The sequence below is a fragment of the Sardina pilchardus genome, chromosome 5 (genome assembly GCF_963854185.1).
Source record: "Sardina pilchardus chromosome 5, fSarPil1.1, whole genome shotgun sequence".
Classification (NCBI taxonomy): Eukaryota; Metazoa; Chordata; class Actinopteri; order Clupeiformes; family Clupeidae; genus Sardina; species Sardina pilchardus.
This window is the reverse complement of record NC_084998.1, coordinates 11,466,254-11,750,253: the sequence shown is the minus strand read 5'-3', so window position 1 is coordinate 11,750,253 and position 284,000 is coordinate 11,466,254. Positions and strand designations below refer to the sequence as shown.

Genomic DNA, 284,000 nt, shown 5'->3' with positions numbered 1-284,000 from the left:
TCAGCTCTTTATTTTGCTTACACCTCAGGTTTTTATGCTTGTTTTGCTGATTGCTGACTGCGATCTGAAGAATATAGCAGTTGCAGACAGTTATTGGGGTTGTGACCATAGCTTCACAAGTATATTTGGTTAACAAGGGCAAAAGGTTATCTGAAGAAAGCAGTTTCCATGACAACCCTCAAAAACGCTTTGAAAGGTGGACTGATGTCACATCCCTGATTGGTTGGCCAAGATGTCAGCTGCTCCAGCTTCAGATTTTGTGCAGATGTCAAATTGGGCTAAATATTCTGCAGAATATACATTCACTCTGCTGTTCAGTGTTGCATTGGGTTACAGTCTTAGTCAGGCTGTGTCACCTTGTAGTACTGACAGTTCAACGGCTACTTTCTCTCAGCGTGTTTCCTCGGATCAAGGTTTTCAGAGTACTAATTTGTTCTTAAAGTAAGCTGGTTGGCGTGAGATTTCCACCACAGTAGTTTGATTTGTTACAGTTGATTCCACAAAGCCTGCTTGTTGTCAGTTGTCAGAAAATAGTATTTCTTGTCTCTTGGGTATACGTTTCCAATAATAAACTTCTTATAAAAGTTGGTATACCATGAATACTGTGTGTGTATTTTCAAATAATACAGACTAATTACTTGTATTTTAATGAAATACATTTCCCACAGCAGTATTTTGCCTTTTATTTTTGTAACATTTTATGAGCCAGTGTTTGTAGTTGATTTGTTCTTGACGTATTTGTGCCCACCTCTGATTACTGACAGGGCCTTTGAAGCTGCTTGGTGGCAGGGCTTTGCTGTGTGACACATACAGACTGTGTTCACCAGAATTTCGGTTGTTGTTCACCGACTGGGGACCTCGGTGAGTGACACCAGCCACCCACACTGGAAGGAAAAAAGGTAATCCCCAGTTTCACTTTTCATGCCGCTAATGACTGATGATTTGTCTCTGACATTTTAGAAAACAGCCCTGCAAGTCTCTCTAGTTGTGTGTGCGTGTATAGACTCATGGAAACCACACACACAAAGAGAGGATATGCCAAAACTCACTGGTTGAGCTGTGAGCTGTTACTCTACCTGAAAGAGCCTGGTGAAGATGTCAAACTCAAAGACAGAGATGTAGTCATTGCAGGTCAAATCGATGGTGGATTTTAGGGCCATGGCTTCTAGTCCCGAGCTGATTGGATGTACTTCATGAAGGCACTGTCGAAAGACTTTCCATGGCACAATTGTCCTGAAAAAGACAGGAAATTATTGAATAAGACAGACAACTACCACAAGTGTTTGTTAGGAAGTGATCACAGACAACAAGCGATATATTAAGACACACAGCAGGAAATAAGATTCCTTCTAGGCACTGATTTAGAGATTATTACATTTATACAGTGTGCTCAACACACTAACATTTTGAAGTAGTTCCTTTTTTAGGGGTTATTATGATATCTATCAGACAATATAAGATTACAACGTGACATGAATCATATGTTCTTCAGGAGGCACATGACATGTCATATTAGAACAATTGTAGTCTGTTTTGCCACAAGTGCCATTTAAGAATGGACGGGAAACATAGAGGACATTGTTGAATAATAAAGTAATAATATACACATTTTTACATGTACAGAAAGAATACATACATTGATGTGTGATTATGCAAGTCCATATTTTGCTTAAAGATTTTGCACGTCCATTATTTTGTAAAAGATGACATTTCTGGCAAGAGTATAATCTTAGTGATTAGAGTATAATGATTAGTGAAAAATAAATGGAATGCAGTTAAACAGCTTTGTAAAGACACACCCCCTTGAATCTTGTTCATAAAGAGAAGCTCCAGGACATACAGTATGCATACTATACTGTATATGCACGTTACATTTACAGGAAACACTTGGTTGTGTGATAAACCGAGGCATCACAAAATGGAAGATATGACATCTTCCTGAGAAAACAAGCCTCGAAGAAGGTTCCACCCTCATGGTGAACTATGAGTGTCTCTTCATATAACCACATGTCTCAGCAGATGGAAAAACGACACCAACACTGACCTTCAAAAATCTGCCAGCAAAAACAGACTTAATCAAAACTGTGAAAAAGAAAGAACGTCTGGAGGGTGGTGTGAAACCTTGACAGAAATGAGCAAAAAATCCTGGCTTCTGAGTGAGAAGGAAAGTGTGGAGGTGTTGCACACACGATTAACTATTTAAAGCATTTCAGGAGGATTGCATGACCATCTGATGTTTGGCCCTAAATGATCCAGTTCCTTGCTCAGCTGAGCAGCGCAGAGCAGCGCAGCCAAATCAGGTCATGGTGCTGTGTGCACTGACATCATGGCCGACAGCACAAAACATTCTGCTTTAATCTCACTGTGTGATCACAGATTATCTCCCTTTCACAGGATAGAAACCATCTAGCACCTGGTAGCACCTAGTGGGCAGCTGGCATGGTAGGAGTAGTCGTGGCGTAACCGTAGCAGTGATTGATAGTCAACAAACTGGTAGACCTGTTTTAATTTCCTCTGTTGTACTAAGACTTCTGATGCATGACTTTGTAAAGAGGAGAACAACGTAGATGCTTGGGAGGAAATGTAATGGAGAAAAGTTGTGCTGAGAAGTTTCAAAGTATCAAGTAGAAATGGCAAAAACTTCTTTAGAATATTACATGAAATGTTGTGCTAAAATGCTTTATCATAACGGTCGGTGCATTAAAAAAGTAAGTAAGTAAATAAATAATAATTCTTGTTAATACCTACTCTGGTGCGAAATCAAGCACCCATTCCATTAACACTCCGATATCAGGATTTACTGTATGATTAACACCCATTAAATGTTTAAGCACGGCCCTGAAAGCTGCAGCCCCCATCTGCCGTAGATGACTTCTCAACACATGCATTTCATTAGGGTGGCAAACAGCACAGTGCAGCGCCGCAGAGGGACGGCCACATTCATAAGCACAGTGACCCTCTCCGTGCTGAATCAACGCTCCTTCACATCCATTTACTTAAGCACCACTCCCCTGGCCACTCTCCTCTGAGGCCATTGGAAAAGTCACACTGTACACTGTACACACCAACAACCCTGGTGCTAGAGCCGTATGCTAATATTCATGAGATTAATAGCTATCTAAGATTTGGTGATCCAGTGTTGTGAGTTGAGATAGAGTGAGTGGCCAATTTCCTGTTTCTTATATGCAAGGTTTCTGGGTTTTTTTCCCCCCCTTCTTTTTGTCAACAGAAAAACAACGTTTGCATAACGTATAATGTATGAAGTGTCCAATGCTAATGCTACTGGGGTTAAAGTGTGAGATATGAATTGTGACACTCTTCAAGGCACTTAAAGAAATAGATCTCGTCATACTGTTGTATGTGAATAAAAAAATACAAAAAAACGTGAATTTTGTTTTTCTTTTGCACTGAAATCTGTTTTGCACTGCCTGGCCTGCACGATAGAATGTCTTGATTGAGAGCTCAACTAGCATAGACAGAAGACATACGTTTACGCGGACATTTCCTGGAAAGTCGACTATGATCGTATCGTTCCTAAGGGTGTCCATCGCGGACTGCTGATGAAGAACAGCTTCACCCTGGTAGGTGTGGGTCTCTGATGAGGTATGGAGGGGATGGGCAGGGGAAGAGATGAGATTTAATTAGGCTGATTAAAATATCGAAGGCCTTAATGAGTGGAGGACTGCTTAATGGGCAGACAGTGTCTCTCACCACATACACAAACAGACAGCCTACAGGGCCTCCTGTCACAGCCAATTACAACATACCAGGAGCTCCCCACAGCCTCAGGAGGCGGCACTCAGAGCCACAGTCAGCAGAGTGCGACGGGTAGGGATAGAGGGAGAGAGAGAAAGAGAGAGGGGGGGAGAGAGAAAGAGAGAGAGAGAGAGAGAGGGAGGGGGAGAAGGACAGAGAGAGAGGAGAGAGAGAGAGAGAGGAAGGGTGAGAGGGGGAGAAAGAGAGAGAGAAAGAGGGAGGGAGAGAGCGAGAGAGAGAGAGAGAGAAAGAAAGCGAGAGAGAGAGGGAAAGAAAGCGAGAGAGAGAGGGAGAGAGAGAGAGAGGGAGAGAGAGAGCGTGTCTAAATAGGAGCTGGGGTTCAGAGCCAGGACTGTCCTCAGCACACAACAGGAGCCCCCAGCCCCCAGAGGAGAGGGTGGTTGCTGGGGCCACAGCGCTTCAGGCCTGCTCGAAGGACTATGGGACAGCATGGGCAAGCATTAACATAAGCACACACACACACACACACATGCACACACGCACACACATACACACATACACACATACACACACTCACACATACTCTCTCTCCCTCTCTCTCTCTCTCACACACACACACACACACACACACACACACACACACACACACACACACACACGCACACACACAGGCGCGCACACAAGCACTAACACTACTACTGTTCTTTCCACTAACCCTCCAAATGTTGCTTGTTGCAATTCATGATACAATGCATTCTAACCATGTTTCTGTCATCCCCCGGCAAATGAGAAAGGTTCCAGCCACACATACACACACACACACACACACACACACACACACACAGGGAGAGCAAGAGAAAAAAGAGAGAGAGAGAGAGAGAGAGAGAGAGTAATGTACTACATAATGTACTACATAAGCTGCAGAGGAGAGTAGATACAAGGGGAGCATTGTAGATAGCCAGCAAACGCTTAAAATAGCCTTTTTAGACGGCTTTATCAACCCCTTGCTCTTGCTGTGATAAGACACGGCTCACCACTGGACAAATGAGTCTGACTAGAGTACTCTGCCCTGGAATAACACTCCTCTCTTTAAGGAAGAGGAACAAATCTGACAGCTCAAGCTAGTAGCCTTCGGTGTTGCCGTTGGAAACTGCACTTACATTGGCTGATGATCATGAGCTGCATTTCAATGAGAATTTTTTTTTTTCAAATTGAACTGTGTGTGCAGAGCTATTTAACTAAGAAAATTCTGTTCTGAGCGAGTAGCTTTTTTAAAAAACACCACTTAATAAAATTGTGATCCCACTCAATGCTGTGTAACAATGTGAGAAAGAAAGAACATCTCAATCTGTCATTTAACAAGTCCCACTCGTCGAGTTAGAGAGCCTGGCCATTTATTTTATTTCTTCCTTTAGCGTTTCACGGCTTGTTGGGCCTGACTGATAAACCATATGGCAATGAAAAATAGCACTACGTCTGAGGTCTAAAAGGTCAGCACTGCTGCTTGTGAGGCACAGTGACAACACACACACACACAGAGATAGAGAGAGAGAGAGAGAGAGAGAGAGAGAGAGATGTGGTTGCATACACACACACACAGACACACACACACACACACGCACACACACAGAGACAGAGAGATATGTGCTTGCACACAGACACACACACAGGCACACGCACGCACGCACGCACGCACGCACGCACGCACGCACGCACTCACGCACTCACGCACTCACGCACTCACGCACTCACACACACACACACACACACACACACACACACACACACACACACACACACACAGCCATCCTTCCATATTGCAGCCGATGGATGTGCAGCGGCTGAGGCCACACCCATGGCCGTGGGCTGCAGCCCAGCAGGGAGTGATGAGAGCGAGAGAGGAGGACAAAGCACCAGCGCTCCAGCACAGCACCTGCACTCCTCCACTCCTCCAATGCACCAACACAGGAGGCACCGTGGAACAGGCGGATGAAGCAGGAGAATTTTGTCAAACATAACGCTATATTAGTGATATTTTTCCCTGTTTCTCCATGAGAATCAACCACATTAGGTTGCTATTGCTAAAGTTTGCTTCATTCCTTCCAGACACTAATGTCAATGTTAGTGCAGTAAGTAACAGTAAAACTCAAGCCAATTTAATTGTGTGTCTGTCGTCTCTCAATTCTGTTCCTATTTCATTCATATTCTAGCGCCTGGTACTCTCCTTTAAATGTGGGAGTCAGTATTGCTGACAGCGTATCACCCGGAGAGGTCATGTCTCCCAGTGGCGCTGCGTGTACTGAGCGGCACATCATCGTCCGTGCCGCGTCCGTGTCTAGAGGACGACCCCGGGGCTGGGCGTAGGGAGCTTTTCCGATGTCAGAAGGGGAAAAAAGCTGCTCTCCATCCCGAGTATCGGTGACAAGACACTTCCTCTCTGCGGAGCGGGAAGCCGGGCTTTATAATAATCTATAATATATCACTGCAGTAACCGGATATACGCAGGAGACTGGCGCTCTCTCTCTCTCTCTATGCTCTCTGTAGCGCTCTTCCCCCTTCAGAAGGCCAGTCTATCGGGGGGGCTGTCCCGGGCCGTTTCCAGCCTCTGGTTCTTCCCCGCCAGCACCTCGTCAGAGCCCCACTTTAAAGGTCTGGTAATGGGGTGAGCGACACAGCCGAACACGCAGCAGTCAATGGTGCCGCTAATCAGATCACGATGACGATGACGATTGATCAACGCTCAGACCCCGAGAGAAAGGGCTGTGTTCGCATTGTGTTTAGAGTGAATGGGAACATCATGTAAAGTGACTGCTTTTGGTAGAGAGCCCTCGAGTCAATCTCTCTCCAGTGCTCGCAGAGAGCAAGCCTTCGTGATCAAATCACATCCATGGAACACAGGCAGTCTCACGTATGTGGTTGGCTATAAGTGTGAAGGGAGGGGGAGGGATACTGTGAGGAGGCAAAACTATGGGCCTAAGGACAGCTGAACAGACAGAGAAAGAGAGCAGCGTACATGTTGAGACCGGTCTGTGAGCCGAGGAGAGAGGAGGGGAGGGGGAGAGTGTTAGCGGCCTGATGCAGGCCTTCAGCATAACACTTATCAGGCCGCCTGCAGCAGTCGGGGCCTTGGCTTACCTTATCCACGCCTCACACACATCGCAAACAACACGCTCGCTGAGCAGGAGTTCATCACAGCAAACTAACCGGACAGCTGTATGCAAAGCAGCCAGATAACCTTTACTCTTTACAAACACAACTCTGCGGCCATGCATGACTGACTCGGCTGTGGCTAAAAGAGGCCCACTCATGCCGACGGGAAGAAGGTACAGTATATCAAGAGGCCGCGCGTAAAAGGAACAAGCTATTTAGTGAAACGTCTCAAAGAGCTCAAAGAACTACCTGCTCGGTTGCGTATTCCATAACCTCGTTATGTCACAAAAATACTCTGATTATTAAACAGGTTTGCTTGTTTGGTTTGCTTAATAATTATACAGTTATATCACAACATTTACTTTTACTCATTTAGCAGACACTTTTCTCCAAGGTCACTTGGACAAACATTCAAGCTTAATGGCACAGGACACCCTAGGTAACAATAGATACTACGTTATAATAACGTACTCTCATCCTCTGGTAGTCCTCTGGTAGTCTTGTGTTGTATATAACGTATTATTCCACTGCTCGGTTGAGTTCCCCATTGTCCTGCGTTCTATAAGGGTGTGCATTAACTTTAGATATACGCACGGCTATGAAGTAGTTCCATTGTTTTTGACCGTATTACACTTGAATATTAATTCGCCAAACTTGTTGTGAAGTTTAAATGCACTGTCACGTTACATACAAGCTGTAAAATACAGACGTTCAGATCATAGTAACGTTTAGCATATGACAGAGGTGTCATTTAGCTAGTTCGGTGGCAGTAGGCTAAGAAAAATAGCAATCTTTCAAAGTTAACGTTGATCAGAATCTTGGGATATGCCAGCTTGACAACGGGAGATTAGAACTAACGACTGGCTTTTGGCCATAGTAACCATCCATTTAGAACTAGTAACCGCAGTTTGAGAAATTAGTTGAAATGTGTCTGGGAAAAGTAGTTCTAGTAACAAAACAGTTCTAGCGATTAAAACATTTAAATTAGCACCGGAAACGAACACAACGCAGTGGCAACAGTGGAATAAGCGGGATAATGGACTTCACGCCGTGCGGTTATTCAAAGTTAATGCACTTTTCTAGATGGAACGTCCCTCCGCTTCGCGTCGGGCCGTATCACCGTCTAGAACGTGCATTAACTTTGAATAACCGCACGGCGTGTCGTCCATTATCCCGTACTTATACAACAGTTAGGTCCGGTCGAACGATTTAGCAATATCTGATTGGACGAGACGCGTTCTATCAGTGGTGATATTAACCGATATCACCACGGGTGACTCTTCACAGCTAATAATCACTCCGCGACGTTGATTCTTCGCTTTGATTTAACCAGAGACGGCATTCCATGTTCTTTGACTTAGCAGTTGCATAGCAACCACAAGCGTTCTGAGCTAGGTCTACTTAGCATAGCGGAGGAACTGGGCTAAATAAAACGATGGCAAATAATAATTCTCCTTCTTAAAAATGCACTCGGGTACCTTTTTTTTGTTGGCAATGGAACTGTTGTATAAAAGCATTATCGCACTCGTGGTCGTGGTGTAGTTGGCCAATATCGCCACGGCTGTAGTTACCTACGGCACTCAGCCTTCGGCTTCGTGCCTGCGGCGAACCACAGCCGTGGCGATATTGGCCAACAACACCACTCCCACTCGTGCGATAATGCTTAAACGTATCTATTATACGTTACGTTATATACAACACAAGACTACCAGAGGACTACCAGAGGATGAGAGTACGTTATTATACGTCTATTATACGTTACGTTATATACAACACAAGACTACCAGAGGATGAGAGTGCCTAAATGTACGTACCAGTCAAAGTGGAGAAGGAGATAGTGTAGTAGAAATAATAATCAGAAAGATATATGAATGGAGTTTTCACTTACTTCTCTCCAAAAAACCTCTTCCAGAATTCTGCGGCGTCTGCCTTGGTAATGCGGAAGGTGTCACCCTGGAACTGGCCACCGGGAAAGATGGCCTTGATCTCAGCCAACATATGGCTGAAGATCAGAGACAGTTTAGTGAGGTTTCTCCTGTAAGAGACGGGGAGAAAGAAGCAAGGTCACTGCACTGATCCAAACCTGCTATCTTTATTAACAATACAGTACACGGTCACTTGATATTCAGTACACACGAGCAGCACACACACACACACACACACACACACGCTCACACACACACACACATATTCATCAAATGCACGCGCTGATAAACCTATTCAGGGAGGAAACAGAGACATCTGCATTCTCAATTCAGCCCAGACTCAGAGAGTTCTGTGTCCTTGAGCATTTTTGGAAGTTAATGTGGCTCCCTCGATTCCCATTAAAACAGCCTGTAGATTATGATCGCAATCTGACGCACATTCTGGAGGGGGACTGTGTAAAAACATCATAAATGTTCTTCACAGTGTGAGCGGGGGGTTGATAACAAATGGCAGTGTCTCTGTGCATCTGTTGCACAATAACACACACACACACACACACAAATACACACGCACAGGAATACACAAAGGCACACATACACACACACACGAATAATGCTAAAACTGGATAGAATATTAATACAAATGGGAGTTTGAGAATACTCCTGGGACTTTCAGAACACAACTCAAGTGTTTCAGCTCAGAAAGACCTTCGGTGATCTCACCACAGGCTGTTGGGCCACAAAAGTCCAGGGGAACCTTGGAGGAGAACTTCACAATGAGCCGCTAGGGGAAAGGAGTAAGCGGGACACGCGAGCCTCCCTCCTGCCTCAGCCCGGAGACTTCAGCACAAAAGCCCTTTGGACAGCAGTTTCCTGCTGGGGACGCACAATTGGACCTGGCGCCCCTCCCTCAGGTGTACCCCAGAGAGGGCAGCGGCGAGGAGGCCCGCCTGCTTCGCGCTGATAAACGCTTCCCTCAGAGGTTCGCAGAGCACAAGCACACTCGCCACCAGACTAACGACGCTCGACACCGCGGCTCTCATAACTCCAATTTCAGACAGGCAATCAAACCACAGAAGCCCCGGTGACATTTTCAGAGCAAATACACGAAGAACATCTCAAGGATTGAGGAGAGATTTGGGGCTGGCGATGACTCAGGCAGAAATTATAAAGTTCAGCAGAAGAAATGAAACTACTTCACTTGGAATTCGTCAACACAAACACAGTTCATCTAAATTTGAACGAAAGATAAGAGAACAGGACAGATCGAGATGTGGACCAAACAAGCAGCAGGCCAAGCGGTGGTGTTGAAGCTGTGAAACGTTCACACAAGTGGTTCTAAAAACAGCAGATGCAACACACAAATTCACACAATATGCAAATTTCGTGGCATTTCTGGGTATTAAAACGGTGCATGAGAAAATACTGAACATCGCTACTCAACCGTACAGTCACCAACATAGTCTTTGCGGTAAACAAATTTATCTCTGAGATTATAGTGCAAGCTGCTCAGTCCTGAACTACGGTGGAACACAAATACTAAGCATTCAGTCTCTTCATGTTTTCAGGACATTTAGTACTGTTGCGCCTGCATTGCAACATTTCAGTGCCGCAGTGAAGCATCAGAGTTCTTTTGGATCTCACTGTGTTCAGAGGGGAGGAACGTGTCAGAGGTCAGAAATTAAAACTGCTACTCTGTTCACATTTTGAGTGCCAAAATCAAACGCAGACACATTTTCCCACAGCACATTCCTGCGGAGGTTTCTTCGAGACAAGCCAAGTCAGCTTATGGAATGTCTTCTGGCCTTTTTTTCTACCGAACGACTGGTTGATTACGACATGAGAAATGAATCCAATCCAGAAACAAGATGTGAGGTTGTTGGAAAGAAGTGTGTGTGTGTGTGTGTGGGGGGGGGGGGGGGGGGGGTCAAATACACCAGGAAAGCAGCATTCATGAACTGAACACAATAGTTGCATTAATCACTTAGTCACAGTCACACTTTTCATGAGCAATATCACAAGTACACTGAAAACACCGTTTGAGAGGGGAACAAAGACGAGAGCTCAGCACAAGGCACACGTAAAGCCGAGAAGGATTTGCAAAAGAATTAAAACATGTTTGTTCTGGAATCAAAGCGTGCATATAGAACGTCTGGGAGAATGCAAGGCTCTGCCGGGGAACGCCGCTTTTGCGCTCTCACCTGTGACACTGACAAGCGGGCTCTAATGTCTGGAAACATTCACCACGACGATGCCTCATAAACAAGGTTCAAGAGGAGGAGAGCAATAAAATGCTCAGTCAGAGAAAAGGAGTGGGGAGGGGGGGAAGCTTTGAAGACTTAGCAAGACATGAGAGAATGAGAGTTAATCTCACTACAGAGGTTTGTCCTCAGGTATAAAAACTGAATTAGAAAACAGCAAGAGAGCCTCGCATAGCCGTAACAGGCATATAAACGTATGTAAATTCCCTGGCTGCTTAGCATCTGTGTGTGGTTGGGCCACTCTGTTTATCCGCTCCTCCGGTAAATCAGCTTTCTGTTCCACAGGCAGGATTCCATGGATATCCTGTAGATCATGTGGAAAACCACACACATGCCCAAGGCTGGGACCGTCAGGGATGAGGATGACGCAGGACATTTTCAACATGCATCCCACAGCACATTTGTGCGCAAAAACCTTTTCAAGCATCTACACCACCCATGCCCAAAAGGGTTGTAGATAATAACTACGTCTATGCAACGCATGAGTTGCAACATACTGCTCAGCACATGTGGGGAAAAAGTTGTTAGCCAAAGTGGTCTGTGCTATCAAAGGTCACCGATCTTTGGTAACTCTTCCTGTCTCTAATACAACCTACACAAAGCCCACAATGACCTTCAAAATAGCTCACACCGTCTTCGAAAGGCCGCTAGGGTCACAAGAAGTGCTGCTGCTGAGGCAGTGGAACAAGCAGGGCCGCAGAACTTCTCTATTCGCGTCCCGCTTAGCACCGCGGTTCTTCCGACTGGTCAGACCAGGTGAAAGGGGAAGGAATACTGGTGACTGGTCAGTCACAAGGGGGCTGCAGCGCTGAGGTCAGCAAACCACTCGCCAGGTCACTTCCATGCACGCCCGCGTGAGGAAGGCAAAGGTCAAGCGTGCGCAGCAAAAAAGGTCAGCTCTTGCAAAGCTTGTGCTTCACGGTCGGTCATGTGCTCCAAGTGAGGGTGAGAGCTCCACAATAATCTTGTGAAAGGCTCACACAGCAACCTAACCAAACAAACTCACACGTCTGACACTAGTCTCTCTATATAACACCGTGTTGTGTGTGTTTATCGCCCACTATTTTACATGAGACTGACACACAAAGTGAAGCACCCTTCGAAAGAAGTCAATTTGTCGCAATTGATTGCTTTCTGAATTTTGTGTGTCATGGGGAGACTGTGCAGACTGCGCTGCAGGCTTGGCCACTTCCCATGCATTCCTCACAGCCAGCAGCATGGGCAGCTTCATCTCAGAGAGAGAGCCATATTTGCAGCAGTGTGGGAGTCAGAACAATGATCATCTGAGGCCAGAGCCACCCGAACATGCTCAAATGAAATGAAGGGTGGGGGGGGGGAAAGGTGTTTTAAGGGGATATACCATGCCAAGCAATTACCTCCAACCATATAGATATTTACCAACCACTACAAGCCTGAAGCCTACAAGCCAAAATGTGCATATTCAGATGTACGCGAAGCTGTTACATTGACTCATACCAGCTAAAACTGCAGGCTGATAGTGTTTTCAAAGTCCCCGATAATGCTATGGAAAATGGACTGGATTCTATTGCAATGTTATAAGAAGAAAAGCAACTGCCTTTCTCTTCACCACCTCCAAACATTCAACTAATAAGCTATTAGTTTCCTCATGATGTTCCAAGATAGCAAACTAATGTTCACATGCAGAAACACTGAAACATACAGTATATGCTCAGCTCACACATCCAAGCTGACTAGCACGTTGACTAGCACATTGCTGCCCTTGCCTCTGCTGTTGTGAGGCCGACAGGCTGCCTGAGGTGGGGTTGACTCTGGTGCTCTGATGCTGCCCTGTTTGTCCGGAAATGAGGGCAGAGAGTGTGTGTGTGTGTGTGCGCGTGTGTGTGTGTGTGTGTGTGTGTGTGTGTGAATGTGTGTGTGTGTGTGTGTGTGTGCGTGCGTGTGTGTGTGCCAGTACCACATACATGAAACCATAAATAGCACCCCCGCCTCACCCTGCCTCTCCCTCCCTCCTGCTCTCTCTCTCTCATCCCAGATGCCATTGATCTCTGTGAGAAAAAAGGATCAATATGCTAGCATGCTATTGGTGGCTTTACAAATGAAGTGGTACTTTCACAGCTGCGCCCCATAAAAGAAAGAGAAGAAAACAAAACAACTTTAATCTGATGCAACAATCTCATGCAAGAATCACTGAGAAAATAACAAGAATTCCACAGCAACATATTCACAGCTACATAGAAATAAAGCATAATTGGGTATTGAATTGGATAATAAACCACGGATGACAACAGATTGTTATTCTGAATGAGTTAATATATAGTTGCCAAACAGGGAGAATCTTGATGGCAGAGCCCATCAGCCGAAGCTAGTTTAGAGGGTGCAATATCGATCAGATTAGCGGCCTGGCTCTTTAGTGCACACTGCACAGCCTGAAGGGACGAGCCGAACGTGGCCGTAAACGCTGACGCACAACATCACTAGTTATCTGACCAAGTATTGCATGCATTAAGGATGTGAAAATGCAACAAGGGTTGAGATCATATCGCATAGGGGGAAGGGAAATGTGTCGGCACTTATTGCACATATTTCGGCAATGTTGTGCGAAAAGTGTGCGCATCATAAACGGGTTGCCCTCACATCTAGGAGGAAGAACACAACCTCACACCTGTGGCTGCAGGACTAAAACAACTGTTGTGTGTCTGTTTTAAAGCACGGTCTGAATAGCTCTTTACAAGTGCAACCAGGCAACCAACGAACCACAGTCCTCTAGCTCACTCAATTTCAGTAACAACTGATGTGAGCTCATTATGCTCCTATTAGATCCAGTCATGGTTAGCTAATGAGTCGTTTCAATCTGAATAAAAAATATACACTTCATTACTGACAATTCTCTTGCTAAAATCTTTGCAGCTAGGTAAAAATGAAGAGTCACATTAATTATATCCTTAGGATATTTTCCAGCTTATGAATAGGCTACTCAAACAACAGTCACCTTCAGAAACATGAGTCTCCAACTTTCAAAATTTTGAAAATGTCAGTTGAAGACACTGACATACTTGGACTAGGCTTTCCACTGGTTCCGGTGATTTCCGTTGTGACACTAGATTTGATACTCCCCGAGCAGCAACACTTAATCACAGCAGCATCGTCCCAACCTTTACCAGATCTGATGAAGGTCAGTGATCTGGAACACTTTTTTTGCGCCTTTCCTTTTTCTTCCCTCGTGTATTAGGGTGAAAGGCTATGGGAGGGAGAGTATTACTCCATGAGAACACAAATGAAAGGATGTCCGGAAGCTGGCGTAGATGTCAAAAGTGCACTGACACCGCCTTCAGAGACTGCAGCGGTGTACGTGTCAGCTCCACTCTGTACGGCTGTCTGATACAGTACACTAGGGCAGCATGGCTGGGCCACTGACGCTGATCCCCTGTGAATGGACAACAGGGCTGAGCAGAGGCCTGAGTGACTGTCAAGCGGTGACCTACTCTACTCTGATGAAAACACTTAACACTGTGTTGCAGGTGATGGGATATTTGGAGAGGTTTGCTTCCAGAAGTTACATGAATTAGCATATGTGTGGGGCGGTAGGAGCATAGAGGTTAAGGAGCTGGGCTAGCATGCAGTAGCCTGAAGAGTTGTGGGTTCAATTCCAGGCTTCCACCGCCCTTAAGCAAGGCACTTAACCCCAAGTTGCTCCAGGGACAATGTAGTCCCTTGTAATGGAATTGACATAAGTCACTTTGGATGAAAAGCGTCTACCAAATGAATGCATGTAAGTAAATTAAGCTCTGGCTGAAACTCCTCTACCCATCATTTTGGTCCAGTCTCAATGGACAGATATCTGCTCAAATTAGGGTTGTTCTTCATACCGTCTTGTTCTGCACACTGTGTAAATGCATATTCAAATGTCAAATGTGGCTTGATATTCGTGCAACAGCGGTGTGAAATTCTGTGGCTGCTGTGTGTCTCCATCTGAACAGTGTGATAAAATTGTCCCCTCCCTCAAGAAGATGATTTGATTAGATGCAGAGGAGGATGCAAATGATCTGTGCTGTGTCAACTTGCCAGAGGAGTTGGGCCTGATGCTCAATAATTTGCAAAAATACATACATGCATACAGAAAATTTACATTTAAACATGCACACAACATTTGAATATGCATACATAAAATGTACACTCGAATGCATACAAAAACATTACCAGTAAACACTTAAAATGTGGAAATATCTTCCATAAATTCCATTTTGTGCGAACAGCATGGATCTTGATGTAGCAGAACTTAATTATTTTACAACAACTTAGAAATTAAGTTTTTAACATATAAATAAAATACAGTATGACATGAAAGATACTGTATATATTTGGCTATATTTAATTCCACTATCTCTCACATTGCCCTCTCACTACTGTAGGCCTATCCTGTCTCTTTCTCTCAGGCTCGTTGTCATGCCAGCCTGGAGAAGGGCACCAGAGAGATCGAGGGGTGCCACCGGAGCTCCTCCGACACCTGTGTGGATCAACGGCCTACGGTGACATTCTGCTGCACCTGTGGCGCCTGACCTCGCCACACTCCGCACGGCTCGTGCATTATTCTCTTTCAGTTCACGCTGGCCTACATTCGCTTTCAAAGTGTCACTCGAAAACAGAATTTACTTAAAATGTGCTACTTGCAGTCTTGCATAGCTTAGCTGTTATTTCTTATATGTTATGCTTACATTCCACCAAAATAAAAAAAATAATTATAGCGGATCAAAAGGAAAACAAAAATGAACCTGAAATCCACCTTTGAACACACAATATTCCCCACAGCGATCGGAATAGAAAAAGAATGTGAACAAGACATCTGATCTGGACGACAATAAAGAGGAAAAGGAGACCGAGGTAATCAGGCCTGTGCCCACAGCCCTCCTCTCGCTACGCTATCTCTGGGGTATCAGGACGCATTATCCCAAAGGGACAGCTGGATGACTCATCATTAAAACACCTGCCAGACTCCCATCTCGACAGGACAGACAGAGCCGAGGCATTAGCCAGGCTGATGCTGCCAACGTTAAGAGTGACCGCGGGATGCTAATGGTCTGCAAGGCCCTGGTCAGGGCCATCACTCAGATGAGATATCTATCTGGACCCCCCGTTGTGAACCCAGCCCGCTAACGCGGCTGTTGCTGCTGCTGCTGCTGCTGCTGCTGCTGCTGCTGCTGCCACCGCCAGCCACACGACACACACACACACACACAGACACACACATCCACCAGCCTCCATACCAGCATCGCCATGAATTATTCAATCAATTGAAAATAATTTGCAGAGGGGTAGGAAAACAAGCCTATCCATTAGTGAAAGAGAGAACAAGAAAAGAGAGAGGGAGAGAGAGAGAGAGAGAGGGAACATGTTATTCAGCAGTTCATCTCCAGCAGCTCCTTGATGTGTTTGAGACTTTAATGAGGGGAGGAGCTATGGTGGGAAATCACAGTCCATGGGTTTATACTTAAATCAATGCGGCCACATCCCTGTAGACTTACTGAGATGCAGTCCAACACTGACATTCAATGACATCAAATAAGCTCACTGCCAAGCTAAAAAATAATAATAGTAATTGGGATTGGATATTACATCCAAAAGGCCAGGTAATGACAAAGGGTTCTGCCTTCAGGGTAACATTCTATAGTGAGTACATTCTACTGTAGATTAAATCCAGGATTGGACCAATTTGCTGCAGCATCCTCTAGTCACAATAACAACGTGCAAGACTTAATATTGAAATGCACATTTTTCACATTTTAATTTGCCTCCTTCACAAAGATTTCCCCTGCAAATCAAGCGAAGTAAGATGCTCTTAACACATTCACCACAATTAAGATAAGGTTCACACAAAATACTCAAGTATCATAAAGCACCCTGGAGCTCTACTTCTCTGAGAAAAAAAATGTGTTGTGCTGATAACACATAGAGTGTGAGCTTGGCATTCACAGGAAAGGCTAATTGTGGAATCAGCACTCTGTTCCAGACTTGGATAGAACTGAGAACCCATCTGTCACACCGTGCTTTGTTCTGCTCTTGGTCCTAGTCTGCCTCACAACAACAACCCCAAACACTTAAGAGGCTGCCTCCCACACTCAACACAAGCAACCTAAACACGATCGTATCAGAAGCTCTAACAACTTCAAAAAAAAAAAAAAAAACATGACAACAAGATTTAAAAATAAGCTCTGCTTGTGTGGTGTTGTGGTGGATCAGAGACTTTTTTTTACAGACAACTTTCACAGAAAACAGCACAGGCAATAACAAAAAGGATTAAAATGTTGGTCTATAAGTAGCCCCACTGATACACAGACCTCACATGCACTCCCTACATATAGCTCTGCTAAATGCAGTGGGTGTTGCACTGAGATGAATGTGAAAATGCAAAGATGACTTGAAAGCACACTCATGATTAGGCTTCCTTTGAAATGCTGTCAGTATACTCTGCCACTCAAAGAAGTCATTTAACATATGGCTTGTGTGTGTGTGTGTGTGTGTGTGTGTGTGTGTGTGTGTGTGTGTGTGTGTGTGTGTGTGTGTGTGTGTTTAGCTTAAGCATGTGCATTTAATGAGGCATCGTCTGTGTCAATCTGTGTGGTCACTGCTGTCTCATCAGGCCCCTGCCTGGTTAAATCCCACCTCACTATGGGAGCAGGGGGCAGGGACAGGAAGGGGACAGGCAGGGAGTGACACATGTGTCCCCTGGTGCACACACACACACTACACACACACACACACTACACACACACACTACACACACAGACACACACACACACACACACACACATACACACACACACACACACACACACACACACACACACACACACACACACACACACACACACACACACACACACACACACACACACACACACACACACACACACACACACACACACACACACACACACACACACACACACACACACACACACACACACACACACACACAGACTACACACACACAGACTACACCCAATTCCCCCATCTCATCTCAGCTCCCCTGTGACAACTCCCACCCATAGCATTTGGCCGCCAGAGAGCAGCTGGGACGCGGCCGTCTGCGTCCTCATTTAAATGTCCTCTCCAGGAGCGGGCACCGTGCCCTGGCCTCTCTGCAGTGCCCACACACACACACACACAGAGAGATTCAAAGTCACAAAAGATATGCAACGCCCGTGTCTGCTGGCTGGAGTCTCCAGGAAGGAGGATTTGTCAATTCATTTGAACACATTTTCAGGATGATTTTTTTCAGTCAAATGAAATCAGGCTTGTAGACGATTTCAAGCAGCGCAAAAAAAAGAAGTGAATGAGGTACTAGAATTCGCTGCCATTTCTAATGAATAGGAGGGCAATTCACAATAATGGTAATTAGCTGTGAAATTAGCTGTTCTGTTCAATTTGTTGATGAAATACACTTCAAAGGACATAATCAAATGGGGAATAGGGGGGCATGTGTGATGCAAACGTGCTAAGTGCGATGGGCAGGCCCTGTCAGCTGATTATCAAGAGAGATGGGGCTTCCGTCAGACAAAGGTGATGGATCTGGGGCCCATTCATTTCTTAATAAGACTGAGCACTGGCTAAATGTCATGAGCACTCAGGATGGAAGAGACAGCTTGATTAATGTGAGGCACAAACCTACAAACAAACCTCCACAGCTTTCACAACGACCCTGACAAAAACAAACTGTGTTGTTGCTTCACACAGTTGGATACCTACTGGGGCTTTTAAAGCAGACTCATTTCTCATAGTCCCATCTCCTCCTCTCCTCCCCTCTCCACTCGTGTGATGTTCACTGTTTAAATAACAAGACTCCTGGCACAATATTTGGAGATTTATAAGCAAATCAACAGTAGGGAGTTTAATTTAGAGTGTGTGCCTCTGTGTGTGGTCTTGTGTGGTGCGAAGCACTAATAAACACGCACACGCACACACACGCACACACGCACGCACACACGCACACACACGCACACACACGCACACACACGCACACACACACACACACACACACACACACACACACACACACACACACACACACACACACACACACACACACACACACACACACACACACACACACAAACACTTTAAGGTCATCTCCTCACGCACACTGGCATGTACAAACCACCCACCTCTGCTTGCTGCGGCCCTTCACACATCTCCCCCTGACCAGGTCTGTGCAGCTGTCCCCTCACCCCCCCTAGACACTGGCTGTCAGTCTCACTCATGTAACTGGGCCAACACTTGCGATACAGGCTCCAGCACTGATGTCACTCTGCATGATACTTATTGGATGATTTGATGAAACAAGTTTAATTCACCAGAGAACCAGCAGAGTGCTCCAAGCAAAATGTCCTCATAAAAACTCCTTATGAAGAAAAAAAAAAATATCCAGGAGTACAAAGGGCTGAGACTGACACTCAATTGCTTCAATACAAGACAGCAATGCAGCATCTGAGAGGGGAAGAAATGTGATTAATTCATTAAGCAGCCCCCCTCCCCCCTCCCCACCCCATGACAAGCCTTGAACAAACACTGACATTTTAGTCATTCTGTAAAACACGACGGCAACGTTCTCTTATGCAGCAGTTCACAACAAGCCACCGAACCACAAACAGCCTTCAAAAAGGGTCTCCCAGAGCCAGCAGATGAAAACGGAGCTCCCGCGAACACGGCGCCCTCTGCCTCCTGGGCAGCCTCTGGAGCTCTCGTCTTTGTTCTTCGCAGTATGGCGGAGGATTCTCTTTTTATTAATGTAAAATGCTGCTGTTTTTGCTGCAGGTGTGTTCTCTACAAAATTCATCAAACAGGAAGCACATAACCCCAGCTGCTTATGATATGTCGAAGCCAGCACAATGAACAGAGCAAGCGCTGTGATCTTGAGGTGGTTGATGCTCTATTTCAGCACCGTTTCACGAAACTACAGCCCGGTAGTCACCTCAAACAAACGTGCCGAACATCACACCGTTCTGTGTGATTAAACCGCATCAAGTGCTGATGTGGAGAACTGGTCACGAACCAGAATTTCCCCATTTTGAACCTCTAATAAATGACTGCAAGGCATGCAAATTCTAAACTCGCATGGACATGAATGCATCTCTGTTGATCTGTGCTGTTATGTGTGAACCATTGATGAACGGATATCATGAAAGGGCTGAATGGGAAAACAGACAGAGCTTTTGGAGGAGTTGTGGAATGCACCGGACCCTGCTCCTTTGAGCTTAGCACGAGCTCATACGACAACTGCAGCAATCGACTCCTGGGCTCAGGTGAAGTCAATTCAGCAAGCTGGGCAAATAGTAGTGATCCATCTGAGACAAGGCTGCCCCTCACTTTGTATTATTGTCAAAAAGCCATTGGCACACACACGCCCACACACACACACAAACAGACACACACACAAACACAGACACACACACACACACACACACACACACACACACACACACACACACACACACACACACACACACACACACACACACACACACACACACACACACACACACACACACACACACACACACACACACACACAGTGAAATTCAGGCCAAGTCACAGCTCAAGCCGCTACAGAGGCGAAAGAACACTGTGACTCACTCGGTGTGTTTGCTCTCTCATCAGGGCAAACTCAAACAAGGCCAGGACTGTGCAGGCGAGCGCGGCGCACATTAATTACACACTACGGCTGGACTAACTGCTACTTTTCGTTTCCATACCTAGCGGCCAGCAAGCCGCAGCACGGCGCGCGCGCGGGGGCGGGGGAGGGAGGGAGGGAGGGAAGGAGCGAGGGATGACTCGGCCCGACGCTGAGGTGAAGCAGCTGCCTACCTCATTAGGGCATTGGAGGACCAGAGTCATCGCGAGTAGTCATGTGGGAAAATGCATATGACACGCTTTAGTGCACGCATTGAGATGCTACACATATACATACAGTAGCCTTATGGTATCAGTCAACAGAGAGTGTACGAGAGCATATATGACTGAGAGGGAACTCTTACAGTGGACTTAAAAAAAAAGTATCCTTTCGATTACCGAGGCTTGTGAGACTAAATGGTGGATGGATGGATGCCCATGTCTGTTTATATCATTATGGCTCAACTCAACACAGAGTCAAGCAGCACAGTTCAAAGAGAGCACCTGTGCTGTTCAAAAGGAACAGGAACCAATCCCCCCCCCAATCCATTCTCTGCCTCTTGGCTTCACTTTAAAGCTGAGCAGATTACCTCACTAAATCAGCATATACTGTAGCAGCCATTAGATGCAGCATAGGGTCCATTAGGTGTTAAGCATTAAGAAGAACCTTTATAAAATAGTATCTCCATCACAGGCAGACAAATAGTTAAGGAAAACAAACAGTAGCATTTTTACAAGAGTGTGCTATTAACTCCTTCAATAAACTACCAGACAACCTGGCAGACAAACCACCAAAACTAGTTCAACAGTCTTTGTTTGCAATACCTTTATACTATCTGATAACAGTTTCTGGTTCAGGTATCTCTCCCCATGATCTCTTAAATCCATGTCCACATCTGATTTCCACTCTTTGTCTATCTATGATTTTATCTGATATTACCGTTTGGTTTTGTTTATGTAAAGCACATTGAATGACTTCTGTGTATGAAATGCACTATATAAATAGACTCAACTCAACTTGACTTGACTTGACTTGATTGATATTGAACCGCTGCCATTGGCTGTGAAAGCAGCACTATCACTGAAATCACTAAGAACTACATAGTGGGTCAGGTCAGCTCGGCCACCCCTGTGTTAAATCAGCTGTGCCCAGCAGCACCGGACCGGACTGTAGGCAGGCTGCCTCAAAGTGACCTGGACCAGAGACTTCTCACAACTGGCCAACTTAAAAAGCAGCCTTCAATACAGTATGTTAAATTTTCGAAAAAAAAAAAAAAAACATAATAACAATGACTAATACAACATTAGTAATAATACATTAGCAACATATTTTTTTTTTCATACTGCCATTTTATTATTCCTATCAACATTCTCTTAGACAGATTAGGATAACGAGCTCAGCATTGAGACACGGATACGATGGGGAACACAGGTAAATCCTTTAAAACCATTCTAGATTCTAGAATATTCTTCTGCCTCCCACAGGAACAGGAAAGGGTGCAGGACATTAGCTGGAATTCAGTACCATAGTCCAGAGTCCTTCTGTCAGCTTTGGCAGTGCCTCTCCTCTGATGTCAGCAGAGCTGACAGAGCAGCATTCTTTGCTCTTTGATTATAAATGACATCATGAATGTCTGGCAGAATGGCCATATTGGGCTCAAATTGCCATTCAGCAAAAACTGCACCGTACATATGATATCTGACAGAAGATATCCGGTGTAATGGACAAGTTAGAGTCTGAATGGTGAACACGAGAGAACCCTGACGAACCCGGTGAACCCCCAGCCCCCCCCCGCCCCCACACACACGCACACACTTGGGGGGGGGGGGGGGACACCCCTTCATTCCTCTGGTGTGTGTCAGTGCTGCCATGCAACCTTACTCAGCCGGCGAGTGACTAACAAGCTCCCTCCGTCCCACTCCATGCTTGCTCACTCACTCACTCCCTCGAACCAACCGGTGGCTGGCTGCCGTCGCCGCCGCCGTCGCTCAGCACACCCCATACCAGCCGTCCAGGGCCCCATTTCCTCACCAGATGGCTGCAATTAGCGACACCTTTCATGTGAAATTGCTCACAAGACAAGAAAGGCCAACATCTCATGAGAGGCAAAACACACAAGAACACATCCAAAATGAACATTAACTTTGGGTAAATGTTAATTAAAATAGTCTTGCTGCCAATGATATTCATTTCCCTCCACTACCCAGACATGGCTGTGAGTCTTATAAATACGGCAGCAAATACTACACTCAATATGAACGGCACTCCAAATTTAGATGCAGCGATGGTACAAAAGCACACTAAAGTTCATTGCTAAAATCTTCAGTTGAAGAAAAAGGCACCTGCTAAGCTTTCCATGGCTGATCACTGTCTTGTTTTCCTAATAGGATTGTCTTTGTGAATCAATGTCGTGTACACCGTCCCAATTTGCAATTTTGTTTTAAAAGCACTCGGGAGGATATCCTCACAAAGACCTAAAATGGCTATCGACAATCACAATGCACCACTTGAGGAACACACATCATTTCCTGTGACACCTCAGCTTTTCCCAGGCTTTTTTCTCTCTCTCTCTCTCTCTCTCTCTCTCTCTCTCTCTCTCTCTCTCTCTCTCTCTCTCTCTCAGCCCTCTCCTCCTCATTACATTGAGAGCGTCCGTCTCCTGCACTCCTCCACAGTGTCCTGCCCCCTCTGTTCCGCCACGGCTCTGCCTCCGTCCATCACGGCGCGATGAGTCAGCAGCCGCGGCGGCTTGTCCAGGGTGTGATTCCAGCCCTCCAGACAGGGCTGTGTGTTCACTACTCTGGGCAAAGGGAGGCCAGTGAGTGAGCATTTGTAGACAGTGGAGGGCCTTGGGAGTTCACCATGGGTGACTTATCTTACAGACATCTACAGTTTTTGCTTTTTTTTCTCCCCCCCTTTAATTTACCAATGACCCATCAGTCTTCTAACATACTATCCAGAGAACAGGAAACGGCTCAACCAACAGTGGCAGAGATCCTTCTTCCACGCGTCATTCACAGACTATGGAAGCACAATGACCATTCGGCTGAGTGAAGGACACGGCAACAAGCATACTTCCTGCCATAAGCAGCAACATCCTCCCTGATAACATCACGGCTACCTCTATTAGACAGCTTAAAGATAACCACAAATGAAGCATGTCGCAAAACAAAAGGCCATCCTGTAAATTACGTAAAGTGGTACAAGCCAAAATGGTTGACATCTTGGGGCCATTATTATTTGCAGTGGTACAGCAAAAAATTGCAGATTGGATGAAAAACTTAAAAGGGTTATGGCTCTTACAACTAAGTGGCTGGTCAGTGTCAACAAACATTCTTACTAATGCTAATCTGCATGTTTAAATATATCGCCTGACATCATGACCAAAAGGTTCACAGTGTTCTGCAAAACACATACAGTAGCTAGTTATTCAGGAAATGAAGATACTGATGATAACTGTAAAAAAGCTTGCAAGTTCTCAAAATTAGGCTGTTATCTCCCAACTGGTGATACTGTTGCTGAGAAACTGTTAAATGGTATTTTCTAATATGCTGTGTGTACTGTACTACTGTACAGATCAATCTAGCATCAGCTTGTTCAACTGCTCAGATAAAAATGCTGTTATGCATCAACTAAAATAGACATGAACCTAACATACAAATTCAGTAACACAGGCTGCTATTCCATCTAAAAAGTGTAATTTTACAAAACATTCTACTCTATATGTGTCGCTGTACATATGCAAAAAAAAGTTAGCCCTAGTGTGCCTAAAAAAAGGCAGGAATCAGGAATAAGAACACTTTACAGACACATCCACCTTTCTGGCAAATGCTGCACTTTAAATCCAACTGATTCTCAACCAATTACTTTAGGAAGCTACTGTGGGCATGGCTGTCAAGGGAGCAGTAAAAATGTTACAGCAGCAGCAGCAGCAGGCAGCTCCCATGCGCCCTGTCCATCTGTAACAGCAGTTCCACATGTCCACACGCATGTGCTCTTAAGGCTCTCTTAACTAAAAGGGAGGAACGCAACACGTTCAGAAATGATAAACACCTCTGCAATGGCCCTGAAAAACTGGAAAAACAAGCAGAAGACCAACCAGATAATGCTAGGTGTCAGTAAAAAAAAATGGATGCATGTTTACTGACAGAACTGTTATTTTGGAAATGCTAGTCAAATCAATAGGTGTGCAAGAGGAGGCTGGAAGACCTACACACACTCATCAAACTTAATGACAGGCAGGGCTGGCTTCCCTTTCCTGTGCACGGCCAAGAGTGCATTCAAAGGGACTCCTGCAGGACGCTTTCATTAAATAAGGTTGCGCTGCACACTGCAAAGGATTAATTAGCTTAATTAAGACCAAACTTATTGATGGGAGTACAGCAAGACAGCTTCCCTTGAACACTGAAGGAATAGCTTAGCTGGTGAAAAGAGCACGGCCACTATCTCAAAAGCATTAGCTCCAACAACACGCATGTGTAGCTTCACACAGTGAGCCTGAACTTTGGCTTGCGCATTATGAAAAAGCCCAGCGATGATAACGCAGACAGAGGAATGACAGTGAGGCTCATAAGCCAACTACTTCTCTAACCAGCCGCATGCCAAGAATTTGACAGATGGGAACAAGCGTGGGGTTGGCTGCCTACTGCTGTGACAGTTTTCCGGGGCCTTCAGACAGCACTGCCATGTTGCCCTATGATCAGACCACCCAGAGAGGCTGCTATGAGACACTTAGTGGCTGGCTCACATTTTCCTTTCCCCACACATTACTGCCTTGGTGAGGGAGCTCTACAATGATTCACCCCGGTGATGAGTTTGCTGATCAAACAATAAATCAAAGCCACAAGGGAAATACACCTCACACATTACAGTAAGAATCTCTATCTGTTACATTACGTGGTAGTCATATCATGGCAGGGAGCAAATACCACCCAACACAATGCACATACACATACTCAGTATAGTGGACATTCTGGACAACAGTGCAGCAGCGGTGCTCAAAAGCTCTAGAGCCACACAGTTTGTTCACAGCTTGTCAGATTTGATTTCTGTCTACCAGCAGTAGACGGAGGGGCTGAGCTCAGATGGCAAGGCGGGCCGGGGAGGGGAGGGGAGAGGAGGGGAGAGACGGGGCGGGGTAGCACTGAGGAGGAAGCAGTCCTGGTTGGGGAAGACACACACACACACACACACACACACACACACACACACACACACAGGACAACTAATCAGCCACGTTGGCCAGACTCCCTGCAGACCTCCAGCACAAAAGACCCAGCGTGGCACATATGGATGGACACTTGTGCAAGTTCAGCAGACAAAAGCCTCTGCCTTCGTTTATGCACCCAAGGTTTGCGTTTAACATCTGACACGTCCGGGCTGTTAGACCTCACTTCACTGACGAGCAGTATGATGCTGCTTAGCGAGCACAAAGAGAAAAGCTGTCATTCAACCAATGTTTTCCTCAGACACAGTCCATGAGCCTCAGTATTGATTGGTATCATCAAGAAAAATCCCTACTGATTCCTATCCTATACTTTCCTGTCCACTTCAAGCAGATAACACACACATAAAGCCCTTTAAGGTGGCTTTAGTGTTCTTTAGCTTCAAAACTGAACACTTTGGAGAGCAGTGTAAAAAAACTGACATCCACCCACACATGCTATGTACAAAGCAGGCCCCCATGACACCTGAAACTGATGAGAGCACGAATGAAAGAGATGAAAAAAAAGGCGGTGTGAGAGAGACAGACAGAAATGAAGAAATGTCAGGGAAGGAAGAAAGAGGCGGCCAGATGTTCTGACATTTAAAACCACCAGAAGGCACAAATAAAACCTCAAAAGCTGGTTATTCATTAAAGAATATTTACGTGGGTGACAAGCATTGTGGGGAGTTTGGTCTACATTTTGCACAACATCTTTTCCAGATGACATAAGCTGAAAAAGACCCCCCTTTGGGGAGACGTTGGGAGAGGGGGTGGAGTGTTGAGTGAGTGAGTGTGACTGTGAGTGTGTGTGTGTGCGTGTGTGTGTGTGTGTGTGTGTGTGTGTGTGTGTGTGTGTGTGTGTGTGTGTGTGTGTGTGTGTGTGTGTGTGTGTGTGTGTGTGTGTGTGTGTGTGTGTGTGTGTGAGTGTGTGTGTGTGTGTGTGCTGAGGCACTAAAGGGAGACACCAGACCATGGTCCCATAAGACTCTTACATCTGAGGAGCCTTGGCGAGGTGATAATGAAAGGACGAATGCAGGGAAAACACCGGATGTTACTCGCTTTCCCCCACTACCCGCTCATTTTTGTCATACTCAAAACATCCATGACAGCAGACTGAATGTGCAGGGCCAGGCTACATGCATCCTATACATGTGCAGTACAGTAAGAGTCATATTATGCCCAGTGACCACATGTGGCAGTGAGCTGCTATCTCTGGAAGTCGTAAAATGTAAACACATTACCATCTCTGCTTGGCCTTCAGGCTGCTACACAACCATCTTCTCATCATGACGCATGAAAGGCAGTACTAATGGGGTTGCTTGCATTTGTCTTTAAGCTGTACGTTGCTTTACATTTGCCACACAATCTAGTCAAAGATTTATTTTTTTCAAAACCCATACTTTCCTAAACACAAACGGCAAAAACACAAACATAAACAAGATTATGAAGTCTACAGTATGATAAAACATCAACTGTGACAGTCTGACTCATGATCATACATGATTTGTAAAATATTTAGCTTTTCCTATTTTGCATATTTTCCTCTCTGACATTGAATATGCAACAGTACTAAAAGCAGGCAACTTTCTTGCTTATTGAAACCTAATTAATGAACTCTTAGCACTTTCAGTTCATGTTGTTCACGTGTACAACCCAAACTCATGAGTCATGTGATTAACTCAAATCTACGCATGCTAGCTCTTTTCATAAGTTCCTCTCTCCTTGAAAAAGTCAACAGGACACAAAAAGTGAAGTCAAAAATAGAGAAATAGAACACACAATTTGCAAACTGTCATAATTTATGCATCATGACAAAGAAGGGAAATATTTTTTTATATAACTGATTCTACGGTGGCTTAACTAGATTTTATAAACACAACCTTTTACGTGCATATGACAAGCGAAAACAACCACATAACAAAGCAGACAAACCGCATCCTTTACTTGAATGCAAAACAAGAAGTAAATGTATTGCACAGCAGTGAAGTCTATGATTCCAATCTCTTGCACTTTTGGTCAAATTCAGAAAACTGTTCTTTACAGTCCTCCAGCTGAGACCGAACCACAAACAATCCCAGTCAATTATTATGGTGCTTGGGATGCGGGAGGAAGTGGTGTCATTTGATTGGCTGATGAGCAACATCAACAGCTTGTGTTAAACGGAATCATAAACTGCATCTTCAAATATTGCAGACTCAATGCATCTAATTCCAATTAAAGACATAGTCAATACAAATCTTGGTTTAGTTCTGTGTTGGGCAAATATTTGCAGTGAAGTTTCATCTTTAAATGGTCATAATCCACAGATCAACAAACAAATGTTAACACAGTTATTAAAAACTATAAATGGTTGGGACATAGAAAGGTAAATTTTGATATGTACAGCTTCTTTTTATCCTTTAAAAATACTGCAATATCTCCATACTATTTTCAAGATTATTGGGAAAGTATTTTTGATACTCCACTCCCTTGGTTGAATATCTATAAGAATCTATACAAATCATCCTGTTCAACATATATATGGGCTTTTCAAGTTAAAATGTTCTACAAAATTTTACCAACAAAGAAAATGCTAAAGATATGGAGAATAACTGAAGACAGTATGTGTAGATATTGTGGCGAAGAAGAGGAAGACACCTTGCATCTGTTTTGGTACTGTCCAGATGTGATACTTTTTTGGCGCAAGGTGGCAGCTTGGCTATCTGAGCAAGAACTTGACTTACCAATAACAATAATCAATATAATTTGGGGTTTGCATGAAGAAAAAAATATGTTGTTGAACATTATTGTGCTCCTTGGGAAATTTTTTACTTTCAAAAAAGAGAAATATGTTACACTGGAATCATTCATCATGTTTCTAAAACATCATTATTTAATGAATAAGAATATGATAAAAACTAAAAGAAAATCACAATCAGATGATTGGAGAAAATTAGCTATCACAAAAAAGTGGGATAAAGATCAATAATATCATATCTTATTGTTTTGATCTTGACCATTATGGATATGATTCTATTTTATTGCCACATTTCTATTTTTTTCTGTTCTGGCTGTCATGAAATTAAATTACAGCTTAAATATGAAATGGCTGGGTTATATATCTGAAATATGTATGCTTGTTTTTTGTTTGTGTACGTTTTTTTTTTTTTTGCTTGTTTATTTGTTTTGTCTGTTATTGTTTTGTTTGTTTTCCTTATTCTTGTTGTTTACATGCCTGTCTTGTCTATGGTGTTGTAAAGTAATAAAAAAAATAAAAATAAAAATAAAAAAAAAAAAAAAAAAAAAAAAAAAAAAAAAAAAAATGTTAACACGATTATTTTAGCTATACCTTCCACTCTCCAATCATCAGGTTGCCAGTCACTGTGCAACAGAGGAAATACAGACTTTCTAAAGATGAACTGTATAGAGATGACATGCTGGTAAAGCACTGTTTCCTAGTGACAGCCATTTCACCCCCCAAATACCCATTGCCCTTTCAGTCACTGCTCCATCTCCATTCCGCGTGCTCATCCCAGCATCCATCTCTCTGCCTGACCCCTTTAAATCTCCTCTTAATGTCAATACTAATTGATGCTAATGCACTTAGAGCACCGGAGTCTGAGGAAAACGCACAGGACCCCTGCACCCTGTCCCATAGTTATCAAAAGTAACAAGGTTGACACGACTTCAGCAGGTACACTATTGCCATCATGAGGGTTGACACAGGCACCTCATAGCCCTTCAGTTCCTCTCTGTGGCCATATTATTAATCTTCAAGGTTAAACATAACATCATGTGCCATACACTGCATGTAGTGGCACCAATCTCTCCATACGAGCTGTCAAAGGGTAATTCAAAAGCCATACACCTCAGGAAATAATTCTACAGTGACTGTGAACAAAAGCTGCGACTAGAGAGAAAAAAGGGAAAGAGAACATTGTTGGTACAGTATTTTGTCTGCCCTTCTATTTTAATCCAAATGTAATTACATTAGTCTGGCCTCAAGACCTATACATTTAGCTTAATTAGTTTTGGGTATGATTAATTAAGATCAGATCTCTTGCTGGACTTTTTCCAGTATGTGCACATAGTAGATATCAGAAGCAAGCACTGCTGTCAATGTGCTTACAATGGGCAAAGAAATGCCAAGAGATTCTAGAAAAGCCTAGAATGAAAAAGCAAGATATTCTTATAAAAAAAAGGCCCTTATAATGAAAGAAACATTGTTGAATACTGTATATGAGGAAAACTCATAAATTCAGGACTATACATTTTAGATGGATAAACATGATTTAACACACCAATACAGATCTCCCATTTGGGTGTTATAACCTGGGGATATAACCTACTCACACTAAGCAGAAGGTAAAGGGGAGCATCCTTTCTATGGACCGCCCTGATTAGAAAAGCACATGTGTGAACTTCTCCCAGAGGCTGGACTACAGACCTGGGACCAGTTTACCAGGATGATTGCTCCCAGCAGTTTCACTGCACTGTGGATGAACTCTCTGGCTCTCATCTTTCGTTAATCTCCAAAATGACAAATTCACTTTGTTCCTTCTCTCAATCTTGTGTGCCTTTAAGGGCAACAGAGGGTATCTCTCTCTAGTGATTTAAGGAAAAGTGACATCCCAGACGGTTTGGGGCCATCAACTGATACCTCAGTCCGCTGTGTCACAGCTTCCCAATATGGCAATATGTCACGAAAAGTTGCCAACATTTATCCTAAGGCAAACAAGTTCTCTTTACCTCTGTTTCACCCCATTCACCATTCCATTCAAATACTTAAATATTAATTGATGTTCTTTCAACTGGGGAGAACTGACACAAACCCAATGGACAAATATTCACTTTAACTCTGTACCTAATTTGCCTCATTTTGGAACTTGGATGAGCTGTTTGTTTAAACCTTTGCCTTCATTTGAATTTTGAGTTAAATTCAAAGCAAACTAATCAATCAAGGCAAATGTCAACCTTGTCTTCTAATCAACATCTCAACTAAAGTCCTATTCTTTCTCAATCTGCTCTGGAGATGGCAACAAAAAAAACTGTTTAATGCACACATAATCTTTGAGTGGAGGAAAAGGCCTGGTCAGCAATCAACTAACACCAGATGTTCAGCTAAACAATACCCATCTAGCCGTAGGATATATGATATATAAGATATAAGATAGGCTATAGATATGCAAAGATATGGTTATTAAAGATATAGAACAGTGCATTAGAGCCCAAATCCTTACCTGTCTTGTGACTGCTCCTCATACATCCTCTCCTTTCCCTCCTTGAAGAGGCGAATTGCCCTTTTAGATTTCTTCATCAGACTGTCAATATAGACCTTAAAGTATTCATTCTCACTGAGCTGAATCAATCTCTGATTCTCTTCATATTTGCACAATATCAACCGCAAATGCTGGTATGTGTCCGGCAATATATCCAAGATGTATGGAGGACTGTTCTTCAGTTGTAATCTGGGGTTCTGACAAAGTCTCACCTACAAACGCAAAACAAACATGCAGGAGAGCATGCAGTAAGTTATTGCAAAAAAGTTAATTTAATCAAAATGCAATAGGCTATTTCTTTTTCAGAAAGTGGAAATTGTGGAAACCTACAAGAGACATGAGAGTGGGCTGTCGCCTTTAAAACTGCAAAAAAAAAACACTTACAACTTTGTCCATTAGCTTCCACGTCTTTTCTACAGTCCGGCGGTCGGCTGCAGCTTGTTTTGGTGGCCCAACTGCATCCTGAATGGCGTCAATGATGCCTAAAATCCGGCCTTTTCTGGGGTTTGGTCCGCGTCCACCCGGATTTCGGCCACTGAGAGCAGCTGCCATTTTCACTCAGTGTATTAAAATGAAGTTATGTTTTCGGCTGATCGTCATGGAGAGACTAAAACAAAGTAAAATTGACAAGGTGAAACACAGGCTACGTTGCGCATGAGTTTGCCATACAGTTTTAAAACAGGTAGCCCAGATTACAGGCTAGATTTCTGTCCCAAACCACAACTTGGTTATAAACATCTGGCTCTGACGTTAACAGTCGTTAGCCTTGGCTACATCCTGAGAAAACATTTCAGTAAGAAAGTATCATTTCATAGGCTACAAGGTTACAGTAGGCTACAATTATATTTTACTACAAAGTGACAAAGGGTTGAGGAAAGCAGATGATCAGAAACCAAGCTGTTTAACTTGTTTATGGTGCACGGGTTGTTTAAGTTCTAAACTATACGATGGAGTTTGTTATTTGATCTGAGCTGTGTGAGAGGACAGTAGTTTACCAACAACTGCGTTGGAATACAGACACCTAAGCATTAGACATCGGCATAAGACAATGGTTGGGATTTGGAAAAGCATGTTTTCCAACACTAAACACACACAGGTTACGGGAAACATTCTGAAACTCTAGACTTACTGCGGCAAAAAGATACGGTAGCTGCCAAAGCAGGGAATGTCAATGGAGAGTTCCTGAGTTGAAGCAATGAGGTCCCCACCAACAAAATAAAAATGCTACGACAACGTCCAAAGAAATCAAATACACAGGAAACTACTACAGTTCAATCAAACGAACGAGGTTATAGCCTATTCCACTGAGTATCCCTCGGCGTATTGTCTGAATGTTTACAGTTCCATTTTCGTCGTTCGCTGATATGACTGCTTGTTTAAAAATCAGAAGGTTTTACAGCAAAAGGAACAACAGCGTTGCTGAGTCCCGCTCCCTCGCCTGCCTGCCCTCTGAACAGTACATTGAGAAGGAGGGGCAGAATAGGCGGTTACAATGAAGCAATCGCGCTCGAAGAACCTATCACAAAACAGCAGGGGCTTGTACCTTGGTGATAGAGACAGTTCATCACCAATTGAAACACCACAACATGTTCAATGTTTGCGCACATTTAGTATCAAATGTCTCGGTGCTATTTGTTCTGTGGGTTGTCCTTTTATGATCACGCAAATCATTTAGTCTTGATAACTTTCTACAGTGAGATGTTTATGGGCCTTTAAACCACATTGGACCAAACATGACTGGACATGGAATTCTAATTGCTGATGAAGTAAGGCGACTCCGTCTTATTGTCTTGGATTTGACATAATATATCTCCACTACATTTCACTAAGCAAAACTGGAATGAAGATTTAGAAATAGACCTAGTAGCCTATGTCTCATAGTTGAGTCGAGATAGGTCCATTCACAAATGGCTTAAGCGTTTCTTTGGGCAACAGAGGTAGTTGGGTAGATGGGTTGTTGATGACAATAACAATATAATTAACAACATACTAACAATAACATCAAAAGTGTTCTTTTTTTTAACCCTTAAACAGGCAGAAGTGAAAAATGAGTTGAAAAAAATCATTTCATGTTATTATTTGTCTCTTTTACACCTAAGGAAAAAATTCCCATACTCATTTTTTAAATATTTTGTATATTTTGGATTTTATGAGTTGTATCTCCCAGGATACGTTGCCCTATTAAGGTACGAAAAAATTCAAAATGGTTAACATTTTAATGTTTTATTTGATATGCTTAACTGATAGAAGCTTTATTTTCTTGCCCATTTATTTAACAAATATTATTTTTAAAATGAATTTTCATCATTTTTTATGAAGTTCTTCATGATATGAATAGCAACATTCTTTTTTTTTTTTTTTAAAGTATATTTTTTGGCTTTTTGCCTTTATTAGTACAGGACAGTGAAGTGGTAGACAGGAAGCAAGTGGGAGAGAGAGATGGGGTGGGATCGGGACATGACCGCAGGCCGGATTCGAACCTGGGTCCCCGTGGGCACTCGGACCCGTAAATGGTACGAGCGCTGTAGCCTGCTGCGCCACAGCGCCCCCCTTGAATAGCAACATTCTTAAAAAAAAAAAAAAAAAAAAAAAAAAAAAATCCCGAAATTTTTTAAAAATTAAATTTTTTGATTTTTTTTTTTTTTTAAACTGATGATCACAATGCCCCACATTTCCTCTATAAAGAGTCAAAATCACAAATATTATCTACTTTGTCAGTATTTGTGAACACTAATCTAGCCTGGAAAATCCAGACCCTGGCAATCTAGAAAGGTTAATGGTCTGGCCACGAATAATGTAATGGCCCAACTCAAGGGACGGCACCAAGCATGCATTTGAAAATTTCACCACATGTAATTGGATAACATACAACCAATGTTTATTCTGACTGATTCCGGACTTTGACGCAATTGGATATCACTATGACCAATGTTTACTGACTTCCAACGTTGCAGCTCTATCGTCATCTGTTTAGCTCGCCTCTGGGCCGCCTATATCAGATACATCGATGTGATTGGTTCTCCGCAATGCAAGGGACAAAAATAATGTGCATCATTACTCATTGCCAGAGTCTGTTGCAGACACAATTCAAAGTGTGGTCTCGCAAGAATTCTGAATTTCCAGGGTAACGTTAATCTGCCAAATCTGCAAAATATCAGCAACATATAGCCTATACAAACTCTAACAGTGCTGTGTTGAGTGTATGATAGGGAAATTCACAGTTTTAGGAAGCTTTCCACACCAATAAGGGGCAGCATATTGGTTAAGATGGTTGGCCTGCTCACAAATATGACCAAGTGTCCCTCAATGAAGGCACTGTCACCTAAATTCCTCGGCTTTTTTGGGCGTTTGTTCCATCGCCCCCCCCCCCCCCCCCTCCCCCTCCCCCTCCCCCATCAGAACTATCCTCCTTTTCTAATTCCTCATTCTGCCTGATAATTGCTTCCTCATCTTCATCCGCATCACTACTGCCTGAGTCTGAAAAGCCTTCAGGGTTAGGGTTCTCTATCGCTCTCATAATTGTCCTTCTGTTGCCATAAAATGAGCTAACTGTGATACCCTGTGGGGATATATTTAAGGTTATACTGTCATAATGTACATACCTGTACCTGATAACATTTGTTTTTGCAGTGTATATTAGTTTATCTTCCTATCTGAAACTAAATTTTCAATACCACATAGAATACACATTGACCACATGTTATACCGCTAATCTGGCAACGTATCTCGTGGGATACATACATTTAAAAGTTGCTAAACTAACACCATGAGCATAATAGGCTTTATTTCTCTTCATACATATATTTAGACTATAGTTATAATCAGTTATAAGAGTTAATATGGTTGTTTTATTGAATATAACTATGATTTATACGTAATTACTCATCTCATGGTTAGCCTGTGCTCAAGCACTGGTGGCCATTTTGATTTCTGATCAGGCTGACGAACCAATGACTGATAACCTGAACCAAGTCATGTGACCTAGATATTGATAAAAGACAAGACTTTTGATAACCGATAACTTGATTTGAAAAAAATATATATTGTGGCCCCATACAGGATGTTAAAAAGTATGTATCCCGTAGTGCACATTGCCTGTTTAAGGGTTAAGTTGATGACGTCCATTTGCCAGATGGATGTTGTTCCACTCAAAAACAAAACATGCAAGCCATTGTTACACATGTTTTTTGCTTAAATGACAAGGCAATGCAAGGACTTTCTCAATAAAACAACACATAGCACATCTGAGCTGCATTGACTTAATTCCAAAGACTCCTACTGCATGCAGTGTATGACTTTCAGGGTGCACATGGTTCCGTTTCCCCTCGTGTGACCTATAGAGGTCAGGTATGCCATAATGGCTTAGGTCTTTGAGCCTGTCATGTAACAGACCAAAGGAACTCTTTGCCATTCGTGACCTCCCACTCAATATGATTTATCAACTGGCTCCTGGGGCTGTTTGTTATTTCAAGAATGCATGACCTACTCAATGTGTTTCCAATGTTAATACTTCACTGGTCTAAAATGCACACATCATTTGACTAACAATGCACAGAGCAGTAATATTAAAACTGATTAAGTATATGAAATATTTAAAACAAAAAAACAAAAAGAAAAGAGCATGGCATCCAGTTCTTTATCAATGAGACTTGTTTTTTACCAAGACACAGTCTTAGTAACCATCTGTGGCATGGGAGTAAAAATACGACAGAAAAATATAGGAGACGTTTTAGATATACTCTTCCTTTCTCAGGGCACACGGATGCATTGATTGTGTAGCCTACTGTATGATCTACTGTGGAAAGCAATAAGAAGAGGCACTTGGGACTAAAGGAATGAGACCCATCAGTCATCGCTGCCTTCCAGTAACAAACTCACCTCTAACCTGGACGCTGCCCAACAGCTGCATCATTGCCGTGCCCCATCCCAGTGGAGGCTCTCATTTTGTTCTATCGAAGACTCTTTCCATATTCAAGTCAGCGTACTCTTTGTCCAGTCACAACACAAGGGAAGTGATGCCCTTCATCCCCCTTCATATGCAGGAGTGCAGCACAGGTTGCTTATGCTAAATATGCTTATAATACACAACGGTTAAAGAAAACAAACAGAAGCACCAGGACATAGGGCTATCATGGTTGATAAAGCCAAACACTAATGTTACGCATTCCCTAAAAATCTGTTAATTACCTGTTAGAATACAGAATATAGTACATTTATTGGGTTAATTACTTATTTAACACCACTACACCACTATGAAATGATAGAACTGTATGGCCTCCTTTTATATCCTTTCTGCATTTTATGTCCACTCTGTCTGGTGCCCTACCATCACACATCCTGAACGGTGTCCATGGCAACCAAGCTACATAAAGATTTATGAACGTGTGCGTTTCCCAGATAAGACGCAACAGTTCTGTCAGACAGGAAACGGCTGATGATGAGAAACAATCCACTCACTCAAAAAACTCTCAGCCAACAATCAGTGCTGCATCTGGCTTGAGTCTGGTAAAGTTACTCACTCCCAACATTCAGCTATCATTGTGGGTCAGCACCCCATAATCGCCTGGTCACCTGACCAATAATGCCATTAACGATCTAATTGGTGTTGTCTGACTAAACTGTAAGAGTGTGGTCATAGCTTGTATTTTAATCTTCTGGACAGTTACAATTAGTAACTCTGATGTCATGACCATTGGAAATAGAGAATCATGCAAAGGTCACTGATAACTTTATTCAAAACTCCATTCTGGCAAGTCTCTCTTCAGTCTTTCCTTTCCAGTTGTCCTGGCAACACATGTGCAGGATGTTCTAACATTAGGCTGCCTTTGAATGTGTCTGTAATCGCTTAAAGTAGAGTCAGCAGTAATGGCAGTGGTTATCCTTTTTGAAAGTCAACATTATGTTTTCAATGCTCCTCCAAAAGTGTAACATAAAACGATATGTTTTAAACATCTTATAACATATCCAAATCTGTTATTTGAATGTTTTCTCTCAAGAAACCATTTAGTACAAAACACTGTTGGACAGTGACATTTCTTTCTGCTGTTTTCATACAGTAAATTGAGAGTACAGGTGTTTACTGAAAATGAGAGAGGAAATCCAAGTGACGTAGTGGGGTTGTGTGGGCCGGGCCTTGCATCACATTTGTCCTGTATTTATATTCCCGTTCCCTCTGATTCACCAAAATGTCCTACTACGAGGAATTTCAACTCAGGAAATGGCATCTGTGCGGAGGAGGTGGGCCTGCGAGTACAATGTCAGCCTTAAAAGGAAGTTCCTCTTTATTCCCACTCACAGCCTTCAGCGTCGCTGTTGTGAAACGTGACACCCGAGGAAAGCGAGAGGCCCTCAGCCATACTCTCGGAAATCAAACCAGATGACTGCCACCAGAACAATGATTCCAAACATGGAGTGACAGCATGCCAGGGGAGATAGCAGGGGTTGACTAAGCTCAAAGAGGGAAAAGCATGGCTGCATATAGAAATACAGAGATTCACTGTGAACAAATAACGAGTTGTTGCAGAAGTAAATAACGAGTTGTTGCAGAAGTACAGTTTCTGTCACTGACTCCAATTAAAGGCTTTCAGTGATAACACAGATTTTGTTTTGGTAGAAAAACACTAGCATAAGCACATATTGCAACCCCTATTGTATGGCCAGGCTTGCTGTGTGTGATGAAAACATACAAAAGAGCCTCCACTGCAGAATACATTTCCACCCTGTTGTTTACATGGTACTGTAAAGATGATGATCATTGGACAACATTTTGATCAGTGTTGCTGCTGGGCAACCACATAACTGGTTATGTTCTCATTGGATGATCAAGATAATTTGCCAACAGATTATTTAAGTTCTCCAGACCACAATGTCTGCCAATATCAATGCAGGGAGCATGCTAGAACAACAATACTCAGCCATATTGGCCATGCAACAGTTGCTTTGTATAGCATAATGTTAAGGGATTTAATTTGCACTATGCCCACTAACCCACTATATCTCACATGTGTCACAGAATCTGTTAAAGCCATTATTTGTTGGCAAGACACAAAAACATTAAAGTACACATACTGTATGCATTGTGTTGTGGTGGATGTCTAAATGTGATAATGATAAAATAAAAAAGAGTAGGATGATGCACCCCCTATGAACTAGCTGGCTGTGTGGTCTTCACACATACACAGCTGTGACCTCACACCCTGACACCTACTGCGAAGCGCAACATAAAGTGGCTAAATACGACAACAACAATTGTGCGCCATTACTGAAACACAAAATGGCTCTGCTATAATGAGCTGTTTACAGCTGTTCGTGGAAACACTGTTTTCTATAAAATGTGCAATGTTCCCATGTTCCTGTTATTTAGGCAGAATTAATCATGTTGGGTGCAACCATGAGTCTATCAAAGATCCAGTTGTAGTGATACATGTGGAGACCACAGTTTAATACAGGTGCACACAGATGTATGTACAGTACTTGTAATTACAATGCTTATAATGTGTCAATACCAGGTGAAGCAAGTCCTGTGAATGCCCTCTTCTGCACAGTTCTGAAGGGACATTGAGGCATGGAGGGCACACAGTCTTGAATATGAGAGTTTGTGAGTTTTAACAACTTGCATACTAGCATATAATAACATATATAATAACTAGCATAACAATAATAATTTAAATCTTTCAATTCATTGACCACCTATAGCAGACATCAAAAGGTAATAAAAGGTTAAAGACCTTCAATTGGAGACACTAAAGTAAACAGGGCACATGAATAACAGGGCAAATGCTGAATAAACTTTTTTCAAAAGCATGACAAAATGTACGAGATGACCCAAATATTACAAGCAGCTGTGTAAATGTCAAGCATGACAGTTTCTGCCCTGAATAAGCCAGAACTAAACTTCTACATCAGATCCCAGAATGGCTTTGGATTAAAATCAGACAGTACTGGGTGAAATATTTGCTATTAATTATGGTCTACACAAACGGAACCCCTCTTTTGAGAATATGCTATTTATTTATGCTTACAGGGTACTTATGACTGTAAGGATGAAATCAGTTAGCAAAAAAATGGAATAAAAGTTGAATTAGGAGTTGTTGAACTTCAGTTGTTGAAGTTTTTTCTTTTTTATCTCAACCATGACTGTCTTTTTAATCAGTGCTGTTTGAACAACTGTATCTTTATTTTATCAGTGAGATAGCCTGTGGCTCTAACTGTTTCCAGTTGGGGTTTACATGTGTATGCCATCACACCACTTTGGTGCCTCTTCACAGAGAAGTGGGACAGTTTTTTTTCTGTTTCCGCTTAGCCACAACTGGTTTATATTCTTAGCATCTGCTGAAAACAGCATCATCTAGCACACTCAAAAAAAGGAAGCTGGTACAGTATATACTGTAGATGAGGTTTTAAGTCATCCCATGAGATATTTAGCTTTGCTTCATGTCATTTCATACTGAAAATGTTATACTGTATTGCTGATCAGGCTTGAGGACGAGGAGGGTGTTCAACACACTGGTGTATGACCAGATGTTCCATTGACATGGAGTTCACAGGAATTCAGTCATGCCAAGTCACAAGTGTACTGTATATCACTTGTTGTGTGTTTGAATTGTAATCAAAGTAAAGGTGTGAGGCTTATTGATTGAGCAAATATCTAGGAACATGCTGTAGAGATTTTTTAAAACAAACCAGATTGGGCTATTTGCAAGGACATTAGTTGAAGCACATGTGGGGCGTCCACTGGTAGGATTATTTTTATCCAAAGTGCATGCTCCCTGAGCACAAAGGTGAGGTAGATTCAGATCTGAATATTTCATGTGAATATATTTGCACCCATAAAAGTTGTTGATTTTCAGGTCACTGTCGAGAGCGAGCAAATGGAAGGATGTGGCAAAGACAACTTGTCTACAAACCTGTATAAACCTAGGGGAATGAGAATGGTGAAAGGTGACATTTTGATAATGGAATTCCCAACATAATGTTAATACACAGAACAAACTATTGCTGTTCAAGTAAAAAAAATAAATAAAAATAGCCACACTAATACAATATAACAGGCATGAGCAAATAGCCAAGTGCTCCTGGCACTGACTGGTTACATTCTGTTCATGATGTTGCACTAAAAAACATATATTGATTTAAAAGAAACAAGAAGAAGCAAAAAGCAAACCTCACCCAGAAACTCTGGATATGTAGTTTGAACATGAGAAAATAATAACAGGATGACCTGTGGAATTCCTGCTGTATTCACCACTCATTTTGCTCTAAACAAATGTTTGTCAAAATCATCTCCCTCCCCTGCACTAAATACTGAAAACACAGATAAGCTCACAATTGTCCACATTCATATTTGTTTTATGACTGAATTAAGGTTTAAGTAACTGCACAATTACTGACGGAAAGTGAAAGCTTGAGTTCAGTCAGGTACAGTATACCTCCATCGGGTATGGTTTCAGCAGAATGGGAAATTTGAGGAGACCTTCTTGAATGACAAATGCTTGACCGAACAACGCCAAGAGGCCTTCCCAAACCCACCGGATGTATGAACACTGAGCCTTTCATCTCAGCCCACGGACCAAACGTCATCGTGCTTCACCACAGCGCTCAGTACAAAGCACAAAGCCACAGAGCTACATCCACGCATCCCACAGGAACTCACAGGCAGGGCTGCTGGCCTGGACACATTGCGCTAGGCGGATCTGTGATCGAGAGCATGTGTGGTCCACCTGTGCCCTGTCATCACAGGAACGCCGAGCCATTGAAACAGACACGTTTCCTTCCCACTGCGCTGTGGGTATCATCTCATCACACTGTGATGCATACACAGCACACATAGCACCCTAGAAGACATGTCAGAGATAGATGCACCTTAAACCAGCAAACTTAAACCAGTAGGGTTATACTGATCACACTTGACATAAGCACATTAGGATTTGGCCTTAAATTTCACTGCAAAATACAAGACCACTCACACGTTTTTGGATGAATATGTCCTCATTTTGTAGCTATCTAATGTCTTTCAAAAACAGTCGATTAAGATTAAAAGATGAAAGAACTTCTCACATGTTTCATGTCCAAGTCGGTATGAGATGTTGTGTTCACAGCCATGATGTAATAGATCAATCTTTTATTCAGAATTATGTTCTCGTCACATATTACTCATCATAACATCTTGAAACCACTATGAAGTGCAATTCAAACAGCAACCAAATGCCTCTGTGTACAAATAATAATTGTCTGTCCTTTTTGCCATTCATTCCCTCACTCTGTGTGTGTTGTGCATCCTGGCACATAATGGCTGCCATGCGTCACCCAGGATGGAGCTACAGTAGACACTGGTGGTGCTTCAAGGTTCCCCTTTCACTGTACAGCACAAGTTGTTGTTGATATTTGCTGAGGCATTGCTGGACCACAAGCGTAGAGATGAGTCACTGATTTCCGCGTAGTGTCACTTTTTCATCAGTCAGAGAACTGCTGACTGTCACATTAGAAGCAACAGAGAACAGCTCTTTTTTTTTCTGTAATATATAGGGCCTACAACAATGTGTGAACATTCATACAAGATTTACTGTCTGCAAACCAACAATTGAAGACCATATTGGCACAAGAATGAGAATATACCACATACACGTATTGTGATGATGTGTTGACCTGCCAAGGGACTACAGATGAAAACTAGCTCTTTTGCTAACTCTGGCACATTTACATTTTGAGTGTAAACAAAGAATGTTAATTGATGTGCATTGTCCCTTTTAAATAAACAAAGAAAGAAAGAAATAAATAAATAAAACACATGCACGAACATTAGCATTAGCACTGTTTGGTGGTGATGTTGACACCGCTTAAGGCACACCAGACAGTCACAGTAAGCTACTGTATATGCAGAAAGTCAAGGGTGTCAGTGACCTCTGGTATTAACCGCTGACACCCACTCCAGATCAAAATGGATCTGGAGACACAGTGAAGGTGGCTAATAACCGAGCCATCTGATACGTGATCACACAGGACAGCTTTGCTCCTGAGTCTAGAGATCTGTGACTCAGCGCCCCACTGTTATATTCCTGGGAACACTAAGGGTGGGTTGCACCAACCTGGTTTAACTTTTAAACTGGTTTAAATCATGGTTTACTGGCTAATTATGTTGCACCAACCTTAAACCTAGTTTAGATTCAGTTGAGATTAAACTCAGGTTACCAGATTGGTGCAACCCACCCTAAGGGTGGAAACCTTTATCATTAATAGTGAGTCACCTCAATTGTGGTTTGACACCAAATGATCCTGTGCAGTGATCAGAGATCTGTGACTCAACGCCCCACTGGCCTTTTTGACCTGCCGATAAGTGACTGCACATGACTTAGATGCAGTTCTCTGTAGATGAGACGAAAGATAACAGAAACTGAAGAAGTAGTCAAGCGACACCTATACTTGTGAACATCTTTATCCATAGAACTGAAAATGACTATTCATGAAGCCTGCATATCTGTGTTTGCATGTGAGTGTGTGTGTGTGTGTGTGTGTGTGTGTGTGTGTGTGTGTGTGTGTGTGTGTGTGTGTGTGTGTGTGTGTGTGTGTGTGTGTGTGTGTATGTGTGTGTGGAAATGGTCAAGCTCCTACAGTAAATGCACATCTATTTGTATTTATTTCAGCAATTCGAGAATTATGCTGTGTATAAACTATAAAGAGGATCTGATGTTGTTACAATATTGCCACCTTCAGGGCAAATTTATACCATGACATAACATCAGTAAAGTAATGTGGAGTTGGACAACAACAAGAGATCATTCTATATCAATGTTTCATAGAGGTGTTCTACACTTATAATTATATCACACACAGATAAAATCAGATTGAGTATTCAAAGCACTGTATTTTCCTAGCCTCAAAATGAAAGTAAAAGAATAGTCGACTGAACATCTTTACGACATTCTCGATACTGTGCACTCATACTGTGCCAGTGGGAGTGTAGCCTATAAGCAGCTCTAACTCACACAAGACTATTGCTGCAGCGCACAGCGGTCCCAGCCCTGCTGTAATGCACAACATCTGGGACGATGCCAGAGGGACTTTCTCGAGAAGACAAAGAAAATTTGCAAGACATGGATGCATGCACCACGATCACTGGAACACATCAGAAAGAGCCTTGCTTTGGCTCAGTGACATATCTCTCCCATCTCCGCTCCGAGGTGAGTGTTGCCTCAGCCAGGCCTATGAGGGCGTAACCAAGAGGGCTGCTATGGTGGCGGCCGAGCTCTCCGGGAAAAAAGGCCCACACAGTTCGGCTCCCTCCACATGCTCGCACTCAGTCAGTCATGCTGTCATCCACCACCCCCAGCACCTGCAATTCAGCCACCCACTCGAAATGTGTTTTCACAGCACCACGCTCAGCACTGAGAGAGCCAATGTTGTGGCTATGCGAACATGTCCATGCGTGTAAATGTGGCAAGCAACCAGGTCAACTTTGATCCGTGTGCAGATGTGTTTGTCCCAGACTGTACAGAAGCATGCCTACTCTGGTCTGGTCTTAAAGGTGCTATGTGGAGGTTTTTTTTCTTTTGATTGTTTAAAATGTTGAACAATGGCCTAGAAATAGCGGTCGAACAACTGATTTGACACATTGTGAAAAATGTCTATCCTCTGTGTGCCAGATATCCACTGAAGTTAGCACGTAAACCAACTAGCGCCAGGCCAGCTCCATTGTAATACCACGTTCTACTACGTGTAGCCACTGTAAAAAAAAAAAATACAACACAAGTCAATTGGACGAGTGTTGGACAACTTGAAGCCTACAGAATTCAACACTGCTCCATTCAAGAGTTTGCTGAAAGTTGCCGTGAGACCTCCACTAATGTCCAGAGTAACAGGAGACATGGCTGGGGCTGGAAGTGGGTCAGTGCCTCCTTGTGTGGGTGTTGACACATAGCCATTTTGACTGAGTTGACCTCACAGACAAGACAGACAAGCCACTGGATATGGTCCACAGCTGCTTCATTTTTCAACCGCCACTACTAAGCCCTTTAAACATCCATCCCCAAAACAGTGTGGTAGGCTACCTACGGATCCGTGAAACCAAATCTGATAATTGACAACTTGTGGCAAAGTGATTCATGTGATTTGACTGTGGTGTGATGGATATTCCTGGGAACACTAAGGGTGGGTTGCACCAACCTGCTTAACTTTTAAACTGGTTTAAATCATGGTTTACTGGCTAATTATGTTGCACTAACCTTAAACCTAGTTTAAATTCAGTTTAAATTAAACTCAGGTTACCAGATTGGTGCAACCCACCCTAAGGGTGGAATCCTTTATCATTAATAGTGAGTCACCTCAAATGTGGTTTGACACCAAATGATCCTGTGCAGTGCACCTCAAAGCACAAAACGATGGCCATCAAAGACAGACAGCATGAGGATGAGTAACATTCATTGTTGTCTCAGGCTGAGAACAGAATGTTCTGAAGATGCTCTGATTTCTCAAGAATTACCTTCCACTTCCAGAGAACCAATTAGATAGTAACCAACATCCTATGTGGTTACTATAACGGATGAGACAGATGCATACAGTATGTTGTTGAGCAAGACAAATGAAGCCAATGATTCAGGCGTTGAGAGTATTTTTCCAGAGCACAGGTGCTAGTGGGCAATTTCAAAGACAGGTAGAGACGCTTGAACGGTGGATACCAATAATAGACCTATAACAGCAAACTGAAATGTGATAAATAAGGAGCAAACACATAAAAACATGAGACACTCTCTCCATCTGTCTCTTTGTCACCCTCTTCCTCACCCCGCCCCTCCTCCAGTGCCTTGACTCTCACCCTCGAGGTCCACCCCTACAGGAAATGACTCCAAGCCCAAATTGAATTAGGTCAAACAAAGAACGCTGTCTACAGACTTGCTGCCAGATGAGAAAAGGAAGCTTGAGACAGACCTTGAGCCTAAATGTCCCTGTTTGGGAATGCTGCCCATCACATCTGAACCTACATCATATCTAGGAAATGAAACTGGGCTATCCAGACTGAAACGACCCAAAATGACACATTTGAGGGGGTGGCGTGCTATTTTTAAGCGAGGGATTTCACTTCACATGCTCTCCGTGTTGGCAATGTTGTTCCACAGTACCGTGAAATATTTTACCACTAAAGGGCTAAGGGGATCAGTCTAAAGATGATCAAAAGGGAAGAGTTTCGTATAAACGTATTTGAAAGGAGCTGCTTTGGGCCCACAGCAGATGATAAGGTCTCCCGATGACTGTTTCTCATCCACCCAAGCATCCATCACAGACTTCTAATGGAGAGAGGATGCCCATGTTGATTTGTGTCTGTCTCTGTGTCTGACATGAGCTGCCTCTAATGCCTTGTGGGGCCTGCACGTCTCTATAAAAGCCATCTGATTGCCAGTAAACATAGCCAGCATATAGTATTTGTAAATACGGTGTAATGGTGGCCATCAGTGGAAAAATTACCTCTGACCAATGCTCTACCGTTAATGACTGCAGCCATTTCCTCATTGAGGTGATCACAGTCATGAAGCTGAGGGGTTTTTTTTTTTAAATATACATTACCACTGTTAGGATCACACACTCCAGCTGTCAAGGAAAAAATTGCACAAAGCTAACTCATGCTTTTCGACAAAAAATGTGCTTACTCACACACAGTTGTGATCATATACACATACAGTATAACCTGACACAAAGGCAAACTGCACAATAGATGCCAGATATTTAACTGTTTCCACTGAATAATGCTGTCTGGCAAATCCCATAACCATAACCATAACCATAATTCATTAACAATTCATCACTTGCAAGGGGATTTAATATGAGGCCAACAAGTCTCCTCTGACATTTTGTCTTGACCAAGCAGAATGGCTTCCTGCTGGTGAAGATGAATCTAGAAGAGCGAAATGATGCTGATCAATGGAACTGCTTTGGAGCAGCCTAATTGAATAGGCATGATGCAGCTACTTCCGAGACAGGATATCTGATGCTAAACAAATTATCTCCCTATTTCCATCAGCCCTGTGGCACTAACTGCAAAAGGCAGTGTGTTAGTCTATCTGTCTCTATGGCCGAAAACAGAAGGTTAATCTTAACCTATAAATGATGTAAGAACTACAGTGTGTAAGTAAGCACAAGTGCATTCTGGGTATTGCTCAATACACCTAGATTAAAAAAATGATGCATCATTTCAGATTGCAACTGATTCATTGTCATTTTGTGCACATGATGCACTACTGATGTTTATTTTTATTGATACATACCCAGTAGTACAGTAGTGGTAAACTACAGTGTTCTGTCTTTCCTTTGATCTTTTACTACCGTTTTGTATGCATGTTCTGAAAAATGAAAAAGTTAAATACACGAGGCATTCAGATTGTGCCCATGAATCCTAACAAAATGCTGCCATCTAGTGGTTAGCACTGGGCCTACAAGGCTGCATGGGGGAAAAGCTAAATTATAATCACCATAGAACGCTCACAAAAGATCTGATATAGGGTGTACCTTGGTTGTTGTTGTTGTTGTTTGTTTGCTTGTTTTTTCATTCCACATTAAATATTTCACCTCAGCACACAGTATAGACAGAAAAAATCTGTGAGGTGTGTTTTGTCATAGGGTTATACTGAAGTCATGCAGTAGCCTATGTGGTGAAGATGAAGTTGCTGCATGTTATTCTGAATAAATCATGTCCACAATGTAACCAGAGTTTTAGACTAAGTTTTTCGTTTAAAGAACATTACGAGGGGGTCCTCAAACCTTTCCAATCCGGTCCCCCCAAAACCATTCTACAGTGCATGAGCCCCCCAAGCCTCTATATTTCGCCACCCCACCATATCTAAGTGGCTTCATATGTAATAGCTACTACTACGACTATATGGCATGATGCACTGACTCCTCAGTATTCCCATAATTCTGCTATCTCAATTCTACTTTTCTTCAGTTTTCCCCCCCACAATTTGACCAACTCAATGCCCAAATATCCAGTGTCCCCATATTGCCATCCTTCCAGTAGGCTACAAGAGATTTCAAATGATATATTTTAGTTCATCCAAGCTGAAGAGTGGTGTCTGTTATTGTTTGTGAAAACATAGGCTGATTCATTCCCCTTGCATTTTGCTGCGAGGTCCATGGTCCACAGAATTCATTTATTATTTCATGTGTTCCCCAGTTTGATAATCAAAATAGCTTGGGTGAAATATTTGCTGATTTGACACACGTACACTTTTCATTTGTATCTCTTGTATCTCAAGGACCAAATCAAGCGTATACGGTAATAACATTTGTCATACTATTTCATAGCATAGCTATAACATATAACGGCATAATTGAAGGGCCTCTAAAGGAGGTTGCGGCTACCCATTGCTATCACTGGGCAGATCAGAGAGGCCTGCCAGTGGAGAAAGGGCACTTCAATGTCCCTTCCTTCGGCTCATTAGTGACAAATGAGGACAGCAGGGGAAAGGGAGACGGCATGAGTTCGCTTCAGAGTTCTGTTTTTAATGTGCATCCTATGTCTGTATGTCATGTCAAATACCATCTCAGTTTGGACTGTAACAGATTACAGTATGTCCATAAGCAGAGGTCCCTTATAGTGCATTACTTATTAAGGTGACATGAAGTGTGCCTATTTCAGAGAGCAGCACACACACACACACACACACACACTCAAGAGCAGTAGCCTATTAAGAAAACTAGGGATTATTGAAGCCAGCTGATAATGCACCATTTCTCTCATGATACCCATAGGTTGAAATAAAAATTGTAAATGGCAATAAGACATCAGTCAAAATGTAACTGTTAATTACACAAATGTATTAATCTTATGAAGGACACAATTTGGCCACCTACATGTATATGTTTGGCTCACTGTCTGTGGGCCATACATCTTTCTGCAGGACCACACAGGAGAACATGACCTGCATAACCACAGCAACATCTCATGCTGTCTTGTCCTCTGCTGTTGAATGGGCCTTCCCGCTAGATTGACATGACATGCATGAACATGAAATGCGATTAAGATTAATAAATTAGTTGATTTGACAATTGTGTATTACAATCTATTGATCTGACCACCAATTCCTGTAAAAAAAAAAAAGCGGTATTTTCAGTTTGCTTTAAATAATCACAGATTATTTAGTCAGGGCGAGGCCATTTGCTAATTTACAGCATACACTTAAAATGTACTGGGATTAGCACCATCTTTATACAAAGTAACATCTGACTGAAACACAGTGGCATCCACGGGAAGGACACAGAAGATGTGGCAGGAGATTTTCCCTCTCACCGTACGCAAAAAAGTAAAAAATCACCGCTCATCCATGTGAGGTGCAGGATTTAGAGTAAACTGGATATTTTAAAGAAGAATCCGCACACTTCAAGTCTTTGTGCAAAAAAGCTTTACTGAGCTTTACCCTCTCACAGTACACCTTGATAAACAGGTTCTGAAGAGCAAAATGTTTTACAAACAGGTTTCAGCAGACTTGTCTTTTTTTCCATACCTTTATAGGTTACTCTGTAGTTTAACAGCTGTTTTGCTCTGTTGTGCTGTGTAAAACATGGACAGCTACCTATATATGTGCCTATACCTGCTTACTTAACTCATTAATATGAAGGACCAAAGATAAAATCTTGTTTTCCAACTATAACAGTAATATTCACATGATCAGAGTTTGAATTGGTGCCAACAAATAGCCTCGTTGACACCAGACCCTTCTCAACTGAGATTGAGAGTGGATCTGGAAAGGGTTAATTGACTTACGACTTCCAGCAAGGGTGTAACTAGCAGTGAACGGTAGCAATTTTTAAACTTAAATTGGTGAATTAAACTCACCAAATCATTTCAGAAGTGCTTGTTAACTTTAAAGATGTTATGTTACTCAGTTCCAAAGAAAATACATGCCCATGCCAGATTAGTGATTGTGATTGTGTGCCGGGGTTTTAGGCCAGATGGACCTCCAGAGCAAATTCAAATTTTGCTAAAGATTCATATGGGTATGCCCAGGTTAGCCAAAAAGTGAACAAACACAAATTGCATTAAAGTTAAATGATATACAGAAACAAACTTCTGTTATGCATTTACATATCTGGGTATCCAATGTGAATTTGAAAGTGTGATTGAAAAAGAACCACAAGGAATACTGGCAAGTCAGTGGCATATTCTCTGCCGCACCAGCAGCATATTACCCTTCTGTTATTTATTCACAGATTTAAAATCACCTACTCAACACGAGTTGTACATGTGACATTTATGGGACTTGCATGACACATACTGCCCTCTACTGATCTTAACACATACTGCAGTTTCAAGGAACACATGATCCTCCTTCTCATGGGTATACTGTACATGAAGTCTTGCCATCAAGAAGTTATCTCTTTTACTTTTTATGCACCCGATGTGATGGTAATGTTGTTCTTTATTTTCTCAAAATATCTGTATTGCAATTTGAAACTGCAGAAATTATTTGTAACAGACCATCCCACAATTATGAATATTTTATCATTACACATATTTGATACGGCTCCGTGGATCACTGCTTAAATACTGTGACAATGGGCAAATCCCAAGCTGGGCATACACTGTGCGATTTTTGGCCCATTTTGCCACGATTTTTGAGTCGTGCGACTATTTTGGGGATCGGGCCGAATTTTGGCTCAGTACATGGGGTAACGAGAAGCGATTACCACCTCACGACCACCTCCCGATCGATCGGGAGAATATCAAACTTGTTTGAAATCCTGGTCTCCCCTCGTGAGTCTATCGCACTGTTGAGGCACTGTTACGAGCCGATTTACCTTTACCTGTCACACTGCACATGCGCGAACACAGATACGGACAACAAAACAAACGGTGTTGCCATAGTCTGCTTATTTTCAGTGACTTGGGCTTGATTTTGTGTGAAGTTGCTGGTTGCACGCAGCGACACAGAAGGCATTTTGAACCTGGGCTATGCAGCTGCGTCGACTCTACACTGTAGGCTAACTGTAGGCTCCTCAATGACCATAGATATATATATTGACTAGATGTCGCCTTGACTGCAGCAGTTCATAGGAAGGAATGCGTCAATAGAGACGCCATCGTACAGCGGGGTTCTACTCCACTTAAATGCATTGGCGTCAATACAGGCAAAGATCTATCGAACATTAAATCACCATAAATCGTCAAAATCTCAAGCGATTTCGTAGTGTTTTGGTTTGTTTCAACTGACAAACGTGTATTTACGTCGAGTCCAGAGAAAAACTTAGCTTTTTAAAATGACGAAGATAAACTTACCCGTCTAGCCCCATTGACTCCCATTCATGCTGCGCTAGCTCACCATGCTAGCTCACGACCGACGCTAAACGAACTCTGAGTGAACTCAACCAGGTTTACAATGGCGGGCTATGGTTGAGGCTGCTGCTTGTCTCGTTGACTCAGGTTCGGCTCGTACTTAATCTCACCAGAAGTTGCTGTTGTTAGGTGGTAAGTTGTTTGAACATTTACTTCCGTGCATTAACACGGTCTGATACTACATAGGCCAATCATTACTTTTATAATCATGTGGCGATGCGTGGCGAATGTTGTAGTTTACTAATTCACAAATGGAAAAGCCACTATAACGGTGATTTTTTGACGTTTCAACTGAGAAACGGAGTTTGACATCATTGTGAGAAGTCGCCGAATTTGTCGCTAGTCAATAGATAAGATTTTAATCACTCGGGATGCCCAAAAGTAGCTAAATATATAACACTGGACAACACGGGTGAACTAGTTTAGAGCTTCAGAATCCCCGCTCCAAGATGGCGCCGGTGTTGACGTATGCTTAGAAGCTCAAGGCGACATCTAGTCAATATATATATCTATGCTCAATGACCAGCACAGAAATGTAACAGGGGTTCGGGGAGGGGATGCTAACTTTATGAGCAACAGCTGAATACCGTGATTGAAAAAAATCGCACAGTGTATGCCCAGCTTTAGCTGTGACACATGGAATAACGAGTTCAGCCATCACATGGACATGGGCAAGTGGAGTATCACAGTATCAGGGTTAATGATATTAGCAATCGAAAAAGGAGCCACAAACCTAAGAGCTCGTTTGTGGGACGTAACCTGGAGAGACAGATTGGTGGTGTAGACCATTACCCTCTGGCCCGGTCTATAGGTGGCGCCAGTGTCCTATGGGCCATGGCGGTCTGCCTTCCGCTTATAGTTGCCCCTGTACACAACAGCTAGTGCCTGGCCTGCTGCCACACTCTCCTGCACTGCCGGAAGCACTGAAACAGCAACAGGTTTAGTGTACATACTCGATCCATGGTAGCGTCTAGCTTCAGCGCATAGAGTCACCAGTCGCCATACATCGGTTTGTGCGCTGGTCTGCCCATAAGCCTGTGGGTGAAAACGCGAAGACAGATTATGAGGCTATGTACACACGTAGCCGGGTATTTTTAAAACCGAATATTTCCCCCCCTCCGTTTATAAAATAATTTTATCCACATTACCTCGTTTTGGGGAAGAAAAACCTTCCACACATAACCGAACATCTGCGGTTTCAAGGCACTCAGATCCATGCTTCTGCAGTGAACAGAAGTCGCACGTTTGACGTCAGAGCAGATTTGTTGTGGTTTTGGCGCATATTCTGACGTTCGAAACCGCAGATCTCCGGTTATCTCTGGCTACACGTACATTTATAAACGGAGAATTGGCCGATCTCCACTTTGCCCGGAGTTTTTTTTAAACATTCGGTTATATGTGTTGTCATGTGGATGACAGGTCCAAACGTAGACAAATACCTTCGGTTAAGCAGATACCCGGCTACGTGTGTATGGGGCCTGAGCAGCGTCGATTAAAACACAAAAGTGTTGCCAAAGCAGAGCACCGTTTTCTAACTGTGGTCTCCTATCCGAAACATCCCATGAATTCTAAAAACATTATTAATCCTAAACTCAGCCGTCTCCTGGCAGAATGTACCTTGGACAGTGGCACAAAATGAGCTGCCTTGAAGAAGTGGTCGACAATGGTCATAATGCAGGTGTTGTCATCAGAATCGGGCAGACCAGTGTTGAAATCCACTGCTATGTGCCACCAGGAACGATGCAGCACAAGCAAAGGCTTCAACAGACCTGTTGGTGGTCGGTTGCTTGTCTTATTCCTGGAGCAGGTGTGGCACACTGCCACAAAAGCGGTAACATCCTGGCACATGGACGGCCATCAGGAACGCTGCTTGATGGCGATGAGCGTGCACCATCCTCCGGGACGGCAGGACAATGTGGAGCTGTGGCCCAACTGCAACCCCCGAGAGTGGACATGGGGAGGAACAAAGATAACTGCTAGGCCTGTTGCCTGGCTCAGGTTTCCTGGCAATCGCAAACGCAGTGTGGTGGCTTCGATGTCAAACTCGATGCCACTACACAGTAAGGAGGGAGAATGGCGTCATCGCTAGTCTGCGGAGAATTGGCAGCAAACTGCCTCGACAAAGCAACAAGGTTGGTGTAAACGTTCAAATGAGAGAAGAACAGAGACCACCTAGCTTGACGTGGGTTGAGGCGCCTAGCTGACTTCAGGTATTCCAGATTCTTATGGTCAGTCTTTACGAACACTGGTTCTGCCCCTTCCAGCCAATGGCTCCATTTCTCAAGCCAAGAGCTCCCCATCTCCAATAGACCTCTGAAGTTCACCTACACTACACCTATTCAAAACAAAGGGACCTTTTTGTAGACGAACTTCAGAAGTCTATGCTACAGTTCTTTTCAGCCAGAGCCAACTGGCGTGTAAAAAAAGGATGTATCTTCTTGTCAGCGAGAGAACACTGCAATAAGACCGCCCCCACCCCTGTGTCCGAAGTGTCCTCTTCCAGGACAAACTGAGTCGAAGGTTCCGGGCCTTCGGTGCGGAAAACACTGCTTCTGCCTCATCATTCCAAACAAACTAACGCTTAGAAGAGGTGAGGGCAGAGAGCAGGGCAGACACAGAGCCATCATTTTGGATGAACTTCCAATAACTTCTATTGTCCCTCGGGAGGAGCAAGGGCGTAAATGCGACCCCTAGGTGGGGATGTTCCAAGGGAGCAAATCTATAGCACAGTCATAGGAACGGTGTGGGGGATGTACAGGCTTTACTGAACACCTGGCGGATGTCAAGGTACTCAGGTGTGACATTTGACAAGTCCATATTCTCATCCAGCCTGGCCGTCTAAGCGAATACAGGGACCCGGGCTGTAGACAGACAGGTGGTAAGACAGAGAGATGGCAAGACGGTGAGCGTTCCAAGAGAAAATAGAGCCATCTCCCCAATTGACATGGTTATGTACAGTAACTGGGAAGGGAAGGGAAGGTCTAGAACGAGAGAATCAAGAGCATTATCCATGACAATAAAAGAAATACTCTCCACATGATTTCCTGATACTTTTAAAACTACAGGCTCTGTGACCTGGGTAACGATTAGTAAGGCACTTCCTCGTCACCATTTTCCAGAAATACATCATGTCCAGTGCCATTTCTCCTCATGCTGATTGGTGGCTGTTCCACTCTCAGCTCATGCATGAGCTTAGTGTGGGCACGAGCTCTCCTTCTGTACCTTACGTCAATCAGTAACCTGGCACTTAATTGGCTAAGTAAAACGGCACCCGAAACAAGCCCCTTAAAACGCCATGTTGAATCCTGAAAAAATCGTTCAATTTTGGCAATTTTCACTACCCTAGCATTCCCATTGAAATGAATGGGGGCGGGACTTGTTCACTTTCTCCAGTTCTTATAATACCTCCATGGGACCAACACATAACTGAGACCATACACTGGACCTTGTTTTTACCCTGGGTGTAGAAATGTCCTGTCAATTGCCTGGATATGATTAGTCTGACTACAAGTATATCGTTTTTAGCTGTGACCCCATGACCCCATCAACTCAGTACATTTATATTGTAAAACAATATGGTTCCCCATTGCATTTCCTGTCTTGGTCTGCTGCCCCGCCAAATGCCATTTTAATTCATATGTCAGTCTGTTTATGACTCATATGTCCTATGTAGCTAATTTGTTTTGAATTTGATCTTGTCAAAAAAAGACATTTATTTTTTAAAGATTAACAAAAAAAATAAAAATGATTCCTGTTCATTGTGCCCCACCTGACATGTCTCTATGCTCCACTAGTGGGGCCTTCCACAATGAGAACCACTGAATACCACCTCTTAGGGTTAAGACCAACTCCTCAGAGAAAAAACAGCCTTGGATTAATATTTGTGGCTGTAAACGGGAGTGCAGGAAAGCAGAGCGTAGGTGGAAAAAGTCTGGTCTCCAAATACATCATGATATTATGATGTGTTAATTATCAAAATACAACATGGTCAAAAATGTGAGATCACACTATTTTTCTGAACTTATTTCTGCCCATAAGAACATCCCATCACCCTATCTGAACTTTTAGAAATTGTGTCTCATATGAAAGTGTCTTCCAGCCCTCTTGATGATGTGCCAACTAAGTTGGGCCCTGCCTTCTCTCCATATTTGCCCTTTGCTAAAAAAAAAATATGGGGTTGATCTGTATCATCCTCAAAACTACAGACCTATATCCAAAATACCTTTCATATAAAAAAATCTTGAAAAAATAGTGTCCAATCAATTTCTTTCTGATAGGGTTTTTGAGAGGTTTCAATCTGATTTCAAAAAAACATAATAGCACTGAAACAGCACTTCTGGAAGTTACCAATGACCTTTTAAGGATAGCAGATGATGGCTTGGGCTCTTTCCTGATATTCTGGACCTTCTGTGGCCTTTGACACAATGTTTCACCACATACTGTTAAACAGCCTCAGGCATTGGGTGGGATTATCCATCTGCATTGCAATGGTTTACATCCTATTTGTCAAATAGAAGGTTTGGTGTCTCTGTGAACAACTATTCATCTTCTTTATTCTTCTGATACGGTGTACCACAGGGGTTTGTTTTGGGACCAATTTTATTTTGCTTATATGCTCCTCTTGGTCACATTTTCCAGAAACGTAATGTCCCTTTTCATTTCTATGCAGATGATACATATTTATCTTCCACTTAGACCCTCAGATCCTAGTATGTTTAATTCACTGAATTACTGCTTTAGTGATGTTAAATACTGGATGTCGAAGAACTTTCTCCAGCTAAATTCTGACAAGACAGGGATCCTTGTCATTGGGTCCCAGCACATAGTGAATAAATTCGGCAATAAAATCTTGCCATCTGGTTTGACGGCAATCTAAATTTCTAAAGATCTGAAGATCTTTTTTATAATTCAAAGACACAGAAACCACATGTTTTTATCTCCTCATGCCTGGATTATTGTCTTTACATATGCCTCACTCAAAAGTCCCAACATAGGCTTCAAATAGTCCAAAACTCTGTTGCCAGGCTCATCATCAAACTCTGCTGCCAGACACAACATTCCTGCTCACTACAGCATCACACTGGCTCCCAATATACTGGAGAATTGATTTTAAAATGTTACTCATTACATTTAAAGCTCTTCATGGCCTTTCCCCTGGTTGCATTTCTGATGCTAGTGCCCTAGTCCTACACGCACATTAAGGTCTGCAGGCAAACGTTTATTAACTATTCCTGAGTCCCGGCTTGCTACAAAAACAGGACAGATAGCCCCCCAGATAGCCCCAAAGCTCTGTAATGCACTACCTGTGCAAATAAGGTTAGCTGATTCTGTGACATCTTAAAACTCACTTGTACCGCAAAGCCTTTAAAGAGTTTATTAAAGCTTGATTTTTGTTTTGTCTTGTTTTAGTTTTATTTTGGCTTTGTATACTGTCCAATTCCTGTAGTATTTTGATATTTAAAAAAAAAAAGATACATTTCTGTTATTCTTGCCAGTGTTGATATGATTGTCTTACTTTATTTTATATTATTATCATTCTGCCTTTAACACCATTCAACCTCACATGCTGGCATAAAAAAAAACTTATGATTAACTTCAACTTGAATCATAAGCTAATTCTGCAGATCACAGACTTTCTCACCCAAAGAACACAGAAGGTGCTGGATACACGTCCACTGGCTCAACCCAGTTGTGTCCTCTCCCCCCACTGCTCTTCATCTTGCACACAATTGACTGTAGAAGCCACCATGCTGATCATCATTGAAGTTTGCCAACGACATGTACTGCTTTCCCTGTTATCTGGTTCTGTCCAAGATCACGGGCCTGTCCTCAGTGAGTTTGTGGAATGGTGTGATAGCTCCTTTTTGGAGCTAAATATTACAAAGACAAAGGAGATCTTCAAAGACAAAGGCTGCAAATACAACACATGGGGAACCAGTTGAAGTTGTACATGAGTACAAATACCTGGGCACTGTCAATAATGACAAACTGTGTTTTTGACTCACATTTTTGAACACATAGGTGATTCTTAAAAAAGGTCAACAGCGGCAGTATTTCTTGAGGTAACTATACTCCTTTGAAGTGAGCAGGAAAATTCTCAACATTTTTTACACCTCCTTTATTGAAAGTAAACTGATCTTTTCGTCTATGTTTGTTTCACTCCCTCTCAATGAAAAATAAGAAAGACCTCCAGAGTGTTTACACATGTTCTAAAATCATTGGCCACCCTCTTCAGTCTCTGACAAGGCAACACTATAAGGAAAGCCAACTGCATCCTGAGAGTCTACCCATGTCTTATACAGTTTTTGAATGGTCTCCCCCAGACAGGCGTCTGGCTGTCCTCTTGGTAGGATGTACAGGGGGAAGGCTATACTTTTGAGGCCACTCACCTTTTGAACTTACTGTAAATATGCTCCCAGCCCCATCTCTCCTGGGACTAATGGCTGGTAGCTCAGCAGAAGATATCTCATCAACAACAGCACAGTATCATTCAATCCATGATAAAAACACATCATACAAATCACTAGAATTCCAGTCTACTGTGGCCTCAAGACCCCCAAACCGTCATTGCAGTGCCATGCCCTCCCAGTCAGCTGGTAAATAACAAAGGTTGTGCCAAAGCGGCCCATATAGCAGTGATGCCTGTAACTTCACAGAGAGCTCACCTGCATATGGGGTGGAGGAAGAAAGTGCAGCTCTGTGCGTTCAGACCAAGACCGTCAAAAGCGTCAAGATTGCCGGAAATCATTCATTTTCTATGGAGAGTCGGCGTTACCGCCATCAAAAGCGTTCTGGGCGTGAGCGTGGCTTCATGAGCGTCACGGGTGTCAAAAAAAAAGTTGAGCCTCAGTTAACTTTATGGTAATGAGCTATGACACGGTTCGGCGTCAACCAATCAGAATATTAAACTCGCAGGATTGCTGCTTGTGGTTTGTTCGAATATTTCACGTCATGGCTTTGACGCTTTCGGCGGCGAACTGGGTTGAGCGTCACGCTATGAGCTTCACCAGCGACTTTGACGCTTTTGACGGTTTCGGTCTAAATGCACAGTCATGAGGGCTGGGCAGGTGCAGTGACCACTGGGGGGGCAGGGGGTGGGGAACGAGGTCCAGTGACTCTAAAGGCCTGAACCTGAGTAGTGAGTTCTAAGAGGGTGCTACGCAAATCAATAGCAGCTCTAATTGGCCGATATCATCTATTTTCACATGTCTAAGGTGTAGATCCTTCTTTTGATTTTTCTGTCACAGAGCTTTGCATGACCAGTGCGTGCAGTTGTGTCTCATGTTTTCTCAACTCAAAAATGCATTCCCAAGAGAAGCAGAACATTCCATATTGAAATGATAAAAGTGTGCACAGGTCAAAGGTGAGGAACAGAAGACTGCCTGACAAATGTCACATAAAGGCCTGAACACACCAACACGATAATCGGATAATCGTTGGTGTCGGGGCTAATTTTGGCCAGTTTTGGCCGACTTGACATGTAGAGTCGGCCAGTGGCCGTCGGCCTCAATTACCAATCTGATTGGTTGATATTTCCCATTCACTTTTCGTTTACTGTGCTAATATTAGTTAGCAAGCTAGCTATCTAGGTTAACAGGCAAAAAGTAATTTATTCCGTGCCCAAGAGAGTGTTTCGTTGGCATCACACACAAGCAATGGTAATAAGATAATACACACTATATAATTATATTTATATTTTCTTATTGCTTAATCAGAGAAGTCCGAAAACTAGTGGCAATTAGTTCCGCGAATCCTGCATGATATCTATCATCTACTCGCTGACTGAAGCCTGCAGTTATGGGTAATGTATCAAACTTCACGCACAGGCAGAACGTACAATCGGCGTCGCTTCGGTGTGTTCTGTGGCACTTTTTTGACCGACCAGGGGAGACGAGAGCCTGACTGATAGTCCGACTGCCGACGGTCGGCCGGTCGGATTGGTGTGTTCAGGCCTTAAGGGTACTCCTTTAAGAAGAACCCAATAGGTAGCAATACCCCATGTAGTGTGTGCCACTACAGTTATACAGTAGGTGATGGGAGACCAGAGAACTGATAAGCTTGTCTTATTGTTTGAACAACCCAGTGTAACAATCTCTGTGTAGAAAGGGCCTTACCTTTCTGCCCTTAACCACACGAGACAAAAAGCTGATCCGTTACACAAATACACTGTGTACATTCAACAATAGCAGAGGAGGGCCCACACTGGGCACAGATGATTAAGTGTTCGGCTTTCCTCTGATCCGAAGGGAGGAGAACGAAAGGGATCTAAAGCAATCAACTGGTTTAAGTTTTGTGCTGAAAGGATCTTTGCCATGAAAGTTGGATTGGGGTGTCCGGCTCAATGTGAAATCAACAGTCAGCATGCACAGTCAAGGCATGAAGCTCTCCAACACAGTGGCTGTAGAGACAGACATCAAGAAATCCACTTTCAGAGAGAGCCATTTAATGTCAATGCTTGCAATGGGCTCTAACTGAGATTTCATTAATGCGTCAAGGACAATGTCAAGTCGCCATGCAGGCGCATAGGGAAGACTTCTTGAGCAGAGGTGCTGAGCCCCTTTCCAGAACTGAACAGTCAAAGGATTAGCTCCTACAGTAGTCTTGCCATCTATTCTCTCATGGCAAACTGAAATTGCTGCAAGAAACACTTTTAAAGTTGAGGGGGATTTGCCCTTGTCAGAGAGTTCCTGTAAAAACCCAAGAACTTGATGTCAGTGAGCAGGACACACCAAGATGAAAAAAACCTTCCATCTGTAAGAATACAGTGTATACTGTCTGTGTCACTGACAAACCATGAGCAAGGAGAGTGTCCCTTCAATGGCCAAACCCACAGATTGAACAGACACGGGATTGGATGTCACAACATCCCCGTTCTCCTGAAAGGAGGACTTGAATCTCTACAAACCATGGCACCTGAGGGCGAAGTCATGCAACCAGCAGGATGTTCACGTTCTCCCTCTTTTTTCCCCTAATACAGCTGGAATTAGGGAAAGAGGAGGACAGGCACAAAGGAATCGAATCCATGGGGCCACACGTGTGCAAGTCTATTCACCCCGAGGGGTGCCTCGTTTCCGCTTAAGGAGAACCACAGTGGGCAGTGTGCTGATTCCCTTCAAAAAAAAAAAAAAAAAGACCAACGTGTGCCTTCCCAAAATGAGCCCAAATTTGTAGTACTGTGGTCGGGTATAGACTCCATTCACTTGGCTGTGGACGGCCTCTTGACAGCAGGTCTACTACAGTATTCAGAGCACCTGTCCTTAATTAGAACATTTATGTGGACGGAGTCGCAAGGGGGATGCCATATTCCCTGAACACCATTCCAGACTGCTCCCCAAGCTGAAAGGGATGCGTCGGTGGTCAAAACTCTCCGTCGGTAGACTGAGCTTAACTGCACATCTTTGAGAGATTTTGAGGCATGTTCCACCAATGGAGAGCACTCAAGCATGTTGGCGATAGAAAAATGCGCTTGTTCATGTCCATAAGCAGGTGAAGTGCCCTGGACAGATACCATCTCTGAATTGGCCTCTTGTGTCAGAGACCAAAACACTAACAAAAAGCAAGCAAAGCACACACATTCAATCTCTAAAATCTGGGTGCTGGATAAACTGGATACTGTCAAATTAATCGGAAAAAACGTCTAGTACACCATGAGCTCCTAATAAATAGTTTTATATTGTGACGTTTCAGCGTAAGAGACCAAAACAACCTACCTGAGAAGCGGCAGTCAACAGGCCTGAAAGCTTCTAACACTGGTGGGACTGAACGCTGTTTGACCAGGCTCTTCAGAATTTCACAGGCATTTTTCAAGAATATTGCGGCCTAAAATGCCTGAATGCAACATTTGAGGTCGGGAAGTTTGGTCTGGCATTTCTCCGTTGTGGAGCAACTATGCTAGATACGTTGTGGAGCAACTATGCTAGATCTATTTGGACCAATGAAATTGTCAGGATGGGCTTTATACGATGGACAGATGAGCAACAGTTGCCTCTTTTATCGTCTGCGCACGTTATGTTGTTTGCAACAGAAACGCTGTGGCTACAAATGCATATTATTTCCATGCAGTTTGGCCTTTCATCCGATAAAACAGAGGTTTTATCACTGATTATCGCATGATTACTTCCAAACATGGGATTTCCAATTCAAGATCATTCTGATCAACTGAGCCCTGGAGCGCCAGTTGCCACTCAGGGTCTGGGTAGAGAGATGCAAGAATGCCCTTGAATATGAGCAAATATGCTTGAACTGCAGCCGGTGACCCAACATTTATTGAAGAAAGTATTCATGGAACGGCAAGGATGAGCCATGACCTGAGCTCAAATTAGAAAGATGAGGGGATGTTGAGGCCAGCACAGTCACCATCCAGGTTCAAATCAAATCAAATGCTATCAGGGATACATCAGGGAACTCCAAATCATCAACAACTGGCTGCTGGGATGTGAAGACCACCAGAATGCCTTGCCAGGGGAGCTGAGCGCTCAGTAAGCTGTTGAATCATCCACTGTTTGCTTGATGCTGATGACACCTTCACCAAAGAGGCCATTGTGCTATAGGGCCTTATGCTTCCTCGTCCTGTGTTTTTACCCATCATCTCATGGCCACTCAACCATATGAAGTGGCTTGAGAGCATGGCTGTGAGCCCATCTCAGAGGAGACATTGATACTGGGGACAATTGAAGATACATTGTCCCCAGTAACTTTATTCACCCTGCACAGTGCCTATAGAAAGTCATCATACCCCTTTGAAATAGTTACTTTTTTTGTCTTACAGCCTGAAATCAAACCCATTTTAAATATATATTTTACCAGTTTTATTTACAAATTTAGCTGTACAACATAAAAATAATGAAAAAAAGACAACAGTTCTGAAAATTAATACAAAAAATGAAAAAATAGAATAACAGGGTTGGAAAAGTCATCAAACCTCTGATTTAATACTTCGTAGAGCTTCCTTTTGCTTTCATTACAGCTATCAATCTGTTTGGATATGTCTCTTTTAGCCTTGCACACCTAGATTTGGGAATATTTGCCCAATCTTCCTTGAAGAACTTGGCAAGAAGTTGGGTGTACTTGTACACCACCTAGAACACAACATACCTAATGCGAAGCAGAGTGGGGGCAACATTATGTTGTGGGGATGTTTCTCTTCAGTGGGGACTGGGAAATTGGTCAGGATAGAAGGAAAAATGGATGCTGCCAAGTACACCCAAATTCTTGAGGAAAACCTGCGTCCCTCTGCTAGACAGCTGAAGATGGGCAGGCCATTCACCTTCCAAAACGACATGATCCTAAACATACTGCCAAAAGAACAAAGCAGTGGGAAGGTGAACACTCTTGAGTGGCCAAGTCAGAGCCCTGATTTAAATCCTAGAAAATCTGTGGATTGACTGAAGAGAGCAGTCCATCGCCAGAGTGAGAACCTCTTGGTCATTGTTGAATGTGGGGTTGCCTCAGTTTGCATTAAAGGTGCAGGTATGCATCCTCCATTAGTGAGTAACAAGCTTGATACTCCTTGAGGTCAACTGATGAGCCCCTCCCCTCCATGAGTGCCCTAACCTGGATGAGGAAGTGGTCCCTTCCCATGGATGTGTGTCAGTTTTGAGATAGTCCACGTCATACAGTAGATATTAGAAACCTAGATACCGTAATTGTCCGCCAAGTTCTAATAGTGCATTCATGTGGCTGGAAAGTGGGAAGGTCCTCACTTTGGAACTCCATACTTCCGAACTGAGAGCGTTCACTTGACAACAACAAAAGGGTGACGTTGCTAATGTTCATAGGCTAGCCAGAAAGGTAACATCACATAGTTACTCAAAGGTACTCTGGGAAGTTCTGTTCAATACCACAATCGAGTATATCGAGTATAACAAACAAACAATGAAATTACTTATTTGGGTCCACTATGTTGAGTGATGTAAATACATTCTCCTGGGGGCTCTCGCAAAGCTCCCACTTCAAAGTTCCCAGTTCAGGTGTGACGAACCCCTGACTTCGCAGAGAGTCTGGCCTAGATCCATTGGCAAACACTTATTTCCTGGTTGGTGGACGCGCGTCTGAAGTTTGAAAACATTGGAGTTCCTTTAAAACAATCACTAACATTTGGTAATGATGTATATGTTAACCGGGTGGACACAACAATAATGATAGGCTTGCAACTTAAACGTAATCGCTCTCAGGAACGCCCTCTGTTCGCTGGTTGGTTCCAGGAAGCCGAAGTAAACAAGGGCAGATCAAAATATTCCAGACGGTGTATAGGGAAAAGAAATTGAGCTGAAGTACATAGTCAGGCGGAGCCAGGCTAACAAACGGGGTCATCCCTATGTTCCCCGGTTTTCCCTAAAAGGGTCCTATATATGTTCCCTGGGGTAGGTATGCTCCCCTAACGAACCCCCCTTAAACTGTAGAATTCTCCCACTTCCCAGGTGCTCTTGAACGCACCACATTAGGTGGCATACTGTACCCTGGCTACCATATTGCTGGGGGCAACACCTTTACTGTCGATGGGCAACACTTGCCAGCAATCAGATACACTTGTTTCTCCACTGGCCTCAAGTGATTGTTGCTCCCACCAAGATGGCGGTGCTAATTGGAGCCCAATGCGGTATCTAGCTCTGATATCTACGGTCCACTTTGTTGTCACCCATGGAATTAAGTGTCTCTGTGCCCACCCCAAGATTCACACAGGCATTTGCTTACGTGTAGGACCTGCCACAAAAAGCTTTGGTCTCTCTAACACTAGGCTCATACAGTCCACCTCCATCAGTGCATGACTGAGGGCTTGCCCAACATACAGCTAAACGACTTATCATGCCACTATAATCGCTATCAGCAAACTGTGGGTTATAGGGTTATTTACTGGTACATACACATCATAAAACTCACCCTGATGGGTTTTTTTTTTTTTTTTTTAAAGATCTGAATTTTTCGACTATACACTGTCTATTTCACGCTAGATTTGACCAAATACACTGTAATAAAGTTACATATACATAGACACCTATTGTTTTCAAGATGACCAGCCATGCTGGCTTGTTTTTGCCAGTCAAGAGTTCTGCCATTTGCATACAGGCAATCTGATTGGGTGACGCATGTATTGGCCCTTGAAAACTTTTCTCAGGTCGGCAATGCATGACATTAGTCCATTCAAAATGAATGAGGTCTGCTGACAGACCTGGTTGAGCCTCATGAGCCTAGTGTAAGCAGAAAACAATTAAACCAAATCTCTATTTGCAAAGTACCATACCAGCAACAGCAGTGTTACAATTCTGGTGATGGTTTCACTTTCCTCATGGAAAGTGGAAATGGAATAATCACTCACATGCAATGAACCAGATATAGCTGACAGGTTAACTAGCCATAGAACATAATACGGCTCAGGATAATACAATTTAGTACAACTCTCATTCATGCACTGCCATACCAAGACAAGTTAAATGACCCAAAATGTAACTCACAATTCAGAAATTATAGGGAAATTGGATCATTTCAATCTAAAGATCCTTCATGCGCGAAGGCCCTAAGAAACCCTTGCAATTTGAATGAAAAACTTCTTCATTTACCAAGCCAAAGAACAGGCTTGTATAGACACACATTAACTTGTAACTTTTGTGACATACTACTCACTGAACACTGCCATAATTTGCTTGCTACCATTAGGTACTTGGCCCACTAACCAGGTACAGGAACGCCCCGCTATTCAGCCTTTCAGCTATTGTGTCTCCACTGCTTATAGGAGCTATACAGGACTTACCCATGCAGCCTTTGCTCCAAATCATTAGGCTACTAATGATTAATAAAGTAGCTAGAATGGTACAACAGCTGCAGCTAATACTACAGTACCATCCGTTATTAGTATTTTGCTTACACATTTAGTTATAATAACCTAAACATTCTTTTTACCTAAATTATCCACCTTGGAGGCCTTATCTGTGCTGGTTTTAAATATCAACATTTCTGCAACACCTTACCTATTCTTAGATTGTATGCAAATTCCTTAAAATGGAGTGAACTGAAGTCAATGGACACGATATATATACACACACACACACACACACACACACACACACACACACACACACACACACACACACACACACACACACACACACACACACACACACACACACACACACACACACACACACACACACACACACACACACACAAACAGACCCAAATATGCATGCACAAACACATGTGCACAATGATCCCACCACCACCACCATATACACAATTGAATGTTGCATTAAAGGTTTCATTAAATGGAAAAATCTAAACAAATACCATCAAATTCTGATGGTATATTCATTTATCGAATATACCATCAAAATGTAATTAGTCAAAGCCTATTTTTCAGTGGAAATTAGTTTGTGATGCTGTGCACCTCAACAGCCTATAATATACTGTAGCTGTGACGTCTGCTTTACTGGTCATGCTGATCATGCTTAAATTAGCTTGAAAAATGCTACATAAGTTCCATCATTATGGAATCCATAACATGACATAAATGAAAATTCTGTCATGGAGCTCAGAATTCCTTGCAGTGGCCCTGTCTGCATGCATACCCTGTACCCTGCATGAACATACGTATGCAGAATGTCTTAAGCAGTAGTCAGCATAAGGGCCCATGAAATGCTAGGGTCTTTTTAGGGTCAGCCCTCTCAATGGTCAACTCGGCAGTCAGTGGGGATTAGGCCTACCTTGTACTGGGTTTTAGGGCCTCTGACCCCCCTCTGATCTCTTGTCAAGTGGGCCAGTACCAGGCTGCGCCCTTGCATTAAACCCGGCCTTGTCACCAACGTCATGGCAAGGGGGCATGGTGGTCAGGGTTCAGCTCTGTTGTCCTCCGGGAGGGCGCGTTTTCCTTGGCTGAAGCGGATCATGTCTCTGTCTGGTGCAGCTCCAGTCCTGGCGATCTGAGAATCCTTTAACTTTAAACTGAGAAACCTTTAAAAGCATGATAACATCGAGACAGATTTTAACATAGACATAATCCAGCATTTCAAATGCATTTTAAAAGGTAGGTAGGCCTATTAAAGGAGATCTGAAAGGCCTACCTGATTGCATTTTCATGCAATTTCAAATCTACATGGTAATCCTATAGAAGGCCTAGCTAGGACTATGCACATAACCAGTGTTCTCCAAGTTTATTAGCCTATGAGGAGGACGATTTGCTTAATTTAACTTATCTTTACAGGCAGACCAGGTCAAATGAAAGCAGCATGCTTCTGTGCAACAAGAGCTGCTTTGAAAATGTATTATAAAACCATTGCACGACTATGTTCTACACTACCAAGCGTGCCTAAGCGAGCAAAAAAATGAGAAAGTTTTCAGATCTTCTTTGAACTCCTCAATATTAGTAGCCTAATTGTAGGCTAAGTAGGCTACCGTTTTCAGTTGCTGCTGGGGCGTCAATCGGCCCCTACCTAGTCTTCTGAAGCACCTAACGTAATGATTGAAGATGTATTAATCTCTCTTTTTCTGAACAGTGCATAATTGTAATGTGCTTGCTGTGTGGGTGATTCTGACTGTCGGTCAACCAAACACCCAATCACGAACAGGCTTACATGAACGATTTTCACTCACTGCATGTACAGTACCGTAGCCTATGTTACAAATTGTTAAGAGAACACGTTAACCGAAGGAAGAGAAGTGGACAACGATCTGTTAGAATACCAGCCTGAAGTTACAAAACATCTCATCGGCTGGCCTGTTGCAGGTAGGCGCTGGCACACTTGTGCTTGTATCACACTTTTATTTTCGAACCACTTCGATAGGCTACCCAACACAACACCCAGGAAGCTATACAAGTACTCATGTAGAATAGTGCCTGTAGATAAACACGGTCATCTGTTCTCTAAACATGTCTTGTGACACCTTCTGAGTGAGAATTTCCATAAACTGTACTTCGAAAAGTATGAGTGAAGTCCGAAGCTGTAATTTGAATGATGATGGTACAAACAGCTAGGCCAGTCATGAACATCCATTCCACATAGGCTTCTGCACAAGGCTCCACAAGACCGGAGAGAGAGAACACTTAGACGTACGGGGGGAGGGCAGGAAAAACAAGCACAGAAAATTGTTCGAGTTAAACGAAGAACTCCAAGCTATCATCACTGAGCTGTTATCTAATTTAGACCAATGCATGGAAAAGATTATCCGTCAGTTTGTGACTTGCGGTGTTTCGCTTCGTAAAGGTTGCTTTAGCGTTCATCCGGTAAAAATAAAAGTGCTCGGTCTGGGTAGCTCGTATTTGTGTTACTGTACAGCTAGTACAGAACTGTTATGATGTGTCAATAAGTTTAAAGGTGGACGGAGGCTGGAATGAGAAGGCCCTGGTGTTTGAGCTTGGTTACAGAGGTAAGTTTCCATTTTGAGATACCGTCATGACAGAAAACTTGGGGGTATTTTATCTCTGCACGGATTCCAAGTGTCGTTTGTCAAGAACATTCTGTTATTCGGTGCAGTATTTGTGTCAGTTATTGCACCGTGGCCGTGGCAGACTGCTGGCTCCGAATGGTCTCGCGATTAAAACACGCATCGATTAATAAACATGTCGTTGTTTTACTTAGTACCAGCTCTCGATGTCGTTGGGCACTCATTTCAAGTCACTGTTCTGTTAAACGGACGATGCAAAACGTAGAGACAATATGTACGACATAGCTAGGCAAGCTTGCTTTCCTCTGAGAAACGGAATAGACACTTCCCTCCTCAAATGCACGGTTACAGTGTAACAAACACGTTGACATAGGCTTCGAAACCGTGCAAATGGACAATTCTGTAGAACTTGAGTCACGAAAGTGAAGTGATGTTGGTTATGACTGACCCAGGGACTTGAAACCATTGCATGTTGAGCTAATGACACGTTCAGGGGGCTATATGAGTCGCATCAGAGAGCTAGCAAGCTAGCCAGCTACTTTTATTCCGTTTTACAAATCGGAAAGCTAGACCAGTCCACTCAAATGTCTCATTGCAAACGTCGATACTGATTACCCCAAGTTTAAGTAATGAAAGGTCACAGTTTGTCGTTGATGGAAATCTTTCGTAGCGATTGCTTTGGCGGAGTTTGACAGGAGTGAGATTTATACTTCATTTTCCCCAAAGCAAGATGGACTCTCTTTCGCTTGTCTGTCTTGTCAGACCTCAGATCGACATTTTGCACTCAGATGCAAATATGACGTTGGTCTAACAGAGATTATTTGGATAAATAAGCTAGTTAGGCTATTTATTATGTCAAACTTTTGGTGGACCATGTATTCTGGAGATGTTGGTGGGATGTGCTTCTTGATTCACCGATTAAGTCCCTTTGGATTGCAGGGAGCACCGGTCTCACCTGAAAACTGAACGCTGCAATTACTGTAATCTAGTCGACGCAAGTCTACTGGACAGTGTTTTGATTGTTTGGTGTCAGTTCTTTACCTGGGATAAAAGCTATTTTTGGTCGGGCAATGGAGATATATTCGAATCCAGCCTAGCGATGTCCATCCATTTATTCGAGTGCACCAGCATTTTTTGTCGACACTCTCACTATTTGCCTCGCACATAATCTCAAAGTTAACGCCACGCCGAGGCAATGCAGAATATGTCGCTGATTTTGAGTATCGTGGTAGACTATTATCATTTAGTGCCATAATCAAAGATGTAGCCTATTCTTTGACTGAGGACGCAGTGTTTTTATTTTGTAGGTCATCATCATCGCATGACAAAGCCTGAGTGACAGATTCATCCTCATCTTTCAAATACAGTGTTACCATATTCTGTGACTAAGTAAGTACACCTACAGTTCATTCCATGTTATTTTGCGTTTGCACAGGTTCGTTCACCTTTTACTAATTCCTTATGTTAAACCATCCCATCCCGTTTCAATGAAGGTGCCCGTCAACCGGGTTGTTCAACTTCCACATCTGACCAGTGACCTTATAACTATCTCCCCTTTCATTTATTGAAGTGGTGCAGCCTGGACTAGCCGATATACCTCTTTCAGGTATACCCTAGCCTAGGCCTGGGGTTGATTTCCAAAATGTTTTTATTTGTTAAGAAGACGAGTAAGGTTATAAAGGTGGGGCATATTGATTGATAAATGTTGAAATCAAGATGGTGTGATTAAAGTAGTCATACATTAGCCATGTGTGTTGATTGTTAATTTACACCAGGGCTGAACTGTTCTGCTCTTATTTACAGGGATTTTATATTCAATATTTGTGAACACTTAGAACCCTTAGACTTTCTAGACTTAAATGTCAGGTGATTGTGAAGGGAAAAATGCATGATGCAGCTATACCACATTTCCCCCCGCAATGCATCAAAAATATTGATGTTAAGATAGAAAAACATTGAAAAAAACTACACTGAAGTGTTATTTGAATTGTCATTAAGTGCCAGTGAAGTCGGCTACTGGAAGTTGTTTATTTTATTCAATTGTGGTGTACCATAACACTTTCAGCGAACAAATTCACCCAAATTTTTTCCTTGCACCCTGTATGTTTTAGACACGCTATAGCCTACAATAAGACCAGTGTTTAATTTGCAGGAATCCCTGATGCAGTGAAGCATTGCTGGAATTGTCTGCAACTGAATTCGAGCACAGGAGTTAGCTAGCTAATATCTTGTCTATTAGATTTTTGTAGGACTAAACAAGATAATGGTAATGAGGTACCCCGCAAGTCTTAATGCTCAATTCTGATTTTTTTGCTCAGCTCCTATTTTTTGTTTGGCTATTCACGTAAAATGGCCTATATCAGATTCCAGTGTGAACTGTATATGGTTCCGAACTGACCCGCATGCAAAAAAAGAACAATGACATCAGCTAACTCCCGCCAGCGCATAATTATTATGTAGATTGACGTAAAAGTCGCATTAAATCGGCCTTAGTTGTTCACACTGCATTGAAAAAGGTCTAATTCAGGACCAAATATGGAAGTGGTCTAAATCTGGTTTGAAAAAATCAGATTTGGGCAAAATGTGAGGGAGTGTTCACACTACTTCTGAAGAAGTCTGACCTGGTCACTTGACCCCCCCAGATTTGCGCCACTTTTGCCTGCAGTCTGAACAGAGTCCTATAATAAAATATTTCATTTTTACAAAGAATTTAAGCTCTATGTTATATGGCAAAGGGTTTGCCTAGAAACAGGAGAAAGTGAAGCCATTCAAAAAGGTTAGTATACGTGTTACTTGTCTACTTGTGTACATTGCTGAACCCATACTTTCACGAGAGTAAATAAGTTCAATCAGTACTTAGACCAGAATCTAGTGAGGATGGATAATAGCCGGATGGCTGAAATGTTTGCTCCTCATAAAAAAGAAATGCTCCTTTTGCAAAGGTCTAGTCACCTTTTTCAGTGTGCGAACCACCCCAGCCTTCATTTCAGTGTCCCATGCAAGGCTAGCTACTTCAGCCAAACCTATATGTAATTGACTGCCACCATCTTTGAAAATTGTGCCCGATACTGTAATCACTTCCACCCACATTATAAAAGCATGACATGACATGCCATAAAATACGAATTATTAAGATGGATGATTTCATTTTGATTTACGTTTAGTCATTTGTAACAGAATGTAACAAAAGCATTGTTCCATTCATATACAACTTCATTTAGTAATCTGTTACTTTTTTTTCACTAAGGTATGAAAATAAAGTGAACAAGGTCAAATGCCCCACTCATTTTTCAACATGAGAAAGAGAAGGGAATACACTAAATTCAAATAAAAGGGAAATGTTGACCTTTGCCAGGGAATGGCTATACAAAGTAGATACTTTGAAAATGCCAATATTCACTTGTTTTGGGCTTGTGTTCAGAGACCAGGCAACACTGAAAAGAATGACTCCACTGAAAAGAACCCCATGCCTAATGATAATTATGGTGGAGGGTATGATGTGGGGCTGTTTTTATTCCCAAGGCCTTGGGAACCTTATTAAGGTGCATGGTATCCTGAACTCCAAGAAAAACCTGAACAGTTTCAATCAAAATATGTAAATCCCTGCAAAGACACTAAAAGTGGGTCATGATTGGACCATTCAGCAGGTCAATGAACCAAAACACATGCAAATTAGGGATGCCCCGATCCGACTTTTTCAGTCTCGTTACCGATACAGATGAACTCAGCCGATACCCGATGCCGATCCGATACCATTGTTAAATTGATAAACATACCTCACCCTGTGGAAGAGACTAAAGGCATCAGGCTTGACTTAAACATTACTTTCCAAAGACGAAATGTAGCAAAATAGTAAAATACTGAAGCCATGGGGCCCAAAGCTATCGACCCGTTGCTAAAATAATCAGTTTACTAAATAACAACACAGTTATTATCAAATAATAATATAACAAGAAAACATGAAGCACACATTTGCAATAATGATTTACATTTGCATATCATATTAGTTGAGAGCAATCATGATTTTACTCAATGATTGTCAGAGGCCAGCTTGAAAGTTTTGCAGGATTACATATATTGGATTGTTTGAGCGAAAGGAGACAAAAAATGTCAAATCACAAAATAATGGACAAAATGTTCATTCTATTTTTATTGCAATAGCTTTTTCAAATTAAATTGAGGATTTCATTGCCACTTGGCATATTCAAATATACTTTGAATATTATATTAGCAAATTACATTATTAAATTGCATAATGAATTGTCAATTGCATAATGCAATGACATATTGAATTACAAATAGAAAAATGCATAGCCTTTTGAATTGTGCTACATACAGTATATGCTTCCATAGCACTATTCATCCCAGTGGTAATTTAATTGGCAAACTAGCTATGGTAGGACAACTGATTTCCAGGTAGACACAACCTCTAGTATGGCAAGCAGATATGGGCAGGTGAGTAGCAGAGATGTAGGACTCTGGTCCGGTCGTAAGCCCTTTTCAGACAGGTTTTGCACACATTTTGCGATAATTGCTTACCGCATTTCTGACGGTATCGGACATTCAGACATGAAGCATATGCGCAATGTATACGGCCACCTGTTGTTCACATCTAATGTAGAATTTCTGTCAATTGGGCTTTAGTTCGCTGGGCAGATAATGACGCCTAATAAATGCGGCCGCACTGACAGCTGTGCTTGCGAGTGTAGTTTTCACACCGGGAGTAGCCTTGCTGCATTACTGTCGGTTACGAAGGTAACTATGGATCTGTGAGACCGAGAGATCTGCAGTGCAGCGTGTTAGAGAGATGTAGGCTAACTGTTCAGTGATATCGGGCACTTTAAATACACGTAATACTTCCCTTGATCATCACTGACAAGTGCAGATTTTTTCCGCGATTGCTGTTCACATAGCAGCTGTGGCAGCAACATTACGGATTTAAACAAAAGTGTCGTGGCACACAAGGTAATAAAAAATAATAATATTTTCGTTTCGGCTTACGCCTTCATCAGGGTCATTTTCGCATACAAGTCATTCAGGATTTCCTTTATGTTACACATGAGTCTCTTGATTGGACAGGTGTTAATTGGGGATGTGTCGAGTCCATTCACAAAATCCACATGACCACACGCAGGTTCTTGCTGCTGCAGCACAGTGTTTTGATCATTAGTGCAGGCATGAACATGAAAATGTATTCTAAAAACATTCCATGTGTCATAGATTAGATCAATACTTCAAATACATAATGCAACATTACGGAAACATGACTAGGGGTGCCTCTCAACATGCCTCCTCGATCCTCGATGCTCGATCCTCGAGGGGCGTTCCCACTGATCTATAACTAACACTGGATAGACTATCCCATTGTTTCCCCCCCATCATTCTTTATGTAGATCAGTGAGGATCGAGGCATCGAGGAGCGAGGGAGGACGTATAAACGCTGCATGAGAGGCACCCTAAGTCGGCAGCAGGAAAAGTTCCGATAGTAGATATGCGGACATATGCATTCAGACAGCACAACGGAAAAAAAAATACTGTAAAATGTCTGTGAACATTGCGAAAATACACGTCTGTCTGAAAGGGGCTTTAGACAAGTCCAGATTTCTTTTCTTTTTTTTTATCTTTGGACTTGGACTTGTCTTGGTCTCAGCCTTTGGTTTTACCAAATATTCTAGTTGGTCTTGACCGAATCCAGTTGGCTAAATATACGGCAACAATTGACGGAATTTTGGTACCAAATGGAATTATACACATTTTGTATGATACCTGAATGTCAAGTCTCGTATCAGAGGCTAATTTCACAATTTTGTCCACAAGCGTAATCTTCAACAATCTGCTGCAACAGTGATTAGCTTCTCAGATTAAAACTTAGTAAACTTACCTTGGGGGGCGGGTTGTTAAGTAGCCTGGTACGTCAAACTCGTTCATGAAGTGATTATAGTCTGATCACTCACTATTGGGAAACCTTTCCGACGCTACACATAGTAGTGTATGGGCGTAGGATGTAGACATAGCTTAACTTTGAAATCATTGGTCCAGCAGCCTAACCAAACCATCAGGGATTCCTAATGTTGCTTCCTACTTCGCCTAAACTTTCCAAATGGTCAATAAACAGCATTAGCAGTCAGGAAACAGTGAATGTGGGCCTATCTTTTCTGTAAATAAATGTACGCATTTTACCAACAGCCATTTTTCATATTTGCAGGCATTGCGACTACCATTTGCCACAGCCACATTCGATTTTGATTTTAAAACTAGGGTCATCCCTTCTCGCCACTGATTGGGCAGGTACCGTAATTTCCCGACTATCAGCCGCAGCTTATACACTGATTTTGCAAAATTTCTTCAGCAATGAGGTTAATACAGGGGGGTAGTTAATATGGTGTTAATATGGTTTTGTTTCTTTTAACTTGCACAAAACACTGTCCTGCGGCTTATACACAATGCAGCTTATATGCGGGAAATTACTGTAATCTGCCGACTGACATTAGTGAAGGAGGATGTTCCAGACTAGTGTCTCCCTGAAAGGAGATCTACTGTAGGTGGTGATGGCAAGGTTAGGGTTTAAGCATACCAAACCTCAAAGTTTCAAAGTAGCTTAAGTGGTTCTTGAGATACAGAAATGTAAATTGTATTGACAGCATTTCACAAAACTTGGTGTGGACCGCCCAAATGGTGTGCGATTTACCCAATCTCATCACAAGATTAACCCCGGGGACTAAAGGTTTCTTTTCGTCATGCACACCAAGTTTCTAGCTAGGGATAGCACTAGTGGTGGGCATATTAATAAGAGTGACATTAGTACATAATTACATTATCAGATTGTTTTAATCCGCCTATGTTTACCGTAATTTCCTGACTATTAGCCTCGGTTTATAGCCTGGGTGTTCCCATCCTGCCTTGCGCAGGGATTTCTTTTACGCTGCTAAGGCAGTCTGGAAACTAACACCCACATTTTCGCCTGATGTTGGTGGCCAATCACAGAACAGGGGAGAAAGCAAGACTATGATGAGCTATGCACAGACGCATTTGATAGACATCCGTGGTGCCCAATGAACGGATCTGGGCATTTTTTCAAATACGAGAAAATGAACGTCTGGTTGCCAGACCACGTCTCATTTGAGAAGTGGTAGGCGCTAGCCAGGCTACTCGGCTTATACATTGATTCTGCAAATATTTCTTCCGCTATGAGGTTAATACAGGGGGGCAGTTAATATGGTGTTCATATGGTTCTGTTTCTTTTAACTGGCATAAAACAGTGCATCTTATACACAATGCGGCTTGTATGCGGGAAATTACTGTATGTGTTAATTAATGTGTGTGGTGGTGGTATCAGGAAAAAGACAGCACATAGCAGAAAAAGAGAACTTTCATATGAACTACATTTCCCTACATTAGAAATACTCTTCATGGACATAAAAAAAAAAACCAGATCAAATCAACTTTAAAGCCTGTATTTTGTATTGCCATCAATAGCTTTGTCTACTACTGGAGAGTTGTGTGATCCACGGTTAGAATAGCCCTGAAAGGAGGGGCGCTGTGGCGCAACAGGCTACAGCGCTCATGCCATGAACGGGTCCAAGTGCCCACGGGGATCCAGGTTCGAGTCTGACCTGCGGTCATTTCCCAATCCCACCCCATCTCTCTCTCCCACTGTCTCACTCTTCACTGTCCTATGAATGATAATAAAAAAGAGGTTTTTCTGTGCTCTAATGATGGAGAGTACAGGGAATGTGAAGGTCACCTGTTAAATCAAATCCCTGGAACACAGATGAGAAGAAGCAATGCTTAGACTGTACAGTGGCAATGCAAGCAGTAACACATAAGGAGTAAATATAGACACTCTGAATCTGATTTCATAGTTTGTTAGGCTAGAATAATTTGATTTAAAAATAAATAAATGAAGTAACTGTCTCTTTCTTATTGTACACATATTTTAATGTAGCTCCTTCTTTAAATAGTATGTTGCATTTATACAAATCCTGAGATGGGAGAAATACGGATTTCAATGAAACCCATAAATAGGACTTACTGCTTTCAACGATGTGATTTTTACATCATTGAAAGCAGGAAGTCCAATATTGAAATCCGTATTTCATCCATCTCAAGGCAAACTGAGGGAATGATGCACAACCATTCAAAAACATGACTGGTTTTCTAAAGATACAAAGCTTGATGCTAATCGGTGAAGTGTCCCTTTAACAAATCCAGAGCCTGTACTATTAAATATTTTTCTTCTAACATGAATACCACCATGATTGTAGTTGTTTTTGAAGCGTCTTAACATTTTTTCTTCTTTGAAGGGCCACCAGCATGAAAGGTGGAGGCCGCGGGAAGGAGCCACCTGTGGAGGGGGAGGTCAGCGGCAAACGGCCCAAACGCAAGTGTCTGCAGTGGCATCCTCTTCTCTCTAAGAAAGCCCTGGACTTCTCAGAGGAGGAAGAGGAGGAGGATGAGGAGGAGCTGGTTAAAGTAAGTATATTGGATGTAACTGTTCAACTCTTCAAATTCTGTTAGAAAACCATTGAGTAGCCTAGCCTATTAGTGCAGCTAGAAGCATATTTTCCCCCAATGTCATTAACGTGAACAATATTAGACAGCTAACCTTATTGCATGTGAAAGGATGATGTAGATCCCTTTGAAACGGATATCCATTTTAAAACTGGACAGCGAGTGCTACCCTGCTATATCCAAATAATGTCTAATAATTGGCTCTGCTATAACAGTAACTGCCAACGTTTTTGAATATTGAAGGTAGGAAGCTTATTTGGGTTACTAAAGCAAACGACTATGGGTTCACTCTATTATATATCATACCATGGGTGCAAGTTTGTCAGTGTATTTTGTCTGCGTAATCTATAGCAATACAATTTTGAGCGAAATATGTGATTGTGTGATATGTGATTACATATTCACTTATGAGTCTCGCTGATTCACGCTTAATCTCCAATGCATGGGACAGGTTATAGCCTACTCTGTGATGATGCAAAAATGTACCCTAGGAGCTAAATCTGATAACTATGATAGACCTACTATTGTCAAATTCTATCCTCGTCTGGTGTGTTAGTATTAATAGGAAAGGCGTGCAAAAAGACATGAGTGAAGTGGATGAATTGACAAGAGTAACTGACCTAACTCATGTATTTTCCAGTAAGTTCTTACTGTATGAATAGAAGAGAGTGGACCAAGATCAAATAGTTTGAAGAGAAATTACACTAGGCCTGATTCAAGTTTGGGTAGTAAGCCATACTTCGAGGTCGTTTAGTTTTAATCCATCCACATATATAGAATTTGCGAAAAAGGGCAATCATTTGCTCATTAGCCTACTAGAAATACCAGCAAAATGGCGTATCTCAAATTGGAAACTATTCTCATGAACTTCAACTGTCATTTTGATTAATGATTGTCAAGTATGGAGGTGAGATTAGAGATAAGTTTGAATAATGACGTGAAGCGTCTCTGAATTCCAAATGTCAATTCAACACGTTACTCAATGATACAATGACATATTTATATTTATTTAAATTCACTTCAACAGAGAGTTCTTGCTCATTTCAGACTCCCCAACCTTGACGTAGGCTACCTTCTCGTTATCGTTAACGCTTCACCATGAAACCCCAGTCTAATTTTAATTAGAGAGTTATGGGGCATACTAAGACCCAGAGGTTGGAAATGTTTTTTTGTTTTGTTTTTGTTTTACAGGCCCTAACTGCAATAAATAACCTGAATAAATGAAATGTGTCTGATTATGTCGTTACTGCTTCCTTGCTCCAGGGGACCGTGCTGTGTGCACAAAGTGTCGGACCGGAGGTGCCGTGTGTGCCTGTGGAGGAGGGAGAGGAGGACACATCCGAGCAGCGCGCCCGTCGGCCCATGAATGCCTTCTTACTTTTCTGCAAGCGCCACCGCTCTTTAGTTCGCCAGGAGCACCCCCGTCTGGACAACCGTGGGGCCACAAAAATCCTAGCAGATTGGTGGGCAGTGCTGGAGCCCAAGGAGAAGCAAAAATACACGGACATGGCAAAAGAGGTTGGTGGGCCCCCTTCAGGCTGTCAGTAGAATTGCAGAATTACAGGTTAAAGCATCGCGATGCAAGAATTGTTTCTGTTTACCCTTGGTTGCAATTATCAGCGTATAGGGTACCAATGCGTACCTAAGAGAGTACCCTAATGAAATGACTCGCGTTACATAGTTCAATATCAGGCATTCAGGGGCGTACATCATTAATGAGAAAAGACTCCATTCTGCCTATTATAAGTCAGTACATTGGGTTGCCTTAATTCTCAACTTCTGGGTATTTCTTTCTAAGGTTAGCAAAACTTTTTTCCAACCAGACTGTCCAATATTTTTAGGGTATATCTCTGTGATCAATTTAAGGCTCTGCCGGTTTCATCGACTTGTGAATGGAGACTGACAGGCAGGAGGGATACTCTGTTCCATGTAACGAACGCATGCCTCTGATTGGCTGCATCTGATTTTGAATGCATTTATGGACGAAAAACTTCTCCTCTGGTAGCAACAGATGTCCAACCTAGCTTTTAGAGTAATCAACACCCCACCACTCTGGGGTGGCCCCCGCTACAAGTCAGCTAATGTTACACATTTATAACCAGGAGCAACTACACACATTGCAGCAAGCAACCACTCGTCTTGACGTTATAGAACAATAAAATACATCTTGCATTACTCAATGGCCAAATATTATGTCCTGTAGCAGAGAATTTAAAATTTTTGTCACAGGCATGAGCCAGCACAACCACATGTTATGTTTTGTTACTGTATATGGACACAGCAATAAACCAGATTAGAAACTCTGTTGGAGCATTTTAAAGGTGTATTAAGATGTATGTGTATGCGTATTACAAATGCATGCATTTGACAGCTAAATGCACTGGGACAAGGTCATCTGGGTCATCACAGCATAGTCGCTTACTCGATATCCTAATGCAGCCGTGGCCTACTGGTTAGGGCTTTGGGCTTGTAACCTGAGGGTTTCCGGTTCGATCCCTGACCAGTCCACAGCTGAAGTGCCCTTGAACAAGGCACCTAACCCCTCACTGCTCCCCGAGCGCCGCTGGTTGGGCAGGCAGCTCACTGCTCTGGGTTGTGTGATTCACCTCACTGTGTGTTCACTGTGTGCTGTGTGTTCGCTAATTCGGTTAAATTGGGTTAAATGCAGAGAAACGAATTTCCCTCACGGGATCAAAAAAGTATATATTCTATTGTATTCTATTCTATTCTAATGTATTTTCTCTGTCCCCTCACACAGTGGTTTTGTATAGCTCTGCTTGCTGACGAGGTGCAGTCAGTTTTTGTGACTCACATGTACATTTATATAAAGTCACTTATTCTTCACACATTACTATGTTTTGGTGTGGGCATTAGTGCATTGGTGGTGGGGATCTGCCGATATTTAAGCGGCAAATTGCTGGCCGGCTACTGATCAGACGTTTTCCCAGCCAGTGGGTTAATATTGTTTGTGATGTGACTGTCATGAAATCTCTAACAGCATTGGCACAAGCTGTACTAAATGTACTAAAATATTAGTGGTGTGGAAGTTTCATTTTCAATGATGCTCTTACTGTCAGCAGAACTTTGAATGAATTTGAACCAAGTTCAAATTCATTCAAATTGGTGTTATTTGACTTAAAGGGTATATCAGTGTCATATCGAATAACTTCCTGTAACTTGTCTGTGTTCTAGTATAAAGATGCCTTTATGAAGGCGAACCCTGGGTATAAATGGTGTCCAACTACCAACAAGCCTGTCAAGAGTTCCTCTCAAACAGCTGGCAATGCCCGCAAAAAAGTCTGGTCTTTCCCCACCAACCCCACGAAGGACCCTCCTGTTGCCAAAAAAGTGCCCAAGACTGACAACAAGCCACAGCTTAACTTCGCCATGGCAGGTATGTTTTTTATTATTATTATTCTCAAGTGTGTGTTTGTTTTATGTGTTTGTGTTTTGCACTTTGTGATCTCTTGTTCTTCTCAACTCGTCCTCAGATCCTACTAAAATGGGGGGACTAAGTATGCTGCTGTTGGCTGGTGAGCATGCCCTGACTGCCAGAGAGGTAATGATGATTTCAGATGTTATTTTAACCATAACTAACACTACAGGTATTTACAGCCTGCGTTTGTCTCATTTTTGACGCTAAAATGTGGCAAGATAGTGTGGTTAATTCAAGTGCTGTGTCAATACGTGCAAATATTTGAATTAAGGAGGAAGGTAACTAACATGAGGTTTAAATAGCAGAGTAAAAACCCTGTCCAGTAGGTCCCTTCTCTTCTTGCTCTACAACAAAATTCCTGGAGTGATTGGGTCTGTACTGTCTTTTTTTCCCCCCATGTTTACATGTATGAATTTAGAACAGACCTTTGCATTTACAGTGACATCTGGGTCGGGTTAGGTTTAACAATTTTTAAATCTCCTAGTTAATTCTAAGATTCATAATGAGCTTCAGTCCAAAAAAATGTAGAGAATGTTCTCTGTAACATCATAACATGCATGTCTTTACTTTGTTGTCCGCATGATATTAGCATACAACTCAATTTATAATTCTGTCTGCAGTTTAGATATGTAGACGTTACTTTCTAAAAATCCTCTGTTTTTTAAGGATGGGCTATATAAGTGCATATTGCACTAATCAACAGGCAGTAATGTCCAAGTCCAGTTCAGTACTACACAACCATTACGGTTTCCTTCGGCATCATCTTTGTTATTGTTGCCACAATCATTTGTTACCTGCTAACCCAACACACTAAAAACATTTAGGAGTTTCAACACTGAGGAACTCAAAAATACCATCTGAAGGTTGATGGGAAACTGTCTATCTGCGTGAATGATATTGAATTGAATTTAATGTTTGAGAACTTGATAATGTCAATAACTGATAATATAAGACATTTAAAGATTAGCGGCCAGTTTCACATTCATGACATAAGCCTAGAACTTCAGTGAAATGCTTTCAGTTTTAAACTAGGCTCAATCCCTCTGTGGGCAACTGGCTAACAATGTTTGAAAATGTTATATTAAGGGTTACTGATTCCAGATAGAATATGATACAGTAATGAATTGGCATATTAATTGATTGAAATATCTCATGTAAGCAGTGGTAAGAAAAAGATTTTGACACTTTTTTTTATTATTATTATTATTTATACAGCTGTCGTCTAACACGTCCCCCACTGTTGTCACAAATGCTCCGAAACACAATGGGAAATCTGCCCTCTTTCAGCTTGCTGAGGTAAGACCACCCAGATTATGGTATCTGCATTGTTTGATATTGGTACATTTCAGTCCCCGTAAGTTTGATAATATAGCATAATAACCGTGTTCTCACAAAGTGTCTATGTACACAGTCAAACATACCTGTAGCTATAATATGAAATATGTGAAAAGATCAGACACTTATTGTCAGCCACAGCACAGACAACAAGCCATATTAGAATTCTGAGCATTCATGAATGAAGAATGGTTGTTGTATTACTACCTTAACCTCAGTAATTTCAAATAGGTAGGGGATTTCACACAGCGACCAATCAGCAATAAAGCCTATTTACTGTCAAAAACAGAATCACTAACAAATTAACCTTTGGGAACACAAAACATCACCACACAAGGGCCTTCAAGATCATATCACTGGGGTTATCAAGCCCCCCCCTCCACACTCATGATGAGTTCTGTGCCAACAAATACCGACAAATTCTTTGATCATTTTTCTTCATTTCCGTGGCTGTTTATAATCCAATCATCAGCAACATCACTAACTAAACTCAGTTTTTCTAGTTAAGATTTTTGTGTGGATAGTTCAGGTGTTGTTCTAACTGAGGTGAAAGCAAAACAGAACATTTCATCAAGTTTGTGTTCTTCACAGATATCCTCCAACACTCATCAACCTCCTGCGGAATGTAAACAGGAAGAGAAGAGTCCACTGGAAAGTCTCACTGAGGTGAGTGATTTCAGAGCAAATTTGAATTCTTAGTTAATGCTGAAACTGTTTCAAAAAAGAAAAAAAAGCCGTTGCCCCTGTTTGATGCCATAGTGGCCAGGATGATGTCTCCAGTCCAGATTGTGGTTTGTATACAGGTCAAGGCTGCTGGTTACATGTAGCTCTGTGGTCCATGCTGTTACCTGATTTGGAACTGAAAATACCAGCAGCTTCAAAAGCCAAAACCTACAGTACCAATAGGTCATACATAGAAGCCTACTTACATGTAGTCTTGGCAGAGATTTCCCATTACAGTTTGCACCTGTCCTGCATATGTACTGTATACCTTACCTTTTCAGTGAACTTGTTTTACTTTTGATGATCATGATGAGTATGCATGCCTACTTTTAAACAAATCTGACCTGTTTTATTATGTTATTTAAATACATAAGGGTATACTGTAACACAGAAACATGACTTACTTCTTGTTTATGACACCTGAAGTTCTGTTTTCACTCTTTCTCTTCTAGTCCTCTGGAAGTTCAGTGCCTGGTCCACCAGTCTCACCCAAAAACCATGCCATGTCCCCTTTATTTCAGCTAGCGGAGGTAAAACTACTCACACTTTGAAGTGAAGAGTTGTGGACCTCTTGAACTACTGGCCTCTGTAAAATAATGGATTAATTACACAATAGTGCTGCTGCTGTCATCACCGACCAACCAGCAGGTGTTCGTTGGCAATGTCAGAGACAATGTCATTGTCCATTTTGTTGTTGCTTTAAGCTATGTTGAAATTTGGCACGCTTACAATTCACATTATTTGTTCATATCTCGTAGCCCAACTTTAACATAAACTTCAAGCACAAATGCAGTAGGGGTCCATATGATTAGGAGATGAGAGAGATCATGTACTGTACATGTAAGAATAGAGGGTGATTGATACATTTTGTGTTGAGCAGATTTCCTCCGGTACCTCCAAGACTTCTGTTCCTGATGGAAAACAGTGTGGACAGTCAGCTCTCTTCCAGCTTGCTGAGGTATTCTTACTTTTGTTATTGCTAAAAACACCTTTTCATTCTCTCCAAGTTAATGGGTCATTTCATATCCAGTTTCGGTTAACTTTCATTAAAAATATATTACAGGTGCTTCTGTATCAGACTTGTACTGTATTGACTTATACACTGTATTTTGACTGTATCTCAAATTATTTTGAAACTACAAGCCTTTCTTTTACAGTCATGGTTGAAATTGTTGGCACCCCATGCTAAAGTTGACTAAAAAGAGGAATATAAAATCATCTTTTGGAAATTGATTTTAATGGCTTAAGTAATAAAATTAGGAAAAATCCAACCTTTAAGGACACACCAATTTTCTTTGTGAATGAATAATGTATCATAAATAAATAAATGTTCTTCCCAAAATACTGGGGTCAAAAATATTGGCACCCCTATGTAACCCTATGGGAATTTAACACATAGGGTTAGGCAGTTTTTTATTTTTAAAGGCCACTTATTTCATGGATCCAGGATACTATGCATCCTGATAAAGTTCCCTTGGTCTTTAGAACTAAAATGTACCCACATCATCACACACCCTTCACCATACCTAGAGGTTTCAATTTCAACCATGACTGTATTTAAATGTAAGCATTTGGCTGAGCAAACTTCACACTCCAACTTCTGGCATTCATGGTTCCTTTGGAATGACATGTATAGCTTTGAAATCTTTCCTTGGTTGGGCTAACTTTTTTCTGTTTCAAAAATGGAATCAGATCAGGTGTACCATTTTTCTAATGAAAATGACCAAACTTTCAGACAGTATGAGGGTTACAAAGTGACTTACACTGTGAGCATAACGACATGATACATTTACATGATACATTTACAAAATGGTGTCAATTATGCAAATATGCAACATTCAGATGCATAACATTTACATGTCAAAACATGCATTATTGTTTACAGTAGGCCTGCAGTGCCTGTGCACTGACTACAAATAGCCTGAAGGGGGCATTGCGGGTCATAATACTGGCCAAATGAGTATTGATTGCTGTCATCAAACAAACATTTAATATTTGTTTATGTTCAGTATTTATCATTTAATTGGAAATTCATGTTTTTATATGAACATGTTAACTATCTTAATGTTGCATTGGTGGTTATCTGACGTAATATTTTGTATTTCTCCATACATTTGGCATGGAGTGAACGGTGTATTTCAGGATTATCTGATTGACCCTGATTCATCCATGATTATATATATTACATTTCTAATGAACAATTTTATTTCAAATTTGTATATATGGTACATATTACTATTTTATGTATTTTCAGACAGCAATGGCAATATCTCCTCATACAGACAATAGTAACAGTGAAATGTATGATTAATATATTACCCCCATATGTGACACTGCCTGTGTATCTACAGATGTGCTTGGCTTCTGAGGAGGAGAAAAGAGAGGCCTTGTCTTCCCAGCCTGCAGGCGACTCGGCTCCTGTTTTCTCTGAGAACAGTTCCACAAACATGGATCCCATGGATCAAAGAAACTCCCCAGACCTCCCTCAATCCACACCTTCCCTTTCCTCCTCAGCCTCCTCTTCCTCCTCTGCCTCCTCTACCCAACAGATAAAACACCACCACTGCTCAGCCAGCCGAAGAATGTGAAAAAGAAAAAGAAGGACTGCAAAGAAACTCTCAAGGCTGATAAGACTCAAGCTTCGGTGAAAAAAGCCCCCAAGAAGCGGCAGTCCTCGGAGTCTGACTTGGACAGTGTCATTGAAGCTGTGGCTAAAGGGACCTGGGGTACGGAAGAGACACCCGCGAAGAAACCCTGTGTCCCAAACAGTGACAAAAGCACTCCCCTGGAGTTACAACATTCACCAAAAAAGAAGATGAAGCCTAAAGCGAAGAAACCACTCAAAGCAAAAGAAGAGACCGTGGAGGAGGAGGGGGACCTACAAGCAGAAGAGAAAGAGAAAGAGAAGGAGAAGGAGGAGGAGGGAGGAAAAGGAATCGAAAGAGGGGGATAGAGAGCCAGACGTTTTTCCTGTGGTGAAGGAAGAGCTGCCAATCTCCCCAAAGATGGAAGTCGAGGCCCCCTGCATGAAAACTGACTCCCTTCTGGAAAAGGAGGACATGGATTCCCAGAGCCCACTGGAGGCCCTGGTCAAATCTGAGGAGAGAGACGCGGAGGCCAAGTCTGAAAACTGTGGCTCCAGGAAGTCCGAGAGAAGCTGCAAGGGGGCCCTGTACAAAACGCTGGTGTCAGAGGGGATGCTAACATCACTGAGAGCAAATGTGGACAGAGGTGACTGCCCCTTTTGTATTAACCATTCTCACCACAGTTTATTCATTGACACAACTGCTCCTTATTTACATAACACAATGAATTCAATGTGACTTCACATGCAAAGTCTAAGGTGTAACTGAAGCTAATTTAATAACATAGCAAAATGTACTTGCTGATTTAATTTTATTCTATGAACCAGAAATTTGAGTGGGCCAGTTCAGTTCTCTCACATTCCACTCGAAGGCTTTATTTCACGCAAGACACTTCCTGTTCACTACTGTACCGACTTTATCCGTTCCCGTACCAAGGGGCCCAGTGTGTGACTTCTGTGTGACATGGAATTGAGTAACTGTTCCAAGAAATGAGAAGTCTGTGCAAATTATTGTAATTGTGATTGATTCACAGGAAAGAGAGGCTCTGTCCGAGGGAGTGTATCTGATCAGGAAGGATCCTGGACTGAGGAGGCCTGGACGTTTCCTCAAACCGGTGCAAGCAACCCCAAGAAGTTAAAAAAGTCTAAATCTAAAGATGAGACTGCACCAGGGTGAGTAGTTCTTCATCTTTTTAACAGCATCCCAAAATAAATATGCATTAATGCTGTTGTTTTCACTGAATATTGTGCTAGTATTTACAGATATACAAAGATTTTGGTGTTTTTTGTCTGTTTTAGCTCCTCATTTTGTCAAGACAATTAGTCCTCTAATAAATCTAATAAATAATCATAATCTTGATGTGTTGTCCCACACAGTCTAGGGAAGCTTGAAGAGGAGTTTGAGAAGAAGTTCAACAGCTTGCCACAGTACAGCCCTTTGACATTTGACAAAAAGAACACCTCCGTCACCAAGAAGAAAAAAACATTTTCCCTCCCCGTCACTGATCAAGCCAAGCCTAGCAAAGGTGAGCGTAGCACATTTGTGGGCTTTTCTCTGACCTCAGTTCCCCCCCCTCTTCTCACCCACCCACTTCCTGTTCACACCACCGTGCCTCTGAAAGCGCTCGCTGCAGCACGATGACACGATGGCCACTTGACTTGGCCAGGACCGTGTTCTCTTTTTCTGTTTTCTGTTTTCACCATGCGACTTACCAGGCCATGTTTCGTTTCTCTGTCTTGTCTTAATACATCAGGTTCATCTGCATCTCAGAAAAAAACGTTATTCCACAAGATCGTTAGCAAGTACAAGCACAAAAAGGAGAGGCCCAATACCTTGGATAAAGGTGAACTAGTGCTGCCATGTCATATCATGTTGTGTTGTCATGCCAAGCCTTTTACTTCTGGAGTAAATATACGTGCCAGTGTGCATCATGTGAGACTGTTCTATTAAGTAGGCCAGTGAGTAACTGTTGTGGTATCTTAGCTTATCAGAGCATTTCCTGTTTTGAGCTGAAAGAATCATGGTACATGTAGGTCATCGTGGGTTGTAGACTCCTGAAATAGGCATTTACTGGAAAATGACTATTTTCTGAGAATCACATCCCTGGTCGTGCTATGCATGTAGTATGTTGCAATGAAAATACTGTATTGTTGAATGTTGTCAATAGAAAGTGGAGATGACATCCCATGTCGATTTAAATCACTAATGTTAGAACATTTGGTATGCATACATTGTTTAATTTCCAGTAAATCGTACTGATGGTTAAAAAAAAAAAAAAAAAAAAAACACAAGTCTCCACCTTCTTTGTGTTGTAGCCATAACCATGAGCGAGTCCCCTGTGCCCGAGGCCCTGCAGAAGGACAAGCCATGTGGCCAGGTGTCTCTGGAGGCCCAGCGGGCTGCAGAGATGCCGGTGGGCAGTCAGAAGAGGAAGGCCAGGAAGAGTAAGATCACCCACCTGGTGCGCACCGCTGATGGCAGGCTGTCCCCAGCAGAGGGTGAGTGTTGTCCTTTGACCTTCCTTTTTCATGCAACATCTACAGTACATTGATTTTTTTATCATTAGAATTTGTATTCATTTGACCAATATAGCGTCATGCAAAAACACAGATGATACAGATATAACAACGATCTACGTTTATTCATATAGATGTTTTATCCAAAGTCATACAGAACATATGAGGTGTGTATTTTATGGGGCTCATCGAGCTCATCTGATACTCATGACAAATACTGATCTGATGCTGGACAAATGATTGGATGAGATATCGGTGGAATGGGATGAATCATCAACCAACCAAAGTCATTGCATAAATCCTTAACTAAACATTGAATGATATGGAGTTAAAAGTGAAAAGAGACAAATAATATATCAGATGATTTGAAGAGTATTGCACCACACCAACTAAAATGGTTCAGTCGCAGAAGTAAGAATTTGCATTAAAATGTTGTGTCACTGAGGGTAGTCGCAGAAGTAAGAATTGTACATGATGTGTGTACATGATGTTTTGAAATCCAGCGTTTGTTCATATTTGTTACTAATTACGTTTAGGTGCAACAGCCATATTATCGCTAGATCACAGACTTACATATGAAATGCTTCATTTTTCCCTGTCTGTATTAAATTCAGAAGACAAAGCCAAGGAGTTGTCCCAGGACAAGGATGAAAAGCCATTAACCGAAGAGTCTTTATGCAATGAAGAGGGGTGCTTCACTGAAGCAGACCGGAGGGATGCACCGGAGGGCCTTCCAGCCTTCTTCAGCCTAGCTGCCCTCGCTGAAGTAGCAGCCATGGAGAACGTGCACAGGTAAACTCTAAACGTGTCAATTTGCCTAAACTTATGTGACTGTGTCTAACCTCATTTCTCTCGTTTCCGCTCTCTCTATCTCTCTCTCTCTTTCTCTCTTTCTCTGTCACACTTTTTCTCTTTCTCTTACTGTCTCTCTCTTGCAAGTCAACTGCTCCTCAAAGATGAAACTTTTGGTTTTATCTTATACTGGTGCCGACAAAGTGGTACCTAAACCGGTACTTTGTTTCTAAAAAATGGTCGAAAGCATGCAATTGCTTTTTTGATTGATAAGACAAATTTGAACAAGAAATTGAACTGTATTTTCAATTTATAACCAATACCTGTAGTTCCATTGCTTCTAGGCATACTTCTAATTGCAGATGGCTTGCTATAACTTTAAATGTGAAAATGGCTTGCCACTGATGCACATACAATGTCAAACTGTCCTCTGCTTTCAAGTCTATCCAGTGCTGATGGCTTGCCATAACTTTAAATGTTAAAACAGCTTGCCATGGCCTTGCCAGGTCATAGGCCATATGCTGGTCATGGGCAACGACAATTGCATTTGCAAAGGTTTAGCATGATCTTCAAATTCATTGTGATACTGTATGGGCCTCATGCGAATGAAAGATTAATGTCATGATGTCATTATGTAGTGCAGAATTTTTCCGAGAAGTGTTCACATTACCATATTTCAAATAAATCTAAGTTTTAAGCATTTGCAAGCTTTTTATGTAAACTAGGCTGTTGATGTTGTTTCATAACCTGTTGCTTGTGCGTAGTTATTGCTAGATTTCAACAAGAGCTTGTGCTTTTAAATAGACTACCGGTACTTGGCATGGGCTCACACGAAGTGTCAAACACGGTCTACTAGCCTATGCGGTGTACCCCTCTGCTTTATAAACGTTGATGATATGCCGTATCAAAAGTAGAGGGGTGCACCGCATAGGCTAGTAGACCGTTTTTGACAACTTGTGAGCCCATGCCAAGTAGTCTATTTTAAAGCCCCTCAGTTGTCAAACACGGTCTTCTAGCCTATGTGGTGCACCCCTCTGCTTTCAGCAAATACATCTTGTGTTTATCTTAGCTAAATGTATATGATGTGGTGCTATCAGAGCAATACTGTAGAGATGATGCATGATGTGCAGTGATGCCTCGTATTATTATTATTATTTTTTTTATTATTATTATTATGATTATTATTATTATTTTTCATTTAAAAAATGAAGTGGCGCTGAAATGAGGCACTGAAATTCACGTTGTTATTCGTTTGCATGGGCATCGATGCCATATTAGGACTGAGTGTCGATGTCCAACCCTAATCGCAGCAAAATATACTCGAGTTTATACAAATATTTATTTTCTTCAGCTGTGTGACATAACATGAATTGAACCATGTAGCAGGCAGATAGATACTCTTGGGAGAGAGCTTGATCCTGTCATTCTTTGTGTAGACCACAGTATTCCAACAGGCTACAATATTCCAAATTGATCACAAAGAATGTGTTTGCATAGATGTGTATGCTACAGTATGTGTAAAAATTGATCATTTAAATTCTGTAGGCAGTAGGTTGAATGACAACTAAGTATGATGGTGTTTGGATATGGTTTGTTGTGTAATGATTTCTAACCTTTTCCATCACAGCTTCCTCTGCAATTTCCAACTTCCATGTTCTATATAACATCTATCAGATTTAGCAATAATGACACTAGTCTTGCCTGATTAGTTGTGTCATGCAGTTCCTTTTTTCACTGTGTATTTGTTGTTAGTGAGCTAGTTGGTTGAAGCAGAAATGATAATGAGCTAAACCCCAAAGGGATCCTTCATAGAGTCTTTGTGGGGTCTTCCTACAGCAGTTGAGTGATGAGAAGAGCAATGTGTGTATGTGGTCACACGGTCAGTCAGTAGAAGCCAAGTACAATGGTATTATGTTTTGCTGATGTATAACTACTTGACCATGTAGTTCACAAATACTGCATATCACCAACATTTATCTCTGCTTTGTTGGTTTTGCATGTTCAGTATGTGGTTTTGGCTAGTTTTTTTTTTTCAAACCGCAGTACCTAAAAAACAAGCTGAAATGTCAACAGTTTCCATTAGTGCTGGGCAGTATGGCCAAAAACATATTTGACCTATATAATTCTGATGTTTCCTTTGTATGTGACTGTATTTTTTTCATGCATAATCAGGTGTTCGCAGCATTTTCCACTGGTTGAGCGAGGAATTACAGCAGTAGATTGATTTAGGATGGTCTATTTTACTGTCATGAGTGAATTGTATGATAATTGCACCAGTAGCAATTTGCATGGTCCCAGAGAATGATGCCGTTTACAAAGAGGCACTCATGATTAAGGGCGGAATCAGAATGCAAAGACAATTGCAGTCATAATGCAGAATGCAGAATGCAGAATATGCAAATCTCTCAAACATTTTATAAACCTGTACAAAAAGTAGTGCAACTTCAAATAGATCAAGTTCAAGCTCAGGTACATTACACAGATTTCAAGAAAATCTAAAAGGATATATAATACAAGTGTGACTTAGTGAGGAGACTGTTTGCATTAACATGGGCTTTGACTTCTTTTAACAATTGAGAATAAAATTCTCTGTTATTATGTTTACTCTGTCAAATAGGCCGATCAGAAAAAAGCTGTATTGTTATTGTGTGGTTTACATACAGTAGCATTATTGGTAGGCTGACGCTAACAGAATTCACATGACTGCCTTGTTAGCCTATTGAGCATCAGTTTGGTTCGGTACGCTAGGCAAAACGTTTGACAAAAACGTTTGTTTTAGTGCACTGATGAGTTAGGATCATGACTAACTAGCCAGCTAGTATTGTTCAGTTCATGTCTTTAACATGCTTTACTTGCTACTTGAATAATTTCAGCGAATATTATTAAGGTCAGATAAATGATAAGATCATTAGGCTTTACTGTGTTCGGTGTGTTGTTAACTAATGGCATCGCCTACTAGCCAGCTAGTTACACCTGTTGAGCAACCTTTTTTGTACTGGAAAATCCCTTTTAACGTAAGTCCTATAACGCTTTAGTTTAACTAGTTAAACAATTTAAGGTATTTTGTGCAACACTTATAAATAAATCCCTTACCAAAGGATAAAACTAAGCCTTGAACATCATACTTAAAGGGAAAGACGTAAGGTGTTTTGTGCAACCGGCCTGCGTGGCGCAGCATTCCGAACATTGTGTAATCAAATACACCGGTATGGCGGTATATAAAAAATTCATATCGTATCGAAAATATACACTGGTATTTGATGTGAAACGGTATACGGCCTAGCACTAGTTTCCATTAACTAAAGCTAATGATAAACTTAAGTATTGAGTCAACTACAGTAACTTAAGACACTTAAGCTTGAATTAAAGAGAAATTATGAGGTTGACTAAAAAGAGCTGACATAATTAACGTTAGTGCATGCAGGTTTGTTTCACAGCTTTGACTTTGTGTTTACAGAGGTCAGCGTGCTGTCAGTTTGCCGAGTGAGAGCCAAGCGAAGGACATGGCTGCCCAAACCCCTGTGCTGATCTCCTGTGCTGACCAGTGAGGGCTCTCTTGGCTGGCCCCCTCTGAACAGACAAACATGGTGCGTTTCACCCCACAAACTCTCGACCTCGTGCTGGGATGGGACAGAGGGACACTGGGGAGATGTGCTCTGAAGTGGCCTCCAGGGGCTGCTCTGGTCTGGGAGTGAAAGAGCATGGGGAGGAGGGTGCCTTTCACCTGGGAGCTTCCCAGATGCAGCCCACACTTGCAGCCTATGGAGGAGCTAGGTTGGCCCTAGAGTGTGGCCTCCTCACCTGGTGGCTGGGACGGGTTAGCAGACATTGTTGCACAAAAATGGCTGCCATTTTAAGGTCAAGTTTTGCATTTTAAAAGTGCATTCGGGGGGAGGGAGTATCTTGGTCAGGTTTTTTTTTTTGTTTGTTTGTTTGTTTCGTTTTGCTGCTTTGTTTCACAGATGTTTCTTCCACGTAGCAGAGCTCTCTGTACGGGCGAATGAAATCTTGTGGCTTCCTGCAGTCCTTCCTACTCTAGACCAAATTCACACAGCCAGTAGCCTGCACAAATGCTTGAACAGCCACCATACCTCTTGTCTCTCTTTCTGAATAATAACAGGTTAGCTTTTTATTCTAGATTCTCAGATCCCTCAAGGTTACCTTAAAAAGAATGAGTGAGTGGGTGATGTCTGGGAACTAGGTATTTGCCAAGATAATGCAGTAGGTCTTACATGATCACTAAATAGTTGTCGGTGTACATTGTCACTCAGTGATGGGAGGTCTCTTAATTTAGGCGACCCATATTGGTTTGGTTAGGTAGGTAGGGCACTGATGGTAAATGGTTGGTGAGAACGGTTTTATTTCTCAATATACCCACTGCATGTTTGCTGTTGCTGAGGGCTTGAACGAAAGCTCCTTAAAGGAAAAGTTCACTCTAGTCCACTTGAAAATGCTCAAAACGTTTAGTTTAGTTTAGTTTAGTTGTGGTGCCATTTTATTGTTCCATGGTATCTGTTATGTCTTAAGAAATTGGCTGTAAACATGGCATATTCTGACATCGGTTTCCAAAAGCTTCAGTTTCTATTCACTGGTTTAAATCATCATTTGCAAAAACCCGGGGCATAAATGAAGATCGCAAAACATGCTACATTTTCCGGTATGCACTGCTGCTTCAAGACCCCACAGTACAGTATGTGCAGTTGTATGTATAAGTTTGGTCACCTCTGAGCAAAATCTGTATACTTTTTGTTGTGAAGCATAAATATATAACCACAGCAAAATAGCTTAAAAACAAACTTAAAATATTTTTTTTAAAAAAAGAGAGAATTGCTTCATATTTGTAAGCAGTTTAGTAGTGAATATGTGTTTAAAGCATCCAAAAATGACCTAGACATGGTGACCAGGGGATTGCACTTCCTGATTGCAATTGTCAGGCTGAAGTGTCATTAAGTAATGACTGTTAAATTTGAATGTGAAAGTCAAGATAAGATTAACTTACTCAGATAAACCTCTGCTGGGCAGAAAGGCCAACCAAACATCTTTTTTTTTTTTTTCTCTCGGGTGAAAATTAGGTTGAGGTGGTAGTGAGCTGTGCCACAGGGTGGGAGGGGTGAGGAACAGTGTGGACAAAAATGCTTATGAGAACACCTGGGAAGATTACCATTTTAAAATAATCTCAAAATGTCGGCTTCGATGCACTCTAATAGGCCTACACTCCTCAACACTTTGTAGGCTGCACTCTAGTGCAATCCAGTGCATTCGTCCTGCTCTTCTTTGGCAGTTTCAGATGCCTTTGCTCAAAGTACAGATTACGCATTAAGTGACACTACATCACCATAGTGCTCAAGAAAAGTAATGTTTCCCTTGCAAATGTGTTGGGAGATGAGTTTCACCCAACACATTACCCCTGATATGTCTGACAAATAGGCATAACCCATTTTGAAGAATGTATCCCTCAAGATATCTCCAAATTCAGAATACAAACGTTACATAGTCTAGAACAGGGATGGGCAACTTTGATGATGGAGAGGACCACAAATATTTTATTGCTGCTGTCAGAGGACCAGATGTGACCATGTACGTCCATCATTGAGATAAGTAGGTCATCAGTAGTCAGCTGAATTAAATATACATATATCTATATATATTTATATTTATATTATATAGTATATTAATGTTTATTAAACCAGCATGCTTTAATTTAATATTGTTTATGCTCATGCATTGTTTGATATTGCTTCTATTTTAATGCATTTAATGCATTGAAAAAAACGGGTAGGGCTAACCACAACCACTCAAGCAAGTAGTAATGGAAAAAGCTAATAACCCAGTAAACACCAATTCTGTTTGGAAATGTATTTGTATTATTGTATTTTAGCAAGTGCATTTTAAACTCCTACAACAAAATTCCATGATATTCCATGACCTTGCCCCCCCAAATATAGAATTCCCTGACATTCCATGTCTGGAATAGACTTAATTAAAATTCGCTATGACAGCGGCTGTAGCAGCTCTAGTGCAGCCTACTTTGGTGCATGGTATTGTAGGGGCTTATCGTTTGTGATATACTGGTGGGAATTCTTCCCACTATAACAATAAGTAATCATGCAATATAAATGATAAAGCTTAGTTAATGCTGTATTTCTGTGGGTGACGCATTTGAAGCTTACTGTGCAGAGCGAAAAAGAGCATAGCAGAAGGTGGGAAAAATTAGCCTGGCCCTGCTCACCTAGATCTTCTTTCAGGGAGATCTTGTCTGGCAACCCCATAGTTCAAAACCGTTTCCCTCAAGCAAGAAAAATGTCAGGCCAATCAGTGACAAGAGGGGAAGACGAAACCGAAACTTATTATGATAAACAGAAGCTGCAACACCTGCAAACATCACTGTAATGTAACGTTAGGAATCTCTGATCAATGTGATTGGTAAGGCTGGACCAATGATTTCCAAAGTTAGTGCCCGTTGCGATGCAAGTGTTGCAAACGTTTCCCAATCGAGAGTTCCCAGACTCTATTCACGTTGTAAAAAGGTTCGGTGGGGCCAGGCTAAGGAAAAATCGGATGTAGAACAAACATCCATAATATGCAAAGCTTGCGAAAAGATAGTGCTTACAAATGGTGGAACCAGGATTAGATTTATTAGCTGCCTACAAAGATTATCTGCGGAAAGAGTGCCAAACAAAGTGCTGAGTTAGGGTGCCCAAACATACCAATCAGAATTTCAACTGTGATGCAGGGTTCCATGTTAAAAATCAACAGAATTTTAATTTTCTTCAGAGGTGTCCAAACTTGCATACAACTATAATGTAAGCCATTCAGGGTAAAACAGTAGATGGCTACGAATTATCGAGAACACCAACTTTGGTGAGTAATTGGTTAAAACTTGTTAAGCAATATTTTTTCTTTAAACCATTGTAATGCTTTTCAGGGTTTCTTTTCCTTTATGATTCATCACAACTTCCTAGCCCATAGAGTTAACATATACAGACACACACACACTCACACATGCTTCCTTCTCATAGTTTTTTGAAGCAGTTTGGGGATACTTGAATGGCGAATTGCATTTTATTTCAATACTTGACCTACAGTCTGTGTGGTATCTAGAGAACTAATCCAAAAGAATGCGACTATTTTGCTAATATAGTTCAATAACACAGACACTGCACTAATATTTTGCTTGAGTAGTAAATGAATTTATATATATGTGTATATGCATGTATATGCATATATACATGCATATACATATATATGTATGCATAGAGCAATTTTTCTTTTCTTTTTTTTTGTTCTTCCATATTTGGATATCAAAGTGTCATTCAGTTTTCAATTTTCAGTTCTTGGCAGTCAGGCCATTACTCGTGGCATCCAAGTTGAATTGTCATTGTCTGGTTGTACGATTTTCCTTCCCTTGGTCTTGATTAAGTGTAGAAGCCTGCTATTCATTCCCTGTTTAAGTAGCTGGTCCTTGGTGGTATGATGTACCTTATTCATTTCATTCCTCTGTGTTCCCAGCAAGTGGACACAGGAGTTAGAGGTGAGGGCTCTCACACACATTCTTTTTTGTCCCTTGTTCCTCTTAGTTTGTATTTATTTTTTAATCACAAATTTTTCACCTCTCTGGTTGATCTACAGCTGCTTGACTCTGTCAGCTAGTTTTTGTTTCCTCGTTAGTGAAGCCACTAAAGGCAGCACCTCTATTGGTCAGTATGTCTTGGTCAAATAGATATTAATATACACTGCAATTATTCAGACATATTCTCAAAAGAATATAATTCATTCTCACTAGACTTAACTAACCGTTTGCAGTATATTTGTGTCCATGGAGATTATTACACTCTGTTATAACCAGGGAAAGTTCAAATGACCATTCTCAGTGAATTCTAAAGCCTTTTTAGAACCTACAGTACTTGAGCCACATCTCATTCACGGTGTATGAAGGAATGATGCTGCAGGCCAGATCATAGCTTAAGAAAACTACCACAATACCCTAAGTGTTGCCATCATCATGAAATTTCACTTATATTTGAAATAATGTTGACCAATGTTTTTTGATTTATAGATTTCTTCTTTTTTTCGACACTTTGCTCCTAACAATTGTCTGTGAATTTATAAAAGATGTCTTTTTTTACTTAAACACTTTTGTTTTCGTTCACTATTATTGTTATTATTATAATTATTATTATTATTATTATTATTCAATTTTAAATATTGTGAGTGTTTCAGTGTTGTTTTACTGGCTTTGTTTCCTTCCAGGTGATTTTTAGTTCTTAACCTCAGTCTTTCCTGAGGTCCAGTTTACTGGATGAAGACTGTTGTCGAAATCTCATAATCTAAAACTGTATCTATGCTTACCTGTTAAGCCAATGAGCACTGAGAAACAATGCACAGCTTTTAGATAAGTAGTTCATGTTTCTCTGTTTTCTTCTGGGAATATATATTCTTAAAGCAACTGCGTTGCTATTTTTGGCTGATGTGTAAAGTGGGTAGGGGTATAATTACTACAGGAAGAGGCTATGAATGTCTTGTCCTTTGTATAAATGAGACGTTTAGTCAAAGCCAAGGGATTACATCTGTATGTGTTTGAAGAAGTCTGTTTTTTATGTTAATCAACTAGGTGTACCTAATACATAAATGATATTGGTATATTGCGACACAGTGTGTAGCAGCTCTTCCTAACTTGCTAAATGGCATCTCACAGCAAAGGTAGGCCAGGCCCAAACCCTGCTGACTTTTACCCTTGCTTCTAGTGAGTGGATGCTTCAGTTGAAGCTAGACTTTAGAAATGCATTAAAGGCCCTGTTTTGAAAGAATTGAAGTTTGAAATAGGTTTCAAAATATTTTCTAAGAAAAACAATAGAATTTTTTGTGATGTTTTTTGCTAAGCAATTTTTGAATGAAGCCAGTATGTGCTTGCTTACACATTTCCAGCGATAAATTTCGATACAAATTTTGGATTTTTTAAATTCGTAATTTACATTATGGATCATTAAATGTTTTGAGAAGTTTAGAAAATTTAACAAATTATGTCTTCCCAAAATGATTTATGCTTAAATGTATGTTCTTCCCAGCAATCAATGGCTAAGGTACTGACTAATGAAGTATCATGTACAGTGTAATGGACATTAAAAGTGGTTATATAGACATTTGCCAAAGAGAAGGGAAAGTTGTCTTTAAAAAGAAATTCTATGAAAATTCAGAGAGACAAGCAATTGCTCCGAGTTTTTGTTTGCATAAATCTTCAGGTAGAAAGTATATATTGTCAGCACAAATACTTCTAGTGGGTTACCTTTGACTTTTAACAAAGTACTGGCACCTTTGAATGCCTCTTAATTAAAAAAAAAAAAAAGAATTTGCACCTTAAACCCTAACCAAAATGATATGTTACAAAATCTTTATCCCCATTACTTACATTTCGCATTCATCCCATTTTAGCTTAATTTTTTAATCCACCATAATATCAAGAAGAAATTTTACAGCGTATGTTTTTGCTGTTGTATGTGTGTGAGCGTGTATGTGTATGCATTGCAGAATTTTGGTATAATTTGAGCATTAGGCATGAAATTGTCCCATTTCCAGTTTGCCATTGAAAGTCACCCACCCTCTCAACTTCTGTCACCTTTTTCTATGTAGGAGATGCCTCTATAAACCTATATTGCTTAACAGACTATTAATAATACCCTTTTGTGCTAGTACTGTCTCCTGAATGTAATGGATTTTGTACCTGTATTTTTCTAATTCTAATCCCGTCTTTCTGTATGTTATGGAAAAAGTAAGAAAGAATTTTAGGCTGTTGACACAAGTGAATCATTTGTAATAGCTTACAAAAGAGTTATCACAATCATAAAGAAAATGTTTTGAGCCAGCTCAACCTTGCTTCATACATTACTTCACATGACAACAGAGAAAAAGGCAAACTTGTAAGAGTCTAAAAGTACGCCCTGATTCTGAGGTCAAATCTAAAGTGAAATCGGGGGCAACCATTATAAACATTTGCCAAATCCTCTATATCAAGTGTATTTATTTTCTTTTTTTTTCTTTTTATAAGTTGTTTAAGTCTTAAAACCTGAATATGCACCCAGAAAAATGGCAGATATATTATATTCTCTGTTCAAGAATGTACCTTCATGGCTATTAAAGTATTTGTGAAGCAGTCTTGTCAAAGGTTTACACCAGGTCTGTTTCCTTGAGGGTTTATAAAATATGTGCTTGACCTAATTTATGTCAATAGTACTGTATTATGATATGTATGGACTTGATTGTTACAGCCCAGATGTTAATGCAGCCTTGCCTTACTGGACACCCTGTGTAGAAAGGGATTCCTTTGCCATTGCCCTCAGCCCTTTTCACTGAGTTGTATGTCATAACACTGTCTGCTGACGCAACGCAATTATTCCTTGAACACCTATTAAAGTAACATATGTTTAATTTGTCTCTGACTGTTTTTTGTTTTAGAGAGAGATTTGTGTTTAGAATGTCACTGCCATTCAGCATTTAGTTGCCAAAATTGGTGTGCATGAACATGGCAATGCAGTTGCAACAAGTGGTAACAACAATAACAAACAACATTATGTGGTTTGGTATTGTCTTTGTTGTTGAACAAGCATTTCACTCATATTCGAAAAGTGGGCTCCAGCACAGTATACTCACCCAAGCACTAGATATCCAGAGCATTAATTTTCATGCTATTTAATTAACCCCCTTTTCATTACCATCCAAGTCAGTGGAGAATGAACACAAACAACATATCAACTGTAGATGCAAGAATGGAATTATTTGCTGCCTCGTGGAACCAGCTGACAGATATGATTGTGTAATGTCCAAATGTGAAGTTAACCACAGATGAGGAAACTGGTAAGAACAGCTCCTATACTCTCAGAAACCAGGCAATCTGTGGATTTCTGTAGAAAAGCATATAACATCAGTATTAGTCCCAACATGTTTAAAACAAGTATGTAGTGTGTGCAACTTTTGATGTAAGCAGGAAACCTAAAGCACCGGTTGTGAATACGTAACAGGTTGCCGCCTTAACCAGGAAGTTGTGATGCATGTCACTGAATACATGCAGTTGCGAGCGACAAGTGGAAGGCATAGTCAGAGATCTAAGTAGCTCATAGAATGAATCCTCTCTGGGTCTTATCCATATTTTTTACCGTAACAGGTAGGAGTAGTTGTTTTACTATTTGAAATGTTTTTCCATATTTTCATCTATAAACTAACCTGACCAGATATAAATACAAAATACACTTTATCGTCTGTCTAAAGACAATAGATGGTTTGTTGAAATTGACATTGTATCCAAGATTGCTTGGATACAATGTTCACATAGTGTCAACTTGTTCACATTGTGTCAACAGTTTATTGATAATATCAACCTCTGTATGTATATAGCTGACCATCCGAGTGTAACCAAACAATCAATCTTATTTTTTTACATGGGTGAACAATATTTAGCTTTTTAAATGAATGATTTCAAAAGACAGTTACATCTGTTGATTCCTCATTTCCAGATTCTTTTGAAATCATCAATGCTACAAGAGGAAGCTCATTCCTACTACCTTGTGAGCCGGCCTTTGGATTTTATTATGAGGGATTTCAGGTGAAGTGGAGTAAAAAAGGACTTGATGAAGTCATATGTCATTATTTCCTAAATGAAACAGATGTGAGGCCCATGACCTGCATGTCATCCTTTAAACCCTCATTGAGGGGTTTGAAAGTTAAATATTTTAATAGTGATCACTCTGGATCCTACAACTGCTCTATCATAGGAATTATACCGCCACCCAATCGGGACCTTAATACAACTACAGTGGAACTTCGAACAGTTGGTAATTACCATATTTACATTTCTTTTGTAATGTCTACTTTTGTGGACAAATCCTTGCATTATTGGAAAATAAAGATCTTAACAAGTCAGTTTTTAAAAAGGGATACATGATCCAAGATACTATAGAATTATATTCCCCTTGTCTTGGTGATCACTGAAAAATGATGTCTGCTGTTTTGTGAGTGAACCCTACTATTTTTCTGTATGTTTAACCAGGTACAAGCCTTGAATTAGTGAACACCACTGATTCTGATTGTATTGAGCTGTTGTGTACAATGGATGGCATAGATCAAGAGAAAGTCAGCTTTATCTGGAACTGGAGGGGCAAGAATAAATCTGAACAGGTGATCACCAACAGCTCATCCAGTGTAAGCAGCTCTCTGCACTTGTGTGGAGCGGAGAGGAGAGATGGAGACACTATTACCTGCAGTGTTTCACATCCATCAGGTCACTTTACATCAAGCTGGACTATTCCTGAACAGAATGTACATGTAGGTAATGAAGGTAAGCAGTGCCTATATGGCCAACATATACATGTGCTTTACTGAAGCAGCAATACTGCAGGATACAATGATATGGAATGTAATTTGGTGTTTAAAGTATTAGTTATTTTCATAACGCTATTGATTGAATTCAAATTTTTATTTATTGCTCCTTAATGTAGTATTACTGACTTTTAACTTTTTTACTGTTAAATATAACTATTGTATTGTTGTTATTTGTATGTCGCTTTAGACAAAAGGCTGTGCTAAATACCATAACCATAAAGGAGAACTTGAAGCCGTTTTCTCCATAAGGCCTGTTTGTTAGAGGTCACCGAGTACTGTCGGTAGGGAAAAAATATCAGTGATAAATGATTTGTCCTGCTAGTGGCTAAATCACTACCAGACAGCTTCAAAGCTATGCTAAGGAAAAAGATATAGGCCTCTCTTTAAATGTATTATCTTTTGTATATATAACAGAAATAATTTGCTTATACCGGTTCAAAAACATCTCACATTTACATTTACAGAGTCCAACAAAACTATACTCGGTCTTTACATTCTGTCACTCAAAAACACATTCATAATCACACACATTCACTCATATACATAGGACACCTTTACTATCACCTATACACGATAACACACATACAGTACATGCACACTTGCTGGGTGCCCTATCCTACAAGCACATACTTACACACTCATAAACATACTAGCTCACATACATACATACACACAAGTGCTGTGCAACATAAAGAGGGTATAAGATATCACTATGTGTGTGGTTCAGAGACCCCCACCCCACCCTCCACCTATACTCTCTGCACTTTTTTTTTTTGTAGATTTGGACTGGAGTCTTAAATTGGAATTATGTTAGAAACTGTCTCCATAGGCTGTGGATGGGGCCTATTTTTAACTATCTTTGTTTTAACAACAGATACAAATGCGTAGTACAGCATTTCATGTCATAACAGCAATTCCTGACCATAAACCACAGAACATAGCCACAGATTACCCACAAAGGCTGCAATATTACTATTTTTACTATGACTGTTTTTTTTTCACACAATTTGGCGACCCCCAGAAATTATCTTATAACTCCCAAGTTGAGAACCTCTGGATAAAGGCACTCCATCATGGTACATCAGAGGCCAATCAACAATCAAGCCAATCTAAAACATAACAGACCTTTGTTAGCATTCCACTGGTAACAAGCAAGCAATTTCCTTTAGAATTAGGGGTGGGTGGATCGATTGGTCGATAGAATAGATAGTGTTGGTAGTAGTATTAAATCAATAGTTAGCGTGATGGGATTGATAATTAAATTGAAGTTTATCTACTACTACTACTACTACTACTATTACTTTCACTATACATTTCTCCTGTTTAATCAAGGACTAGCCTATAGTCCTGTGCACTCACTGACTCAACAGTGCAGAGCCATGGAGGTATTATATAGGTCTACAACAATCAAATGTAGAGGAAATATTGCCCCCATTAATTCCAGTGATTCCTGCTAGGTTACAGCCAGAGGTGGAACAACTGCACACAGGGCCCTGGGGCAGAAATGGATCATAGGCCCCCCTCACCCTAACCACCACTCAGCTAACTCCACGTCCCCCACCACCCTCCTCTATCTGACTTTGGCTATAGCCTGATTAGAGCGGCTGCTAAGCACCACACTACTGCAGGGCAAACAGGGCAAAGCATGGTCATCGATATCGTGAGAAGTTTCCTGGCCACCAAGTTCAGTGAGAGACAGCATAATGAAAAAAGAGTTCAACTTTGGGAGTTTAGACTTGCTTTTCTTTTCTGTCCTCTTTTGTGCTATGGGTAAACCCAGTCTGATCTGCCTGGCGATTGGATTTTGCCCTGCAGCACAGGCTGGAAACCTGCACATTTAGCTCTCCTGCTTCATTTCAAATTTGCAGGGACCAATCACAAACTGGCTTATCCACCTGACACACCCGTATCGTTAGTCTGATTGGTCGAAGGACCATCCAAGCATACAGAATAATTTGAGCTATACTCACTGATCACAGCCTGTGTAAAGTATAGTATATACAGTATATAGTAGTAGAAATACCACGCAGACTCCCCAGACTAATGTTCAATCTCAAAAGATTGAGATTTTTGCGCCCCACTTTTAACCGAGTAGTACTTTGAAAGGTAACAGCTGAAGGCTTCACAAATGTAATGTCAAACATCTGCATTTTCCAAAAAAGTAGGCCAGGCACTGTGTGTCTTACCATGTGGGCTCACCATATTCGTTGGCTTTAACACTAAATATATATAGCCTACTGTATTGGTCGCAACTTTATAAACATGTTAAAATGGGTGCCAAATTTAGACCGCTGGCAAATGAAACATTTCACAAGTTCCACTTTAGCTCAAACAGCCTAATTAGCCCTTTTCACGTTGATGTCAGACGAAGCGTTGCTGGGTATCCTCCGGCATGTCCAGCCGCCAAATTCTACAGAAGAAGAAGAAGAAGTATTCATGGGTTTCATCAGGTCCCTTTACACAGGTGTATACGATCAAGCACCATGCAGTCTGCATTGATAATCAAGGTGCTTGATTGTATACACCAGTGGAAAGGGACCTGATGAAACCCATGAATACTTCTTCTTCTTCTTCTGTAGTATTTGGCGGCTGGACATGCCGGAGGATACCCAGCAACGCTTCGTCTGACATCACGTGAAAAGGGCTAATTCCTGAACGGGTTTTGTTCAGAGCTGAAAATGGAACTGTATTTGACAGTGGACAGATGTAGGTTATTGGTAGTGTCAACATGTTAGCTTTCAGTGTGGTACAATCTGTTTGTAAAATATTTGTAATTAAAAAGTATTTCACTTTTTTGACACCTATATGTTGTCCCATATCCAAGGGAATATTCCCACCCCTATGTCATGCCACTCTGTTTCGAGGGACAAAGGATAGGGAAGAGGAAGAATGAGAAATGAGATTGAGCCTTGGGGTCTGTAGCATCGTGAATGCAATGTTATGCTTCCATAGACTCTACCTCACTGGCTTAACCAGCAAGCCCGTTTTTAAAGACATTAAGCAATAGTTTAGATCAAGGTTTGTCTTTTAAACCAAAAAAAAAAAAAGAAAGAAATGGTGTCTGACGTGTGCTTCCAGCCTAATCGACATGTAGGCACAAACAAGCCATTAGATGCCACAATTAGCTAATCCTCCCATTTTTAAAACCGGCCACTTACACAACATGCTTTTATGTCCACTAGTAATGTGCCACCTAATAAGCTGGTACAGAATGTTAAAATGTGCCCGGAGGTATATGTTAGACGCCATTTGTGTAGTTTGTTGTCTACACTATGTTTGGAAAGAGGTATTATTTGTGTTTTAACAGTCTCTCACTTCTGACTTTATCATCAAGGAGGATTTTGTATGTGTGGTGCATTGTAGCCCAAGTTGGTCTGTTGCTCTGGCTTAGTTTCTAATAAAACATGTGAATTAAATCATTAAAACAAGCACATAATTTAAGAAAACGAGCACATGATTTGGTTAATAAGCACGCCTGAGTGCACATTTTAGTAAAACATTCTCGCAGTGTAAAAAAAAAAAAAAAAAAAAAAAGAATCAACACAGTATCTGGCATCCAGGCCAGCAAGAACAGATTGTGATGACTGTATTATCTCATTGAAACTACTCAGGGAATTAAACATTCTGTGTAGTCAGTGAACTGCTTTCCTTTCCCCCCCCTTTTTTCCATTTTAGACAGCAACTGGACAGTGATAACAATCTGCATTTGTGCTTCAACTGGGGCAGTGTTGCTTATTGCCATGGCTGTCATTATTTACAAATGTAAGTAAGTTACTTCATCATTGCCTTAGTGTGTATAAATCGGTACATATACATGCATATTTTGACATGATAAATATGCCACTTTGGTTACTGACATCTCCCCATAGCCTTTGCCAGTCTTTTTAATTCCATGACACACACTGAAATTCTTCTCACTTTAAACTTGTTTGTGTGAGTCTAATTTATTTTTGAATGCTTTACACATCTTTCGAGGAAACCACCCACCCCAACATGCCCTCACTCTTTCCTTCCTGTTAATCTTTATAAAAAGAGTATGATGTAGGCTGTGTGATATGATGCATATTTCAGACTACTGCGTTTGTTGCCTCACAAATTACATGCACTGAACAAAATACATGCAATATCTGACAACATCACATTTTCTGCTGCAGGTAAGAGAAAGAATGCTGACGATGCCTCCATAGTGTACACCAACAAAGTTTATGAAAACTTCAATTTCGGCACTGGGATTTCCATCAGACAAAACAGAACAGAAACACAGCATGAACACTGTATTTATGAGAATTAGAAGTCCCTGAGCTACACAAATTCAACTTTACTCTGCTTAAAACTCAACCTTTGATACGTTGTCAGTATCAGTGTTCTCATCACTCATTTGATTCATGTGGTATGGCATATATCACCCCTTTGCTAAAATATTGCAAATATTGCTTCGCCACAGTGACATTGCTTTCACATGAGGTTTTTGTGGGTGAAGAGATATCACATCATATGGTAAGGACAATATTTGAGGCTGCATGGTTGTTACCTTGGAGGGTATATTCTAGAGCATTTTTTAGTTCTTTACCCTGCAGTACAGTATTAACATTGCATAGCAGTCCTTCTCTTTTGTTTGTCCTTACTAAAGATACTATTTGTGATGCCAGCATGTTAATCTTTGTGCTACATTATTATAACCATCAAAGCCTTATCTTAATCCAAAAGAAAATGTGTGAGCGGAACTGAAAAAGTGAGCTGATTGAAATAGAATGTGCCACATTGTGAGTTGAATGTATGAGTTTGAATGTATTTAGCCAAGGTGTAAACATGGCGTAAACACGGTGTAAACTGTAAATGTGAACTGAATAGAAATGTGATAGTCTTATACAATCTCTCTATCTCTGTGAGTGTGTGTGTGTGTGTGTGTGTATGTGTGTGTGTGTGTGTGTGTGTGTGTGTGTGTGTGTGTGTGTGACCAACTCGCGGTTCAACATCTATAGTACATTAATGAGTAAGCAGTGCTGTTGGAATAGTCTGCAGCCCCTGGACTCACCCTAGAGGTCAAATAGCTCTTTGCAGATGACCTGGTCCACGTCCACCTATCACTCTAAAAACGGGGCAGCACTCACTACAATGACACCACACTGCAGTTCATTTCATGCCAAATTAGTTCAATCAAGTACAGATGTGAAATAACAATCACTTTATTTTTAAAATGCATTAGCCTACACATTTGTGGAGGAAACCGTCCACCTCAGCATTTAACACCTCTCATTCAGCTTTCCTTCCTGTTCACCATAAAAACAAGTATGATGTAGGCTACTGTGATGTGTTGCATGTTTCAAACTGCTGAATTTGTTGCCTCACAAATTAAATGTACAAATAAATATGTCTTTGTGTTTATGTTTACAGTATCCGGCAGATGATTTTGTCCAAAGTGATGAAACACTATAAACATTTTTAGTTAAGAATAATAGTTTCAAATAAAGTCGGGAAAGCCCAGGCTACATAAAGCATATAATATCAATAATAATGGAAATGTCAAATATCAAATATCAACAATGAATATAATGAGTTTTGTTATTCCAAAAACCGGAAGCATAACTCTAGGTGAACAGATGGGTCTTGAACATTTCTTGACAGTCCCAAAACTCTCACAAGAAGATAGAACATTAACTCATGCCACCTAGGCCTACAAGGCATCACTTAGGAAAGGAGTCTTGACTGACCTCGAGTCTTGACTAGGGTTGCCAACCGTTCCGTATAATACGGAATCGTCCCGTATTTGACACCTAAAAGTCTTGTTCCGTATTGAACTAATACGGAACGCTCTTTGTTCCGTATTTTTGAGAAACTGCTTAATGCACACATACTACAATTAAAAACACACACACAAAAAAACTCCCTGACACAACGTGGAGCCTGCTGGTCCGCAAGGCATGGAGTGAGGTCCGGTGCTTCACCTGATAATTAGCTGCGCAATTGATCTGGATCAAGCAACCGCGGCCCGACAGAAAAGAAAACAAAGTTTCTGCAATTAGGAGGAAATGCTGGCTAGTTTGATGTGATTAAACAGAGTCATACAAATAAGTGGTGGTATGAGCGTTCATTGAATGCATACGGTTGTGCGTTTGCGCAACAGAAACTGAAACTACACAATAACGTTGTTGGCGCTCCGCTTCAACCTGGAAGACTATTTAATTAGGCTACGTAACGACATTTAACAACGTGGATTCTTGCAACTTCCATGGAAACAGAGCAGAGACTGTAGGCCTACAATATTGTTTAGCATTGAGTATTGTTTAGTCAAATTTGAATATAACATGGTCAAAAGATTGTAGCTTTAGTCTTTCATTTAAAGATCTCCAGATAAGTGATTTACGCCATTTACGATTTATGCTCAGCCGTTTACCATAGACAAAAGTTGGTATTATGTTTCCTGGATCTTTACATTCAGGCATTCAAATGAAATTTCATTATAAAGCACATCATTTTTTTCTCCATTTGCCTACCAGAGTAGGCCTATGATGCTTGCATGAGGGAAACATCCCAAAACAATAGCACCCATATAATTGCTGTTTTCAGAAGTATTTCTCATGCAACCATGCAAAAGCAATGAACTATTGTAAATATCTTACATTATTAAAGCAGGCCTCTGATGTGCATAGGACATGTACACACATGCATAGCACTTTAGGCACTTTTAGCACTTCAAATATTGACTGCTTTGAAGTGAAAGTGCATGTCTAACAATATAGCATAATAATAATAATTGTGATAATGATAATCATAATGATAATTTGATGTGGGGGTGGAGGTACGTGTAGGTGGGCCCCAATGACCCCCCCCCCCCCCCGGGTATTTTTGTTCCGTATTTTATTTTCTCAGAGTTGGCAACCCTAGTCTTGACTGACCTCTTAGCGTTCTGGTCCTCACAGCAGACTCATCGAAGGGCTGCAGTGGGATAGAGGAGAGGAAGAGCTGGATCAAGGAAATAAAATAACTATGTCTCTGTAGCCTTCCATCATTAACCTCTAGCAGTCAATATAAGGTCTTAAGTCGCTCAAAAGACACATGTTTGTGTTTTGATTTTATTTAAATTATTATAGGCTACAGAGTAATTATCACCATTAATATGTAATTTATCACTAGCCTAATTCGTAGCCTAATTATCCACATTTTTTTTGATAAAAATAATTTAACTTTAGGACTAACATATTGGTAAAGCCGACAGACCTATCCTACTTTTGCGCTTCATTGGCCCTGCAGGTATGGACTCTATAGCCTAATGATATTTAGGGTGTTTCAGAAGAAAGAAAACAAAGTAGGCCTAGCTTATGTTTCGTGAATCAGATTCTTCAGAGAAGCCTTTCTTTACCGTGATGACGGCTTTGTAGCCTACATCATCATCCAGACCCGGCTCCAGGGGGGGGCAAAAGGGGGCGGTGCACCCTCAAACAAAAAAGGTGCCCCCTCAGTTTTACTTGGCATAATCCTAACTATAGCCTTTTACGATTGATAGTGCCCCCCTGAAAATCTCAAATGCCCCCTTTATCACTGCTCTCTGCAGCCGGGTCTGTCATCATCATAACTTTAGAACCAGAGTAGTCTCAGGTAGCCTAGCCTAGGTCTAGGCCTACCTTTTTTTTTTTTTTTACAAATAGGCTAATAGCTACTATTCCTAAATCTGGAGTCGGGAATGTCTTTCAACTTTGGAGAAAACTGAGGCCTAGAATTAGCTTAGTATTGATAAAGTGTCTAGTAGCCTACATTCACGACAGAACCCTACTTTAGGCTACATTTAGGCCTATTTCAGAAAAAGAAAGCCAGTCTATCAGTCGTCTCTCTGTCCGGAACTATTATCCTACACCATGTTTCTGAACGGAAGTTAATCTAGTTGGACTGTGTAACACACACGCCGCCTGCTGCTGCCTTGCCTTCTTGATGAAGTTGGTGCAAAACTAACAGGAGGTCAGTTTGAGTCTGAAATCCCTGCGATGACAAATTATGACATAACACAGTCAATCGGTTATAATGTTTATATAACGAATCAGCAAGCTGATGCAGAGAAATCGTTTAACATTGCTGAAAGTTTCCTGTTTCCCATCTAGCTCTACAGTGTAGCTGACACATCTGTCTGTTAGATCGATTAGCTTGACTTTTCTAAATGTTCTTTACATGAAAATGCGAGTTACTGAATGACTAAAACCATATCTCTCTTTGGTAGACATGCCCAGGAAAAGGGGATCACCACCAACGTCCGCAGAATGCGAGGACACAGCTTCTGCTAAATATAGAAAACTGAAGGCTGATATATCTTCTTCCCCATTAAATTTCGACACCCCATTAAGTTTATTTAAAAGTCTGATTTCTCCAATTGGCATAGATGAATTCTTTCAGGAATATTGGGAAAAGAAGCCCTTGTTATTGCAAAGATCTGACCCAAGTTTAGCCAGCTATTACCAGTCCCTCTTCCAGTTGTCAGACCTGAAGGAACTGTGTGGTCAGAAGCTTGAGTATGCAAGGGATGTCAACGTCTGCCGATGTGTGAATGGCAAGAAAAAAGTAATGAATAAAGAAGGACGTGTTAACTACACTACTCTGAAAAAAGACTTTGACCAGAAGAAAGCCACCATACAGTTTCACCAGCCTCAAAGATTTAAGGTGAGATTCCCATTCCTGCCTGACTGTGTGCCTAATGTCTCTGAAGGACACAGAATGTAAGTGTGATTCAGGTCCTTCACTTCCCCTCTGTCAGAGGCTCTGAGGTTTGTGCTTGTGTATCCAGGATGAGCTCTGGCGTATTCAGGAGCGCCTGGAGAGTTTCTTCGGGGCCCTTGTGGGATCGAACGTGTACATCACACCAAAAGCTTCTCAGGGGCTGCCTCCACATTATGACGACGTTGAGGTAGGAGGACAGGGAAAAAAAAGTTCTGAAAATCTTCTCTCTAGCCTACACATTGACCCCTGGTCACTGAGCCACTCCTCTGTCCACAGGTATTCATTCTGCAGCTAGAGGGAGAGAAACACTGGAGGTTGTACAGTCCCACTGTCCCACTGGCTCGTGAGTACGGCCTGGAACCAGAGGACAGAATAGGCAACCCAACACATGACATTATCCTGAAGGTACAAGTTGCAGCATTTCATTAGCTAATTATGTGTTTTATTTTGTGGGTAATATACCAAAGAATTGGCAAGGCAAAGGTTTCATTAAGTTAGTAAGCTGGTTTAATGGAAGTGTGCAATCTCTTTACAGGCAGGAGATCTGTTATACTTTCCCAGAGGTACCATACACCAAGCAAATACTCCTGCCGAGGTGGATCACTCCACGCACATAACTCTCAGTACTTACCAGAACATGTGGGTTTTCTACCAACAGCACTCATCTGTATGTTGATAGAGACTGTGTAGGCCTGTCATCAATTGCTGGGTTTCTGTTCAGCTCATTTGCATTCTGTGTGCATGCATAATGATTCAGTCCAAGAATATGCACATCTGCATTTCCATCCACTGTGTTATGCGAGTTAAAAATAGAGAAGAGTCCAAATATGATATTTCCCATTGACACACAGAAGACAGAAAATACTGATTCAAAACTTTAGCACGGTTATGTGTGTCTGTGAGTTTGTTTAATTTCTGCATATTTTGCAGGTCTTGGGGAGACTACCTGCTGGACATATTTCCAGGTTTTCTCTTTGACTCGATGAAAAGAGATATCGATATGAGAGCTGGAATGCCCAGACGGCTACTTACGGTGAGTTGCCCTGGTGTGTTTCGTCTTTCGCATGACAACTTCAGCCTACCTTACACTAACAGACTTTGACACGATTTGGGAAAGATTCTTGAAAGATTGTAGTCTTTTGAGTAAAGCTTGAAGAAGGGGCATTAGTTAAAAGACAATCTTTCAAGAATCTTTCCCAAATCTTGTCAAAGTCTGTCAGTGTAAGGTAGGCTTTACCTGCACTACCTGTATAGTTTTTGTTGTTTAAAAAGCAGTCGTGAAAGTCATCATATTTCTGTGTGTGTCAGAATGTTAGCGTAGGCCCAGAGGTCTGTACACAGCTCTCTACGTTCCTGAGATGTTTGGCAGATAGAATGGACTCGGGTGAACAGGAGCTACGCTCTACAGACATGGAGAGAGACTTTGTGTCCAACAGGCTTCCACCTTTTGTGCATGACAACACAAACATCGTGCCAAGTGAGTATACATTTATTTACCTCAAACTCATCAAATGTTGTTGTCAGCAGAGGAACATTTTTTGAAATAACGGCCACATTGATATACTCTTGTTTATGGAGGAGTGTTCCCACATTGATACTCCTGGTAATGGAGTGTCCCTCAGATTATAGCTGAGACTTTAATTTAGCCTACATCCTGACATCTTTGAAATCATGTCCCTAAAAGTGTAGCACTGTAGCCTGACCTGCCTGACCGCTCGAGGTGTTGCATGTGAAAAATCAACAGATTTTTTCTTTAAGTGCTAATGTTCATGTTTAAATTGACATCTGGACTGGAGCTTGAAAATGTATGTTTGTGGTTTCACAGCTGGAAAGATGCCAACGCTTGAGGACTGTGTGTGCATGAGATTTAAAGACCACGTCGTCGTAACAGTGCAGCCAAGTCCGGATAGAACAGTAAGTGTGTGATGTGTACATTTTCTAAGCAATGAGTGAGTGTGAGCTTGGTAAGGATATACTCATCATACGAGAAACTGCTGCGCTCTTCTTCTGCACAGTCACGTTGGAGTGATTACTCGGGGTGAACAGTCCAAGTGGGAATGTCCTGGGATATCCTTACTCTGGAATGCCTCTCATCAGAAATGAATAAATAGTTGGACCTAACGGTTGTGTAAAAAGTAATAGCGCTAGAAAACTACTGAACTTAAATAACAGATTAATTATATTGCTCTGACCAATTTTCCTAGGATGAGGCGACAGAGATGGAAGTGTTTGTGGTGCATTCGCTAAGGAATAACAGAAAGATTCACATGATGGGAGAACCACAAGATGATGATGATGATGATGATGAGGAGGAGGAGGAAGAAGAAGATGAGGAGGAGGAGAAAGAGGAGGAATGTCCAACTCAGGTGATAACTTTTGCTATTTTCCATTTTTAACGCCAGCGAAAACAGCAATTCAAGGGAAACAACACCCCCCCCCCCTATACATACACACACACACACACGCGCACACACACACACACACACACACACACACACACAGTGATTAACAGTGAACTCCCTGTATGTCAGGTCCAGGGCGTGCGCTTCCCTCTCTCTCATCGTCCTGCCCTCAGGCAGCTCCAGAGTGCAGAGCGCCTCCTGGTGGCCGAGCTGCAGCTGGAGCCAGACTCTGCGCGGCTGGGCCTAGTGCTGGGACTCTGGACCGAGGGGCTGCTGGAGGTCTGCTCCCCCACTGAACAGTAGGAAAGGACCCAGGAATCAGGCTGCTGAAGTCACCTCACACTTACCTTGTATCCTCTCGTAGAGGAAATTATTGTTAATATAAATTTCAACAACACCAAATAAAAGTATGCCTGTGCTAAATTTGTCTCCAGGGGTTTTGTGTCTTTATATCCTGCAAGGATACACATTCAGTATATTGTTAAATTAAAGTGAAAAAGGAATCTCTTTAATGCTCAATACCACACATCTTCATTCTACCAGTTGAATCCATCAACGTGGTGATGAGACTTTAGTGTTTAATACACTAGGTACCTAAAAACGTAAGACTAAACCAAGACTGTCCTCTTACAATTAAAAAGCAAATAGGGTAGTTTAGTGTAACTGATAACAACATAATGGCCAGGAGCAATAGAGCTTGTGGATCCAGCAGCTCTCTTTGGTTGAGTGCTCTCTGTGTCCCATTCTCAAGGCCAGAGATACATGATGACCATGACCAATTGCTGTAACACAGACACATACCACTGAGAGTTTTCCAGTTTTAAAGTGTTTTTACCATGCCATGCTCATGGTAGATATTCCAGCTCATTTATGTTCTACCCATTTAGCACTAAGGAGGGTAGGCTACCCAATTCCTCTAAAACCAATAAAAAGGTTACAATCCTACCCACAACAACATGGCACAGTGCAGTATCTGTCGTGAGAGACTCCATTCTTATTATTGTAAATCTGAATCAAAGTGACTTTGAAGCTGTAGGTAAAAATGATGAAATTGTGTTACATAGGCATAGATAGGTTAACATTTTACTAGTTTACCATATCTTCCTCTAGGGGGCAGATAGCACACAAGCATTGACTGAATTACTTGTGGCCTGTTTGTAGGCTGCCAGAAAAATGGCATCGCAATCCTGCTGTAATTATTTTACCCTCTAACTAGTCACCCTTCTTGGAAACTAGAAGGATTGCTTAAAAAGCTTACACATTACTTCTTGAGAATTGCTTTATATGTAATAGGCCTGAAAAGCCTTCACACATGTAATTGTGTGTCTTACAGGAATAAACGTGCAAATAGTGTTTGTGTGTGTGTGTGGCATTCACTGTATTGCATAGCACCAATTGTACTGCATTTATTAACAAGCAAAATAGTTTATTCTACTACGAATGGATCCTGATGCAAAGCCTAAAACCAGCATACAGTACACATACAGTCACTATATGAATTAAATATTCAAACTCTCCTCTTGAAGTTGAGCATTGTTTTGTTGGGTTTTTTTTAATACAAATAAATAAAAACAAACGTACAAGAGGGTGACATCTAAAGTCAAACCAAAAGTAGTTAGGCCCATGTCAAGGCTCAACTTGTCCATGTTATGGATGAGTTGAGATATTTGATAAAACGGTTACAAGGTGGTAACAAAATAGGGCAACTAACACATGACTATGGCACCCCTATCTGTTTTTATTTTGTAATCACGTAATGACTGCTGTTATTCTGCATCTAAAATATGAAATATAATGTCAGTTATTCATAACAGTCCAGTACTGAATCACCAAATATTTGACTTCATGTAAACATGGGAAGGTGAGACAAACCAATGGTTCAACTAGCCCTCTTAGCCTACCTTTTTTTTTTTTTGGGGGGGGGGGGGGGGGACAATCTTAGACTAGCAATTCACAGCTGCATTTTTGCTAAAGCCTATAATAAACATCACATAATACATGACTTTTGATGATTATATGATTAATTGTCTTATTGCAGTTGATATGCAAAATATCTGGAGAAAGCTACTTCATCCACATCATTCTTCCTTACTGAACAATTTTCTTCATATCATCAGAAATACAGTTTTTAGATTTCCAATCTTTTCTTTTAAACACACTGGTTCATCTTACTTAGCTCTCCGCTATCAAATGCTTCCAAAACATATCTGAATAGTCACATGCTGCACATAAAGTTACACTTCTTGGAGATGGTTTTGACCGTTTTTTTTATTTTTGAATTTTAGCACACAAAAAGTATAGCCACAGAGGTGCCTTCAAAGAAACTAGGCAGCATGTTGCAGTTCCTCTCAGCGTCATCTATTCCAAATGATACAATGTATAAAATATAAGATACACTAACTGGCAGTTAAATTCCTTTATTGTAGCAGCAACCAATAACTGACAGTTTTCAGTAATGTTAATTCCTTCACGACTCCAGAAACACCCAACATCAGTCAGCCATTGTATTCAGTTGTTTTCTACAATTTTACATTATCACAGTGACAACCATTAGTCACACAATGCATTAAAGGTGTAGTTTTTGGTCTGAAAGCTGTACCCAGGTGAACCAGAGAACAGATACCGCCTGAAGTATCAGCCCAATAAAATGCATGAACTCTTAGATGGCTAGTTGGTTTCAAGTCTTCCAGGCTCACAAGTCAACATGTCCAGTTTCCACTAGATTCTACGTTAATCTGTCATGAGGCCTGCCAGGTCACTGCTATTGGTCGGGTTTCCCAAAATTGTTAAGAAGCTCTTAAGTGCTGAGAACTTCTTAGGAGCGTTGTAAGAATGTTCTAAGAACGCTTCTAAGAAGTTCTTAGGACTTAAGAGCTTCTTAATGATTTTGGGAAACCGGGCCATTGTCTGTTGCATCTCCTGAAAAAAAATCATTTTGTACATAACATGTCTAGACTAAACATGGCACTGTATTTCAGCCATTTTTGTTTGACAAACATGTAGTTCTTTGCCCCCTGAAATAACTTACACTAAGAAAGGCTTTAACATTTCACATGTATGCTTTTAAAAAATTATCAGTGACCATTTTGATTGGAAAAAATATAGGGAAAAACCTTTAAAGAGAATCCATATTAAGTGTAAGTAATAAATATTGCAGCTGTATGCATGTTATAACGCCACATATTGACAGTTATGGTTATATAACATGAAAGGTGATGGACATATGAAATAATGGCCACTGCACACTCTTAAATCAGATTTTGTCATGAAAAACAACAAATAACAAATCTTTGCGACCAGAAATTCCAAACACCCGTTATGAATAAATGGTGCCGAGATAGAAGAATGTATGAAATTACTAGGCCGTTGGTTGATCAAATTTAATCAAGTGCATGGTCAGAGCTCCCTTTAACATTATTACATACTGCACCAATAAATTCAAACAATTGGCAACATGCAATATGACTGAGGACTGGCTGATGAATATTCACCCGAGACTGGATGTCAAATGTACTTAAGAAGAAGACTGGCTTAAGATTAATGACCAGTGTAATCAAAGTGTAAATAAAACAAATGAAACTCCACTCAAATGATGGACAAGCAGACTCACAACATATGTGAACAATTAGTGTAAAGTACACCTGAGGGGTATTCTTGAAATATATCCTTTTTAGTGGCAACTAAAAAAACCCTTACATTAGCTTAATAAAGTGTGTAATACGAATATGATGTTCAGGAAGAACACTGTGGACCAGTAATGTTTGACACAACCTGGTTTCCTACACCAAGGTAAGGGTGGATTTCCAGATTTTCAGCAAAATTGTATGTCTGGCACAAATCTCCAACAAATACAGACTTTACAAACAGGTGCATAGACAGAAGTAAGTCTATTGGCACTTTATTGGTTACAGTAATAGATACGAACTGTGATTGAATTTACTTTTTTATACACAAATTTAACATTATAATATTAATGTACATCTTTAATTCCAGTGAGATGACCTTTTCCTGAAAAACATACACACTTGAGGTTTAGTCTGGGCTAATGGCAGGGATTTTTTTAACCCTCTGTTTTGTCTGAGGATCTTCCATGACATCAAGGAATAAACAAACATTAACATCCCTAGTTTCACAGAGGGAAGGGTAAACCCGCATTTAAAAGGCCGCTTTTAAAGCGAAACTTATGGATGTGCAAATGTGCTTCAATAATAAAAGACAATAACAACAAAACAAATCTACACCAACTCAATGTCCCAGAACTGTGTAGACTGATCAGCTGAAAACTGATTGACAATGAAGTGGTCCCTGTCGATGCCGTTCCCACCTAAGAGACAATAAAAAACATGCTTGTTTTTCTCCTAAATTAGACATGGCATTTCAATATTGCCTTTGAAAACATAACAACAATTACAACAAAGTTATAATTACCCCGTAATTTCCCGACTATTTGCCGCGACTTATACATTGATTTTGCTAAATTTCTTCAGCTATGAGGTTAATACAGGGGGGCAGTTAATATGGTGTTAATATGATTCTTTTAACTTGTGTAAAACACTGCCCTGCGGCTTATACGCAATGCGGCTTATATGCGGGAAATTACTGTAATGCTCTGTGACACCTCACCTCTAATGTCCAGTACAAGGCTGTGGTTCAGATACGAGGAAATTGTTCCGTTTTCGTTGAGGCTCCACCTCTGGTGAGTGCGCCCATGCTCAGGCCACAGAGCTACCCGGGCCCCTACGTGTGCCTTTCCACCAATCACAGACATGCACACCTTCCCCACCTGAAGGACAAACAAACAGAGCACTCAAGTCGCTTACTGTTTAGAAACAGTAGATGTTCAAACGAGCTATTTTTAAGCCATGCCTGTATTCATGCTATCCTGTTTAGAATTTCAAAAATGTCCTATAGATAGAAAGGATATTTTTAGCTGTGTTTTTGCATACTCTATTCTCACTCTGTCAAAACAGAGGCATGATGAATTGTAACTGGTCTTATAAGAGACAAATACACCTCTACTTGATTCTCACGCACACTGGCTTTCAAGGATTTACAATTCATTGCTGGAGAAAGGCGTTCTAACACTGACCTTGCATTTGAGGAGTCCATCAGTAAAAATCCACTGCTGAGAGTCCAATGACTTCGGCGCTTTTAGGGACACTTTGGCTGGGGCGTCATCATCCTTTGTGGGTTCTGCAGTCAGCACTGAGCCCAGAACCCGGTTCCGCAACTGAATGTAAGCTTTTGGCTGTGAAACATACACATGGAATAGGTCAAATATATTCCCTTCACAATGTATTAAGCTAAAAATAAAAAGCCCACCAAATAGCTGTAGTATAAATATTACAGTTAAGATGTGTAATTTCATTTATTTGATCAAATGAGCTGTGATTCAGCAACAATAAGTTTTACATCTCTTTCTTTGTAACTGTCCTTCTTGCTAATCAGGGAATATTTGAAGTTGAAGAATATTTGATCCAATTCAACAAAAGAAGAAACATGCTAGTGATATGTTGGTGGGATCTGCCACCATTAGAAAGTAAGCGGGACTATTTTTGCTACCACCTAGTATTGGTTTATCTAATCAGCATTTGTGTGTGATCTCCACCAATTATACTGTGAACCATGAACAGTCTTACCTGTCCAAAAGGCTGAAGAGAGCCAATGGTGTCCCAGTTACTGTGTTCGCCCCACCTGGAGTATTCACCAGTCTTAAGAAGCATCTGACGGCCTTTAAAATTACTATATTCATACACCACCCATCTATGACACATACATAAAACATCTCATTAGAAACGATATTCCCCTGCTTCTGTTTGGACAATACACATAAAGAATTTCCATTGATATGAGAACAGTCCTTCTATTGTTGTGGCTATCGGGAATAGCAAAAGGACTTACAGTCCACTATTGACCCGGAGAGACTGAGTGAAAAAGCCTTCCATGTCATCCATAGTCATAACTGCTTCCGTCTCCAAGCCTTCAAAGGAATCCAGGGAGAACAGACTAATGGATGGGTCTGAAAAACACTTAGAAAATACATATAGGTCTTAGTTACAATCAATTGCTGTGTTTATTTTTAATGTGTGTGTGTGTGTATGAGTGTGTGCGCACGTTGGTAGGGTCAGTCGGAGTGTGTGTGTGTGTGTGTGTGTGTGCGTGCACGCGTTGGTAGGGTCAGTAGGAGTGAGAGTGTGTGTGTGTTGGTAGGGTCAGTGGGAGTGTGTGTGCGTTGGTGGGGTCAGTAGGAGTGTGTGTGTGTGTTTGTTTGTTTGTGTGTGTGTGTGTGTGTGTGTGTGTGTGTGTGTGTGTGTGTGTGTGTGTGTTGATAGGGTCAGTAGGAGTGAGTGTTTGTATGTGTGTGTGTGTATGTGTGTTACACACATTCAATGTGTGATGCATTAGTTAAGGAATTGTGGACAACAATGTGCCTAGACGAAAGCTTGAATCACTGAGGGCTACTGTATACCTACATATGGAACTGGCTGGAGCGACTTGATGGCTGATCCGTCATTGCCACACGAGGCCAGGTCGGGGAAAAGCCCCTCCGTCAGGATGAATTGCTTTCCAGAGCAGCCCTCTTCATCAAAAAGCACCCAACTGCACAAAATACATTGAGAGGGTCAAAACAGCCTACATGAAGGTTACCCATCATCACACAGATCTGTGTGAGCAGCAGAGGGCCATGTCAGTGGCTGGATCATTTGTTGCTGCCAGGCCAGGGGTCATAGAGTAAAAGCCTTTTTCCAGTGTCAGCAGAGGCTCACCTTCCATGGATCACTCTGAATGACATGGGATGGAGAGAGCTGCAGTCAGCTGCTTCGGACTCGTACTCGCGACGCTCCCCGCCGAAGTCAGGCTCACTGTACGCCCGGATCTTCAAGGAGGAAGAAGCCGGTTAGATCTCATTCACTCAACAATCTCAGCTTCATATTTTTCTGAAATGTTGATTCATAATGTTACATACCAAATGCTTTGGTTTTCTGTTCCCACAAGACTGCAGATAGAAAAAAAAATGTTTATCTGTGGTTGTGCATCGTTTTCACATTTTTTTTAACTCCATTCACCCAAATCAAACAGATGCACCACAGTACACAATAGACCAGATTCAGAGCCATGCCGCCACCACAGAAACTCACCAAACGAACTGGCCTGATCGACATGACTTCCCCACTGCGGTCGCCCCAGTCGAGAGGACCAGAATGATGGCCCTTTTCCAGAACGTACTGGTCTCCAGAGAAAAACTTCCCACTGTATGCCACCCACCTAAGGCACACAGGACAGCATTTCTAAATACCAACTCACACTGACTTGCACCCCCCTCCTCCCCAGGAGATGCTTGCTCCTTTTGCGGTACACCTCATTGATGAACTCCCTCTTCATGATAAACAGCAGAACTTAGCCTCAAAAACAACATCCTTCAACATGTCACACTTACACTCCACTCTTGACACAAATGGAAGCGAGCTCAAGGTTAGGGCCACTCTTCTCCATATCTGGAACATCTAGGTCAACTATGTCCATATGAGCAGTCTCAGGAGAGTGAGCATTCCTCAATGAGATGGCTGGTTCAATACAATCCTGACAAAAGCAATAAAGGAGAAAGGGGAAAAAAGAATTTACAGTGCACTAACAGTATAATATGGCTTCTAAAAATAGAGCATTCACAAGACATCAGGAATTACTTTCATTATGAGTTTGTAAGCCTTTGCATCAATAAACTATTAAACTTTAATGTTAACAGCGTTAGGTAGAAAACTTTCATGCAACTTCATCTAGACTTAGGGGCACTTAAGGCGGCCTCCAAATACAAAAGTGCGACATGTCTATGACCAGTATATAAAAAAGCATAACCCAGCCAAGAAGCAGGTCATAGAGTAGTGCAGCTTATGAGTAATCCCATTAAGGATAAACAGTTGGGCAAGGAGCTGTGCTCCAGCTTGGTGTGGTTTGATAGCAGGGGTGACCGTAGCAGATGATAAACCAATAGCCCAATTAGCCTAAAAGTAGATCTTAATGCTAAGAAAAGCAAAATTTGACCTACTTTGAGATAAAGCAAATTCTTGATATGTCAGACTACATATACATAATGTCATCTACTGCTCTGGAATTTTAAATGTGTATCTTTTTGTGATATTTGACACTGGACCGCAGGTACTTTCAAGGAGAGACAGTGAGATTTAATCAGTTTATTAGATGAGAGGTGTGTGCGTGTGTGCGTGTGTGTGCACTCACTGCCAGTAGAAAGCGGAAAGAGAGGAAAGTACGATCCGACTCGCCAAGCTGTCGACAGTCAGTATATTCACCCTCCTCCAACAAACACTGCTGGCCTCTGTAGTGTTCTCTGGAGTATCCCACCCATCTATCAAACAGCACAGGACAAAAGGAAAACAAACACTCTCAAAATGCTACTCATTCAGAAACCCAAGAGAGTACAATAAGAGCTTGATAAAGATTAAGGGATGGCCAAAAAGAGAAAGACTTAATGGCCACTACCTTTTTTATTGTTTTGTGTTCCAAACCAGACACATGCACCTTCAACTTGAGTCTATTTTTGATTGCACATTCTTTAGAGGAGAAACGGAAACATGGCACCTTATTTGAAGTATTTACCAGCTTAGGGAAATCCAGTGAACTGATTTTTGGCTCCACACCCAGTGAGATGTGTGGCGAGGTGAAACATGATAGCAAACAAAAGCCCAGAGTGCAGCGCCGTGACTATGTCTTTCTGTTTGCTGCCGGTTTAAGGCCGGTCACAGCATGTGTTGACTGTGATCCTTAGGCTGAGGGATCACTGGTGGCGGCACGGCACGTGGGTGGCAGCATGACTTACATTCCGCTGATGACCCGCAGAGAGGAGACCCTCTGCAGCCCCTCCACCCTGGACGTGTTGGTGCCGAGCTCTCGGTGCTGGCCTTGGAAATGGGGGAACTCGTAAAGCACCATCTGCGGGATTTAAGAATCAAGTAGTGTCATTCAACACGTCGCAACACACGACCTAATCGTTAGGCCTACTACCTGCACACTCAGCAGAAAACAAGACATTGTTGAGCACTGCCACCTCTCACCTTGGGATCCAGCGGTCTTGAGACTTTGGGTCCTCCCTGTCAAAGAATCAGAGAAGAAACAAAGAGTGTGAGAAGAAATACGTATAAACGGCACTGTGGTTTAAATGGCTATACGAGCAGGTAAACACAGCAAGTCGATCATTTACCCTTGTGAGGGGACGCAGGGACCTGACCAGTGACACAGATCCATGTGTTGTTTTTCCTCCAATTTCCAAAACAGCAAAATGACCACTGAACCCATTCTGTTCATATGCCAGCCAGCTTCATTTAGAATCAAAACAAAATACAGAACATGTAAGAAGTAATTCTGTGATCATAAAACAACATATAACCAATATGGAGCTTCTGGTCTCCAGTCTTCCTATTCTGTCCTCAAGACTTCAATAACAATGGGACCGTTCTTACCATCCAGACTTGACTGTGAGATTAGATAACTGGACAGCCTCCAAATTATCAGTCCGAGAATGAAAGACAACTGTGGATTCACCTTCATGACAGTGGATTTCTGGAATACTATCATCCTAAAAAGCACAATGATATTCCATAACCAAGCTGGAAAATGACCATTACAGAAATGAGGGCAGATACTGTAAATCTAAGATAGCAACAGACATCCACATAAAAACAGAACAGCTGAATAAGCAGAAATTTGAGGGGGACAAAGAGCCACAACAAACTCAATAATATGGACAAAAGAAAACATACCTTAACTACTCTTCTAATAGATCCGATGGAGACTGGGTCGGGAGACTTCACTTTGTTTGTACTTTGTTCCTGCACCTCCCCCTCTCCTCCGATCAGCACCTTCTCCCCTTCCTCCAGGACCATGCAGGTCCCCTTGAACCCCGGCTCCACGTACAGCAGCCAGCTGCGACACACACAGAGAGTTTGTCCTTCCATGTACAATTTCATACACGTACATTACCGAGAGAATTACTGTCTTCAGAGGGATCTGCACAACACACAGTGAAGCCATGGAAACACCGCTCCTCCCACAAATAGCTTCTCAGCAGGCATTTGAAAAACACTCAACTCGGTCTTCACCACAACGGGATACAAAGATACATAGAGACAGACAGACAGACAGACAGACACACACACACACACACACACACACACACACACACACACACACACACACACACACACACAAATCTTTTATGTGCTGTTTTGTGCAGCACCCCCTCTCTCTCCATTACAAGGAGATGGACAATTTTAGCCTGAAACACTGACAATATGGTAGCTGGAACACCCAGGGCTAGTCAAAACTGCATCTGCACTTGACATGTCTGACTAGACACACACAAACATTGCTGGTAGTGTGTTTGACAGGAACCTACAATAACGAGATTGTCTCCAGGTTAATCATTATCTTTTTCCACTCAAGTCAATTACGACTGAAAACCTTGATAGAAATTCCCTGAAACGGCTTGTTTTCACCTCTTGGGACTGACCGGGAAGAACTATTCACACAAAATCTTCATGGGGTGAAAGGTGGGGAAATTGACTCTTGCGCAACATACAGAAAATGGTCACCAACAAAGGCAATCAAAAATAACCTTTCTGCCTCTTAAAGTCATATCTGTAAGGGGGCCAGAAAGCAACTACTGCTGACTAAAGAAATGGTTGAGGTCAGTAGCCACAGCTGCACACTACTGTAGCAATACTCGAGAGAGTATTACAAGAGAGATGTTAAAACTCCCATTCCCAGCGTTGTTTGCTGTTCCTACTGTTGTGCTTCCTGGTATGTTAGGCTCGTGTAAATAATGCAGCAAAGGCAACGACCCAAGGGGAACTGCCTCTCAATACAAATGGAAGGTGGGCATCCATTAAAAATGAGACCTTGCGTAAGCTTTCAACTACACCAAGCTAAGTGTAGCAGACTTTACAAGAGCCAAGCAACACAGCATGTATTACTGGCTCAACAGAATGACGATTATGATTCACTATCAATTAATTATCAACTCAGCCACTCTGTACTTGCCTGGTTGCTATCTGCAATGTACCTATAAAGCTATGCATACCTCCCAAAGAAAACTGGTTTTACAAGCCAGACATCTGACATCACAGGAAGATGCATGGATCCATCAAACTATACAGCATGTCAGACAAACCATTAACCCAGAGGAATACCTCAAGGCTACAAAAAAACGTAACCATACTCCAGCAAGCCCAGAGGTGGGGTTTCTCCATTTATGTTAACAAAATGTGGTGAAGAGACACTACTTAGAGTATCTCATGATTAAGTGTAGACCCTTTTATCTGCCCAGAGAGTTATCATCAACTGTAGTAACAGCAGCCTATATAACACTGGATGCTAATGCTAAGTTTGCCATGAAAAAACTGCATTCTGCTATCAGTAAACAACAAACTGGGCATTCCGAGGCAGCCTACATTGTCGCAGGTGACTTCGACTACTAGAATTTAAAGACTGCCCTCACTGCCTAAATTCGATCAAAATGGAGAAAAGAGGAGAAAAGATTTAAGACCAAGTCTACACGAATATGGCTGATCCAGACAAAGCCGCTCCCCTCCCCCATCTTGAACACTCAGATCACCTCTCATTGTTTCTGCTGCCCAAGTACTCAGCGCTCGTCAACTATGTGAAACCAACAGTAGAGAAAGTCAAAGTGTGGCCAGAGGGAGCCGACTCGTCACTTCAGCAGCGCTTTGAGAACACCGACTGGAGAGTGTTCGCATCTCAGGCCACCCATGACTCCCACACAGACACTGATTTATATGCCTCCTCTGCTCTGGACTGCATCAACTCCGACATCAACAGTGTCACACTACCCTCCAACGGATTTCCCCTCATCAGAAGTCATGGATGAACAGTGAGGTCAGACTTCCTGCTGAAGGCATATGAGACATTGCATTCAGATCAGGTGATGCTCAAGCTGCTCATCCAGGGCTAATATGAAAAGGGGCATCAAGAAGGCCAAGCACGACCCACCACGCACCAGCTAAGGATTGAGGATCACGTCAACTCTGACCCGAGACAGACACATGTGGCAAGGCATCCAGGTCATCACACTACTACAAATCTACTCTCAAGGCCTGTGCTGTGCTGTGCAGTGGACTGAGTTCTGGACTGACACATTTAATCTGTCACAAGCCCATGCAGCTGTCCCCACGTGCTCAAAACCACCTCCACTGTGCCGGTGCCAAAACACTCCACCGCAACAAGCCTTGCACTCACTCCCATCATCATGAAGTGCTTCGAGAGGCTGGTCCTGGCCCAACTCAAGACCTGCTGCTTACCACCCTCACTGGACCTCACAGAGGATGCCATCTCTACGGCACTTCACTCTGCCCTGTCCCACCTTGACCATAGCAACACCTTAGTGAGAATGCTGTTCATTGACATCGGTTCAGTGAACTGGGCATCGATATCTCCCTCTGTAACCGAATTCTGGACTTCCTAACCAACAGACCTCAGTCTGTTAGGTTAGATAACCACACATGCTCAACCTTCACCCTGAACCCCTGCGCACTACAGGGATGTGTTTTCAGCCCTCTCCTTTACTCCGTCTTCACCTACGACTGCACACCTGTACATGGCTCTAACACATTGTCATGGTTGCAGGCGACAGTACCGTGATTGGTCTCATTGTCGTAGTACTCTGCACAATGACAAAGTTGAATCTAATCTAAAAAGTGAAAAGATTAAGTAGTAAAATCCTTTACACACATAAAACTCTTTAAACTGCATTACATGGACTTGCCATACTGCATTTACAAACACTGCACTTCTACCCCCTTCTCTCTCAATCTATTTATTCAATTATTTTAAATCCTTATCTTCATCCCTATCAAAAGTAGCCTATGCACACAAAAGTTGAGCAGCTAAATGCTATTTCACTACATATTTTACAAAAGTAAGTATAAAGCATCACATCTATTCAAAATAAACCTTATAAAATAAAGGTGATAGTGAAAAAAAACAAGTATCAACAATTTGAACAAAAATGATTGGCAGTTTTTTGTTTTTTAAATATATATAATTAATGATTGACAGGCGAGATTTCATACCATCCTGTCAGCGCTTGCAAGGAGAGTCCAGTCTTGAAAGCCATGTCCCCAGTGTCCACCACATCGTCAAATATAATTCGCTTCTCTCCAGAGAATGTCACACCATCATAGACATGCATCTAAAAAGCAGGAAGTAAAAAGCAAAATGCACAACAGTTTATACATTTTGTTTGTAGCAATAATGGACCAGCATGGACCAAAAATAAACTTCACCATTTCACCATAAATCCCATACTCTTTTAATCAAAATAAACCTCTCCTCCGCCATTCATTGTCAGTTGACTGTTAGCCCACCTCAAAGGCTGTACACTAATTTGCCAAAACAATCTGCAAGGTGGTCATCGCTATGCCTACAGTATAGGCTATACACAAGTTCTTCTGATGCTGTGAGTGCCTTAATAGAGGATATTTTCCAACAGCATATGAGCATCTTTCCACCTGGCTGCTGGGATGATATGTAGGCAGTCTCAGAGATGGATTAGGAGGAGGGATAAGTGCATTAATCAGACCAATGCTTCTATGTCTCTCTGGTGGACAAGACAAAGGTATTGGGTTACAGTCTACCTACAAAGCAGATATTGTGCACAACCAGAGAGTAAAGAGAGTAAAGGCTGCATAGATCATCTGACTGCTAAAGAGACGCGCCAAAGAACAACACTAACAGCATGGGGTTCAAGCTCTGTGCTAATACGACTGATTTAGAACCAGAGGCCAGTTCGACAGGATTCCATGTCCTATGGCCTATGATCACGTGACCTGTAGTATGCACTGTGAGTGAGTACACTTATTTTGATCAAAATGTATAAACTGTGTGACAATTCAAATCTAATATGATCTAATAATCTAATTCATCAAGTTAGACAAGAAATGACATTTGCTTGAAATCGACCAAATAACAACAAAAAAACATTCTGCCAATGCTCAACAATTCATTAAAAAGAGATCTATCAAAATGTAATACTTGATATGAGAACACTGAGTTAGCATGAAATAATCTTACAATAATCCTACATCAGAACAACCTCACTCCCTATTTTTCAAAGAAAAGAAATGCCAGCTGGGGTTTGACAGCATGTGGTAGTGAGCCTGCGCTGCCAGACATAACCTTAGTGTTAAAAGAAGGGAGGGGACGTTAATTCTCACACTAGCCACTGAACTGCCCTGGCCTGCCATTAAGGAAAAGCCCTCACCTTTAATTAAGAAAGGCCTTTGCTTTAATCCAACACGTACCGTAGGCTACACTTATCTACTGCTACTTTTGCAATGTTGTAGAATAAGTCTGCTTTTCGCTATATGTGTGGATTTTTCTGTTTTTAAAGCTGCGTCTTTCCTTTTCTTTTGCTATTCCTTTTACACTACGTTTCGCCAGGCTCTGCAACTCTATTTCACTTTCCTACTCTAAATGTATTTACATGTTACAGGAAAGACCAGCGTTCCAATGCAAATGAAGCAGCTCTGTTACAGTTTTATTTTAAGACACATTCATTGTGACCAGCATGGAGTTCTCAATAAATTTGGTTATCATTTCACCATGTTCAAGTTTCACTGACAAGAGGATACACAGAACTACAGTAAAACATAAACACAAAAAAGATCTTACCACAGAGGGTCTTGGCATGATCCTTTTAAGGCTTAACTGTTCCCCCTATGATGACAGAAACAACACCAACAATAAATCCCCAACACTCAATCATTTAAACTTCACAAGCAGCAAACCTTGACCAATGTTTTATGACCAGTAAATGTCCTTACCTTGACTAATGGTTTTGACAGTTTTCCATCAGTAATACTAACCACTGGAGGGATCGATGGTGGCTTGGACTTCAGACACTCATAGTATGGGCTGCTAGCAATCCGTTTAGGTTTCGACAGAAGAGTCACCCAGTCTTTCTCCTCAGGTGCCTCCTGTGGTTCTACACTGACCGTTTCCTCCACATCGCCGAGCGTCTCAGCCTCGTCCTTTAGCGTAAGATCCTGATCGGTGGGCGGGTTCTCCTCAGCTGCGTCGCCCACTTGGTCAGAAAGGCCGCCCCAGCGAGAGCAGCGGAAGGCCTCCATGGAGTCCGCCCACGTGTCGGGGTCACCGTCGGCGAAGCCGCTGGACTGAAGGCGCTCGCTCACGGACTGCAGGAGGGACAGTATGGAGCAGGTCTGCTGGTCAGAACTCTTGAGCTCCTCCTCGGTGGCCGGCGGCACCTGGAGGCTCTCCTCTTCCTCAACTATCGGGGAGAGGGAGAAAGGATAGCTTTTCCCTCTCCGCGGAGTGGGTTTCTCCATGGATCCAGTGTCATTAACAAATATGGCATCCATTTCCTCCTCCTCCTCCTCCTGCTCCTGTTCCTCGCCGCGGGCCATGGGAAAGCCTGAACCGAGGACAGGTGGAGGTCCCGAGACCAACAAACTGATTGAGCTGGCTAATAGAGCAAAATCCACATTTTTGTCCTGAGCATGTAATCCATCCTGTGCCGTGAACGTCGCACAACTCTCTTCACCATCTGAAACCGTGGCTACGACAGAGTGTTCAGAATCCTGGCACTGGTCTTCAGACACGACACACTGGGGTGCCACCACCGTATTCCTCTCTGGCCTTGACTGAGTATTGCTGAAACTAGTGGGCTCCTCTGTTGCCTTGTCTTTAGAGTCATGGCTTGCTAACGAGTGCTGTGCAATTGGCAAGGGCTTTGGTCTCACAACGTCCTGACTCTGAACCTTCTCCCCCGGCTCACACACTGAACTAAAAGATTCTGGATCCATGTTTGCTACCTCTGTGCACTCAGTTAAAGTTTTTAATTCAAAGTCTTCAAGCTTAGCGTTTTCTGCACCAATGGATCCACTCTGAAAAGTGCAATGTGAAACAGGTTGAAATTGTACTGATTGCTCTGAATTTTGACAGGACTTTGGTCTGATTTCTTTATCAACATCTCCCACTTCAGGTTCACTCACAACGCAAGAGTTAGAGTACAAGTCATCCCCCTCAAATGTCAGAGTTCTAACCTCTTCTGGCTGAGGTTCGAATGCTACACAACCTTCAGTCTCACCGTCATCCATTTTAAATGTTGTGTCTCTTATTACATCAGTACTGTCATGGTCATACTTTTCACAGTCTGTGTTTTCAGATTCACTGTCCCCTGTTAACTTTTCTTCGGAAGAGTCTGCAATTCCAGGCATCGCCATAGAAAGAGACTCCACATGAAGGCCGCTGATTGGAAGCGCCAGAGGACTTCCTTCAAAGCTCTGACCAGGGCTACACCGGATATCTGTGTCTGACCCGGCGATGGACTCATAGCCTGATGAAAAGGTTGACCTGCTACCGTCCCCCTGCGCTCTAGAGATGACTTGGTCATCTACGTGAGTGGTCATGGCATGCTTATCCTCTAGTTCTTGTGTAGCATCTTTAAAATCATAATCCTCTTTCTGGTATCCGTGTCTAGCTCCTGCGTAAGTAAAGGGTTCACGCTCAACATGGGCTTCGTGAGGAATGGCGTTCTCTTGTTCTGATGTCTCCATGCTCTGCAGTGCAGTCAGTGCATTCTTCAGTATGATATCCACCATGGCTTTGGATTCACACTCTATGCTATCCTCATCCTGAGGCAGCTGTGGCTTCGCTACACTTTCACCTGTACCACCGACAGGCAGATCAGGTAACTGTACGTCCAGGCTCTTGCTTGCGTACGAGGAACAATCGTTCACCTCGCAGTTCCTGATGCCAGGTGCCGACACACAAAGCGATGGGGACTCTTGGCAACCCTGATCCCCAGGAAGAGTGTCCTCCGCCTTGTGTGTGCCGGCAGCACCATGGGCATCAGCTGGCTGGACACAAGTAGCCTGTGAAGATGGCTCTGAACGAGCCTCCTGCGAGGGCAAGACCTCAGATCGCTCTGAGGCCACGCCAGGGAGTTCCGCTGCGGCTTCGCCGTGCTGCTGGAGGTCACCCGTGAGTGGACCAGGGCTTCCTCCTACGCCCCCGCTGGACGCGCCTCGACAGGGATGGCCCTCGTCACCCTCCGAGATGGGAGAGTAGATCTGCACGGGTTGCCTCCTCCGCGTCTTCCGAGCTTCCTTCTGGCCTCGGTAGGTCGTGTGCGTGATGACGGCCGGACCGTCGAAGACCTGCTGCTGACCCTCCTCTGCGCTTCCTGTCGAAGTCCCGTGGTCTCCAGCCGGGCTCCGCGCCGGCCCGTGGTCTTCAGACACAGACGGTCTTTATGAAAGAGAGAGAAAAAGAGATGAGCATGTTTAGACAGAAATGCGCACAAGCGCACTCAGTTATGCTTTTAAGAGAACATCTCCATGTACTGTATGCTGAGGACGTGATGTGTAATAACAGCCACTCAAACAGCAGTGCAAGAGCATCAAATATTCATTTACATCTGCGAGTGTATCTGTCCAAAGGCAAAGCCACTAAGCTACTGAGCAAAGCACACTGCCTATCCAAGAACCTTCTGACTATGCCTAGCCCAAGGTCTAAAGGAGAGGAGAAGAGAATTGTTTAATGCTGCTTGCCAAAGTTGAACAATGTGAAGAAAATAGGAATAAAATGTGAAAAACATAGAGGCCTAGTATGTCCAATGGAATAAACATAGTCCTTGGAATTGGCCCATAAGGCTATGACCTTACATTAATAAAGTGTGCTAATTACAGCATTACAACATATCTTGTTTGGTCATTATCCTTGTGACACAATCAATGATTAGCTCTCATCCTAATTGATAGGTTAAAGGTGTGCAGGCTTTTCCCGGTCCTTACTGTGGAGGACTGCTGACTAAAATGTATATAGCCTACCCAATGTTAATGGCTTAAAAGTAGCAGGAAACTGTTTCAGGAGACCACATACCTCTTTTGCAGCACTTTCTGTCGTGCATTAAACAGTACATCTCAGCCTTACTGTCTGCTTTGAGTGCACAATATCTTCTTGAAAGAGCAAATTATGGATCTAAAGCGCACTCAATCTTTGCTTTCACTCTCAGCTTTCCACTCAACTTAAGACACCATTTCAAGTGAGAAATAAATAACTAAATCAATTCTAATAATGCAGCATATCCCCGTGAAATCAGTTTAAGAGAGAGAAAAATAACAAATTGAGTGCCCTGCAAGAGTTCTGAGCATTTATTATACAACAGCCAGGATGGCTGAGGAAGGGAGGCTTCCTTACACCCAACCAGAACCACTCCCTATGATGTACAATTAGCCTCCGGCATAGACTTCCTACAGAGATACAGACAAAAACCACTAAGGAAATGGGGGGAAACAATTGACTGTCCAAATAATCTTCTGGTTAGAGAAAGATTATTTCAAGGCAATAGAGGATCATTGTTACTGGGAAAATAACACTCTTCAGAAATATAATTTGAAATACATTTAGTTTGCTATATTGACACAACCTATTCACACTTTTTTTGTTTCATAAATTTCAATGGCTGGAACTCAACTGTAGCCTTCAGTGACTGGACTGTTTGCATATGGAGGAGAAAACAAAAAGGGTGTGTCTACCCTCAAACATGAGCTGTCTGTAACGCAACTGGCCCATGTTTCTTTCTATTGTTCTGAATGTGGAGGTGTCACCGCAAAATAACAGTACTGACATGCTCAAGATACATGTATTTCCTTCATCTTTCTACGCTTCTCTGCGTGGCAAGAACAACCTTCCTGAAAGACCAGTTTTGACACGGTAAACAGCTATCACAAAATCAGCCTCTGAAAGGGTGAGTTCACATACATACAATAGAATAAATCCAGAAGCATTTCTGTGGCATCAATGCGGTATAAAGAAGAGCTACAGCAAGAAGGTGATTCTTACGTCCAGCCTTCTAAGGATGTTACCACAGCAGTGTTCTTAATATACTCCTAAACTTCATAACCAATATGTCTTCAATCTATGTGATTTTCCAAAGCAAAAACAGTCAGTAATTTCAGAGATTGGAGCTTGATATGTTTACATTTATTAATTTAGCAAGCACTGTGTTGGCCAGTTGCCTTGCTCAAAGGCACAATGGTGGAATCCGGGAATTGAACCCACAACTTTCAAGCCACTGCACGCTAGCCCAGCTCCTATTTACCAGTCGTCAAATGAAATGGGACAATATTCCTATTAGTCTTGCCCTATGACTCCTGGTGCACGCGAATGTGACATCCTCTTGCACAGAGCCACTTTCAAGATTTCCAACATACTGCTCATACCTTTCAGACAGACACACAGCATTGTTCATTATGATGGATGGTCAAGAATGCTGGTCTCTCAAACTCACCCTCACCTATGCTCTGGGTCTGTGGCGTCACTCAATACTAAACTCTCCATCTACACTCATCCCAAAAGCCCTCCTTCTGGTCACCTCCACATGTAGTGATTAAGCACAACCGCCATCTAGACGAGATTTTTGCTCTCCAGTGATTAATCACTGCTGGCCAAGCCGTTCCTTGGTAAAAGCCTATTTTACCCGCGGTTATAATGCCATCTCTTCCTCTCTGCCTCTTGAGAATCTCCCACCTTCAGTAACTCAACACTACAACACTGTAGCAGTTCACCATTGGGTAGCAAACATGTCACTATAATTCTAGATCTGAGTAAGTATTCTATTCATTTAGCTGAACTACAACAATATGTCAGTATTATACTGAAATGTCCCACATATTAGCTGCATTGTGTACAAACTGCATGACAATGTTTTATGCGAATTAAAAAGACAATTACCCACAGTGCCCAAATAGCCCAATGACTCAGAATCAGATGCCGCTTTAATCAGAGAAAAAAAAGGAAGAAGAAAAAAATGCATTCCCATGTATAGCCCGCCTGTTTGGTAACCTCTTATATGAAATGATAAAAAGTATCCGCACCAGTACAGCTCCCAGTGAAATGTATTGACAAGCAACGTTTCGAGCCAATAGCTCTTCCTCAGGCTAGCTATTGGCTCGAAACATTGCTTGTCAATACATTTCACTGGGAGCTACAGTATACTGGTGTGCGGATACTTATCATCTTTTTGTATGGCTTACGGCTCTTTAAGATCCTGCACCCGGGCTAAATTAACTAAGGATGTGCATGGGTATTCAACTTTTATTAACCTCTTAGATGAAGAAATGTACCAAAATCATATAAATCTAGGTTAATAGGTGGGAAAATAAGGTAATGGATCGTATTGGTTTCAGGATTATTTCAGCGATACTGCACTGGTTGCAACCACTGTATATACACTCTATGGTTGCAACAGGCTAGTTCCTCCAGCAAATTATTAATAAATTATCTCTGAATATAAAGGACAGATAATTTCTAGACAGCCCATTACAACTTTATTGTGGCCTTGGGAAGGTATTTCTTATGTGTCTGTTCCCCCCCAAATGACTTGAGCACAATACTCATTTTCTTTGCTTCCCACACTTGGTCTCAGATGAGGTCATCGTGTCTCTCTCAAAATGTCAGTGTTTCCTTTTCTTCACACCACTAGAATAGGGGGAAGTGCCTGTTCACAATCTGCACCGCAGATTCCTATTATGTGCTTTTGCTGATAATATAAGATTCAGAACCAGCAGGAGGGCACAGGATTGAGTCTATCAAGTGAGGTTACAGGGTCCAGACTCAGCCTTCTGAATCTAGGCCACCAACTACATGCTAACATGAGCTCCCGAACAGAGGAACTTTGGGTTTAACCTCCAGGGAGTGTCACCTTCACATACAACGAGCAAGAAAGACAAAAGGTTGAGTGCCATCACCCAAAAAAGCTGCTGTGTGCTGTGACATGGCACATTTTGAGATGTACTTCAGCTCAATCACTTCCGCTGACATGGACACCGTTGGGAGCAAACACAAAGTCTGGGCAAGCAGGCGAAAGAGACGCAAGGGGAAGGGACAGAGAAAACAATGACACAGACAGAGCACAGGTGAGTGATGATACTCTAACTATAACTCTAGGACATGCTCCTTTAGATTTGTGATTAGGAACTTGACTACTAATACTACTGATTACTATATCTCGGAAATTTTCTGTTCAATTTCATTACCGTATCAATTCATATGGCAAACAGTGACAACTTATCGGTCGATACTGTGCATAAAACTGATAAGTGATAAGGGTAGCAGCCCTCTATCTTGTATGGAGAAATGAAAACACAACTGCTCACAAAACAGGAAAAGGGGTGCAACATCACAGCAGTGTTAAGGCTGTAACTGGGTGTGCCTGACTGGATGTCAAAACTACTTTAGGCCTCATATGAGGCTAGCACACCAGTCTGCATTATCCAACATTATCCAAGCTACTTAGTGTACAGTATATGCCTCTCCTTATCCCCCAAGGTAGAGCCAGAAGCAAAGAAGTGTCCTAGTTTTATTTAATAGCCCTGCCAGTTCCATGGCAATATAAAAAGACAGCAGTTTGAAGTCTCAAGAAATCATAAGAGATGTCTCATAACAACACGCTGTATGCCAAGGCTCTTTCAGTCATGAAGTCACATGTCATGGAATTTCATGCCAGGACATTGCCTCCCTGAAGCATTGCAATGCCAGCCAATATAAACTCCCACATGCAAAATCTGTGAGAACTCCTGATAACTGAAACACATTCATGATACCAAATAGCCTGCAAGCACTCCTCCCTCACTAATACTAGTTCATGCAAGTTCAATTGAGTTTCCTTTGAAGTTGATCCCAAAATGCTGCAAATACAACAGTCACATTTCGGGGGAATTTATATTTCAAGCCAGTTACATAATCTGAATAAATCTTTTGGAAACCAGTCCACCAGGAACCTCACAAACAGTGTTTGAAAGCCTAATGTGAAGGAGAAACCATAGTCACAATTCCATTTTCCCTTGTAAATGAGGGAAACCGACTGACAGCAAAAGGGAGTGGGGTAACTTACAAACTCTCTGGTGTCCGGCCCACTGGTCCAGATGGTGCCTCGGTGACCGTCTCCTCTGCCATACAAGCAGTGCGATCCTGCTCGGTAGGTGCTTTGTCCATCTCCTGACACTGGGGGCCCACGACGTCCACCCCAGGCAGCCCACCGGTCGTCTCACTGATCTGCTGGGTCCTGGCTGCTTCGCATGTCACTCCTCCAGGCCCCGAGAGCACAGCTGTATCTTGCTCGAGCTGTGGCGCTCTCGCCTCTGCCTTGGAGAAGAAGTGGAACAAACTCCCAAGTCTTCTGAGAAAGGAATCTGAGGGGGGCACGGGTGAGCTGGGCCCCGGGGATTTGGTAAGGCCAAGAGGAGGCTGCCTGTCAGGGAGTTCCGACAATGAGCCTGCCTCATTGTCCAGCACATTTGCCTGGGTGTCCCGATTCTGACGATCTGTTCCTTCTTCTCCCTCACAGCCCTGGAATGCCTACATTTGGAGGGGGAGAAAAAACGAGTGAATGGCAGAGTTAGGAGGTAGACAGAGGAATAGAGGGCACCTGGTTTCGTTCCCGAGCACCGTCGGCCACACGAGCAGAGGCACCACCAGAGAAAAGTGAGCCGTGTGAAGCGGCTACACTCGATCTTTCCCCACTAGCTTGCCTTTTACAGTGCCGGCAGCCTCTAATCCTAAAGTGCCTGTGAAGCAGACGGTTCCCCTCCCCCTTCTTTCCCCTCCCCCCAATCCCGCCCACAATAACGTTAACTCTTTCAGTGCCAAAACAGAGAGCAAATGATCTTTACAGTATCAACCGAATGCATTCTTGCACTTTTTGATTATGAGATTCTGCATCATTGAATACATCAGAAATTATTATAATGGGACCTAAACTAAGACACATTACACGCAGTGTGCAACATTATGTATTTTAACACAGGCTGTCAACAAAATGTAGTAGGTAAAGGTGCTGCCACTAAATTTGTCACAATACTAAATAACACATTAAGATATTATGTCACTCTTCCACAGTAGTGGATTAAACCTGTAAGCATTCTATGGTCCCAAAGCGCTTTTGGAATGAATGTGCTACTGTTCATTGCGTGGTTGAGATTATCAGATATACAAAGATCAGATGATAACAAAACTGTCCTTATTTCACACAGGAAGAGAGATTCGTGGATGTCTGATATACTCTCTTATGCTTTGTAAATGATTCCAGATAGCACGTACATGAGCCAGATGTAAAATCAGTGGATTTTTCACCTCTCCACTGAAACAGATAGACCTCAGAGCCGAGTCAGGCACTATGGTGTGCAGCTGTGCCATGATACAATGACTATAGTGGCTGCACAACACAATGGCACCGTGTGATATCTCTTCACTCCCTAAACTCTGTGGTAGGAAATTCATCAGGATGTTGAAGAGGGAGAAACAAGCTCTGAATGTATGTGTTGTAATGAGTTGTGATGATTGCATTTGCTGGTTCCTTGGCTCTGTGACAAACATAACAAATTATAAGGAAAACAAGCATTGGTTTGGCGTGAAGATGACCTACTTTACTTTCCAGCAATAGCAGGGAACAAGACCACTGATTCAAGGAACCAAAATATTATGTTCCTCCTCGATGGAAATATATCTGATAGCAAATGGCCAGTACATATTCACACCAAAGTTGAACAATGCAGACAACAAAGACTCCAAATAAAATGCAGATAGTGATATTTTTTTCCATCAAACTAAAATGGTAAAGAATAAAAATGGAAGTTGGACTATTGATCTTTTTAGCATGCCAATTAAAATGCATAAGATACAAACATAAATTACCCATACTGACTGGTGTATATGCTACAACTTCTTGCAGGATGACAAGGTTTAATTACTGTACTACAGAGCAAATAGTTCAACTAAATATTCTATGCTGTACAACATATATAGTTAAACTAAATATTCTATGCTGTACAACATATGTAGCTGAGACAGAAAGACATCTTATCTGTTCTTATAACTCCAACTGGAGACCATTTGGGATCAAATGGGTAATTCTTAAAAAGTATGTATGATGCCCTCTTAAAGATATCATAGTGAGGACATCTTCTTGTACACTTTCTTATAGACATAAGTATAACGGTAGTTAGCTGGGTAAAACACAATCCCCAAAGCTTTAAGAGACTAGATCGACACCAACACCTACTTTGCCCACTTGCTAAGAGAGTGTGTTCAAGTCCAGTGTTTTATGCCATACATCGATTAAGTATACAACGCTTCATTCTTTGTTCTTTATACAGGGATTTACAGAATTCAAATATTCAAGCACGCATTCAAGGAGAATTCAGCACAGCAGTAGGCCTAATATGTCATATAACCCTAACTGGCATTGGATATGGTGGAAAACATACCTTTGACATGTCCAGGTCATTGTCCACAAATGGATCACCATCGTCTCTCCTCTCAGGTGCAAACTTAGTCTCATCTTCCAGGCTGCTTTGAGGATGGCAGGTAAATCTAGAGTGTAAAAACAGTGAGTGTCATTGTCAGTGTCATTTTCAGCTGCTCAAGAAATTTCTGCAGGGTGTGGAGAATGGATGAATGAACCTTGAAGTGACAATAGTCAGACATGGGTCCCACCCTTTGCATGTAACTGATAGCCTGTGCTTAGACTCAAAATGCCAGAACTACTTTTGACTAATAAGTATAGGTCTATTTGAAAATAGTTAGGAAAAACAGCTGCCTAATAAAATAAAAATAAAAATCATGTTTCCTGCTTCCATTGGGCATTTTTAATGAGTCACCGCTAAGTCTGAAGGAATCATCATCAGTTATGAGAGGGTGGGTCATTCCAAAATTAACTTTCCCGCAGTTCGGCAGACTCCACCTCTGAATATTTGACAATGTTTAACATCTGAAACAACGTATGGACCACATTGTTATCGATGTGGTCGGGCTAATGGCAGGCAAAAACACTGATTCTGATCTGAAACAAGATAACTGGTTACATTTTAGCATGGCACCAGTCTGCGTCACCACAGATAAACAATGAAAACTTTATCGAACATTCGCATCTATAAAACAGTTCGAATGTAAGGACCACGAAGGTCGTTTACTATCAATGAGATGCACGCAGAGTAACAATAACTTACGTGGTATCACTCTCTCTTGTCGTTTTGTCAGAATCATATCTAAAGATTCTTGCGATGCCGTCTTGCCATGAATTTTGCCTTTTCATTCTCGACGTTGAACAATTGAGACAGAAGATGGATTTCGAACGATGATGCTATTTTACAACAACATGTGGCCTGTTGTTGGTTTTGATTGAACATGGAAACTCTGCATGCTTCGCCTAGAGTTTAGGATTCCCAAAGCCCAAGGCAACATAAACTCTTTCGACCGATAGACAGAACGCAATGAAGTACGGTTAGACTAAACGGAAGTGGGCTACCGTAGAAGTCAGTGTGGACAGACTGCCCTCTCTGAAAGATTTGGGAACTGTTGGCTCATTGGGTCCACAGCAAGAAAAGTGCCCTCAGCTAGAGCGCAATGAGGACTGAAGACTTTATCTATACAAAACCAGAATGGTAAAATTATACAGCCTGGGTATTGTAGGCTACTTGAAAGGACAGGCTGCCTAACTTTCACTTTAACATAGGCCATTCATTTTGATCATTATTAGCCTATATGTAGGCCTATCATCATCGTTGTACTATGTACTGAATGAGTGGATGTCCAAAATTCAGCCATGACAAGACTTAAACCACATGAACAAGTTTTCAATGGGAATGCATTTGACATTTTTCCTTATCTGAATTTTGGTCTTTGTTGAAGTAGTTAATCTATCTAATTAGTGTTGATATTGATGCATATTGATGTGCATATTGGTGACATGATTATTCTTTCTCCTGTATTTACTTTCTAACTCCTATATATGATGTTGCATAGCCTGTTATATTGTTTCTGGTTTATGAGTTGGTTGTGGTAGGCTACTATGTGCTTCTATGCTTGCAGTATGCAAAAAGAAATGAGCCCACTATCACATCTGAGTGAAGATGGCTGAAACCAGTCATAGTATGTAATATCATAGCATTGCATAGACTAATAGAGGTTAGCAATGCAACTCTGTTTTCTGTTTTGGAAACAGCTCCCTCTGCTGTTTATTATTTGAACATCATCCAGATGGAAAAAAAAGTGAATTGAAACCTCTTGCCCCAGTTGTTCCAAGTAGTGGTGGAGAGACACTAGCGGACTCAGAGGGTGGCAACCGCCTTCCCCTGGTGTCCCCATGCTTCAGTGCAAAGAATGATAAAGAATGTGTCTTAATGAGTGCCCTTCTACTGTTGTAATCATGATGCACCCTGTAAGGTGCCCTTTAAAATGGGCTCAATGGTGTTTTGAGCCCCCAAAGTCGTCTCCCAGGCAGCGCTGCCACTGTTGACTTAAAGGCACTTAAATCCTACCCCTAAATCCTACCCCTACCCTTAACCCATGCCAAACCCTAGCGCCTTCCAGGCAGCGCCGCCTTGAAGATAACGTTGGGGGCTCAAAACACCAAGAAACTTAAAATGTAATTAATACCTGGTGCTGCCTACTTAATACCTGGTGCTGCCTATGTGTGCCCTTCCGTTCGAAAAGGGTGCCATTATGGAGTGCCTTTTATGCTGCCGCTATATGATGGTTCCAAAGGGTGTCATTTCCAGTTCCAGTTCAATGCAGTGGTAATGCATCCCTGTATATAATTGTACTACACGTGAGAAAGCATTAAAGAAGTGACAACGTAAGTGCTTTTCTAGTGGATAAAAAATTATGCAGTGAAATAAAGGGCGTCCCTACCTGCATCAATTTAGGGAAGTCTCCTAATGGAAGGCCCTGCAATGGAATAAATGTGATAAGTATCCTTGCAATGGGATAAACTTGAGGTTCCCTACATGTGCCTTTCTGATGGAAGACAAAAAAAGTATAGTGCCTGCTTATTGCCCCATATTATTGTGACCTGAGTGTGGTGGCCCTCCCTCTCTTGTTTAGGTTAAGTAGGTGCATGCACATCCCACCTCACTGGGGCCAGGTGCAGGACACTATAATGTAACAGTGATAAAGGAAAGTGGATGTCCGCACAGTGGATGTCCGCAGTGGATCATTGATGCCCGAAGAAGACCCTGGTGGGTCGAAACGTTGTATGTGGTTTTAAGTAAACCTTGTCGGTTTTGGAGTCTCAGTGTGCGGACATCCACTTTCCTTTTTCCTCCCGCTCTTGTTACCTTGGCCTGACCGAGGTTGTGTAACACCTTGCAATGGAAAGGAACAAATCCCAGTAAAAATTAGATGTACCCTACAGTTGTCCTTACCATGTGCCCTCTGTCTTTAGCCTCATCCACTTACAGTACCCAACACTATAGGTGGATGCAAAATTGAAGTACTAGATAAATGATCAAGACGCCTTTGAGACCTTGGTGTGTGTCCAAAAAAAGAGTACCCAAGACGACCCAAGACAAAGGCCTATGCAAATGTTTTATTCAATATTGACTTTCCCTAGAGTATAACACCATACACACCCCCCCACCCCCCCCACACACACACACACACACACACACAAACACACACACACACACACACACACACACACACACACACACACACACACACACACACACACCTACACACACACACACACACACACACACACACACACACACACACACACACACACACACACATTCAGATTCTATTCTATTTTATGAACTATTATTGGTGGTGAACAAATTACAGTCATAACTATAATCATATGAACAGAAATCTCTGGCATGGAAAACTAAGTCCAGATATTGCAGCCAAAGTACCAAATATTTATGACGTAAGACAAAAGCTAACAATACTTTGTAGCACTACTCTAATTCATCTTACTGTAAAAGGAGAACTGCAACTCTGCAACTTTGACATGAAGCAATGGCCCAAGAGAGGGTTATTGAGCAAGGCATATCAGTGTTTTTCCTGCCATTCTCTGTAATTAGGTTTCTTCACTAAACTGAGATCATCTCACCTCTGCGCTCTCTTTCTCTGTCAGTTATTTGACCATTTGGCATGGCAAACTCCAGTTTGTAACAAGTGATTATTCTGGACAACAGTGAGTGATACAATGCTGTTGCATAATTCGATGTCTTGGCATTGGGGGGTGCAGGAGGGCATATCTCTCTAGTATTATGATTACAGATTTGTGGCACAAATATTAACATACATATGATGACATTGTCCTATAATCACATACGGTAACTGTATCCAAAACCCAAACTGCAGCGTTCACCTGATGCAAACAATTAAGTCATGCCATTAGGTCATTTCCTGCCAACGTGATCTACTCTCATAATGCACATTAACAGAATTCCTAAAAATGAGAACATACTAATCAGTATTTTCTGAAGAAGACGGTTATTATGAGTGAGAATGATGCATGTGCACTGTATAAGGAGCATAATGCAGTAGTTTGACAAATTATAAATATTCAGATGTCATGACACACATATGATATGTGCAACTATATGTACAGTATCTGCACACACAGTACAAGCTGGTATAAGGAGAGCTCTTCAGGACAAAAGACCACAAGAAGTATAAGCTATTGCGCTGAGGCTTTTCTAAATCTGTAGCAACGGACAGAAAGAGAGTATAGAGATGGAGCGTTTACAGAGAATGTCCGTCACCACCCTCTTTAATCACACACTCACCGCTGAAGAAACTGAGTTACATAAGCACTAGTCATTTTAACGGCAAACATCAGTTATGGAATTTGTTTGAATTTTCATTTTTTTAACGTAATGACCTGAACTATGCATCAATTCCATGGAAGGACAAAACAAATACATTAAAATGAAACAGAAAATATTTTTTGCAGCATTTTTTTCTATTTAGTTCACTGTTTTGATGCGTCACCTCAGGTTAAACCATAGGCACAAATTCCATTTGGTCTCATTTGGAACATAAGCATGCATGTGTTGCTATTTCCATCTCCTTTGTCCTCTGCTTCCACATTCATTGTGTACAATTCACCAACACTGATACAAAATCCACTCACAAGTTTTATGAAAACTGCTTAAGACTCAGGCATAAATTTGCTGGTTGTTCATTCAGTTGTATGATATGAATAAGATCACTTATTCTAGCCAGCATTGCATATCTAATAAGCACTCTAACATGCAGCATGAACTCTCCAACTACTATAAATAAACACATAAATAATTGACTGACATTGTATATAGTCCAGACCGAAGCATAGGTGTGGAAAATTTGAGTACCAACTTAATGTTTTGATAAAGCGTCTAGTTTACTCAGTATTCAGCAATGTGAAAGGTGGACCTATATTGGGTATTTTAGCCTGACATTATACTATATACATCAGAGTAATGTTTTCTTATAACGTGAATGGAATACTATTTGTGTATGTTTACTCTGAAGAACCAGGGCAGGCAGCATACTGTTAATATACAGTACATTAACATGCCAGTGTTCATCATACAAAAAACAGTAAAAGTAAAGAGAAATCATTCAAGAGGCACACTTCACCTTTGCTCAGATGGATTGTATTTTCGTTAAATCTTGGGACAATTTGTCTGTGATCAACAGAGCATCTGTTGCTGTAGTTTCCCTCATTGGTATTAAGATTTATTTAAGTTAAAATAAACATAATTAAATTATAAGTGATCTGTTTCCTATGTGGCTGAACGTGAAGGGATGTGGCTGTCAGGCCTGCTTTCTGGTTCACATTAATAAATGTGGATTCAATTAAACCCTTGCTCATTCAAAGTCCAAATACTTTTTTTTTTCATCCCACACCCATGTTTTATTTCAGAAAATGTCTGCTGGAAATTAGTGCTATTAACCACTCCAGGTCTGTGTAATGTCCAAACACATTTTTACCCAGCATGCCTCCCCTCATACAATGGAGGGAAAGGCCATTTTCTCAACACACAGCACACAAATGACCTTACGACCACAGCAATTTCACATGTTTTGTCCCACATGCAAGAAATTCTATTTGAATGAATGGTATTTGCAAAATTACTGACTATATAAATCTTTTTTATTCGCTATGAATTGAAAATTTTAAACAATGCCGTGCTCTCCATGTTTGCTTGTGTGTGTGTGTGTGTGTGAGAGAGAGAGAGAGAGAGAGAGAGAGAGAGAAAGAGAGAGTAAGAGTAAGAGAGAAGGACAAGAGATATAAAAATAGGTGCCACATTTGCTTTTGAGCCTATATTCCTTTAGCTGTGTATTGTGAGTTTACAGTTTTTTCCAATCGTTAACACACAATTTTGAAAACGGGGCTCTTTTTGTCTAAACACATCACACAATTAACCAAACACAACACCCAATCAGCAGAACATAACAGATTGTTAGCAAAATGAAATATTTCTGTCAAAACAATAAACACATTGATAAAACCTTATACTGTTCTCATATCACTAACACATTCTTTGAATGATTCCACACTGTCGCTATCTTACACACACCAACACAATAAATTCAAAACACATCTGTAAAAACCCTCTTCCAATATATGGATCTTATTCAGACATATTGTTTGAGAGCATTAGGATAATTTAGATGACAAAAATATTTTGATGAACCCTCATCAAGCAATGCACAAAACTGATGCTGCAGACAATATTTCTTTCTTTCACTGTACCATATGTTCAGTTATCAATCAACAGAAAATGCCAAAATTATAGTTCTTACTACTGTAAAGTGTAGAAAAAAAAAATTTGTACACAAATAAAAAGTACTGTACACTTACAGTCACTGAAGAAAAACTAAAGCAACAATATAAACAAGTAACAACAATACATAATACTCTAATCATCTCTCCGTCTAGCTGGATCAAGCCATAATAGTTCATCCACATCACAGGCTATGGGTGCCTCTCATTTGGGCTTTTATACATCCTCCCTCGCTCCTCGGGCCTCGATCCTCACTGATCGACATAAAGAATAATGGGGCGAAAACAATGGGATAGTCTATCCAGTGTTAGTTATAGATCAGTGGGAACGCCCCTCGAGGATCGAGCATAACACACCTGAGTGCTGCGTTTTCAATTTTGCACATGCGTGCTTACACACCTGGTGGATGTGTTTATTCAATTTGTTCATTAGTGTGGTCATTGGCAAGCCAGGGCTTTGTAATGAAGAGGAAGTACCTAACAATCTTTATCTGTGTCTAAGGTGTTAAAATGTGTTTTACATTTTGACATTCACTGTGTGTAATGTTTTTCAAAAAGTGTGAAGCTGAATTTGTGCTTAATGTTGTACTGCTCTGCGCAGGTGTTTTGCTTCTTAAGTGTTAAGTATTGTTAACTGTCTGATAACCTTAATTTTAGTGTGTATACGATTGGAAAAAACTGTAAAGTAATTATGACATTAATTATTGGCCTTCACAATTCATTAAAGTCTCCGCAGTACTCACCACATCACCAGATATGTTGCAATCAAATGAAATGTTCCTTGTCCTCTGCCATCTCACTTTACTTGGCTCCACTAAATTGTGATCTGTTGTTCAGCACACCCAAAAGTGGAAGCCATATGTCTGCTATCAGTGAGTGAGTTGATCTTGGGTTGCTTAAGTGACTAAGAACTATAAATCCCTTGAGGTTTCAGGCCCCAGGATAAAAGGGAGCATGTCGTATTATACATGCAGAGTGATATTTTCCATGAGTAATCTTTCTTGAAGTCTTCATTGTTCTGCCTGGGTTTCATCAAACAAAATATCACAACACTATCGCAGGCAATGGAACACAGAAAATTCCATTTCTAAATTATTTCTGTGACAATGATAAATTTCTTTTAAACTGCAATTAGTCTGTGAGTGCGCAATACGACTAATCAAAACAATCAGCAATTCCACAAAGTGCATTTTCTATGCCCATTGCCTTGACTCTGAAAAAATAAGAACAATGTATTCAACCTGTCCTGCAGATTCCGTCGCCTTCAACCAAGTGTCATTTGCAAAGCTATCCCACGAAAGCTTTCGGGCCTGATGACATGCGTTTTTTAGTGTCTGCTCCTTACTGAAAACAGCAGGGTTAAGTAAGGCTAATTGCACAGAGCTTTATATAAGGTGTGGGTCAAAGGCAGAGAGAGTTTGGGTGTATTTCTGCAGGCTTTCCATAGTCATGAGGTCTAAATGCCTTCCATATGTGGGAGAGATTTCTCTCCCCGTGCTGCAATGGCTTTGCAGAAAAAGCCAACTTGGTATAACAATGAACAACGAACAGCACCCAGGGAGGTGAGAAAAATAGCCCAATAGATTGTATCTTGTACCAGTTACTGAAACGTCCTTTAGAAAGGTGTACCATCCTGCATTGGCTGCCTGACCATCTGTAAACAGCAGATGCAGCTACTACAACTGGTGCACAGTATTCACATATAAAATGTCTATTATAAGACAGGTGTGAAGTCTGACTGGCCAAGCACACAGTCCCTTCCTTGGTTGGATTTTTCCTACTCTTGGGAATGTAATCACCCCAGCCAAAGATGCATCGCTGAGCAGTTATTTGGGAAATTATGCAATTACGGATATTTAATGCACAGTGGCAGACAACTAGAAACCACATCATCTAATCACCAAATTGATGGTATTAAACATTCCAAAAACAAATCTCTGACCACCTGTGTGTTTGGATGTGAGCGAGGTTTTTCAGTCCTGCACGGCTGGAATAAATGGCACAGTCAATTAAGGAGAAGAGTCATCAGAATTCATCTATGGATAAATATTTGACTAGGATCTGTCATTAACCACGTTACTGAGTTATGTACAAAACGCATCTGGTTTGAAATAGTTACTGAGAAACATGAGGAATGATATAATCATTCAGGTCACAAAATCCTTCAAGACCTGAACGGACTCCGCATGCAATGAGACGCATATGTAAGACTTCACAGCACTTATCCCCTTAAAAAGTAAGAGGCTGACCCACATGCCCACAAATATGGTATCCATTTGCAAACCGAGAGACATGTAAAAGTGAGGTAGCTGGTGCCAGGGTGTCGTCGTTGCAAAAAGGAAATGTTTTCTTAATCATGGCCTGAATATTTCCTGTAGCCTACAACAAAAGCAGAAATTAGTCATCACAAAATATTTCATCTCTGGTTACTGTCCACATGATAAATGTTGCATTGACTTTTCCAATTCATGAGTGAATTCATTCTAGATGTCTGTAGATAATATAGAGAGCTGTCTGAATGACACTGGCACCTGCTTAAGATAGCATCACACAAGAAAACAAACACTTGATATCCCATGCGGCAGGACATATTTCATCCAGTAGGAGCCACTGTTGTGTAAGGAACTGAAAAGCACTTTGGCATGATGGAGAACACATTAGTGTTGACCCCTTTCAGCCTTATATACCGTATTTATCATTTATTTTCCATCTAACTATTCACTTTGAATTGAATCCATGAATGTATAGTTAGTCCTATGTAAGTTAGTACAATCTTTTTCATTTGTGTTATCATAATCTTGTATTTTGAGTTTATAAACTGCTTCTATCTCAATAAAACACCTCTGGTTCATTTTTACATTTATCTTGACCAGCGTCTTGTAGTTTTGTCTGAACACAAGTCATCTCTCATTTTTGTGCCAGGCTTCATATAAACGAGGTCCGTAAAATAAGTGACACAATTCAAGGGAAAAAATGGAAACGTTTTTTTATTATTGTTATTATTATAAAGGTTATCAGTACTCTTAACATAAACCAATCCCTTCACCATCATATGATGGCAGCTTTCAAAAAGAAATGTAAAAAAAAAAAAAATGTTAGGACTGTTGAATCCACCTGCAGGTCATAATCTTCATGTTTCTCCATAACATCCCATATTAATCAGTCATTTAAAATATGCTCCTTTGAGGTAACACTTTATGTCTGATTTTGTTTTTTATGTTTGATGAGAGAGACAGAGAGAGAGAGAGAGAGGGAGAGTTCATGAAAGCTGGAGGCCTGCTTATGTATTCCATCCAATGAGCATTTGTATGATTATTGCCATCAGTTGTATTACAGTACATACTTTTCTGCTTGCCTATTTATTTATTGCCTTTATTCTAATACTAACAAGTGATTCATGATTCAGAATTTTTGTTTTTGTTTTATTAGGCTGCTAGCATATTTTACATGTAAGATATGGCATGGAAAGGTCCTGCAACATTTAGGAAAACTCCACACATTTTCAAAGGAGCATTCATTCAACTCAGCATGCAAACACAACTGCATGGTGAATCCAGTCGGGGCATTAGCCATCTGATGCTAATGAAAAGGATTTTGGTCAGACTTGCGGGTGCCGCTTAAACTGTGCAGTTATAGTAGTAACTTCTCACACTTACACTCATGCCCAAGACTGATCAATGCTTTTCAGATGTTAAAATAGAACAATTATTCTCGGCCCCTGAATACCAAGCCCAGACCATCTGATGTGTACTGTATGTATGTATGTGGTCCTTTAGTTATTAGTGGCCTACCGACACTTACTGTAAACAAAACAGCAGACAAATATCACAAAAAAATATATCATGGAATTCTTACCTTGCAGAATTCATTTCCATGATGAAAGGACTCTTGGTCTTGTCACAAGTGATGCCTTTCATATATGGATGTGATGCAGGGTGTACTGTTCTCAGCAGCACAAACCACTAAAATGGGCTTCTTTTTGAAGAGACACTCTGATCATCTGAAAGTAATCTCTAGCAACTCAAGAAATTATTACTTTTGAGCAGCTGGTGGGGCACTCATTTAGGGATATTAAATGTGTATGGGACACAGAATGTCAGTAATTGTTGTGTATGCAATATTTCTTTAACTTTCTGTTTGAGGAAACAAACACCTTTCACTCTTAATTATAATGACCACCCTAAGAGGTGGTTGATTTGCCAACCAGCCGAGCCAAGAGCAATTATACATTTGTATGAGTTGGCTGTACACAAAATATTTATTAAAGGATGTCATTCAAAGGATATGCTCAGCAAATGGGTCTTTCGAGTTCTTATATGAGAAACGTGAAAGGACGTTGGGTTGGACCAGCTGTTTTTAGACTCAGATGCGCTCAAGCACATCGGTTATGTTTCATTATTTTTCTTGGCAGAGATGCATAACATGTTACCTTTAGAATGTCATCTTTTGCTGTTCTGGTCAATAGTAATGATGAACTTAGACGCCAAACACCCTACAAACCAGCCCTGTTTGCCTAAATCTTCTACGCACATAATTCACAGCGTCTGACAGGAGTCTTGAATCAGATCACATCTGAATAACATTTAAAAGTTCAAACTTTAAAATATTCTGCCTTCCTGGTGGTCAAATAAAATGTGCTACTTGGTAAAAACCACCAACCTACCAAAGTAAACATTCAAGTGTCAGTATTTCTGAGTACTTAGGACTGAGGGGTACCTGTGCTCTAATTTATGAATAGCTGTGTAGGCTTGATTGTTTGATTTGCTTTTATATTATTTCTTTAATTTAACCCTTCACATGATTGATTTTAATAAGCGTTTTCAAAAAGCTTTGGATTCTACATTGTCTTGCTCCACCTTTTGAAATATGCTTTTCTCACCCACCACAGAATAGCATGCAATTATTCTAATTTAGCCATATGGTTCGGGTGCATGTGTGCCTTTATTGCAAGATAAGCATAACAGGAAATAAAGTGTTGATGGGAGGAGACTGATCTCCAGATGGTAATTTGGGCATTAAACCCAGTCATGTATCATTAATCATCTGTCCACTGACGGCTCGTATATTTTCCTTTTTCACAAAAATTGTGCAGAGTTGTTGGAGAAGTTTGGATTTAACCAGTCATATGGAGGTGTTTAAAATTGCTGCTTGTAGACAGTGTTCATCCACATTTCAGGATATTTTGTTGGACAAAACTTGACAGGTATTCATGTGTCTTATGAAATATTTCCTTTTTTGTTTTGTTTAATTAATTTGTTCATTTTGCTGAGTAATTTGATTAATCTATTCAAATATACAAAAAATAATATGAAGGTTCACCCTATAGTTACAATGATACATGGATGTTTAATTTGAACATGAAAGTACATATACAGTATGTATAAGTTGTCAGTGCTGAGGACAGAGTTGAGACAGAGTAAGGAAAGACAATAACCATTCAGCACTGACAGTGCCTTAGTCATGACGAGAATGTCGCTATATGAGGAATTGTGAAATATGGAGGTTCTTCATCTATTATTTTTGAATTCTCTTTGAATATTACATAATAGTTAGGTCTTGTCACACAATTCATTAATATCTGAGTATACAGCAGCCATTCTGTGAGCAGGGAAATTCTGGCATCATCCCCATACAGACCCCTCACAACTCGCCATCGCTCGACGTTTGAGATCTACTTTTAACTGTTGAATTGTGCCGTGTCCACTTTTAAAGCAGGAGAGCAGGATGGCCGACATTGAATTTATAACAAATCCACTTCATAGACACCAATGCCCTGTGTGTGTTGTGTGCCATGGGACAATGCACATTCAGTACTTCACCATACACAGGCATTGCGATGGTAATCCCGGTAATCAAATATTGGCCTAAAGTTTTTAAAACCAGGAGGCTCTTCTGTTCATTAAAAAGAAGCAGACTTCTTTTTTAAATATGGTCTTTAGGCCCACTGATACATAATTTATCAACATGAGAAACGTCTATATTTGGTTTTGAACTTTGAACTTTCAGAAAAAAAATATATGTGTGAGAATAATCATTGATACCTACAGTATGTATAGGATTATAGGACAATAGGATTACCTTACAGTAATCAAAATCACAATGGGTTTGGATGAAGGTCAGTGACTTGTTGACGTGAAAGGCATCCTCGGTGCCTCTCTCAAGCTGCAGTTTAAGCCCGTTCACATATACAATGATTCATGTGATGATTCAACCATCACTTGTCACCTCAAAAGTTAACTATGTTAAGTTTAACTTTGTTGCGTAATTGAGATATTTTGCCTCTAATTGCTGCATCACATCAACATTACATCCTCTCTTGTCACTAGTTGCCATGTATCTTTCACACCAAACACACAGAAAAACTGAGTGCAATAGAAAGACACATTATCATCTCCCACGTACAGTAAATACTCATGTGTGACTTCCAGAGGTTCATCTGGGGTTGTTGCCATGTCAGCTCTTTCCAAAACACCTACTGTATACAGATGTGCACACATACACAGGCGGCGCATGTGCGTGCACACACACACACACACACACACACACACACACACTATAGATTAATTATATATCTTTCTTCAGTTTGCATTCATGAACACAAACAATTGGACACAAAATGTGATGCTCCATGTAACTATCTACTGTACACATCTTCACTGCTTTTACAGTTTTATACAGTAGGCATATATATATATGTATGTATGTGTGTGTGTATACATAATGTTTTACTAATACCTGGGATGGCGGAAAAGAACAGGTAAGGAGGTTATTATTAGAAATTGTACAGTTTTATAAAATACTGTCCAGGTGAATGAAATTGGGTGGAAAAAAAATTAACATCACAAATCATTTCTGATTTTCATACCCTTTAGCTTCAATGAAGTAAGGCGCATCAACTATCAATCTCTGGCTGTCATTGTCATGCCAAATGATCAGTTTCAGCTCCAGGGAAATGGATAAAAACAGTATGTGACACACAGCCGAGCTGAAAGTTCTGAAATCCTACAATAAAAGTTTAGAGCTTTCACTCCAAACATTCTTAGCCATACACTCAATCAGAGCTTAACACAGTAAAACAAATTGACATAGGCTACAAATGTAATACTACCGACTCTTTGATATGAAAGCAGACACAGAGTGAGACCAGTAGGCCTGATTACTGGCATGAGACTCAGGCTGTAAATCTGATTGGATGAGAAATAATATCGTGCTTGTATTATTGTCAAGATAATTTCCTTGACTTTTCCCTTGTGGATCAATAAAGTATCTGTCTGTCTATCTATCTATCTATCTATCTATCTATCTATCTATCTATAAGATAGCCTTTAAACTCTAACCAAGCCTGGTCACATTTACGAAAATGAAACTGAAATGTGATAAAAATGCCTAAACTGAAAAGGCAAAATGAATAAAGACAATGCTAGGTGGGTGACCATCTCCACCAGTCCAATCAAACCGTGACAGAACCATTGTGATTAAAAGAAAGTTGCGAAGAGAAAGGCACATGGTGGCCAGGCTATACCCTACCAGAATCTTATAGACCTTCCTGTGATGTATAGGTCAGTTTACCTCGATTTGTCAGTACAGCAACCCTGTGACGTAGAGATTTTGCTTCAAGTGATGCACCGCCTCCTCTCTTGCCTTCAGTTCTGCGTAAAATATGGTTAGGCTACTTGCGGCTGCTGAGCTACCTTGTCATATTTTGGGATTATCGACCCTTAACAATGTTTTTTTCTGGAGGATCTACCACGACGTGGACTGACAGCAAGCAGGAAATATATTACTTCGTGATTTTTTCCTACTGACCCTGTTGGAATATAGAGCTTTTCTCTTTGAAATGAAGAAGTGGAGAACAGAAATACGCATTTCTACATGAAGTAGCCTAAGGTTGACGAATCTTCATGAGGACACGTATATGTCTTGATTCTCGATATTCCCAGCCCACCACTTCTTGAAGGGTTTGTAATCATTGTTCGCTCATGTAAAGTAGCCAGAAATGAATCCTGAAAACTATAGGCAACTTATTGTTATATCATAGCTGTCTAAAATACATGACCAGTAACACATCAGAATTAGCGTACGGTTTCGCGGACGTCTACTGTAGTGTATTTTCTCCTATCAAAGATTATACGAATCTCTTTGCAGTGTTGTCTACAAACCGATTTAATATTTGTGTAGGCAAATGATTTACAAATGCACTTCTGTTTTAGTATGATACTAAAAAATGCATAGTACTTTTGTAGTTATTTGCATATTTGACAAACAGCCTAGCTAATGCCGTGTCGAATCCGTTTCGGGGATCCAGAAAGTGCGGGCTATTCCAACTCAACTTTTGGTTGTCTTGCATGTACGTAGCCTCCAGAAAGGTTTTCTCATAACAGGTCATATACATATGTTAATGTTAATATGGATACTGACTTGTTTATTGACTGCTGTCACCTAAGAAATATAGGTCTACACTTATTTAAAACAATAAGTCTCTAATAACATAGCCCACCCTACTTAGTCTACAATTAAATCATTCAAGTTGTTTGTAAATAAGTATTGCAAATATCGTATCTATGTGCATCCACTAGGCCTATTTGTACATTAAAATAAGAATAGACGCGTCTGTAGCTCGAAGCAAATATATTCAGCATATTTAGGCAATAGACAGTCTTTAATGGACGGGATGTAGGGATACAGCCTAGGCCCAATCATAAATGCAAAGCCTACATTGGGCATTTAAAGTGACTGGATAAGGCAATTTGTTATGCAAGTAGTACACTATTGGATCAATCAGAGATGAAGGAAAAGTCCAAGAATGCAGCGAAGACCAGACGGGAAAAAGAAAATGGAGAATTTTATGAACTGGCGAAGTTATTGCCGCTGCCCTCTGCCATCACATCGCAACTGGACAAAGCCTCAATCATTCGACTTACAACAAGTTACCTCAAAATGAGATCTGTGTTCCCAGATGGTGAGTATATTTTGTAGGCTAATACTAGCATTTCAGTGATAATTAAATGTTTGGTAATATCATTAGCCTATCTTTTATTTGGAGGTGTTTGACTTGCCAGACCGTTAATTAGATGTCATTGCAATATTCACTGATGTTGAAGAATGCTATCAGCTATTTTTTTTAAATATTTCCTCTTGTCATTTTTTTCTCCAAATAAGACCTTTTATACGAAATAAGAAACTGGCTGTCCATTTGAAAATCAACCTACATTTTTTGTTGTTGTTCTCAAACATTACATTACGCACAGAAAAAGTGGGAAGATTAGCCGACAAATGAAGCGTAAAATGTGTGCACCCTGCACCGACAGAACTAACAATCAGTAATTATTTGTGTGGTAGTCCCTCTCACATTGTAATTCAAAGAATTGTATGAAAATTATATTGAATTAGCCTGAAAATGTTCACATAGGCCTATATAACAAAATGCTTTGCTTTCATCATCTTGAAAGAAATTTAGGCTACTCGTCCACCTAGTCTTGTCAAAGCGCTCTGTCCCATGCAGCATCATCGGCGTACGGTTTCTGATGAGAAAACTGTGAAGCGGAATCGGGGGGAGAAAAATTACAAATTTAGATTAATATCAGAGAGACCTGATTCAGTTTTCTTTTTTTAATCGTGAGACAAAATCAGAGAAAATAAAGTTTTCATCACTGGCAAAAGATCGTAAAGAAATTTGGAAAGGGTGCATCAATGTATTCACATTATTATTTTATGACAGAAACATACTTTCAAGTGCCACTTCCTCCACTAATGTTAACTGCTTTAATGTTTATACATATATATATATAATGATAGTAATTATTATTATTTAAGATCCTCTGTATGTCTCTCATGCACGCCAAAGAAACAAAGATGTACTGAAACCTCAATGCTTTAAAATAGCTCAGTAGGCTAATTTTAACGTTACTTCTGAGATTTTGTGGGGAAAATCTATTTCAGTTGCTGTGTATGATGACCTTTTTGTTTACCAGAGAAATAACAGTATCTTTGGCTAAAAATAGAGCCAAACAGGTTTGAATACGCCGAATGGTAAACACACGCAAGCAATCGTTAAACATGAAGGCGTGGTGTAGATACACTGCAACAATTTAATATATAATCTTATAAATTCTCATATAGCCTCAAAATAATTAGCCAACAAATTATAAAAAACATGTAGCCTAGATAGGCCTATTCATTATTAACATGACAAAAAAAAGGCATGAGATGCGCTGCGCACCAAGTCGCGGATATGGTGCCATCCTCGGAACACTTGCTGGTGTCATGTGGAAAGTAATTTTAGTTATTGTCTAGATAGGTCTCGTTCTTATCCAGGAAAACCAAGCAGCTTTAAACAGTCTTCCCTCCTATAATATGCTGTGCAAATTACATCTTCGAACTCATGTGTCACTGCAGAATTTATGAAAATGGCCAATACTAACATTCACACTGACATAATGCATTGCTGTCTATGCTATGCATTGCAGATCTTTTATATATATAATATATGTTTAAAAATCATTATATATTTAAATACTTGGAGATTAGTGCAATTAAGGTAGTGGGTTTTGGAGACGTAATATTCCATTACTGAACGTATGGTTTACAAATATGCATACAATGTCTATTGCATGTATTAATGAAGACCACATACTTTGATGAGTAAATAATAATTATTACTTATTTAACCTTAGTAAAACATATTTGTTACCTGATGAAGTGAAAATGTGCTGAACTTTTTCCCTTGTCTCAGAGATGAAGCTTTGCAAGGAGAAGTACTGCTAGAGCTTGCGTTCATACTTCACACAGTAGTGAGACTAGGTTTGCTGGTGACTTTTGACAAATTAGCAGAAATATCACTAATAAAAATTGGTTGCACCGTGTTAGCTATTGATGTACAGTACAGTTAGAGAAATTAAATGCATCTCTCTGAATAATCTACTTCTTTGATGAACAAACATTTCAACAGACCAGTTTGCAACAGACCCGTTTCTTTGTTCGAGTGTACATCATGCTCTGAATTTAATTTGCTAATTTAGCGACGAGGCCATTTATCAAGCATCATGTGCGTCCATGTCCTATAATGAAATTCAGATTTGTCCAGAAAGAAGATATGTGAATTTGTACAAGAGTGACTTCTTGTCTCTTTATGCTCCATTCTAAGGTCTAGGGGATGCCTGGGGACAACCTACTCGACACAGTCCACTGGACAACATGGCAAAAGAGTTGGGCTCACACCTACTCCAGGTCATTATGTCACCATATGTTTATGTAATGTTTGTAAAAAAAAAAAAGATACAAAAATAAAGTACTGTGTGGTTTTAGCTTTTTTAAAAAAGAAAAAGAAATGTGACATTTTTTTAACCAGTTGCTCACCTTTGGAGCTCTACAATTTATTCCTTTTTTACATTTTCAGACCCTTGATGGCTTTGTCTTTGTGGTGGCATCTGATGGGAAAATAATGTACATCTCTGAGACGGCCTCCGTTCATCTAGGATTGTCACAGGTTTGTCTGCTTTTTTTCTGTTCCCTTTTGACTGCTGCACACAATCATAGCTGGTCAAGTCATGGTAAAACCAGCAGGTTATGAATACGGCTTCATCTCAATTTGAATTGACGTTTAAAACATTATCTGTTGTGTCTGGTTCAAAGAAAAGATCTAGGTCAGTCTTGGAACACGTTGACAAGACCATTCAAACATTTGTTTAGAGATGAAGTCCCACGCAGGTGTCCATTAAGCCAACATAATGAATGTTATCTGCTAGTCTCAGGAGGTCTTTCTGTAGTTGTCTGCCTTATGCTGAGGGTATTCTTTACACAATGTGTAAGGAGACCAGCCAATTTATCTCAAATAAATTGGCTAAGATTGTTAAACCTAGATGTTGCTCAGATTAGGTACTGTAGCCTACTTCTTATGATTTGTTTGGATGATTGCTGTAAGCTGTTTGTGTAGCAGTAATTCTACAGCACACAGTACATGTTAGTTAGTTATGATAGTTTCATAGTTAGTTATGTTAGATAGTTAGTTAGTTGTTAACAACAACAATATATTTGTGCTCCATTGGTGCCACATTCCAGAGCATTGTAAGAGGTCAGGTGCACTGGCTTCCTTGTGTGGTCATGAGATGACTCCAAAGAGAGGCAGTGTGAGTTACCTGAAGGAGAACCTGTGGCCCTTAGGCTATCTCTCTTCTGGTCTTTGGTGCTGGCCAACCTCATTCCCTTGTTTCACCTATGAAATGTTCATACGTTTGCTTCTGTCTTGCAATGGCTTCCTTAGTTAAGTCTTCATATCATATTATCATAAACTCAACATAAAAGTGTACAACAGACTCAACATCTTCAGAGTACAATACCATGCCTGCTTTTATAGAAGTGCCAACAGTCTTGTTTTGGCCTCCACAAAAAAGTGGAAAAGGTTTGGCTTTTCTTTCAAACAAATGTACGGATCTTCCTGTAATCAACAATGCTCTTGTAGTTCAGATCCTGCCTCTCCTCCCTTCACCTCCAGTGATGACCCTATTGCTTATTGAACTGCTTCAGTGGGCTCTCCATCTTCCCTGTTTGGAGCAGAGTTCTTAGTTGCTGCATTGTTACACTGTGTGGATGGTGTGCCTTCACACATTTGAAGTCCTCCATGAATTTCCCCTTGGGGATCAATAAAGTATCTATCTATCTATCTATCTATCTGAAGCTGACTATCATAATTTAAAAAATTCACAGTGAAATCCCCAGCTATTCAAAAATTCTCAAAATTCTCCAGCTCTTTATGAGCAACACTCATTAACAGTCAGAGGCCCCTTTATACAGTATGTGGCAACAGACCAAGCTGCGTCCACCACATCTTTAATGTAATCCATATAAGCTCTGATGGGAGGTGGCTGGGTTTCACTTAGAGGCTCTTCGGATAACCTCCATTACAGTGGTGAAAGCTGAGGTTGAAATAGTGCACAGAAGTGGGCGTAATATATGATACAGTGTTGTAATTCAGTTCATGCGTTCAAGCACAACACCAATATCCAAATGGTGCCAGTATGTGGTTTTAGATAATCAAGGAATAGCTGAATGTCTTCCACAACAGATTGTGACTACCAAACAAAGACATATACGCAAGGTCCAAAATAATTAATCAAGTGGTGTCTGCAATGCTTTTTCAAAGTTTGAACTTGATGCTAAATCTAATTGTGTTCCAAGCCCAATGAAAAAGTCCAGAACCCCTGCTATCTGCCCAGAAATATCACATCATTTATTTGCCTAGAAACAGGCGAGGCTCTATCCTAAGAAGACCGATAGGTCAACACTGCCCCAAAGTAGTTTTTTTTCTCCTTTAGAATGAAAAAACCTCCAGTAGGACCACTCTTTTCTGTGACACAGTCAGTATTAGCCGACACCTCAAGTCCACCATAGCCGTAATGACAAATTACAGAAGTAGCCTGCAGAATGCACAAGTTCTTGCACCCCTCTCCACCCTGTCAGTCTATCTGAGAGCCTGTCCAATGGGAGGAATGTCTAGAGGTAACACACGTTCCATGTGCCAGGGACTAGCTACACCTCTTGAAGATATTCCAGGTCTTTTCTTTCAACTCTCAAACATGCTGCTTTCTCCGGACGGAACAGAGTCTAGACCCATTTGTATGATATCAGTTCAGCTTGCTCCTTCTTTCCCCTTTTCTTTAGAGGAGGAGCTGTAACCGCTGGTCAGCCCTTGGTTTCTGCCCACTGTGCTAAAATAGAAAATGCTGAGCACACAAGGGAAATATATAATTGGATCTATATTGCATGTTCTCGGTAACAGGAGACAACACACAGACACATCCTGACGCCAATACGAAAAAGATGCAACATAGCTCATTTGCATTTTGGCAAATCACATTGTTGGTGTAACTGTGGGCGGAACACCTGGTTTCTTTGTGCCTAAAGCTGAGAACACGTCTGTGTATATACAGTGTGTGTGTGGTTAGGAACTCCCATATTCCTGCTGTCATATAAAATATTATAAATAGCGGTGGAATAATGTGGAATAGTCTGATATACATACTAAAGATAGTATTTGATCCATCTCTGAATGCAACAAGTAGGAAAGAACTTTGCAGTACATATCAGAGAGAAGAGGAATGTTTATGAAGTGCAGTGTAGGTATGGTGTGTCTGGTGAGGCCTGCACACTTTGCATTCCTCACAAGCAGAATCAGTTCTTGCAGTCACTATTCTCTACAACTACAAAGCTCAGATTAAGTCTGTGAAGAACCCAATTTATCCTTGAAGTGTTGATCAGTAGCCTCCTCTGTGTCTAATCTGACCAACAGATTGGGGTAGTAAAATAGATCAAAGTTTCCGATGGACTCTGTTTATGTTTTCACATGCAAATGTTTGTGCAAATTAACTTATAGCACCAGCTAGTTACTAGCTCACACTATATCAGCTCAAACTTTCCTGGACCCATGTTAGACATAGGCATTGCCTAAAAAGTTAATGTTCTTGCACTGATACACATAAAATCAAACACACATGAACATTTGTCATGATAACAAGCTCAGAATAGAAGTGTTTGTATCCACAGGTGGAGCTGACAGGAAATAGTATTTTTGAGTATATCCACCCCTCAGACCATGATGAGATGACAGCAGTACTGAGCGCACACCAGCCTCTCACCCCTCACTTCATGCAAGGTACACCACAGCAAGCAAAACAAGCCCCAAAATAAATGCTATAACATGAATATAACTCTCTGACTGTGACAAAGCATGGTATTGCTTATTGTTTGATTATGCTGGTATTTATAAATTATCAATAACAAGACACCCTATTTGTGGCATGTGATGCATTGTCATAAACACCATGTAAAGTTTAACACATAACGAATGCAGTGTATGTAATGTTATGTAATGTATGGTTTATTCATGTTAATTAAATCATCTTACTGTAGAAAGCAATGTACAACTGTATCCTTCAGTTTATCCCTTTATCCCTATATCTCAAAACAGGAAGAAATATATCGTCATATTGCACTGTTTTTTACACCATACATAATTGTAATCTCCCAGTGCAGACAGAATTTAAAACAAATGTACTTCTCTATACGGCAGAGTACGAGATGGAGCGTTCCTTTTTCCTGAGAATGAAGTGTGTTCTGGCCAAGCGCAACGCTGGACTAACGTGTGGAGGTTACAAGGTACGCAGAAACACCCTGGCATTATGAATTCCTCACTGCATACAGAGTTGTATACTGTACATGTACAGTATGTATGCAGAAAATTGGCATTATGAAGTCATTACTGCACAGAGAGTGGCATACTGTATGATTTCATGATCTTTGCTTGTGAGTAGAGCTGTTTTTATGGTTATTGCCTTTAATGTTTTACTGAAATTACTTAATAAAGGAACACCAAGATAAACATGTCTAATGGGACATCCAGATTCAGGGTATGAATCTTTTTTTCTTTTTTTTTTGTCAGTCTGAATCGGTCTGAATTTTGCATTGCAAATGGTTGGATGAAAAGCAGGAGCAGGCAAAACTTACTGTACATACCACATTGCCAGGGATCATTTGAATCAGAATCAGACACTATTGTGCTTTTCATGCATGCTGAGCGCCACGCTTAGTGAATTTAAATCAGTTGTAACCACTGTCAAATGTGGACCCTGTAGTCTAGGCTACATGTTGAATGAGCTTTCATACAACAGTGTCACCATCACATGAGTGACGCTAAGATGCTATTTTATCATTTTCCTCTAGGCCATGAAATGTTTAGATGTATTCATAATATTATTCATTTTCTGCATTTCAAGTAGCAAATGATTGATATATATTCTCCCTTAGGCCTCTGACATTTTCCCCTCATTCAACAGCTGAGCTTCACAGTACTCAATAAAATCTTTCCTTCATCCGTCACACATAAATCATTCTACCGATTGCTTTTGGAGATTTGTTTGAAATTTACACGGGCAATAAACAAGCCATTTATGTTAAGTAGAGAATAAATCATCCCCCTGCGCAGGGGCACCATTGCGTGTCCGGGGGCACGGCGAAGGTAAACAGGAAGTGAGAAAGATAAATAGAGCGGAGTAGGTCCCCATTAGCACGTCAGCATGTGTCTGTGTCCGTGGGCCCGCGAGCGGCCGTTAAACTAGCGCAGGACCAGCACAGAGCTTCCACTCACAGTCCCCCGGTAGAGAAAGCCCAGCATGCTCTGCAATCTCTGGGTCACATAAGAGAGAAAGAGCAGTGCATTTATTCCCAATAGGTTACAACTATCTGTTCACACATGTTTTGTTTATAATTTTGACATTATTTTGTTTAAAGTTTGGCAGTCCTGGTTCTATTGAGGGCATGATTATATGATTCAGAACCAACTGATGAGAATGAGAACTGATGAGAAAGTCTGACAATGGATAGTATTCATGCTTTTCTCCTTCCTCTATTGACTAGGTGATCCATTGTAGCGGTTATCTGAAGATCCGGCAATATGTGATGGACATGACTATCTATGACTCCTGTTATCAGATCATAGGTCTGGTGGCAGTTGGCCATTCACTGCCTCCAAGTGGAATCACTGAGATCAAGCTACACAGCAACATGTTCATGTTTCGTGCTAGCCTCGATCTAAAGCTCATCTTTCTTGATAGCAGGTAAGTGCATCGATCCATACACATTCGTTCACAAAGCAGTGCTCTGTACAGACAGACAGACAAACAAAGTAAAGAGCCATTTGTAAATACTTTTTGCAAATATTTTTGTATTGCAGGGTTGCTGAATTAACAGGTTATGAGCCTCAGGATCTGATTGAGAAAACCTTATATCACCATGTCCATGGGTGTGACGTGTTCCATCTTCGCTATGCTCACCACCTGTGTGAGTGCACCCGCCCAGTATGCAAATGTTTAGGAAATGTATGATTGCATTTATTTGGAGCCGCTCTTTGCTCATGAACCTTGCCTGGTTATCAACAACAGATCACTTCTCAAATCTCAACTGAGATTGAGAGTGTGTCTGGAAAGTTTTTGTTGACTTACGACTTCCAGGGGTGAAATTAGCAGTGAAATCAAACTTAAATTGTCCCATTAAAGTCTTACCTTAAACTCTTAAACGATTTCAAATGCAGTTGTTTACTCAATTCCAAAGAAAACACATATCTGTTTAACCCTGTCACCATCAGCGCAGCCATTGGTTGAGTTGAATGCACTGCTCTATCTGTCATCATAAAAAGTCTGCCCCAATAAGTGATTATGATTGGATCCTGGGATTTGGTGATTCAGAGACAGGCGTCAGTGGGATCCTGTCCAGACGAACCTGCAGAGCAAATGGGTACTTGCTAACAGGCTTGTCTGGATTCACCCATTCATGATGTACTGTACATGATGGATTGCTATCATGAACCTGTATTACCTACAAGAAAAAAGACTACTATTTAGTCCTGTAGGCTCAGCAATGGTAGTCTATTATTTCCTGAGATGGCAGTTAGTTGTTATACTACGACCTTGTAAAATGTATGCAATAAGTTGTGTATGTAAATAAAGGTAATTAATTATACTATAAATCAACTGTCAATACTAAAATCCACTGAAAACAGGGTTACGAAAGTTAGAGCTGGCATCGACAAGTAGTGCTGTGCCACTGTTTCTTCTGATTTTTGTCCTTTGGAACTCTATTCTACTTTTGCTATGGAAAAACATTAGCATGCTTGGACTCATCTCAAAGTAAGCATGTATTACCTCTTGGTCAAGCAACCACTAGGTACTCATGAATGAGATTTCCTATTCTGGTTTACAGTGTTGGTGAAAGGACAAGTTACCACCAAGTACTACAGGATGCTCTCCAAGCATGGCGGCTGGGTATGGGTTCAGAGCTACGCCACTATTGTCCACAACAGCCGCTCATCACGACCCCACTGCATTGTCAGTGTCAACTATGTGCTAACGTGAGTGTGGTGTCAACACAGGTGCACATGTCATTATTCTCCATCTTAACTCTTCCTCAAGGGTGTAGTGGTACTATAAATTCTGTGATCAGTAAGGTATTGGATTTTAAAAAGATTTTCAGAAAATGTTTGATGGTGGATGTTATTGTCCAGTGTAATAATGATTCCTAGAGTGTTGATACATTGTGTGTGGATAATAGCCTACAGTGTAATTTGTTGATGTATGAACCTTAATAAGAGATGGATAAACACTATTTCTGACATTTCAGAGGTGGATATGCTGCATTTATTTGCCTTTAGTCTCCACTACACCCCTGCTCTTTCTGAAGTGGTCGTTTTTTGGTTGGTTCTTCATAAGACAGCTTCAGCAGGTCTTTCAAGGGGATGTTTCATCTGCTTTCCAACACTGTTGTCATGATGAGGCTTTTGTGTGCATGTGGGCCTTCACAGGGAGATTGAATATAAAGACATGCTGCTCTCCCAGGACCAAACCAGGGCCATCAAACCAGCACTCACCTACAAGAGCACACCCACATCACAGGACTCCCGGAAACAGCTCAAAACCAAAGCAGTCAAGATCAAAGCCAAGCTGAAGATGTCTCCTTACCCTCAGGTTGAATTCCCTCTCCTCTGATCTCATTAAAGTTACTGTACCAAGAGTTAAAGGGAAACTGTGCAGGATTGGCCGGTTTCGCTTTCGCTCTTTGCTTTTCGTTTTTGCTCGTTTTATGCTTGCAGATTTCTCTGCAGAGCTTCCCCTACAGCTTTAGCCGTATGTTTTGCAAAACTCCTCAATCGGTCAGTCTGCCTTTTCATGAGCATAATCGCGAGGCTGGAGACTTTCTGTTAGGAAGTGCCACCGACCTGATGGCACAAAACTTGCATGCGTGATTTTTCCTCTCACAGGCGCTAGAGGGAAGCGAGACAGCCGCCATTCAACCCGAAATAAGTCATATAACCATTCCAATGACTCCAAAGCTGATTAGTTAAGGCAAATTAAGCCAAAAAATCTTGCATAGTTCTGCTTTAAAGGGAAATATTTCACATAGATCCCGGTTTCTCAAGGTCACCAAGTACTGCCGGTACGAAAAGGAAAAGCTAAAGGAGCCAGGCAGCTACAGCAATACACTGGGGGCATGTTCATCAGCCCCCTTGCTCATGCCCCCATAGTGTAGCACTGCAGCTACCTGGCTGCTTTAGATGTTGGCTTTCTTTTTCTTTTGTGCTGACAGTACTCGGTGACCGCGAAAACAGAGATCTGTGTGAAAAGTCACCGGAATTCTCCTTTAACAAATCAGCACCATTTTTTAATGGACAGCAACTCATTGTTGACATTCAATCAGTGACATTGTGGTTGATGCTTTGTTTCCCTTTTTAGCCAAGTCCCTCTTTCCACCCTGACAAGCAGGAGTGCCCCTCTCAGGCTGGGAGCTGGAAAGAGAGTCCCCCGTGCAGCCTCGTATCCTGCCAGGAGCAGGCCTCTGTGTCTGAGGCGGCGGAGGTGCTCTGCACTCCTGCCTATGGACTTCCGCTTCCCTACCCCTACGGGCACTTTCCCGCCGACAGCCCCGCGTTCGCGGTCAGGAAGCTGCGGCCAGCCCAGAACTCCGCAGGCCAGACCACTCGCCAGCTACTGAGCTCCCTGCAGACCCGGGCCGATGGCCACTGGAACTGCACCAACCCTTGTTCGTCGCACTCCGCGAAAAGCCACCACAACCACACCTTGAGTCCCTCCCCAGGGCCCTGCAACAGCCCATACGCAGGTACGCTGACAGTTTGTATTTGTCTATCCCGAGATTTTGCACATTCTTGCGTACCTTCTCTGAGAGTAACAAGGTAGAAGTAATGTCATGTCATCCTAGAAAGATGGCTATAGATCCAACTCATGCGGCAGAATGTGTGAACTAATTGACGTCTTCATTCATCATATCCATGTCTATAATTGAACAATGTACTATGTACTGCTTAATCTTTGAGAAATTGTATAACTTGGATTGCTTAGCAGAGCACTTCATATTTGCTACAGCTGATTGTAACTGTATTGCTTGTTTGTAGCCATTCATCCACACTCTTAGCCCAATGTGGAACGGTCTTGTATAACAATATTACAATTGTGAAAGCCCCACTCCAGATATTCACTAATCCCCAGAAATTCACAGCTGTTCCTCAAAATGCATATTTTGAAATGTCATGAAGGACCCTCAATAGCCGTAAAATGTTGTGGATATATACAGTATACTGTAACTTATTTAATATTTATTGGACTTATTGACCCTGCCTGTGACACCACAGTCTCAATTCTAACTCGTCACATATGGACTCTTTGGATATCTCACATGTTGCGCAAAAAAGCATGACTTTCTTGACATAGCGGCTAGATTTTGTTGCATTGTCTTGTTTTACTCAACAGCAGAGACCACAGAGAAGCTTTACCTTTAAGCCTGGCCCTGAGGTGCATATTGTGTGTGGTGGAAAGGAGGAGAAAACTCAAGCCATGTGGGGCACTATAACTCAACACGGCTCCACTTTAACTGATTTATACTGATCTCTTCCTGGGATGACTTCACTTACATTCTCACCATCATTACACACTCAAAGCCCTCCAGACACAGAGCATTTATAAAGTCTATTAGACATGCCTTTGGCAGGCCTGAACTCAAATAAAAATAACAGTTGTATCCTTTGACAGTTACAAAAGACATCATTGGAGCAAGGGTCTCTTTCAGGAAAGAAATGGCTCTTCAGAGTGGTGAGCGTCAAAAATGAACTGTTGTATGAAGCACAATGAAAATAGTTAGCCCCAAATACAGAGGCAGCTTCAGCTGCAGGGTGGAAAATAGACGTCTTCTCTGCTGAATGAAGAACAGTCCCTAAGCCGTTGCAAGTGATTGAACTGCCAGTGATTTTGTGCCAAATGGAATCTGAAAGTCAATTCACACACACGCACACGAGCACACATGCACGCACGCACGCACACACACACACACACACACACACACATTTAAGTCAGTAACTTCAAGTTAGCATGTAGCACAACAATGTAAATCATTTTTCATCAGCATTCATTAGCTCTCATCTATATAGGGGTTTCAGATCCTCCGAGAAAGATCAGAGTTGTGTGCTGCGGCCGGGTAGCTGTTCCTGCTGTGTCTGCTGCATCACTCAGCACATACTTTCCCTGATGTCACCAGTTACAATTCAGTTGCTTTAATGTACCATATCATTTTCAACTGCAGGGCCAACAGCAAGCAGAAGATACATCAGTGAACCAATTCATGAGGGCTTTTCCAGCTGTTCAACTTCCAGACCTAGCAGCGGGTTCAAGGAGGAGCCGTACGAAACCCCCCCTCAGCATGTCACGAAAGAAGACAGCAAGATGCTGTTCAGTCGAGACCCCAAAGACTCTCTCGACGCGGCAGAGAAGTGCAGCAATCCGTGCAGCATGTTCGGTGGCCCCGCGTTCGCCAAGGCCAGCTGTGAACAGGCGCGACCCCTTCACAGCCTGGGCCAGCACTTACCTATGCAGGTCATGCTAGAGCAGCGGAGGAGGCTGTGCATGATGGAGTCCTCCTACACGCACCGGTCGGACCACCCCGGCTCCGACCATATGGACAGCGGTGGTGGGGACCGCGGGACCCCAAAGCTCGTGGAGCAGTGTGGTGCTGAGGACAAGAGGATGTTCATGGGAGTGGGCCTGGGGGGCCATAGCCCCTATGTGTCTTTGAACCTCCACCATGTTCTAGCCAAGCATAGCTCCTTCCAAGGACCGGCGTACACACTGGGCCATTTAACGGACAATTACAGCTACAGAGGGGAAGAGATCAACCCGTACCTCTACAAAAGCCAAAGCCCAGCGTCCAGCTCTTCGCCCGAGAGCCACAGGGAGATCCCCCATTACATTGGCACATCTGTCATCATCACCAATGAGAGGTAACAGGCCAAAAGGGTCAAAGGGCAGACCACAGGACACTGAGTGAGAGAAAGAGAAAGCGAGAGAGAAAGAGAGAGAGAGAACCTCATTGCTTTCAGCATCAGACTGACACCTTACACACATATGAGATTCCTGCAAGAGGCGGCATGCAATTTCAGGTTTATTGAATATATATTTTTGCATACTTTTGAGCTGGCATACTGTATGTAATGCGTTGGCAGATTGTAGCCAAAATTTGCATATTACAAATTTACAGTCCATTCAAAAACTAGCTGTATCTTAGAAAGAAAACCTGTAATGATTTATATTGCTTTCGTTTTGTTTTTTTTTTACCATAATTTTGCATGTTTTTAACACAGCTATAATACAATTTCCTAAATTCAGTTGACACTGCAAGCTTTGAATGTGATTTTCTGGTTGTTTTAAAACCCCAACAGAGTAAAAACTCAATCTTGTCTGGAGAAATTAGGAAAGGCACTGAAATAATTTTGACTATGAGGTGAAATGTACAAACAAGGACACCGGACCACACAATTGTCAGTCATCAGGACGATACGAGCCACCACCAGAAGGCATATAGAGGCTCTCTTGTTGCCTAACAACCAGCTACAGTATCTCAATGCTTAACATTAACAAGACTTCAGTTGGTCATTCAATTATGATTTTTCTTAATGCAGTAGAGGTCATGTGTGTATTTATTCTTGTGAAACACATAGCGATTTGCTTATTTATAATGCAAAACAATTGTCTCATGTATAAATAAAAGCATTCATTTTCTCGGTGAAGAACTTGAAATGAAAGAGAGTAGTTTGCTTTCAACTGGAATAAATATGTGAAATGGCTTTTAGGTTTATTTCATTTTCTCTCCATGTGCATTTTGCTGGCTATTTTCATATGCAAAAACCAACATGGTAATTCTGATAGTTAAGGGAATAGCTGAGGTAAGTGAGAAGATTCAATCTGAAGATCCATTTGTGTAATATTGTGATTAACATTTTTTTTTCATTTGTTCACAACAGTAAAGTCATGTCAAACAATAGCCCAGCTGTGTTTACAGAAACAAAGATTTGAAGCTGAATTTAGATCACGTTAGGGCCCATGGTCTACATGAAATACACCATCAGTGTGAGCACCCACCATACCCCCCCCCCCCCAAACCAGCACCAAACTTCACAGAGCAAACACTATAAGGAGGAAGTAGTGCTTTATTTTTGTTTACGAAAAAAACTATAAGGCCCCCGTTTTCTGGAGTAAAATTATTCTGAAGGTGAGCCAAAGGGCTCCTGTGTGCCGGCCTGCCAGTCTCTGGGGAGGCCAGATAGAGATGTGGTATTATGCAGCCAATATTAAAAAGGATAGATTCCTTTGACCCCCTGACAGCTTCCACAGAAATTGTTTAATAGGATATTGAGAGGGCACCATTTATGGATCCAAGGTAAGCTATTCGCCTAATGAACTTTCAAACTACTTCAGTGTTCAGAAAGAGTGACCAATCCAATACGTCACATGCACAGATATGTGATTTGCAGCAAACGGTCCAAACATCCAAGTGTTCACCCGTACCTTTCCGTCATAAACATGGCAAACATGGAAGGAATTGTTGAAAACATGGCTGATATCAGGTACTACCTACTACTACTACTACCTGAATGAAAATGGTATATCCTATAGGAATAGGAATTAGGAATTGCAAAATTTGAACGGTTTTATCCAGGAACATCTAGTGCTGTGTATGAAAACTGAGACTCCATGCAGTGTTGCATACAGTTACAAAACCTTTGGATGAGCTATAATTCATAATGAGGTGAAGGCTTCATACAGCTTGCAACGTCTGTAGGCATATTTTCACTTCATCTGGCAGAGATGAGCCAAAAGCCTAAAGGTGCTGAAGACAAATGAGGTGTCCTCTAACAGGCCGAGGATGAGCCAAAGGGAGCGCAGGAAATGGCCTCTCCGCCTTCCCTAGCCCTAGCCCTCACGCCACACTCGGCCCCCGTCCACCTGCACCACAGCCTTCTCCCACACCTCATCACCCCCACCGGGCGACGGAGCACAAGGGGAAGGGAAGAATGGGGCCGGACCACCTGGTCCCTGAAGCATGCTGGGTAATAGTGTGGCTGGTCATTTTTTTTTTTTTTTAACCCATAAATACAGCAGAGATTTACTTAGTCTAGCATGTTATATATAGCAACTGAAGGGATGAACTGTGGATTAAGGTATACTGTAACTCTTTCGGGATTGATGATTTTGACACAGAACAAATTGTTTTGTCCGTTTTATTTAATCATGACACACAAAATAAAAGACCACTGCCTTTAATCAAGAACATTCTAAAGGATATAGGCTATTCTAAATCACATTAACCTCATCAAAACAATTGTTTCTTTACACCACTCTGAACACGCCTTAAGTTTCATAAAAGCCATGATGACAAACTATCAAGCAGAGTTTATACATAATAATACATCAAATAATGAGTAATCTACACTTCCTTAAAGGAGAAATCTGCTGATTTTTCACACAGATCTCCATTTCTCGAGGTCGCAGAGTACTGTTAGTATTTAAAAAAAACTACAACAATCGTTTTTACCTAGCTACGGTTGCTACAGTAGGTTGTCGAGTTTGAGCTGCCAGGCAGCTACAGTGCTACGCTCTGGGGGCATATTGGTGATTCCCCGTGTTCATGCCCCTAGAATGTAGCGCTGCAGCTACCTGGCTACTTTATCTATTGGGTGTAGCAACTCGAGCTAGGTAAAAAATCTTTTTTTTTTCATACTGACAGTACTCGGTCTCGATGACCTTGAGAAATGGATATCTATGTCAAAAACTGCCGTATTTCTCCTTTAACACCCTGTTGTCATTTTCACATTTTCTCAAAAACACTGAAGAAACATGTCCTTAGCACATACAAAACATTAGTTAGTACAAGACCAAGTAGCAGAACAGTAAAAATGTGAAGTACAGTAGAAATATAACAAAAAAGGTGGTCATTCTTCAGTTTAGAATTAAATGCTTGAGGTGACATTTTTGTCTTTATTTAAATGGAAAACATACAAACCCAGTTTACCTTTTAATTGTCACAATGTGTATGCATTGTCTGTGCCAAAATGAGTATACATGAGTGAAGAGTCAAGATCTGAAGCTACAGTGGGAGAGGGAGAAACCAGATGCATCTGTAAGTCTGTGCGGTCCAGATGATTTTGCTTTTCCTCTCAGCACAAATTTAAGGTTCATGAAATCAGTACTAGCCTACTATACATTTTCAACAAAATAATGTAAGGCTCAATTTGGTGTCAATAACATATTTGGCTTTTTTTTTTTTTTTTCTGTCTGCGTTATGATGACAAGTTGAATGGTTCCCTTACCAGTTTCTGCCAAGCTTCCTTAAGAGCACAAGTTTGTGCACCGGAGTGTTAAAGTGTATTACACTTTTTCCAAATATTTTTGTCTTCCATCTTGAGGGCGGCCGCACATTAGCAGAGCTTGACTTAAGAAATGTATGGCATAATTGTGGGGCAGAACAACCACAACTCTCATTTCTAAGCCATACTGTATGTCAATAGTACTCTTAAAATTAATGTGTTTTCCCTATCTGGACACAGAGATGTAAAAAAACACAAGTTGTGTTATTTTCAACACATATTGTGCAACAACTAAAATAAAGGACACAACACAAACTGTGTTGTCCCTATCTGGACACGTATATGTGTTAAAAACAATGCAAGTTGTGTTCAACACATTCGTTTTAAAGAGTGTAGTGACAGAGTTGTGGTATTCACATTGAGTAAACCCAACTGAGTCAGCTATGATAAATAATGTGGCTGTGGCAATTTTAGAGCAGAACGCAAAAGCCAGAAGTCGGAGTAAGGGAAAAATGCTCAGCAAGTAATCCTGATTTCAAGACTGCCTCTGGACATCCAGTTCCCTGATGACTGGTCAACCTACTTTGCCCTATACACCAGTGATTCTGTTACTAATAATACAGAATCTCATTTTGTACAGCCATTCATATATATTTTCAAAGACAATCAGGCTGTTCATCTGGTCTCACTTAGCAGTGGCCAAGAAGGGCCATGATCACGGACACGTCATTTATAGCACAGATAATGTAAACAACAGCATGTGAAAATGAAAAGGCACAACATCTTTCTGTTTTCACTTTAATAGTGTTAAGCAAGAAAATTCCTGTTTACCTGCATGGCATCAATTCAGGAGAGAGATTCAAAATCAAGAGAAATTGTGCTGAACAGACCTTGATCAATGTTGCATACATCATGTAGTGTTGAGAGATATGAGTACCAACAAGATCTGAGATTATAGCTGCCATGTTGTTAAATTAGCATAGCACATTATATATGTCTTGCATAGTGAATTAAAATGACAAGGATGAAATGCCTAATACCTTTATGTTACGACAGATGAAATTTGTATTTGGGATGGAATGAGCAATACTTCTTCAGTCAATAACTCAGCAAAAAAATCCAGTAAGATTTAAAAAGTGTACAGTACTTCTGCAGAAACACAGGCTATAACTAAACCAAGAATGCTGCAGTGATATGTAAGGTGCCTAGCTGTGCTTCGTGACAACCAGGTTCCTTAACATGTCGAAGGAGTTCCCGTCAGGCTGAACAGACACCACCTCCTTGTCTGACTTCACCTGTAGAAAGCCGTGGTCGTCCAACCCCACCACCTCCGCCTCCGGGCCGTCCTCACTCCACAACTTCACCCGCGTCCCGCTGAGAGAACACAAGCCACATGTTTATTACATACAGCTGACTTGAAATCCTTCTTTTTCCGTTTTATTTCCTTTTCTTTAGCACAGAATGACGTTTTGACCGTGTGGTCTTCTTCAGATTCACTACAGGAACATACTGATTGGCTTTAAATGACCATTTAAATTACTATTGAATTGACTTGAATTTTCTATTTTTTATGATTTACTCTTGTTCTGCACCTTGACCTGGGATGTGCACAAACTTTTTTACTATTACATACAGCTGCCCATATACAGAATACTATGAGATCAGTTCTAACACAGGTGCAACTCTGTAGCAAGACACAACAATTCAACACAATTCCGTTAGCTTAACCATGATTGGCTAAGGACTGATTAATTATTATGACATAAAAGTTTTGTCAGAGTTTTGTTCCCTTTTTTTTTCAGCAATATTGGCTGACGATTCCCAGGGTCCTGGAACACCGAGACAAGTAAAACTCATACGTCATTCAATGTACTGCTATGCGGTATGTGTAATTAATGAATGGAAATTACCTTAAAAATAAAAAAAATGGAAAAAGCAGGAGTTAAATAAAACTTGAGTGACAGAGAGAGTAAGAGAGAGGAAGCAGCAAAGCTGTAGTTTACCTATGAACCCATCTTTTGTAGTATATGGGCAGCACGGCTGATGGGCCCTTCTCTTGAAAATCTGCAATGAGCTTTTCGAGCTGGGTGACTGTGCGGCCAATGAGGTGTGCTGGACTCAGGGGCTCCAGGTCTGAGCCATGCTCCCGGTTATGTTGCACCACCAGGTCATTGATGCAGATTGTTGGGTTGCTGTTACTGACATTGAAGCCACAGCCTGTAAAATCGATAACAGTGAATGTGAAGCTTAGTTGTCCAGATGCAGGGCGAAAACCTCTGCATGCTAAATCATACGTGTGTAACCTTACATTACCTATGAGAATGTGGAACGTGGATCCCATGACTGTTGAATTCACCAGAACACCACCAAGTTTCATTAGGCTACCATAGTAGATGTCATTAGGCCATTTGACCCGCAAGTCTATTTTCTGTTAAGAAAATGAACAGACAAGAAAATCATGACAATACAATTAATGCTACCCATACATCAGAAGACTTTGAAGAAATCTAGAAAATATTTTTGAAAGACTACATTCTCACACCCTCTCACATCTAGAGACAGGTCACAGATTTTTTTTGTCACAAACTATGATTTTGCAACAACTAGGAATCTTGCAGGGTCACTATTCACATTCCTTTAAATCATTTCCCATTGTGCACTAGAAATAAACAGGAACTCAACGAATTACCCATATAACCTGCTTATACCAAAGTCATATTTTTGTGTTTCTGCAGCATTGTTTCATGAGTGACATCCCCAACCTGCGGTGTTACTGTATGTACACTACCATCTGGCATCACCCAGACAATGTCATGTTTTCCATGAAAACTCGCGTTTTACTGTAATTCATCAAATAAGATGCAAAATAAATAGAAAATAAAGTCAAGACTTTGACAAGGTTAGGATTTGTATATGAAATAATAATTTTGTCCTTCAAACTTTGCTTTCGTCAAAAATTTTTTTTTTTTGCCAATTACAGCCTTGCAGCAGACCATTGGCATTAAAGCGGTCAATTTGTTGAGGTAATCTGAAAAAAATTCACCTCACGCTTCCTGAGGCACCTCCCACAAGTTGGATAGGCTTGATGGCCACTTCTTACGTACCATACGGTCAAGCTGCTCCGAGTCCCGCAACATCTCAATAGGGATGAGATCTGGTGACTACGGTGGTTACTTCATTACAGACAGAATACCAGCTGACTGCTTGTTTCCTAAAAAGTTCTTGCACAGTTTGAAGGTGTGCTGTGGGTCATTGTCCTGTTGTAGGAGGAAACTGGCTCCAATCAAGCGCTGTCCACAGGGTATGGCAAGGCGTTACAAAATTGAGTGATCCTTCGTTATTCAAAATCCCTTTTACCTTGTACAAATATCCACTTTCCCAGCACCAAAGCAGCCTCAGACCATCTCATTTCCTCCACCATGCTTGACAGGTGGCATCAGGCTCTCCTCCAGCATCGTTTCACTTGTTCTGAATCTCACAAATGATCTTCTGTGTGATCCAAACACCTCAAACTTCTTCGTCTGTGTTCTCTTTTGGACATTTTAATCGTTTCCTTCTATTGGGCAAGCTCAGATATGGCTTTTTCTTTGCCACTCTGGCTAGCATCCCAGAGTCGCCTCTTCACTGTGGACGTTGAGACTGGTATTTTGCGGGTACCATTTAATGAAGCTGCCAGTTGAGGACCTGTTGAGGCGTCTATTTCTCAAACTAGAGACTCTAATGTACGTGTCCTCTTGCTTAGCTTTGCATCGGGGCCTCCCACTTCTCTTTCTATTCTGGTTGGAGCCCGTTTGTGTGTCTGAAGGGAGTAGAACACACCGTTGTAGGAAATGTTCAGTTTCTTTGAAATTTCTAACATAGAGTAACCTTCATTTCTCAGAACAAGATGGCGATATTTTGGGGGTATTTTGGCCTGTTGGCCTCAAAGAGCTGCATTAACCCAGCCCATAAACACAGATTTGTGATGTAGCGCCACCAAGAGAAAATCTTTGCAAAAATGTGATGCCATTGCCAATATCTTGTGATGAGATCAAAGATCCTTCATTACTGACATGATAGAGCAACATAATGCATCTCTATGGAAGCAAAATTCGAACAGTTCCTGTCTGCTTAAAGAGGCGTGTCGCAAAGTCGTCATAGTGGGATATCGATCTCTGTCAGGTTGGCAAGCAGTTAAGTTCGAATGTAACTAGGTCTGCTTAAAGGGGGATTTCACCCCCTCCCCTTTGCGAAAACAGAACACGGAAATGTTCGAACGTTTGCGCCTCTCGCTCCGCTTTAACCCTCTCTGATGAGATGTTCCGAACCACAGAAATTTGACACATAGGATCACTAAGACGACCGCTTGACGTACCCTTGTTTTGTGAAATTCTATCCATGGGGTGTACTGTCTGCTATTTATGAATTGTGGACTGTCAGATGGAGAGAAATTGAGAAGTGTGATCTATTTTTTGTGGAGAACACACACAGAACTGAGCGGCAGTCATATTAGGCTATGTACCACTACCACTATGTGGTACATCTAGTTGTCTGGAATTCCTATTACGTTGTTCTAACAGTTTTAGTTGTAATTCTATTGACACTATACTGCCTTTAACGGTTCCATTTTATTCTTTAAACATTTTAATTATCTATTTATTTTTAGTTGAAGCACTTGCTTTGTTCACAACAAAAATATTTCCAATGTCAGGCCCCAGTTGTGGCGTGACTGGTTGGGGTACCTGCACCGTATGCCGGCGACCCGGGTTTGATTCCTACCCCGTGGTCCTTTCCGGATCCCACCCCTACTCTCTCTCTCACTCGCTTCCTGTCACTCTACACGGTCCTGTCTGATTAAAGGCATAAAAGCCCCCAAAAATATATATTTCCAAAAATATATATTTCCAGTGTCAAAGCGTGAATTATATATGACATCTGACAAGACCATAACACAAGTCTTTGTGCGACATGAGTGTTTGTCATCAACAATTTACTGAATTAACACATATTTTACAAGCATATAGACACGCTCTACAATTGCACATATACTTGCATGCACATATACATCGTAACTACAACAAACCAGTAGGGCTCGAAATGTACGGTTGCCAGAGTTGCTTTCTGAGAAGTAAACGAGACAGGTGTGTGTTAGCGTGATAGGCTGCAGATAGAGGCTAATACAACAACTGGAAACTTTTGGGAGGTCCACAGCAGCAAACGGTCCCCCTGATAGCTTGGGCAACAAAGTACTGGGCAACACTGGAGTACTTGAGGTGGAAATGAAGGGTGGTGCATACCTCATATCCCGGTAGAGTGCACACGGCCTCCACTACTGCCAGCGCGGCCAGGTGCTGCAGGAAGGGAATCCTTTGACCCAGAGACGAACTGATGGGAATCCGCACATGCAGGGTGAACATGGCGCAACCCAACGGGCTAAGCCAGGCATTTCCTCCGCGACCTGAAATCAAGTGCCCAGAACACAGCAGAAGACACTGTTCACACCCAACAATTATGATGGAAATTGGTCTCCTACCTACCATGGATTCAGTGGGCACAGTGTTTCTAGTAAGTCGACACTGATTTTAATACCACTCTTTTGAAAGACCACATGGCAATATGACTGCTAATTTGCTTGGGTGAGAACCATGCCTGTGTAGTGTGTGAGGCTGCTGGAACTAAAGGAGTGTTCTAATGGCAAAGGGTGTTGCAGCAGAAACTTACTGACCTCTGCCCTTTGTCTGACGAAGAGCTATGGCGATTAACCCCATTTCCTCTGGTAACTCAAGCATCAACCTGTGGAGTGTAAAAAGAAGCAATAAAAGCAATTTAAGCAGCTTGATAATTAGATATACTTGGCTAGAGCATTAGCCAAAGTATGACGTTTACCATTTTCTGGTTTAGATTTCAGTGCCAAAGTGAGCATAATTCCCCAAAACGCTATGAATCTATGAGCTTCCAACTACAATGACCTAAAATAGGGCCATAAAGAGAACTAAGCACAAGAATTCTTATCATTTTTAATTAATTTATGTGGCTGTGTCATTTGAAAACAAACAAAAAGTAGTCTTTGCTTCTGGAGTACCTTAAACAAGATTTCTGAGGTAGGGAGTGTGGATGAATCATTTATTGTAATGACTGCTTGAGTAGAAACATATCGGAGTTAATGTTTGAAATGTATGTGGTTGTTTATTTCAGTCCAGGTGGACATGTAGCATTACAATGAAATGGCAAGTTACATATAAACTACTGGCTCAAGAGTTGAGAGGTATTATTTACCAATATCATTCAACGCTTCCAAAGTTCAATGATAGAATTTGTTCTATTTCAGCCGAATAATTTGTGGATTTGGTGCCAATATTTCCAACCGAGCAGAAATCTATATGCACAAATTATCATAAAAAAAAGCAATGTACTCAAATTCTGTACCCTGTCCTCCAAGGACTTACAACCACATTTGGTTGTCAAAATTCAACTGAATGGTCAACCATATGACTTATAAAAACAACAATCAAAGCTTTGTTTACGTGCACATGCTGGGTTTATACTTTGCTTTTGACAGCTACTGAACATGTTGCCATAATTCCTTCACCCATAAAACATCCACAAAGTCATTTTTACCCTCAGTCTTGGTTGAGGTTTCTATAATCAGGTCTGTACGTCTGTCCATGTGTGTCCACTCACATAGCCTAACCTAAAAACCAATGGTCACCATATCTCGACTTGCATTTCAAAGTAACACAATGCAGTTCTTTTGCCTTAATAATGGCTTGAAACTCTTTTGGTATTCACCAAAACTTATAACAGGGTGATATCAGTGTGCACAGCTAACCTTTGATGAAATCTAATCAACATGTTTTCCAACCAACAATAATGATGCAATTATTGAGGAACAGTGTAACAGTATACAATTTCCCCAAATAATCCAGTGCATTCACATTCTCTGCAACTTGTTTCTTTATCACAACTGTTTTAAGGAGATGTTCTACTTCTTTAGGGAAAAAAATAATCATAGGCCTGTAACAAAGAAAGTAAATGCAAAGAATGCACATGAGAGTCTTTTTAGAGTTAAGTTTTAAGATTACTTATCAGTAGGGATGTAACTATGCACCAGCATATTTATTTATTTATTTTTTTAAACAGAACAAAGCGTAATCTGCTATTGATTTCACTTGTTCAACGTCAGATTGGTCAAGAGATTATTCTAATTTAAAACTCAAACTCATCAGGGTGCCAGATAAAACAGAATACGCATTAACTGGTGACAGTTCACACCTTGTGTTCCTCTCAGTTGATGTAAATGCAGGAATATTTTTCAGCCAGAGTTTGCTGCTTTTTTCTGGTGAAAGAAATCATGAGAAAATCGGAGCGTAAACATAAAAATCGTGAATCATACCAAATCGTGAGTGTATTGTTGTTTCTTTTTAAAACAACTCATTTACAGGTTAAACTCTGACGTGGACGTTTTTTAAGTTTGTTTGAAGGTAGGTCCAGAAATGTTTCAGAAATTGTTAAAAAGCACTTAAAACTAGATGAAAATTAGGGTGATTTGCAGGAAAAGAATTGGTGTTTTAATTTCAATTAGTCTAGGGAGGCCGAAACATCTAAACTGCCAAAAACAATACATGTGTAAAAAAAAAAAAAAAAAAGCCATTCCTGGCAAAGTCATGTACTGCAATAAATCCATTATTAAGTTATTAAATGTTACAGCCTTTACAAGGTGTATGCCGCAAACAACACCTAAGGAACAGGAATGATATGAACAGTATTAAAAACAACCATAGACAAAGGACACATTAACTTTTCTCTTAACTCAGTAACTACACGGCATAAATATACGCTAATACTAATTAAAATGCACACTAGCAAAGACATTCATAGACTGCAATATACAGCTCTCTCTCTCTCCCTCTCCATACCCGGCTCACACACTCAAGCACCCCCACTCTTTCCCAGAGACGCATGGCTCTCTCTCACACACACACACACACACACACACACACACACACACACACACACACACACACACACACACACACACACACACACACTACACACTACACACTACACACTACACACACAACACACCCCACACACACTACACACACCACACTACACACTACACACACAAACACAAACACACCCCCACACTCAGTCGGGCGAGAGTGGAAGGCTGCTGGATGGTTCCTGTCCCTGTCTGCAGGCAGTGGGGTGCAGCTCAGAGGAACATGACCTCCCCGCAGCTGAGGCAGGTTAAGCAGCCTGACTAAGCGCAGCGCCTAATTGAGAGCTTTTACTGTTTGGCAGGACCACCGGAGAACCCCGTGCACTTGTTCGTGACAACGGCTGCTCCTTTGCAAATCAAGGCTTGACGAGTGCAGACAGGGGGCCCAGCTGGTTCTCTGGAGTCCTTCAGCCAAATAAATGAACTTTTAATAGGCACATCAACACCTAACAAGGCAAGGAAGGCCAGTCATGACCTTTTCGTCAAGCCACTGGTGTACTTGTGCGGTGGGTAAATTGAACACACCTAAATGAGTGAATGATACAGCCAGAGTCTTCCTCTGTGCATTTTTGCCGGTTAGGTGGCACTTGTGTCTTTATTCGTCCGTAAGTAACATTAGATACACTGCCAACGTTAGCAATGGCTGTTGTAAGTAAGTTATACTTTAAAAAAAAAAAAAAAAAAAAAACGTAGAAACAAATCTTAGAAAACATCCAAAATAAAGCATAGATATCCACAAATAAGAATTCCGTTCTGAGCCTAAGCTTAATCTCCTAACTGTGTTTGGAACTTGATCTAAAACCCAAATCCGTGCCAACCCAGGGAAAAACATGCATTGTCCAAGAGCTGGCAAAACTAAAATGAACCATTTTGTGTACATGGTCTGTCATTCCACACACGAATGTCTCCTTTTCAAAGCTTTGTCCTAACGGACATCAATCCTGAGAAGATTAGCATGCAAAGCAGTATCAAATTAATTTCTGCAACGCAAATATGAGATCAGCCTTGGATCACACCAAACAACTCACTTCTAAACATGGTAATGCTCTTATATGCTCAATGGGAGGCTGTCAATAAAAGCAAGGGTGGGGGGGATCAGGCAGGCTGGGGGAGGTGGGGGGGGGGATCTGTGAGGCTCAAGTGAAGAGCAATCTATAATAAGGCAAGCTCAGGCAGTGTGGGGCTGCAAAGCTGAGGCTAATGCATTCCTCTAGAAGTTAATCTCATTTTGAAAGCACATCCACTGAGCGGCTCAGAGGTCGTTGGTGGCTGTGAAACCGAAAATGCATTAAAAAATTCCCAATAAAATTCACAAAAGAGAAAAAAGGACAAGGGAGAAAGGGGCCTACAATTAGCAATTAGACACCAACAATAGCACTTTCACAGCTAATGCTACATATCAAACACGGCCATTCTGCTCAGTCTCTCAGCTGTGGCCAAAAAGTACGAAGGTCCACCTCAAATATTCAGTCTGCTTCTCGGACATGGCGCACTGAAAATGATCTAATATCCAAGCAAGCGGGAAGAAAAAAAACAAGAGGGGAAGAAAGCCTGAACCATGTGAATGGATATTCAGAAATCTGCTGCTTGTTCATTTGGCAAGAACCCTCTATGGAAAGTTTCTATAGGCATACACATGGTGAGATCTGTGCTTCTAGCTTTAATAATTTAACACTGATGTCCAAAGTTTCTTACTTATCAGCAGTAACAATCAAAATCAATCATTTTTCTATTTTAGCATAAATCCCTTAAGCAATTCCGTGAGATTATGTGCAAGACAATAACATAAAAAACTAGACCTGTGCATTTTGATAAATGAATACATTAATCACATGGATTTATATATTTTGTGAAAAGAATGGTGAAGAATAGAAATTATTTAAATCCCTTTCCCTTAAAACACAAAAAAAGACAAAGATATTTTGGCGACATAAAAAGACCAAGCACTGTTCAATTTCACACCCACATACTATCTATTTACCATTATGATGCACATAATGACATGAGCATCCACCACAGACACATAGAGAGAGCCGCAATTCAGCAGTTCCCAGATCATACATCTCCTTTTTTCTAAAGCCAAACCAGAAACATTGTCTCCCTGGTAATTACAACAAGTGCCAAACAAAGACATACAAAGTAGCACATCTGTGGATGAAAGAACAAACCACATCTCCCAGTAGAAAAGCAGATCTTTTAAGTCAAGTCAGGCCTTTGTTGCCATTGGGAATGATACTCCTTAGCCTTACCTCAAAGGCCTTTGTTAGGACAGCTCAGCCCAAGGGGTCACTTACTCAGGGGTGGGGGGTCAGAGGATAAATGGCCACCACCAGAGTCATCTGTATGACAAGTGGACAGGAGTGATCAGCCACACCCAGGCTGCCTATTTTTCTCAGTCATGGATTAGCAGACCAGTCACCTTGTTTGGGGAGTCCTAACACACAAACTGACAAAAGAGGATTTCCAACCAAAGGTTACCCCTAACTACCAGTTTTCAAAGATTTTCCTCTTTTGTTTCATATCAAACGCCACAGATGAAGACATTTTGTGTAAGTGTGCATCGTGTCAAATGATGACCAGTCATGGTGCACTGACGTGAGGCTTTACTCAAGTAACTAACACACAATTTAACAGTACCAAAAAAACTCAAAGCCTTTCTCATATTTCCAATATAATTTCACCACACTTACGCGCTGAAATTGATCATATGAAAATAACTGTATTAAATAAAAAATCCAAAATCTGTCAATCACAGAATCTCCGCTTGAAACAAACAATACAAATATCCTAAAGAGCCATCACAGCTGATTCCTCACATCAATTTCAAAACTGGATTTAGTGCAATTAACATAAGCATGTTTGTATTGATCACCTGAGGGAATAAATGTGATCAATACAGGACAACTAATCTGTAAATGTGATTAATTGAGCTAATCCTGTTTCCTGAAGAGCACCGCAAATTATCATTTTCAAATAGCTCCCTCAGAGGTGATCAATGACAGTTGTTCTCCATTACCCTGAGAGACAAGGTTGTAATTCCCACTTTCCCTGACTCGGCTGGACCCAAACTCCTACTGGGTTGCTCCACTCTCAGTCATCTGGCCGGCTACAGCCCACCACAGTAGAAAGGAAAGATTTCTGCTGTTGATTTCTGTTTCGACCTCATGGCTCTGTGTGGACCATTCATTTCACGCTATTCCTCAAATCCAAAAAAAGTAATAATAATAATAATTAAAATAATACATTTTATATATATATATATATATATATATATACACACACACACACACACACACACATTTTTAAAATGTATATATATATATATAACTGCTCCAGCTTGAGTCTGGCTGCTGTCTGTGCATCTGAAACCACAAAGTGTGCGTATGTGTGGGTGTTTACACGTCAACACTTTAACACTTTAATACATTAAATTGCCCTGCAGTGAATGTTTCAACCAGCCTAACCCCTGCCTCAACTAGTTAGTATGCGGCTCGCCCAAGATGTAAACTTCTTAAGCATGCAATGCCAGATGTTAACAGAATATGAAATGAGGATTTTAAGCATCTGCTTACAATTTAAGATAATTGGAGGTAGAGCATGCAAGGTCAATTGGACCAATTTTATTTTATGTACAAACCTGCTGCTGAAGTTATTGGTGTCTTTTTACCTTCCACTCTACCCCATACTGCCAGATTTGTATTTTACACAGGAAACAGGGCCTAATTCCATACAGTGTCAGTTTTGATTTTGGATTCGCTGTCAAAACAAACACTGATTGCCGGTTCTTTGGTCCAACAACTGGCACATTTTCACCAGAGGAGGCCCTTGTTCTGAGTGTTTGTCTTAATTCAACTGCCAGAGGAGGAAGTCTCCACATATGAACCCGGGGTCCCAGTAATGTTTAACCAAGATGAATGTCTTGCTTTCCGTAGAGTGAGTTGCTTATGGATGTCATAATGTAAGACAGGACATGAATAACGTGTCCTCTATACATTAACAAATATTAACATAAATTAATGCTGTCATATCATGAGTACTTGCACAAGGCTTCCAAAGTTTAATATGATATATAATACACCATTGTAGAAAGGATAAAATATCTTAATTCTTATATGTAGCTTAGAGATCATTTAACGCAAAAAAAAAAGAGGAATCAAATCCTTTTGCAAAGTGAGCAGCCAGCATGGCTCAGAAACTGACTAAAGTCAGTCTTGACAACTGGGAAAAGAGACACACTGACAATAGGAAGCAAAGTGCTGCAGGCACAGGTATCAGATTTAGCAGAACAGGAAACGCATCATTAAAGCTCGCTGGTGAAGCATCACACGCGAACACCACGGGTCTTATCCCGTCTGCTCCTCTGAGCTTCACAAATAAACACTTCCCCACAGTTCACTACTGCTTACCACCTCGGCACTCAGCTGTCCTCGCCAAAACATCCCAACCACTGTCTGCACAGCACTTTCCTACATGTATCACGCAAGCATCAATATCTGCTAAGCGGTTTTAATGATTGCTCAGAACACCGCAAATGAATGGGTCGCGCAGTTTGAAATCAGTATTTGTTTGTAACATCAGAAATCATTTTGACATATTTGTCACATTAAATTAGAGAGTTCTCGAATCAATAATATGCGGAAAATAATAAAAATATACCGGTAATTAAAGTGAACCAAACTAAATCAGCTGCTCCTGGCTATAGTATACCGGGCTACAGCAAGATGAATGTCATGGCACCACTGGGACCAGGGTAGCACTGGGATTCCAGTCTGGTTGTGACCTTGTGAGAACACTATCCTATGTCTCAGGCTGCCTATTATTAGTTGCCCCTGGCCAAACAAAGCACTAATACTCTGGACAAACAGACTGCTCGCCTAGCTCAGCAGAGACATCAATATAACCCGTCTTCATCAGCTCCACAGCAGAGCGCCTACCAAAGCACTTTACCCCCCCAGTCCTGCACTACTTTCATTAATTATGCCTCAAAAGCCCCCTTTTATCACCAATAAGGAACGGTTTCACCATTGTCCACGATCTAAGACGTCTAATTGAAATGGTCACCGTCACTGCTAAAGTTGGCACACACGGGCGTAAATAATTACAAAAATACCACCGTAATAATTAGAACAAAGCAATAGGCCTATGTACAAATATCACATCATTAATTGTTCTCATTATATTAAATTAGCTAGGAGACATATTTCCATTTTGAAAATCTAAAATACACTCATTAGTTTAATGTGCAAAAACATTTTCTACACTGATCTATACTTGGTAGGTTAGCAGCAGCAGAATACATGCAGGTTGTGAATTATCTTGCTGTGCACGACAACATTTAAATAAGTGACCTATTGTGGCTGTTTGAGCAAGAAACATAAAGACGTTCCTTACGCTGAAATATACAATCAATAACAAATCAAAAGGACAATGTTAACATTTCTCTCAAAATGTTAACATAGAAAATCCAACAGTGTCCTGCTTACTTGGCTAAAATAAACATATTCATGCATGCTACTTAATTCAAAAATAATACTATTTAATCAGACTGTAACATGGTACATCTGGAAATTAAACTTATGATCAAGGGACGGGAAATCACACTGTAGACATTTTTTTCCCTCGCCCCAGACTTTCCCCCTTTTTCGTTACCTTACAACCTTAATGACAACACTGTCATTTTCAATCAATTCAGCACAGGTCCAGAATCCATTTTTCAAACTTTATGACAGGTCTAATAGCTTCCACCTGTTTCTAGGATCCCGCCTGTTGACTGGCAAGTTCCCAGTAAAATGTGGAGATGGAGACAAAGACCTCTATTAGGTGCAGCCTGCCTCTACTGCTGTGAGGTCATTCAGGCATTAAATTAGATCCAGCTCAGAGGCAGCACACACACACAGCCCAGCCACCCTCCCAACGGCAGAGTGAACCACTCTAACTTCTGTGTCGCCATATAAGTGGCTGCACTCATCAAGGGGCTCGCTCTCCTCACACACTCCCTTTGACTGATAAACCCACAGCGTTCAAACCATACTTCCCACTCGCGAAAAGGTAGACTGTGTGTGAATGTTGAGTTAAAGGCATTTTATTTCACTATTTCATCCATCTGGCAATGCTACACTAGCAACTCTACCATTGGCCAAAGCAACAGGGAAAAAAAAAAAAAAAAAGAAAGCTACATTACCCCTCCAACAGGTCCATGGTAGTAGGGGTGACCTCGGCATAGAGCAGGGTACGACCCAGGGTGTGGGTGTGCAGGTGGTGGTTGTAGGCCTGCAGGTTGAACTGCTCCGACAAGAACTCTGGGGGTTCAGGGAGCACGGCAAGCACCCCCTCAGGCAAGTCCGTCTGGAGCTCTGCACTTGACAACAGCTTCAGACAGGTCTTTGGGGACCTCAGCATGCCCTCCTTGTCCATCTGGCTTTCTAGCCACTTTAAGAAGCGGCCTTTCAACTCCTGGGGAAGACAAACAACTATACATCAGCTCAAATTGGTAAATGAAACTTTAGAATTTATCATATCATATCCATAATTAACGAAGCACAAATGTATTAGGGATGTATGTATTAGTCAACCACTGAAAATGTATTCAATGGCTGCATGTAAAAATGTTGAAAGAATCAAGAGCTGATTTGAAAACTTGCTTTTCCACCTTCAGCCATGCCAAAAAAAAAACCACTTCAATTTAATTAACAGGCATGTATAATCAATTACTATACAAGTTGGCTTCGTTACATCTTTCTCCCCAGGGCAGTAGAGTTACTGGTCTTTTTCTGTCAAAGTTAATTAATCAACAGGGTCATATGCTTCTCGACAAGTACTAATTTTTTAGTTTTCAGGAAAATGTTTGACAAATGCAATAGAAAGAATTAGCTCATCCTGTCAGAATGGCCCCTTAATCAAAAGTAAGGTTTAATTTGATACTTTATATCATGCTGTTGATAGAGGTCCTTGTAGCGTGTGTCCATGGAGATGTATATTACACTATGTTGGCAAAATGCTAGATTCCTTGAACCGAATGTATTTGTGTAGCCTTGCAACTGGGAAACCCACATTCTATTTTTGAAGAAAGAGTGAATGTTCAAATTATCATATTTTTTTAGAGTTGAGTTTTGCATGCATGTTTTAAAACTATGCATCACAGAAGTAGATGTGAAGCTCTAAACTACTATGCTGTTCAATTTAAATACATAATGCAGATCCTCAGAAGTAGCAAAAACGGAACACCAACATTGCATCAGTATTCTAGCAGCACAAGTGACAAGTGATAAAATAAATGTATTCAAATAAAGTACTGAGATTCATGGCATTGTGTTTTATAACAACTTAAGTGAGGTGTTGAAACCAAGCATTAATCATAATGCCACTGCTAGTCACAGGACATATCCATCTTGACTTACTTCTGTAACTTATGTGATTTCCACACTATAATGACTCCAGAAAGAGACTGAAATATATATATTTTTTACTGAAATAAAAAAAAAGTTGTTCTTCACACTGGGCTCTAACATGAGTGATATGTTTGTTTAGTAAATCAGTTTACTGCATTTCAGGCTCTCACCGGGAATGACTTTGTCTGACCTTAACACTTGAGGAAAGGTAGAGTAACGGTATGGATCTTTTAGAATAAATAACATGGCTACACTCCATCAAGAAGAAATCTCGGCTGGCACCAGTCCCAGCTCTGAGCAGTGTTTCTCCGCTAAATAAAATAAAGCACTCACACCAAAGCTCACACACCAAACTAAAGAACGCTAAATAAATTATCCATTTCAAGAAAGGTTGTGAAAGTGACTTGTGAACAGACATTCAGAACGATAACTAATACCGGGAAGTGTCTTTGACACAGCAGATAATCATTTCAAAATTCTAGTAAACATTTAACCACATACAACACTAAGAGGAGTGGTGGACATTTTCCTTTAAAATAGATGTCCTCATATCTATAAAAACTCCTGATATATGCTGACCAGTTTATGTCTTTGTTCCCCCAATAACAAGAATGACCAGATAATCAGATGTTTTTTTCTTTTTAATAAATTAATAGAAGGCAATCCAACGCTGTTGATGTAAAAAAAAAAAAAGCTGTAAAATACGATTAAATGAGTATAATGACGTGATTAGCTCAAATCTACACACGGCGCACATGGGACTAGTTAATCATTTAGAGGTTCTTGTGAGCATGCCCATCATTCTGTGCTTTGTGTCATGTTCAATAGGGATGGTAATGACCGCAGTGTCCCCTGAGGCCCACTATGCTGTCTTTAACAAGCGAGATGGGCCTGGGCTTCCCTCAAACAAGAGGTGCCATGCTGAGTGGATCTCTCATTTTAAAGCAGTAAAGACTGTAGCACAACGAGTGGGTGAATATAAGCCAGGAGAGGTCTATAGCTAGAACAGAAGCTTAAAGGTAGAGTACACGATTCTGGCAAAAGGTTGATATTTGATTTTGTTCATAGCCACCATGTTTGATTCCGATAAACAGTGTCAGGATTCGGTACAAACATATATACTAAAGCGACAGCTGGAGAGGCCTATGACTAATTCGCTGAATTGGACAAAAGGTATATTGAAAGCGCATTTAAGGCTTAGTTAGCTTTCTGACACGCATGACACTGAATTCAAAAGTCGTCAACTGTTAATGACACTTGGTTTCTGGCACAGGATGTTTTGTCTCATCAGTGCAGGACAGTGGACAGGCCTGAGGTCGAACAGAGGCGATGAACCTGTCTTGTGAACAGCGGGAAAGCTTGTGGCAAGACAAACAGGGTCTTGACAAATTTGCGCGTGTAGCGGAGTTTTCCCTGTGAGTGAGTGGTTCAATGGCTCAACAGAAGTACAGGCCCTCCTCTCTTCCTCTACGGGCAAGGTGCACAGAGCATGCTCTATTTGCCATAGGCCTGCCATTTCCAACACAATCTGGAAGCAATCCCACAGGCAGTCTGCTTTCATCATTCAGGTGTTTGTTGTAACAAAGTGGCTGGGGCAAGGGTCAAATGTCATGCTCAAGTCCAAACAAACCTCTCGGCCATACTACTACAGTTTTTGACTTTCAGTAACACAATTGTTTGTGTCAAGCAAGGGAGGCCAACCAGGGCCAAGTGGGTGTACAAATGAGTAACTTAACTTGTCAAAGTCATTCAAGCACCACATTGTAAATGATCTCCTGGTTGCGAAACACAGAGAATCGAATGAGAAAAAGAAAATCTATTTCTTATTTCAGTTTACTCTGCCATATTGTTAGTTACATCCACAGAAAATACTTTCAGATAATTTTATAAATGCAAGCTAAAGCCATTTCTTACACACCCTTCTGCAACTGAAGCAAAGGAATATGCAGGATAGAAGCCAACATGGGACATGTTAAAAAACCATGCTACATTAGATAAGGTAAGTGAGTAGGTGAGGAGCATGTAGACTGCCTGCCATCTAGTGGACATGGAAAACATTACAAGCACCGAGAACCATCACTGGAGTCCTGCTGTCCAGATGGAAGAATAGAGTATTTTACCTTACTGAATGCTGTCTGATGTTACCATAAAACATATTCAAGTTCAGCTGGTCAAAAACAAAGTCATGTGCTATTTGACAAGCCAGATAACAACCCTATAATTAGGCTGGGTATAAAATGGCTCATTTTAGCAGATATCTAGAACCCCCTCCTGCTTCTCTGGCATCCATATGAATAATTGCGGCTGCCTTGTAGCCAAAGACCATTCGCAGTAGACTCCGGCAACTTCTGTCTAAATCTCCAATTTGAAGAGGGGCCGTAACATGTGGAGAGGGATGGAGGGATGGTTTGCATCATTGCAGACACTGTCTGTCTTTGTTCAGATATTCCCATTTTTAGTCAACTTTGAGACTTGCATATGAAGGGGGAAACAACCATGTGTCCGGCTCACGGTAGCTTTGTGGACATGCACCGAACTCTCATTATTCAACGTTGGCATCATTGATGACATTTATGCCCAAAACATATACCAAACGAGATGAGCCGTAAATACAGACATAAATAGTTTGTATCTATCAAAAATGTACTAAACGGGGGAAAAAAATCTTTTGAGCAAACTACCTTCCATTACAAGCATATGCACACGTGTATAGTTTTTAAGGTACTTGACAGATAGGTTGTCTCAAGCATTTATGAGGTATTGGTGTTATCGATTTATACGGTCCTGGCTTTCTTCTTCTTTAAGTAATGTACATTTGCATGGTTTCTTACAATGTTGTGCTGGTGACCTGTCTAACTAGAATATTTTACCAGTTTCAAGAGGAGTGTTTCAAAACATAAAATAAGGCATTTCCTAATACACAGATGATAATATAGAAAATAACTGACAAATGACAAAATGTTTGTGAAACAACTAAAGCGCCAAAAACTTTTCCGACAGCACTGTACATAATCTCAAGGCAAACAGCACAGAACTGGGCCAGCTTCTACACCGAGGTTCTGAAACAGTGTGTGGTCTTAACATAGCACAGGGCATTGAATCTGCCACTTTCTTTTCCTCTTCTTCTCATAATCCACATCAAATACTGATGAACTCAGAGAGCACATTCCCCGCATACCGAGTCTGGACTGACCACCAGTGGCAACAGGGCTATTTGAATATCAATGGGAGATCCAGAGCTTCACGGTCATAATGGCTGAATTAAACACTGACTTCTAAGACTTCAACTCTTCGCTGCTGACTATATTTGGCTGCATTCAGTCAGTACAATGCTATTCTTTACTCTTAGTGTTTGAAAATTCCACCTACATTTGCCTATGCAAATATTTATTAAGCTTTACCATAACCAAACAATCCCAAACAAGCAGACGGCTTTCAAAATAATTGGAGACATTGAACATGAAGCTTGACCAAGAATCATCAAACGGCATAAATGACAACAGCCGATTTTCCAATTTCGCACTTTAGACTTTGATCAGGCTTCATCATGTCTCAAGAGCAGAATAATGCTGAAACATTGGCAATTCAATCAATTCAGTTACTTTAAAGGATACCCTCAACATGAACTCAAGAATGGTGTGAGTGACATTTCAGTCACCATCCCTCCTGCTAAAACTAGATCGGTGTCCAAAGTGTAAAACAGAACCCTAATATAAATGTGAATGTATGTACACTCAACCGCTCTCGAAGTAGAACATTATATCTAAATGCATCTGTATGCGTAGTCCTAATTTGGTGTACTTGGTATTTTTAGGCAGTTTGTGAATCTGAACACATAATATGCATAGGCATAATTGTATGCACAATTCTGATGAAATTCTGAAATGTGTGAACATGAATTTAGAGTACTTGCTACAAAAACTAAACCTTTTGTGCCTCATGGTCCAAGAGACAAAATAATACACAAAAACATATAAAACAAGTGCTGCTAAGAGCCGGAGACGTAAAAGTCTGGCTTCAGAAAGGTAAAAGTCCTGCCATGTATTGGTTCTATCTCTGTGCTAAACACATGCGAATTCACCAATTAACTGATCTAGCTGATCTAATTGTGCTAATTCTAATGAGCTGATTAAGTGAATGGTTGGAGCCAAAATGTGGCAGGGTGTGCAGTCGGATTTTTACACCTCTGCTAAGAGCATACACGTTGGGAACGAGGAACGACGGAAGGAGTTTCACGTACCGGGCAGGTGGAGAGGACATGCACAGGGCTGGGCGGTGGCACCTGGCTCAGCTCACAGCTCAGTCCCAGTGAGGTGAGGATCTCTGTTATGACCTCGTAGCGAAGGGCATTACTCTTCTTGAGCATGTCAAAGTCACCTGGGCTCTGCACGTGCTGGGAATCTGGGGCGGTCTCCAGACGCACCTGTTCATTCAAAAAGACATCGAATGATCCATATTGATAAAAAAAAAAGGTACAAACCAACTCCTATAGCAGTTACAGTGGTCATGCATAGTAGGTTAGTTAATTAGATGCTTCACAGATAAAATCTCTGATTCAACAAATATAAAGTTCTTAGTTACTTATGTCATAGTTATGAATGATAAATAACCTTGTGCACTGTATTGTATTGCAGGGTCAGCTTCAGCCAATTAGAATCCCAATTGGCCACCAACGGTCCTAAAAATGGAGCTCCATGGGTACTCATATTTGGCCACATTTTAAAGTAAAGCCAACTAGGTGGCATATTAGTGGAGGACATGAAATTATATCTATCTATTCCAATGTCATGTCGATGTGGATGTTTCCATGAGCTGAACTGGGAATATCCACCAAACCACATAGTTGACAAGCTGTTGCGGCCGTCTGTAACGGGGCACTTTTTTTTCCGGCAAGAATGTGGCTAGAAGTGCACTCCCATGAAATGCCATTTTTAAAGATGGCTCATACAGACATACAGTAGGCTAAATATTCTAGCCTAAATAAATTCTACTTTTGATGGCCTGATAACTCTTGATTACAAAATACCTATTCAGTAATGGAGCAATTGAGGGTTATAGGCCTATATTACCTGACACAACACAGCGTCCCCGCCACATGCTCCGTGTGTCACTCTGACGATCACCATGTCCTTGGCGTCTCCGTGCAGCTCCCCCCAGAGCTCCACCTCGCCAGTCACGCAGTCCGCTGGCTCCCGCACATACACGCTCCCGCTGGCCAACACGCTCAGCTCCAACTCCGTGCTGTCGGCTTTGGTGAAACCCAACCTGCAGATCTGATTCCTTTGGGCTTCCTTAACCACCAGAGTCAGGCCCGCTGGAGAGAAGGTGGAGGAGAGACCCAAGATTTTCCCTCCCTTGTCCAGGTACGCCAGAAAACGCTCCTGAAGCTGTGGGGTGAGGGCTTCGTCTGCTGCTAGCACCAACAGCAACGTGTTCTCCAGCCACGGCTCGCTGAGGGCCTGCTGAGGCCTCAGCGGATAGAGAATATAGCTGTCAGTGTCTATGCATTCAGAAAGAAGGCAGCGGATCAGGTCAAATCTTTCCACGCAGCTCCCAGTGTAGACGAGAACATTCGGGGGCTTTCCGCTGACGTTGACCCTTTTGCTCTGGCCAGCAAAGCTCTCCAGTTCCTCTGTACCTTCGTCGCTGTCATCATAGTCATAGTCGTGCGGGAGGTCTGGAATGTTCTCTATCGAAGCGTACTTCACGGACAGGATGGTGCTGTGTTCCAGCTCCAGGCACTCATGGCAGCTGGACAGGTGGAGGTGGTGGTGGCCTTCCATGTGATGGTGTCCTGCCACAGGGCCTGCGGCCTGCTCCTTATCACGAGAATCCCTACACTCCCCTTCACTGCTCTTCTGACCGGTCAGCTCCGAAGCAACAGAGAGATTCACGCTGCTCTTTCTGCGTGCCAGCTCTAAGCCCTGTGAGATGTCTTCCGCTTCCTTCTCTCTTGGTGAAGGTCCTGAAAGTACTATTGCAGTGGTAGGATTTAAAGGAAGATGCTGGACTTTCTGTTCAGTCTGGTTGCTGTTCAATGATTGTTTCTTCTCAATAAGTTCCCTGAGGGTGGATTCTTGAAGTAGAACAGCTAGGAAAAGGAAGAAAACCAGATGTGATTTGTGGGTATATGCCTTAGGGAAAAATAAGGTAATTTGATGATTAACATAGAACCTACAGACTATTTTTTCTGGAACAAGACCATTTTCCATCTGAAGCCGATCTTCCATGAACGCCACCCCCAAACGGCTAAAGTTATCCACACTCGTCTCAGCTACAGCCCTGAAGGGCAGCCCAGGACTGCAGGCCAACGGGTGGCAGTAATCAGACCACTTTAGCACCTAACACAACAAGGGCAAGAAGCGATGCAAAAGATGAAGTATCAGTAAAACTTGAAATGATAAAGGAACAATATGAACTCCCATCAACAATGTACCTTATATATGTGAGGATGTGTGCAGTGAGGCAGAGGTTCTTTCCACTTAATGTACAGATTTTGATATTGGATGTTATCAATAATATCATATGTTAATGTTTTTCCAGTAGTCCACTGTAGTCTATATTTCACTTTGAAAATTGCATTGGATCATTCATATTTGGAAACAAAGAGATAGAGCTCAAATGTGAGGGTGATATTGAGAAATTTGATGTTGAAATGATGATTTCAACATCAACATCATGATGAAATGATGATAGTTCATTCTCAACATTCATACAGCTAATTTGTTTTTGTGTGTAAGAATAAGTAACATTTATATTGTATGACTTTATTTGTCCTTATTTAATTGCTATATGATTTGTTTAAGAAAGAACATATTGACATTGCAAGATTGCAATTTAAACATAATCTGTCAAGAGTGACACACTTCATGTGTAATTAATTTACACATGAAGTGCAAAAACGACAACTGGGCACTTAACTGGGACAATAACTAATTCCTCCTCCTCTTTCAATGTTCAGGGTAATGGGCATCATGGTTCCATAGAATTAGACTAGCCTACCACAGGTCCACCTCCTCTGAAATGTTTTTTGGTATCTTATACCAGAGAGGGTTAGATAGTAATGAAGGATCTTTCCTTATACCTTGACAAAAAACTGAACACAGTTTTGGTCATTTTAACCACATGTTTCTGAACTGTACGGATAAAAGAAAGCTGATGGTTCTGACTGAGCTTGTCATGATTTGTACAAATGGTTGGGTCACTGAGGTCTACTACTTAACAAAGATTTTGAGAGACATAACCTATAAGTAAAACATAAGATGAATACTTTTTTATTTGAGTTAAGAGACTGGCCCCCATTAGGTCCCGATGTGGCCTCTATGATGAAAGCAATGTTCTCTATCCTTGGGCGACAGAACAGGGAAGATCCTATCAAGAGAGTCCACTTGCTGAGGTCATCACAAGCCTACAAATAACACCAACAGCATACAAACACGTAAGAATATGAATCATTTATAAAGACAACGCATGTTTTTTTGTTTGTTTGTTTGCTTTTTCATCAGAAGACCTCTTACTTTAAGACAGAATATCTAGGGCAAATGACACTGAGGGCGTTACAGTTTCAATCTAACAGAATAACATTACCTCTGACATTTCTGTTTTGCAAAATGTAGGCCTATATCATAGTATATGGCCAAAATGGTTACTCTTCTTCACTGAATGCTAGCATGCATAGTGTCACATTTCGCAAGCGATTGACATCAGTAATCGCCATGAACTTGGATTTGATTGGCTAAGATAGCTGATAGCTGATAGCTGAGATAACTAGCTCGCTAGCCACACGTAACATCAATTACAACAAAATGTCACCTGTGGTTCGGTAATATATATAGCCTTGTTTCCCAGCTTAAGGAAAACCCCTGTGTCGTCTTCTGGTAAGGTTGACTCGCGCTGCTTGGACGTTTGGTCCTCCGTTTGACACTCTGGCTTAACAGCACAAAACGTGAAACTGCTGAGGTTACTGCTCCCGCACAGTCTTTGTACAGTCCTGCGAATGACCGGCGTGTAAAACTTCTGAAAACGCACCCAGAGGTAGACGTAGCACAACGTTATAAGCATTTTTAGTTACATTAGGAGAATGAAAAGGGAACCCATGATAACCCTGATAACCGGGTTGTTCATTGAACTTCACTTCCTTGTTATTCACTCTACGTCAGTGGTCTGTTCTACGCATTACGTCCTTCCCTCTGGTGATTCCCGCGAGTCTTTATTGGTTGCGCATTCATTACTGCCACCGCCAGTGCAGGCGTACAGCAACATGTTCACTACACCGTAAACTCAAAAAAAAAAAAAAAAAAAAAAAAAAGACTATAATCTCCACATCAAAATGCAAGGGAACACATGGCTTATGTAATGCACATCATTTTAGGCTATCACAAGGGGTGTTCCTTCTCATATGCCTAGATATGGCATGTTCATTCTGTTCCTAGAGCAGGCCTATGTGGAAAAAGTGGCTAAATCTGGCCATTGCAACATATCCTACATTGCAACTTTGTAGCCTATATGGTAAGGTAAGCTTGTCTACGAGTTGTGAGACCGATTTCAAATTTTCTAAATGGTGTAGGCCTACTGTTAACTTTAACTATTGTAGGCTATTGTTGTTATTTGTAGGCTATGTAAAGCGTCTGTCAAACCCCATAATCATAACCACAACAATAAGGCACTAAGGAAGTTCATTGACTATGGAAAATATTGAAGCCAGGCAATTTAGCCACAACATGGATTGCAGGACTGATCTCATGGCCATGCTGCCTTCCTGATATTCATCTTCCTTGATGCAGGTTGGCACTGAGTGGGAGTATGAGGGATATCACTAAAGAGCATTTCCTGAAGGAAATACCAGTGCATGCATAGTGCTTGCTAGGTTAATTGAAGTGGTTGCTATGGTGTTGCTTGATGTTGCTATTGCTATACATTACTAGTAGATTGTGTACAGTTGAAATACCCTTCGTCATACTAAGAGATCGGCATGGTTTCTTATTTCAGTTTTCAGCCTAATAACTGGTTTGATTTGCATTGAGAGATGTTCTGATGGGGTCCATGCCAATCGTGAGATATGGTGATGTGTGATGATGTGCGGCTATTTTAATTCCAAAGGCCAAGGAACTTTATCAGGATACATATCCTGGATCCATGAAATAACTGGCCTTTAAAATCGAAGGTCCCTGTGGCAAAACAGGCTACAGCGCTCACGCCATGAATGGGTCCGAGTGCACACAGGGACCCAGGTTTGAGTCCGAGCCACGGTCATTTCCAGATCCCACCCCATCTCTCTCTACCACTTGCTTTCTCATTCTTTGCTGTCATATGAATAAAGGCAAAAAAGGGCCAAAAATATACTTTGTATATATATGTAAATATGGCCCCTGTATTTTAATGAGGAACTTTTGTTCATTTATGATACAATATCCAAAGATTAGAACTTTAGTGCATGTACACTACAGGGTATATAAACGTATAGATATAGATAACACATGATAGAAAACAGAGAACATCTACACTTAATCTCTATGGACTTGTGTGAGGAGCTCTTAAAATAAACAATAAAAGGATACCCACAATAATTTATTATGTAAAAGTATATTTTTATACATGTCATTCATCTACTGATAAATAAAACATGCGGTTTATTTCACTAATGGACACATCCTTCAGTCTTGGCGTAGATCCTCTTGAACATGAGTCTATTTGTTGACCTTTGGCGTAGGAATCTAAAAGGAGGAAATCATCACTGAATGAAGAAGACCATATTTATCCAAAGTTTACAATGAAAAATGTGACGGCGGCACCAATCTCGGCACGTTTCTGGAAATGTATTCTTTCACAATGGACTGAAATCATAGCTATCCCAGAATTAACCTGCTTTTCCAAAGAAGCTTTACATGTCATGCATGATCATTTTCATGTGAAGGAAAAATCAAGCATTTCATTTCTTAAATCCTTTCACAACATGGGCAGATTGAGGCAAGGATTAGAAACGGTTCCAAGACAGAAATAAACAAAATTTTTGGATGAACATAACCAAAAACAGGAACAAAACCAATTTCACCTGTCTCAAAAATGAGTGAAAATGCTATTTTCAATTTTAGACAACCAGTTAATAATAGTATGTATCGTTCCGATTCACAAAGGCCTTTTAGAGAATGTAAACAATCAAGGGCAAAATGACGATGAAAACAATATAATTGAACAAAATTATTTTACAGGTTTTAGATATGGAACCTAAATAATGTTGATATGGCAAGGAAATTTAACATGACAGACGGAAGCAGCCTATTCTCGCAGTTCAGAAGTAGCCGTTTTCCACACGCCAAAGTGGCGCAGTACCTGGCATAACAAAATTTTTTAACAATAGAAACATGTGTAGCATTCAAACTCCGGTGCAGTTTGAATGCTATCTGTTCCAAAACCAGGAAATAAACGGCTGTTTTTGCGACGTTGCCAAGGAATACTGCTAAATAGAGTAGTGATTAAGACATAAATGGACCCAGGTCCTCAAACAACATAATGTGAACAGAGACCAGCTGGGTCAGGGCTAGGGTGGAGTTACTGCACTCGGGTGAAGGCAACCTAGGCTGTTTCTGCCAAATTTCTATCACCACCCAATTGTTTCTTAGTCGTGAAAACTGCTACTCATTCTAAGATTTAAAAAAAAAAAGATTCATGTTGAAATCCTTACCTGTGATGTTATCAACTGAACAGAGTGGGGCTGTGTTTATCATGTTGATCCCAAACAAAAGGATTAAAGAGAATGTTAAACCAACCAGGAGATAAACTGGCACAGCAAGTGCCCAGTACCTAAGAAAAAATTAGAAAAAAAAAAACACAAGACATGTTTTGCTTACGAAAGGTCAGAATCATAGGGTCAGAATGGACATAATATTTAAACACAATGGCTTTAGTTTGAAAGTGAAAAAATATTCACATTTCCCTCTATAAGGATATCAGCTAGTCATGTTTGACTACTTACTTCTGGGGCCAGTATGTTAATCCAACTGAATGAAGCCAAGCTTCTGGAACGTATGCCCACACTAAATACAAAACTAAACAAACAAACAAAAAAAAGAATGACAGGCAGAAAGTTCTCAATTAGAAATGGGTCTTACAGGGTACATTGTCAAAATGTAGTAAAATGGAACAACAGAATATTTGTTTCCATCCCCATCTGAACTATCAATATCACAATTTTATTACCCACGAAAGGCATTGAGCTATTTTAAAACATATGTGACAAAAAAAAAAGCAAAAACCAACATGTTCACATCTGACCATATATCTGAACTGGAACTTACACAATCCAAACTGTGAGCCCAAGAAAAGCACATATCCATAGATGGCCCTTTCTGGCAGGGGGGATGGCGAGTTCACTACCATATTCTGAAAACAAGTAAATCAACACATTAAATGTGTAACACACTCTGTAGAATGTTCAAAGGTATTATGGGTAGAGCGGAGGAAGTGAAGTTCATTCAAGATTCACGCTCAGTAACAAGAGGTGTCTTCGTGTGGTCAATACTAAGATTAAATTCTGCAAAATCTCCTTAATTAATGAGTAAAGTAGAGATATATTGGCGACGAGGATGGGATGACACAGTGCTCCTGAGACAAGACAAAACTGACAAATTCTCCACCACATTCAACGCAACACCACCCAAAATCATTAGCAAGACAGGAAACAAGGTGGTTGTGGAATCACCAGCAGGAGCAAGGTATGCAAGAAATACCACTTTTGTCAAGAAGTACGAAGGGAATGGACTTAAACAAGGGACATATATAAAAAAAAGAGTTTTCACACTGTTCTTGATGTATAACCTGTGTTACGACATATGCAAGATACAGAATGTGTTTGATTTCTAACAATAGAAGAAAATATTACAGTTCATGATATTGAAGGTTTCTTAAATGAGAGCAATACTATATGTTCACTAAGCTATGAAGTGATTTTGATAACCTAACACAAGTTAATTTGTGGAGAGGTTATGTTACAGATCTGGCCGCCCAGAAAGTATAATTTAAGAATTCCTGAAATGTGAATTATAATCTTGAGTCATATTTTCTGTAACTGAAAAAGTTTAATTCTAAGAAAAGGGGGGATGTCATGTCCATGTGTAGCCTAACACCCTGTAGAATGTTCAAGGATAGTGAAGTTCATTAAATATTCACGCTCAGTGAGTAACAGAGGTGTCTTCGTGTGGTCAATATTAGGCCTACTAAGATTAAATTCAGCAATATCTCCTTAATTAATGAGTAAAGTAGAGATATAACAACTACGATACGTACTGGACACAAATGGAAAACAACATTTCCATGCGCTTCCATGTTTTTTAGCAGGTCTACGTTTTATCCAAAGCGACATATTTACAATAACGAAATTTAACAGGAAAATAGCAATAATAAACAAAAGTGTCAATTAAATCAATAGTTTGCAGAAAATAACTAATCATATAGTAGACCGTACAGTCGTGGTGGGACTAATATTTTGAAGCATCCTATCCATCTGACTTCTATTCCATTTAGACATTTCCTACCAGGCAGTGTGCTAGCAAGCTAATTAGTAAATATAGCCTAGGCTAGTGCTCCACGAGTCAAAGTTGCCCAAATAAGAATATAGTTCACTTCACTGCGTGGTTTGGCGAGGTACAGCGCTAAATATGTTTAAGTGTTAAATAAAGGACATATACAGCTCCTCGTTCAAAGAAAGAGTTCGCGTAATCAATGCAGATGTGCGTGCTACATCTAGTTAAACAGCTGGTATAGTCCTACAGACGAGAAGTGTACCTTGTGGTCGTTTTGTTGGTAGACCAGAGATGCATTCCGTGAGCAGCAATAATAAAGGTGATGAAAATGTTGGCGAACTGGCACAAAATATTTTAGATATCAGAGAATATAGACGGGCTCTGGCTACAGCCTTTTGCTCGACTTCCGGCTACGTTGGGTTAAACAGCATATCAAAATAAAACTTCAGTTTTCAAGTTTACGTGAAAACAAATGGACTAAAATAAAATAAAATTTAGGCTACGCTTTTCTCATTCCAATTTAATAAAATTGCATTTCTCCAGAACATCCCTTGTTATGAAAATGTGGTCATCAGTGATTGTTTGCTTTTAATTGAACTTCAAACTAGTAACTTTAATTAGTATTCCTGTAGAACTTGTAAACCCACACAAAAGTGTTTGCAACTGTTGACGCCCATACAGTATGGTTTCCAGGGGCGTATTCAGCAGTGAAATTAAACGTAAACGTAACTCTTACTAAATCGTTTTGGAAGTGCAGCCAACACATCTTCCTTGTAAGCCCAGGTTTTAAATGCAGTGCACTCAATTTCAAAGAAAATGCACGTCCATAGCTGTAATGATATCATCAGCACAGCCTATTGTGTTTGATGCGTGCAATTCTGATATGGGTTTTTGGTGATTCAAGCAGGCGTCAATGGGAATCTTTCCAGACTGACCGGTTGCTAACCGGTTCACCTGGTTTCATCCAGGCTCATTCATTTATCCTCAAACTCGGTATCACCCAGATGGTGGTGGTTAGTGAGGTCCACTTTGACACTCTCTTGAAAAGTACATTATGTTGGGTGCATATAGGCCATTTTCAGGAGAGCATCTTAAATATATGGCCAATAATATTAATCGCAAACTTCATCATTGTGTCCCACTTTATAAATAGCCAATCAAACAGGCAAAAATGAGTAATACAACATGACAACTGTATGTGTCCTTTGCACATGTCGAGTGAGCTGCTATAGCAACCACTATGTGGTACGTCTGTGTTTTTATGTGTGCCTTTGGTCCATTTATTGGCCCATTTCAGTGGGTGCCAGCTAGTGTGTTTATTCAAGTGTGTCTGTATTAGAGCTTAGATTGGGAAAAATCCCACCCAACCCTACCCGAGCCCATGTTCTGCCCAAGCCTGCATGGTCTGGGCTGGGCATGTCTAGTCTGTATAGTTATGCATTTATGCGTGTATGTATAGCCTATGTTTGTATGTATGTATAGTAGCCTATGCATGAGGCATTTACACACTGCTGTGTGGTATGCCTAGATCTTTACAACGTGTGGCTGTGTGTGTGTGTGTGTGTGTGTGTGTGTGTGTGTGTGTGCAATAAGTGTGATAAGTATAAATTCTAAACTCTTTGGTTTATGGTTCAGGCAAATATTTGCTGACTAGATTCAGGCACTTTTTTCAAGCACTTTGCTAAATATTTTTGTAAGATAGAAGATTTGCAAGGAGCCATGGGATGGAATGTGATTCCCTACCACCAGGTGGCGACTCTATTATATTCCTCGACAGGTCTTCACTCCGGCGCAGGTGGTGGCGGTAAAGCAAAAGAAAGTTTGTAACCCAAAATCATTAACGGATGGAGTACACGAGGAACGAAAGGAGGAGCTCGTAGTTAGATGTTTATTTAGTTTGTCGACATCTTTATCGACACTTTATGCTTTAAACGTAGGTGTCCTGGCTGTCTTAAAGACGTAAGTGTGGTTGCTGTCTCTATATACCGTAACCTTATCCAATGCGACAGGTTTTCAATCGTTTCAGTCGTTGTTGATGTAACAAAAGTTAGCTAATGTTTTAATGCCTCAAATCTGAAGAAAAAAACCCTAAGAACTAACACATTCCTCACGTGGCTAACCGTCTAATTGATTGTGAATACATTCGACTGTCGCGTTAAAGTTAAAAGTGGACCATAATGGATATTAGATAGTCGTCGATTAAACATTGTAGTTCATAAACATGGCTGATGCATGTGCTTCTCGATAGCTAACTTCCTACGTCATCCAAGTTAGTGAAGGAGGTGTGGATGGTTAAAACGGAATCTTAAACAGAGAAGTTCAAATGTAGGGTGAAACGCTGAGGTAATCGAAGTTTGCCAACGTGAATGAGCGACAGTTCCGGTGGTATGCTCCAGAGATATAACTCAAAAGCGACCGCCCACCTCCGCAATTGAATTCACTAACCTTTCTCAGGTTAGTGAATTTGCCCTTTAATTTTCTCCATTGCCATTTTTAGACAACAAGTTTAGAAGTGTAAAGGCTATAGCCTCGTTCACACGTATGCTTCAGGCAAAACTTACTGATGGGGGGCAGTTGTTATGTTATGCCAATGTTAGATTAGTTGCTTGCATTGACTGGGTAAACCCAGCCTGATCTGCCGGCGATTGGATTTCTCCCTGCAGCTCAGGCTGGAAACCTGGACATTTATTTTTCCTGCTTCCTATCCACATTTGCTGTAACCAATCACAAACTGGCTTATCCATCAGGTGCACCTGAATCATTAGTCTGATTGGAGGGCTATCCAAGCGTGCAGAGTCATTTGAACTATGCCCATTGATCACACCTCTTGTGCTGTAGCGCAGGCACCCCAGACTTGTGTTCAATCTAAAAAAATTGAGAGCCTCTTTGCTCATTAGCAGAACCATGATTTGGTTGACTTGGCACTTGCAGTGCTGCTTGAAAAGCGACACCATGTTCCCTCAATTCTGTTCTGCGAAGCCTGATGTCAGCCCATGAAAAGTTCAATATAAAGCTCAACGTTGAAGCCTCCAACACATTTGTGTGAATTGGGGCATTAAAGTGCATTTGTGTGACTGGGAAGTGGGAAGGTTTCCACTTGACAGCAACAAACGGACGACATTGTTAATATTTATAGACTAGCTAGCCAGAAGGCTAAAATCACATAGTAGCTCAAGGAACTTTTGGAAGTACGGTTGAATATCACAATCATCTACGCTTATTATGAGTATAACATAAACAGACAGTGAAGTGACTTATTTGAGCATGGAACAAGTCCATTTGCTTTTGTCTTTCACTATGTTGAGTGACATCAAAACATCGCATGGAGGCTCCTGCAAAGCTCACACTTCAGAGCCTTAAGTTCCCAGTTCAGGTGTGATGTACCCCTCCCCCCATTACTACAGAATTCTCTCGCTTTCCAGGTGCTCAAGAATGCACCAGTTAAATAGGTTATTACAAACATCAGCTGCATAGCACAAGTCATGAGGATGTGTCCGGGCATGCCTGAGCATTAGGACCAGCAGCCTTAAGGCCCGATCACATTATAGACGGCATGCGCTGCGCCCACCGCTAGGTTGCTCTTGGTTGAGATAGCGTTCTACGATTTTGTTGCAGTTACCGCTCCTATTTCTATGGTTACTGCTGGGCTCCGCGCAAAAGACCATTCACTTACAGCGCGCCGCGGTCAAAGTTCAATTATTTCAACTTTGACCGCGGTACGCGCAACAGCGGCAAAGCGGCAAAATGCTGCCGGCGCTGCGCTTTGCTGAGCACAGCGGCAGAGCCGCTTTTGCGCTCTCAACCCATTGAAATGAATGGGTTTCATAGCGCATGCCGTCTATAATGTGATCGGGCCTTTACATGCATCATCGTCCTGCTCATTGCTGCAGCTCATTGGTTCAGCTCATCAGGCAAGGAGGTGTCGGTGGTAGGGGCAAGACCGTCACAGACTACAAACCTACTAACTCACCAGTTAATAGGTTTGTAGTCTGTGATGGGCTTGCCACGTGCATTGGGGCTCAGAATTGTCCTTGAAGTGAACATCGTTGTGCTTGGCCTTTTTGATGCCCCTTTTCAGGTTAGCCCTGGATGAGCTAGGCCTTAGCATCACCCGATCTGAATGCGATGTCTCGTGCCTTCAGCAGGAGTCTGACCTCACTGCTCATCCATGGCTTCTGATTAGGGAAAGTGGTCACTTGTTTGAGGGTGGGGACCCTGTTCACTGTTACTGTTAGAGTTGATACAGTCTAGAGCGGTAGATAAAACAGAGTGGCGACACTCCCATAGACTTCCATAGGAAAAAATGGCAGCGCTTTTTCCAGGCTATTTCCTCATTATGGGACTTTTGGAACTATTTACAGCCAATCCCTTGGTCAGTGAGTTAATTGATTACACCTTCCAGCATCCAGAAGTACATCCCACCCTCCTTCGATTCAGCCATTCAGCACAGGTTTTTTGGAACTTTTGATCGTGTGGCGGCAACATCAAAGATTGTCGCAACTCTCTCTCTATGGCTCTGATAGAGTCCAGAACGGAGGAGAGTTATGAGTCAATGACCGTGTGGAAGTCATGGGTGGCTGGAGTGGTGAACTCCTCCAGTCAGTGTTTTCAAAACGCTGCTGAAGTGCCGAGTCAGCTCTCGCTGGCCACAATTTGACTGATCTCACAGTGAATTTCACACGTTTGAGGAGTGCTGAGTACTTGGGCAGTAGAAACCAGTGTTGTTTCTTAAGGAAGGCGGGAAGCTAGACCGATTTAAACGCAACAGACTTTATTTTCGCAGTGAGAACGCATCATATTATGAATACATTCATTACAAAACCATACGACACTGAAATTTGCCCTTTGAAAATAATTTAAAATATATAATTCATGATGTTGCGTTTGCCAACGAGAAAGTAATCATCTCCTTTATGGCTATCCTAAGCCATCAAATGCGTCAATATAATATATAATATGTAATATGCTACATTACAGCAAATAGGCTGCACATGTACAGGAAAAGTGTTATGTTTGAGATATTCCATGTATTCAACTCGTCAACTTTCTAATCCACTGCTGATTTACTACCGCTCTGGCTATGCCGCCTGAAAAACTTGCGTACGTGACAAAGACATTTACATATAATCATGATTAACTTCACTTGTGTGCGTCAAAGTTATAATCCACACTTTCATATATGTGTGTTCAAAGTTGTTATTCACAGTTTCACATGGGAGCCTCACAGGAATGCTATGCACCTGCAAAAGATAAGGATGAGCGAGAGGGTGAATTTAGGGAGTTACGATGAAGTTCCGACTGAAGGTCATTCTCACGTTTTGCTCTGTTTCAATAAAAGAACCTTCTTGCGTCGGAGAGCTCAGAAATTGTTTTGGAGAGGAGAAGCATTTCCTCTCTGGTCACTCTCTCCTCTTGGCGCCAGAGTAGTTGCTGAAAACTATTACTACTTGTTTTGGTTCTTGTGTCTTATAATATTGGGAAGATTTTCCTGACAGTACGCGAGTTCAGACTCGAGTTGAGATTTGAGCGTATAGCACCGATCACGTTCACATTGATAAATGCCATACTTTGCGTGGAAACAAGCGCCTGTTGTACGCCCATTTTTGGTCGTACGCACGTTTCATAAATGAGGGGCGATAAGACCATGTTTACATTTCAATACTTCGTGAACTACTTTGTTTTTAAGATCCTCCTTAAATGTGCGCTCAGGATTGTGGGTGCTTGGAGCACACAGAGAATACGCACATGCATCCTTGAAAATTCTGAAAAATGAAGGACTTTGACCTTGGTAGAATTTGGTAGATTTTGATGGATGCTTGACATTGGAAACAGTTCTTTGGCGGGACTTGATGACGTAACATCCTTCAAGTAGCAGCCTTGAAGGATCCCACCTTGACTTTGAGAAACAGCCATAGGCTAGCTATATCTCTACCCTGTTAAAAGTTGAATAAACTTGTAGCCTAATGTGTTTGCCAACAAAAGTATAAGCATGAGTGAATTGTTCCGCTACACTGCTGCTGATTGCGTTCTCACTGCAAACAAACCGCTAGACCGGAAACAAGCCAAGATCATGCTCCACGTTCAGATTCAAAGAGCCAAGTGTGAAATGCCTTGAGATTTTACCAGGACAAATGCTCTGGAGAATAACTGTGGCAAATTTGGTGCTTGTATCACTATTTTCACGATTTTTCTATTATCTGCCTAGCTATAAAGGGAGAACCTGAAAGACACTAGTGTTGACACTATGGGTGCCTCTCAACATGCCTCCTCGAGGCCCCAGCCGTGGCACGACTGGCTGGGGCACCTGCACCGCACGCCGGCGACCCGGGTTCGATTCCCGCCCCGTGGTCCTTTCCGGATCCCACCCCTACTCTCTCTCCTGCTCGTTTCCTGTCATACTCTCTACTGTCCTGTCGAATTAAAGGCATAAAAAGCCCAAAAAAATAATCTTTAAAAAAAAAAAAAACATGCCTCCTCGATCCTCGAGGGGCGTTCCCTCTGATCTATAACTAACAGTGGATAGACTATCCCATTGTATCCCTCCCATCATTCTTTATGTAGATCAGTGAGGATCGAGGCCAGAGGAGCGAGGGAGGACATATAAACGCTGCGTGAGAGGCACCTTATCATTTAAACAGAGATTTCACTGTTCATTTTCACAATTGTGTTGGTAGGTATCACACGATGGAGTCGAACTGTGATGAAGAGACGGATGGATGTCTTGACGTCAGATCTGTGAGTTTTTAATTAGGTGCTATGTCTATGTGTATTAGTTCAATAATTGTGTCTTAAGAATGTTTCAGTGTGCACGGTTTTCTCCCCAGGATTCTGAGGAGGAGGAAGATGATGAAGAGGTCATGAACGGTATATTTCCCTATGGTAAGAATTGTATACAGTGCGTTAAAGAAAGTGTTGTGAGAACTCAAATTATCAAGGCATCATGATGCAAGAGATTTGGTATTCTCTGAACTTGTGAGTGTTCTCAACATTTGTTGTTGGCTCACAACACGTTTTCAAGATTGGACAAAAATTCTGCTAACTTGGAGCTGCTTGTTCATCTACTTATGATCTTATCAGAATAACAATGACATTCTTGCTTTAATGTCATGTATTTCTACTGCCAACACATTTTCCCCAGTGAGCAAACCTTTATGCCTTATCTTTGCTGTATTTGCTCTTAAAGATTATAGTAAATATACAGTGCCTATGAAGTATTCGGCCCCCTTGGATATTTCCACTTTCACTGCTTTTATAAATCTGGATCAATTTAATTCAGCCTTTTCTCCAACCATTAACAAAAATCCCCTCTTTACTGTCAAAATGAAATCAGATTTCTACAAAGTAATGTTAATTGATTAAAAATATATTATGCAAAACAAGGGATTGCAGAAATATTCACCCCCTTCCCTGGCTGCAGTTAAAGCATGGAGCCTGCATGGATAGGCCTCAGTTAGGCTTGCACATCTTGATGCTGAAATTTCACTCCCATTTTCATTACAAAACTGCTCATGCTCTGTCAGATTGTAAGGGGATCAGTCATGAACAGTCCTTTTCAAGTCCAGGCACAGATTTTCTTGTTAGGTGAACTGTGGAGGGAAGTTTGCTCGGCAAGCTTGCTTTTCTTCATTGCTAGTGGCAGGATTTTGTTGCTGAGTTGGATTCTTATGAAAATGTGTTTGAGACCAATGATTACTAGTTATCTTTTTTTTATAGTGTTATATGTATTTATCATTTGTTCTAAATGTATAGAATATATTGTAGTATCTAAATCTAATCTAATTGGTATTAAGCTCTGAGAGTAGAACTAACACAAAAAAAACACTGATGAACAAGACCGTAAGAAGTCAGACATCCAAAGTAGTACAGCGACCGAGTGAAAGAGGAATGTATGAATAAATCATAGTAAAACTCACCTATGAAATAACACTGAAATAACAATAAATTCAATAGATATGAAATAACACTGACACATACTGTATCTCTTAAAACCCTCTCCTAAGTAGTCTTTGTCTATGTTGTTTAGAAGCGGTTCTGTCGGCATGGAATCTATTACCTGATCATTTGAAAAAAAGAGTGAGCCATACGCTGAAGATTTCAACTTTCTGGTGGCACATTTTACTCCGACAAGAGGAGGAGCACTCCACCACCATATGGGCCATCATGGCAGGATTCCTGGATTCAAAGTAAGTATTAAATTATAGTGTTATTTTATAACGCACGCACATGTCATCTGTCTAAGCAATACATTAACAATTGTTAATTGTTTCTTTTTTGTGTCAGTGTAAATAGTGATTTAAGCCTGCAGAGACTGGAGCGCATTGAAATTCTGGAAAGCATTCTCAGTGCTATGGAGAGAGGATGGGTATGGTTGCCCTGTGTTTAAAAAAAAGAAAATATATATATATGTTAGGGATGCAACGGTTTTCAATAATTTATTGAACCGTTCGGTTTGGCCTGTTCGGTTCAATAGACTCGCCTAAACCGCAATATTTCGGTATACGCGACATTAAACTTTTTATTTAATACAAGGTTATTGCACGCGCGTAGCCTGGGAGCGATAGCAAGGAGTGCTTAGGACCCGGGGGATGAGTTTTCTCTGACTGTTCAGCTTGCCTCTCGTCAACCTTGCAACAACCAATCAGAATTTTACTGAATTTCCCAAGACCCAATAAGCACGTTGAAATGCAAATGAAGGAGTCATGTGAGAAGAGACAAACTTTACCGGCGGCTGCACGATCATGGCCACATTCGAAGTAGCCTACGAACAAGTCAAAAAGACCGTCAGTAAACAAAGCACAGTGTGCAAGCACTGCTTCACAACGATCACCTAATAAAGGTAACACATCCAACATGTCGGCCCATTTGCGCCATCATCACCCGGCTGTAACCTTAAGTGGAGCAGCACGGAGAGCTAGTTTGCCACCGAAAACACAACCATCCATTGCTGCAGCCTTTCGGCAACAATATTCCTATAATTCCCAAAAACACAAAGACATAACGAATGCGATTGGCGTGTTCATAGGAAAAGACATGATGCCCTGCCTATACGGTGGTTTTGGGTATGGGATTTCGCTACATGATAAATGTTCTCGATCATCGCTTCAATATCCCCTCCGGCACGCATTTCAGCAGTAAGATTCCTGAACTGTACGAAGTGTGTAAGAGAGAAGTTGAAAGTGACTTTTAAAGTTTACATTTTATGCAACCTACTTAATATTACAAAAGGGCTATATGTTCTGTAAGACAACAGTTAAGGGATAATCAACGACGCGCCGTGCGTTTATAGGAAAATAATGCACGTTCGAAGTGGTAATAAGGACCCGACGCCGCAGGCGGACACTTCGATAAGTGCATTATTTTCCTAGAAACGCACAGGGCGCGAAGTTGATTATCCCGCTTATACCACTGCTACTATCATTTTCATTTATATTGCCGCTGTCTTAGATGCAACATTGCTGTTTTTACCGTTACATTCACATTGGCGAATTAATATTCAAGTGTAATAAGAAGGGAACTACATCATAGCCGTGCGGTATATAGAAAAATAATGCACGTTTCAAATAGCGCACCACAATAGGAAATTTGACCAAGCAGTGGTATAATACATAAATAATTACACATTACTTTATGCTGCACTTCACTATGGATAATATTGCCTGTTTATGACCGAAGGCAATGATGGTGTTCTTTTCTTATAATACATTTTTGTGATTCTGCTTCATCTGTGTCTGGCTATGCATTTAATATTTTCTCTGCAAGTGTAAGTAGAAGCACATTGTTGATTTGAAATAGAAAAGGCAAATATAACCTCCTGTATGCTAGAGCCAAGATAATATTGATATATTGAAACCGAACCGTTACCGTGGCCCAAAAACCGTGATACAAACCGAACCGTGCCAAAACTGTACCGTTGCATCCCTAATATATGTATATATAGTTTTTTTTTTTTACCTTGTTGTGCTTTAAGTAATGTTTTTACTTTTGCTTTCTCCCACAGTTATCTGACAAGCTAACGAAGCAATTAATACCAATGAGTGCCTGTTTTCAAATATCAGTAAGTATATATACTTGTTAGTATATTTGCTTTTATCCGTTTTTTTTATCTTATTTCACTTCCAAATATTCCTCAACATAAATTATATAAGGTAATCAACTGCGTCAACCTTTATCAACATAGGAGCACACAAGGTTGTAAATACTTAGTATCTAATGATGGGAGCTTTACACAGCTTCTTCCCACAAAATGTTTTTACTCCTTTGAATATGAATGTATAACTATATGTGATCCGTATCACCGTCTGAATGCAGGAGGCGGTTATGTTTTTGCTTGGCGGAGGTTTCCGCTGTCGGAGTGCTTTTCTAGTTCTGTAATGGTATCATCTACCCTATCCTCCATTGACTCATTTACGGCACTTTACAGTCTTGTGCCGCTACTGACACCCTATGCTCTACTTTGTCAGCATGTCTAAACACTGCATGTCCTTTAATCAGTAGAACCTCTAACTCCAAACCCAGCCACCCCTGGCTCACAAGCGCAATCCGTGAATCACGTGAAGGAGCACATAAGGGTCTCAGAGCAGCTAAGAGGAGATGGCATAAATTGAAAGACAGCAATGATCTCAGAAATTACTGATTGATGCTGCCACAGATAGCGGTCAACTTTTCTCAACTTTCAAGTCCCTTCTTCATCCTCCTCCATTACCACCTACCACATCGTTAGATGCTGATGACTTAGCAACTTTTTTCACTGATAAAATTGGCAACATTAGTGCTGAGTTCTCTAATACAAAAAAAGAGTCTTTCATTCCACTAAATGAGGAGGGAATTTGTAGTCTTATTGCAAAATGTCGACCAACCACATGTGCCTTAAATCCTATTCCATCTTCTTTTTTTCATATCATAGCTACAATCTTGCCTGAGGTCACACACATGATTAACTCCTCTCTCATGACAGGGCAAGTTCCGCTGGCATTTAAACAAGCCAGAATCATACCTTTGCTCAAGAAAAACACACTCAGCCTAACTGAAGTGAATAATTATAGGCCAGTCTCACTCCTCCCTTTCTGTCAAAGGTTCTTGAGAGAGTGGTTCTTAAGCAAACTAATGATTTCCTCTCTCAGAACAACTCATTAGATCCCAGGCGATCTGGTTTCAAATGTGGTCACTCTACTGAAGGTGCGGTCCGGTCAGTGGCTGAGGCACTGAAAATGGCCCAAGCATCAGCTCAGTCATCTGTGTTGATTCTAGCCTACTTGACTTGTCTGCAGCATTTGATACAGTGAACCATGGCATCCCCATGGTATCCCCAGTAATAATTTATTGCTAATATTTTATTTCTTTTTCTTAATGATTCTTAATGTTTGTTATGTGTTTTTGCTTTTTGACATTTCTGTAATTGCTTGACAGCACATTTTTTGCAAATCAACATATGTCTATGATTTATCTTGCTTTTTTTCCAATGATGATGTGTGCTTTGGCGATGTCAAAACCTTGTTGTACGTCGCATTGGATAAATGCGCCTGCCAAATTAAGTAAAATAAAGTAGATATACCTAACCAAACAGAGCAACGAAATAGCTTATAATAGCTTATATCTTCTTGTCTTTTTTTTTTTTTTAAGTTATCGTGCTGTCTATCTTTTACATCACCCAATAGCAAAATCTAAGACAACGAAATATGTGGCAGGGTAGGCTATTTGGAAAACATTTCCCCTCCCTTAAAAAGAATAAGGCTACAGCTTTACGCACACACTCTCTTTAAGTCCAATTAGTTTTTATTTCAAAGCATCTGCTTTGGTTTTGAATATGTCAAACGGAAGTGCTCTAGCAGGAGATTGGAAGGGTCCATACCAATATACTAGTTTGATATTGTGTTCACTCATGATGTAATGTAAAGGAAATGTCAACTTGCATTTCATATTGTGACTTGAACAGGATAGTGACCTGACAGATGATGCACTTGCATGGCTGGCAAAGACTGGAGAGCCCAATATTGTGAGAAAAGTTAAAAAGCTGGGGCCCCGATATCTTCGCTATGAAGTCCTGAGATTCGTCTTTGGAAAATGTAAGACCAACCTTGCCAAACCTTTTTAGCCATATAATACCTCATATTGCAGAATTATAATTTGAACTGTATTGTCGCTAACTCTCTACCTTGTGTTTCAATTGTATCTTCAATAGTTTCCCCTCTTACAACTGCAGCGGTGGCTGGTCAAAGTGTTCTGTTGAAGTTGAAAGAAGAAATTTCTCTAGAGCCAGATAGTTGGTCAAAAGAGGTAAAGTTGTTCACCAAATCTATCTATCAGGCGGAATGTTTTCACCGCAAAACAGATGTGTGCTGTTTACATATATATAGCAGAGTAGTCTACCTAATCAATCGCTATTAGCACTTCTCCTCCCCTGTTTGTGTGATACCTTCCCTTGCCCTCCCATGCATCAAAGCATATGAAAATATGTTCCATCAGAGCATGTCCAAATGTATCATGAAATATTGGATGTAAGAAGAAGAAAATGGTTGTTTCAAGTGCATTCAATAGTGTGTGAATTGAACACTGGAAAGCATTATAGGCTAATAGTGCAGCTGAAGTTAGACTTGAAGAATGTGTCTTTTCACCTGTTCCTGTCAATACTAGTACTGGAGGACAGGATATGCCTATATTTCAAGCACTAGTCAAGTAGTTCAATCTGACCGGAATACTACAACGGGTATTTAGGTCCGACTGGAAAAGCAAATTCCTTTGAGGTGAGACATTACGGACATACATTTTGTTTCTCACACTGCAAGAGATCAGGTAAGCATAGGCCACTCTGCTTACTAGAAATAAAGAATTTGAGAAGGAGGTTCTCGCTGCAGCGAAGTCGCAAGATTATGCACATTGCAAGTTGTGGGAGAGACTCTTGACACATTTGACTTTTTGGCAGCTGCACATTTCACTGGTCATTTTCTGGTAGTAACATTGATCTTCAATTTAACAGAAAAGCGAGGACCTGAAAAACAAAGGCAATGACCAGTATCGGAAAAACAATTTTCGCATGGCTCTGAGGTGGTACTCCAAAGCTATCAAGCATCAGTAAGTAATAGGTGGTGACTGAGACATGGCACTAAGGTCTAATGTTTGAATGTTGATATGAAGATGGTTTTTCATATACAAAGTACAAGTGCAAAGTACAAGTTGGGTATAATATCTAATATGTATAAGTTGTTATTGACCTGGTCGCTTCATTAATGAATTGCTGCTTTTATTTCCACAGTCCAGGTAATCATGTACTCTATGGAAATAGAGCCATATGCTTCATTCGCATTGGGAAATATCTGTAAGTGTTTTTCTTTAAGGTTCATGCTGATATAGGCCTACCGGTATATGCAGTTTGAATTTGATTGTAATGGCCTATACCTTAACCACTTCCAGAAAAGCTGTTGGAGATGGGAAACGTGCCATGGTGCTAAAACCAGACTGGGCAAAGGTAAGCATTCTCATAAAAGTTGACGTTCAGAGTGTATTGAAGGATTACCACTATTTTCTGCATAGACACAATACATATAAAGGGTGCATTCTCTGATGGAGTTGACAACTTATGTCAACTGGCTGAATTAGCTGCTGGTTGTAGCAACTCGGTAAGAGCTAGGTACCCGATCGTTCTCGTTTTGTTTTGCACTGACAGTACCCAGTGACCTTGAGAGGGGAGATCTATGAGAAAACCCGCCGAATTTTTCCTTGGTCCTCTTGGTCTTTAAAATCATGGTCTTCTAGCTGTCTATTAACAGGCAGCACTGATTGGCTTTTGTTTGTTTTGAGTACACCCAGGGATCGAACTGCCAGGACAGTGAGGAATAGTGTGCTGATTTCAAGTTTATCCAACAGTGTATTGGATAATAAATGGCTCCTTTATTTTGGTCTGCCGATAACATTATAAACTATAACTAAAGTATTGAACTATAGCATTGTTTGTAATATCAATCATGTAGTATAGCATATAGTAAGATTGATTTAGGTTTTATCATCCAAGGCAACATTTTGTGAACTCATCTTATTAATGTTGTATTTGACAGGGTCACTACCGCTTCTGTGAGGCATTATTCCTTTTGGATCAGCGCAAGAAGGCCCTGGAAGCCAATGAGCTGGCACACACTCTTTGCCAGTCTGATGATGAGGGCATGAAAGAACTTGAGCGACAGAGAGAAAAGTTCTTATTGGAGATGGAAGAAAGCAAAGGTATCGTACACAGACAAATTAACAATGTGTCTGAACATTGGTTCAAGTGGTGGTTGTTAAAGTTACCATTCATAAGTTTCTAGGTTGTTGATATGGAAAGGTTATTAAACTTAAACTTAAACTTTTTTAAAAAAAACAGAACTACTTCATATATGTCCTGATATATGGAATAGCCCCCTGACAGACAGATTTGAAAAATAGTCATTCTTGTCTCCTGGGCATGTGCATATAAATGTAGCATACAATAATCATATTAAAGGTACACTATGCAGGTTTAGGTATTTTTTGGCAACTGTAGATCTCCCTCTAGAGTTGTGATATGTTTATATTTTATTCTGCTGTTGTAAAAAGCAAACTTCCACATCCAAAGGAGCTTGATTTGTGCTTTTGTTTAGAATCTATAGAAAATGAATAGTTCAACATACAGTACAATGTTTTATTCTCCTGTGCAGAGGAAGAAAAGCCAGACAGACCAAAAAGGACGGGAATGGTGAAAACCCCAAACAAAAGGTTGGTTTTCTATAAAGCTTGAGGCAGAATAAGCAGACCCTTTGGCATTGTGCTTATCCTCATTCAAATGTGTTTGAAAATACAGGTCTCACAGTGCAACATACACAGAGCGACGTTGTGATCCAGAGCCCAGATGTGAAGTCGAGCAAACGAGTGATGAATTGACCAACGAGAAAGAGGTAACATGTACTGGGGTACAAGTTATGAAACTTGATTATTTTTGCGGACGACTTCTATCATGGCCACTGTTATTTAAAACCTATTGTTCAATATAGTAATGCATTACATTACTTAAGTAATATATTACTTTAAAAAGTTGATCACAAATGCATGACCCTCCCTGCCTTTATGATCGTCTGAGGGAGTCTATGTCCCTACCAACTCTTGTGTTTGTGTGTGTGGGTGACACTATGTGTTGACTCCGTGACACAGGGGGGCACTATGGAGCCCCTGGGCCACACTTGGGGCCAAATCTCTGTCCCAGAGTAGAGACTGTGCGGGAGGACATGGCTGGCAAATTTCATGATTGGCCGCCTGTGGCCACAAGAAATAACTAGAAAAGCACTCAGAGAGCGCAGCTACCTCCGCCTGCTTTGTTCTTCCTAGGTTGTCATACATTTGAACCTAAACTATTCAGATCGCCACCACGTGGCCATACCATGCCATTGCACCACTAAGCTAAATACGTAAACGGCGACGGAATCCCGACGGAATTACAGATCTATCCCAAAATGTAATCGTTTCTTCGTTGGGTCATGTCCAACCTTCCCTGAAAATCTCATCGAAATCCATGCATAACTTTTTGAGGTATCTTGCTAACAGACAGACAGACAAACGCCGGCCGGTCCCCGATGAAAACATATACCTCCTTGGCGGAGGTAAATTAGATTTAGACAGTTTTTGCTCACTTATCTAACTCTGTGGGAGACGGTGAATAGCCCAATTTCATAAAATGGAGCCGCTGCCGTAGCCGATCTCAAAGTAAAGATTCACAGCAAAGCCTTCTTTTTACCAGAGCCACAATTACCCATTGCAGAGGATAAACCTGTTTATTGTTTAAATGTGTTATTTTTTTTTGTTTATGTAAATAATTCATTTAAGAATAGAGGCAATATTAGATATACATTTGAATATAAAAAAAACCAAATTATTGCATGTTGATTTAATAAACATTAGACATACTGTAACTAATATTTATATATATATATATATATATATATATATATCGTTCATCACGTTGTTTGTTATTTAACGCTTGTCTACGTCTTGTTTATGTGTCTGAATAGGAAGGAGAGGACCCGACGAGCAGTGAAGGATATCCAGGTAGTAAGATTTGATCCACCTTTCAGTCCATCATGGGAATTAATTAAAGCCAAGTAATACAGGGAATGAAAAATCTGGAAGATCAGATATGTTACTCGGGGGATATTTTATGTGAATGGTTAGTCTCTTCTCCACCTAATGTCATGACTTTTTCTGAGGCAATATGTGCACTTGTAGAATTTTTTCTTTATTGTTGTAAGTCTGGTTCTAGCATAGCATCCAAAACCTACTGAACTGGTTATACTTGACTTGATAACTTGAGTAACTAAAGGGTGTGTTATGTTTTGCTTTGTGTTTCGCTTTTGTTGTGTTGATTTGATAGATGAATCTGACATTGGGATTCACAGTAAAACTAGCGAAGACACCAAACAAACGAAAAGGTAATTTTCTACATTTCTACATCGACCTCACTCTACCTATAGAAGTTAACAGATGAACTTAAATAAGCTTCTTGTATTTTGCACTGAGATTTTGGTCGAACAATATGCCAACTACTGTGATGTTCCATGCATACTCTACATGTACCACATGCTTACTTTTTAGTGAAATGAAGGAACGGAAATCTCATGGAGCAGAATCCTACAACCGAGAAACAATGAAGAGCAGATGTTCAGCAGCAGAGGAAGAGGAAGAGGTAGAGTATCTGCACATAATGATTATGAGCCAAGAATGACACGAGTGCATGTATAGTGTCCTGGGTTTATTATGAATTACTTAAGCTCCAATAATTTCCCTCACGGGATCAAAAAAGGATAAATTCTATTCAATAAAGATTAGGTGGTGATGATGTTGAATTTAAACAGAAAGTTGTATAGAGGGCATGATGTTCTAATGAAATACTATAATGCTATTCCGTAATTCTTGATTTGGTCAGACTGCGGATCTACAGGAAGAGCTGACATGTGCTGTTCAAGAAGCCCATGTGGCCCTGACTGAGAAGCACTGGTTCAATGCAAAACAGGCCTTCTTCCATGCTCTGGACATACTGGACTCTGCTTTTCCAGAGGTAGCCTAAATGTATCCCCAAAATCTTTATATAAACTGAAATTGTATACATTATTTGGTAAGGAGGGGAGGGGGGGGGGGGGCTTGTGCTTTTTGTTTTGACAGTATTGTTTTTCTTGTAGGAATTGAGTGTATCTGAGCTTGACAAACTCCTCCTGATGTATGGATATGGGACAGCTCTTTTGGAAATTGGACAGCCACAGGTTGAATATATAATATTCCTTTGCAAATTAAAAGCATGAATCACCTGGAAATAAATCCTTTTTTGTCCATGAAGTCACTGAAAACTCATGTTTGTAGAGACAGATATTGATGTTTCTTTCTGTAAAAAATAGATAGGATGTACCAGCCAACAGCATATCAACCGTAATCTCCCAACTATTAGTCGCGGATTATACATTGATTTTGCATGCTATGAGTTTAATACACAGGGGCAGTTAATATGGTTTTGATCCTTTCAACTTGCATAAAACACTGTTCTGAAGCTTATACACAATGCGGCTAATACACAGGAAATGACTGTAGTCAAATGTCTTCTATACAATGGTACTGGACATTGCACATATCTTTCAATACAAGAAGTGATCATAAAGGTTTTCCATACTACTACCATGCTCAAATGCTGTTGAAACCATTGGACGGGATGGTGAAATATTATCTACTTGCAGTTTTCCATATCCTTGTTTTACAATGAGTTATTTTTCAGCCTATTTAAATGATTTACAATAAATGTTGTGTTGATTTTTAATTTCTGAATGAAAAAACACCATTTAACTTGAAATTTATCATTTTTGTAGGAGCTAGCTGAAGCCAGAAAGCAGTTTATCCAAATGAAGTCCAGTTGTGATGGAAAGTTTCAGTACTTGGTTAGCTGTGGAATGGGAAAAGTGTTTCTAAAAGAAAACAGGTAGGGGCTCCTTAAATAATTTTTATGTTTGTTGGGATTCAACTTGTTAAGATAATACAAAGAATCGATGTATCATGATTAAATGCAGGTAGTTTATGGGGTTTTTTTAGAGAGAGAAGTGTACAACATTAATTTTGGCTGTGATTTTATTTATTTATTAGGTTTTCAGAGGCTCTACATCAATTTTCTGAAGCACTGGTGGTGATTGAGATAACGAGAAACCCTGACAGACTTACCTGGCCAACCACAAATGTTCCTGTTCAGGAAGCCCTGATGGAAAACATGAGGGTAGTTATTCAGTTTGACTCCGATTGAAGCCTCTTTTATCTTTCTTGAAAACAGTAAAAGTCAGCTTTGTCATCATGGACAGTATATTGCTCTTCAACAACTTTGAACTGTGCCTTTTTTTCAGGATTTCCTTGAGGAGTCCATGGAAATGTGCAGATTCCCACCTTTACCAGATGCAGTATGCAGACACAAAATCGAGCAGGACCATTTAAAAAAAGAAATTTACGTCACGGATCCAGGGTTTAAGGTAACTTGTTCTTGCTTACTTATTTGTCATGATGATTGGATCGAGCAGTTAACAAAGCAAAATTCTTAAAACAATATTTTGATTCATTTCAAGGAGATCCAAAGATCAAGTCGTATTTTAAAACATTCCACTTAGTTTATAGGAAAAGTACTTCAGCTAAGTATGTATGTAATCATAAGCTGCCCTCTTTTCATTTATTACTCTAAGCAATTATATTTTCACAGGGATTTCATCGTATCGTATGCAGTCAGAGATGTGTTGTGGAGTTCCATACCAGCTGTTGGAAGAAATTTAAGACCGCTGCATTCTCTGACAAAACCGATAAGGTAGCAGTTTTTTTTATTGTGCTATTTTTTGTTTTGTTTTTGTCTTGAAACATTAAATTAGCCTGAATATTTTACAGGATTTCCTACAAAGCATTTGCTTCACCCCTGACTGCTCTGGCACAATTACTCAAGTAGTGATTGTCGGGTCTTCTGGAGTTACTAAATGCGAGGTAAGGTCATGGAGCTCTTGCATGTGGTTCTGTTACGATAATATATTACATTTTGTTTATTATGTAATCTGGCTAACGGTGTGATAATCATCTCCCGCAGTTTGAATCTGCCATCCCAAAACAAAACTTGCAGAGACCAAAAACAAAGCAGCGATCTACACGGTGAGCCACTTGAACTTTTAATTACATCAAGTGTTTCTTCACATCACATATTTCTGTGGTCAAGAAAAGTTCACCAGAGATGACAGTCTGGCTGTGGAGCCTCACATATTCAAAATCTTGGCTCTCAGGGTAATTTCAGTAATGTTATACGGGAAGACTGATCACCAACAGGACAATTGATGGGGATCTATGAAGGGAATTCATAATAGTAAACATGGTACATTTGTAAATGGGTTTGTAATCAAGTCCTGCCCTGTGATATTGTTTTAAAGCTCAAATCTGACATTTCGCCTCACCTTACATTTCTCCATAGCAAAATGTGTTACAGTGAGCAACTCCGCACACAAAGAATTAAGAGTCAAAGATTTTTTAGACTTATTAATTGTACTTTTAATGTCTGCTTGACTGTCCTATGTGGAATTGCTGATCTGTCTGCAGTCATGAAGGGCCTATTATTATTATTATTTTATTTTTCTTCTAGTCCTAAGGTCATAAAAATCAAAGAAGACCGAAAACCGAAGCACAGCAGACAGATTGCCTCTGTTTCAGTCCAGGATCACTTGCTCTCAGAACAGAATGTCAGCATTGGAGGAAGTGTCCAGAAAGGTATCGTTGGACCCGTTCAAGCTTGGGTTGATGAGGATCATGTCTTGCGTCAAATTGGTGAAATGAGAGACAGCTTTGGAGACGGAACCCTTGGTGTGTCTACTTTTATGACCTCTCTGAAGCCATGGGCTGAAAGAGACTCGGCCAAAGGCCTTTGGTTTCCAGGACTTAATGGGGAGGAGCCAAAAGTGCTTAAGGATGTGGTTGATCTGCTTTTGAAGAGGAAAAGCAGAGTGTGGGCAAGAATATTTACCCATGTTCTCAGTGACTGTGCTAACCTGAAGCCAAAGCTACTGGAGTGGGCTCAGCATTTGAACAATAAAGGTAAAATATTTGGTACAACGCATGCATTTTTATTTTGCGGTCAGGTTCAAATCAAGCGTGTTTCCTCCTGAAAGGCCTTTGTTAAGAAGGATTGCTTTTGTTTTCCACAGGTCTAAAAACGGCCAAGACATTCATTGAACGTTATGCAGAACCCCTAGAGGAATTGGAGCTTGGACTTTTGCTTATATTCCCTCCGTTGCAAGACGCTCTTATTGAAAGGTTTGGGACAATGCCGGATTTGTTTAGCAGCGCTGGATTAACTATTACGGAGTACCTGAGACAGGCCTCACCACAGGAGATGCGTTTGTTCATCTGGACACTTGAGGAGCACAGAGACGAATACCCCTCCTGCCATACAGCCTTAGATGAGTATTTTGCAACAGGTGAGAGGTTTATGTCCTTTGATTATTGTGTCAGAAATCTTGAATTAGAATATGACAAGTATTAGATCTTGTTTTCTTCAGCATTATCCAGAATTATGAGCTATGGCTATTTTCTCAATGAGCAAATTTAGGGAATGCTCATAAGGACAACTAGCCTGGGTTTCCCATACTGCCTTGCGCGGTGATTTCTTTCACGCTGCTAAGGCAGTCTGGAAACTAACGCCGCCATTTTCGCCTGATGTTGGTGGCCAATCACAGAACAGGGGAGAAAGCAAGACCATGATGAGCTATGCAGAGACGCATTTGATTGACATCCGTGGCGCCCAATGAACGGATCTGGGCATTTTTTCAAATACGAGAAAATGAACGTCTGGTTGCCAGACCACGTCTCATTTGAGAAGTGGGAGGCGTTAGCCAGGCTAAAGGACAACAGCAATAGTAATACATATGAATATAATGCTGCTTAAGCAGTTAATTGTTAAATTGAATACACAATGCAGTAAGTGAATACACAAATGCAGTAAAAATACATCAGAGAATGACATACAAAAAAAAATGGTAAAAGCACAATTAATATGCAGTACCAAATTGATGAAAAGTAATTAAGTCTACTCCAAACCAAATCTAACCAATGAAATTGAAGTGCTGAAATATGACTTCATCTAACATGTTGTTGATTTCACTGCTGATTTATTCCCCCTAAATGTTACATTTGGTGTCACCGTTCAGTATGGTATTATTTGGACATTTGTCAGTAATATCTGAAATCCTTACTTGTTTATTTGTTAACTTGTTTGTTTGTTTGTTCTCATGTATAGTTCCATTTAGGTGTTATGAACATTTCTGATCTTTATGTACTTGAATTCTTAATATAACTACTGCTGTGTTGTTCATGACCACTGATGAATATGTGTATCTCCACTTGACAGATTGTAGTTATTTGGTAATCAAAAAGACAGAACATGAAAGCCCAGCTGTAAGTATGACATTCAATGACCTTTATCTTGACCATTATTACACTACTCACAAAAAGTCAGGGATATTTGGCTTTCGGGGTGAAATTAGTTGGCCCTTGTTTCAATAAATTGTTTGAGATGAGGAAATCACCATTGCATGCTTCAAATGCCCCCACGTTCATGCTCTAATACTACTTTTTACATTTTCCATAAATTTCACTCAAAAAAACAGATATCCCTAACTTTTTGTGAGTAGTGTATGTTAACCTATTGCAGCAAAGTTACATTTTGTCCGACCACACTAATTGTACACCACACACCTTTTTCAGAATCTGCACCATAAGAAGAGCAAGAGCAAAAGGAAAAAACTCAAAGAGCCCAACTCAAAGGTTAGTGATGGTGCAGTTGATGTTGTTCTGACCAACATCTTTGTCTTGGCATTGAAGCGAATTGAATTTCACCTTTCGTTTCGCAGTCTTTTCTCGTCATGTCTGGCATGAGCACTGGAGCCATACGAGAGGAAAAAGAGGATGATTATCTCTATGAAGAGGATTCATTGTGAGTTCCTCATGATAATTGCTAATGCTAGTGTTGTAATGTTGAACTGTTCCGTCTGTCTAATAACTGTCTAATAACTGTCACTTTTGTCTTCCTGCAGCATGCTTCTCGACAGCCTTGATTCGTTCACCATTCCTGATTACCTACGAGACCAAGTCGCAGAATTTGAAGAGGAGTGTGTAGGTGCCGGAGACTCTTTTAATATTAGGAGACACCTATACAACACTCCTGATCCAACAAGAGATCATTTGTATGAGTAAGTCTGAATATACAGTATTTACATTGATTGATTGTAATTTTTTTAAATAACTTATTGAGTAAGGAAAGTGAGAATTTCAACACTGTTTTCCCATTTGTTCAGTTATTTTGCTCAAGTTTTAGAGGAACATGGACCTTTGAAAACTGACCATCCATTACTTGTGGGAGAGGTAGAAAACTTCCCTCCTGATGCTCTGAAAAAAATTGATGAATCTGGAGGACTGAAACCTTTCCTTATGGAGTCTTTACGATTTGTTCTGAGGGATGACGTTATTGCCTTATTGAAACATGCTGGAGTGCTTCAGAATATGTCTCTGGAACAAATGGATATCTCATGCTGCTGCCATTTTGAGGATCTTTCGGATGATAATGGAACCATTCTTAACCCATTAGCAGAAGAATTTCGTCCAACAATTTCTGGGACAAGAAATATTGCTGCTTCTGGGGATTTGTATAATGGAGCATTCGGAGATTCCAGCTGTGTGCCATATAAAAGACCTGCTCATGAATGCCGACATGTGCATCTTCAGAAATCTTGTTTTCAAACATCAAAGTTCTCGCACACACCGTTTGGCTCTACTAGTGAAACCCTCCTACCTCGAAGACATTTTGAAGTATGTGGAACTTCTATTCCTTTCTCCTCTATTAGACAGACAGGTGCATGTTTATCATCAAATGCTGTACAGGATTGGAAAATGGAACTAGTTGCTTCTTATAATGAGAGAGTTGATGGAAGAAATACTAGCTTTCACCGTGGAGTGGAAACTAGCAATAAACAGGTAGGGGGATGTGAATTGGTTTAAAGGGTTCCTCAAAATGATTGCCATTGCTAAAAGTGTCCTTTAATTTTAGGCTTTTCATTCAATGGGAGACGATGTTGCTGTCAATACTGAAGTATATCACCCCTTTGAAAATCTGAAGGTGAGTAGAAAGTGCTTTCTTCCACCTTTCATTTGAGTGTTATATCTTGGGAGTTATGACTAACTTGAGTGCTTGTCTCTTTTTATTTGTGTCAGGGTGATATGACACACAAAGAAAAATACAACATGGAGTGTAAAAATGAAATACCACGCCTAAAAAAAGAACTTGAGTCTGATCTTCAGAGGAGAAACACTGCCTTGGCTCAACATAGAGATGTTTATGATGACATCTGTAAGCAAATAGAGGTAATTAGCGAATATTCATCAAGTAAATGTACAGATGGGTGCATACTGTATTTATCTGTGACCATTTGATAAGATATTAAGGAAGGATAGTAAGAAAAAAGAAGGCCTTCCAGGCCATGTCTAACACTTCGAGGTGCAGGTAACAAAGTAACACACACCTCTGCGCTTCAGTCCGAACACAAAAAAACAAAACCGATCTTAGCAGTCCAAAATTGATTAAATCCACAATCAGCAGTCCACGGCAAATGGGAATCAGTTTCTTCAAAAAATGATAAGTAAAACAAATCCATTACAAAAAAATGTCTAGTGAATATCTAATGAATCTAGAATATGTGAAAGATACTTTTTAAGATAAATTAGGGGGTGGAGTTGAACTTTTCCACGGTATTCCAATTTTAGACCCACCTGTGTAGCCTTTATTGTTTGTTCTGTCATTGTCATTTGTACATACTCCTTTTTCTTACATTTGTGTTTGTCCTGTTTGTCTTTTTCTTTCTTTTTTATCTTCCAGAGCATCAATAAGGAACTTTGTTTATTGCAACAAAAGTTTGATGAAGAGATGCAAATGTATCAGCCAGAGAAAAAGGAAAACCAGGAAACACTAAAAACTTTGAAAGCAGACATAAGCAGTTCGGCAACAACAAATGAGAGGTTTTATAGGCATATTTTCTATCCTTTATTTATTCGCTTAGTCACATGTCCCTGAGTTAAGGGCCGTTCACACCAAGAACGATAACGATAACGATAAAAGCGTCCACACTGGCCAACGATAAGAAAAGTCTCTCCTCATGTTAATGAATGTGATGGCTAGAATATTATGGGTTCTGATTGGCTGTTGGCTTTTTATCGTTCTCAAAATCGCTCTGAAAGTGATCAACAATGATATCGTTCTTCATGTCGTTATAGTTTATGTGTGAACGTTGTCATTCATATTAACGAGAACGATATTTGTTTATAGTTATCGTTCTTGGTGTGAACGGGCCTTTAAACTGAGGGTTAGGTGTTTTTTTTGAGGACTTTGAGTTACATGGTGTTGAGAGAAAGAGGTAGTCCTCATGTCGTTATGACACGTTTCGTTGTTTCTGCTGTAACAGTTACAGTTTTACAGCCAAGCAATAATAATCTGCCATTGCAACTAATCAACTCTTTCTGTGTTAGTGTTGCAAAGGACATCATGGAGGAGAATAAGAAGTATGAGACTAAACTTACTTACTTCACAACACTAAGGCAAGTACTTTCCCTGATTTTAATTTTGATTAGTACATTTAACAGTTTGGACTAATTGAAGACTACTGAAACCATATGAATTATATAACTTTGTGCAATAATTTCACAGCAACCAGTTGTCTGCTGAAAAAGCAGATTTGAAGGGTGAAATTGACCGATACAAGCAATTGTCTGCAAGACAAACTAAAAGGTCTCAACTAGCTGGGATTTTGATGCTTGAGAGCCACCAAGCACTAGGCCTCAAAGATCTGAAGAAATGTGTGGTCCGGGGTAGAGCCATTATCAAGCGCATCACTGAACTCTTCCCTAGGTAAGGATCTAGAAAGTACTTGGTGATTTACATCCATGTAAGCATATGCATTTCATGGCACTTGTGTTTCATCCTAAGATACCCTTCTTCGGGACTTGAAGGCCTTAATGATTCGTGGAGGGCTTATATCCATGACGCGGAACAAAAAATGTCCCAAGCTCAGGTGGGTTTCGGAAGTCTAATTCTTTTTTGGTACTAATCCACTGATTTAAATATATATTGTCATATATATATATATATATATTTGGCCATACATACACTGCCAGTTTTTTTTTCTATACACTTCTGATTCAACAATATTCAACATTTACATTTCAAACAATTTCTTAATAGCACATTAAAGGAACGCTTCACCGTTTTTTTCATATTAAACTACGTTATTCCCTTAACTAAGACGAGTTGATGCATATCTCTCACGTTTCAATGCGTGCACTCACTGGCTCTGGCGCCTGGCACTACTTTGATGGAACTTAGCTGGCCCAGTTCATTCATTAGGCTCCAAACAGAGATGAAGTTAGAAGCGACCAAACACCTCCATGTTTTCCCTATTAAAATACAGTTACACGAGTAGTCACACGACCAAGTATGGTGAGACAAAATAAAACGTGCATTTCTAAGCAGGTAAGAGGGATAACTATATTGTGTGGCGGAATAACAATTGGGAGCACTTAGACTCGGTGCAGTAATATCCTCACTCTTGCACTAAGTGCTATCAAAGTAGCGCCGCGCACCGGAGCCAGTGAGTGCACGCATTGAAATGTGAGAGGTATGTATCAACTCGTCTTAGTTAAGCGACCAGCATAGTTTAAAGGGATCTTCGGCCATTTTTGGAAATAAGCTAATTTTCCACCTCCCCTCGAGCAAAACATAGATCATTGAAACGGATTAGACCAGTAGCATCTCGCCTGCTAGCATCATGTTTAAAAGTGACTAAGATTTCCGGTAATTTTCCCATTTAAAACGTGTCTCTTCTCAAGTTAGAAAGTGCAGTAAGACCAATTGAAAATGAAACCTGGCGTTTTTCTAGGCTGATTTGACATGGAACTACACTCTCACCTGGCGTAATAATCAAGGCAACTTGATGACCGAAAGTTGTAAATAAATGTATGCATGCGTAATGGACAGTGTGCGGGATTCTCTTTCACAACTTTCTTCTCCCCTCAACATCCCTCTTCAACCACTATCCCCTACCACTATGCACTTGGACTAGTACTAGAAACTTCTGCACTTTCAACCTGTGGTAGTATTATTTATTTAGTAATATTCACTGTTATCTAAACTCCTCTGCGTTGTAACTTGAATTTCATTCCACATTTTGTACATAGCTTTGGATGAATGAATAAATATAATCATGATCATTTCATCAAAACACACAGAACCAGTAATGTGGTTGCCCAGCAACATTGCTCAAAAGGTAGCCCAGTGTACAGTATCAACACCCTAACACCACAATGTTGGAATGTTTGTATAAAACAGTTAAGATATGATACTTTCATTGCCACACAACAATGTTGGTGCTAATTGTTTGTCACAGCAACAAGGTAGCACAGTACAGTGGAGAAGAAAGATTGAAATATATTCATGTCATGATTCAGGCTCGGTACCGGCAGCAGATGGAACTGTTTAAGAATGGGACACCGCTGGACAGACTACCCCAGATTTCCGTGCCGGTGTGCCCCCCAACACCCCCTGAGCCGGTAAGAACAACGGACACGAACTCATTGTGCATGGTAATAGTCCATTGTATTGATTATTTTAATTAGTTACGTCGTAGGAAACCATTTTTTTCTTGTTGGCTTTAAAATAAGATGTATGTGACTTACTGGGCTTTCAAAGTGGGCTGTTCCCTTCTCTGCCTGTAATACCCATAGTAAGGCAATGGACATAAAGCCATTCCAAGCCAAGTATTGTTCATTGCTGATATGATATCTCTTGGGTCTTTCTCACAATATGTAACGGTAGATTTACTTTGCAGCGAATTTCGCTTCGCTCTTATTGAGGTTGAATGGAGGCAGTGAAAGCGAGTTTGAGTTAAGCGAAACAGAGTTGGTGAAAGTTGAACAATCAGCATGTTTGTGTTTGGTATGGCGTGTTTTGATCTCTCGAAAGTTATATAAAAGACTGACCAAGATGGCTGAGGCTGAGACCCGTAACATCAAATCATTTATATGATTAAAAGATTTCTGGACAAATTTTGCTGCTTGTAGCAACATGGATTGTCGTTTATATGTTACACAAACTTGGGCTTAAATAGACCACTGTAGATATTACGTTAAACATGCACACTTTTAAGTGAGCTGACATTTGTTTCTCTGTTTTGCATAGATTTTGGACCAACAGCCATCTCCACATCATCTTGGATTAAGACAAATATACTCACACCAGAGTGCCCAGATGCCAGCTAGCTTCCCAAATCAGAACTTTCTCCAGTTTCCTGACATGCCTTCCCATGGAACAAAGACACAAAATGTCCTTGAGAAGATGACTGACCATTTAATCGCCATGTTTCCTCATTTTGAACGGTGAGTCCTTAAAAAGGGCCCATGTCAAGTCTATCTTGGCGTTAACCAGCAACCCCCATACTCCAGTTTATTGTGTCTCTCTAATTTAGCATGTCTCTTGTTTCAGGGAAACCATCATTACGTTTATTCACAAAGTGATGTCTGCACATGGAGGACATCCTATGTCACTGTCTTATGAGGAGACAATACAAAGAGTAACCCAGCACATTTTGGAATCATCAGAAGATGTGACCAAGGTGAACAATTGACTTACACTAGACTAGACTAGGATGAGGGTGATGTTAATGATGTTAAAGCCCAGCACACACAAGCCGTTTTTAAAGCACTAGCTGTGATGCCAACTTGCTGTAGAGTCGCCTTGCGTTTCATTGGTACACACTGTTAACACTTTTGGCCATTTCCAACTAGCATGTACATGGTATGCAGATATCTAAAGGCACAGATATACAAAATGTTAGCAAGGCAGAACCTTCCTACTATTTTCATGGAAGTCTTGTTTAACACAGACAGTTTCATGAGTGATCTATTTCTTGGGTTCTGGTTTCCTGGTTGTTGAAGAGGTAGAGGGGGAAAAAAGGAGAAAGGGCATTATTAAGCCAATCATCCAGAGGCCAAACACTAATTACTGGGAGTGTATCACCTTCCGTCTCAACTTGTGCTTCACACACTGCACTGATTTGGGCCACATTGACCAGATTGACGACATCAGACATCCAGCCTTCGGCCTGGTGTGCGCTGGGCTTTAATACTGCTTGTTGTAATAGCACTTTTGAAGGGTGGTAATGTTGGGAGAACACAAGGAAGTAATCAGGAACAGGTCTCTTTGCATGGTTATGTCTGTATTGTGTGACATTATCACTGAAATGTGAATGACTGTTTAGGGGCCAACAAACTCCATCAGATCTCAGGCAAGTGGTCTTGAAGCCCAGTCTGACATGGGCCACATGGCATCAAGGCCATATTCCCCACTCAGGTCAACAGGAATGCCGCCTCCATCTTATTTGCAGAACAATCTACCTATTTCAAGACCTTCCAATTCCAGAACAGTAAGACAACTTTACATAATTTTGAAATTGCAATGGGCACATCATGGTAACACTTGAATCATCTTCCTTAAAGGAGAACTCAGGACAATTTTAACATAGTTGATCATGTTCACAAATACTGGCGGTCGGACAAAAGGTGAGAAAAAAAATTGGTGTCATCTTGCGCGTGTTAATCGGCTAGCGGCTAAAGTAGCCAAAGTGCCTACAAGCTACAGTAATGCTATTAGGGCATGTACTAAACTGTACCTTTGTGCCTCCTAACAGACTCAAAATGTCCTGACAAGGGCTTTGCACTTTTATGTATGTGTAGGCACTTTGGCTGCTTTAGCCAACAGTATACTGTGAACATGATCAACTGAGCTACGTGTTAAAATTATCCGGAGGTCTCCTTTTAAGGGTAATACAAATAATAATATAGATGCCCGCCTTTATTCGCTTGGCTTTGGCTTGCCAGTGGAAACTCTACTGTTGTATGCATTGTACTTGAGGTTTATGTGGCAGTTATTTATCCTTAGTATACTGTAGGTGTTTTAACAATAATGGTAACAAAACAACATAATATTGCAATGATTACTGTTTCTTAAAGAAACTGTGTAATATGTATTGTATTGGAACAAATTGGAAGAGGAGGATGTTGATCGAACTATTTTCCCAGGAGGTAGTCATCAATGACATGTCCCGAACTATGTTGTTATGTTATTGCATAAGACAGAGTAGTCACAATGTTCTGTCCCATATGTACACATAATTGCATATAAAGTTGACCAAGTATCACTGAATGAGTATGTCATACTCATGCCCAGAGGTGCTTTTAAGGCATTATGAAACCCTGTCACATTAAGATAATTGTTTCTGTTTAGGAGCAAATGCATTCCACCGATAGTCAGTCAGGCCTTTTCGATGCCCAGTCTGACAGAAGCCAAATGGAATCGAGACCATATTCACCTGGGAGGCAAACTGGAACTCCACCTTCTGTCTGGAAACATGAAGCAGTGCAAAGGCAAAATAGTCGCAGAATGGTATGTTCTTCACAAGGATACTTGTCCCTCATGTCCTCTGAAAATTGAAATGGTGGCAAGAAATTGGAAGCATCTTGTGAGGATTTACATACGCATGCATACATCTCCTAATGTACTTTTAAAAAATCATTTCACAGTTGAATATGGAGGACCCTTGCATAATTTGTCATGAAGAAGTGCTTCCTGAGAACCGGTGTGTACTTGAGTGTCGACACGGCTTCCATCATGAGGTATGTCAAACTGTAATTTTAAAAAGATGCTATGCATAAAGGATTTACTACTTGTCAACTTATTGTTTTGCGGCTACACACTTTAACATACAATAGTAGATGGCTATTAAAAAACGTGCATCTGTGTTTATTTTTGTAGTGCATCAACTCATGGCTGAACACACAAAGTACATGTCCTACTTGCAGAAAGCATGTTCTCCATTCAGGCGATTTTCCAGTGCTGCCGGTCCGGTTAGACAAATCTAACGTGTAGTGCCTCACTCCTCCTCAGGACATCTGTTTCTGCATACTATGTGCACAATATGCAAACACTTGTTTTTCTTTTTTTTTTTATTTACTTTTATTTTAATATTCTTTTACTTCCATTCCCTGCAGTTCACAATTGAAATGATTGGTTGGTATTGCATACTAATTTGTCTTGTTGTTATCTTGTTTTAATTCTCAGAAATTAGTTTTAATTGTATTTTTTTCCCCCCTCACTGGCACATTCAGTTGCTCAATGAAAAAATCATTCCCAGCTTATATGGAGCTAGCTGTTCCACAGTTATTTTATTTGTGCCAAACTGGCCTTTAGGGTGAATGCATATCCAGTTTGATGGTGATATGCTATTTGTGTAAACATTTGTTTAGTTTTCTGAAAATAAAAGTTTTAACATTAAAACACTATTTACATTTTTTTTCCCCGCCATGATTAATTTTGCGCTAATTTGTAAATGCATGTTTTAATTCAATGAGATTTTGTGGATGAAAAGGAAGTTTGGCCATGAATTTGCTTAAAGTATGAATTTGAGAGGGCTTCAGTTGGCTACTTTTTCAATCAACTGCCCCTAAATGTTTCAGCGACTGGCTGCATCATCAAGGTGGCAGGTTACATATGGTTTTGGTGAGGGGTCCCCTATGATGTATATAATTCTAAAGTACTCTGGGAGTCCTGGAGACTGCTACACAAAGGTAACCACTTAATTGTGTGTAAGATTTTGGAAAGTAGATGATTGTGAGGGTGAATTGAGAGGTCAGGGTCAAGCATGATTGTAGTTAATAATGCAGGTTACAAAGAGGTAGGATCAGAGGTGTTTGAATTCCAGCCTCAAAATATACTTTGATTTTGAAATATCCAGAACAGTGTTAACTATTCACGAGATGACAGAATAAAATACAAACAAGAACCATTGATTCATTCCATCAAGCAGGGAGATGTGCGAAAGTTAACCCATTCTATTGATAAGTGCATAGTAGGTTGTCATCAGTTGAAGCCCTTTTATGATGCTAATGTATATTTTTTTTATCATTCCGCCATGGGAGACTGTGGCAGCCCATAGAACAGTCTGGTGAAAAGTTCTGAAATTTGGCACGCTGATTGGGGAGAGTAGTGCCATGATTAATTTCACCAAAGTTTCATTTCGGCACCTTGAGTGCTTTTAGTACCACCAACTGGTTAAAGTTGGAAGTGCATTCACACACGTTACTTTTGACCTGTTAGCCCAATTTTCAAAAATGAAGTACCGTTGGAATTCTTGAACCAAGCAGAGTTCAACAACCCTATGAGGTCAATTTCTACCATTGATGGACCAAGTAAAAGTAGTCCTGCTCAACCTTTGCATAGTCTCCACAAACATCTACATGGCACTACATCACTTTGCACTTTGAATTAAAGGCACATTTTGGTAAGATTGGGTAGGAATTACACCATTTTTTTAAGCATTCACACATAGTGGTCAGTCAAAGTACTGTGATGAACTTTGCTGTATTTGACAAGTAAAACAATTAATCATGAGACACAAAGGTAAAAATAACACATAAGAAACAAAGAGGTTGTCATTTTCAAAAAAAAAATACATTGCAACCTTTTTGCTTTCTGCAGTGATAATCAGAGTCACTGCCATATAAACTGAGGTGTGTATTATTTTGAATTAATGAGCAGGGTTGGGTTATTAATTTGAGGTACATTTAACTTGGTCAAATTGAAAAGAATCGTAGATATATTTATTAGGAATCAATCAAGCAACATAAACTATTGACAGTATTGCCTTATGGAGCTTCAGACCTTTCTATAATACTCTGATGTACAACCGTTCGTACAGGAAAGCAGAATGACATTTCCAGTTAAATTTTATTAAGCAATGCAAATCTGAATTTACAATCAGTTTTTACAAAATGGCCACATAGTAATGCACGTACAAACTTGGTCACTTATGTCAAAGACGGTCCTTTTGATACAGCTGTAGAGCTTTTCACTTATTGGTCTAATGGCAGTCACACTCTATACAGTTTCAAAGGAAAGTTCTCTGTAATCAGATGATCATCATGGAGGACGATTACCACATTCACCTCAAATTCTAAGGGAAAGAAAAGATTCAGTTGTTGATTATTTGATCAAAATATGAACTCATAAAACACATTTAATACCAATAAAAAAAAAAGTATGAACATGAGTATGTACTACATAGTGTCAATAAATACACCACAGTTACTGTAACATAAATTATGGTTGTAAAATCTTGATATCATGATGTTCACTGCTTGAGGAGATGAACTGTATATCAAATAAAGTCAAATCTTTACACCTGTGGTGAAACAATCAGTGCATAAGAACTTGCCATACTGATGTTGCAATGTTAACTTATCCCCTTTTACTCCAAAGGAAAAGAGCTAACTTACCAACTTTAAAATTGGTGGTCTCCAGAGTAGGGCATGTAAAGAGCCTTGGGAACACCATGTAGATGGGAATGGGGAGGCCATGACAGACGTCTCCCTCTGCAATCTGAATGTTCTGTATTTCCGTAGCGTCTCTTGCATAGCCCTCAGCGCATCCTACCATAAACACGGGGATGAGCTTTTGAATTTGCAGGTCAGCGTGGATTAGCAATGCTTTGTCTAACAACGTCCCTTAAGCCTAGCTACCACTTTTCCACACTGACAAGACTTTGACAAGATTTGGGAAAGATTCTTTCAAGAATCTTTCCCAAATCTTGTCAAAGTCTGTCAGTGTAAGGTAGGCTTTAGCTGTTCTAAAATCACTGTATGGCCTCTGGGGGTTTATCACTTGATTCAAGTTATTGATTTTGGGCATGAACATGACTACAGTGTTTCTATTAACTCTGCAACCCATCAATGTGGTTGACTTCGTTTCTATTCTATCTACTGCCTCCACTAAAATATCAAATTTAATCCAAGATGGTCATTTTCACACAAAGTATTTTACACACAAATTTGACAGATTAATCCTACTAATACGTTTGGCAATATAGTGCATTATATAAAAACATGTAGTAATGACTCACCACATGTCTCCACTCTGACTAGTTGCAGCTCAATGCTTTTTATAGCCACGGCCGAACTCTCTACCACCAGCTCTCCTGTTAAAGGCTGTGTAATTACACAGTTGGTGGCATGCAGTTGACCTCTTATTAAAAACTTAGGTAGTGAGCTTCTCTGTAAGAGAAGAAAACAATTTTCAGCGTGGATGGTCATTGTACATGTGAACATATCATTGATACAATTATTGTGTTGTGTTACGCAGTGAATTTGTGAGGGAAAAACTGTGACCTGGCAGGTCTAAAAGAAGTCAGTTTAGTACAATTATATTTCTTGAAAATGGTTTTATCTGCACTATTGTGGTATCCAAGTCTGATGAGAGGTTGTCAGAGCAGCGAACATACTTCTAGCGGATTATCAATAATCCATCTTGAAACCTCTTGACATGTAATGATGGGGCTAGTCTTGTTCATTCAGACCGTGCAATATTATGTTTGCTAATATTCTCTGCATTGCAGCAATTAACAACCATGTATTTAAACTGAAGAAAAAAACATCCCAACGACGATGACATCCAACATCAGTTTCCTTCAATGGAAACTTAAAGTCATTAAAAGATATTTTGAAAGACATTAAAAGCCATTACCTCTCGAACATTTTGCAGAGTGTCCGGAGTGATAGTAAAATCTACTGGACTTGGTTGTGCTTTTGCTTTCTGTGGCTTGGGGTTATAAGATTAGACATGATTACTGTATGATCTAAAAAAAAATCCTGTATTATGGTTGCACCATATTATTATTATTGTACTTTGAATACGCTTTATTTGTATAGCACCTTTCATACACAGAATGCAGCCAAAGTGCTTTACATTTGGAACAAACCTGACAATGGATCATAAATTCACTGGTCTTGCTCAAGTCTTTCGCCAACAGGGAGCGCTTCATGTCACAGCGCAATGTATACTGGAAAAAAGGGCATTGTTAATCAACAGTAAAAAAAAAAGTACAATAGACAATTACAATACATGTTATGCTATTTACAACAGTGAACAGTATACCATAATAATGTACTACCAACTTGCAAATATGTAATAAAAAACTATGTCTGTTAGCTACAAACTTATTCAAGTCACAAACTACAGTAAGACTGACACATCTAGCGGTGACTTTCTGAGCGTCTTTTTTTTTTTTACCTGGATGTTGACAAACACTCCATGATAGGTTTCATATAGCACCTTGTTTCCTTTTGCATGTAGAGGAAACTCAAATGGGATCTCAGTTTTGCCACTGGGAACCTTTCCTGGTTTTACTACTTCAATATTACTGGTGATTAGCTGAATAGGCTGCAAAAGAAACAAACAAAGGCAGTTATAACAGATTTACACTACAGTACACGTAACATTTTGTGCCATACAGGATATCTGTTTCATACTTGCCTTCACAGAATTGTAGAATGCCTCAAAAACACCCACACTCTTTGAGCTGAGCTGGAGATTGACAACCCCCTCCATAGTTAGGGATATGCCCTGATGTTGGACTGCCTCTTTGCTCATAATTACCACCACTCCAGCCAATACCTCCTACAAAACATAAAAAAATATGGATCTCCGTTTTTGAGTCAAGGTTGTTTGGAAGTTGGAACACCGAAAGCTTGACCAGATTTTGATCACAATTTGTGTTTTTCTATACTTAAAGCTTATGCATTGACAGCACTTATCGCTGTGCCATAAATCTTACATGAATGAATGACTGCTTTCAAAATTACCAGAAAAATGCAATCACACCTCATTTAATCCTTAATATCTTCATGTGCATTTGTTCCAGAGACTTCAAATGTTGGTACAAAGTCATGTGGGTAGCTGATACGCCTACCAAAACTGGACCCCAAATATCTCCAGTTTTGCACTTTATTCCAAATGGGAATGCAGTAGGGCCAACAAACTTTTGAACTACTTCACATTGTGAAGTAAATGTTCTCAACACCGCCCTGGCTGCTACCATCTTATGGCAGGCAACATCTACTATGCTAATACTGGACTGCTTCCTGGGTTAGCTATTGCTGACTATTTATCAGCTATTTATACGAGGAAACATGAGGCGGCTGACGCATAGACAGTAAAAGAAAGGGCTAACGTTACCGGTGATGTATACTAAACACTAGACTAGACGAACACTGAACCCCAATTTTGCACAATGCTAGTGAACTAGGCTAACATCAACATCAGAGGCTACCTTGCAGTCTTCCGTGCCTCTATAGCATTTCTAAACACCAAAACGCCTCTTCAACAGAAATAAAATAGCATGCAACTAATAGTAACGGAAGCACATCTTACCCCCTCATGATAAACTTTATTCGCACGTTTAAGTCTAACGTCAAGAGTGACACTCATTTTGTGTACAGAGTCGACTTCAGGAGACAGTCTTCTGTTCCTTGAACTAGTGATCATGTGACTTGCTGCTCATGTCACATGATGACGAAATGAAAACAGAGAAATGTTAAACAGGCTCTGGCTCAGTCTTGATGCAGCCCAGCTGGAATTATGAACATACAGAGAATGTCTAATAAACGTAGACGTGCTCTGGAACATAAACAGTGCCAAGAAATCTGATTCAGTAAAAATATGCATAGGCTACTCCTAAGCAAAAAATCTGACATAAATAGAACAGGCCTAATCAATGAAAACAAGAATGTAAAACAATAGCCTGCACCCCTAATTTGACAAATAACTTGAAAGTCATATCATTGTACGCTACATCTTTCTGGTGTAATGCCACCTGGTGACTACCATCAATGGATAACATCACACCCGACAAGAGGTGCAGTGCAGAGAATGTCTATAAGGGAGACGGGCTCTGTTACAATGTAGAAAACATAAAGGGGTTATAGAGGGGTTGCCAGGATGTCATCTTGAGGGCCACCCCAAAAAAAGGGGTGCAAAAGGTGCAGGCCCCTTGTTGCCAGGCCTAGAATAAACATAGTGAAGAAAATAAGTTGTTAGGTGAAGAAAATACCAGTATAAGTACTGTATATAAGAAAATACAAGTATGGGTTTGCCAATGTAATTTTTAGTGGAATTGACCGATACAAACTCAGTCACATCCAGTACAATAGAGCTATTTACAGAATCATAGATGTCATAGTGGTTTCATATCAAATGTTTGTATTTCAAACATTTCAAAATTCATATTAAGTGTACATTATTTAGGATCTGCTTAATTAGCTAAAATACTAGTCAATTGACTATTTCATATTGATTTTTCTTATTTGGGCGTTTTATGCCTTTATTGACAGTGAACGTGGAGACACAGGAAGTGAATGAAGAGAGAGCGGGATGGAATCCAGAAAGGACCACGGGGCGGGAATCGAACCCGGGTCGCCGGTGTGCAGTGCAGGTGCTCCAGCCTGTTGTGCCACAGCTGATACCGCCCGCCATCATGTAGATTTTTGATTGACATATTACACGATTATCATAGACTTGACATACATTTATCATTAATGTCATTACACTGTAGGTCAAATGGAATGCCGGTCACTTTAAGAGTAATAGGCTTCAGTCATGGTTTTCGGCTAGTCTACAATTATGCCTATATGTGGAAGCAATGCTTTCCATGTTATTCTATGTAGTCAAAAAGTTGAAGAGCAGTTCATTATTTTGGGGCTCTATTACATACGGCCTGAAGTTGGAGAACAAGTAGAAATGTATTGCAATTTGATTACTTTAAATTACACTGACTGGCTTTTGCATCAACTATTTAGGAAAATCTGAGAAATGTAATTTGCATAATAATTTGGAATGCAGTGTGTACAACTATATCAGACCATTTTTTGGGCAACCTCAAGACCATTTTACTGCTGATGACCGGATTTTGATAAACCATCTAGAAGGGTTTCAAAATGCATGCGCAAAAATCTGAAAATCTCAGAACTCAAAATTGTTTAAATGTGAAGGTTGCTCAGATTAATACAGCCCACATGCCCACCAAATCTGGTCCATTTTTGTGAATGCCGCAACCACAGACAACTTGCTAGGTGGGACTGTAGAGTCCCTGAGCCACACCCTAGGCCAGAGCTCTGTCTCGGAGTAGTTACCAAGTCCACATGTAGCTGCCAAATTACAAGAGTTTGTGCACGGCAAATTAGTGGAAAAAGGCAAAACGAGATGCGCATAGGAGTAATCTACTTTAATAATCTGTACAAAAATAGGGCCTTGCACCTGAAGCAGTGGCCACACCTGTGCTCAGGCCCTTGTAATTTACATTAAGCAAGTTTTGTGAAGTGTTAGAAAATCCTAACTTGTTAGAACACCACAGCAAAGCTAAAAAAGTAATTTGACTGATTATCTGTTGCAGATTTGCCATCACAACAGGACCATCTGTTTTTGAAGGATGTGTAGTCTCCCAAAACCCTTACCCACCTGACACATTTTGAGTAGAAACAAAGACTTCAACTTAGATTGTGGTAAAACCTTGATCATTATTGTGCACACAATATGGTAGTAGAATTTTTAAACTAGCATTTTTTGCCAAGTCTTGAGAAGTCCCCAGTAAAACCAAGAAAAGCAGCTTGAACAAATGACCGGACAACTTCAAATTCCAAGTACACATTTTAATACAGTATACGCATTAAATAACATTAGAAAAGAGACAGGACAGAGTCTTCACTGACCATAAGAAAAACCATTGCCTCCAAAGACAGGCACCCACTGTTTCTGTGGAGGAAGCTTGGCAGCTGTAGTAGGTGCTTCAGTAGCTGGAGGGGGAGTCCCAGGCTTTGCAGGGTAGTAGCCTCCCCACGGATTCTGTGGAGCAAGCTCAGCAGCTTGTGTAGTTGGTGCAACAGTAGCTGGAGTCCCAGGCTTTGCAGGGTAGTAGCCTCCAAAAATGGGTTGCATCCACGGATTCTGTGGAGCAAGCTCAGCAGCTTCTGTAGTTGGTGCAACAGTAGCTGGAGGGGGAGTCCCAGGCTTTGCAGGGTAGTAGCCTTCAAAAATGGGTTGCATCCACGGATTCTGTGGAGCAAGCTCAGCAGCTTCTGTAGTTGGTGCAACAGTAGCTGGAGTCCCAGGCTTTGCAGGGTAGCCTCCAAAAATGGGTTGCATCCACGGATTCTGTGGAGCAAGCTCAGCAGCTTCTGTAGTTGGTGCAACAGTAGCTGGAGGGGGAGTCCCAGGCTTTGCAGGGTAGTAGCCTCCAAAAATGGGTTGCATCCACGGATTCTGTGGAGCAAGCTCAGCAGCTTCTGTAGTTGGTGCAACAGTAGCTGGAGTCCCAGGCTTTGCAGGGTAGTAGCCTCCAAAAATGGGTTGCATCCACGGATTCTGTGGAGCAAGCTCAGCAGCTTCTGTAGTTGGTGCAACAGTAGCTGGAGGGGGAGTCCCAGGCTTTGCAGGGTAGTAGCCTCCAAAAATGGGTTGCATCCACGGATTCTGTGGAGCAAGCTCAGCAGCTTCTGTAGTTGGTGCAACAGTAGCTGGAGTCCCAGGCTTTGCAGGGTAGTAGCCTCCAAAAATGGATTGCATCCACGGATTCTGTGGAGGAAGCTCAGCAGCTTGTGTAGTTGGTGCAACAGTAGCTGGAGTCCCAGGCTTTGCAGGGTAGTAGCCTCCAAAAATGGATTGCATCCACGGATTCTGTGGAGGAAGCTCAGCAGCTTGTGTAGTTGGTGCAACAGTAGCTGGAGTCCCAGGCTTTGCAGGGTAGTAGCCTCCAAAAATGGATTGCATCCACGGATTCTGTGGAGGAAGCTCAGCAGCTTGTGTAGTTGGTGCAACAGTAGCTGGAGTCCCAGGCTTTGCAGGGTAGTAGCCTCCAAAAATGGGTTGCATCCACAGATTCTGTGGAGGAAGCTCAGCAGCTTGTGTAGTTGGTGCAACAGTAGCTGGAGGGGAAGTCCCAGGCTTTGCAGGGTAGTAGCCTCCAAAAATGGGTTGCATCCACGGATTCTGTGGAGGAAGCTCAGCAGCTTGTGTAGTTGGTGCAACAGTAGCTGGAGTCCCAGGCTTTGCAGGGTAGTAGCCTCCAAAAATGGGTTGCATCCACGGATTCTGTGCAGGAAGCTCAGCAGCTTGTGTAGTTGGTGCAACAGTAGCTGGAGTCCCAGGCTTTGCAGGGTAGTAGCCTCCAAAAATGGGTTGCATCCACAGATTCTGTGGAGCAAGCTCAGCAGCTTGTGTAGTTGGTGCAACAGTAGCTGGAGTCCCAGGCTTTGCAGGGTAGTAGCCTCCAAAAATGTGTTGCATCCACGGATTCTGTGGAGGAAGCTCAGCAGCTTGTGTAGTTGGTGCAACAGTAGCTGGAGTCCCAGGCTTTGCAGGGTAGTAGCCTCCAAAAATGTGTTGCATCCACGGATTCTGTGCAGGAAGCTCAGCAGCTTCTGTAGTTGGTGCAACAGTAGCCACAGGCATTACAGGGCGGTAGCCAAAAATGGGTTGCATCCACGGATTCTGTGGAGGAAGCGGTGCCTCTGTAGCTGGAGTAGTAGATAAAACTGGAGAGACTTGGCCTGAGCTTGATACAGGGCAGGAGAGGGTTACTGGGTTGCCATGCCACAATAGCTGTAGCAAGTGGTTATTGTCCTGGAGGAAGATAAAATAATGCAGTCACACACCTAGCCCAACAAACCTGAAACATGACCACATTAATTGAAATCTTAAAATTGCTTGGGGTCCTTTTGCCCAACTTCAGGAACTCTTCTGGTTGAAGAGCCGTACAACCATTATGGCCATATGCTCACATGTATTTTTGCAAGGGAACGAATCTTATTGAAATAGTTAGCATGTACACCCATTAGCCTCCAGCCCTCTGGTGAATTGATTGGACTTAACCCAAGAAAGCTCAACTGTACATTCAAGCTACTAGAATCAATTCGTGAAATGTATGCCAACAAAAGCCTGAAGAGGGCAACAAAAATACTGAAACAGGATACAGCAAGAGACATGAGCTTGCTCCATGCAGGCAATGCTAAAGCTTCCTGGTATAGCAAAGGTAACTAACAATACCTTCTGTTAAAATAACTCATCTAAACAAGCAACCCGGATTATTTCAACAGGCCTACTTTTACAAATTAAGCCTACCTTACTGACAAAATTTGGGGTAAATTCTTGAAAGATTGTAATCTTAACGAATGCCACTCATTCAAGCTTTCCTCAAAAGACTAGTCTTTTCAAGAATATTTCCCAAAGCTTGTCAGTGTAAGGTAGTGATGACATCGGAGGTAATTACTCTCAAACTCTGCCAAAAAAAAATAAAAAATGAAATCCTGATGGAACAGGAAAACCATAGCCTACCTGTTCTATAACATCACAGCCATCAAAAGGGGCAAGAAACTTAAGGCCCACAGCAGTCCTTTTCACAGAGTAGCCACAGTCTTGTGGTAGCTGGCTTAGTGAGAGAGGCGTGCCACCTGTGGAGGAGAAAAGAATGTCTGGTCTGAAGTTATTGTTGCCAACACCACAAGTGACAGGGTTGCAAGGAATCAGCTGAATTAGGCTACTAATGTCAGAGGTATCGTGTACACTGAAAGAACGGAAAAAAAGCTATCCAATACATTTCTTACCCATGTGTAACTGGAGCGAAGAGCACCCAGGGCCTTGTGCCGAGAACTTCATGAGGTCGTTGGTGCATACTAACTTCGGTTGCATACGACTCCAGGCCCTAAAGTAATCAATCTTGCTTTGTCCACCCAACAGGCCTGGATGTGGAAAGTCGGCTTGAATGTTAACCGAGCCATCGTCTGTAGCGCTTTCGCCAACATATCGGCTCTCATATTCCAGATTTCGACCCAGTGAAATATCCCCGGTGCCGAAAGTAATTGTCCCAGTGTGAATATCCTTGGACCTTTCCTCACGATGCAGCTCATCTTTTTGCACTATTCCAAGGCTTATACCACATACTTGACCAATGTAAGGGAGCACGAGACACAAAAATAAAACACCCCTGTTTGGTTTAAGCCTCATTTCTATAAAAGTGGTAGCCTTCAACCAGAGAGCTGTACAAGCATTGGTCTCACAACTCTTCCAGTAGCCTATAAATAGAGCTACTCAATTACCACAAATTGAAATGAGACCAGCGACCAAGCCTCTGATCAGGTTTTAATTGATGATGCAGCTGAACACTTGAACAGTCTAGGCCAAAGATAATTAAGGGCGGAGCAAGACTTCATGAGAAGTCACTTCCTTGGAACCCGAATCGCAAGAGGGGTGGTCAAAATCCCCCGTTATGCAGAGCAGAGGCAGCGACTGTTCCATTGAAGTCTATGGGCATACATCAGAATTTCATGTATATGCTAAGATCTTGCTTCTATAGTGTTAGGAATGTGAATTTTGGGCACGGTTTCATGAACCTCAACCCCTTCTGACCACTTCAGGTACATTTTTAGCATTTTTGAGCATTCCAGTCTGGAGAAAATCGACTTTATATCAGGTGTGCCCCTCTTGTTTATTCTGCTGATGTTGGCCGGTTGCTACGTACACTCTACCTTGACAACACATTAGCCAGCCAGCTGAACCAAATCCTGATTTGTGCTAACGACGATCAGATGGTGCTGGTATAACTTAATGAGAGCAGTGACATAGTGACATTGATGTTTTTATTACATTTTTTGAAAGTGTACATGCTTTGTGTGTGTTATTTTCCATATTAGAATGAATAAATGTAGAAGGCTTGAAAGAGCAGTAAGATTATTTTGGAACATCAAGCAACTGATAGCAATTGCATTGGTAATCGGGTGCTTGATTTTATACACCTGTGGAAAGGGACCTGATGAAACCCATGAATACGTCAATGACACGCAATGACACGCCTCTTTATGCAGAGGAAGTGATCCCCATTTTACGCCCATTGACATGAACTACGACGACGTATCTTGCTCCGCCTCAAGGATCTTTGCTCTGCTCTGCATAAAGGGGGATTTTGACGCCCCCCCCCCCCATCTTGCAATCAGGTTCCAGGAAGTGACTTCTCATGAAGTATCTTGCTCTGCCCTTAATTATCTTTGGCGAACTTCAGAGGTCTAGTCTAGGCCTACTATTCATGGGGTGGCTCTCAAACTCTGGGTGTTTCTCAAAGTCAAGAATTGGTCCTTCCAAGCCACTTTTTCAAGGACGTTACGTCATCAAATCTAGTCAAGCACTGTTCCAAAGTCAAGGATGCTTTCAAATTCTAGCAAGTACTGAGTCCTTCATTCTGAGAATTTCAGAGAATTTTGGAGGATGTGTCGATGGATCCTCGGCGTGAAGAAATAACCCACAATCCTTTGCACATAGACAATTAGAAAGTTTCTGATGGTCATTTTCCTAAATAGTTGATGCAAAAATCTGAAAATCTCAGAACAAAATTCTAATATACACTAGATTGTTTAAATGTAAAGGTTGCTCAGATTAATACAGCCCACATGCCCACCAAATCTGGTCCATTTTTGTGAATGCCGCAACCACAGACAACTTGCTAGGTGGGACTGTAGAGTCCCTGAGCCACACCCTAGGCCAGAGCTCTGTCTCGGAGTAGTTACCAAGTCCACATGTAGCTGCCAAATTACAAGAGTTTGTGCACGGCAAATTAGTGGAAAAAGGCAAAACGAGATGCGCTTAGGAGTAATCTACTTTAATAATCTGTACAAAAATAGGGCCTTGCACCTGATGCAGTGGCCACACCTGTGCTCAGGCCCTTGTAATTTACATTAAGCAAGTTTTGTGAAGTGTTAGAAAATCCTAACTTGTTAGAACACCACAGCAAAGCTAAAAAAGTAATTTGACTGATTATCTGTTGCAGATTTGCCATCACAACAGGACCATCTGTTTTTGAAGGATGTGTAGTCTCCCAAAACCCTTACCCACCTGACACATTTTGAGTAGAAACAAAGACTTCAACTTAGATTGTGGTAAAACCTTGATCATTATTGTGCACACAAGCAATATGGTAGTAGAATTTTTAAACTAGCATTTTTTGCCAAGTCTTGAGAAGTCCCCAGTAAAACCAAGAAAAGCAGCTTGAACAAATGACCGGACAACTTCAAATTCCAAGTACACATTTTAATACAGTATACGCATTAAATAACATTAGAAAAGAGACAGGACAGAGTCTTCACTGACCATAAGAAAAACCATTGCCTCCAAAGACAGGCACCCACTGTTTCTGTGGAGGAAGCTTGGCAGCTGTAGTAGGTGCTTCAGTAGCTGGAGGGGGAGTCCCAGGCTTTGCAGGGTAGTAGCCTCCCCACGGATTCTGTGGAGCAAGCTCAGCAGCTTGTGTAGTTGGTGCAACAGTAGCTGGAGTCCCAGGCTTTGCAGGGTAGTAGCCTCCAAAAATGGGTTGCATCCACGGATTCTGTGGAGCAAGCTCAGCAGCTTCTGTAGTTGGTGCAACAGTAGCTGGAGGGGGAGTCCCAGGCTTTGCAGGGTAGTAGCCTCCAAAAATGGGTTGCATCCACGGATTCTGTGGAGCAAGCTCAGCAGCTTCTGTAGTTGGTGCAACAGTAGCTGGAGTCCCAGGCTTTGCAGGGTAGCCTCCAAAAATGGGTTGCATCCACGGATTCTGTGGAGCAAGCTCAGCAGCTTCTGTAGTTGGTGCAACAGTAGCTGGAGGGGGAGTCCCAGGCTTTGCAGGGTAGTAGCCTCCAAAAATGGGTTGCATCCACGGATTCTGTGGAGCAAGCTCAGCAGCTTCTGTAGTTGGTGCAACAGTAGCTGGAGGGGGAGTCCCAGGCTTTGCAGGGTAGTAGCCTCCAAAAATGGGTTGCATCCACGGATTCTGTGGAGCAAGCTCAGCAGCTTCTGTAGTTGGTGCAACAGTAGCTGGAGTCCCAGGCTTTGCAGGGTAGTAGCCTCCAAAAATGGATTGCATCCACGGATTCTGTGGAGGAAGCTCAGCAGCTTGTGTAGTTGGTGCAACAGTAGCTGGAGTCCCAGGCTTTGCAGGGTAGTAGCCTCCAAAAATGGATTGCATCCACGGATTCTGTGGAGGAAGCTCAGCAGCTTGTGTAGTTGGTGCAACAGTAGCTGGAGTCCCAGGCTTTGCAGGGTAGTAGCCTCCAAAAATGGGTTGCATCCACAGATTCTGTGGAGGAAGCTCAGCAGCTTGTGTAGTTGGTGCAACAGTAGCTGGAGGGGAAGTCCCAGGCTTTGCAGGGTAGTAGCCTCCAAAAATGGGTTGCATCCACGGATTCTGTGGAGGAAGCTCAGCAGCTTGTGTAGTTGGTGCAACAGTAGCTGGAGTCCCAGGCTTTGCAGGGTAGTAGCCTCCAAAAATGGGTTGCATCCACGGATTCTGTGCAGGAAGCTCAGCAGCTTGTGTAGTTGGTGCAACAGTAGCTGGAGTCCCAGGCTTTGCAGGGTAGTAGCCTCCAAAAATGGGTTGCATCCACAGATTCTGTGGAGCAAGCTCAGCAGCTTGTGTAGTTGGTGCAACAGTAGCTGGAGTCCCAGGCTTTGCAGGGTAGTAGCCTCCAAAAATGTGTTGCATCCACGGATTCTGTGCAGGAAGCTCAGCAGCTTCTGTAGTTGGTGCAACAGTAGCCACAGGCATTACAGGGCGGTAGCCAAAAATGGGTTGCATCCACGGATTCTGTGGAGGAAGCGGTGCCTCTGTAGCTGGAGTAGTAGATAAAACTGGAGAGACTTGGCCTGAGCTTGATACAGGGCAGGAGAGGGTTACTGGGTTGCCATGCCACAATAGCTGTAGCAAGTGGTTATTGTCCTGGAGGAAGATAAAATAATGCAGTCACACACCTAGCCCAACAAACCTGAAACATGACCACATTAATTGAAATCTTAAAATTGCTTGGGGTCCTTTTGCCCAACTTCAGGAACTCTTCTGGTTGAAGAGCCGTACAACCATTATGGCCATATGCTCACATGTATTTTTGCAAGGGAACGAATCTTATTGAAATAGTTAGCATGTACACCCATTAGCCTCCAGCCCTCTGGTGAATTGATTGGACTTAACCCAAGAAAGCTCAACTGTACATTCAAGCTACTAGAATCAATTCGTGAAATGTATGCCAACAAAAGCCTGAAGAGGGCAACAAAAATACTGAAACAGGATACAGCAAGAGACATGAGCTTGCTCCATGCAGGCAATGCTAAAGCTTCCTGGTATAGCAAAGGTAACTAACAATACCTTCTGTTAAAATAACTCATCTAAACAAGCAACCCGGATTATTTCAACAGGCCTACTTTTACAAATTAAGCCTACCTTACTGACAAAATTTGGGGTAAATTCTTGAAAGATTGTAATCTTAACGAATGCCACTCATTCAAGCTTTCCTCAAAAGACTAGTCTTTTCAAGAATATTTCCCAAAGCTTGTCAGTGTAAGGTAGTGATGACATCGGAGGTAATTACTCTCAAACTCTGCCAAAAAAAAATAAAAAATGAAATCCTGATGGAACAGGAAAACCATAGCCTACCTGTTCTATAACATCACAGCCATCAAAAGGGGCAAGAAACTTAAGGCCCACAGCAGTCCTTTTCACAGAGTAGCCACAGTCTTGTGGTAGCTGGCTTAGTGAGAGAGGCGTGCCACCTGTGGAGGAGAAAAGAATGTCTGGTCTGAAGTTATTGTTGCCAACACCACAAGTGACAGGGTTGCAAGGAATCAGCTGAATTAGGCTACTAATGTCAGAGGTATCGTGTACACTGAAAGAACGGAAAAAAAGCTATCCAATACATTTCTTACCCATGTGTAACTGGAGCGAAGAGCACCCAGGGCCTTGTGCCGAGAACTTCATGAGGTCGTTGGTGCATACTAACTTCGGTTGCATACGACTCCAGGCCCTAAAGTAATCAATCTTGCTTTGTCCACCCAACAGGCCTGGATGTGGAAAGTCGGCTTGAATGTTAACCGAGCCATCGTCTGTAGCGCTTTCGCCAACATATCGGCTCTCATATTCCAGATTTCGACCCAGTGAAATATCCCCGGTGCCGAAAGTAATTGTCCCAGTGTGAATATCCTTGGACCTTTCCTCACGATGCAGCTCATCTTTTTGCACTATTCCAAGGCTTATACCACATACTTGACCAATGTAAGGGAGCACGAGACACAAAAATAAAACACCCCTGTTTGGTTTAAGCCTCATTTCTATAAAAGTGGTAGCCTTCAACCAGAGAGCTGTACAAGCATTGGTCTCACAACTCTTCCAGTAGCCTATAAATAGAGCTACTCAATTACCACAAATTGAAATGAGACCAGCGACCAAGCCTCTGATCAGGTTTTAATTGATGATGCAGCTGAACACTTGAACAGTCTAGGCCAAAGATAATTAAGGGCGGAGCAAGACTTCATGAGAAGTCACTTCCTTGGAACCCGAATCGCAAGAGGGGTGGTCAAAATCCCCCGTTATGCAGAGCAGAGGCAGCGACTGTTCCATTGAAGTCTATGGGCATACATCAGAATTTCATGTATATGCTAAGATCTTGCTTCTATAGTGTTAGGAATGTGAATTTTGGGCACGGTTTCATGAACCTCAACCCCTTCTGACCACTTCAGGTACATTTTTAGCATTTTTGAGCATTCCAGTCTGGAGAAAATCGACTTTATATCAGGTGTGCCCCTCTTGTTTATTCTGCTGATGTTGGCCGGTTGCTACGTACACTCTACCTTGACAACACATTAGCCAGCCAGCTGAACCAAATCCTGATTTGTGCTAACGACGATCAGATGGTGCTGGTATAACTTAATGAGAGCAGTGACATAGTGACATTGATGTTTTTATTACATTTTTTGAAAGTGTACATGCTTTGTGTGTGTTATTTTCCATATTAGAATGAATAAATGTAGAAGGCTTGAAAGAGCAGTAAGATTATTTTGGAACATCAAGCAACTGATAGCAATTGCATTGGTAATCGGGTGCTTGATTTTATACACCTGTGGAAAGGGACCTGATGAAACCCATGAATACGTCAATGACACGCAATGACACGCCTCTTTATGCAGAGGAAGTGATCCCCATTTTACGCCCATTGACATGAACTACGACGACGTATCTTGCTCCGCCTCAAGGATCTTTGCTCTGCTCTGCATAAAGGGGGATTTTGACGCCCCCCCCCCCCTCTTGCGATCAGGTTCCAGGAAGTGACTTCTCATGAAGTATCTTGCTCTGCCCTTAATTATCTTTGGCGAACTTCAGAGGTCTAGTCTAGGCCTACTATTCATGGGGTGGCTCTCAAACTCTGGGTGTTTCTCAAAGTCAAGAATTGGTCCTTCCAAGCCACTTTTTCAAGGACGTTACGTCATCAAATCTAGTCAAGCACTGTTCCAAAGTCAAGGATGCTTTCAAATTCTAGCAAGTACTGAGTCCTTCATTCTGAGAATTTCAGAGAATTTTGGAGGATGTGTCGATGGATCCTCGGCGTGAAGAAATAACCCACAATCCTTTGCACATAGACAATTAGAAAGTTTCTGATGGTCATTTTCCTAAATAGTTGATGCAAAAATCTGAAAATCTCAGAACAAAATTCTAATATACACTAGATTGTTTAAATGTAAAGGTTGCTCAGATTAATACAGCCCACATGCCCACCAAATCTGGTCCATTTTTGTGAATGCCGCAACCACAGACAACTTGCTAGGTGGGACTGTAGAGTCCCTGAGCCACACCCTAGGCCAGAGCTCTGTCTCGGAGTAGTTACCAAGTCCACATGTAGCTGCCAAATTACAAGAGTTTGTGCACGGCAAATTAGTGGAAAAAGGCAAAACGAGATGCGCTTAGGAGTAATCTACTTTAATAATCTGTACAAAAATAGGGCCTTGCACCTGATGCAGTGGCCACACCTGTGCTCAGGCCCTTGTAATTTACATTAAGCAAGTTTTGTGAAGTGTTAGAAAATCCTAACTTGTTAGAACACCACAGCAAAGCTAAAAAAGTAATTTGACTGATTATCTGTTGCAGATTTGCCATCACAACAGGACCATCTGTTTTTGAAGGATGTGTAGTCTCCCAAAACCCTTACCCACCTGACACATTTTGAGTAGAAACAAAGACTTCAACTTAGATTGTGGTAAAACCTTGATCATTATTGTGCACACAAGCAATATGGTAGTAGAATTTTTAAACTAGCATTTTTTGCCAAGTCTTGAGAAGTCCCCAGTAAAACCAAGAAAAGCAGCTTGAACAAATGACCGGACAACTTCAAATTCCAAGTACACATTTTAATACAGTATACGCATTAAATAACATTAGAAAAGAGACAGGACAGAGTCTTCACTGACCATAAGAAAAACCATTGCCTCCAAAGACAGGCACCCACTGTTTCTGTGGAGGAAGCTTGGCAGCTGTAGTAGGTGCTTCAGTAGCTGGAGGGGGAGTCCCAGGCTTTGCAGGGTAGTAGCCTCCAAAAATGGGTTGCATCCACGGATTGTGTGGAGGAAGCTCAGCAGCTTGTGTAGTTGGTGCAACAGTAGCTGGAGTCCCAGGCTTTGCAGGGTAGTAGCCTCCAAAAATGGGTTGCATCCACGGATTCTGTGGAGGAAGCTCAGCTTGTGTAGTTGGTGCAACAGTAGCTGGAGTCCCAGGCTTTGCAGGGTAGTAGCCTCCAAAAATGTGTTGCATCCATGGATTCTGTGGAGCAAGCTCAGCAGCTTCTGTAGTTGGTGCAACAGTAGCTGGAGTCCCAGGCTTTGCAGGGTAGTAGCCTCCAAAAATGGATTGCATCCACGGATTCTGTGGAGGAAGCTCAGCAGCTTGTGTAGTTGGTGCAACAGTAGCTGGAGTCCCAGGCTTTGCAGGGTAGTAGCCTCCAAAAATGGGTTGCATCCACGGATTCTGTGGAGCAAGCTCAGCAGCTTCTGTAGTTGGTGCAACAGTAGCTGGAGTCCCAGGCTTTGCAGGGTAGTAGCCTCCAAAAATGGGTTGCATCCACGGATTCTGTGGAGCAAGCTCAGCAGCTTCTGTAGTTGGTGCAACAGTAGCTGGAGTCCCAGGCTTTGCAGGGTAGTAGCCTCCAAAAATGGGTTGCATCCACGGATTCTGTGGAGCAAGCTCAGCAGCTTCTGTGGTTGGTGCAACAGTAGCTGGAGGGAGAGTCCCAGGCTTTGCAGGGTAGTAACCTCCAAAAATGGGTTGCATCCATGGATTCTGTGGAGGAAGCTCAGCAGCTTGTGTAGTTGGTGCAACAGTAGCTGGAGTTCCAGGCTTTGCAGGGTAGTAGCCTCCAAAAATGGGTTGCATCCACGGATTCAGTGGAGGAAGCTCAGCAGCTTGTGTAGTTGGTGCAACAGTAGCTGGAGTCCCAGGCTTTGCAGGGTAGTAGCCTCCAAAAATGGGTTGCATCCACGGATTCTGTGGAGGAAGCTCAGCAGCTTGTGTAGTTGGTGCAACAGTAGCTGGAGTCCCAGGCTTTGCAGGGTAGTAGCCTCCAAAAATGGGTTGCATCCACGGATTCTGTGGAGGAAGCTCAGCAGCTTGTGTAGTTGGTGCAACAGTAGCTGGAGTCCCAGGCTTTGCAGGGTAGTAGCCTCCAAAAATGGGTTGCATCCACGGATTCTGTGCAGGAAGCTCAGCAGCTTCTGTAGTTGGTGCAACAGTAGTCACAGGCATTACAGGGCGGTAGCCAAAAATGGGCTGCATCCACTGATTCTGTGGCGGAAGCGGTGCTTCTGTAGCTGGAGTAGTAGATAAAACTGGAGAGACTTGGCCTGGGCTTGATACAGGGCAGGAGAGGGTTACTGGGTTGCCATGCCACAATAGCTGTAGCAAGTGGTTATTGTCCTGGAGGAAGATAAAATAATGCAGTCACACACCTAGCCCAACAAACCTGAAACATGAATTGAAATCTTAAAATTGCTTGGGGTCCTTTTGCCCAACTTCAGGAACTCTTCTGGTTGAAGAGCCGTACAACCATTATGGCCATATGCTCACATGTATTTTTGCAAGGGACCAAATCTTATTGAAATAGTTAGCATGTACACCCATTTACCTCCAGCCCTCTGGTGAATTGATTGGACTTAACCCAAGAAAGCTCAACTGTACATTCAAGCTACTAGAATCAATTCATGAAATGTATGCCGACAAAAGCCTGAAGAGGGCAACAAAAATACTGAAACAGGATACAGCAAGAGACTTGAGCTTGTTCCATGCAGGCAATGCTAAAGCTTCCTGGTATAGCAAAGGTAACTTTAACAATACCTTCTGTTAAAATAACTAATCTAAACAAGCAACCCAAGGATTATTTCAACAGGCCTACTTTTACAAATTAAGCCTACTTTACTGACAAAATTTGGGGTAAATTCTTTAAAGATTGTAATCTTAACGAATGCCACTCATTCAAGCTTTCCTCAAAAGACTAGTCTTTCCAAGAATATTTCCCAAAGCTTGTCAGTGTAAGGTAGCGATGGCATCGGAGGTAACTATTCTCAAAAAAATGAAATCCTGATGGAACAGGAAAACCATAGCCTACCTGTTCTATAACATCACAGCCATCAAAAGGGGCAAGAAACTTAAGGCCCACAGCAGTCCTTTTCACAGAGTAGCCACAGTCTTGTGGTAGCTGGCTTAGTGAGAGAGGCGTGCCACCTGTGGAGGAGAAAAGAATGTCTGGTCTGAAGTTATTGTTGCCAACACCACAAGTGACAGGGTTGCAAGGAATCAGCTGAATTAGGCTACTAATGTCAGAGGTATCGTGCACACTGAAAGAACGGGAAAAAAAGCTATCCAATACATTTCTTACCCATGTGTAACTGGAGTGAAGAGCACCCAGGGCCTTGTGCCGAGAACTTCATGAGGTCGTTGGTGCATACTAACTTCGGTTGCATACGACTCCAGGCCCTAAAGTAATCAATCTTGCTTTGTCCACCCAACAGGCCTGGATGTGGAAAGTCGGCTTGAATGTTAACCGAGCCATCGTCTGTAGCGCTTTCGCCAACATATCGGCTCTCATATTCCAGATTTCGACCCAGTGAAATATCCCCGGTGCCGAAAGTAATTGTCCCAGTGTGAATATCCTTGGACCTTTCTTCACGATGCAGCTCATCTTTTTGCACTATTCCAAGGCTTATACCACATACTTGACCAATGTAAGGGAGCACGAGACACAAAAATAAAACACCCCTGTTTGGTTTAAGCCTCATTTCTATAAAAGTGGTAGCCTACAACTAGAGAGCTGTACAAGCATTGGTCTCACAACTCTTCCAGTAGCCTATAAATAGATCTACTCAATTACCACAAATTGAAATGAGACCAGCGACCAAGCCTCTGATCAGGTTTTAATTGATGATGCAGCTGAACACTTGAACAGTCTAGGCCTACCATAGACCTCTGAAGTTCGCCTACAAAAAAGCCACCATCTTTGCCCAAATAAGGAGATCCGGTATCTTGAGATTTTTTCTATGGGAAAATAACATGGGGATTTTCAATAATCACACCTGTTAAACTCTCGCGGGGATGATGACATTTGAAATGCAGACGTTTTTCACTACACAGTTTTGTCCACTGCCGTCTAGTGGATACTCTGATCTTCGGCAGGTGAAGACGGCACACTTTGATTTTTGCTACCCCAAAGCTAACTTATAATGCAACTTGCCATAGGCAGTTAGCTTCAATTAACTCCCGGATCTCCTTATATGGGCAAAGATGGCAGCTTTGGATCCTTTTTGTAGGCGAACTTCAGAGGTCTATAGACCTCTGAAGAAAAAGGATCCAAAGCTGCCATCTTTGCCCATATAAGGAGATCCGGGAGTTAATTGAAGCTAACTGCCAATAGACCTCTGAAGTTCGCCTACAAAAAAGCTGCCATCTTTGAAATTCGGTATCTGGCGATTTTTCCTATGGGAAAATAACATGGGGATTTTGAATTATCGCACCTGTTAAACTCTCGCGGGGACGATAAAGTCTTAAATGCAGACGTTTTCCTGAACACACTTTTGTCCTCTGCCTTCTTGTGCATACTGTGATCTCCGGTGCACGAAGGCGGCAGACTTAGATTTTTGCTACCCCAGAGCTAATTGGCTAACTAACTGAATGGCAAGTTGCATCGCAGGTTAGCTCTGGGGTAGCAAAAATCAAAGTCTGCCGCCTTCGCGCACCGGAGATCACAGTATCCTCTCGAAGGCAGAGGCCAAAAGTGTGTTCAGGAAAACACCTGAATTTCCGATTTTGACATCCCCGCGAGAGTTTAACAGGTGTGATAATTCCAAATCCCCATGTTAATTTCCCATAGGAAAATTCGTCAGATACCGTAACTCCTTATATGGGCAAAGATGGTAGCTTTTTTGTAGGCGAACTTCAGAGGTCTATAGACCTCTGAAGTTCGCCTACAAAAAAGCCACCATCTTTGCCCAAATAAGGAGATCCGGTATCTGGAGATTTTTTCTATGGGAAAATAACATGGGGATTTTCAATTATCGCACCTGTTAAACTCTAGCGGGGATGATGACATTGGAAATGCAGACGTTTTTCACTACATACCCCAGAGCTAACTTACCATGAAACTTGCCATAGGCAGTTAGCTTCAATTAACTCCCGGATCTCCTTATATGGGCAAAGATGGCAGCTTTGGCTCCTTTTTGTAGGCGAACTTCAGAGGTCTATGACAAGTTTCATTGTAAGGGGTATAGCAAAGATCAGTGTGCCATCTTCACCTACCGAAGATCACAGTATCCACTAGACGGCAGTGGACAAAACTATGTAGTGAAAATCGTCTGCATTTTCAATGTCATCATCCCCGCTAGAGTTTAACAGGTGCGATAATTGGTAAACCTCCTAAAAGAAGAGCTGCATGGCCTCATTCTCCTAACAAAACAATGGCATAGGGCATAAGGCCTATATGCTTGGAATACCCCCCAGAGAAGAAACTCACCAGTCCCCTTCCCTCTTTTTCCATTTCATCCACACTTATGGACAAACTGGCCCTGTGATAACTGACATCGCTTTGGATACACATCGGCCCAATGAGCTAATAATAACCCATAAGGACCACTAGGTGGTGGGCTAAGACTATATAAACGATGTGTGCATAAGGGCATGAAAATTGCATGTCATGTTACTGTAAACTGTTGATTGTCGTTGTTGTGCTGATAATTCAGTGTCATTCACTAACGTAAACTTCTGGAATTTTCCATCTTTGGCTCACACAATGACCACAATTGATAAGTGATGGCCACTTCATTACCCTGATTGCCAATAACTGCATTATCGTTGCATTTATATGACATCTGTGAATGAATTTTTTTTTTCATGATGTCTGAAGCAGCATTTCATACCCAACTGGGATGACTTAAACAGGAGTATGCTTGAGGGAGGGCTTACTGGGAATCTGAATGATCTGGTAAAGAATTGTCTAAACCCTTGCTTTGCATTCTCTAACTTTAAGGGAGGAGAGGACTTAGAGCTGTTTTATTGGCAAAAGGAGGCTTTATAGTTTATGTAAGTAAATTTGTTTATGAGGTATTCTTCCTCAATATAATTTTGTTTCCTCTCAATTTTGGATTTTTCCATGCTTTTACTATGAGACAAAAATAAATGGCTGTGGCCAGAAACATTATATTGAAACGTATACGTACAAAAATACAAATTCAAATGCTCTAGAATATGGTTTTAATCTTTCACTGTCAGACAAAGATTAATGGCCAGAAGACGATTTTATATACGCCTCTGTACTCAATTTAGCCAGATTCCAATAAATGTGGTCACTGTACTGTAAGCCAAAGTTAGGCTACTTAGTCATAGCTTACTAGACAATATAAAATGTATGTAGGTCTCATAATGCCATGTAAAGTCATGTAAATTCTGCTACAGAATGTTGTCTCTTCATTTCAGGCCTCTTCTGGCTTAACCTATTAGCAGTTAAAAAGGACAATTATTGATGGTAAAATTACAGAAATGTTCTTTTTCATATGGTTTCATGTCAAGCTTATTGTTTGAAACAGAAGAGCAGCAGCAACAACAACAACAATAATAATCTTTAATTGAGACATTTTATAGTACCATTCTTCCATTGACATATGTTATCCATTTATTTATTTTCACATTATGTATGTATAAACTGGAATTTCATCCAACATGATAAAATTCATTAATCTGGAATAGAACTGACAGAAGTACTGTCAGATTAACATTCTCCAATGAGTTCACTGAAGAAATAAGACTGGTCTGTTGACAAAGAAAGACATCTCTAACACCCAAATAATTAAAACAGCAATATTTACAACCCAACAGTTTGCAACCTAAAAAAATGATTAATAATACAGTTACATATTGTCAAGAAAATTAAAGTTCCATGGAGCTGTAAATACACCATAACTGGCTATCCATCTGTATTTCAAAAAATGTTTCGGACAGAATAAAATCAGTGAAATATTGGAAGTGCTGTACAATACTTCGACGCAAAATAGTATTAGTCATAATTTTCAAACTTGGTGTCTAAAAAGACCATCTCAAATTAACTACAAAGTAAGTTCACTTAGTAACATCTATTATTATTGTGAATAACAAAATGGATTTTAAGAAATTATTCAAAGCTTTGAAGAGGTTGTGTATAAATGTCTTGGTAACCACAGCTTTCCCCTTACCTTCAAATGGCTTATTGAATAATAAAGTATTATTTGATCTGTTCTTAAAGGAGCAGATCTTTTAAGAGCACTATCACAAATACAGCAGATTACTCTTGCCCTTACATTCTATTGTGGGTGACACCTTGGTTTATGTCTGGTTTGGTCACACTTCTCTCTTGGTCAAATCCAAGATTGGCCACAAACACTGAATACTGCAGAACTGAACAACAACTGTCTTTATGGCAGATTGTCTCTAGTTTTCTTTTACATATCTACGTATTTCTTTTACATTTTACGTATCTCCGTAACCATTATTTTATTATGATGCAGTCAATAAATGTAAGGTCACCCCTGCGGGCAGTTCTAGAACAACATTATATTTTTGTAAACATATTTGTTTACCTTTCTCAAAATACTGACTGCAATATTGAATGGATTTTTAGTCGATGCAAGTAAGTAAACAAGAACATGTGTAAATACGGTTCTGATGAGGAATTTGAACCATTTGATCAAATAATCATGCTTTTCATTAGATTATTTTGTTGAAAATAAATTATTATAAGGCTACCAGCAAAATGACGCCCAAAATGTCTGAATACAGACTGATAGCAGTCTTTCTAAAAACTAAATAAGTAGACTATTCACCAAACCTTGAAAAGCTAAGAGTCTAGAAATGGGCTGCAGTATTTAAAGCAATCATATTTTTTATAACATACAATAAAATACACACATATTCAAACATACAGAGAGAAAGAGAGAGAGAGAGGGAGACAGAGAGATAGAGGGAGAGAGAGAGACAGAGAGAGATTGAGCAACACAAATGCTCAACACATTTCATCCTAACTTAAAGGGCATTGCCAAAATAAAACCAATAAACTCACAAAGGCTACAGGTAAGAAAGGGGAAAACTGCGATTGTAAAATCCAAACATCCCTGTAGGGTTTTAAGCCACTGGTCACAAGACAATTTGTTGTTATATTAAGCCAGACATGCAAGGCTGAGATCAGAGACACTTTCAGAAACTGAGAAAGCATCCAGTTGGTGTAATAACCAATTTCGCATCCAGTGGAGAATGTGACTCGTGTTGAATTTCTATGATCATTATGTACATCATACAGTCATCAATTACAGTGTTTTTTGTACATGCTTAGATATTCTGGAAAACCCTAAGAAAAGAAACATAATCACATAAGGCATAAAATATGTACAGACCTGGTCTAAATGTGTTTGTATCAAACTGACTCCTGTCAAATATTCACACATCTTCAACAAAACTAATATTGAAACATATGTACAAAAATACAAATTGAAATGCCCTAGAATAAGGTTTTAATCTTTCAATTAAAAATCTGAAAATAACTTTTCTTTAGAAATTATATTTGAGACCATGCGTTTGCCCAAACATCCCCGTCCAGGCATCAATTCAGTAATCTTTGGGGCCATACATGTTGCAAAAACATTGAAGTTGTTATATGGGGTGTCTACATAGATTCAAGCCTTCTTGAAGGTCTCTATGCTGCACTAGTTGAGGTGACTTAGAAGACCGTGTTGAGCACAGGGTGGGAGAGACGCATCAGTTTCCAGTCTCTGGCCTCCTCTACACTTTGGACTCACTCTCGATGTTGGCGATGTCCCCGTTCCTCTCGGTCAGGTCCGTGCCCGTGTGGTCCTCTTTCTCCTCCCGCTCATCAGTGTTCGGTAACCCCTGTTGGCTGAGTTTGCTGGCCACCGACCACGTCAGTGGGAGACGGGATCGGGCTGTCATCTCAGCAAGTTCCCTAGCACTGCAGCTAGGTGTGTTGGTCTCATATATCTGATGGAAACTGTTATAGTCTACCTCATAAAAACCATCCTCAAGCGTCAGAACTGGCGTGAAACGGTAGCCCCATTTGATCTCACTGGAAACATAGGAGCTTCTTGCTTGGCATGTCATTCCTAACGAAAACAGCAAATAGAAGTGTGTTATAAATAAATTCATTATTCAGAAGCATTACAGTACATAGGATCTGTCAAACATACTGTATATGGTAAAGCACAGTATAAAATGTAATGTGCAATGTTCAGAAGCTGTGTAAATCTGTCCCTTGAAAACATATTGGGGCAGCCGGGGCCTACTGGTTAGGGCTTCGGGCTTGTAACCTGAGGGTTGCCGGTTCGATCCCCGACCAGTCCACGGCTGAAGTGCCCTTGAGCAAGGCACCTAACCCCTCACTGCTCCCCGAGCACCGCTGGTTGGGGAGGCAGCTCACTGCTCTGGGTTGTGTGATTCACCTCACTGTGTGTTCACTGTGTGCTGTGTGTTCACTAATTCGGTTAAATTGGGTTAAATGCAGAGAACTGAATTTCCCTCACGGGATCAAAAATGTATATATTCATTCTTATTTATATAACATATTAGGTAAATCTAGATAAATCTGTCTGTGGAGTGGACTATAGTGGGAGTTGTGGGAGCATGGTTGGCAGGTACATGAATGATAGCAAAAGGAACAGTTGTGTGGCCTGGAAGTGAGGCGCAGTAGATTTACATCAGCACAGACAGCATATAGGCGTAATCAGCCAATCAGCGGTGCTACTGAACTTCAGGATGCAGAGAACTTTGAAAAAAACAAGAGGTCACATCAATACTTTTTTCATTCTAAAGACCACTTTACCGCTACAGTGCATATTCCATTGAGGGGAACAATGCTTATTTGATTTTATTCACCCCTTGGCACTTACTACACTTACTTAGTACTTGCACTTACTTTGGATCTGTCGAGTGCCTTTCACATACAACTTCTGCACATTTTGATACAGCAGAGTCACAGGTTCTGATCAATTCCATATAAAACAATGAAGCATTTGAAATCTCATGGGGCACATAGACTTCAGAGAGATCTGATAAAAGAGTTCTAGCAGTAAGACAAGGATATCCCTTAGGGGGATCCCTTAAAATGTTCTTAAAAGTGCATCTGTGGCCCCAGCCGTGGCGCGACTGGCTGGGGCACCTGCACCGCACGCCGGCGACCCGGGTTCGATTCCCGCCCCGTGGTCCTTTCCGGATCCCACCCCTACTCTCTCTCCTACTCGTTTCCTGTCATACTCTCTACTGTCCTGTCCAATTAAAGGCATAAAAAGCCCAAAAAAATAATCTTAAAAAAAAAAAAAAAAAGTGGAATCTAATCTGTGGAATTAGGAAAAGGGAAGTGAGTTATTAAGTCGTTCCTGGTCATCTTGGTCAATGCTTATTTGGCTGTTATTTTCTAGGTCAATCTGTCATTATTAATGGAATCATTATGACCTCCCCGGCCTGCACGCACACACACACACACACACGCATACTGTACACACACTTACAAGTGAACATACACACACAGACACATAAAACACACACACAAATGCAGGCATTGTCCCCCATTACCCCCACCACGCACACTCACAAGTGAAAACTCACAGACAGAGAAGCACACGTACACAAAAGCAATCGCACACATGCACACACTCATTTGCATACTATGGAAACAAATTGATAAGCGTGATTTATTTTTGTGGATAGAATGTGCAGGACTGAGTGGCGGTCATATTTTGTACCGCTTTGCGGTACATCTAGTTCCGAACAGTGTGATGTCTGTATGTGGATCTGTGAAGAAAAGTAATTCTTCATTTACGTAAGTACAAATTCACTGAATCCAAACAAACCGGCAAAAAATCCCACTAAATCCCACTTTTCTGGACTATTATCTGCATCTACATTGACCAGACCAGAGGACCTCAGCAGACAGTGTCAAAAAGGTCAGTGTTTCGTGACATTGTTATGAGGAGCAGATTAGAGGAGGCTATAAGAAGCACTTTGACACAATCAGATATGAGAATTTGAACCAAAACCAAAACCAGTTTCAGCCCTGAGATAAACACAGACGGCAGACACCCACACAGTCCAAACCCAGCACATTTACATAAGCTTTGTCTATTTGTCAGGGTCAGGTTGAACACAGAGCTGTGTCTGTTTCATCAAAAAACTCTTTGCAATATTAAGTCTACAGTATATGCTACCACTGATAAGTGACAACTGAGATTATCAAATGGGCAGTGTATTATTACTCATTTGCAGTATTGTAATGTTGATCCTAAAATCCTGTGCACCATATCACTTTCTTCCCGTGGAAAGCTACTGGTAATGGTGGTGCAGACATTTTAGTCTTATACTGTGTACATAACGGCAGAATAGAGAATACCATCACCAACTTCTCCAATAGCTAACTTGCTATTTGATTGTTTTAGTGCACATTGGGGTCCTGAAACATCATGCCTGCACATATGAGTGGCGATCATCAATCATGGACTGTTTTCCCTCCTTCCTTATGGGAGATGTGACTTCCCTTCTACACCATGGTCCTTGTTGCTCTGTGCACATAGACTGAGACTGTCTACAGCACCTACCAACCTACCTATATATTCCCTGTAAATACGGTCTCCACAGTAATATTGGCACTACTGGTTAGATGTAAATCTGTGTTTCTTTGTACTGGTATTTTACTTGTGCAGACTTTTATATGAAACTTGAATCTAATCAACACTAATCTATTATTTAAAGTGCATAGTGAAAACACACTTGCAATGGAACGTGAAAGGAATTGATAGAATGTACTCAACAGTTTGTATGAAAATCTGAGGTCTGAGTCATTGCTTTCTTTTCACTGCTGAGTAGGCTACATGTGATGTTGTGTGAATTCCGGTCAAAAAGTCCTTGTAACAGACACAGGTCATGCAGCCATGAAAAGCGCCACCAGCTACTCCTCTCCTCACATGCCCACCATTCCACACAACCTTCCCCTTGATCCTATTCTGCCCAGCACAGCTGTCTAAAGGGCAAAAAGGACATACAGTACAGGACAAAAATATACAGAAGTGAACATACAAAAAAATATATTGAAATATATTTTAAGTGTCTAAAATATATTTTGGGGGAAATGTTAAATATATTTATTGGGAAGCTACCGATGCTACTATATTTATTCTTATATTTGTTTCATTGCTTGGGTATCATTATACCAATCAGAGGTCTTTGTGTCACAAGCAGTTATGAGAACCATAATGTAAAATAATAGAAATAAGTAGTGATAATTTGTCTGTAGCTTATTCTGTAGAAAAACCGTGACGAAATTGCGTTGCGAATTTAAAATCGTGAATCGCACCGAATTGTGAGTTGAGTGTATCATTACATTCATAATAATAAGTCATAATAGTAATACATCCATACATAATACAATTCAAAGCTCAACAAGAAGTTACATGCATGGTATAAAAATACATGTGCCCAGTGTCTGCTAAATAAGCACACTAAAACATCCCATGCTATGTAGGTTCCCTGTTTTTTTATGGGCAATGTTAAGCACAGTCTCTAAGTATTGAGGATAGGGCCTGCACACATGGGCTGATTCACAAGTAGTCTGTGTGGTACCTCTGTGTTCAACTTCACAGTAGGCCACCGTAGTATTGTATTCCCAGTTAGGCCACCATAGTATTGTGTTCACAGTTAGGACACCCTGGTATTGTGTGAAATTTGAATGAGTCCATCCATCTTCACTGCACACTGAAAACCTACAATAGCCCTAGAGACATTTTTGGTGGCCATTGTTGTAACTGTTCTTTCCCAGTAGCAGTAAACCAACATGTCAGACCAATGTTAAACAAAGCACTTTTCTGCTGCTTCCTTGTTATCTGTTAGGCAGTTGACCAGCTACACAGATTCAAGATGTTTTAATCAAGCAGGGTTAACAACATAATTCTTGAATCGTGACCAATTTAAAATCTCTGTGTTCTTCTACCCTACATTTGGGAGCTTTTTTATTTTGACCTGTATAGTAGGCCTATTCCTTGTTCACAAATGAAGAATGATCAGTGAATGATCACAAATGGTCACTGGTGCTCCAGTCTGAATGACTCATGCATAACAGCCATCTCATGCATGCTCAGACCTATGTAAATTACAATCAACGGTGAACGGTTAATTTGGGAGATATAGATTCGACCTATTGTCTACCAGAATGTGTAGGAACTCTCTAAGAGATTATTTAGAAATATTAGTAAAAAAAAAGAAACAGCTTTAGTCAAGAAGGATATACCTTTTGAGTCTTCATGAGACACACCAAAATAGAAAAACACATCCCTGGTCCTGACAAAAGTCAAATTTGTAATCTGCAACAACAACTGCTAATTTCTAAATTAAGATGGAACATGGATCGATGGATGTCAAAAAAAGAAACAGGGCAACTAATAGAAAAATGAAAAAAAAAAAATGGTGTGGTTACCTCCTACTTCAACAGGAATAGAAGCCACTGAAAGGCTAATAATATTACCATAGCCATTGGCTGGTGTGCCCTGCTGTTTAGATAACAGTTGTTATATAACAGCAGTGGGCTTTCCTGCCTTCTCATTTTGGCACCAACAAGGATGAGGCTCTGCTTACACTCACACATCAACCACAGTTGCCATGGTAACCTCACAAACTACAGCGCAATGCATTACATTCAGTTCAACATAACAATTCCAAATCTATCAAAAACATGATTTGATTCCTGTGAGTCCTTTTGTGGACATAAACTAATTTTACATCTCGCACAGAAGACCTGTGTGCATTTTTTCCCCAATGGATATGATCCACATCTGTCGACTCAATGCTAAATGAAAAAATAACTAACCAAAAAGGGTTCACAAATGTCCACTTACTCTATTTAAGCAATATGAGTGAGAGTGGGGTTTGTAAGGGATATACCCATGGCTGTGGCAAACTCAGTTCCACATACAACCTATAGTTTTAAGTCAAATTATGTTTTTTTTTCTATCATTCATTTTCAGTCATCCTTCGCTCCCAAAAAATAGTAGCCTACCAAACAATAGACTTAGCATCTACTGTTGCCAAGCAACGGACACTGTTACTGGGGCAGCAGTGGCATAGTGTCACCATGATGACAGCAACAATGAACAACAAAAGACATGTGTTAGCCAGCTAGCAATCAGTGTGTAAAGAGCTTTTTCTTGTCTGTTCAGTAGCCTAGTTAGGTTGCCTGTTTCTTGTCAAAAACCCTTATTGCTGCTTTAAATCATTCTAGAAGTTTATTATCATCCTATTGTGGTGCTGTTTCAGTCATTTATTCTTGATTTACAATATGTTCTTCTTGTTATATACAGTATATAAATATATATATAGAGAGAGATGTAGGCTATATATCTGCCTCAGTCTTTATGCAAGTGTTAAAGTGGGTTGGAACTTAGCAGAACTGTGTGTTCTAGCACCTTCCATTAATACATACATAAATGTGATGGGTAGTTCCTTGCACTGTGTCATGAAAAGTTTTAATGAGTTATGTCACATAAGGCTATAGTAGTATATGCTTACAGTGCCAATAAAAAAGTATTAAGTGGATTAAATGTCAATTTAATTCTGCCTTTTTTTGTGACTGACCTAAATCAATAGCGATAAAGCCAATTGGTGCTAATAGTCTCACAATTGTTGAATTGGAGATTGCCTGAGTGCAGTAAATGTGTATAGTATATCCACCTCTTTCCTTAACCCGGAAATATGTATCGTTGCGATGGTTACGATACTGTTTTCAACTTCCGTTCATTCTGTTAACATGTGCGTTCTCCATAGCGAACTAGGTTATGCCTCAACTTAGATTTCTTTCGAAATGTTGACAATTCTGCCCTCAGCAGCATGTATATACTGCATCACATATAACCGATATAAAATAGAAAAGTTGACTTTTATATGCGTTATGATATGTTAAGCACCGTAAACCGTCACGTTAAAACAGATACAATGCAGCTTCGCCGGAAATAGAAAACCGTCTCGGTGTCATGGCGACTCCCATTGTTGGCTGCGGAATATCGTGGATACATGTAGTAATACAAAGACACCTGTGCCTGGAAGGTCTAGTCACTGGTCAATCAGTAGGCTATTCCTGGCTATAAGTCCACCATAAAGACAAAAGAACACTCAAAACAACTCAAAGAAAAGGTTATGGAAAAGCATAGGTGAGGGGATTAAACATCAAGTCATTAAACATCCGTTGGAATTCAGTGAAATTCATCATTAAGGAATGTAAGGAATATGGCAAATGTGCAAATCTGCATAGAGCAGGCTGTCACCACAAATTAAGTGACCATTCAAGAAGAATAATGGTCGGGGAAGCCAACAAGCCTACAGTATGACCACTCTAAAGAAGTGAAAAGTTTCAGCAGCTGAGATGGGATAAACGATGCATATAGAGCCACTTTAGTCTAAGTTCTTCACCAGTCAGAGCTCTATGCATGATTGGAAAAGCTCTTATTAAATCTTGACTAAAGTTCACCCAAAGACATGTTGGAGACTCTGAGGTTAAATGGCACAAACAGAGCTTTTTGGCCATCAGACCAGATGCTATTTTTGGCGGACACCAAAACACTGCATCACTAAAAACGCACCATTCCTAATTTGAAGCATGGTGGAGGTAGCGTCACACTGTGGGGATACCTCTCGACAGCAGGCCCTGGGAGGCTTGTAACAGTAAAAGTTTAATTAATTCAGCAAAGTATATGGAAATCCTGGAGGACAATCCTGGAGGACAATCTGATTCAGTCTGCAAGAGAATGCCTTGGGAGTCTACAGGAAAAACTACACATAAATGGTTTGAAGACAACCAGTTGAATATTCTGGAGAGGCCGAGTCAAATCCCAGGCCTCAGTGCTATAGAAAATATGTGGACTTAAAAATGGCTGTTCAAACTCGATCTCCTTCCAACCTGGTAGAGCTTGAACAGTGGAGTAAAATTGAATAGCAGCCAAAGGTGCATCTACTTAGTGCTGACTCTATTTATAAAGGCAATAAAAGTGGAAATACCCGAGAGGGGGTGAATACTTTTCATAGGCACTGCATATGAATGGACAATTGGTACAACATTTTGAGGAAGAAATGATTTCCATATTCTTAGAGGCATGACACAATGTTACTTACTTTGTTGCCATAGACTAAATCTACTGTAGGTACTAAAATAAATGAAATAAAGTAATACAACCCATTTTAACATTTGGGATGCTTTACAGTAAATACAGAATGCTGATTTGCAAAATATGAAACCATATACTCAATACATAAAAGACATTGTTGTAGAAACAGAGAACATTTATTGTATTCTGGAAAATGATGTTCAATTTGAATTTGATGCCAGCAACATTTTTTATTTTAATGCATCACATATTCTTTCAACAACAGTCTCTAAATATTTGGAGACTAACTAGACCAGTTGCTGAAATTTTCAGAATAAGATTCTGAAAAAAGTATTTCAAGACATTCTTGCATGGAGCTGCTAAATAGTCTGGGGTCTTATTAATCATGTTTTTCATTCCATGATGCAGCTGCAGGGCAATTTAGCACCTTAACGTTTCTACGGTTGAGCCATGCTGTTGTACAATGTGCAGAATGCAGTTTGGCATTATTTACCCAAGCCATAGGCATGAATCATAGATGCTTGCTTTTGAACCAGACTACCAATGCAATGATTTTCTCTATAGAAAGAGGTCTGTTTGAAACAGATCCCAAAGATCATGGCCATCCAATGTAGTTGTTCAGCCCTGCCCCTTGTGTACAAAGATTTCTTTAGATCCACTGAAAATTCTAAATTAGTGCATATTTTTTAGAAATTTACAATTTGTATGTTCCAACATTTGATATGCTGCCTACCGTTATGTTCTTTTTGCAACTAAATGTGGGTTTGATTTAGGCTGGGTGAATCCTGCCTGACCTGCCGGCAAATTTTGCCTGGCAGCTCAGGCTGGAAACCTGCACATCTGTCTCCCCTGCTTCCTGTCCACAACCATTGGGTCCAATCACAAACTAGCTTATCCAAAAGACGCACCTGGATCGTTGGTCTGATTGGTTGAAGGACTATCCAAGCGTACAGTCATTTGAAGTATGCCCACCATTGATCACATCTCTTGTGCAGTAGAAATAAAGCACAGACTCCCCAGAATAATGTTCAATAAAAGACTGAGCTAGTATGTTGATAGCCAGACTAGGTTTGATTAGAAAATATGTGATTTTCTGATTATTCTCTTTGTATTTACATTCTACAGTGTCATACTGACACAAAGAAGTGACATACAATCTGATTGACACAGTTCAGTATGCAGGGATAATCCTGATAAAGTCAGGTCAATGAGATGTGTATAAAGTCTATTTCCAGGGTGTTACACTATATTGGCAGTAAAGCTTATGTGATTTCCCATAAAAAACTATTCTAACAAATAAGCAATTCATATTTCCTTCTTTTTAATGGTAGCGTATAATGCATGTGTGTCTTTGAAACAATCTCCGCTCATAAGTCATAACACTCAATTTCCACATCATCACACATACGACATAAGACACATGGGACTAATGTACTGTATGCATATAAATAGAAAGGGGAGGTGATGGCAGACTCAACTTATATGAACTACATGTATACTGTATATCTCCACCTGATTATCATTGAATTGCATGGTAAACATTATGCTTACCTGTTGCCTCCACCATGCCCTCCAAAATGACTACAATCTCCAGCTCATCTTTGGACAGGTGGGCCTGGGAGATCTCCCAGAAAGGGCTGTGCTGGTTGATCTCATGGCAGATGATAAGTGGTGACACAAGGAAGAGTCTGTCGTCTCCAGTGTCATAGCCCACATTCATGTCCGTTTGGTTTAAGGGAATGAACTCCCCTTCCTTTGTCTGCTTTGACTTGATCAGCTTGGCTCTGATAGAGGCTTCCACAATGTGTGAATTACGAAGGTCTCCTACTCTGAACATCAGGCACAATCGACCATCCCTCATGGAGATGACTGCATTGGTAGAGAATACTAGAGTTTCTGCCCTCTTCTTGGGCTGCGAGATCTTCACAAACATACAGCCCACCATGAAGGCGTTTACAATAGATCCCAACACTGATTGCACCAAGAGAAGGACAATACCCTCAAGGCATTGGTCTGTAATGACCCTGTATCCATATCCAATGGTTGTCTCTGTTTCTATTGAGAATAAAAAAGCCGATACGAAACCATTTAAGTTATTGACGCAGGGAGTCCACTGGTTGTCTCCAATGTGCTCCAGATCACCTCGGATATATGCAATAAGCCACCACATGAAACCAAAAAAGAGCCATGTTACCGTATAAACTAAGACAAAAATAAAGAGATTAAACCTCCACTTGAGGTCTACTAGAGTAGTAAAGATGTCCGTCAGGTAGCGATATGTCTCGCGAACATTGCCATGATGCACGTTACACTTTCCATCTTTGCGCACGTATCTCTGGATCTTCTTTTTTGCCTGTTCTTTATCCACAATTTTTTTTGGTAGATCATCCCTGACTTGTTTGGGCAGTTTGGGTTGTCTGATTGTAACAGGGCTCTCCACATCCTGCTCCATTGGGGAATTTATAAAGATCTCAGCCTACAAGAGAAAACACAAAGGTTAGCAAGAATTAGAATAGAATAATTAAAAGGTTCATGAGTGACCGCTGAAAGACCTGCGTTGAGCGGATTGTCACAACTTCTTTGAGCAATGATGAGTGCATTAGAGCATAGATCAGGCACTTAAAGTGCACAGTGGGTCAACACAAAATCAAATTAGAGAGCTGTCAGAACATATTCTTTTCTTCGAGAGAAAACCCTGCCAAGGACAAGAGCATTGTTCAGCCTTTTCTATTCAACGTGTCTGACAGTAATAAGTCCATGGTTAAAAACTATAATCGGACTTATACAAGGGTTGAATGCTCTATTCAGGCATACCTGAAGCACCTTTGTGTATTTTGGAGCAAGAGCAGCCTGCAAAGAATTTTACATGCAATGGTAATGATAGTGATCATTCAACTCACATGTTCCCAGTACAAGAATATGCATTTGCATGGAACCTACTGGGAAAAACGGGATGCTTCTATTTGAAGACTAGTCATTTACATGGAGCTCTGCAAGGCTTTTCTCTTGACTAATCCCTGTGCCACAGGACACCGGCAGCAGCATAGACAAGAGGTAGGAAATTCAATTAGTCCAGCTTCACTTGGCTCCTCCTGGCACACATCCCCCAGATCTATCATTCCCATCAGAATATTTCCCCCATCAAGACTACAAATAAATCTCTTGATTGAAAGTATTCACTGACCAAAAAGCTCATATATATGTGTGTGTACATATCATATATACTGTGTTTTCTTTGTATCCGAATCAATATATTCATCTCTGCCTTATTGCCATCTTTCAGCCTTTTCCTAACTGTTGGGGTGAGGAGCAACCAATGTGCACGTGGCTGAGAGGACGGTCCCTTTGCTGTGTTGTCTACTGCTCGTTGGCGGGGGAAGGTATGACAGAGGGACAGGGCTTAGCTAGCATCTGACTTCCCTCTGCTGACTTTACGGTAATATTATAGATAGCTCTACTGGCTTAGAGATTTTAATGCTCATCAATCAAACAAACCACTTACACTCTAACTGGTTGTTTGTCACAAAAAACAAACAAACATGTGAAGGACAGATAAACACACCTGTCATTCTAGATAGCTAACTCTTCCAGACTATTAATATAGAAACTTAAAAATGGTTTTAAAAAAGTAATGTTATAATCCTCTAGTATTTTTTTCTGAATACAAAAATAGGTCCTATAGTCCTTCTGCCAGAGGAGTTGGTCGGTACCATCTGCGAGGAATAAGTCTCTTCGTGATTTCTGGCAAGGTATACCACAGTTAGAAAATAAGAGATAACATTGCATTAGTAGCTTTTTGTGTGTTATCACCCTGTTTATGTCTATTCTTGCTAGACTTACATATAAATAACATAGGCTTAGATTTTGATGCAGCACAGGCTAAACCATATGTTCCTTAGAGAGCAGAGCTCTTACCTTGTATCCATAATAAAAGACAGCCTAAGGCTAAAGCACTTGCACAAAGACAATCAGAAACTATTCTGCCAATGTCTCGTTTCAAAACTTAATTGCATTTTTGTCCGCTTTAATCATATTGTTGAGCATTAAATTATTTTGCATACTAAAATCTGATCTGATCTGATCTAAACTCTTAAGAGGGACTTCACTTAGGCTTACAATGCTTTCAGGAAGTGGGGCCCTGGTGTAGTCTCCTTGTTAGGGACGAAAAAAAAAACATTTCATATGAAAAATAAATATTTTGAACAATAAATGTGGAGGGGACTGTATACTTTTGGTATCATCTTAAATCGAATTTTGATGAAAACAGATAAAACATATCTTACACACTCGCCATCCATCAATGTTCTGCATAGTTCTGTGGCTGTGTTAGCATGCTAGCAAGCCCTTCATCAGTACCAGCTGTGCTGCTGTTGGTGTTTGCAAGTTGTATGCCTTTTAAATCAACTGAAGCAGGAAAAGCTATTTTAAACTTCGGGCCATTTCTGCTGCCATTTTTTTTCCTTTTTCCGGCCTCCTGCTTCAGTTGATTTAGATGAGCGTCCATTTTAATTAATGAGAGCATATTTTACTGTACTGCATCAGTACAATTATGTTGAAACTAACAAGCTAATATATAATACAGATGCCAATGTATCTGGCGTCTATTAACTGAGATGAAACAATGCCGTTAAAACATTGAAATCATGATACTACTTAAAATAGCTTGTTTAACACACTAATTGTAAGTAAGCATTTTCTACGTAGAACTCAGTTTAACATCTTGAAGACCTGGTGTTTTCTCAATGCATAACATTTTCATAACCCTCATAATAGCAGCTGGTTTCTGTGGTAACGCCCTGTCTAAATAAAAGAACATATGGCCACACCTTGGCCACAAACGGTATAATCGTTGACAAAAGCAGGTTTATAGCTCCATACAGTATAGGCTACATAAAATGCCTGTTGACATTTTTCCCTAAAGAGATGTACCATTTTTCAAGTCTGGCTAGAATGGAGAGTAACCAACAGTGGCATTCCCTGACATCAATTGTTCGAACAAAGGTCACATCATTTCATGTGGTGATCATATTAGCAGTGGAGATTTCCTGTTGCAAGACAGTATGATGGGTCTTTTGTGCCGCACCAACAAAGCACACTACATGTTAGCTGTGTTGTCATATCAGCAGCTGGCCCAGCCCACACAGCACATAGTATCTCTGAATTACATTCACTCTCTGTTTACACTCCCTGATAACTAGAAGCACACAGAGCCCATGTGTGGTTTTAAAGTACAGAATCTGTAGCAAATGGTCACAATTTATTAACATCCTGCTGTTTTTTCTCTGAATCAGGAAACATGGCCGATGTTTATATGTAATATATGTTATGATCCACCACTGTCTCCACAAAGCGAGGAGCACTGTGTTTCTCCATTTATTTGTGAAAAGGGGCTCACACACCCTCAATACATTATATTTCACTAAATACTTGACCATTTTCTGTTTTTATGGTAACAAATACATTGAGATTAGTTTATTGTATCTTTACATTTCTAGGTTAAAGGTAGCTGTCTATGATAAATCTCTGTCATCCTTTTCAAGAGCGAACCTCTGTTTATCGGTCTGGCATTTGCAAACATCTGTACTTAATCTGAGTTCTGAATCTGAGTTGAGTATGTTGGATATGTTAATTAAGCGGGCATGGTGGAGCAGTGTTTACAATTGGGATGGCCCTTTACTTTTAACTTTACCTTTTAGCTTTAATGATATGTCCTTCAAGCCAAACCAGATTGGTCTCAGCTTAAGTGTCATAACACTAATGCTAAATACATCCCACCATAATAATACAGGAAGCCTACAGTACATGTACAAATTGCAAAATCACAGTTTTTTTGTGAGCAAATGTTGAGTGCCATTTGGACATTACTAGCTTCAAATCAACTGATGTGTCAAATCAAGCAGAGAGACTTGACACATGGTTTCTCATATCATTACTCTGTGAGCCCTAAAGAGATTTGATTAGGGCTCGGATTTGTGATATCCGCTGCCAGTGTGTGTGTGTGCACACAGGGGAATACGGCGTGTGGGATAAAAGGCAAAGCAAATGGCATTTTCATCTCCAGACAATGCTGTTAATTTGCAGAGTGGGGAATGTGTAAATAGAGACAGATGTACAATCCCACAAACAGCACTTGAATGAATTGGGCCCTACATTTGCTCCTTTGTACTTTGTCCTCACCTCTAAGGGTGCACTAGGTAATGTTTTTGTCTTCGAGGAAAGGTGCCTCTATATCTCATCTTCAGAAAGAAATGGTACACTATTCTGCAATGACTGTTTGAAGGCAAAACAAACAACTAAAAACAAATGCCTTTATGCAAACGAGTGATGCTGTAACTGTTTTTGTCTTGGAGGAAAGGTGCCTCTATATCTCATCTTCAGAAAGAAATGATACACTATTCTGCAATGACTGTTTGAAGGCTAAACAAACAACTAAAAACAAATGCCTTTATGCAAACGATTGATGCTGAATGGAATAAGCCATGTGTAACTGAGGTATGGTAAAAGCAGTGTTGGGAAGGTTACTTTAGAAATGTAATGTGTTACAGTTACAAGTTACTCTGTTTAAAATGTAATAGTAGTGTAACTATTTGAATTACTTTTTCTGAGTAACGTAACTAATTACTTTTGATTACTTTTTGATTACTTTTCCGATTTTTGAATGATATATATAGTCCCCAAATCCATGCGAAGATTTCGGCCTTGGTCTACAGGCTGCCGAGCAGTTCTGTACAAGTGCACAAGGCAGCAAGGGCATTCAATACATGAATTAGCATCACATTTTTTGTGGAGATAATATAATGATAATCATAACACGTTTACAGGCAGGCATGTAGGCCTACGCTGATGGCGCTGTAGACGTGATAGAGCCTATCAGAAGGTCCCGTATCAAACTATGGCTGTGGAGGGAAACATTTCTTTTTACATACAATATTATTTGCAAAGTTTTGCTGACAATATTGAGATGTAATTCAAATTGTAATTTTGAAAAATGTCCAAAGTACCTGTAATTGAATTACATGTTTTTCTACAGTAACTGTAATATATTACTGTTACATTTATTTTGTAATTAAATTACGTAACTCAATTACATGTAATGCGTTACTCCCCAACACTGGGTAAAAGAAGGTAAACATTTTAAAGAATTTCCTTTGTAATAAACATGGCTTCCTGAAGACTCAAACATTTGTCTTCATCGATGAAAGTCAGCTCATCGATAAATTGTTTCGTCTATTGAGTAAGCAATATTGTGTTTTTCTCTTTCCTGTAGTTAAGTTGTAATTATGCGAAATAACGGCACCTGCAGTATAACATATCAAGGTGTGCAGGCTCCCCTCTATCCTCTGTGAAGAGGTGGCATTCTAAAATCAGTTTCATAATTATTCAGGCATTTAAATTCAAACCAAGCTCTCATGATGCCACATAGCTGTGTTACAAATGGACACATAAATGAAAAATAAAGCCGGCTAATATTCATGACGGCTTTCAAAAGACACAGCCCAACGCTTTGCCCAGTCTAAATGACCACATTTACATAGCCGTTGTGTGCGGTGGAGCAAATTTATTGTTTTCGATTTTGAGTAGCAGATGTCTCGCAAAAACTTGTATGATAAAAGATGGCAATGTGGATACAGCTTTCAGACAGCAGGTATAACTCAGAAGCTTAAACACACAAACACAATGATGAACAGAAAGATTAGAAAGCAGCTGGCCATTGCCAGCAATTGAGTGGACAAATATAGCATTCACTAGTCTTATTAGAGATAATCTCAACTGTAAGGAGAATGCTAGTGCTAGTCTAAATCAAGCTTTAAACATGATACATGACCATTTTGCTTACCCGCGATGCTAATCCTGAAATAAACATGTGTTACATGACTGAGGCAGAATTACATTTTGTGTTAGTCTATTAAGTGATAGTCGAGCCGTTTTATCATCATGCAATTACATTTCTCAGCACAAAAATACCACATACTGTATTACACATTATTATTATTATAATAATTATTATTATTATTAATTAGGCTAATACGTTCATATTTTAGAGGAAAGAAGCTAAATGAAGGAATACAACATGTGTTAGGGAACACTTACACATATAATTACCTTTATTATGATCAAGTTAAGTGTTATGTTCAGAAGTATTTCCAACTAAACCAACCAAATATGTCATTATCAAGAATGTAAAGGTTCAGTAAACCCTTGGAGGCCTACAGTATATCACTGGAACAGTGGTTATCTGAGCTGCTCTGACTGATTAGTCCAGTTTGCACCCATCCATTCTGGTATTTCAACATACATGTTGATTACATGTACATACTTTCCTGATAATTCTGAACCTGTTTAACTGCTTTGATCTCACTCCGCATGTTTACTTTCCAACACACTCTAAAAGCCACATACAGTATTAGACCCTGTCTGCTCCTCTGGCACCACCTCCTCTAACACTATGCTCATGATCCATATGAGCATGATCCATATGACCTCGTCTAACATATGCGCACAATCACAATCTTTCTGTCTACAAGCATATGGCTGTGAGCCATATAGAGTCCCAGAGCCACCTCCAGCACTATTACAGACAGGACCACTAACAACACAGACATACTACAACCTAAACTTAATGCTGAGCCATCAAGCTCACCTGCAGAAGAGCATCATGTTTCTTGAATTGTCTTGAATTTTTTTTTCACAGCAAAAAAAGCACTATCTACCACCAGCTCCTGTCTACCTCGACAGCCTTTTATAATGTGCCTTCTCCCCTCTGGGCACCTAGATCCTTATCTGCCTTTTCCCCAGTCGATGAACAGAGCGTCTTTAACCTTGCTCGGCCTACCACCTGCCTCCTCGACCACCTGCCTTTGACCACCTCACTGGTCAAGACATGCCATCCTGCTCTCTGTCATAATCTCTCTCTCTCTCTTCCTCTCTCTCAATCATGAATTCATCCCCTGACTGGGACATAAATTCATCCCCTGACCTGTTTATTTTTTAAAAACCTGGAGCACTGACAAGCGCTATTGACAACTTTACCAGGCAATTTCTAAAAATTACATTTATAATCATAATCAGAATCAGCTTTATTGGCCAGGTTTGCATAAACAAACAAGGACATTTGACTCTGGTAAATCTTTGCTCTTTGCTCTAAGTACAACGCTCAACAAATAAAACAATAGAATAAAAATACAAAACAGTAAGAATTCCTAGTTTAACTCCCAGAGGTTACTATAGTCAATCATCTCCGAGAGCATCTAACCATAATTCATGGGGGAAAGATATAGTCTGAGTTTATGGCAAAGTATAGCACTGAGACAGCCCTGGTCAAGATTGTAAATGACCTAATCCCAGCTGCTGATACAAGTCAACATTCTCATCCCTCTCAACCTCACAACTACCTTCCTGGTTTAAATCATATTTCTCAGGACAAGAACAGTTTGTCTGCGTAAACTAACTTTCGGGCCCCGTATAACCGTATGAGGCTGATAAGGAATAGAAGCTTTTCTTGGGGAAGCACTGCACACAAGTCTGCATAGACACACAAACATTCTCACACACATACAGTACATGTGCATACATACAGACATACTGTAGCAGCACTGGCACACTATGGTACAAATCTAGACATACTGCAAAGCAGTGTGTACTGTAATACTGTATGTATCATGGAATGTATGTATGGAAAAATCCAAACTCATTCATTCTCTTTTTATGTTTGCAGGCATTGCTGCTACTGTTTAGCACAACAAGTTTTGGTTTCGTCTTCCCCTCTTCTCCCCTCTTGATTGGCCTGACATTTTTCTTGTCTAAGGGAAACGTTAGTGAATTATTGTGTCCCAGACTAGAATGTCCTTCAAAGGATGCAGGGGAGAAAAAGTTCAAATTCTTTGAAGCTACTATCCTTTAAAGCTGCAGTCGGCAAGTCTGGCAGATTGAGGGGACTTAGCCAACATTTTGAATGTTTACAACTCTCATGCCCCTACCCCATTACCACAGAGCACCCTCCCATCAAGTTTGTGCTCGTTAGTGACTGTGCACGAACTGTGATTGACTGTCAGATCTCACATAGCCCTCCGCTTATTGGACCAGAAGAACTGGGAGCGATGGATTTTCACAAAATAAATAACAGACTCTAGGTGGAGGTAGAAGCGTGTTTTTTCCCTAAAACCGACTAATTTCTTATTCTGTCGGAGCATACTGTTGATTTTTTGTCGACATGACTGCATGACAAACATGACAAACCGACTGCAGCTTTAATGTGTGCATATTTTAGTGCATGACAGAGATGGTGTCCAACCAATAACAGAGGACCAGCTGGGCCAAAAATGCCATGCTGCTTAGACACTCCATCATGAATTTATCACCTCCAGGTTAGACTGCTATAACATCCTAGGAATCTCAGCAAAGAATAAACAGATTACAGTATGTAACAAATCTGCTGCTAGGGTGCTCAGCTGCACTAGGCCATGGGATTACATCACCTCCATTCGTTAGCATCTACACTGGCTCCCAGTTCAATACCATATTCAAAGCAATTCTACGATTACACAAATCTCCCCACAAGGCTCTTCAGATGCCCATTCTTTATACCCTCCCCATATACTGCTTTTATTATCATTATTTGAACTTTTCATTCAAACTCTGCTATTCTCCTCACATTCCTCTGGCTGTCTGTCTAGAGTGTGAATGGAAAAAAAACCCATATAACAATCAAAGTGGCGTGGATCGAGCCATACATTCATCTGGAAGTGGCCTGTTCCATTCTTCGCTATAGGTTAGCTATAGGCTAACTGGAATAACCCACTTCCAGTGAATTATGCTAAGATGCTAAAACCGGTTATTGTATGCACAGAGTATGCTAATTTTCCCAAAAGTTGGCATGTTCCCTTAGGGCAATAAACCCTGTGATCTGTGCCTTAGTGAAGGGAAAATGTAGAATGCTCTGAGTAACTGATTACTAGATACCCTATAGTCTGTGGGTGCTGCTCTGGTTCATTTGAGTTGTCATCCACAGAGGTCACTGATATAATCTCCCCTAATTATTCTATGTGTTATATCACGTGCCAATGTTTCATCTCAGATTCAAGTCAAGTCAAGCTTTTTATTGAACTAATGAGATTGAAAACATTAAAAGCTAAAATACTCAAGAACCAAGATCACTTCATAGCAAAAGTAATGAGTGATTATGCACAGCAAACCACTCTGTATGAAAGATAAGGAAAATGATTCAATGAAAGAGTCACAGTCAATGTTACTAAAGCGCCTGCTTCTTATGTTTATCCTATTGCCCAATCTACAGTAATTGAATGGTCCAGGACTTTCTTCAGTCCCCAAAAACTAAATATTAGATTGCACTGTATATGATGAGGTAATAAACCAATACCTGTATGGAGTCCTGGGTTTCAAAAATGCTACCATGTTACTAAATGGCTACTGGTTTCAAATGTAGCTTCAGCAGTACCAGCAGGCTGATCCATAATGCCACATGTAGCTAGGCTTCTCTATGGCATGCATGATCTCAAGCATTCACACAGTTACCATGCTAATAACTGTTTCTACCACACACATATCTTGAGATGCCACATTTAACAGTTAACAGTGACTTCTTTAACACGAAAGAGCAAACATTAGAAAACACAAAGTCTCCATAATTAGCCATAATGCATGGCGTTACAAAACACACAAGTAGTCTCCAGTAGTCAAAACAACCTATTCATCAAAATTTGTTCAGATTAATCCCTCACCTGTCAAACAGGCCACAACAATGTTTCAGCCACTTGTGGCAGCATGCAAGTTAAAACCCATCTATCTCAATTCTGCAACTAGGTTCCATGCTTCTGTTATTGTCATGATATAAAATATACGGGTGCTCTACAACTTGCCAATTATTTTTGTGAAACTTTAATACGAATCTGTAATAGTGTTCCTTGAATTGGCAATGAGCCATTCAATCAGAACATATGGACCTAAAATGTACGTTTGTAATAAGGTACCATGATCATTTCTGGAGCCGTAGGTATGTAATATTGTTATACTTCACTATAAATTAATTAAACATTCTTACATTTAAGTATAAATTAAACATACAATAATTATACTGAAATATATCACAATTTGAATATACAAGTATAATGATGGTCATTATTGTGCTGGACCGTCAGCTCTCCTGTGAAGCCATCCTCATATGAAGACTTACTCGTGTCAAGACGGAACGAGTCTACCTGTGACGAGTCCACCGGGCAAGGACAAAAGCAAGGGCCCTCTCAGGTAAGTTTTACTTTTGTCTCACCTTGTCTTGTTATCTGCCAATCCTACTGGTAATAATGTGCTTTCAACATACTGTATCTCTGTATTCATTCAGGTTAGTAAACGCCCTAATGTTGAAAGGCAGCAGTTAACATCAGTCCAGCAGGCTTCATATCTGTGGGTTTGTGGAATTGCCAATCTGCACAACGCAAATAATAGAATATAATAAAATGCTATTCATCTTATATTAAGATAAAAAAAAACTCTATTTGGTATTCTTTTCAGTAAGAAGAGACTTACCTAGCACTTTCTCGAAAGAAGATTTTGACTTATTTTAGGGAGTCTTATCAAGACAAATTTGCTTAACGCACTAGCAGACACGTTTGCTTGTTTCAGGATGAGATGTCTTGAAATAAGTCAAACTCTTCTCAAATTGAGTCAAATGATTTTACGAGAAAGTGCTAGGTAAGCCTCTTTATACTGAAAACAATACCAAATAGATGTTTTCATCTTGATGTAAGATTAGTGACACTTGCTTAGACTTTATTAGATAAGATTTTTGTGCAGTGCAGTGAATAAAGCAGACTTCATTCCTGCTCTGGCTTCACAGTTATTGCTTCAGTTGGTTGCACTTACGGAGATGTGGATTACCCAGAGAATACTGCCACACCTGCAGCATTCTCAACCAATTATGCTTTTTCACATACCAGTCGTTCATCTGGTAGAGGAAGCGGGACAGGCTTTTTTTTGTCTCTGATGACAGGAGCTTTACTCTGTTGCAGCTTCCTCAGAACCACAACTCATTTGAATATCATGCCATCGTGATAACTGAGCCCTACACATTATACTTGGTGGCTATTTATCGCCCTTCAGGAGAGCTTGGCAGCTTTGTGAATAAGTTGGACATTCTACTGTCTGCTATTCCAATGGAGACATGTCCATTATTAATCCTTGGAGACTTTAATATTCATTCGGATAACTCGTCTTCAACTTTCTGTCTCTACTCACTTCATTTAGTATCACATGTCCATCCATAGTCCTACTCACAAGGTTGGTAAGAATCTTCTTGATATTATTCTGCTATGTAACTGTACTACAGACAATGTTATGGTTAATCCATTACATGTATCAGGTCATTATGTCATTAGATTCTCTGTGCCAGCATTCTCTATGCCAGCAGCTCCTCCTTAGATTCGGTTTTACAGTTGCGTAACCTCAGATGCCTGTCAAGTGACCAAAACATCATGCTTTGCCTACTTTAGTTCGATCTTGTTACTTGAGGCTAACAATGCTACAGAGACTCTTTACTCTACACTGCCATCTTGTCTGAATGCATTATGTCCTCTTTCCACAAGGCACTTGTTCTAAACCTCATCATCCATGGCAAAAAGTATATGCTTAGTACGAAAGGAACTTGGAGCTCCTGTGAGGAAATGGTGTAAATCCAGAGATGAAAATAATCTTAGCAACTATCAGTCTTCATCATCTTTTTCATCCACTGTTACACTTGCAAAAAAAGCCATTCTATAAGAGCACGATTGAGAGCGCCACTGACAGCAAAAAACGTCTTTCCTCAATCCTCCGCATTTTTCACTAAAAAAAGTTTCTAAGATCAGTTTGATGAACCTAACAGGAGGGCTTTGCTTTGTGTTGGCATGATGGCATTGTTGGACTCTTTCTCTTCTCTTGATGAAGAATCGGTTTCTCAACTGCTCTAGGTCATCCAACAACATCCACTTTGGATTCTGTTCCATCAACTCCTCTGCAGTCTATCACACCTGCTGTTCTACCAGCAGTCACACGTGTTTAATACTTCATTTAGTTCTGGAATAGTTGATCCTTCTTTTAGATACGCAAGGGCCTTTTCTAAAGAAAGGTACATTTAAGCAAACTGATGTGAAGAACAGACCTAGTGTCTCCCTTCTTCCTTTCGTGTCAAAGATTTTGGAGAAAGTGGTCTTCAAGCTATGAAAACCACAAGTCTATGACTTCCTTTATCAGGATAACCTGCTGGACTCTATGCAGTCTAGCTTCAAGAGTGGTCATTCTACTGAAAGTGCTCTTCTGTCTGTGACTGAAGCTTTGAGAGTAGCTAAGTCCTCTACTCAGTCATCAGTACTAATTCTACTAGACTTACAGTATCCGCAGCCTTGATACTATTAACCATGACATTGCGCTTTCTACACTATCTGAACTGGGAATTTCTAGGAAAGCTTGGTTTGAATCCTACCTTAAATGTAGGATTGACCTCACCACAGGTGTACCTCAGGGATCAGTATTAGGGCTTTTCTCTATTTACATCACTTTCTTAGATGAGACCATTCGCTCCCATAGATGCTAGCAGCACACCTGTTATTCAATCAGCCAAAGTGGACGCATGTAAACCCTCTCCTAGTTACTCTTCATCGGCTCCCTCTTATAGTGGTCATAGTGATACTATGATGATGATGTTGTACATCCCCAACCGCCCACTGCAGTCGTCTGATGAGTGTCTGTGACTCTGTTATGATGACCAGTCATAAACGCTAGGTCAAATTCAAGACTCTTTTCCTCAGCATTGCTATAGAGGCTATTTGGAACTGCCCATCTCAATACATGATTTTAATATGTTATCATTATGTCACTGTAATTCACATTCAGACCAGTGAACATAGATCAAGATCAATTGGTTGCTTATTAAAGATTTACCAAGAATAAATTACCAATTGATTAAGAATAGTAAATGGTTAAATATAGACCTAAGAAATGTGCAATGATGCTTACGTAATACAGACTTTGTTCAGCACTAATAAATACATACTGTCTTAGTTATGTATTAATGCTAACATTTGTTTCCTAAAATAAGAGTGTTACCCAGAAAATAAAAGATAAAGATTGTAAAGTACATTGAATCTTCAGTGGGTTTTTTTTTCAAACTTTGTTCAAACTTCTTCAGTCCATTTTCTATGCATGTAATGTAGTACTTATGTACTGGCCTATGACTATACAGTACATGATGCATGAACACTTCTATATTTTGTGCAGTGACATTTTGAAATATTGAGTTAGTGTTTTATGTCTCCCTTGCCCTCACAAGTTTATATTCAAAACATTTTGAGGACCGACCAATACAAAATGCTTTCCCTGCTTCAGCTTACAGTAGCTTTTACTGGTGTCAGATATTACTGATAAGAATCTTCCAATAACTTATCTACTCATTCAGCCACTCAGGGGGTTGCCTCTGAGCAATGGCCTCATTAAATATTGAGTAGACTACTCTGTGTGCCTGCAGGAAACCAGCAATTAAGTGCATTCCCTGTGTGCACTAACATGGTGGGCTAAAAACCCTGCAAGGCTACTGATTTGAACCTTCACACTAAACTTCACAAGGTAATGAATCGTGACTGCTTCAAACAATGTTAACACTGGGGAAAATAGCCCTTCAAAAATAGCTTATTGAGGCATCAGTCAGTAAATTGTAGGAAGACTGGCCTGACAAAGGGACCACAGCTGTAATAGGTATACATGCAGCCATGTTCATGAAAATGTCTCTTGACTACTTCATCCTTCAATAAGCTAATTGTTTCATATAGCCTAGCCTTCTCTGGTCGATGTCCAGAATCTTGATCTTTGTCAAAGATTTATTTTACACCTAATTAGGAGCCTAACCAAATTTTCAGGTCAATCCAATACTTAAAGTAATATCACCTTTCTTTTTGGCCATCCACAGAACAATTGATTTCATCATAATGCGTTGTGTTTGCTTGTATTCTTAACACTTTCAGAGGTATTGGTGGGTGTGTTAGTGAGTATGTGTGTGTGTGCATGCGCGCGCGCGCGCGTGTGTGTGTGTGTGTGTGTGTGTGTCTGAAGCGGGAAAGAAAATCTGGTTTCTCTTGGGTATTTAGTCAGGCAGTAATGATCTCCATAGCAACACATAGCTCAATCCATCAAGAGCTCAGTGGCAGATGTACAATGTGCTGACTAAAGTCCCAGCATAGTAACTGAATCCCCATGTATTGATTTATTTTCAGATTTCATACAGCTTAAAATATGCCCCGCGTTCTAGTTCCAGTAAAATAATAACCAGTGACAGAGTACCAGATATAATTACCTTTATAGTGGGATCTTACATTTATGTCCTTAACCCTACATTACCTGATGACAGCCTAGTAGGCCTACAGTACGTGTAGGAAAACAGGGCCCGTGCTCATACTGTTGGTGGTTTTACTCCTCCATGACGAAAGGCATACTGGACCTCTCATCATTTGTGCGAGTATAACGAGCCTATATGCTATCAAGGGAATCAGACCTTAGTCTTGTCCTAGGCCTACTATGTTTGTTGGATATGTTGTCATTACGAAAAATATGAGGTTTATATGCCAAAAATATGGTTCTGCAATACCACTACAACAACGACCTTAAACCGAACCCGTAATCGCTGTCCATGGTCCTGACACGCTTCCTTTTGCAGTGTTTGGCTTTATCGTGTTTTGCCCGATGCAATGCATAAGCTATTAGGCAACAATCAAAGGCCTAGGCTGAGGCAACTTGTGGTAGGATTTAAAACAGTCGCTTGGAGCTGACTATTTCTTGAGCTTATGACACATCACACACAACAGCAATTTTCAGCAAATAAACATTTTCTCTGAGAAAAATGCCAGGCTAGAAAACATATTTCGTTGGTCTACAGGCAATTGTCTGCCCATCGCCCAAGTCACTCGTCATTATGTTTTTAGCTGACCAACTGACAGCCTGATAGGCCAATGATTTCACAGTTTGTTGTTTGGCCTGCTTCACGTGAGGTAACCTAGAGTTAACCTGCCAGCTTAAAGTAACTGTCATAGGCTTCTACCAGAAAAAAATGGCCACACACCTGCCACAACCTTGGTCCACTAACCTAAGCTGACACAATTACACCAACAAAAGACTAAATGTTTACACATTTGTGTAAACTAGGATAGCCTGGCTACTTCCTGCTGATGGAACCAGCTGGACAAATACACGCGTCGTGCGCTGTCTGCACACCTGGTTGGCTAATCAGACCTGGAGTGGGCACTCTTCCTACCAAAGTTACCGTGCATTTTGTTTTAAGTCAGTTTGTGATTTAAATCAACAGGCTTCATTAAATGCTAAGTACACTCACCCTTAAATAAGAACTTTCTTTTTTTCTGTCATAGAGCAGACAATAGCATAGGCTATGCTAGCAGGTTTCACTGTGTGCGTCACTCTTTCTTGCGCCTGATCCCGAAATCGAACCGACTCTCTTCCACTGAGAAAGCTACACTCACACTTCATGGTTTTTGATGGGAGATCTCACGGTCGCCATGGAGATGGTGGGAGCTCTTCCCCAGAGCAGAATAGATATCACATCGTATGCTAGCCTATACCCTGCATTATAAAACCGGCAAATATGGCGTTTTTCAGTCAATGTATTTGGATGTAAACTAGATGAATCACTTAAATATGGTAGAAGACATAGGGAATCCAGGCAGAGACAATGTTGCACATGACGAATAGGCTCTACGGTGCGTCGTGAATAGGATTGTAGCCTCTATGAGAACTGCCAAACAATCACCATCACAGAAATTACGTGTTCGTTACCTGAAGAAGTGTTTCAGACCTTTAGACCCGGTGTGGATGGGAGCTGTCCCACCATCCAAGTCGCAAAGTAGGCTATCTAAATGCAACGGAGCTAAGCTGTTGATTGGGCTATTTACCAGAAAGGAAACATGCCTTTCGTAGCGTAGTCAATAAAACGACAACTTAGGCTAATGGGCTGTAGTTAAACACTAGGCCTATTTATATAAATCACTCTAGAGCAACAGGGATGTTTGAGACACTCAAATAATCTAAACTTAATGGACTACATGGGGTCTAAGTATATCCAATCATAGACATACGGTAGGTCTGCCATGGCAATATTATGTAAGACTTCTTCATTAAAGCTACCAATTGTCACTTAATCAGTCTTCCCATTGCTCAGACACCATGAACCTTGGTCTTGAAACCAAATGAACGTGAAAATGACTATATAGTTGTACATACCTAATAATGAGACTGCGTTTATTCATTCATGATCATCCATTCAAATGTGTTCCGAATTTCCAGGTCATGAAGAATTTGCAGAAAACGACGACAGTATCTAGATTTCATAATTCCCCTTTCGTTTCATGGAAAAATCCATCTAATGCCATCCTGCCATGTCCTCCTTTGTTGAGAATGAGAGAGAGGGTGGGAGGACTGGTGAGGAAAAGCGTGTGCGTGAGCGACTGAGAGAGAGAGCGAGAGAGAGAGAGAGAGAGAGAGAGAGAATCTGAAGGGATCGTGCAGGTGGTGATTTAGGCATGGAGAAGTAAAAGAAGACAGCCAAAGAGATAAAAAGGTTGGCCTAAATGAACGTCTACATTACAAGCGGTGAGTATCATTCGGATTTAAAGGATAGAGCAAAAGACTGACGTCTAATGTAACCTATTAGCCAGGTGTTTCAGAGGCTGAGTATGCTAATTATGGCAAAGTAGGCCTATAACATATCTGGCAAGGGTTTTTTATAAAAAGGAGAATATTCTCTGCTCTGCTTAAGACTATCAAATACTATCATTATCACCAAATCACCAAATACTATCACTGAGCTCACCAACTTGACCAGTAGACATCAGTATCAGATAGTAGCCTATCAGTGTATGAATTGCCTTAGAACAAATATTAATTTCATTATGTTCTGTATAACCAATTGCCTTTTTGTTGTGTATTATGAGGGGTGATGGTAAATACGATTGTTAACAACATGAAGGCTACTACAGGTAGTCCTGGATGTTGTTGAGGTGTTCCAGAACAGTATCAACATTAGTATTGGTTAGATGACTGGTATTTGTTTAGAGACTTGACACAGTGATTATCAGTAAGACCACCCTCTTTGAGTTTGAATAGGGTTGACCAAGGAGATTATGGAGCCCGGGAGGTGTCATTGTAGAATTTTTTATTAAAATGTGCAATCATTTTACTAAAACATTTTATTAAATCATGTTTTCATTTAAAATACATTGCGTGCTTGTTTTAACGATTTTGTTCACATGTTTAATTCATAGGAACTAGGCCAGCACCACAGACCAAATAGGGCTGCTATTCTGCGCACATACAAAATTCCTCTTGATCATTTAAGTCAGAAGGGAGTCATTATTAAAAAAACAACAACAAAAAAACAATACCGCTTTCCAACTATTTGCTCTGGTCCCAAATGCTGTGGGCAGTTCGACTGACAGGGCTGAAGCCACACCCACTCGGGACTAAGGGGCTGTCCCTCTCAATTTCCCCCCTCCTTTGTTATTCCATCCATTCTCTAAATCAGCTTATTCTAATTAGCACAATTCTCCATCCAGATAGATGAGCTAATTAGTAGGCACACCTGTGTTAAGTACACGTGGTACACATATTCATCTGGTGATGTTTTAATGGAGAAAGCAGATTTCACAGTGTTTGAGGTTTCCATATACTAATCTCCAATTAGATAGAGATCACTGGTTACAAATGAAACAGTGACACAATACACTGACTGACACAGTGTCTTGGCAATGTTTATAAAAACGCTGGATTCACTTAATTTCATCATGTTCATTGTTGCACGTGAATGAAATGTCTAGAATTAGTCCAGCATTTGATCTGTCAGTTCACAAAATTGATTCATGCTGTGAGAAGAACCAATGAAATGTATTAGGCTTAGACCTACATGGAATATTCATGTATTTTCAGTGTGATATACAGGTGGCATGTAGGCATTCAGATGTGTTAATATTGCATATTAAAACAATATGAAAACAATCAATATGAAACTCAACTGCAGTGTTGACTTTAACTGTACCCATCTTCTCATTTGCATAACATATAGAGACTCACATCTGCTCTACTAGAATATAGAAATGTAGGTCTACTCTTTGAAGACAGCAATACTTTCTTTGAACTGACACTCATCAAAAATCATATCCTTTCAGTTTTCATTTACATTGTACATGTCCCAACTTTTTTGGAAATGGAATTGTATAAGTCTGGAGGTCTCTGTGAGTTCTTTTGCAATAGCAATTATATTCTCTCTATTCTTAGTCTTCTCTTCCATTACATCTTTCTATATCACCTGCCAGTGAACATCAGCCTTATTTTATCATCCTGTCCATTTTAGTCTTTGTACTCTCCATGATATGAATAGGTTTTCAGAAGTATTGCGATGATAGACATTTGTTTAATGAGTAGTAATAATCTTCCTCCATGTGTAGATTCCCAATGCACATCCACCTTGTTTCACGGAAAAAAAGGAAATGGACTAGAAATGGACGGCTAAACTGGACACATACAGTATTTCAGCTGCACTGCTGCCCTGCGCTGATACAGTGTGTCATGATAGTGAAAATAAATCGAAAGTTAGCTTTAGATGACCAGAGATGCAACCTGAGTTACACATTTTATTTTGATACTTTATACGAAGCAAATTAGAAAATATGATGTGTTTACTGTAAATGTATGAAGTCCCCACCACTTTTAGTATGTAAATACTCTTAATATGGCACCAAAATGGAAAACCAAAAAGAATACTTTTGAACCTGACTTTGAGTTACTGTAGAGAGGTTGGTCGCTAAAATCTGAGGGTAATAGGTTTCATAGGGAGTTTTGGCAATGTTTACCATCCTTGCTTTAGAAAATAAGTGATAATGTGACAGTGAGTGAGATCCAAACTGTATGACACAGTTACAGAGAAATTATGTTGCTTTACTGATACCATATGAAATGAGACCATGCAGCCTGATACTGTAGACTTATGCATATGCAGCGAAACTGGCAATCTGCTCAAACAAAGACAAGCCCTGCAAAAGCTGCTGATTGTACTATCCAGACAAAAAGAACCTCCTATTATCTCAGGAGTAAAAATATCCCTCAACAGCTGCTAAAAATGGAGAGCACTGAGAAAATATTCAATGAACCATAACCTTCTATAGAGAGGCTTGCCAATGTTTCAGGGACATAAGGGTTGAATTATTAATGCATCACTTTTGGAAAGTAAGCTGATCCTTATGCGAAATACAAATGATAAATAAACAATTTAAACTGTTACTTGAAACAAACGCACAAGCAAATCAACAATATGCAACTTTTGGTCTAAAATTGCCAAGCTACTTATTTAATTCAGTGTGTTCCAGAACTTAGTCCTGAATGGCAGGTGGGAATGATACATGTTGATTTGTCCTTCACATGACCATACCATCAAAGTGATTTGAAGATGATGCCAAAACTAGCTTCTTGGTGAAAAACAATATATCTATACCTCAGAAAGTTGAAAATTGTTGCTTTAAATCAATGTAAATGTATCCCCAACAGCAACAGGAATTGGCATGGATACAACACCATACTAACTGACCTTGAGAGACAGAGCACTGGTTGTGATCTTATCCAAACCTACATAGTGCAGTAATTATTGACTAATTATGAGAACCTAAATAACTGGGTCTTATTACACGTAAGTGAGTGCAGAGAAATGGGACAGACTTAACCCAGCTCTGTAATGTGTCCATTTACTGTCTGTCCTTGGCTGGCTAGTTTCCTTGCATTAGAAGAGGCAAAAATCAGACGGGTTCTGACAGATCTGTGACCTAATAATCGGGAGGAGGCTGAACCAGCCATGCAAAATCAGAACATAGCAGAGGCTCTGACACATTAGGCGGTGTAGCGTTTGGGAGCCACGCAGAATTCACCAAGACAGCATAATGGGAATTAACCAGCATCTCAGGAGACTTTTTTTTGTCCCAGTTTTCTCATGACAGTGCATCATGTGAAAAACAAAAATGCATCTTATTTGTTTTCATTCATCCAGCTCTATTCCAATCAATGTGGGTTTTGTGCTATTTAGAGAAGTTTCCTTTTATTACATTTCTTGAGTATTGCCCGTTGACCTCTGACTATACATAGAATCTCAGAGTTAATATTGATGTTTGCTGAAAAGGTCTGCCAGTGGCCTATAATACAGCATCCCTGTGGGAGGACCATCATGGCTGATCAGTCCGGCTGAAGTGTGCTGCTAAAATAAACTGAGCACAGTGGGCTCAGCTAATGTCATCTGGGAGCAGGCAGGAGACAGGCACAAACTTGTGTCGCCGTTGTCACATCTGATCTCTTTTCCGATGAGGACAAACACACACAAGGACACTCACACACACACACACACACAGACACACACACACACACACACACACACACACACACACACACACACACAAACACACATACACACACACACACACACACACACACACACACACACACACACACACACACTGACACACACAAACAGGCACATACATATGTATACAATGATGCCAACTCACACTTGCATGCAAGCACACTTTCACACACACACACACACACACACACACACACACACACACACACACATGCACACTGCCATGGGACTGTGCCATTTAATCTGCAAATAGCAGAGCAGCAGGAGTGTGTCTGGTGTGATGGAAAAAAGATCCACAGAGGAGCAGAAAATTATGAGGAAATAGGACCCCAACATGGAGATACTGGGACAATCATAATTGACCATCTGGCTGAAAGACACAGCTACCCCTTTGCCGTTCTCACATACCAGTACCACCGATTCACAAATATTTGAGATGAATGCTAAATTGTTAACTTGAAATCAAAGTCCTTAAAATGTTAGCTCTAAAATATCAGAGAGACATTCTATTATGTATGATTTAGGGGTAAATGAGGTTATTTTAATTATGTCTTATTCAGAGGTGCCATCTGCTGGTGGCCCAGTAGAATAGAGAGAACGTCATAGAATGGAGATGGAAATGCATGATGTTTAAAATATATATATATATTTTCACCCATCAAAGATACCTCCAGATAAACAATATTTAAACATGCACAGTAATACTGTAAGTTCCTGTTATGTTAAGTGTAGCCCCGTCAGTGTCATCTTTAAGATGGACTAGCACTGTGCCAGATTGTTACAAGCATGTTCATCTTTAAGCCAACATGGTACACATAAAGTGTCCTAATCTACAATATTATTGGTTCCATTGGTCTTTACACAACTGAAGCTCTTAAATGATATGTTGTATATCATCTTGATTTTTCCTGAAATGATGCGTCCAAGTTATTGAAGCATAAAACTCATCTCTGTCAAATGATGTTGTTTTTGTGTCAATGTCACTTTTTTCTTGGCTTTAAAATGGCTTTCTGTACATGTACGAATTTGCCTAATTTAGTTTACAGTAGTTCGTTAACCATTTAGTTTACTTTATTAACACCTCCTCTAACAACACGGGTTACACACAACTCATCACATATGGAGGCTTTGGGTAAATAAGGATCCATCAGGATTTGCTCCTTAAGTTTGTGACATTGGGTGCATTTGAATTCCTGCACTGCTGACAGCACAGGCTAAAGCAATTCTGGACTGAACACAATGCATTTGGTTAGCAATCTATTCACCTTCTTGCATCAGCGCTTCACAACATCACCAAATCGCATGGTACTTATTAAGCCTTGTGGGAGCAAGGACACTTACAGTAAGCTAGTCTGTGCAGCCTGGATTTGTTTTGTCTGCGCATTCTAGAACCTGCCCAAATATCACTCTCATTGGCTGGAATCTCTCATGACAAAAATTCCCAGGGTGCTTCCTTAAATCCGGATTTTCTTCTTCTTCTTCTTCTTTTAAAATAAATCTAAGACAAGGCAAGGCAAGGCAAGGCAATGCAGCTTTTCTAACTACTTAGTCTTCCTACAGTATATTATCCTACAGAATAATATTATTTGTGTACACATGCCTTTTCTTTGATTCTATCCAAGACTTCCACTTGTGAGTAGCCTGTAATTTGTGTCAACTTTTTATCTCTTGACAGCTTTTTGTTCAGTCCACTCATCAACTTGGGGCAGTCTCAGTGTTGAGCCAGGTGGCACAGGACTGGAGTTGTTAAGAGTGAATAAACTAATATGAAGTTGTCCATGGTCATTATGTAAGCTCATATATCTTAAATGCAAACTTTGTGAAATAATTATCTTGGCTGTAGTTGAAGCAGGATATCATTCTTTACTTGATGTTTCCCAGTAAAGAACTTGGGGTACGCGAGACAAATAGGGCAACATGACATGATCATGACACAGCCCAAGCAACGGAAGCTACAACACAGAGCACAGATGAAAGGGTTAACGCAACAAGGAGCAGGTGAACACCAGAACCAACTTAACAGACTAATACTCAGGCCACTAAACAGTCAACTGAGGGGCAGAGGAAGGCTGAATCTTGCTGTCAGCCTTAATGTCTATTGACATTGACATCCATTGACAAGTGATTGAGTTTGAGAGAATGTGAGTGTTCAAATTGGTAGTAACAGGAATGGGACTGCACAACACCAAAATTGCCCCCACTTTACAATTTCACAGTAGGAGAGTCTTAAGCCCTCACAAAGTCAGCGAGAATGTGCATCAAAGTCTATGAGTCTGTGAGGAGGGACAATTGAGATCCACCCTTTGGTATTGAATGTTGCCACTTAGGTAGACAGGAACTAAGTCACAGGGACAGGAAGTAAACTAAACAGTGGCGGCTGTGACAGTTTTTTATTTCACTGCAAAATTGTGAAGTGCTTGAGGCTTGCACTTTTTCTGTGCCCTTCCCATAAGTCGGCATCTAGGAACACTTTACTCAAGGGAGTTACATAATTCATAGCGTTGTGGTGCAAAACATGGGGTTACCCAAAGGGAGGCTGGAAGCTTGACAAAACATCAGTAAACAACTGCCATAAAATGGAAACGGAAACATGTTTGCAATACGTTTTTGTGTTGTTAATTTAATGATAGGTCACAGTTGCTGTAAAGTTCTTGTTATTTGCGTTTTGAACCCTTACCACTACGACTGATGTCAATTACAGTAAGTGTGTCAGGGTTCAGGGTTAAGGGCTTAGGTGAGGGCCAATGCTGACATCATTTATGTTCTGTCAAACATAATTGTTATGCTTATGATTAACCACAAGATTATTTTTCACCCCTCAGTTTCTGTATTTATGTTCTTGATTCCTGTATCTGCACTCGTTTTCAGTCTTTCTGCACTTCTATAATTTTGTCAGCTAAATAACATTGTAAGTTATGACAGACTGGGAGGCACAGAAGAACAAGAGAGTAAACAAGCACATGGAAACCAGGAAGTGAACAAAACCTACTTCAAGCTAAAAGGCCCAAAACCATGAAAGTAGACACACAAAATAAGACACAAAACCTAAACGGTGTCATCACAGATGCTGTTCTATGTTGGTGCAGCCAGAGGGGAGTAACTGCATGAGCTGGCCAGTGGCGGCGTCACGGTGACATCCTGCTATGTCGGAGAAAGTCGGACAACATTTCTAAATAGTGCGCTCGCTGTGTTAAGTCCAGCATGCATCATGTTCAGCCAGATGCAGCGCTGCGTGAAGTTGCGTCGGCCTCATTAGTCTGTCCAGCCTGGTTATTGTCTGCGTTGTGTTCACCTGCCCCTCTTTGCTTTTGTCCAGGCGTCTGTGTTTTTAGATTAGCCTCCTTGTGTATTTAAGTCCATGTGTTTGTAATTTGCCTTGCTTGGGCATCGCGTTTGTCATGTCATTGCTCTGCTTTGTTCATTGTTAGTAATTAAACATTCTCTTTATGGACGTCCTCATATTTCGTTGTACATTTAGGTCCTACCTCCAGTTATAATAAGCTCATCCCACCAGTACTAACACAACCATTCCCAGTTTTATATACTCACAATGTATAATTCAATGATAAAAGTGGCATAGCATTTTTTGTTTTGTTTGTAAAGTTCAGTTGTTTACCCCTACTGTACAGTATGACAGACACTGATAGACACTGACTGGAGGGGTCAGTCAGACTCCAAGTCCTAGCTCAAGGAAGTGAAGGGGGGAAGGGAAGAGAAGGGAAAGGGATGTTGTCGCTACAGATGTTTGCTGGGATCCTGACACATTCACTGTTGCCTGATAGGTGTGTGGAGCAAGCAATGCAGTCACTGGCACAGTTTAATTAGTCTTGGACAGCTTTGGGAACGGATTGGGGAGGACGAAGAGAGAGGTGGAAGAGGAGAAAGGGAGGGTGGGGGGCAATCGGTGTAGCAACGGTCTAGAGGTGACAGCCTCCTGGCTGGGGGATGTGGAGGGGGTAAGGGAAGAGGGTAGAGATCAAGAAACACCTGAGCTGATGGACCTCAAAATCTGGGTTCTAAGGTGAGGCTGCTGGAGTATTATGCTCGATAGCTAGGGAGGACCATGGTTAAATTTGCATTGAGCTCAATGAGAATGAAACCTACTAATAGGCTAACTGAAATAAAGCACCATGCCAATCTCTAGGCATGGTGAAGGGTATGTGGTGATGTGGGGCTATTTCAATTC

General features: G+C 41.0%; 14 protein-coding genes across 22 annotated transcripts in view; 5 read left to right on the top strand and 9 right to left on the bottom strand.

Annotated features, from left to right (window-relative positions):
- The window catches only part of cblb (Cbl proto-oncogene B, E3 ubiquitin protein ligase), a 55,094-nt gene extending 22,494 nt beyond the window's left edge, over positions 1-32,600 (bottom strand). For all 4 annotated transcript variants that reach the window (XM_062536468.1, XM_062536470.1, XM_062536469.1 and 1 more), the window contains exons 1-5: positions 32,293-32,600; positions 31,548-31,770; positions 31,125-31,375; positions 8,756-8,902; positions 1,077-1,233 (exon numbers count right to left, since the gene is read on the bottom strand). In XM_062536468.1, the coding sequence (XP_062392452.1) occupies positions 1,077-1,233; positions 8,756-8,902; positions 31,125-31,375; positions 31,548-31,715 (723 nt within the window). In that variant the 5' untranslated portion in view covers positions 31,716-31,770; positions 32,293-32,600. The remainder of the gene's footprint in view (positions 1-1,076; positions 1,234-8,755; positions 8,903-31,124; positions 31,376-31,547; positions 31,771-32,292) is intronic.
- A 33,916-nt stretch (positions 32,601-66,516) lies between these two features.
- LOC134080179 (HMG box transcription factor BBX) lies at positions 66,517-97,172 on the top strand. Its single transcript, XM_062536466.1, is given in 19 exon segments — positions 66,517-66,834; positions 68,160-68,241; positions 75,156-75,324; positions 76,627-76,881; positions 78,556-78,757; positions 78,855-78,922; positions 80,015-80,095; positions 80,726-80,800; positions 81,310-81,387; positions 81,738-81,815; positions 83,209-83,433; positions 83,436-83,747; positions 83,749-84,088; positions 84,476-84,614; positions 84,819-84,967; positions 85,196-85,285; positions 85,758-85,940; positions 86,573-86,750; positions 90,208-97,172. Coding segments are annotated over 17 exon segments (2,703 nt in total). The 5' UTR covers positions 66,517-66,834; positions 68,160-68,241; positions 75,156-75,165; the 3' UTR covers positions 90,299-97,172.
- A 544-nt stretch (positions 97,173-97,716) lies between these two features.
- Positions 97,717-104,508, top strand: LOC134080178 (uncharacterized). Of its 2 annotated transcripts, none has more exons than XM_062536465.1 (5): positions 97,717-97,905; positions 98,255-98,572; positions 98,788-99,075; positions 102,795-102,885; positions 103,274-104,508. In XM_062536465.1, the coding sequence occupies exons 1-5, from the start codon at positions 97,863-97,865 to the stop codon at positions 103,275-103,277; spliced, it is 744 nt and encodes a 247-aa protein (XP_062392449.1). In that variant the 5' UTR covers positions 97,717-97,862; the 3' UTR covers positions 103,278-104,508. The 2 variants fall into 2 exon arrangements, with proteins under 2 accessions (XP_062392449.1, XP_062392448.1); XM_062536464.1 differs by having other exon boundaries at positions 97,718-97,905; positions 102,795-102,881.
- Positions 104,509-106,957: 2,449 nt separating this feature from the next.
- Positions 106,958-110,636, top strand: riox2 (ribosomal oxygenase 2). Its single transcript, XM_062535589.1, has 10 exons — positions 106,958-107,072; positions 107,329-107,765; positions 107,890-108,009; positions 108,099-108,227; positions 108,358-108,461; positions 108,753-108,855; positions 109,131-109,299; positions 109,648-109,736; positions 110,027-110,188; positions 110,354-110,636. Exons 2-10 carry the CDS (start codon positions 107,331-107,333, stop codon positions 110,525-110,527), a joined length of 1,485 nt encoding a protein of 494 aa, XP_062391573.1. The 5' UTR covers positions 106,958-107,072; positions 107,329-107,330; the 3' UTR covers positions 110,528-110,636.
- A 1,868-nt stretch (positions 110,637-112,504) lies between these two features.
- Positions 112,505-135,536, bottom strand: LOC134080176 (beta/gamma crystallin domain-containing protein 3). Its single transcript, XM_062536463.1, has 22 exons — positions 135,286-135,536; positions 134,545-134,650; positions 132,174-132,637; positions 125,077-127,525; positions 124,925-124,969; positions 123,325-123,443; positions 119,998-120,160; positions 119,698-119,813; positions 119,439-119,553; positions 119,293-119,328; positions 119,058-119,170; positions 118,460-118,586; positions 117,663-117,805; positions 117,364-117,490; positions 117,192-117,221; positions 116,992-117,101; positions 116,698-116,824; positions 116,126-116,253; positions 115,864-115,987; positions 115,314-115,472; positions 114,848-115,007; positions 112,505-114,548 (listed from the first exon to the last, which is right to left on the bottom strand). The coding sequence occupies exons 1-22, from the start codon at positions 135,369-135,371 to the stop codon at positions 114,460-114,462; spliced, it is 5,136 nt and encodes a 1,711-aa protein (XP_062392447.1). The 5' UTR covers positions 135,372-135,536; the 3' UTR covers positions 112,505-114,459.
- Positions 135,537-149,403: 13,867 nt separating this feature from the next.
- Positions 149,404-163,480, top strand: sim2 (SIM bHLH transcription factor 2). Its single transcript, XM_062535588.1, has 11 exons — positions 149,404-149,802; positions 151,987-152,069; positions 152,239-152,328; positions 155,382-155,490; positions 155,908-155,993; positions 157,251-157,450; positions 157,567-157,673; positions 158,592-158,739; positions 159,190-159,352; positions 160,118-160,502; positions 161,976-163,480. Exons 1-11 carry the CDS (start codon positions 149,628-149,630, stop codon positions 162,671-162,673), a joined length of 2,244 nt encoding a protein of 747 aa, XP_062391572.1. The 5' UTR covers positions 149,404-149,627; the 3' UTR covers positions 162,674-163,480.
- Positions 163,481-164,957: 1,477 nt separating this feature from the next.
- On the bottom strand, positions 164,958-189,544 carry hlcs (holocarboxylase synthetase (biotin-(proprionyl-CoA-carboxylase (ATP-hydrolysing)) ligase)). The gene is made up of 11 exons (XM_062536461.1): positions 189,214-189,544; positions 188,672-188,809; positions 187,580-187,742; positions 186,471-187,492; positions 185,642-185,824; positions 180,195-180,466; positions 171,737-171,804; positions 171,309-171,469; positions 168,346-168,460; positions 168,036-168,249; positions 164,958-167,406 (listed from the first exon to the last, which is right to left on the bottom strand). The coding sequence occupies exons 1-11, from the start codon at positions 189,460-189,462 to the stop codon at positions 167,238-167,240; spliced, it is 2,754 nt and encodes a 917-aa protein (XP_062392445.1). The 5' UTR covers positions 189,463-189,544; the 3' UTR covers positions 164,958-167,237.
- Positions 189,545-190,967: 1,423 nt separating this feature from the next.
- Positions 190,968-194,347, bottom strand: pigp (phosphatidylinositol glycan anchor biosynthesis, class P). 3 transcript variants are annotated; one of them, XM_062535584.1, is made up of 5 exons: positions 194,138-194,347; positions 192,696-192,781; positions 192,374-192,446; positions 192,083-192,201; positions 190,968-191,114 (listed from the first exon to the last, which is right to left on the bottom strand). In XM_062535584.1, coding segments are annotated over exons 1-5 (396 nt in total). In that variant the 5' UTR covers positions 194,140-194,347; the 3' UTR covers positions 190,968-190,998. The 3 variants fall into 3 exon arrangements, with proteins under 3 accessions (XP_062391568.1, XP_062391569.1, XP_062391571.1); XM_062535585.1 differs by having other exon boundaries at positions 192,696-192,780; positions 194,182-194,346; XM_062535587.1 differs by having other exon boundaries at positions 192,696-192,782; positions 194,206-194,343.
- A 1,429-nt stretch (positions 194,348-195,776) lies between these two features.
- On the top strand, positions 195,777-224,349 carry ttc3 (tetratricopeptide repeat domain 3). Of its 3 annotated transcripts, none has more exons than XM_062536460.1 (45): positions 195,777-195,878; positions 200,594-200,654; positions 200,744-200,798; positions 201,943-202,102; positions 202,200-202,281; positions 203,917-203,973; positions 205,852-205,981; positions 206,098-206,192; positions 206,893-206,987; positions 207,169-207,231; positions 207,327-207,381; positions 207,968-208,130; positions 208,583-208,640; positions 208,726-208,819; positions 209,927-209,963; positions 210,286-210,343; positions 210,507-210,597; positions 210,838-210,969; positions 211,091-211,171; positions 211,766-211,875; positions 212,037-212,163; positions 212,288-212,410; positions 212,635-212,736; positions 212,814-212,906; positions 213,007-213,068; positions 213,550-213,998; positions 214,109-214,381; positions 215,311-215,357; positions 215,667-215,726; positions 215,813-215,895; positions 215,996-216,151; positions 216,257-216,767; positions 217,006-217,074; positions 217,170-217,319; positions 217,831-217,970; positions 218,478-218,546; positions 218,656-218,856; positions 218,935-219,019; positions 220,452-220,586; positions 221,182-221,378; positions 221,485-221,614; positions 222,260-222,424; positions 223,285-223,443; positions 223,581-223,673; positions 223,813-224,349. In XM_062536460.1, the coding sequence occupies exons 2-45, from the start codon at positions 200,604-200,606 to the stop codon at positions 223,924-223,926; spliced, it is 5,460 nt and encodes a 1,819-aa protein (XP_062392444.1). In that variant the 5' UTR covers positions 195,777-195,878; positions 200,594-200,603; the 3' UTR covers positions 223,927-224,349. The 3 variants fall into 3 exon arrangements, with proteins under 3 accessions (XP_062392444.1, XP_062392443.1, XP_062392442.1); XM_062536459.1 differs by having other exon boundaries at positions 216,257-216,932; positions 220,452-220,553; XM_062536458.1 differs by having other exon boundaries at positions 216,257-216,932.
- A 1,174-nt stretch (positions 224,350-225,523) lies between these two features.
- vps26c (VPS26 endosomal protein sorting factor C) lies at positions 225,524-229,379 on the bottom strand. The gene is made up of 8 exons (XM_062535583.1): positions 229,261-229,379; positions 228,364-228,507; positions 228,121-228,270; positions 227,810-227,890; positions 227,575-227,649; positions 226,955-227,105; positions 226,332-226,484; positions 225,524-226,009 (listed from the first exon to the last, which is right to left on the bottom strand). The coding sequence occupies exons 1-8, from the start codon at positions 229,372-229,374 to the stop codon at positions 225,927-225,929; spliced, it is 951 nt and encodes a 316-aa protein (XP_062391567.1). The 5' UTR covers positions 229,375-229,379; the 3' UTR covers positions 225,524-225,926.
- Positions 229,380-231,518: 2,139 nt separating this feature from the next.
- On the bottom strand, positions 231,519-234,954 carry LOC134080173 (adhesive plaque matrix protein-like). Its single transcript, XM_062536457.1, has 3 exons — positions 234,483-234,954; positions 234,214-234,329; positions 231,519-233,502 (listed from the first exon to the last, which is right to left on the bottom strand). The coding sequence occupies exons 1-3, from the start codon at positions 234,880-234,882 to the stop codon at positions 231,586-231,588; spliced, it is 2,433 nt and encodes an 810-aa protein (XP_062392441.1). The 5' UTR covers positions 234,883-234,954; the 3' UTR covers positions 231,519-231,585.
- A 1,986-nt stretch (positions 234,955-236,940) lies between these two features.
- Positions 236,941-240,074, bottom strand: LOC134080172 (mucin-2-like). Its single transcript, XM_062536456.1, has 3 exons — positions 239,599-240,074; positions 239,330-239,445; positions 236,941-238,618 (listed from the first exon to the last, which is right to left on the bottom strand). The coding sequence occupies exons 1-3, from the start codon at positions 239,996-239,998 to the stop codon at positions 237,008-237,010; spliced, it is 2,127 nt and encodes a 708-aa protein (XP_062392440.1). The 5' UTR covers positions 239,999-240,074; the 3' UTR covers positions 236,941-237,007.
- Positions 240,075-242,122: 2,048 nt separating this feature from the next.
- Positions 242,123-245,048, bottom strand: LOC134079778 (adhesive plaque matrix protein-like). The gene is made up of 3 exons (XM_062535853.1): positions 244,587-245,048; positions 244,317-244,432; positions 242,123-243,628 (listed from the first exon to the last, which is right to left on the bottom strand). The coding sequence occupies exons 1-3, from the start codon at positions 244,984-244,986 to the stop codon at positions 242,123-242,125; spliced, it is 2,022 nt and encodes a 673-aa protein (XP_062391837.1). The 5' UTR covers positions 244,987-245,048.
- Positions 245,049-247,803: 2,755 nt separating this feature from the next.
- On the bottom strand, positions 247,804-275,768 carry kcnj6 (potassium inwardly rectifying channel subfamily J member 6). Its single transcript, XM_062536455.1, has 3 exons — positions 275,641-275,768; positions 258,925-259,849; positions 247,804-250,341 (listed from the first exon to the last, which is right to left on the bottom strand). Exons 2-3 carry the CDS (start codon positions 259,823-259,825, stop codon positions 250,004-250,006), a joined length of 1,239 nt encoding a protein of 412 aa, XP_062392439.1. The 5' UTR covers positions 259,826-259,849; positions 275,641-275,768; the 3' UTR covers positions 247,804-250,003.
- Between the last annotated feature and the right edge of the window lie 8,232 nt (positions 275,769-284,000).

Excerpts from the sequence above, each read along its gene's own strand:
- LOC134080178 (XM_062536464.1), top strand. The coding sequence starts at position 97,863 with ATGAATCCTCTCTGGGTCTTATCCATATTTTTTACCGTAACAG. Across the intron at positions 97,906-98,254 it reads CATATTTTTTACCGTAACAG|ATTCTTTTGAAATCATCAAT; the intron begins GTAGGAGTAGTT and ends CCTCATTTCCAG. Across the intron at positions 98,573-98,787 it reads AGTGGAACTTCGAACAGTTG|GTACAAGCCTTGAATTAGTG; the intron begins GTAATTACCATA and ends ATGTTTAACCAG.
- riox2 (XM_062535589.1), top strand. The coding sequence starts at position 107,331 with ATGCCCAGGAAAAGGGGATCACCACCAACGTCCGCAGAATGCGAGGAC. Across the intron at positions 108,010-108,098 it reads CACATTATGACGACGTTGAG|GTATTCATTCTGCAGCTAGA; the intron begins GTAGGAGGACAG and ends CTCTGTCCACAG. Across the intron at positions 108,462-108,752 it reads CTCAGTACTTACCAGAACAT|GTCTTGGGGAGACTACCTGC; the intron begins GTGGGTTTTCTA and ends CATATTTTGCAG.
- LOC134080176 (XM_062536463.1), bottom strand. The coding sequence starts at position 135,371 with ATGAAAAGGCAAAATTCATGGCAAGACGGCATCGCAAGAATCTTTAGA. Across the intron at positions 119,329-119,438 it reads CCCTGCGTCCCCTCACAAGG|GGAGGACCCAAAGTCTCAAG; the intron begins GTAAATGATCGA and ends ATTCTTTGACAG. Across the intron at positions 116,825-116,991 it reads TTCAGAGTGATCCATGGAAG|TTGGGTGCTTTTTGATGAAG; the intron begins GTGAGCCTCTGC and ends TATTTTGTGCAG.
- sim2 (XM_062535588.1), top strand. The coding sequence starts at position 149,628 with ATGAAGGAAAAGTCCAAGAATGCAGCGAAGACCAGACGGGAAAAAGAA. Across the intron at positions 149,803-151,986 it reads GAGATCTGTGTTCCCAGATG|GTCTAGGGGATGCCTGGGGA; the intron begins GTGAGTATATTT and ends CTCCATTCTAAG. Across the intron at positions 160,503-161,975 it reads CTGCAACAGCCCATACGCAG|GGCCAACAGCAAGCAGAAGA; the intron begins GTACGCTGACAG and ends TTTCAACTGCAG.
- hlcs (XM_062536461.1), bottom strand. The coding sequence starts at position 189,462 with ATGCTTATAACGTTGTGCTACGTCTACCTCTGGGTGCGTTTTCAGAAG. Across the intron at positions 180,467-185,641 it reads ATGTCCTCTCCACCTGCCCG|GAGTTGAAAGGCCGCTTCTT; the intron begins GTACGTGAAACT and ends TGTCTTCCCCAG. Across the intron at positions 167,407-168,035 it reads TACAAAAGATGGGTTCATAG|CGGGACGCGGGTGAAGTTGT; the intron begins GTAAACTACAGC and ends GTGTTCTCTCAG.
- pigp (XM_062535584.1), bottom strand. Across the intron at positions 192,447-192,695 it reads GGGCTCACAGTTTGGATTGT|TTTTGTATTTAGTGTGGGCA; the intron begins GTAAGTTCCAGT and ends TTGTTTGTTTAG. Across the intron at positions 192,202-192,373 it reads TTAACATACTGGCCCCAGAA|GTACTGGGCACTTGCTGTGC; the intron begins GTAAGTAGTCAA and ends ATTTTTTCTTAG.
- ttc3 (XM_062536458.1), top strand. The coding sequence starts at position 200,604 with ATGGAGTCGAACTGTGATGAAGAGACGGATGGATGTCTTGACGTCAGA. Across the intron at positions 207,232-207,326 it reads ATTCGCATTGGGAAATATCT|AAAAGCTGTTGGAGATGGGA; the intron begins GTAAGTGTTTTT and ends AACCACTTCCAG. Across the intron at positions 216,152-216,256 it reads ACAAGAGATCATTTGTATGA|TTATTTTGCTCAAGTTTTAG; the intron begins GTAAGTCTGAAT and ends CCATTTGTTCAG.
- vps26c (XM_062535583.1), bottom strand. The coding sequence starts at position 229,374 with ATGATCACTAGTTCAAGGAACAGAAGACTGTCTCCTGAAGTCGACTCT. Across the intron at positions 228,508-229,260 it reads ATAAAGTTTATCATGAGGGG|GAGGTATTGGCTGGAGTGGT; the intron begins GTAAGATGTGCT and ends TATGTTTTGTAG. Across the intron at positions 227,650-227,809 it reads AATTTATGATCCATTGTCAG|CCACAGAAAGCAAAAGCACA; the intron begins GTTTGTTCCAAA and ends TATAACCCCAAG.
- LOC134080173 (XM_062536457.1), bottom strand. The coding sequence starts at position 234,882 with ATGAGGCTTAAACCAAACAGGGGTGTTTTATTTTTGTGTCTCGTGCTC. Across the intron at positions 234,330-234,482 it reads TTCGCTCCAGTTACACATGG|GTGGCACGCCTCTCTCACTA; the intron begins GTAAGAAATGTA and ends TCTCCTCCACAG. Across the intron at positions 233,503-234,213 it reads GCTGTGATGTTATAGAACAG|GACAATAACCACTTGCTACA; the intron begins GTAGGCTATGGT and ends ATCTTCCTCCAG.
- LOC134080172 (XM_062536456.1), bottom strand. The coding sequence starts at position 239,998 with ATGAGGCTTAAACCAAACAGGGGTGTTTTATTTTTGTGTCTCGTGCTC. Across the intron at positions 239,446-239,598 it reads TTCGCTCCAGTTACACATGG|GTGGCACGCCTCTCTCACTA; the intron begins GTAAGAAATGTA and ends TCTCCTCCACAG. Across the intron at positions 238,619-239,329 it reads GCTGTGATGTTATAGAACAG|GACAATAACCACTTGCTACA; the intron begins GTAGGCTATGGT and ends ATCTTCCTCCAG.
- LOC134079778 (XM_062535853.1), bottom strand. The coding sequence starts at position 244,986 with ATGAGGCTTAAACCAAACAGGGGTGTTTTATTTTTGTGTCTCGTGCTC. Across the intron at positions 244,433-244,586 it reads TTCACTCCAGTTACACATGG|GTGGCACGCCTCTCTCACTA; the intron begins GTAAGAAATGTA and ends TCTCCTCCACAG. Across the intron at positions 243,629-244,316 it reads GCTGTGATGTTATAGAACAG|GACAATAACCACTTGCTACA; the intron begins GTAGGCTATGGT and ends ATCTTCCTCCAG.
- kcnj6 (XM_062536455.1), bottom strand. The coding sequence starts at position 259,825 with ATGGAGCAGGATGTGGAGAGCCCTGTTACAATCAGACAACCCAAACTG. Across the intron at positions 250,342-258,924 it reads GGGCATGGTGGAGGCAACAG|GAATGACATGCCAAGCAAGA; the intron begins GTAAGCATAATG and ends TGTTTTCGTTAG.